The 219,171-nt window shown below is 36.9% G+C and overlaps 48 protein-coding genes and 5 non-coding genes across 53 annotated transcripts; 26 read left to right on the top strand and 27 right to left on the bottom strand.

Annotated features, from left to right (window-relative positions):
- Positions 1 to 7,791: 7,791 nt before the first annotated feature.
- On the top strand, positions 7,792 to 9,610 carry PCOAH_00031710 (SICA antigen; the record flags this gene model as incomplete). The annotated part of the gene is made up of 4 exons (XM_020059971.1): positions 7,792 to 8,068; positions 8,270 to 8,344; positions 8,828 to 8,949; positions 9,194 to 9,610. The coding sequence occupies 4 exons, from the start codon at positions 7,792 to 7,794 to the stop codon at positions 9,608 to 9,610; spliced, it is 891 nt and encodes a 296-aa protein (XP_019915794.1).
- A 697-nt stretch (positions 9,611 to 10,307) lies between these two features.
- PCOAH_00031720 (KIR protein) lies at positions 10,308 to 11,806 on the bottom strand (the record flags this gene model as incomplete). Its single annotated transcript, XM_020059972.1, has 4 exons — positions 10,308 to 10,350; positions 10,420 to 10,679; positions 10,834 to 11,652; positions 11,798 to 11,806. Coding segments are annotated over 4 exons (1,131 nt in total), but the record flags the coding sequence as incomplete, so codon positions are not given.
- Positions 11,807 to 13,319: 1,513 nt separating this feature from the next.
- PCOAH_00031730 (Uncharacterized protein) lies at positions 13,320 to 14,670 on the bottom strand (the record flags this gene model as incomplete). The annotated part of the gene is made up of 2 exons (XM_020059973.1): positions 13,320 to 13,640; positions 13,867 to 14,670. 2 exons carry the CDS (start codon positions 14,668 to 14,670, stop codon positions 13,320 to 13,322), a joined length of 1,125 nt encoding a protein of 374 aa, XP_019915568.1.
- A 7,648-nt stretch (positions 14,671 to 22,318) lies between these two features.
- On the bottom strand, positions 22,319 to 23,852 carry PCOAH_00031740 (KIR-like protein; the record flags this gene model as incomplete). Its single annotated transcript, XM_020059974.1, has 3 exons — positions 22,319 to 22,600; positions 22,832 to 23,653; positions 23,835 to 23,852. 3 exons carry the CDS (start codon positions 23,850 to 23,852, stop codon positions 22,319 to 22,321), a joined length of 1,122 nt encoding a protein of 373 aa, XP_019916044.1.
- Positions 23,853 to 25,507: 1,655 nt separating this feature from the next.
- PCOAH_00031750 (Variable surface protein Vir7-like protein) lies at positions 25,508 to 26,618 on the bottom strand (the record flags this gene model as incomplete). Its single annotated transcript, XM_020059975.1, has 2 exons — positions 25,508 to 25,780; positions 26,121 to 26,618. 2 exons carry the CDS (start codon positions 26,616 to 26,618, stop codon positions 25,508 to 25,510), a joined length of 771 nt encoding a protein of 256 aa, XP_019915897.1.
- Positions 26,619 to 36,136: 9,518 nt separating this feature from the next.
- PCOAH_00031760 (SICA antigen) lies at positions 36,137 to 39,475 on the top strand (the record flags this gene model as incomplete). Its single annotated transcript, XM_020059976.1, has 8 exons — positions 36,137 to 36,154; positions 36,207 to 36,762; positions 37,035 to 38,024; positions 38,100 to 38,134; positions 38,371 to 38,447; positions 38,507 to 38,594; positions 38,909 to 39,270; positions 39,304 to 39,475. The coding sequence occupies 8 exons, from the start codon at positions 36,137 to 36,139 to the stop codon at positions 39,473 to 39,475; spliced, it is 2,298 nt and encodes a 765-aa protein (XP_019915807.1).
- Positions 39,476 to 40,049: 574 nt separating this feature from the next.
- On the bottom strand, positions 40,050 to 41,671 carry PCOAH_00031770 (KIR-like protein; the record flags this gene model as incomplete). Its single annotated transcript, XM_020059977.1, has 3 exons — positions 40,050 to 40,340; positions 40,645 to 41,466; positions 41,660 to 41,671. 3 exons carry the CDS (start codon positions 41,669 to 41,671, stop codon positions 40,050 to 40,052), a joined length of 1,125 nt encoding a protein of 374 aa, XP_019915660.1.
- Positions 41,672 to 42,832: 1,161 nt separating this feature from the next.
- On the bottom strand, positions 42,833 to 43,424 carry PCOAH_00031780 (hypothetical protein; the record flags this gene model as incomplete). Its single annotated transcript, XM_020059978.1, has 2 exons — positions 42,833 to 43,075; positions 43,350 to 43,424. The coding sequence occupies 2 exons, from the start codon at positions 43,422 to 43,424 to the stop codon at positions 42,833 to 42,835; spliced, it is 318 nt and encodes a 105-aa protein (XP_019915815.1).
- A 9-nt stretch (positions 43,425 to 43,433) lies between these two features.
- On the bottom strand, positions 43,434 to 44,238 carry PCOAH_00031790 (Variable surface protein Vir7-like protein; the record flags this gene model as incomplete). The annotated part of the gene is made up of 2 exons (XM_020059979.1): positions 43,434 to 44,057; positions 44,164 to 44,238. The coding sequence occupies 2 exons, from the start codon at positions 44,236 to 44,238 to the stop codon at positions 43,434 to 43,436; spliced, it is 699 nt and encodes a 232-aa protein (XP_019915667.1).
- Positions 44,239 to 48,230: 3,992 nt separating this feature from the next.
- Positions 48,231 to 51,146, top strand: PCOAH_00031800 (Uncharacterized protein; the record flags this gene model as incomplete). Its single annotated transcript, XM_020059980.1, has 2 exons — positions 48,231 to 48,236; positions 48,294 to 51,146. 2 exons carry the CDS (start codon positions 48,231 to 48,233, stop codon positions 51,144 to 51,146), a joined length of 2,859 nt encoding a protein of 952 aa, XP_019916040.1.
- Positions 51,147 to 55,349: 4,203 nt separating this feature from the next.
- Positions 55,350 to 57,678, top strand: PCOAH_00031810 (Phosphatidylinositol transfer protein; the record flags this gene model as incomplete). Its single annotated transcript, XM_020059981.1, has 3 exons — positions 55,350 to 56,231; positions 56,640 to 57,292; positions 57,339 to 57,678. The coding sequence occupies 3 exons, from the start codon at positions 55,350 to 55,352 to the stop codon at positions 57,676 to 57,678; spliced, it is 1,875 nt and encodes a 624-aa protein (XP_019915659.1).
- Positions 57,679 to 67,328: 9,650 nt separating this feature from the next.
- PCOAH_00031820 (Uncharacterized protein) lies at positions 67,329 to 68,877 on the bottom strand (the record flags this gene model as incomplete). Its single annotated transcript, XM_020059982.1, has 2 exons — positions 67,329 to 68,336; positions 68,758 to 68,877. The coding sequence occupies 2 exons, from the start codon at positions 68,875 to 68,877 to the stop codon at positions 67,329 to 67,331; spliced, it is 1,128 nt and encodes a 375-aa protein (XP_019915804.1).
- Positions 68,878 to 75,009: 6,132 nt separating this feature from the next.
- Positions 75,010 to 76,293, bottom strand: PCOAH_00031830 (Uncharacterized protein; the record flags this gene model as incomplete). The annotated part of the gene is made up of 2 exons (XM_020059983.1): positions 75,010 to 76,065; positions 76,258 to 76,293. 2 exons carry the CDS (start codon positions 76,291 to 76,293, stop codon positions 75,010 to 75,012), a joined length of 1,092 nt encoding a protein of 363 aa, XP_019915960.1.
- A 2,332-nt stretch (positions 76,294 to 78,625) lies between these two features.
- On the top strand, positions 78,626 to 79,539 carry PCOAH_00031840 (Uncharacterized protein; the record flags this gene model as incomplete). The annotated part of the gene is made up of 2 exons (XM_020059984.1): positions 78,626 to 78,720; positions 78,882 to 79,539. 2 exons carry the CDS (start codon positions 78,626 to 78,628, stop codon positions 79,537 to 79,539), a joined length of 753 nt encoding a protein of 250 aa, XP_019915981.1.
- A 6,459-nt stretch (positions 79,540 to 85,998) lies between these two features.
- Positions 85,999 to 88,261, top strand: PCOAH_00031850 (Uncharacterized protein; the record flags this gene model as incomplete). Its single annotated transcript, XM_020059985.1, has 2 exons — positions 85,999 to 86,079; positions 86,303 to 88,261. The coding sequence occupies 2 exons, from the start codon at positions 85,999 to 86,001 to the stop codon at positions 88,259 to 88,261; spliced, it is 2,040 nt and encodes a 679-aa protein (XP_019915600.1).
- Positions 88,262 to 92,546: 4,285 nt separating this feature from the next.
- PCOAH_00031860 (Tryptophan/threonine-rich antigen) lies at positions 92,547 to 94,490 on the top strand (the record flags this gene model as incomplete). The annotated part of the gene is made up of 2 exons (XM_020059986.1): positions 92,547 to 93,506; positions 93,687 to 94,490. The coding sequence occupies 2 exons, from the start codon at positions 92,547 to 92,549 to the stop codon at positions 94,488 to 94,490; spliced, it is 1,764 nt and encodes a 587-aa protein (XP_019915742.1).
- Positions 94,491 to 98,175: 3,685 nt separating this feature from the next.
- On the top strand, positions 98,176 to 99,139 carry PCOAH_00031870 (Uncharacterized protein; the record flags this gene model as incomplete). Its single annotated transcript, XM_020059987.1, has 4 exons — positions 98,176 to 98,244; positions 98,398 to 98,633; positions 98,761 to 99,042; positions 99,085 to 99,139. The coding sequence occupies 4 exons, from the start codon at positions 98,176 to 98,178 to the stop codon at positions 99,137 to 99,139; spliced, it is 642 nt and encodes a 213-aa protein (XP_019915895.1).
- A 1,708-nt stretch (positions 99,140 to 100,847) lies between these two features.
- PCOAH_00031880 (Uncharacterized protein) lies at positions 100,848 to 101,862 on the top strand (the record flags this gene model as incomplete). The annotated part of the gene is made up of 2 exons (XM_020059988.1): positions 100,848 to 101,099; positions 101,280 to 101,862. The coding sequence occupies 2 exons, from the start codon at positions 100,912 to 100,914 to the stop codon at positions 101,860 to 101,862; spliced, it is 771 nt and encodes a 256-aa protein (XP_019915635.1).
- A 2,159-nt stretch (positions 101,863 to 104,021) lies between these two features.
- PCOAH_00031890 (Uncharacterized protein) lies at positions 104,022 to 104,821 on the bottom strand (the record flags this gene model as incomplete). Its single annotated transcript, XM_020059989.1, has 2 exons — positions 104,022 to 104,237; positions 104,450 to 104,821. 2 exons carry the CDS (start codon positions 104,819 to 104,821, stop codon positions 104,022 to 104,024), a joined length of 588 nt encoding a protein of 195 aa, XP_019915783.1.
- A 4,789-nt stretch (positions 104,822 to 109,610) lies between these two features.
- Positions 109,611 to 109,681, bottom strand: Gly_GCC (the record flags this gene model as incomplete). The annotated part of the gene is made up of 1 exon: positions 109,611 to 109,681. It is a non-coding gene; the product is annotated as a tRNA-Gly (tRNA).
- Positions 109,682 to 110,183: 502 nt separating this feature from the next.
- Cys_GCA lies at positions 110,184 to 110,255 on the top strand (the record flags this gene model as incomplete). The annotated part of the gene is made up of 1 exon: positions 110,184 to 110,255. It is a non-coding gene; the product is annotated as a tRNA-Cys (tRNA).
- Positions 110,256 to 111,760: 1,505 nt separating this feature from the next.
- Positions 111,761 to 111,834, bottom strand: Arg_CCT (the record flags this gene model as incomplete). Its single annotated transcript has 1 exon — positions 111,761 to 111,834. It is a non-coding gene; the product is annotated as a tRNA-Arg (tRNA).
- Positions 111,835 to 112,641: 807 nt separating this feature from the next.
- Positions 112,642 to 112,713, top strand: Trp_CCA (the record flags this gene model as incomplete). Its single annotated transcript has 1 exon — positions 112,642 to 112,713. It is a non-coding gene; the product is annotated as a tRNA-Trp (tRNA).
- Positions 112,714 to 113,663: 950 nt separating this feature from the next.
- Positions 113,664 to 113,737, bottom strand: Arg_ACG (the record flags this gene model as incomplete). The annotated part of the gene is made up of 1 exon: positions 113,664 to 113,737. It is a non-coding gene; the product is annotated as a tRNA-Arg (tRNA).
- A 1,847-nt stretch (positions 113,738 to 115,584) lies between these two features.
- PCOAH_00031950 (Uncharacterized protein) lies at positions 115,585 to 116,678 on the top strand (the record flags this gene model as incomplete). The annotated part of the gene is made up of 4 exons (XM_020059990.1): positions 115,585 to 115,663; positions 115,957 to 116,171; positions 116,323 to 116,405; positions 116,525 to 116,678. The coding sequence occupies 4 exons, from the start codon at positions 115,585 to 115,587 to the stop codon at positions 116,676 to 116,678; spliced, it is 531 nt and encodes a 176-aa protein (XP_019915661.1).
- A 1,305-nt stretch (positions 116,679 to 117,983) lies between these two features.
- On the top strand, positions 117,984 to 120,593 carry PCOAH_00031960 (Uncharacterized protein; the record flags this gene model as incomplete). Its single annotated transcript, XM_020059991.1, has 1 exon — positions 117,984 to 120,593. The coding sequence occupies one exon, from the start codon at positions 117,984 to 117,986 to the stop codon at positions 120,591 to 120,593; it is 2,610 nt and encodes an 869-aa protein (XP_019916047.1).
- A 1,007-nt stretch (positions 120,594 to 121,600) lies between these two features.
- PCOAH_00031970 (Uncharacterized protein) lies at positions 121,601 to 125,006 on the bottom strand (the record flags this gene model as incomplete). The annotated part of the gene is made up of 2 exons (XM_020059992.1): positions 121,601 to 122,059; positions 122,183 to 125,006. 2 exons carry the CDS (start codon positions 125,004 to 125,006, stop codon positions 121,638 to 121,640), a joined length of 3,246 nt encoding a protein of 1,081 aa, XP_019915898.1.
- A 1,616-nt stretch (positions 125,007 to 126,622) lies between these two features.
- PCOAH_00031980 (Uncharacterized protein) lies at positions 126,623 to 134,426 on the bottom strand (the record flags this gene model as incomplete). Its single annotated transcript, XM_020059993.1, has 2 exons — positions 126,623 to 134,179; positions 134,331 to 134,426. 2 exons carry the CDS (start codon positions 134,424 to 134,426, stop codon positions 126,623 to 126,625), a joined length of 7,653 nt encoding a protein of 2,550 aa, XP_019916008.1.
- A 1,062-nt stretch (positions 134,427 to 135,488) lies between these two features.
- PCOAH_00031990 (Uncharacterized protein) lies at positions 135,489 to 136,910 on the top strand (the record flags this gene model as incomplete). The annotated part of the gene is made up of 2 exons (XM_020059994.1): positions 135,489 to 136,644; positions 136,768 to 136,910. 2 exons carry the CDS (start codon positions 135,489 to 135,491, stop codon positions 136,908 to 136,910), a joined length of 1,299 nt encoding a protein of 432 aa, XP_019915858.1.
- Positions 136,911 to 137,474: 564 nt separating this feature from the next.
- PCOAH_00032000 (Uncharacterized protein) lies at positions 137,475 to 143,726 on the bottom strand (the record flags this gene model as incomplete). The annotated part of the gene is made up of 1 exon (XM_020059995.1): positions 137,475 to 143,726. The coding sequence occupies one exon, from the start codon at positions 143,724 to 143,726 to the stop codon at positions 137,475 to 137,477; it is 6,252 nt and encodes a 2,083-aa protein (XP_019915656.1).
- Positions 143,727 to 145,287: 1,561 nt separating this feature from the next.
- PCOAH_00032010 (Uncharacterized protein) lies at positions 145,288 to 146,646 on the top strand (the record flags this gene model as incomplete). Its single annotated transcript, XM_020059996.1, has 1 exon — positions 145,288 to 146,646. The coding sequence occupies one exon, from the start codon at positions 145,288 to 145,290 to the stop codon at positions 146,644 to 146,646; it is 1,359 nt and encodes a 452-aa protein (XP_019916039.1).
- A 646-nt stretch (positions 146,647 to 147,292) lies between these two features.
- On the bottom strand, positions 147,293 to 150,168 carry PCOAH_00032020 (Uncharacterized protein; the record flags this gene model as incomplete). The annotated part of the gene is made up of 5 exons (XM_020059997.1): positions 147,293 to 147,628; positions 147,762 to 147,929; positions 148,112 to 149,033; positions 149,154 to 149,921; positions 150,098 to 150,168. 5 exons carry the CDS (start codon positions 150,166 to 150,168, stop codon positions 147,293 to 147,295), a joined length of 2,265 nt encoding a protein of 754 aa, XP_019915891.1.
- Positions 150,169 to 151,963: 1,795 nt separating this feature from the next.
- On the bottom strand, positions 151,964 to 153,954 carry PCOAH_00032030 (Uncharacterized protein; the record flags this gene model as incomplete). The annotated part of the gene is made up of 3 exons (XM_020059998.1): positions 151,964 to 153,032; positions 153,231 to 153,315; positions 153,441 to 153,954. The coding sequence occupies 3 exons, from the start codon at positions 153,472 to 153,474 to the stop codon at positions 151,964 to 151,966; spliced, it is 1,188 nt and encodes a 395-aa protein (XP_019915740.1).
- A 2,220-nt stretch (positions 153,955 to 156,174) lies between these two features.
- Positions 156,175 to 160,734, top strand: PCOAH_00032040 (DNA repair endonuclease; the record flags this gene model as incomplete). The annotated part of the gene is made up of 1 exon (XM_020059999.1): positions 156,175 to 160,734. The coding sequence occupies one exon, from the start codon at positions 156,175 to 156,177 to the stop codon at positions 160,732 to 160,734; it is 4,560 nt and encodes a 1,519-aa protein (XP_019915596.1).
- A 1,652-nt stretch (positions 160,735 to 162,386) lies between these two features.
- PCOAH_00032050 (Uncharacterized protein) lies at positions 162,387 to 163,880 on the top strand (the record flags this gene model as incomplete). The annotated part of the gene is made up of 1 exon (XM_020060000.1): positions 162,387 to 163,880. The coding sequence occupies one exon, from the start codon at positions 162,387 to 162,389 to the stop codon at positions 163,878 to 163,880; it is 1,494 nt and encodes a 497-aa protein (XP_019915979.1).
- Positions 163,881 to 165,428: 1,548 nt separating this feature from the next.
- On the top strand, positions 165,429 to 165,707 carry PCOAH_00032060 (Mitochondrial import inner membrane translocase; the record flags this gene model as incomplete). Its single annotated transcript, XM_020060001.1, has 1 exon — positions 165,429 to 165,707. The coding sequence occupies one exon, from the start codon at positions 165,429 to 165,431 to the stop codon at positions 165,705 to 165,707; it is 279 nt and encodes a 92-aa protein (XP_019915826.1).
- A 609-nt stretch (positions 165,708 to 166,316) lies between these two features.
- PCOAH_00032070 (Uncharacterized protein) lies at positions 166,317 to 168,758 on the bottom strand (the record flags this gene model as incomplete). The annotated part of the gene is made up of 1 exon (XM_020060002.1): positions 166,317 to 168,758. One exon carries the CDS (start codon positions 168,756 to 168,758, stop codon positions 166,317 to 166,319), a length of 2,442 nt encoding a protein of 813 aa, XP_019915678.1.
- Positions 168,759 to 170,106: 1,348 nt separating this feature from the next.
- On the top strand, positions 170,107 to 171,722 carry PCOAH_00032080 (Uncharacterized protein; the record flags this gene model as incomplete). The annotated part of the gene is made up of 6 exons (XM_020060003.1): positions 170,107 to 170,486; positions 170,668 to 170,773; positions 170,922 to 171,070; positions 171,170 to 171,268; positions 171,408 to 171,467; positions 171,559 to 171,722. The coding sequence occupies 6 exons, from the start codon at positions 170,107 to 170,109 to the stop codon at positions 171,689 to 171,691; spliced, it is 927 nt and encodes a 308-aa protein (XP_019915781.1).
- Positions 171,723 to 171,764: 42 nt separating this feature from the next.
- PCOAH_00032090 (Uncharacterized protein) lies at positions 171,765 to 173,386 on the bottom strand (the record flags this gene model as incomplete). The annotated part of the gene is made up of 6 exons (XM_020060004.1): positions 171,765 to 171,866; positions 171,987 to 172,058; positions 172,267 to 172,340; positions 172,543 to 172,831; positions 172,959 to 173,066; positions 173,333 to 173,386. The coding sequence occupies 6 exons, from the start codon at positions 173,384 to 173,386 to the stop codon at positions 171,765 to 171,767; spliced, it is 699 nt and encodes a 232-aa protein (XP_019915634.1).
- Positions 173,387 to 175,315: 1,929 nt separating this feature from the next.
- Positions 175,316 to 177,320, top strand: PCOAH_00032100 (RNAse L inhibitor protein; the record flags this gene model as incomplete). The annotated part of the gene is made up of 2 exons (XM_020060005.1): positions 175,316 to 177,149; positions 177,295 to 177,320. 2 exons carry the CDS (start codon positions 175,316 to 175,318, stop codon positions 177,318 to 177,320), a joined length of 1,860 nt encoding a protein of 619 aa, XP_019915821.1.
- A 1,592-nt stretch (positions 177,321 to 178,912) lies between these two features.
- PCOAH_00032110 (Proteasome regulatory subunit) lies at positions 178,913 to 180,119 on the top strand (the record flags this gene model as incomplete). The annotated part of the gene is made up of 3 exons (XM_020060006.1): positions 178,913 to 179,056; positions 179,183 to 179,945; positions 180,091 to 180,119. 3 exons carry the CDS (start codon positions 178,913 to 178,915, stop codon positions 180,117 to 180,119), a joined length of 936 nt encoding a protein of 311 aa, XP_019915975.1.
- Positions 180,120 to 181,091: 972 nt separating this feature from the next.
- On the top strand, positions 181,092 to 182,369 carry PCOAH_00032120 (Uncharacterized protein; the record flags this gene model as incomplete). Its single annotated transcript, XM_020060007.1, has 4 exons — positions 181,092 to 181,146; positions 181,231 to 181,413; positions 181,574 to 181,600; positions 181,724 to 182,369. 4 exons carry the CDS (start codon positions 181,092 to 181,094, stop codon positions 181,834 to 181,836), a joined length of 378 nt encoding a protein of 125 aa, XP_019915592.1.
- Positions 182,067 to 182,741, bottom strand: PCOAH_00032130 (Uncharacterized protein; the record flags this gene model as incomplete). The annotated part of the gene is made up of 1 exon (XM_020060008.1): positions 182,067 to 182,741. The coding sequence occupies one exon, from the start codon at positions 182,739 to 182,741 to the stop codon at positions 182,067 to 182,069; it is 675 nt and encodes a 224-aa protein (XP_019915736.1).
- Positions 182,742 to 184,395: 1,654 nt separating this feature from the next.
- On the bottom strand, positions 184,396 to 187,578 carry PCOAH_00032140 (Uncharacterized protein; the record flags this gene model as incomplete). The annotated part of the gene is made up of 1 exon (XM_020060009.1): positions 184,396 to 187,578. One exon carries the CDS (start codon positions 187,576 to 187,578, stop codon positions 184,396 to 184,398), a length of 3,183 nt encoding a protein of 1,060 aa, XP_019915761.1.
- A 1,305-nt stretch (positions 187,579 to 188,883) lies between these two features.
- PCOAH_00032150 (Alanine--tRNA ligase) lies at positions 188,884 to 192,426 on the bottom strand (the record flags this gene model as incomplete). Its single annotated transcript, XM_020060010.1, has 1 exon — positions 188,884 to 192,426. One exon carries the CDS (start codon positions 192,424 to 192,426, stop codon positions 188,884 to 188,886), a length of 3,543 nt encoding a protein of 1,180 aa, XP_019915916.1.
- A 951-nt stretch (positions 192,427 to 193,377) lies between these two features.
- Positions 193,378 to 194,894, top strand: PCOAH_00032160 (Uncharacterized protein; the record flags this gene model as incomplete). Its single annotated transcript, XM_020060011.1, has 3 exons — positions 193,378 to 193,967; positions 194,135 to 194,225; positions 194,421 to 194,894. The coding sequence occupies 3 exons, from the start codon at positions 193,765 to 193,767 to the stop codon at positions 194,796 to 194,798; spliced, it is 672 nt and encodes a 223-aa protein (XP_019916062.1).
- A 389-nt stretch (positions 194,895 to 195,283) lies between these two features.
- Positions 195,284 to 196,532, bottom strand: PCOAH_00032170 (NADH-cytochrome b5 reductase; the record flags this gene model as incomplete). The annotated part of the gene is made up of 2 exons (XM_020060012.1): positions 195,284 to 195,555; positions 195,719 to 196,532. The coding sequence occupies 2 exons, from the start codon at positions 196,530 to 196,532 to the stop codon at positions 195,284 to 195,286; spliced, it is 1,086 nt and encodes a 361-aa protein (XP_019915676.1).
- A 1,138-nt stretch (positions 196,533 to 197,670) lies between these two features.
- On the bottom strand, positions 197,671 to 200,613 carry PCOAH_00032180 (Uncharacterized protein; the record flags this gene model as incomplete). Its single annotated transcript, XM_020060013.1, has 1 exon — positions 197,671 to 200,613. The coding sequence occupies one exon, from the start codon at positions 200,611 to 200,613 to the stop codon at positions 197,671 to 197,673; it is 2,943 nt and encodes a 980-aa protein (XP_019915943.1).
- Positions 200,614 to 202,429: 1,816 nt separating this feature from the next.
- On the top strand, positions 202,430 to 204,022 carry PCOAH_00032190 (Uncharacterized protein; the record flags this gene model as incomplete). Its single annotated transcript, XM_020060014.1, has 4 exons — positions 202,430 to 203,026; positions 203,256 to 203,438; positions 203,544 to 203,628; positions 203,889 to 204,022. The coding sequence occupies 4 exons, from the start codon at positions 202,430 to 202,432 to the stop codon at positions 204,020 to 204,022; spliced, it is 999 nt and encodes a 332-aa protein (XP_019915573.1).
- A 166-nt stretch (positions 204,023 to 204,188) lies between these two features.
- Positions 204,189 to 205,723, bottom strand: PCOAH_00032200 (Uncharacterized protein; the record flags this gene model as incomplete). The annotated part of the gene is made up of 3 exons (XM_020060015.1): positions 204,189 to 204,254; positions 204,357 to 204,607; positions 204,871 to 205,723. The coding sequence occupies 3 exons, from the start codon at positions 205,721 to 205,723 to the stop codon at positions 204,189 to 204,191; spliced, it is 1,170 nt and encodes a 389-aa protein (XP_019915861.1).
- Positions 205,724 to 207,086: 1,363 nt separating this feature from the next.
- Positions 207,087 to 208,268, bottom strand: PCOAH_00032210 (U1 small nuclear ribonucleoprotein; the record flags this gene model as incomplete). Its single annotated transcript, XM_020060016.1, has 1 exon — positions 207,087 to 208,268. The coding sequence occupies one exon, from the start codon at positions 208,266 to 208,268 to the stop codon at positions 207,087 to 207,089; it is 1,182 nt and encodes a 393-aa protein (XP_019915705.1).
- Positions 208,269 to 209,807: 1,539 nt separating this feature from the next.
- PCOAH_00032220 (Skp1 family protein) lies at positions 209,808 to 211,105 on the top strand (the record flags this gene model as incomplete). The annotated part of the gene is made up of 5 exons (XM_020060017.1): positions 209,808 to 209,910; positions 210,131 to 210,273; positions 210,481 to 210,546; positions 210,759 to 210,899; positions 211,070 to 211,105. 5 exons carry the CDS (start codon positions 209,808 to 209,810, stop codon positions 211,103 to 211,105), a joined length of 489 nt encoding a protein of 162 aa, XP_019915621.1.
- A 5,438-nt stretch (positions 211,106 to 216,543) lies between these two features.
- PCOAH_00032230 (SICA antigen) lies at positions 216,544 to 218,258 on the top strand (the record flags this gene model as incomplete). Its single annotated transcript, XM_020060018.1, has 2 exons — positions 216,544 to 216,573; positions 216,933 to 218,258. The coding sequence occupies 2 exons, from the start codon at positions 216,544 to 216,546 to the stop codon at positions 218,256 to 218,258; spliced, it is 1,356 nt and encodes a 451-aa protein (XP_019916009.1).
- Positions 218,259 to 219,171: the final 913 nt, after the last annotated feature.

Consider the following 219,171-nt stretch of genomic DNA (forward strand, 5'->3'; position numbering starts at 1 on the left):
CAAGAAAGAACCCACCTGCAGTCCATCGTGTCCTGGTGCCATGGTTTAGGTGGTGGTCATGGTTCCTATATGTGTATTATTTTTGTGTATAATAAAATTTATGTTAAATTTTGCGTTGTTCATAAAATTAGAAAAAAGAGAAGTATGCATATCCTTGGCTGTTCTATCATCATTAGTATATACCAAAATGTTCTCCTATTCCATGCTCGTTTCTTATTGTTCAAATGATAACATACATACACACACACATATGTATTAAATAATCATACACATATAGTTAAGTTAAAGGTAAAAACAAATATACTGGAATAACAAAATAAGGAATATGGATAAAAATTTTTTTTTTTTTTTATGCATTCCATCATTCATTTATTATACTGTTAAATTATGCGCAGTTACTGGGAAGCAATGCATTATTATATACAACATTCAGGTTTTATGCACATAATAGTGCAATTTTTTCCCAAAGAAACATTTTGCTTGTACTATTAATTTATGTTTTATTGTTATTAGGAGTATTCAAAATTCCTAACAAATATTGTTGAGCCTCTCTATATAGGAGAAATATATTTTTTCTTTCCTTCTTTCTCACAATATGTGCAAGTACTTATTCGTTTCCTCCCTGAGGAGCATGAATTTATAAAATGAAGGAAGGAAGTAGGATATAATACAGAAGGAATTGCGTGTTCATCGTATTACAAGAAAAAACAAAGAAGGGAGAAAAAACAGAAAGGAAGGAAGAAAAAAAGAGAAAATCTTCTTATTTTTTTTTATAAGAACACACACTTCTCATAATGTATGCACTTTATTCCTTCCTTTCCCCGTTTATAGTACCTTAGTAATAATGTTCCTACTTTTTTCCTTTTTTTTAACTTTTTTTTTTTTAAACGTTAGAAAAAATTGGAAGGATTGGAAGGAGTAGGGAAGGATTAGAAAGGTTCAGAATGGTTCAGAAAGGTTGGGTTTTCAGTTTTTCCTGCCTTTTTCATTGGGTACCAAATTATTATATATATACATATGATCACATATATATGTATTATGGTGATTATATATATGTCATGATGGTGGTCATCATTTTTGGTGTAATCATTTTATGCTGTTCCTTCATTCCATTTTCGATTTTCCTATTTTGTCCATAGGAATGCACAGGAATTCATAGGAATTCATAAGAATTCCAAACGGGGGGGGCTTAAGCGGAGCTTGAGGGGGGCTTGAGGCGATACACTCCTCTTTCTATTCACTACATATTATATATTATATATTATACATATAGAAAGTTTCCTATTGGGGCTATAATATAGGGTGGATCATTGTTATTTGTACAATTCATTTATTCATGTGTGCAAATAATAATTGCGATGTTGCGACGCAACACATTTTTATTTATGACTACAGGAAAAAGTTCTAGGCTAAATGTTCCATAAGAGAGTATGGGAACAACAACCGTATATAATCCACTTATTCTGTTGTCCTCAAAATTAGAGGGGAGTGGGGTGGTTGGTGGGGGAAAACAGTATATAGTAGTCTAGTCTGTACATAGGCTACCACATGCTACCATATGGTTCAAATTGTACATAAATATATGGGGGCACCTTATTCCCCTTCTTATCTACTTACCTAACGAAACTATTTAAAAATACTATTATGATGTTTTTTCCTTCCTATTTTTTATACAGAGATAGAATTCCCTCAAAAGGCGGGAGTTGGATGGTGGATGACACCATGTGGGATTGGGTAATGGGGATAAGGATGGAATTTTGTTGGTTATAAAAAAGTGGAACGGGAATGGAATGGACACATGGTTTCCCTTAAGGGGTTTCCACACCCCAAAAAAAGAAGGGGAGAGGGTGTGAATGACGTATGTTGTTACGTACCCCCCTTATATATGGGGAGGATGGGCATCCCCATATATACAGGAGGAACGTCCCATATATATGTATAGGGAACATCCCATATATATATATATGTTGGAGGATAACATCCCCATGTAGAACACCTCATATGGGCCTTCTATGTGGGGAACCACATGTAAGAACATCCCCCATATATGTATGTGTGTGAGAGGGGAACATCCCCCATATAAGGGGGGCATCTATGTGCGGAACATCCCCCATATATATGTATGTTGGAAGGTGGGGAACATCCCATATGGGGCATCTATATCGGGAACATCCCATATATGGGGGGAAAATCCTATATAAAGGGACATCTATATGGGGAGTATATCCCCCCTATATGGGGCACCCCACATGTGGGAACATCCCATACGGTGCATGTATGTGGAGGGAACCCCTTATGATGGATGATATTCTTCCAGCATATAAAGGGGGTATTAGTCACCTCCCCGCCCCTCCTCCTCCTTAGAATTATTCTTCAACAGAATGAAAAGAAAAAAAAGAAATAAAAAAAAAAAAGAAAATGAAGAATACTTTAATATATATATGTGCAAAGAATATAATCTACACTTGGAAGGAAATAAGATGGGAAGGGAAATATATAGCTCAAAAATAGTACACAATGTACACATATATACATATATATGCATTTATACAATGTATATGTGGACATACATATATATATGAAGTTAGTGCGTGCTTCATGTGGTGCTCCTACCAAAAATTGGAAGAAAAAAAAAGAAAAAAAAAAAGAGCACAGGAAAAAAAAATAATTACTACTGTTTGCTAATATAATCATATAAACGGAGAGAGTAAAAGTGTACTTTATAGAAGATGTTACTATGAATGAGCGTGCGCGCACATGTATTTCTTCTTTATTACACATATATATAATTAATCCAATTCTCTTTAAATACATGTGGTTCTTATTTATTCCACACATATATATATGTGTTCCCCCTTTCCACAAAGCAATTTGCACAATTCCTTTCTCCATATATAGAATTAATTAAGCTCTATTAATTGAGCTATTTACTTATATACACGAATCAAATGTATACCCTACGCCTGGAGGGGAAAATCCTCCATATATATATATAAACTATACTATATATGTATATGTGCACGTGTCAACAACTTCTTAATAAGCACCATTTAAGTGAGAATGAACTATACAATAACAACATGCATGCTAAAAATTCTTCTTCAGCTCAAAAGGAAAAAAGGAATGTACGTCCCTTCCTTCCTTTCTTCCTTCCTCATATACATAATAAATAAGTGAAGTAAATAATAATAATATCATATATTCCACAACGAACAATCATCGTACACAATACAATCACGTATAATAAAATGTATAAAAAAGGAACGTAAAAAGTAGGAACGTATAAAAAAGGAACGTATAAAAAAGGAACGTATAACGAAGGAACGTGTAATGAAGGAACGATTTAAGGAAGGAACGTATAAAGAAGGAATGTGTAAAGAAGGAACCTGTTTAGAGAAAAAAAGAAAAATTTTTTTTTTTTTAATTACATCTCCTCTCTCTTTCTGTTATTCTATTATTTCATTTGGGACCCTGTGTTCAGTTGTTCCAGTACATATTTCTGGCTTTAATTAAATATATGTGCATATGACGACTTAGTGCACATATGTATACTGTCGCTGTGAAAAAATTTAACAGTGTATAAATAAAGGGGAAGAATAGTAATAGAATATGTATTCATAAGAATAAAAATAAGCGCAAAGTATTCTTACTTACCTTGTGAGTGTATGAATAAACAGTAATTTGAAGGTTAAAGTTCACTATAAGCACTGAAGAAAATATATATATACACATAAACAATGGTACACAGAGAATACAATTCATTCCTCTATTAAAAAAAGGCATATGGATTAATATGTGTACATATAATGATCTCTGCTTTATATAATTAGGGGAATACGTACGAACATGTACATATATTTTATTAATTGTACTTGTAGGGTCCACCAGCGATTAGTTTACCTTCACGTCGGGCGTATGAGAACCTTAACATGAGTTGGGTAACACACTATTCTGATAAATCTTTGGATAGTATAAGGAGCAATCTAAAAACTATATTACAGAAATATGCGAATACCTCTGAATGTTTGAATAAAATTTTGGGTGCCTGGTACTACGTGAATAAAATGATGAGAGGTGCTGGTAATCCGTACAGTAAGGACCGCTGTCCTTTATTTTTTTATTGGATAGGAGAAGCAGTATATGAGAAACTCCAGGATATAAGTTCATTCCAGGCTGTTATGAGCGAAATATACAGGATATTGCAGTTATCCTCATTTGACAATAAGTGTACGCCTATATATAGCAACATCAAGGGACACGAATTCAAACAGAGAAAAGGAGTATTCGACTATTGCTATAACTTCAGTAGTCTGTGTGCGGAGCTAAGAGGAAGTGAATTCCAATATGTACAGGAATATTCCAGTAAATTGAAGGAGACTGATTCCGCCTATAAAACTGTGAACGCACGTTGTGCAAGGGGTTCCGAGGGAGATCCTTATTGTGGGGACTTTAATGAGAAATACGCAAAATACAGTAATGTACAATTATCAAGAGCGACGTGTGACGCAATAAATCCAGGTTCTTCTGGTACCGGTTCTACAGGAACTTGGAACCCAGGTTCTTCCGGTTCCGGTTCTACGGGAACCGGTTCTACAGGAACCTGGAATCCAGGTTCTTCTGGTACCGGTTCCACGGGAAACCAGAACACTGGTAGTCCAAGACCAGGCTCCACTGGACCCGGTAGTACTGGGCACCAGTCTCCTGGCTCTTCCGGCCCAGGCAGTACCGGAACCTGGAAACCTGGATCTTCTGGTCCAGGTTCCACGGGAACTTGGAATCCAGGTTCTTCCGGAACCGGTTCTACAGGAACCTGGAATCCAGGTTCTTCCGGTACAGGTTCCACGGGAAACCAGAACACTGGTAGTCCTAGACCAGCAGGTCTTGATGGTATCTCTGGTGGAGAAGGAAAAGGAGGGAGCGATGGTGGTGGTAGTCACAGAAAAGAAGGGGAAGGCGAACTTGGTGGAAGTGCTGTTATACCTGGTGCTGTGTCTGGTGGATTCGCCGCAATAGGATTACCTGCCTTAGCATACTTTTTTTACAAGTACAAATCACACCTCTTCCTCTTCTTCCTTAATAAACATAACCACTCTTCTGGAGCAAGCCGAAGTAAAAGGTCCCTTAGGAGAGAATTTAATGTTTTTGAGGGCGATGACTCAACAACCGAATATTCGTCTGAATATTCCCTTCCATATACCTCATCCACCAGATAATCATCATCATCCAGATGATGATACAAGATGGCAGATGGGTTGTTAGGTGGTAGATGCCTCGTTAGGTTGGTAGGATGGAAGGGTAGTGCTAGGGGTGGAAGGAAGAAAGGATCATTGTTAGAGGTAGAAAAAAGGTTGTTAGGGTGGTGGTAGGTGGAAGGAAGGAAAGTTGTTATGGGTGGTGGTAGGGTGGAAGGAAAGGTTGCTTAGGGATGTTAGAATGATGTTGTTAGGGGTGTTAGAAGGAAGGTTGCGTTAGGTTGTTGGTGGAAGGAAGATTGTTAGGGGTGGTGGTAGGTCGTGGTAAGAACGTTGTTTGGCTGGTGGAAGGAAGGTTCTTAGATGGAAGCTGTGCAGCGGGGTGCAGATTTGGGTGTTAGCGGTGGAAGGAGAAGGTTGCTAATTTTTTTTTTTTTTGAAGAAAAAAAAGAAAAGGCATATCGAATAGAAGAAAATGAAAAAAAAAAAAAGAAGAAAGAAACAAACAAACAACAAAAAAAAAAAAAGAAGGAAGAAATGTGTGCACGATGGTGCACTTAGCGGTTCTAGGTGAATTACTAGAGTTAAAGGTAGGACGGCTGTTAGGGGATGTGTACAGAATGGTGCACCTAAGGACGAGTGTTAGAGGTGAAAAAAGGAACGTAACTTCCTTTAGGGAGAAAAAAAAAAAAGAAAAAAGAAGAAAAATAAAGAAAAAAAAAGAAAAAAAAAGAAAAAAAAAAAAAAGGGAAGGTTGTGTTAGGTGGTTGGAAGGAAGGTTCTTAGGTTAGAGGGAAGGAGGAAGGAAGTATGCTGAGGAATGTGTCAGTGGGGTGCACTTAGGGGAAAGGTGTTGAAGAAATTATGATCGAAGGTGCATCTATGGTAGTATGTTCGGGGAAGTATGCATGGTGGAAGTAAGGGTTGTTAGGTGGTAGGTGTGCAGAGGGGTGCACTTAGGGGTAGTAGGTGTAAGGAATGCTTAAAGGAAGGACGGTTGTTAGGGGTGGAAAGAAGATTATTAGGGTGGTGGTAGGTTGGAAGGAAGGTTGTTATGGTGGTTGTAGGATGGTAGGTGGAAGGAAGGTGTGCAGATGTGTGCACTTAGGGGGTGTTAGGGGCGGATGGAAGGGATGTTAGTTTATTGAGGGTGGTAGAATGAAGTGGTGTAGGGATGTAGAGGTAGGGTGTAAGGGTATTAGAGTGAAGGATTTTAGGTGTGTTAGAATGATGATGTTAGGGGTGGCAGGTGGAAGGAAGGTCACTTCCTTTAGGGAGGGGTACACGCGAAGGGTGTATTAAGAAAAAAAGAAAAAAAAAAAAAAGAAAAAAGAAGGAAGGAAGAGGTATAAAAAAGGAAGGTTTAGGTAAAAAAAAGAAGAGAAAGAAAGGTGTAAAAAAGGAAGATTTAAAAAGAAAGAAAAGTGCAAAGAAGGAAGGAAAGAAAGAAGAAGGAAGGTGTAAAGAAGAAAGGTGTAAAGAAGGAAGGAAAGAAAGAAGAAGGAAGGTTTAAAAGTGTAAAGAAGGAAGGAAAGGAGGGTGTATGGAGGGAAGGTTTAAGGTGTAAAGAAGGAAGGTCTAAGGAGGAAAGGAAAGAAGGTTTAAGTTGCAAATAAGTTAGGTTTAAGGAAGAGAAAGAAGAAGATTTAATTAGGGAAGAGAAAATTGACAACATGAGCAAGGAAAAATTATTAAGTGATCTAATACATAGGTGGATAGTGAAAAAGGATAAGTGGATTGAGGGGGAAGTTAATGTAATAAGGAAAAAGTGAATTACAGAAGGAGGAGCAAATGCGTGTATAAATATAAATGTGTGGGTTGATCCCAAGGGGAAGGGGAGACTTCTTTGAATAGAGCGCGTATATACATGGGACCCTCGCTGTTTACTCATTCAATCTTTGCAGAAAGGAATATGGGATGACCTGGAGACAATATTTAATAACCTCCTAGAGACTCTTAAGGGGGAGCAACGGATGATAGCAACAATGTGCGAAACAGGAATGAATAGTAACTTCGAGAACATAGAACGATGGGGTAAGCCAGAAAAGGAGTTATGCAAAGCGATGTTAAAAGTGATGTTGTACACCAATGGACTAACGCAAGATTTCGGAGGAAGAAAGGGTGTGAGAGAGGAAGACGATGTAGCTACTTATTTTAGGTGCTTAATTGGGACTATTACATTAGTAGAGTTGTATAAGGAACATTGCTTATTTGATAAAGTGATTGAACATGTGTCAGGAGTAGTGGGGGGAGGGTTGGTACTTGCTGGCGGGGGGAGGACTGATAGTCTTTGTAAGGGTATAGATCTGAAAATAACGAGAATGGGGGGTCAATTAATCGGCAAGACTATAAAAGATTGGGTGCAGAATGAAATAAAGGAGGGAGATAGTGTAAAGAGGAAGAATAGGGTGCAGAAGTATGCAGACGTTATGAACCAAGGAAAAAATTGTGATGGAAATGAAGCTGGAAGAAGCGGTAGGAAAGAATCTGAAGGGAATGGCGACAGTAATGAAGGAGATGAGGAAAGAAGAAAATAGACGCAATAAAGGAAATAATGGAGAATGAAGATTTTATATCACCGAAAGGTGCAGAAGAAGTAATGAGAAAAGTGCAGGATGAGGAAATAACGGATGACGAGCACCTGGAAGAGAACGTCCATGCCAAAATTGAGGAAGAGAAACTGAAGGAAGAAGAGGAGGAAGAAGAGGAGGAAGAAGAGGAGGAAGAAGAGGAGGAAGAAGAGGAGGAAGAAGAGGAGAAAGAAGAGGAGAAAGAAGAGGAGAAAGAAGAGGAGAAAGAAGAGGAGAAAGAAGAGGACGGAGAAGCATCTGAAGAAGAACCACGGTCGGACGACACTGCTCAAGCAGAGGACCCAGGTAAGGATACAGCATCTTCTTCCTGATATTGTCCTTGGTCCAGATCTTCTCCGTATGGATAATGACCATATTGTGTACCATAACAGTTGGTGACGACTCAGCTGATGGTCCTACAAATGTTAAAATGGTTGGTCCTTCAGGTGTCATTACAGTTATTGATATTTAAAGCATCCCCTTTCTCCTGATCCTCCCTCTCAACAGATCAGAATCCTCAAGATTCACAGAAATCTAAGCAGGATGTTCAGCCGGTTGTCCCTGAGGCACCTCAATCTCCAGGTATGAATAATAAGGGTGGGAATAAAGAAAAAAGAAAAGAAGTGTTCCCTTCCTTCCCCCTTCTAAGGAAGGACCTTTCCTTTCCCTTCCTCAAAAAGGAAGGCAATGTTCCTTCCTTTCTTCCCAAAGAGAAGTAATGTTGTTCCTTCACTTTTCCTTCACTCCTACCCTCTCCTTCCTAAGGAAGAGAAGTGAAGTGAATTCTTCCATCTTAATTCCCTTCCTTTCTTCCTTTCATTCTACCTTCCTTTCCACAAATCACCCAACAACCCTTCCTACCACCACCCTAACAACCTTCCTTCCTTCCACCACCCTAACACAACCTTCCTTCCACCCTACCACCATCTTAACGACCTTCAGGAGTAAGTGCGTGCACCCAGGAAGGGTACACCTACAACAACTTAGGGTCATACTATCGCACTACATTATATGGAAACAACACTTGCACCCTTCCATTTTCTTCCTTTCCCCGCACTACTTCAGGTTCAGAAGCTGCTCCTGCTGCCCAACTCGGTCACCGGATAAACCAGCCTAATATTACTTCATACCTCCCCCTTGCTCCTGCCGTGCTTGGTATTTCTATTATGAGCTACTTGCTATGGAAGGTAAGTAAAAAAAACACTAATACAAGAAAAAAGAAAGAAAAAAAAAAAAAAAAAAAAAAGAAAATTAAGGTGAATGAATTAGTTGGGTGTGTTTGTAGGATTTTGCATTTTAGGGTGTGTGTGTGTGTAGGATTTCACACTTTTGGCTTGAAGTGGTAATTACTCTTGCGTGAACAAACATTTCACACCCCTATTAATGAAACATTTTTTTCCCTTTTTTTTTTTTTTTTTTTTTTTTGTTCAGTACTTTAGAATGCTTCGTAAAACAAGAAAACGTTACAGAAGAGCTCATCAAGGACGTGGTCCATCCTTAGAACAGCAGACTGTTGACCATGTGGACGACCAAGATGACGGTCCACATGCATATACCTTAGTCAAGGAACGAAGACATCCTCGTTCTACGCCAATAAAAAGGAGGAAAACACGGGGCGTTGATCGTCTTGCTGGTCGTCGTGGTGTACGTCACCGCATGATTATTGATATTCATTTAGAAGTCTTAGACGAATGTCAAAAGGGGGACACCAAACTGGCACAGGAATACTTTTTTGAAATTTTGGTTAAAGAATTTATGGGAAGCGAATTCATAAAAGAAGACTTTGTTCCTAAGGAACAAGTTCCAAGTTCAGATTTCGGGTTTAGGGAAGGAAGACTTTGTTCCTAAGGAAGATGTCCCTAAGGAACAGGTTCCAAGTTGAGATTCCGGGTTTAGGAAGAAGACTTTATTCCTACAGAAGATATTCGAAAGAAAGGAGTTCCTAATGAAGATATTCTTAGGGAAGTTATTCCTAAGGAACAGGTTCCAAGTTCATATTCCGGGTTTTAGGGAGGAAGACTTTGTTCCTAAGGAATGTGTTCCTAAGTAACGTGTTCCTATGGTAGGGGTTCCAAGTTCTGATTCCGGGTTTAGGGTGTAGTAAATATTTTACTTTTTTTTTCTTTTTTTTGTATGGAAGTGTTTAGATGTTCATGTGTAATTACTATATATGCGGAGAAAAAAAAAAATTTTTTTTTCACTTTATTTTGTTTTTTTTGGTAAAATGCTTTTTTTATTGCAGATTAAGAAATACTTATTCATTTTGTTACAAAAATTTTGATTTCATAAATTTTCTTTCTGTTTTTTAAAATAAATAATTTTTCAAAAAGGTCAGGAACTTTTTCCGTATCCGCGCCCCTTTTTGGAAGTACCTTATGTCAAGTTGTCATTTAAACATACAAATGTACGAAGGAAAAAAAGGAATGAAATATGAAGAAAAGACGGAAGGAAAAAATAAAGAAGGAAAAAAAATAATAAAAGAAGGAAAGGAAAAAAAAAGAAGGAATAGGGGAAGGAAGTGAAAGTGCCATTGTGTTTCTTACATTTGTATGAACTCTGTGCTGTTATTTATGTTCGTCCCTTCCTTCCTACGAAGGGGGCCAGGAAGGAAACATTCCCCCTTCCCTTCCCCATCCAGGTTACATTGTAGGTGTTACATGCGACTGTAGCCTACATTGTTCCTGTGACTCGGTCCATTATTTATTCTTCCTCTGGATTGTCTTGTGTTGTATGTCGAAGAGCGTACCGTAGAATTTCCTCCTGATAAATCACCTATTGTGGAACCTTCAGTTGCTGAATCGTACGTTGAGGTGTCTTCTGTGAGTACATCAAATTCATTCCTTGTGAACCTTTTATTTCTTGCTCTTCTTCCTCCTCCAGAAGTGTGGTTACCAAACCAAGAAGACCATGGTTTATACTGAAGGGAAGGAAGGTTGTTAGGGTGGTGGTAGGTGGGTTGTTAGGTGGTAGGGTGATCGATGGACGGAAGGGTTGTTAGAGTGGTGGTTGGTGGTAGAAAGAGATACTATTACTTATATTATTTCGCTCTTTAATTGTGAGTGTTATTTTACCTTATATAATAAGAAGGGAGCGACTGTCATTCCAAGTGTGCCAAAGATGGAGGTGATGGAAGAGGTGATGGTGGCATTGCGAACAGCCTTGTCTTTTTCTTGCAACAATTTTGATGTTTGCGAATTCAGTAATTCCGCATTCACGGAAGAGCATGACTCATGTTCTTCTTCTGTAGCTTTTGGCTTAGATGTTAATGTAGATTGCAATGTTGATAGTTTCATTTGAATTAGCGTATTATTTTCATTCCAGAAACCTTTGCAATATTTATCAGGATATAACGTACAGAGTGCACCCAGAGCATTATATGCTGCATCAACTTTCTTCAAGTACTGGGTATATGTCTGATGGCAGATAGTTTTACAACTCTGTACTTGCCCTTCTATAGTTCCGCTGTCATAATGGAAGTCATATAATTTCTTCATTAAATCGAACAGCAGTTTGTCAACACCTTCGTAATTAACCTTACAGTTACCTTCGTAAGAAGTTTCTTGTAGTGCCGAGAAAATTTTTTCTACGAATTCTTTTAATTTCTCATTACTTTGATTCTTGAAGAATAAATCTCCCAACCAATAATAAAAGAAAGTACAACGTTGAATTTCAGAGCTTCCACCTGTTTTGTCGTTACGTGCATAACAATAGGCATGCAAAATTTGATCCTTTGAACCAATGGTGTCGGGGTAATTACTCCTCAGTGTACTCTCTAATTGAGTCCCTAATGAAACGGTCTGTCCACTAAGGAAGGTACATTCATTCTCATCGGCCTTTTCGAACTTATCATAAAACTCTTCCTTTGAGGGTAGTTTTCCCTCATCGAGTGGCTGCAAACATAATTAATATAATATATATATATGTAGACATATATATATACACTCCTTATATTCATTATATTATGTACATGGAAAATTGGCGTATTCTGTACATATTCATGTACCCATATGGAAGGACACATATAAGGCGTATTACTGTTGTCATTGTTTATGTGCGCTTTTCAGTGTACGTAATAAAAATTATGCTAAAATTGTTCTTCGTATGTTAATACAGAATATATATTTAGGCATTTAAGTCGTTCAATAATGATTGTAGTTAATGAGTACGTCACATGTCAAAATTTTTATTTTTTTCCCTGTAACACATATTCATGAATTCCTGCATAACGATAATTCTCTATACACATATATGCATGTGAATCTGCAGCAAAATGATTATATGTGCTCATATATATAATTTAAGGGAAGAAATAATATAGGAACAAATGTTTTCACAGTAATAAAATAAAATAGAACGTGACCGGGGAGGTGAAAGGGGAATGAATTGGGAAGGGAAAGAATAAATTCATCTTGCCCCTATACATTCTTTATGCGCTCAGTGTATTTTTATATTTTCATCATATTATTATGTTGTGTTATATGGGACTATTTAAAAGCATCGTTCCTTTCTTTTTTTTTTTTTTAAACTTAACTTTTATTTTATTCAATTATTGCTTTCATATAGGGAAGGGAGTGTAATATATTATTTTGAAACTGAAATTCTCAGTATGCAATGTTTATTTATGCTTAATTGTTATTTCAAAAGGGGGGTTTTCATTAAAAAGTTGTTAACATATAGAGAGTTAATACGTTCATATCACCCTTTTTCCCCCCTTCTTTTTCATCTTTCCATATGTGTACATGCAAGCATAATTATTAAAAGGAGAGCGTGAACATTTATAAAATAACTAAGGGAAGTTTATTATAAGGAATTATGTTAATTACGGAAGAAGAGGAATATATACATTCCCATAGGAATAACGTCCCTCCGTATATCCCCTTCCTTTCATTTATGACCGTTCAATTATGATAACTTATTCTTTTTTCCTTACTCCTTTAAGATTGCTCAGTAGTAATAACAATTCCATTTTATTCTCTTCCCCCTTTTTTCTGTTCTTTCCCTTTAAAATTCGGTGGGCATACACCGTAAGGGAGTCATTCACATGCATGAAGAATGTGCATATTATTTTATGTGAGCTAACATTCTCCTTCCCCTTTCGCTTTTTTTTTAATTTTATACGATATTTTAAAAGTTATACTGCACCACACCACACACCCCATCTTCCACTTTCCTTTGTATAAAATGTTCATTAAATTTTTTTTTTTTTTTTTTCTCTTACAACAACGTTTTTTATTTTTGTGTAATTTTTCTATCTTTCTTCATAAATATGAGAACACTTTTTCAAAAATGTCCGTACCCTTTTCTCCTCTTTTTTCATGCTCTTCTATGTGTACATTTCCTCATTTAGTTATATATACAAATGTAAAACAAACAGAAGGAAGGAAATATGAAGAAAAGAAAGGAAAAAAAGAAGGAACGAAGGAAAGAAGGAAAAAAAAGGAACAAATGAAAAAAAATAAAAAACATTGGAAGAAAAAAATGTCATTTATGCTTCCTTTCCCTTACACACACTGTTTATAAAATTCGTGCTTATTTATGTCCCTAGAGGGAGTGAATATTACGTGGCATGATATTTTATATTGGTTCTTTGCTTTTGTTGTTGCCTGTGTTGCCGCTCTTGTTGCGTACTCCTTCTATTATTATTTCCCCTATTCCTTCCGCCACTCCTGCGCCGTCCATCATTATATAAAGTAGAATCATCTGTGGAATCAGCTATACTTCCGCCGTACGTTGAAGAATTCTCTGTAGAATATAATGTTGTGGAAGTGTCCATTGTTAGTGTATCAAAATCATGTTTGGTAGTGGATCTTTTTTTTCTTGTGTTATTTCCATTTTTCCCCCCAAAGGTGTTACGTATTACAGGAGGTAGAAGATCATACTGAGAGGGGGGGGGTGATAGGAAAGGAAGGATGGAAATGTATACTTCCGTATGCATATACGTACTTACATATACTCCATATATGTATATATGTACATATATACATATATATATATTTTTTTTTTTTCTAATCGTAGGGGAAATAATGGTTATGATCATAATTATGTAATTATAATTATGTACTTATAATTATAATTGAAATTATAATGCTAATTGCACTACTTACTTTATATAAAAGGAAAGCTACTGCTGGTAATGCCCCTATTCCAAGTACAGAAGATACGATAGGAGCGGCGGTTGCCGATCCGGTGGACACCACTAATGTTGCAGCTTCAACTTCCTTAGTTTCTGCTTTGGACACATCACATCCTGCTTCGGATGAATGTTGTTGGCAATATGTTTTATATGTGTCCCTGAATTTGGTACAATATGCTCTAGTGGTGGTGGGACCATCACCACTAATATCACCTTCGACCAACCACCTACGACATTGTTCCTTCACTTCGGAGGCAGAAGGAACTTTAGGGGAAGTTTCTCGGCCTCCTTGTTTATAATAGTCCCCATCGCAAGATTGATAATACTTCTGTAGTGTCTCCTGTTTTGGTTCATAGTCTTGACTATGGTCGAATTTTATTTTTTCCTGAGAGAAGTTCTCCCAGCTATTATGATGGGTTAAGGGGTTACATTTACATTCATTTTCACGGAGAACTTCTTTCAGCGCTTCGTAAAATTCTTGCATGGTTTGTGACAACACTTTTCGCGTATGGTCTCCATTTACATTAACCTTATTTCCCAACCAATAATAAAACCAAGAACAAATTATATCATCGGATGGATGAGTCTCCTTTATTTTGGATACTAACTTCCAAGCACTTATAGTGGTAGCAGCGTAATGTTGAATATTGATATATGTACCTAACTTGCTTTTTAATTGTGTTTCAGAAGCGTCTCCACTTTTGACAAAGGTTCCTCCGCTGTCCAACATGTCATAGATCCAACCTGAATATAGAACAGGTATCACTCCTTCCATCTGTAAATGTGAAATTACAACATGTACTTGTATATATATGGATATACCTATATATATATATACGATGTATGTATATGTTCACAGCACAGATGAGGAACTAATTCACACTATTACATCATCTGGTGCCATGATTTATGGTTCATATATATTCTTGTTTATATATATGGTGAATTTATATTAATGCATTTTCATTCGTGCATGTGGGCACATACGTTTAGTATAAAAAAAAAGGAAGGGTGGTGGTTGGAAGTGAATATAAAAAAAATTTTGCTTGCTTCCTTCCTTTTATTATATTTACCACTTCATTTCTCAAACAAATGACAATACACATATATATACACAATTGTGAATCCAAAATTATTACATATGTACATAGCTAATACAAAGTAAGACTATGTGCGCCAAGGAATCTCTCTTAATAAACAAAAAAAAAAAAAAAAAAATGGAAGGAACAACATAAATTCTCCTTATATACTTCTTCCTTCATGTATTGTACATTAATTCTTTGTTCAGGTACTCTTTTCCTTATATACATTCACAAGCTTCTGTTACTGTGTATATATATATATATAAGAAACCAATTTCATTTAATGAACATTTTCAACATGCACCACTTATTAACGCATGTTCTATTGTTATTAATGCATTATTCAAAGTTATAAACCACCACAATATACTTTTCCAATGGATGCAAAGCACTCTCTTCCACTTTTGTATATACACATTTATCAATATTCTATGGGGGAATCGTAGATCCCATGGAATGAAATGAAAAGAAGTGTAGTATAAAGATTTATATACATTTGCACATTCAGTATAAAAAGGAATGGATGTAACTTCCCTTCATCATATTTTCTATAGAATACTCTTTTCTGTTTATGATGGATTCGTAGAAATACTTTTCTCTTTGCTCTTTTTCCCCCTTCTTTTGAGCAGGAGGAAGGAAAATTTTTGAGTGGGAGAAAAATTTTTTCATCGAATGTTGTGCACTTTTTTTGTTTTTTCTCATTTTTTTTGCATGCTCAAATTGATGTTATTATTTAAAAGGGGGATGGTTGTTATTAAAATATTGTTAACGTACATATATTGTACAGTTTGTTCATATGTAGGAGAGAGCATGCATTCTACTCCTCCCTTCGCCTCCTCTTCCGTTGAATGTGCGTACATTCACTATTCGTATTTATTGAAATATCTCAAATTTATTGGAGCTAAAGTAACCATGCACATGACACATGAAACATGGAAGAAGGAAGGGAATGGAAGGGAGAAAAAAGCGATTTTTTTTTTTTTTTTTTTTAACTGATTTATATTCACTCTTGTATCTGAAGACTTATGAAAGAAACAAAATAAAAACAATACAAGAACAAAAAAATTTTTTGGAGTGCAAATATGCAAACACATGCACATATGCATAACATTTCATTTATAATTTTTTTTAATGCTTAAACTGTATTTATAATTTTTTTAAGTACTCAAAATATGTGAGCATAATTTTCTACTCTTCCTTTCATTTATTACACCGTTAGAAGAAGAGGCGACATATAATTGAAGGGGGCGACACATATATAATGAGAGAGAAAAAAAGTGCTCACATTAATTTTTTTTTTTTTTTATCTCTGTATATAAAAAAAAAAGAATACCAACCACTACAACTAATTCTGTAATAGTAGAATTATGCGCTAAAATGAGGTACTTTTTTGGTCATTATTTTGAATTCATATATATTTTTATATATGTATGTATTATTATACATTCTAATTCTTTCTTCATTTTAAAATATATATATGTAACACACACTCCAAAAAGAAGGAAGTAAACAAAAAAAGAACCACAAATGACGGCAACAGACCTGATGTGTGTGTTGTTTGTACATGGTAACTTTTATTAAGGGTGTTACATGTTACATGTTACATTCTCGCTATGAATGTTACATTCTCCCATAACTAATACTTCTTGATGTCTGCTTCTGTGGCCTTTGTCTCTGTTGTTGTCTTTGTTGCCTATGTTGGCTATGTTGTCGACGTTGCTCTTCACTTCTATTATTATTATTATTATTTGCTCCTCTTTGGGAAGATTTCCCATTATATATGGTAGATGCTTCATCTGTTGTCGAATCTGCTGTTGTTAAATTGGATGATGAACCATCAACTGTTGAATCGTACCTTGAGGTGTCTTCTGTGAGTGTGTCGTCGTCGTCGTCAAAGTGATGGCGTCCCATTGTGGTTGATCTTCTCTTTCTTGTGTTGCTTCTTCTTCCTTTAAAATGACTACGTAACCAACCAGGGAGAATATTATACTAAAAATAAAAGGAAAGTAATGTAAATGGGAAGGAGCTGGGGAAAGGTGTAAGGTGTATTACATATATACATATATATTGTTATATATATGTGTATACATATGTCTACATACATATATATGTATGGACATATATGTATATATATATATAGCTCTATTATAATTGTTGTAATTGTTCGTAATTGTAGTTATTACTTACTTTGTACAAAAAGAATGCAGCAATTGTTGGTAATCCTACTGTTGCGACCAATGCAGAAGGAACTGCAATGGAAGCAGTACCAGTTCCTTCGACAGGGGAGTTCGATGTTTGTGTATTTGTTTCTCTCTGGTCTGTTAATTCACAATCCAATTGTAATTCCTGCTCACTTTTGTAACCACCATATTCGTTGTTGAACTTTTTATAGCAATCTACGGCAGTTCTCTCTGTACACTTCTCATTTACTTTCCTATAAGCCTTTTTTATATTTTCCAAATATTCGTGATAGGTCTTATCACATTTTTTCCTTACTCTTTCCCCTAATTGTTTCTTTATAACTTCTTTGTCCTCTTTATAATGGAACAATATTTTCATTTCTTCAAATATTTCTTTCTTATTTATATACATAAAACTACACTCATGTTCATTTTTACTTTTTTCCATTTTACTATAACACTGCGTCATAGCACTTATAAACGTTAAGTCATCCCGCTGGACACTGTTGAATAATATATCCCCTAACCAATAATAAAAATATTCACACCACTTTTTTCTTTCGTTCTCCTGATCTTTTATACTATATATATAGCACAATACTTTCATAATCTTCTCCACAAGACTTGGATCTTTAACATGTCTCTTTATTTCTGCCATGAGTGTACTGTTGCAATCCTTCCTACTGTAGCTTTCGGCCTTGGTCTTTAATTCCTCATATATTTGCGCTGAAGGCAAATTTTCCAATTCTTTCTCCTACAAAAAAATATAAGGAACAAAATGGATGTATGTTCATATATGTGCGTCATCCAATGTACAACACTGTACATAAAGTACTGTATGTTTAATATATAATTATTCACACTGAATAATAGAAGAAAGGAAGGGGAGGAGTTGGGGTGTGAACGAACCGTTAATATTGCTTCCGGATCTGGCGCCATTGTTCATATGTGTGTACTCATTTATATATAAACAATAAGTTCATGTTAGAAATGTGTGCTGTTTTCCTTTACATATATGTATATATATTCATATATGTATGTATTAAATCGTCGTGTTCACATTTAAGGTAAAAGAATGTAGGAGCAAATAATGTAGTAACAAATAACGTAGGAAGCAGAATATGTTGGAACAAAATGTATTGGTACAATAAAATAAGAATAGTAGAATGGATGAAGGGAGGGAATTGAATTCTTTCATACGTTCCTCTTTATACATTTTATTTGTACATTATTGGATGTTAATCTATTACCGTGGAACATTCTATTATCACTTACACGATTTCGTAATTATGTACACAGTACCATTATTCCTCTTGGCAATAAATTTAGTATGCATTATTTATTCCTGCTTAATATTATTTAAAAGGATGGGTTATTAAAAATTGTTAATATATATGTAGTGTAGTTCATTTATATTGAGCATTTTTCCTTCTCCCTTGCCTTATATGTGTATATGTATTTTTATATTTATTAAACGAGCTCAACTCGCAAGGAAAAATTCATTATACATGACGCACGCAAAGGAAGGGGAAACTGTACTAAATATATATGGAATAAGAAATATATACAATTCCATAATAGGGCTCCCCTTATAGTATGCACACTTTTTCTGCTTATGACTGTTACCTTATGGTAACTCTCTCCTTTTTTTTTTTTTTTTTTCCTTCTTCTGTCTTTTTAAAGAAAGAACTTATTATAAATAATTTATTCACCTATGAAGAATGTGCATAATTCATATGGTTTGAGCTATATGTACCCCCTCTTTTTTATTGTTTTTTATACTTTCCATATGAAAGTATGCACTACCTTCCTTTATTTTTTTTCTTCTTCCCCTTAAGGAATAAGGAAAGAAAGAATGTGGAAATGTCTTTTTGTTTTTATATTCTATGAACTGTGCGGTTTTCTATATTCTACAAGGGGGAAGGGGAACATTACACATTCCATTGTGTTCTACATACGTTGATAAGCTACATTCTTCCTTTGTCTCTGTTGTTGTTGTTGCATGATACTACTATTTCTTCCTTTATTTGAGGGTACATTATATATGGTAGAATTGTCTTCTTCCATAGAACCCATGGTTGATGCTTCTGTGGAATATAGGGTTGAACTGTCATCGTCCATTGATCGTAGATCGAATTCATTTCTGCTGACAGATGTATTTCTTTTTCTTTTTATTTTGTTAGGGGTGGTTCCTCGTATCCCATGGAATAGTGGTGTATACTAAAATAAAAGCAAGCAAAAAACGAACAGTGGAAAGGTGTCCCACATGTATACATAATAGGGAGCAACTTTTATACTAATTAATAAATAGGAAGAAATATTCATAATAAATGCTCCTATTTATATATTTTTAAGTGTGTTAGTGGTGGTAATAGTGGTAGAATGGTGGTGGTTTCGGTGGTAATTGTAATTATTTACCTTATATAAGAGAAGGCCAATAGAAGCTAATCCTCCACCTATTCCAAGCACAGAAGATACGATTGGGGTGACGGTTACAGGTCCTCCTTCCACAGAAGAACCTTCCTGTGCCTTTGTTTCCGTAGCTGCCGCACGGGGATCTGCAGTACATTCCAACTTTGATAGTTCCTGACTATTGTGCTTCGTATAATTTGCATTAAATTCGTCACAGTAACCTTTGTCTTTCTTTCCATTGCATTGTTGACGTACAGCATCCCAAGCTGTATAAGTGTTTTTGAGGTAAGTGGAATATTCCTGATCACACTTAGAATGATGCTTGTCCCAGTGTTTCTTTATATGTTTATAGTTTGTATAATATTCAAACGCTAGTTTTCTTTGTTCGAACATGGTTTTATCTTTAATATCTTTGCACATAAGTACACACTTATTACCTGTACCTACTGTACTCAGTTTATCGTGAACTTGTTCCATAAGTTCAAAAAATGAACTAATATTACTATTTTTCCGAAACAATTTTTGTCCTAACCATAAATAGAACAAATTAAAAATTTCATCACGGAGTGCATCACAGTTCTTCATTGCCTTAGTTACATAGCACCAAGCATGGATAATCTTCTCCTTATCAATGCCATTAAGTCCATGCTTAGTCAGTGCTCCTTCTAACTGCGTCTTCACGCCCGCCACATCACTAGAATCACAATGATCTTTACCAGAACCGTCTTCAAATTTCTGATATAACCTTTTCGAAGGTAATTTATCCAAATGTACATTCTATAAATGTATAATTGGCAGGGAGAAAAGAAGAGTGTGGAACATGTGCATATATAAGTATATATATACATATATATGTATATATACATACTTATATATATACATATATGTCGGTATATATATATATATATAAGTATGTATATATAGTTATATGTATGTTGACATATGTACATGTGTATGTATATGGACATATTTATATATAGTATATACATGCATATGTATATTATAATATGGGGTGTAAAAAATATTATATAAATAGTGTGCATGTGTGCCCTTTTTGAATGGAACCGTTCATTCTCCTTTGTTTTGCTTACCGTTAACTTCGTTCCGTCTGTTGGGACGTCCTGGTGGGAGTCTTCCGTTAGTTCTACGGGGCATGAATCACTTTCTTCCTTCTTTTTGGACCCTTCGGACAACTCGGCACATGTTAGTTGTGGTGGTCCACTGCCTTTAAAATATTTGTCATATGTTTTGGTAAATGTCTTACAAGCTGTTTCAGCCTCACCACAGTAAGTACCCATATTTTCATATGCTGTTTTAGCATCATTCCAGTGTTGATCATATTCTGGCCAACAAGGATTTGCACTGTCCTTCGACCCTTGCTGTTTTAAAGTTTCAAGGTTGTAGCCAAAATCAAATATTTTTTTACTTTGTTCAAAATTCGTTTCACCAAAGTCGTATAACATACTGTTGCACCCATTCGAACATGAAGAATTACTAAGATTTCTGTAAGCTGCCCTCATGGCCTGCTCAAAATTATGATCCTGAGGCATTTTTTCCTTTATTTTGTCTCCTAGCCAGTAATAGAAAAAATAGCAGGGTGTATTATCCGATCGGACACCCCCCCAATTCTTACATGCGTGATACCAGTTTTTCACAATATTCCTAGCAAAGTTCTCATCATTGATTTGGCGTGCTTTTAATGCTGTATTCACATTTCCCGCGAGTTCTTCGTTACACCCTTCCCCATCAGTCCTTCCTAGGCACGTACTGGCATCTTTGAAAGGAGCGTACATTAACTCTGAGGGTAATGGAAGTACATCATCCCCCTAAAAAAAATATATATAGAATTGGTAACACAGACAGGGAAGGAAGAAAGAAGAGAAAGGAAGGATGATAATTTCTTTTTTTTTTTCCTTCCCCTTCCCACTAATTTTTGTTTGTGTTTGTTCGTCCTTTTTATTTTTTTCTTCTCTAAACTTACGTCTGGCACCATTTTTTCCTTCTAATTGTGTATTTCTTCCTTTCTATTATATATAATTATGTTGAAAATTGTTCATTATATATTCATTCATCTAAAAGTTGAAGTGTGGAAAAATTTTTGCTTCCCACTCTCTTTTGTTACTTTTATTGAACTTTAACTTTTTCCATTAATGTACATTATTCAATTTTTTAAGCAACTTATTATAGAATGCACATTATATGTATTATTCATTTTTAAAGCAATGCAATTATTTTGCTTTTTTAAAAGCAGCAATGCAATTTATTATAGAGTACACATTTATTATAGAATGCGCATTATATGTATTATTCATTTTTAAAGGGGTTAATGTAGTATGGAAGTAGCGGGAAATTTTCTACGTGCTCGTTCTTCCCCCTCCCTTCGCAGTTATTTTTATTAAACATTTCGTATTTTCTCCCTTTTCAATTATACATGTACGTATATATATGCACGTTGTTCAATTATTTTAAGGAATTATATTCCGTCATATTTATACACCAAAATTATCATATGTATATATAATTAATGAAGAAATAAGGAAGAATAAATGTAGTGGAACCATAAAAAGGAAAAAAAAAGCAACAAATTAAAAAAAATGTAGGAAAGAACAGTAAATGAAAAATGCCACTTTGCTATTTCCTCATGAACTGTATGCACTATACATATACAAACTGTGTGTGCGGACATAAGCGTACTTCATATCAATTGTGCGACACATTACATTCAATGTGTTACATTCCAAAAGTGACGTCACATATGCTGGTAACCTACCATCCCGTGACCTCCCCGTGTATTATTATTTCTTCTTTCCCTTTCTCTGGTAGACTGTGCTGTGTATGTAGCAGAACGTAGTGTCCTGGAATCTTGTGTCGTGGAGTCATCTACTATTGATTCAGTTGCTGAATCATATGTTGAGCTGTCTTCTGTGAATGTATCAAAGGTGCCCTCATCGGACCTTCTCTTTCTTGTGCTTGTTCTTCTCCTTCCATTTCCAGAAGTGTGGTTACCAAACCAAGAAGACCATGGCTTATACTGAACGGAAGGAAGGTTGTTAGGGTGGTGGTAGGTGGCAAGTGGCAAGTGGCAGGTGGCAGGTGGCAGGTGGAAGGATGATTGTTAGTGGTGGTAGGAACGTTATTAAGGGTGGTAGAATGAAAGGTTGTTAGGTGTGTGGTTGGTGGAAGGGTGGTTGTTAGGGGTGGTTGATGAAAGGTGTGTTAGTTATATCACTTTTAATTGTGTAGTGGTAATTATATTTAATACCTTATATAGTGCGTAAGGAAGTACCGTTAATCCTAGTGTGCCAATTATAGAAGAAAGGGCAGTGGTGGTGGTCGCTTTACTTAAGTTTGCCTGTGCTATAGATAATGGAATTGATTCATCCGGCCAGAAATATGTCGTATGTTCGTCCTCTGGTTCTGCAACTTGTGATTTACAATGCAACCTTCCTAGCATTCTCGTACAGTAAATTTCATATGTGTCGCTGTATTCCGTACAATATTGCTCAGTAGAATGTTCCCCATCCTTTTTGCAATATTCCTGCACAGCTTTACATGCTGGTTCAATGTTCTTCTTGTAAGTGGACCACTGTTCATCACATTGGTCGTTACCACTCTGTAAATAATAGTTTATATCATTATAATTTTGGATAAAGTCAAAGAATTCTTTACTCTGTTCGAAAGTGTCTCCGTCCATTTGTTCGGGGAAATTAAGCTTACATCCTTCACTTTCACATTTACTCTGTATTAATTCACAAATCTGCTTCAAGCAGCCCGGAAGCTTGCCTTCCCTATCTGCTTCACCCAAGCTTTTCCATATTAGGTCCCCTACCCAATAATAGAGAAAATGCCAACGGTACTTGTAGTGTGGATACTGTTTATATGGTTTCAATCCAGACACAAAGCAAAAGGCATTTTTAATCTTGTCAACATCAAGGGCATTTACATCGTTGCAACATGAAGTCAGCTTGTTCTGTATACTGCTTTCCCCGGTGTCATGTTGGCAGTTTGTGGCGACGCCGTTGTTCCTTTCCTCAAATGGGCCATAGAAATGTAATTGTGCAGGTAAATTTGTTGGATCCAGCGGCTGTAAATATATATAATTGACAAAAGAAGGAAGAGGAGTGTGGAATATATATAAGTAGGTCTTTTCATATATTTCTATGTTTCAATTATATACCAGCAGAAAGCTTCACATACACTATATTTATGTGAAAATGCTAAACATGCATAGAAACAACTAGTAATTTTTTTTTTTTTTCTCTTACGTTTGTTGAGAGTAACATGGTTATAGTTCACGTACGTAATTTGTATATGTAATAATAATTTATTCAAGAATGTGTTGTTCATATAGGTGTCCATAGATGTAGAATGTGCAAATGCATAAATTTTGTACAAAACTGTCCAGGATGATTAAAGTTATGGACGAATACATATTATTCCACTTCTTATATTTTTCTTAGAAAGCAATGTACATATATATTTTTCCAATTTTTCAAGTAACGTTGTTCATACAATGAGCGTTGTTAATACAATGTACGAATATATACATATACCATATATGCATATATATCATATATATATATGTATGAAATTTATGGCATATGTACATATATTTAAAGCCAGAAATGTTGGAGGAGCAATTTGTTAAGGAATTGAAGAATGTACAAAAAAAAAAAAAAGAATAAAAAAGAAAAAAGGAAAGAAAAAAGAAGAAAGAGGGGGAACGAATTTTTTCATATACATTCCTTCTATTCATGTAGTTTATTATTGTATTGGTGTATTGTGCATGATTACTTAGAATAATATATATAATTACCTACGGGCTTTCCACTATTACGTGTATGTAAAGGAGAAGGGACGGAATTTTCTCAGGGAGCAAAAAAATTTTTCTTTTCTTTTCTTTCCTTTAGTTCTTTTCTCCCTTATTTTTTCTATTTCATGATGAGTACATAACAGATGGCTCATTTATGTAAAATATGGGCACATTATATTATGTTCTATTTGCGCTTTTCTCCCACTCTGCAGCACAGATTATTTTGCACGTATTAATTTTTCCTTATTTTCATTTATTTCCTTTATTTTATTTTTTCTATTTTTCTCTTCTTCCCTAAAACATATAAATACTCTTTTTTGAAAAGGGGTCAATACATCTTTTTCTCCTTTCTATTTTCTGCCTCCCTCGGTTCTGCAGTACTTTTCCCCTTCTATGCACAGTTATTCAAAAATGTAAATGTGGCAAAAAGAAAGAAAAAAAGAAAAAAAAAAAGAAAAAAAAAAAGAAGAAAAAAAAGAAAAAAAAAAAAAGAAAAGGGGTAATTACCATGTTGCAATTATTATAGTGGACCATGTTGGAACTATTATAGTGGACAATTGTTGGAATAAATTATATCAAGGACAAAAAAAAAAAAAATATATATTGAGTACTACTATGGATGCTGATGCGTACGCTATGCTATGTGCGCCCCATTTTTCCTTCCTAGCAAATATGCATATAACAGTTTAGTATATGGAACCTACTTAATTCACTCTGTGAGTGGTCCATATAAATTATATGCCACATTCATAACTGTGCAGGTGCTCGCTGTGCACTATACCATATCTACTTAAAAAAATGTGCACTATATACATATAAATAATCATATAGGAAGGAAACATTGTACACATATTACATTACACTTATACATTAACGATCTACAAACATATACACATAGAAATACTTCCCACCCATAGAATTGCACAATGTATGTATGTACATTCTATATATTATAACAGTACTTTCCTTCTTTTTTTTTTTTTATATGAAAGTATTGCACTCCATTATAGTGCCCTGGGCAAGAATGGGGACATTACATACACTACTTATAATTAGTAGGAAAGAAGTAGGAAGGGCATGACATTACATTCCAATGCTGCATGGAATGGTTCATGGAATGGTATGTTATATACGACCATAACCAATATTATTTCGGCGATTTGGTGCCGTATTTGTTCTTCCTTTTCCTGTTCTTCTAAGTGGTGGTCGTTTACCATTATATATGGTAGATTCTCCATCTGTTGTAGATTCTGTTGTAGCTACTGTTGAGTATTCGCTTGAATCGAACGTTGAGGCACCTTCGGTGAATGTGTCGAATTCTCCTCTAATGGACCTTTTCCCCCTTCCTGTTTTATTCCTTCCAAATTGTGTACGTAACAAAGCTGGTATGGAAGTGTACTGAAAATGAAAAAAGAGGGAAGGAGGCGAGTTGAAATATGTATTACATAGATGTAACATATATATGTACATACATATATATACATATACATATATATATACGTATATTGGTATATTTCAAATATATAGTGGTAATTGTATGTACTATTACCTTATATAAGAAGAAAGCGACTGTTGGTAGTCCCATTACACCTAATATAGACGATACGATGGAAGCGGTAGGGGTGGTTGTACCTAAGGAGGATGAGGGACCTTCTGCGGGTACGGGACCGAGTTTTGTTTCAGTGATGGGAGGTAATACAGGAACTTCTGCAGACAACTGTGTTAAGCAACTAAGCACATTTGCTTCGTCCCCTTCGTCGTCGGATGGGAGGTCCCCTTCAGGCACTTCTGTAGATGCCAATTTCGATGGTTCTGGAATATTTTTATTGTTGTCACCATTTTGTTTGAATTTTTTCCTGAATTCGGTACAGAAGTCATCTGTAATGTTCTTCCCACAGTTTGCATCCACCATTCCATAAGCTGTAATAGCTTTTTGGAGGTATTCATCATATTTCCCAGAACAGGACTCTTTAGAACGACTTAATTTTTGTATGATTGTTTTATAGTCGTGCCAATAATCGAATATTATTTTTCTTTGAGGGAAAATGTCATGGTCAACACTATTGTCCATACTTATATAATTACATGAGTCTGTGGAAGCGCCCAATTTAGTGTAGATTTCCTCCATAGTACTTTGAAGTGTAGTTTTCCAGATCCATTTGCTAGATAATTTATCTCCTAACCAATAATAAAAAAATTCACACAATTTTTCACATGTTTCACTCTTCGACCGCATGCTGGATACATTGCACCAAGCTTGTGCAATTTCATCGGGATATCTGCTAACTTGCCAGGCGTTTTTTGTATTATCAGATAGTATTATCTCTATTTCATTTGTCCATGATTTGCTATTTGGACATGTATGTTTGCCATTTTCTCCTAATGCTGCATATATTTTTTGTGAAGGTAGTTTATCCACACTACACTGTTTCTATAAATGTGGAATTGTTGGTGGAATATGTATAAATGTATGCATTTCTTACATTTTCCATTACAATACACTCAATATAAGCAATATTATGTACATATGAATACACCTATTTTATGGAGCAAATAAATTTTATTACCGTTCTCACCATGGTTCCGGTTACTGTTCATATGTGTACATATCTTTACACAATAAATTTTGTACTGTAATGTGTTGTTCATATTTCCGTAATGAACACTTGTATGGGAATTATTGTATATTATAGGGATGATTACAAGAACAAGTACACACATATGCCAGATTTTTTTCATTTTTTCTTGCTTTAATAGTTCATATTTTTTTCAATTTCTTAAGGAAATGTTGCTCTAAATTATTTACATATATGTACCATCAAAAGGGTTACACATATACATATATATAATTTAGGGCAACAGCAGAAGTGTGAAAATCACCACCACTACCATCAAGGAAGTAAAATGAAATAAAAAGCGGAAAAAGAAACAAAAAAAAAAAAGGAAAAAAGAAGAAAGGAAAGAAAAAAAGGAGGGGGACAAAATTTCTCTCCTTCCCAGTTAAAAATTTTAATATGTATTATTAATTTGGGTCCCACTATTATTAGAAGAAATTATTAAGAACCTTTTAACGTATATATAGTACAGTCAACATATATACAAAATACTCTATCCCCCGCACCCTTTTTTTTTTGCGAATGTGCATATTTATACATATGTTATAGAAAACGTGTATTTATGAAGCAAAATGTGAAGGAATATAATACACCGGAACTACATTCCTTGTGTACGGAGGATGAAGGTATACATATTTCCGTAGTAATATTTTGTAGTATATCCTTCTTCTTTTTTTTTTTTATTTATAATCACTTAGGAATAATGATTCCCTCTTTTTTCTTTTTTGTTTTTTTTTTTCGTGCTTATATCATAAATACAGTGCACACAACTCAACCATGCATTGAATATGTGTATATTATATACTACCATTTTGAGCACTTTCACTCCTTCTTCCTTCCTTTTAATGTATATTATACTCTATATATTTATTTATTATTATTTTTTTTTTCCTTTTCTGCTTTTATATATAAATAACTATCGCATTGTACACACAAAACATCATACATGGTCATCCATACACACATGCATGATCACATGGATGTAACATCATGGATGATGATCCACATGGATGATTATGGATGATCGTGCATGTGCGCATAGATGATGATGGATGATTGTGGGTGGGAAAATTGTTCCTTCCCTTTTTGCACATTTTATAAGTGCTATATTACTGTATTCAGCATTATGCGCTTTATACATAATAAATGTGAAAGGGGGGAAAGAAGAGGATATTACACATTCTTTAAAATGTTCTATATGTTCTATTTATAATGTAGGGCAGCAGCAACAACAGTAGTAGATTCTACCTACTGTTTGGTAGTGTCATTATGTAGGATGATATTTTATATTGGTTCTTTGCTTTTGTTGTGGTCGTTGTTGTGGTTGATTCCCCCTTCTATTATTAGTTCTTCTAGGTGATCTACCACCATTATATATGGTAGATGCTCCATCTGTTGCAGATGCTGTTGTAGCTACTGTGGAGTATTCGCTTGAATCGAACGTTGAGGCACCTTCGGTGAATGTGTCGAATTCTCCTCTAATGGACCTTTTCCCCCTTCCTGTTCGTTTCCTTCCAAATTGCGTACGTAACAAAGATGGTAAGGAAGTGTACTGAAATTAAAGAGGAGGAAAGGAAGGATAAAAATATGTATCTATACATATACATATATACATACACATATATATGCATTTATATAATGTATATGTATGTACATATTATAATTATTACCTTATATAACATAAAAGCAGCCAATGGTAATCCAACTAATCCAACAGCAGAGGAGACAGCACCTGGTACGACACCACTATCATTACCCCCCTGTGGTGATGATGATGGTTGTGAATGGTGTGATGACGTTTCTTTCTCCTGCCCCAATGTTGCAGGACATTCTGAAGGTCCAGAAAACAACTGTTCTAAACAGGAAAGGAGATCCTGATCCTCCTCATCTGGCATAAGACCAATGTGGTCTATTTTTTCACATTTCAAGTCTGATGGTGGTGGAATTTTTCCCTCAACACCATTGCCATTACCTTTGAACTCATACAAAAATTTTTTAAAGTAATCATCTAGACTACCTGACCCACTTGCTTTTATTTGTCCATAAGCTTTTTGAGCTTGGTCCAGGTAGGAGTTATATTCATTGCAGCAGGAGCCTCGAGGCTTAGAATCCTTTAGTGCCTTCCATATTGTTTTATAGTCATGGTAATAGTCGAATACTTTTCTCTTTGATTCGAAAAATTCTGTGTTCATTTTTCTGTGTACACTATGGTTTGTACACAGATTGGTGAACCCATCCAATGTACTAATGATGCTTTGTATAGTATCTTTAAGTTTATTATTTCCTCCTTCCAATTTGTTATATAACACATCCCCTAACCAGAAATAAAGGAAGTCACAAAGTGTCGTGCACGATTCTTTCTTCTCGCTTAGTGAAGATACGTTGCACCGAGCTTGAGTAATTTTGTTGAGGCAATCTTGGCCATGAACATCAGGGGTTTTTAATTTACCTGCCAGTATTCCCCATATTCCATTTTTCCAGGAATTGATATCCGAACATGTATGTTTGCCAGCATTCTTATGTTCGAAGGCTGCATATACTCTTCTGGAGGGTAAGTCATCCTCACTGCACTGATCCTCCTATAAATAGAACTTATAAAATGTATGTACTACTATACATCCATAATATTGTAGATAGAACATTATGTATATATTAGTACAATCCTTTCAAAGGAAGGAATAAATCATATTACCTTCGTCATTGTTCATGTGTATGTATGTATGCTCCTTTATATATAATGAAGTTATTTTGGAACGTGATTCCTGTTCATTTATAAGGAATATATACATATATGCATGTGGGAACATTTTTTTCCTGTTTTGCGGTTATGAATATTAAGTTCTTATTTTTTTTTCCTTTTCAATAGTACACATATATTGTTTAATCTGTTCAACAATAATAATACCTTCTAACATTTTGCATATGTATCACAATTATATTATATAAAGTTTATTCAAGAATAAATAACAATATATGCTAAAAAATTATAGAATAATAATGGTAGGATGTACGGGTTCCCCCATATACATATATATTCCTTATCGGTGAACACTATTGTTTATTATTGGTATTGTGCTACACATATACATATATATTCCTACGGAACACTTCATTCCTGAACACATACCATGATTACTCATACATCTGCACAATGTATATATATATATATATATACATATATAATTCAACTTTTCCTTAATGAAAAAATTTTCAACATGCACTACTCATTTTATGCTCTATTTTCTTTTTTTTTTTTTTTTTCCTAAGGGATGTTAATAAAAAAAAAAAATTGTTAGCTTATATATTGTGCAGTGTACAGTTCACATATGTACATGCATATATGTGCATAGAGAGCACATGGTACCTTACCTTCCTTAGACCCTCCTTCCAAGTATAAATATGTACGCACACCCTTTTACCATAATAGTAATAGTTTTATTAGAACAACATTCATCCTTTCTTTTCCTTTCTTCTTTTCTTTTCTTTAAAAATGTAATTTTCTTTTCTTCTCTAAATAACATGAAGAATGTTTGGTAAAATATTAGATTTTTCTTTCTTTTTTTATTTTCCCTTTTTTTTTAAAAGAAAAAGAAAGAAGAGAAAGAAAAGAAAAAAGAAAGGGATGGAAAAAATGAGAAAAAAAAAAAATGATGCTGCTTCTATACTGCATAATCTACGTGCCCATTCATGCTCTTCCCCCTAAAGAGGGGGAAGGAAAGAACATTCATTCAATGTGTTACATTGCATGTTACCATACAGGTGTTCTACATACGACCATAACTTATATTATTTCTTCGTTCATTCGTCCTTTGATACTGTGCCCCATTATTTGTTGCCCTTCCACTTCTGTGTTGCCCACCATATATAGTAGATGCTCCATCTGTTGTTGTTGTTGTGGACAAGTCTCCTATTGTTGAAGGTGCTGTTGTTCTTGAGCCGTATGTTGAACCATCTATTGTGGAAGTATCAAAGCCTCTTTTAATTGTCCTTCTTTTTCTTCTATTTGTGCTTCTAAATTTGTTATATAGCCAGGAGGGTAAAAGATTATACTAAAAAAAAAATAAAGTGAGAAGTGCGTACAAACGTGAAAGTGCATGAAATGGAGGGAAGAACATAAAAATATGTGTTGCATATACATATGTATGTATACATATATATATGTGCATACATGTTTATGTTATATATATAGCTCTATGATAATTGTAGTTATTGCTTACTTTATATAAAAGGAGAGAAGCAGCCGCTACTCCCATTCCTAATGAGATTAATGTACCAGACACAGCAGGTAATGTACTACCACCTCCAGGTGGTGAAGAAACTTCCGAAATTTCCATAGATCCTGCATCGACTTCAACAGCATCTCCCCTAATTCCCTGATCAGATGTAAGGAATTGGTCCCCATGTGCTGAGTCTGGTAATCTTTGAGCTTCTGTATCTGCTGCTCGAGAAGACTCTGATACAGTAACTACAGTACACTTCCCCTTTAATAGATTCTCATATTTGCTGTCCCCCTTTATTTTCCAGTAGTCTTGACAATATTGGTACTTCGTTCTGTTATCACCGTCACATTTGCTATACATAGCATTATAGGCTAATAGGAGCTCCTCGAGGTACTTCTTAGTTCTCTCATCACACTTGAAGCTGGTGAGACCTAATTGTGCATTTATAATTTCGTAATCTTTGGAGTAATCATATACCTTTTTCATATGTTGAAAGGTATCATCCGTTATGCTAATGTCGGAATATTTATTAGTACACTTGAAATTTTGCCCATGTGTCTTAATTTTATCATAAATCTTTTGCATTGCCTCTTTAAATTGTTCATCACTTAACCCATCAAGGACTAAATCACCCGTATAATAATACAAATAATCACACCACTCACTCTCGGATGAAGTATTACTCATCATTGCGCAGACGTACTCCATTGCATTCGAAATACATTTCGCATGTTTTTTAACATTATCAAAGTCATCTAAGGCTTCATCTATATCACTTTTAAAATTATAATCACAGCCACTAATGGAAGAGCCAAACCCATCGTACGCCTTTTTGGAGGGTAACTGGTCGTTCAAATCCACCAACTATAAATATAATTAGTTGCATGTGTATATACATTCATATATATATATGTACTTACATATATACATATGTATACATACGTATATGCATATACATATAGTTACATATAGTTATATGTATATGTATGTGTGTGTGTGTACATTATATTATGTATATTTCCACCTCTTTTCAGGCTTTATTTACCGTTAGTGGTGTAACCTCTGTTGCCGACATTGTTACTGGTCATGGTTCTGGCATTGTTTATATATACACTTGTATATATAGTAAATATGTATTAAAAGGGTTGCGTTAAAGGGTGTGTTAAAGGTTGTGTTGTGTTCTCTCTTATGCATTCATTATACTTCTTACAATTTTATGTAATCCTTTGGAATAGTGTATTATTATGGTTCTTTACGCACGCACACTTCCCTGCATTTATTTGCATATAGAAGTAAATACAAATTACTCTTTGGCAAAATTTCTATAGCGTATTATTAATTTAAAGTTCTATTGATATTGAAATGGGTTATTAAAAAAAATATTTGTTAACGTGAACAGTATGCACTTTATATGCATATAGAACGCTTCTCTCTCTTTCAGTGTGTGCATATTTATTCTTATCCATATTTAATTAAAAGGGGGAGGAGGAGTGTGTAAGGAGAAAGTATACATTCATAAAATGAAGAAAAAACCGTAGTAGTACGTAGAATGTGCATGGAATCATATATGTTTGATAAAAAGGAGAAAAAGAAAAAAAAAAAAAAAAGGAAGAAAGTATGTGCATGTACCCTACCGCCCTTTATAATAATAATGCTCCTTTCTGCGGTACACCCTATTTTTCCCATTTATGTTTGCATTTTTATAATTGTTTAGTAATAGTAACTTCTTTTTCCTTTTCATCCCTTTCCTTCTTTCCTTGTATGTGCGTCGGGAGGAGGTATTATATATATTTATTGTACACACATATATAAGAATGATTATTCATACACATGCATACATATATATGATCATCATTATAGTTATTTACCATAATGGCTATTTATGAAACCGTTATTTATGGTTATGTTTATTTACCGTAATTGTTATTTATCGTTATTGTTTTTTATGTAATCGTTATTTATGAGACCGTTACTTATTTATGCAGCCCCTATCTATGAAGCCGCTACTTATTTATGCAGCTCCCCCCCCTTTCTGTTCTAGTATTTGGTAATGAATAATAAATGGAAGGAAAGAGCAGAGGAAGGAATGTAATGTGTGCACATTTCACACCAATATACACATATATTGTACATACCTGGTATTAAATAGGAGTTCCTCAACAACAACGACAAAGAATACATATAAAGTAAATACAAATGCATGGAAGGAAAAGGGTTACGGGTTACAAGGGTTCCGTCCAGGTGGAAGAATTCCTTTTATATATTATTGCTACCAACTTTCTGTAAGGTACAATACTAACTTCAGGTAATTACACTTCCAATTCCTCTTTTTTATGAGGGGAAAGAAGTTTGTTACGTGGAAGGACAACCGTTGTTAGGGGTAGTAGGTGTAAGGACGGTTGTTAGGTGAGTTGAGGGACCAATGCTATATTGGTGGAAGGACGGGAGCGTTGTTCGGGCTGCTAGGTACAAGGAAGGTTGTTAGGTAGTAGGTGGGAGAAAGGTTGTTAGGGGCGGTTGGTAGAAGGAAGATTGTTAGGGTGATTGGGTCGAAGGAAGGTTGTTAGGGTGGTTGGTGGTAGGTAGGTTCTTAGGGTGGTTGGTTGTAGGTGGGTTGTTAGCGTGGTACGGTGGAAGGAAGGTTGTTAGGTCGTTGGTGGAGGGAAGGAAAGATTTTGTTAGGGTGGTGGTAGGTGCGTTGTTAGGGCTGGTTGGTGGTAGGTAGATTGTCACGTGATAGGGTGGAAGGAAGGTTACTAGATGGTGGGTGGGTGGTAGCGTGGAAGGAAGATTGTTAGGGTGGCGGTAGAATAGAAAGAAACTTGTTAGGTGGTGCACGGTAGGTGGTTGGTGGAAGGGAAGGTGATATTAGGGGTGTGAAGGAAGTAAGGTTGTGTTAGCGGTGGTAGGTTGAAGGAGGGTTGTTAGAGGTGGTAGAATGGAAGAAAGGTTTAAGGTGTAAAGAAGGAAGGTTTAAGGAAGAATAAAAGTAAGAAGGAAGGCTTAAAAGGGAATGGAAAAAGGAAGGTTTAAGGAAGAAAAAAAGAAGATTTGTAAAGAAGGAAGGTGTAAAAAAGAAAGGTGTAAGGAAGGAATGTTTAAGGTGTAAAGAAGAAACGTTTCAGGTGTAAAGAAGGAAGTTTTAAGGTGTAAGGAAGGAAGTTTTCGGTAAAAAAAAGAACGTTTAAGGAATAAAAGATTATTTAAGTAAAAAAGGAAGATTTAAAGAGAAAAAGAAGTTTAAAGAAGGAAGGTGTAAGGAAGGAAGTTGTAAAGAAGGGAGTTGTAAAGAAGGAAGTTTTAAAGAGGCAAGGTCACCTCCTTTAGGGAGAAAAAAAAAAAAAAGAAGAAAAAAAATGGGAGGGAGGGAGGAAGGTGTGCAGCGGGGTGCAGTTTTGGGTGTTAGGTGTGGAAGCAAGGAGTTTTAGTTTGTTGAGGTTGGTAGAATGAAGGGGTGTAGTGATTTAATGGTAGGGTATAAGGGTATTAGAGTGAAGGTTTTTAGGGGTGTTAATATGATGTTGTTAGGTGGTTGGTGGAAGGAAGTATCCTTAGGGGAATTGTGCAGAGGGATACACCCGAAGGGTGTATTAAGAAAAAAAAAAAAAAAAAAAAAAGATTTAGGTAAGAAAAGGAGCGTTAAGAACGAAGAAAAAGAAGGTTTAACTTAGAAAAAGGAAGGTTTAAAAAGAAAAAGAACTTTAAAGAAAAAGTGTAAAGAACAGAAGGTTTAAGGAAGAAACAAAGAAGAAAGAAGGTGTAAGGAATAAAAAAAGAAGAAGTAAGGTGTAAAGAAGGAAGGTTTAAAAAGAAAAAGAAGGTTTAAGGAGAAAAGGAAGTGAGAAGGAAATTGTAAAGAAGGAAGATTTAAGGTGTAAGGAAGGAATGTTTATGGTGTAAGGAAGGAAGCTTTAAGGTGTAAGGAAGTTTTTAAGCTGTAAAGAAGGAAGGAAGAAAAGAAAGGAAAGGAAAAAAAGAAGGAAACAAAGGAGGGAAAAAAAGAAAGGAAGAAAGGAATGAAGAATGAATGTATTCGTACGTTCTGTTGTACACGCATATAGATACTTAGTGAAATACTATTTTCCATTTCGTAAGTAACGATTCCATTCATTGAAATAAATAGTGGTTAAAAGGAAAAAATGGTAAAAATGGCTCTACAGAAGACGAGCGAATTTGAACAAGATCATACGAAGGAAGCGGGGGATGGTAATGTTGCGCCTCGTCCACGCCGTCCACGTAGTGCAGAAGATGGAACAAGCAATGAAACTAAAAGAGCTCCTCGACGTCGGAGGGGATACATTCTATGGTCTCTCAAGCCAGGAGTGGAGGGAGTAATAGAAACGCATGAAACAAGTGAAGGGTATGGTTACGATTACAATTATTTATATATATATGTACACATATATATATATGCTTTAAGAAAGTAGTTGTACGAAAAAAAAGTAATTTCTCTCTCTCATTCTCTCTTCTTTTTTTTTCCATCCTTCCTATAGGCAAGGTAAAGATGGTGTAGTTTTGGTATTCAATGGAAGGGGGACTTCCTCAACCACCCCTAACAACCGTCCGTCCAACACCAACCACCACTACCATAAAGGGGGGTTGGTGGTAGGTGGGTTGTTACGGTGGTCTGTGGAAGGAAGGTGGTTGTGGTGCTGGATATTCACCACCCCACGGTACCACCATTTTACCATTCCTCCATTACCTTAGTACTATTTATTCCTACTTCCACTTTTGTTCCCCCTATTCTTACAGATGTCACCTGTGGGAACAATGGCTTACAGCAACAATTAAAGGATGTTATCGACAACTGGCATAAGGACAAGAGGAAGACACAAAAGGATTGGGTAGGAACTATTATTTCCCATTATTATCAGGGAAAATACTGTGAATAAAGCGAAATATAAATACTTAAAGAAAGAATGCATGGGAATTTTCGGGTAAGTATGAGCTGTATATGTATGTCCCCTTTCCCCTTTTTCCTGTTGACAGGACCCATTGTGGAAGGAAATCGAGGGAAGGGTCGAGCTACTATCGAGCGACATATCAAAGTATAAAGAAGGTATGAAAAACTATTGTAATGGCCCCCCTGATCAAAGTACCAAGTTGACAGAAGCAGATAGTAATGCTTGTATGCTTATTACTGCAGGATTAAAGCATATCTACGAAATTAAAGTGGGCAAAGTAGAAAAGGGCGACCTAGCCAAGAAGAATAACAGAATATTTAGACAAACAGCGGCATGTATCATATTAAATGAACTCATAAGGAAATTAAGGGATAAGGCAAAATCTTGTACCCAGATAATAAGCATAGAGGAGGGCATAACTAAAGCATTCAGTGTCAGCGAAGAAATTAAGAAGGAAACTGCATGCAAGGGTGATAATGATTGTTTTGAGTGCAAACAGTTGGACTATTCCAACTGTACAATGAACAAAGAACGAGTGGGAAACAAGTTAAAGGAGAAATTCAATAGCGACAAAAAAATACAGGAAGCACTGGAAGACATATATCCACCTTCCAACCCCAACCCCAACTCCACTGGAACAGGTTATACAAAGAAAAAACCCGAGAAGGGGAACAAGGAAGGAGAAGGAGGAAGAGGAAGGGTAGGAAGGAGAAGGGGAACGGGGAAGGAGAACGAGAGGGAGAAAGATAAGGGGAACGGAGAAGGGAAGGAACGAATACCAATGTATTCTTTCATCATCCTTCCACCCTACCACCTGCCACCACCCCTAACAACCTTCCTTCCACCAACCACCACCCTAACAACCTTCCTTCCTTCCACCTACCACCCCTAACAACACCTTCTTTCCTTACAGCCACTCTTAATGAATGGTTCACACGTTTTTCGAAGGATGTAATAGACGCGGAAAGACAGAACTATGAAGAATTAGAAACTGTACTAATCTTATGTGAAAGCTTGGAAACAGAGCTTGGTACCGGTATGGGCAAATACGCCGAATTCTGTAAAATAATGATGAAAAACATAATGTTAGTTACAGGCGTTCCAGAGCAATATAAAAACAAAGACGGAAAAACACCATGTGAGAAGAAAGTGAAAAATATTCCCTTATGTGATTTATTAAAAGCATGGATGTGGTATATGCACTGGTTTTGTGTTCCTACTAAGGTTATAGAATATGTCATTAAGGGGGCGAATGGTGTAAGGACGAACTTCATGAACCAAGGTGGGAAGTATGAGGAATGTTCTTATGATGCTGCATTTAAGATTCCTCTGGAAGACAAAAGGTATATGACAGGTGAAGCGGATGAACTATTTTCCAAAAGTACGTTGTATCATAAAATAGAAGGAGATACTAAGAAAACTTGGTGCGAAAGCAATAAATGGGAATATCGGGACCGTGAGACGAAGGATTCAATCAAACCACGAGCGGATGAAGAGGAGGAGGAACAAATTATCAGTGATGATGACAACTCAAATAACGTGCAGGAAATTATGAACCAAATTAACGAAGTATTAAAAAAGGAGGAAGCACCACCTGTCAAAGTTCCTGAAGTACCAAAGGAAGTTCCACCCAAGAAGGTTGTTTCTGAGGAGACGAAGGAACCTGTCCTTGAGAAGGAAGATCCTTCCTCTCAGGAAAACGAAGTCGTCACCTCAGAAGACCCCTCAGAAGACCCCTCAGAAGACCCCTCAGAAGAAGATCCTCCTCGGGAAGAAGATCTTCCTGAGAAAAAGGAAGAAGTTGTTGCTGAGGAGGAACTTCCTGAGAGCGACGGAGAAGCATCTGAGGAGGAAGAAAAACTAGCGTCGGGAGACGGCACTGAACAAACAGAGAAAGAAACAGGTAAAGGAACACACACACACACACACACACACTCTCTCTCTCTCCACAAAAAAACCAGTCACCGCATACTGTTAGGTTCACTACTACCGAAGACCGTCTTGATGGGGTCGGTTACTTCCACCCCCTAGCAACCTTCCTTCCACCAACCACCCCTAACAATGTCTACCCCTAACAATGTCTACCCCTAACAATGTCTACCCCTAACAATGTCTACCCCTAACAATCTTCCACCCCTGGTGTGAGCACATAATATTTTAGTTCCATAATAACAGGTCCTGAGATCACATATTAAAAAAAAAAAAAATCTTCCCCTTCCATACTCCTTCCACTTACTCTTTCCCTGCAGAAGAAGAAGCTAAATCCGAAGATGAAAAAGCAGCTACTCCTCCTGTGGATGGTCCTCAAAAACCTGCTGATACCACTGTTCTAGGTGCTAAGAGTGGCGAAGCCACTCGCCTTCCTTCCGCTCTCCCACTTGTTAGCGAGAAAGGAATCGATCCTTTCCTTCCTTACTTTCCTTTGGCTCCTGCCGTGCTTGGTGTTTCTATCATGAGTTATCTCCTTTGGAAGGTAAGAAAAAGGAAAACCTTAATATTAGAAGAAAAAGGGAAAAAAGGAAAAAAGTAAAGAAAGAGAAGAAAAAGTGAGAAAAAAAAAAAAAACGAAAAAAAGGGGTTCAGGATTCCGCGTTTAGGGTGCGGGAATTTACATTTAAGGTGTAGGATTTCGCATTTTAGGGAGTGTGTGTTCGATGTGCCATTTAGGTGATGTAGCATTTTACACTTGGGTTTGATGTAGTTATTACTCTTGCGTGTGAAGAAACATTTCGCACCCCGATTAAAGAAACATTTTTTTCCCTTTTTTTTTTTTTTTTTTTTGTTCAGTACTTTGGAATTCTTCGCAAGACAAGAAAACGTTACAGAAGAGCTCATCTTGTACGTGGTCCATCCTTAGAACAGCAGATTGTTGATCATGTGGACGAAGGTGGTCCGCGTGAATATATCTTAGTAAAGGAGCCCAAACCTCGTTCTACGTCTAAAAAAAGGAGGAAAAAACGTGCGAGTCGTCCTGTTATTCGACGTACCATTATTGATATTCATTTAGAAGTGCTAGACGAATGTCAAAAAGGGGACCTGCATTCGACGAAGGAAGACTTTCTTGAAATTTTGGTTCAAGAGTTTATGGGATCTAAATTCATGAAAGAAGAAAATCTTCCTAAGGAAAGTGTTCAAAGTTTAGATTCCGGGTTTAGGGAAGGAAGACTTTGTTTTTAAGGAAGGATATCTTTAAGGAAGAGCTTCCAAGTTCAGATTCCGGGTTTAGGGAAGAAAGACTTTGCTCCTATGGAAGGTGTCCCTAAGGAACAGGTTCCAAGTTCAGATTCCGGATTTAATGTTGATGTTTCTACGGAGAAGATGTTCCAAGTTCAGATTACGGCTTTTAGGGTGTAGTAAATACTTTTTTTTTTTTTTTTTGTTGTTTTGTTTTGTGTATTAAATTGTTTACATGTTCATGTGTAATTAATGTAAGTGAAAAAGGAAGAAAAATTTTTTTCCCCAGTTTATTTTGATTTGTTTTGCTAAAATTTTTTTTTTGTTATATGTTTTTTGTCTTTATAATATTTTTTTTTCGCATTTTTTTATATAATAAGAATATTTTTTCAAAAATATCAGGACCTTTTTTCTTTTTCCGAGCCCCTTTCTGGGAGTATTCTTTCCTTATGTGCTTATTCAAACATACAAATGAAAAGGAAAGAGAAGGAAAGAAGGAGTATGAAGAAAAAGAAAGAAAAGGAAAAAAGAAGGAAGGAAAGGTAAAATAGAAGCAATGAAGGAAAGAAGTAAAAGTCCCATTTAGCTTCTTACATTGTATGAACGTCGCTGTTATTTATGTTCCCTTCCTTCCTCCGAAAGGAGGGGGAAGGCCTAAGGAAGGAAAGGGGGGTCTAAGGAAGGGAAACATTGCCTTTTCAATCCTCTTCCCCTGTAGGTGTTACACAACGACAGTGATACATACGATGTGACATTACATGTTTTGATAACCTACCATCCCACGACCTGCCCGTGTATTATTTGCTCTTCTTTCTCTTCCCCCGGTAGACGGTCTTGTGGACGGCGTAGTGTATGCAGAAGAAGAACGTACGGTGGAACTTTCGCCTGCTGAATCACCTATTGTTGAATTATCTGTGGAATATTCAGTAAAAGTATCTTCTGCGGACACATCAAAGTTCTGTCCAGTTGATCCTTTCTTCCTTGTGCTTCTTCTTCCTCCTCCATTTCCAGAATGGTTACCAAACCAAGAATACCATGGTTTATACTAAAAGGAAGGAAGGTTGTGTTAGGGGTGGTTGCTGGAAGGAAAGTGGTGTTAGAGTTGGTATGTGGGTTGTTAGGTGGTAGGGTGGTAGGTGAATTGTTAGGTAGAAAGAAGGTTGTTAGGGTGGTGATAGGAAGGAAGTTTTGTATGATTTGTTAGGTGTGGTTAGTGGAAGGAAGGTTGTGTTAGGGGTGTTAGAATGGAAGGAAGGTTGTTAGGGGTGATAGGTGGAAGGAAGGGAGATCTAAGGAAGGAAGGGTAGAAAATACTACTAGTTATAGTAGTATTGTAATTATAACTTTACCTTATACAATATGAAAGGAGCGACTGTCATTCCGAGTGTACCAAAGATAGAAGAAAGGGAGGACGTTGTAAAAGCAGAACGAACGGCTTCGTCTTTTGCTTTAGTGGCTGTTATTTGCGCTTCGTCTGCTTCACGCTGCATCTTTTTTATTAGTACTTCCATCTCTTGATGGAGATTAGCTGTATCACAATGTACAGCATAGGTATTATTGAAGTCGTTACAATATTGTTTTTCCTTATCAGCGCCCCCGTCCTCTTTGCACTTATCATTCATTTTTTCACATGCTGAGGAAATTGTTTCCCAATAGTTTGACCATTTTTCCGCGCACGTGGTACCACTCTTACTCAGTTCACTCTGTACCTGCTTATAATCGTTGTAATATTCAAATATGATTTTCATGTCTTTGAAAATGGCTTGGTCCTCAAGATCGTTGTATTTAAAATCACACTTCTTTTCACTATTGCAGGAAGAAGTTTCTTCCAGCTTAGTGTAAATTTTTTCCAAGAGGCTTGACAACTTTGTACCTTTTAAGTGAGACCAGTAGTTGTGTCCAAACCAATAATAAAACAAGCGGCAGGAAGCGCTATCACTTTTAAAACCTGTTGTCCTTCCTTGCAAACATGCGTAGTCGTAGGCGTGATCGATTTTCTTAACATCTTTAATAATTTCGGTACAATTTGGACAAGTAGTCTGTATTTCTCCCTTCAATTGTGTACCTTCGGTATCCATGCCGCCAGGGCGCCCTCCTCCATCATTCCCGAAATTTGTATAGAAGTCGTTATATGAGGTTAACTTATCAGTAATTGACCATTGTTTACACGTCTGGGCAGGTGGGGGTTATGTGTGTGGAACATAAATATGCATGTATATATATGGTATATATATATAGTTATATGTATATATATATGTATATTTTTCCTTTATTTTACATGACAGCATGTATAAAATGCTTCATGCTCATTATGCTTCCTTTTATACTGTACATGAAGGGGAACAAACCTGTAATGGTGATTACCTTCTCTGCCATGTTTTATGTATGTGTACACATATATTTCTTTGTATATATTTTTTACTTTAAATATTGCTTATATATTTATATATTTAATATAAGGAATGTATGCAAGAAATTTTGCCCACATTATGATTGGTAAGTGTAGGGGTGGATGAATAGTAAATGTGTGAAATGTGAAATTTTTACTTGTTGTTTCTTAAATAATAATAATATATATGTGTTGTTTAATTTTTTCAAGTAATGATGACCTACTATAAATGTATATATATATATATATATATGTATTGTATACATATATATGTGCAGCAGAATCATTACACATGTACATTGTATACATTGTACATTGGAGCATGTATGTTATTATTATTATTATTTATTAATATTATTATATATTATTATTCTTATATATTATTATTATTTATTATATACATGCGTTCGCTTCAGTTATTGAATATATATATATACCTATATACATATATATATAGTCTATATGTATATATATGTAGTGCACAGTTGTTATATACAGTTCAAACATAGAAAGAGCTCTTTTTTTTTTTTGTTCTTTTTCTATGCATGTTCACATGAATGTGCACATAAATCTATATTTAGTGAGGGAAGAAGCGTGCACATTTATAAAAAGAATGCAGAAGGAAGGAGGAATATGGTACAAAAAAATTGCAATCCTTATATGGAGAAGAAAAAAAAAAAAAAAAAATTCCATTAGTTGTATGTGAGAAAAAAAAAAAAAAGAGAAGTATATACACATCCTTCTAGTAATAATTCGTAATACACATGCCTCTCTCCTCGTTCCACATTTCTTCAGCTACGTTTACTAATAATGAACTCAAACAAAAATATGTATATTACGTTATTTGAGCAATCCGATTCCCCTTTCCGTTCTCCATTTTAATTCATATATTATATTCTATATACATACCTATGTGTTCACTCCCCACACACACTTTTTTTTTTTTCTTTTCTAAAAATGTTCTTTTTTTTCAATTTTATTCCTCTTTCTTTTTTTTTTTCCTTTTTTTTCCTTCTATCCCTTCTCTTCCTTTTCGGTACATTTTATAACTGTGTGTAAATAGTGTACATGTAGGATTACAAAAAAAAAAAAAAAAAAAAATTATAGTTTCTCCCCATGCGGAGAGGGCAGGGGTGGAACGCATCACATTACATACGTTGATAACTAATATTCCCTGGTCCATCCCTGCGGCGTCCATTATATATGGTAGAATGATCATCAGTTGTTGAATCTGCTATTGTGGTGGATCCAATTGTTGAAGTGCCATTCTCTGTTGAGGTGTATTCCGTAAATGCATCAAAGTTGCTCCTGGTAGTTTTTTTTTTTCTCTTCCTTATTTTACTGCTCCCTCCTCCAAAATGATTACTAAACCAAGAAGGTAAAAGATTATGCTGAAATAAAGAAGAAAAGAAAGGGAGGGGTGTAAAAATATGTATTACATACATATACGTGTCTACACATATATATGTCCATATATATATATATATATAACTATATATATACATGTATATATATGAGAGTATTGGTATACTATGATCTATAATGGTAGTTTTACTTTATATAAAAAGAAAGCGACTGTTGGTAATCCCATCATCGGTAGTACAGTGGACACAATAGTGGGGACGACGCTACTACCACTTCCTCTTCCATGGGAAGTTGTGGTACCTGGACCAACTCCAGGTCCAGGTCCAGGTCCAAGGCCTTCCTGTAATGATGACGTCCTCCCTGGTTTTGATGCATCCTCACATTTCAATTGCAACTGTTCTGGATCATTAGTATCATTAAACATTTTTTAAACTGCTCACAATATGAACCACTCGTAGGAACCCCGCCACAACCACTCCTTACACCTTCATATATTGGTATGATGGCGTCCAAATATTGGCTATATAACTGAGCACAGGGGGCCTCCTCATGATTTAGGATGGCTGTTTGTATGACACTGTAATCGTGGTAGTAATCAAATATTGTTTTTCTCTTAAGGAAAAGGTCTTTGCCTATAGTTTCACAAATAATTTCACACCCATGTTGAGTATACGAATTATGTAATTGTTCACAAATCATACTTATAATAAGTGAAAGTGAATCACTATCTTTCACATTGTTGAACAATATATCCCCTATCCAGAAATATAGCGCGTGACAGAGTTCCTTCTTGTACGGATGTGCATCGGTGCCCTTATACATTTTGTCCACGTAGCATATTGCTTTGCCAATTTTATCGATATCATTGCCTTTATTTGCATAATTCAGAGAACTTCCTAAATACCCCTTTATACTTTCAACGGCACTTTCGCCAGCGCAGGTGTCCGTTTCTTTATTGAACTTGTCATAAAAAAGTACCTCCGACTTTGCATCCTTCAATTTTGGTACCTACAAATATGTGATCAGCAAGCTACATATATATGTTCCTAAATGCTTCAATTCATATATTTTTATTACAGTATAGGTAGAGTGTTACACATAAATAATGTGTTACATGCATGATGTATATATTGGCATCTTCTAATTGTGAAGTAACCGTTAATGATGTTCCACCTACTGCATCCGGCATTTTGCATATATATCTCTGTGCTCATAGTGAAATTTATTCTTAAGAACACTTCCTTTTTTTTTTTTTTTTGGGGGGGGTTTTCTTTTTATTTAACATTATTTCCCCCCCCCAAAAAAAAAAAAAAAAAAAGGCCGAATTTTGAGCGTATATATATATATATCCCACTGTTAAAAATGTGCATAATAATTTGCTACTCCTCCTTCCACTACACCCTTAAAAGGAGGGAGGGCGACATACTACTTGGTAGGTGTTAGGTGGAAGGAACGTTGTTAGCGGTGGTAGGTGGAAGGAACGTTGTTAGCGGTGGTAGGTGGAAGGAAGATTGTGTTAGGGTGTGGGGGTGAGTGTTGGGAGAGGGGGTGTAACATTCTCTTTTTTTTTTTTCTCATAAAAGGGAATAGGATTATTAAGTATGTTATCATCATAAATTGTATAGAATAGAACTAAAAACCATGTCACTCTTGATTCAAATTACCACATAACTTTGGCATTAATTAGTATTATGTACATTCTAATAGTAAATTCATTTTCATTTTAAAATATATTTGTACATACACACTCAAAAAAGAAGCAAACAAAAAAAGAAAAAAAGAAGAAAAAGCAGCACAATGATGGCATCTTCTGTGAAGCTGTTCATACTCACCTGTACCCTATTCTTGTGGACGCAATACCCCAACTGCGTACGACAAAAACTAATTCATTTCTAAAATCTGCGCATATATTTATTATAAATGAACTTCTATTTTTTTCTTACTAAAAATAGAAATAAAAAAAAGAAGAGGAAAAAAAAAGAGAAGAAAAATTTCCACCACCCTAACAACCCTTCTCTTCCTTATCTCCTTTTTGTTTGTTTTAGGTGCGTGCTTTAAGCACATCATCCAAGGGTGTAGAAACGAAAAAAGAGAAAAGTACCCCCTTTGGCACGACCACCAAAGGTGGTGGTGTAAAAACACAATTAAAACAAGAAAGTGGTGTAAAAACACTAGAATCCAAGTGGAGTGATGATGATGGTACATCAAACAACAACAACGATGACGACGTCATCCCTTTACAGAAGGAAAGAATAGGCAGCCTCTTTGATCAGAACGATAAAAAATTATATCGTCGACTCAATGCATCAAGAAGTGGTAACAATTGTAACAATGGTAACAATGGACTCCCCAAAATGGATAATGAGGGTTCTTCCTATCACCCCTTTTGGAAGAATCTCCGTCGTTGCGGTGAAATAGACCGCTCTTTGGACAGGAGTTCCTCCATGGAGAGCACTTGCTCCATGTGCAGCAGTTCCATGGATAGCCATTCCTCCCTGGACAGCACTTCCTCCATGGACAGCAGTTCCTCCATGGATAGCGGTTCCTCCATTGACAGCATCTGCTCCATGGACAGCCTCTTTGAGGAGCGAAGTGATGACTATCATTATGATGACTACGGTCCAACACCATATAGAAGAAATAAAGCACAAAAAAATGAAAGAAGAATAGGGGTATTCCAACCCAGGGGATGTCGACCTAGAGGGTTTTTTAATAAACTGTTTTATGCTATAAAAAGAAGCAGGACAAGAAACGCAAGAAAAGGGGGAGCATTCCTGTCCCCTTTCGTATTGACCCTTTTCGCTTTATATTTATTAGTTTTGCCTTGTGTTGGTTTGATTGTTGCTTTTACGGTAGGTCCACCACCACCCTATGCATGGACCACTTGTGGCATAGCAATTTCTGCATTCATAGCATTTATCTTTTGGAGTGTGGTCGTTGGAACAAAATGATCCGTACCAAACCGAACCAAGCCGTTTGGGATGAAGGAGAACCATTACAAACCGTTGTTAGAAGGACTCGTACACACCGTTGTTAAGAGGAGGGAAGAAGGAATGAACAACCGCTGCAAACCACACTGAACAGTGTTGAACCGCTGTTTGAGGAGGAGGAAGGGAGGAACAGCCGTTACAAAGGGTTACGGAGCGTTGGGAGGAACCGTTGTTGTTTGAAGGAGGAAGGAATTGAACAACCTTTGTTAGGATGAACCGTTGTTTTGGGGAAGGAAAGAAGGTGTTAGGGTGGTGATTGGTGGAAGGAAGGTTGTTGGGGGTGGTAGGTAGAAGGAAGGTTGTGTTAGGGGTGGAAGGAGAACCTTTGTTTTGGATGAAGGAGAACCTTTGTTTTGGATAAAGGAGAACCGTTGTTTGGGGTGGAAGGAATGTTGTTAGTGGTGGGAGGAAGGATGTTAGGAGGGGACGGTAATGTTGTTCCCTCCCTTGGGGGGAGGGAAGTTGTTCCCTTCGGCGAAGACTGTTCCTTCTTTTAAATGGAACGTCTAAATGTAATATTCAATCTTCTCCCCGCCCCATCCTTTTTTCTTACCATGAAGTGCATAACATGATGGTTGCAATCACTCCTACCCGCGCGGTTTACAATAATATTTTGGTATATATTTCGATATGTGAACTAATAGGAACTAATGCTCTTATGATGTCTGAAGAAGTATCTTATATTTATATGCAACAAAATGGCACGTACTCCTTTATTTTATTTCATTCTATGATTTCTTCACGTTAATAATATAAATAAAAAGTAATACTTACCGTTTAAAAAAAATACCGCAAAAAAAAAAAAAAAAAAAAAAAAAAGAATAACTTCCCCCGCCATAGAGAGAACACATCCTCTTAAGTTGGATAGGTGTCCTTACCGGTCCCCCCCCCTTATTTCTTTTCCTATTGCTATAATTAAAAACAAAAAAAGAGAACGAAAATTTTTCATATATGATATTATATTTAATGGTAAAAAAAAAGAAAAGAACACACATATAGAACAAAAAATGTGCGATATATGTGAGCTTTTCTCCATTGCAATGTGCTCAATAAATATTATCTTAAATTTCATAAATAATATCTATGCTCCAGGTTCCGCTATAATGGCTGAATTTTTCTTTTTTCTTTTTCATAGCAAAAAAATTTGCGATATATATATCGTGTAAAAACCCGAAAAAAAAAAAAAAAAAAAATTCACAGTGTCCTCAATAAAAAACTTTGCATGTGTTATTTGAATTGCATGATGATATATTAATAATGTTAAGATTAGTTTTATTTCATAATTTTTAGTGTTCGGCTTTTTAGTAAAGAAAAGTTCCCCTTTGCCCTTTTTTTTTAGTTAATTTTTTTTTTTTTTTTTTCTGTTTTCTTATATGAGTTTGCAAATATATATGTGTATATGTATATATATAAGGTCGAATATTTATTTACATATTTTTATATATATATATAACTATATATGTATATATATATGTTTGCGACGTGTATAGTATATTTAAGACGAAAGGTATAAAATATAATCGTAAAGGGGAAATTTTTACTTCTCTTGCATATATGATTAATTATTGCGCCCTATATAAGCGTCCAATAAAATGATATGGAATGAGCACGAACATCACTTGAACCTGCTAACCAAAAAATATATACATTGTACACGTAAAAGAAGTGGTCCCACGTAATCATGTTTTCTCTCCCATGAAAATATTGACCTCTTTCCCACAAAGAAACATTTGATTCTTTTATAAATATGGAAGTATATGGAGCAAGGAGCGAGGAAGGGAGTACATATCATTTGACATTACTATGAAATATGCTACTACTAAGTAAAAAGAACAGCGGTAGATACATATTAAAAAGGATGACTACCTGAAAAAAATCGCACATAACATACACCAAAAAGCAAAGAAGGGGTGGGGGAAAATATGTTCCATTTTGTTCCTAAAACTTTTCTATGTACACTATTATTATGTGTAGTCCTAAATCCTTATAATGTAAGGCCTAAAAAGAAGATTACATATATATACATACATATATACACATATATGCATATATACATATATCGGTATATATATAAGTACATATATATATGTATATACATCTATATGTATGTATATAATTATATGTGTGTACATGTATATTCTGCCTCTTTATATATATATAGACATAATTTGTTCTATTCTATGCACAGAAAATGAAGGTATATTGCCCACATACTAAACCTACCCATTATTTCCTAACCTAATTCTTTTTGTAGAGTAGCTCTTCCCCTATATTTACTGAGAACAGAATAAATCAAGATGGCCTAATCGTTGAACGCGCATCTCTGCAGGCGCCATATGCGCCGTCGCAGGATGAGGTTTGCTGGCCAACGCAATTTAATCAACAGAATGCACGTCAACCGTGTGTGGTCCAAAAATATGCAGGCCAGCAGAATTCAGTAAAATGTACACTGGCCCACAATGCACTCGTTAATCGAATTGTGTCGAATGAATTGAACAACTCCACCAAATTACGGAATGTAGGTTCGTACACTGAAAGCAATGTAAAAGAAGGTGTTAGAACAAATGACTCGACGGGAAAAAAACAACAAACACGTCGACCATCCAACTTACCAAACACACCACCGCCGGAACCACCTACACCACCTTGGTCACCACCACCACAACAACAGGCACAACGACCATCAGACACACCACCCCTTCCATCTACACCACGAATACTACCGTCCATAGACGTATCGAACGGAGGCGGGGGGAAACAGAGTCGAGTAATGTCCTTGTTAAATGAAATAAAAGAAACATTATTAATCAGACCACAAATAATTGAAGCAAAATTAAAAAAATTAGAACAAGCTTTGCTAAATAATAAATTAATAACAGAATCCAAATTAAAGGAAGTGAAGCAGGTCTTATCCGATAGGGAAATAATAGGAAAAAAGAAAAGGAGCGTTTTCAAAGTCTTGAAGGAAAATTTTTTAAGCAATCCATCTATACGAAAATTAATGCTAAAAGAATTAGAAGACATTTTGCTAGGAAATGAATTAAACACTGAATACATTTTAAGTGTGATAAATAAAAATAAGTTTAGTAAGAGATTGGCCTATTTGCCTTTGTTAAATATATTTGGAAGATTCATCGTATCCAGAAAATTAATGGATGAATCGAAATTAAAAGAATTAAAAGGGGTTTTGCTAAGTGACCAACCTATCACAGAATCGCAATTACATGAATTAAAAGTGTTGCTAGTGGATGTATTACATAATATTACTAATGCAGATAATAACGCAACATCACAAAATAAAGTAAGTAATTATCACATCATTCGTCCCGTTCCTCCGGATGTGGATGCGTATTACTTTTCACAGCGACCTTTCGATTCGGCAATCAATGTGGATGCGCGATACCCTGACCACCATTTATTGCAAAATGTGCATTCGCTCAAAAATCGGAACGAATTGCCTAGAAGGGAACCTTTCAATAGTGATGCATTTATAAGAAGGACCAATTTGAAAAGGAGAGAAAATTTATCTCTGGAGGTAGACCGTTCCCGGAGGACAAAAAAAGATGAACACTATAAAAGAAATGTGTCGCAAAAAGCAGATTTGGTAAAAAAGAATGAACTGTTAAAAAAGAAGGTTTTGAGGGAGGCCGATTTGGTGAAAGAGAATGACCTGTTGGAAAAGAGGCTCTTGAGAAAGGACCATTTGATAGGGACAAGTAATCTGAAAAGAGGTCATACCATTTTTCTCCCAAAATATGGAGACTCCATAGATGAAAATCCTGCTATAGACAGACGGGAAATATTACAAAAAAATGAGTTAATAAAAAAAATCCATATCAAAGAGGATATTAGGAAACCGACACCAAAGAGGGATTCACTAGAAAAAGTTCCTGTGGAAATCACCCCAAAAGACGACAAATTACCAAAGAGCGACCCTCTGGTAAAAGTTCCTGTGGAAGAAAGCACCACAAAGGACAAATTAACAAAGAGCGATGTGGCAAATAAAACGGGCAAAACAGAAATCGACCAAATCACAAAAAAGAAAAAATGGACTATAGAAATACATATGAGTGAAAGAAAGCAAACAGATGAAATAATAACGAGTAAAAAGAAAAAAAAGAAAACTGCTATTATAAGCACGCACATGTGTGAAAAAAATCATGTAAGTGAACTCACAGACGACACCCTCGAATCTAAAAGCAAAGATGATGATAAAAACGTGGAAGAAGAAGAAAAAGCAGTCGCTAAGAAGAAAAAATTCAAGGTAGATGTACATTTAGAAAAAAAAAAAAAGAAAAAGGGAAAACCTGTAATTAAAAAAAAAACATGGATAATTGAAGCAATTATGAAAAATGTTGCCCCAAAGAAGGAGTTGGAAATATTAAAAGAATTACCTGTGTCCCATGTAATTGATGTAGACGTCAACGATCCGTTATACCGAACAAAAGAAGAAATTCTTTTTGAAAGTATTCTTGCGAACCCTATAAAAGAACCTAGTAGAAAAAAAAGGAGAGCTGGACTTTTAAAGAAATTGGCTATTTATGGATTAGTACCAACACTTGCTATAGGAGCTATAATAGGTTTAACAATAGGATATATTCATGTAGCGCCCATAGATGTTTATTTAGACTCTACTGCTGTAGGCCTCAAGAAAACTGCTGAAATTGTTGTACAGGAAGCGCCTACAATTGCACTTAACCTTGGACTGTGCTTGGCTGATAATGTAATGAACTCTTTCTTGGAGACTTTTTCGCTTTTTAATCCTTTTATTTCTGCTGCACAATGTACAGGAAATGCGGTAGCAAGTACCGTATCTGCCGTTACTGAAGCCGCATTGGAGGGTGCTGCTGTAGCTACTTCATATGGTACATTATATGGTGTATTGCAAATAATGTTCCCATCATTAATAGCTCTTGGAGTTGCAGTCCTTATTTATATTATATTCTTATATTTAGATGAAAAAGGGAAGATGGAATGGTTCCACAGATATAGAAGGAAGTTTATAAAAAGTATAAAGAAGAAATATAATGAATTTAAGATGTCCAGAAAAACAAAAAAGAGGAAAAGATGGTATAGGAAATTTCTATCTAAAATGGAATACATATGAATAAGGAATAAAATGTATATATCCTAACTGCGCCTGTGTGTGCTTTTAAGAGAGTAGTATCATATGTTAAGATATATGTATTTAATTTTTTTTTTTCTATTTTTTTTTTTTTTGTGCAAATTAAAATATCATAAACTGACTAATATAATTCCGCCAAAATGTATATTATTCATCCAAAATTATGAAATTGCCCAATTGTGCCTTAGCACATTTTATATATTGTGGTACGTAAATATATATAGTAATAGCAACCATAATACACACATATACATATATATATATTATATGAATGTATACAAAATATAATATTGGACTTAGCTGAAAAAGGTAAGGGAGTAGTGAGCAGCTCAAATAATACACATAGTACACAATGTATATACATATATGTACTATATAAATGATTTATGTATATAATATATTCATCACGATAAAAAGAAAAAAAATGTAGTAACGTTATTATTACTAAATAATCATAAACATAAATAAAAGAAAAAAAGAAGTTGCATTCCTCTGTAAACATAATAAGGAGAGCTCGTAAATAATAGTATAATATATTCCTCGCACAAACAATCACATACGATACAATGAAATAATATAGTAAATCTATAAAGAATGTATATGGGAGAAAAAAAAAAAAAAAAAAAAAAAAAACATACCTCCAGAATAAATTCATTGTACACATAGAAATATGAACAGAAAATGGTTGAAGAACGGGCAGATCTGAGGGTTAATTTCCATTCAGGGTAGAGACCCTAATCGTATACATATATAATACCTCATGAATAGTAGAATAAATAATAATGAAGGAATGTGTAATAATACACATATATATGTTGCCATATTTACCCTTACAGGAGAGTCACCTGAATTTATTCCCCTCAAGGTTAAGTTTATACAAAGAATTCGAAGGAAAAACTGTTTCAAATAGCTGTACTAAGCAGAAGGAAGGAGGAAATGCTAAGAGTCAAATAGGGACTTATCAGGGTATTGAGAAGCATGCCGAATAAATTGTGGGAGCCTACTGTTACCTACATGGTAACGGAAAGGTCCACAAATATACTGATGATTTGTGCTATACTTTTTATTATTGGCTCGGGGATATATTATCAAAGCACTTAAAATCTGCTGAATCATTTCAGACCGTCATGAATGCAATTTACGATGAATTGAAGGAATCAGTTACTGGAAGTGTATGCAGAATAATATGCAATGATATTAAGAAAGAATATTTCGACCGACTGAAAAGAGTATACGATTTCTCTCAGGACTACTTATATATCGAACAGTATTCAGAGGGACGTAACAAAACCTGTATTAAGAAATATCTAGAACATCTCCAAAAAATTGTGGAAGATTATACGCTTGTACTGGCAGGTTGTACAGGGAACGACAGTACTGCATGTTTCCAGAAATTTAAGGATGTTTTTCAAAAATAGGATACTGAAGGAACAACAAAATTAACATGTAAATTGGAAGGTGAACCTCCTTCTCCAAAGAAACCTTCTGCTGGAGACGACTTCGACTTAGGAGACGCCGTGGTAGATGGTAAGTGGTACATGTTTTTTATGGTGCTACATTGCTTTATGATGGTGAGAAAGAAGGAGAAGGGTTGTTAGGATGGTGGTAGGTGGGTTGTTATGGGTTGTGGAAGGAAAGTAGTGTTGGGGTGATAGTTGGAAGGAAGTTTGTGTTAGGGGTGATTGGTGGAAGAAAGGTTGTTAGGGAGGTCTTATGGGTGGTAGGGTGGAAGGAAGGTTGTTAGGGGTGGTAATTGGAAGGAAAGGATGTCTAAGGAGGAGGAAGGAAGGGGTCTAAGCATATAAGGAAGGAAGGTTCTAAGGAATAGAAAGGAATGGGTCTAAGGAAGGATGAGAAGGAGTGTCTAAGGAGGGAAGGAAGGAAAGGGGATGAAGGAAAGAGGAAGGGTTGGATGTTGGATTTCGCATTTAGGGTGTCAAGAGTAAGGGGCAAGAAGGAAAGTCTCTAATGAGGGAAGGAGTGTCTAGGGAGGAGGAAGGAAGGAGAGACTAAGTAGGGAAGGAAGTAGGGTCTATGGAAGGAAGGAAGTGGTGTTATGGTGGTAGTAGGTGAAAGATTTTTTGAGGTGGTAGGGTAGAAGGCAGGTTCTTAGGGGGTTGGTGGAAGGAAGGTTGTTAGGTTGGTGGAAGGGAAAGTTGTTAGGTCGGTGGTTGGTGGTTGGTGGTAGGTGGGTTGTTAGGTGGTTGGTGGAAGGTTGTGTTAGGTGGTTGGTGGAAGGTTGTGTTAGGGGTGATAGGTGGAAGGAAGGTTGTTGGGGGTGGAAGGAGAACCGTTGTTTGGGGTGGAAGGATTGTTGCTAGGTCGGTTGCTAGGTGGTAGCGGTGTTTGAATGAAGGTTGTTAGGTCTTTGTTGGTAGGTGGTAGGTGGGTTGTTAGGTAGTTGGTGGTAGGTGGGTTGTTAGGTGAAAGGAGGATGGGTTGTTAGGGATGGTAGGGTGGAAGGAAGATTGTTCGGAGTGATGAAAGGATGGTTGTGTTGGGATGAAAGGAACGTTGTTAGGGCTGGAAGGTTATTAGGGTTGTGAAACGAAGGTTGTTAGAGGTGGTAGAATGATGTTGTAATGGTGGTAGAATGATGTTGTAAGGGTGGTAGAATGATGTTGTAAGGGTGGTGAAAAGAAGGTTGTTATGGTAGTCTGCGCAAAGGTGCACTTTGTGGAAGGTATGCAGTGAAGTGTACAGGATGGTGCACTTAATGGGGGTATATAGTGAAGTGTGCACGAAGGTGCACTTAGGGATGGTAGGTAGAAGGAAGGTACTTCCTTAAGAACAGGAAGTTTTAAGGGAGTAAAAAAGGAAGGTTTAAGGAAGTAGAAAAGAAGGCTTAAGAGGTAAGGGAAAAAGGAAGACTTAAAAAGAAAATGATGTTTAAAGAATGAGTGTAAAGGAGGAAGGTTTAAGCTTTAAAGAAGGAAGGTTTAAGGAAGAAAAAAAGAAGAAGCAAGGTGTAAGGAAGGAATATTTAAGGGAGCAAAGAAAAGGAAGGTTTAAGAAGGAAGGAAAAAAGGAAGGTTTAAGATGGAAGGAAAAAGGAAGGTTGTAAAAGAACGAAAAAGGAATTTTATAAAAAAGAAAATTTTAAGGGAGTAAAAAAGAGAAGGTTTAAAGTGAGAAAAAAGAAGGAAGTTTTAAGGGTTAAAAAAAAAGAAGAAAGGACAAGTTTTAAGGTATAAAGAAGGAAAGGAAGGAAAGAAGAAAGAAAGAAAGAAAGAAAGAAAGAAAGAAAGGAAAGAAGAAAGGAAAGAAAAAAGAAAAGAAGAAGGAAAAAAGAACGTATGCAAAGAAGAAAGGAAGAAAAGAAAGAAGAAAGAAAAAAAAAAAAATGAAGGAATGAAAGAAAGAAAAGGAATTCTTCATTTTAGGAGGAAAAAAATTCTTCACTTTAGAATGTAAGCAAAGAAGAAAGAAAAGAAGAAGGAAAAAAGAACCTATGCAAAGAACAAAGAAAAAAAAAAAAAAAATACATTAATATTAGGACAAAAGAAGAACGAAAAGAAAAAAAATAAAATAAATAATCCAAAATAATGGTGCGAATTAATATAAATCGTTGCGGATCGAAATTAAAAAATCGGTTTTAATAAAATTATTTTATTTTTTTTTTTTTGCAGCTTTAGTCAAAATTAATCCTACAAAAGCGCAGATATATATATAAGCACGAAATCGTTATTCAAAAAAAAAAAAAATACAACATGAGATAAACAAAAAAAAAAAAAAAATGTAAAAAAAAGAAAAATACTAGCATTATTCACAAAAGGAGAAACTACCGATTTTTTGAGACTGATCAGAACAGTCCAAACATCTAACAACAGTCCAACCATCTAACAACAGTCCAACCACCTAACAACAATCCAACCATCACAAACACTCCAACCATCACAAACACTCCAACCATCACAAACACTCCAACCATCTAACAACAGTCCATCCACTACAAACAGTCCAACCATCTAACAGCACTCCAACCATCTAACAACCCTCCAACCATCTAACAACACTCCAACCATCTAACAATACTCCAACCATCTAACAACACTCCAACCACCACAAACACTCCAACCACCACAAACACTCCAACCACTACAAACACTCCAACCACCACAACCACCCTAACAACCTTGTAATAAACAAACACGTGAACCAAATTACCCAATTGTGACCCCCAAGATGAAGTTAATCGAGTTTAGATTGACCATGCCTTTGAGCGTGGAGGAGTACAATATCTGCCAGAAATATCTACTGGCAAGGGTGACACAGGAGGATACGTACAATACCATGCACGGAGAGGGAAGGAATAAAAGAAGGGATGTAAGAAAAATAGTATTATTTAAAAAAGGCACATTGGATGGTGAACATGGGGAAGCAGTAGATTACACATTTAAAAGAATGAATGTTGTGAATAAAATCCCCAAATGGTTACAAAATTTTGTGCACCCAAACTATTGCCTTATAGATGAAACCTATTGGAATAGTACCCCTAATTTAAAGATTGTATACGAAGCAAAGGGGTTCCCCAAAGCACGAGTACAGGTAGATTCAACACATCATCTAGGTTATAACACAGAGGAAAATCCTTTTAACATTCCAGAGGAATTATTGACACAGAGAAAAATTATCCTCATCGATATAGTAAATGATGAACTGGCTGCGGGGGATTACAAAGCTGAAGAAGATCCAACCCTTTTCTACAGTGAAAAGGCAAAAAGAGGAAAACTAGAAGAAAATTGGATTGAAAATAGCAAAGTCATTATAACATGTTATAAATTGTTTACTATTGATATCCCTTACTTTGGTATTTTGTGTTCTAAATTAGAAAATTGGATCGTTACTCAAATTAAAAACAACTTGTTGAAATATCATCGTAAGGCACTATGCTGGATTGATGAATGGTATAATTTAACCGAACAACGGATCTATATGTTCGAAGAAGAAATGCAACAAAGGTTAGAAAATTTTTGGAAAGAAGTTGGACTCGATGTAGAAAATGATTCAACCCTGGCTGTACAGTTTATGGCCAAACAACAAACTCGTAGTGCATTTGAAAAATATGTTCATAATTCTGACCAAGGGGATATAATCAAAATGGATGACCCGTCTATCGATACTGCGGAAGGAGGGTCTATGGAAAGCGGTTCTATGGACAGCAGTTCCATGGGAAGTGTTACTTCCCTGTCAACAAACAGCAGCAGAAGCAGTTGCTGCTCTATGGATAGCGGTTTCATCGACAGTGTTCATTCACTGTCCACAATTTCTGGCAGTTCCATGGGCAGCCGTTCCTCCTTGGATAGCAGCTGCTGCTCCCTGGACAGCACTTGCTCCATGGACAGCGGTTCTTCTGATAGAGGCATTACCAATAGTCCTTTTCCTCCAACAATAAAAAACGAACATATGAAATTTCCGTGCATCATCCAAGGTGGAACCCTTTTTGATGTAAGCATCGACATGAACACATCTGAGTTAGAAGAAAAAAACTCGGAGGACAAATCAGCGAAGGAAGGGAAAGGTGGTTTAAGGAAGGAAGGAGGGTCGAAGGTGGTAGGTGGGTCTAAGGAGGAAGGAAAAAAAAGAAACAGGAGTGAAGGAAAAAGGAAAGAAAAAAAGGAAAGTGGAGGCGAAGAAGTAAAGGAAGGGTCTATGGAGGAAGGAAGTAAGACGAGCGCCAAGTCGGAAGAGAAGAAGAAGAAGAAAAAGAAGAGTAAAAAAAAAGGGGATGAAGTGAAGGAGCAAGAAGTAAAGGAAGAAGTGAAGGAATTCGTCGAAGAGGAAGCTTTCGCGGAGGTTGAAAATGAAGCACAGAAAAATATAACGCTCGGTACACCTGGTGATGTCAAAATTAGAAGGCGAGTTTTGAGGGAAGTGCATAAAATGGACGAAGATATTCTCATAACGGAGGAGTGCATGTTCCAGAACGGACACGCAGTGCCATATAACGATGCGGACGTCATTTTGCGCTCGTTTAACGTTCTTAACAATGCCATGGAAGAAAACCAAATGGTGGATCATTTCGCACAGAACGTGGAAAATATATACAATTACGGGACAGATATGAGGCGCAATGATAGTGACACGTCCCTTTCCTTTTTTTATGTCATCGCAATGATATCTTTTGTGTATTCATCCATGTCAATATATAAGCGCGCTAGGTCCCTTTTTTAGTTCCTCTTCTCTGCTTTCATGTGCACATGTGCATTCGTGTACTGAGTACTGGAATCACTCCTGCTTCAACCAAGGCAATGTATACAAGTTTTCTATGAACGCCCCAAAGAGCATTAATCCAATGACGTCCTTTCTAGATGTCCAGAGGAAACAAAATCCACCAGAGGAGTTTCGCCGAGAGGAGTTTTACAATACCCTTTACAAAGTGAACAAGTCGACCCTGAACTTCACATCGAACTCCCTCAATGCACACTTCCAAAGCGCAATTTTAAACAACTTCAAAGAAATTTTTTCCGCCAAGAGTTTGAAGAAGTATGCTCAATATATGGACAACTCATAGGGGAAATAAAGGAGAAAAACTGAATGGACCTTAAAATGAAGGAAGATCCTCTACTTGGATGGAATTAACTGACAATCATGTGAAGCGTTTTTTTTTTTTTTTTTTTTTAATAAAAATAAAAGTAAGAAGGGAAGGTATGTACAATTGCACAGTTATGCACTCTTTGCATAAGTGCGCGTACATTTGCTTTTGAACCCCTGGGAGCGCGCAGCTTCGCCGGCAATGCAACCACCCCCCTTCTGTCCGTCATCCGAATTACCCTTTCGTATATATGCTCACATTTGATCCTACAACTTTCTAATTAAATTTTACCTCACCTTATCCTTCTCAATTGAATCACTCTCATCTGCTGCATCCTTTCATTCCGTTTCCTTTTTTTCTTTTTTTATTGTGTTATTCCCTATATCCTTTACACCACATACATATGCCTTTTCGTTTCTTTTTTTTCCTTGTTGCGCGTAGACGGGAATGTATTCGTTCCTAATTGTGTGCGTTATTTGGTCATTCATATCTCGTCTTTCTGTTTCCCGTCTCTACGTGTTGCTGCTGTTTCATTCATCATCACGTTTGCGTTTGCTTCTGCTTCTGCTTCTGTTTTCACCACTTTAACCACATTAACCATTTTTATCTTCCTCTGTTTTTTTATTTTATTTTATTTTTTTTAATTTTTGAAACCTTCCCCTATACGGGATATATTTCCGCGCGTGGCAACTTTGCCTTGATGATATGCAAACATTTTAAACCATAATTTTATTTCAGTACAACTGAATCGTAGCATTTGCTTATTTTGCACTTTTTTTTTTCCTTTCCGCACGCTTCCATTCCGGCTCTGCAGTTACTGGCGATGATATTGTGAAAATATGACGAACACACAGTTAAAATGTAAACTGTATAAAATGTGAACACAGTTAAATGAAAACTGTGTAAAATGTGAACACAGTTAAATGAAAACTGTGTAAAATGTTAACACCGTTAAAAATGAAAACTGTAAAAAATGTGAAGACAGTTAAAATGAAAACTGTAAAAAATGTGAGCACAGTTAAATGAAAACTGTGTAAAATGTGGACACAGTTAAAATGAAAACTGTGTAAAATGTGAACGCAGTTAAAGTGAAAAACTGTGTAAAATGTGTGAACACAATTAAAATGAAAGCTGTGTAAAAGGTGAACCAGTAAATTAGCAATTGCGATTGATGAAAAGTGCAAAAAGGATTTCCGTTTTTGCAGTTGCTGCTGCTGCGCGAAAAAAGTGCAACGTGCACCAGCTGGCACGCGCAAAGCAAAATTACATTGAGCAAAATTTCACCGCGCAATATTTACAAAAAAAAAACAAAAAAAAAGAATTGTAAAAACAAAAAAACTATCAATTGATATTACGAAAAAATAAAAATCATCAATGAAATTGATGTTGCACAAAAAAAAATTAAAGAAAATTAAAAAATTTAGTGCACAAAAACAAAGATTGAAAAAGAAAGAAAAAATTTGCTAATCAAAAATAGCTAATGTACAAATTACGCCCCGCCTAATTACGCGGAGTTTGATCACCTTCTTCGAAAATATTTCTTAGTCGTCTTCCTTTTTGCTGCCCTTTTTTTACACTTGTTTTTTTCAATTCTTTCCTTCCTTTTTCTTTGTTATTTTAGAATTTTGTAATACTCTTCTTTTATATTTCATACTTTTATCGCAGATAATTCACTTAACACTTGCAAGTCCTTGTATAGTTTTGGGGAAGGAAGGATACTATATGCTATAGTAACGTATATTCCGACCCCGCTCATTCTTCCATTCATTTTTATTCTTTCAGACACTGTGTTATAGCATATTTTCTGTGGTAATGTGCACTTAAAAAAAAGTGTACATCATTATAATTAACGAAGGGGAAGGAAACATTATATGTGTGTGTGACGGTAATTTATATTTCTTCGTCTTTGCTAACTCCTTGTATTATTATTTTATTCTTCTGAATTCTATAGAGAATAATACTCTCTGTTGTACAAGGCACTTTGGTAATGCATTTGAAACACGCTGCACGTTCGTATAGTGAGTGAAGGGAAGGGCCATTACATACGTCCATAACTTATATTATTTCTATTCTTCTGGTGAGCTTTCCTTCCATTGTTTGCCCTTCCCCTTCCTCTTGTGGATGTTGACCCACCATATACGGTAGATTCATCTGTTACAGATGCTACTGTCGAAACGTCGGTTGAATCATACGTTGAGTTGTACGTTGAGGTGTCATCTGTTAGAGTGTTGTCAAAGTTAGAGCTGGCCGATCTTCTTTTTCTGCTTTTCCCACCAGAGAGGGTGTTACGTAGTCCAGAAAAGAATGAAGTGTACTGAAAAAGGGAAGAGGGAAGCACAGAAATAAGGGAAGGATGGAAATATGTATTATATATTACATATATGTGTATGTATATGTGAATACATATATATATATGCATGTACATAGTGGTGGTAATTACTATTACCTTATATAAAAAGAAGGTGGCCATAGGGAGCCCTATTAATGGAATTGCGCCAGATATAATAGGAGTTTTGTTGATTCCAGTGGAGGTTGTGCCCTTCGTGGAGGATGCTACTTGTAACTCGTCTTTAGGGTTTTCCGGCTGTAACTTAACTTCCACCCTTTGGTCCTTTGATTCGTGCGCCTCCGTACCCACCGGTTTACACTCTAGGTCTAAACTAGCGTTATTCTTATAACACGGGAAATATTCTCTAAAAGTCTTACACGACTCACTCCCGCTGTTTTGTGTACATCTCGTGCGCTCAGTTTTATAAGCATCCTCTATTTCCTGCAGATATACATGATAAGCTTGATTACATTGTTTCGTTTCTCCCCCCGTTCCTCCTCCTAATTGTTTTTTTATAGTATCTTCATCCTCTTTATAATCAAACAATATTTTCAACGCCCTGAATACTTCAATACCATCATAGGTATCCGGGAAACATGTGCGCAGTTCTCCCTTATAGGTTGGTATTACCACATGTATTTCTTCCATTTTTCCCTTGAAATCGTCATCATCTTCCTTATATGTTCTAGACAATATGTCACCCACATGGTAATAAAGGAATTTACATCCTTTTTTATATTCATCTCCCTTCTTCTCGATTTCTTCCAAATAGCAAAGTGCCTTCATGATATCACTAACACTTTCTTTCAGTTTATCAATTCCTCCTAAGGCGGTCCTCACTCTTTTCATGGAGTCCACTTCATCACAGTTCCCATTACCCTGCATCAATTTATTATATATTTTTTGTGAAGGTAATTGTTTCAAACATTGATCGTCCCCTCCCTACAAATTTAACCAAGGGAGTGTGTATGCTCCCATATATTTCTTACATTTCTAATAAATCATATACAGAATATTATGTGAATAGTATCAAAGTGTGCACTTTGAGCAAGAAGTAACCGTCAGTATAACCTCTGGATCCACCATTTTGGCTATACACTTGCTTTATATAATAAACTCCCCGTAAAATTGTTCACACATTTGTACATAGTGAACATGTGAAAATTCCGCTTGCTTTATAATTGTGAATATTCAAAATTTCATTTTTCCCTTAATAATACACATTTTTTACTTTCCCCATGCTACAATAACACACCTACATATTTATTGAATTACTGTATGTATATAATTAAAGTTAGAAAATTAGAATAAACATACTAGAATAACGGAATGCCAAAGGGAAGGAATGGAACTTCCCCTGTACATTCCTTATTTATTTATTGTACTATTCGATGGTAAGTGAGAACTTGAAACAGTGCAGAATATTATATTATTATTTCTATACACGCACGCTCTTCCTCCGTTCCCTATTAATTCCTTACGAGTACAGGGGTATGCTCTTTGGCACAGAACTTTTTTCTACTTCCACTCCTCCTTTTCCTTCTTTCCTAACAAGTACATTATGAATATTTCGTACTTAGTATAAATTGCACCACCTGCCCTACCCTTCCACTTTTAATGCACATTATACATATTCAAGTGTCCGTTTTTTTTCCTTTCTTCCTTCCTATAAATACATTATTAGTAATTCATTTGTATATATATGTGGAATATGTGTGGAAGTGTGCTTCAAAATTCATTATTAAATTTTGCTGTGTTCGGTATTTATATCAAGAAATATGGACACATGTGCCCCATTATACATTAATACTACTAAGGTACCTACTTCCGTTTACTACATATTTATTCGGTACTAATAATTCTCCCTTCCCCGTCCCCTTCCTCTTCTCTTCTTTATAATTCTTTAATATAATTCAATGCTGCACTTTCCTGTATGCTGTTACTCCTCAAAAAATTTCTTCTCCTCCTTTGTCAATTATTTTAAATGTTTGTCACATTCCTTCCCCCTTTATTTTTTTCCATAAATCCTTTGCACTTATATTTGCCTTAAAAATATATTTTATCCAAGTCCATCCTTTTTTTATATGTCCACTCTTTCCATATTCTTGTGCATATGTGTAAAATTCACGTCCCCAAAATCCATAACTCCCAAGGCCATTCATGCAACAGTGCATGCAAATGGACAAAATGGCACCCTTCCCTGCGCACATTTCTTATGCCTATTGTGATCACATAGTCAGAATTGTGGGTCACTGCAGTTCTTGAGGAGAAACTTCATATTCGATGATACCTTATATTTTTGTGCTGCTGCTGTCTATTCCTGGCTACTTTGGACGATGTCGTATATTCGGCAGAATATTCCGTCATGGAATCGTCTGTTGTTAAATTTGTTGTTGAGTCAAGTGTAGAGTTTATTTCCGCATTCTCTGCGTAATCTGTTGTGGAAGTTTCCGTGAAATCGAATGATGAGTGTTCTATGGAATATTCGATAGAATCGTCATCCTCCATATTCAAGTTTCGTTCAATTAATCGCCTTTTTCTTCTACCTCTAGAAGAATTATTTTTCTTAGAAAACAGTGGAGTATACTAAAAGGAAGTGCGAAATGAAAGAAGAAGGTAGGGATATGTATTATATAGCACACTTTATTCTACATTTTTTTGGTATGAAAGTAAATACTAGTAAGTCTTATTTTTTATATTTCTAATATAAATGTACCTTATACAAGAAGAAAGCAATTAGTGGGAGTGCTACAGTTGTAGCAGCAGATGGTATAATAGTGGTGGAAAGGGGTGGTGGTGGACCAGGCGGTAGACCACTATCTTCCGATCTCACTTCTGCTAGACCCCCCTGTGGAGCTGCTGCAACTGCAAGACCCCTCTCACGTGCTTGACTTCCTACACCCGCATCCCCTTTCCCATCTACTGAAAGGAAGAAGCGCAGTAGCGAGGAATGTGTGAGTAAAATATAATGAAGAACATATTATCGACCTAGGATGGTGTGTACATTAGGGTGGCATATAGGGAGGTGCAAGTCCCTCCTATAGAGGAGATCCTGGTGTTTCCCTACTTGATTGTTCATCGACATGCGTTTCTGTTCTTCTGTCAGGGAGATCTACATCCACCTTTGGACCTGATACTTCTACGTCTTCCTTTGAATCCCTGTCACCCTGTTCAGCTGTTTCACCCTTATCACCTCCTGAACCTAAAAGAGAAAAAAAAATGAATGGTCTTATTATAATAAAGAGTACAGTTTTAACCTAAAATGTTGTGCGGTCCAGAGGATGCAGCTTCTTCTTCTTTTCTTCTTTTGTATGTGTTTTCTTTGCATTTTTTCTTCTTTCGGTTTCTATAATACTTTTTAATAAATGGTATACCTGTCTTACCTGGTGGACCTGCTTCACCCTTTGAACCTTTTGCACCTCGATCCCCTGTTTCATCTGCTGGACCTACACTCTTCTGTTCTACGGTACAATTCTGCTTCTGTGGGAACTTGTTATTTATTAATTCCATAATTTTCGCGTTCCCCTTCACGGTACTGTAGATATGTCCGAACATTTCAAAATTACTCACTTTCATAGACTTAAACGCCCGGTATGTGCAGTGATTACAATTCATTCCCGTAGGTAGCGTTTGGCACAAATGATCCCTTGCAGCATATGCACTGTTCATAATATTTGATGCTTCACAATTTACTCCCATGTACTCATGTAACCACGAATTCACTATTGCACAGTGTATGTGCTCTTTTATTCTTTTATCAATTTCTTCCTTATTGTCCTTTCCTTTGCCTGTTGTACATAGTTTCAACAAATTTTTTAAAATAAATGTGCATACTTCCATATCTGCGTCGGTCATTTTTCCCGTTTTACGTTTCACATGTTCACACCCTACCTTAGCCATATTTTTATCATCTTCATCATTCATTTTTCCAAGGAATTCCTTCACCCAGAGCATTATTTTCGCAGCCAGTGCTGCCTGTAAGTTTGAGAAATATTATTATAAATGTTCTACGTGTATTATGTATTTATTCCTATTAAGAAGCAGTAACATAAATCAGGACAGTAACATATTTTTACTTTATATGCAATCTATATTATATTATTATACCTCCGCTCCGCCTGACTTCCTCCATTGGAATCCTTTTTCCTCCAACCACCTCCTTTTCAATTCCTGAAATTCTTCATCTTCACTGCTCATAGGCATTTTTACCGTTCTACACTGAACGTATCACTTAACAAGTGACAATGATACAACGTTAAGTACTGCATGTGTACAAAGAACGTATATTTTCATTCTTTCGCCTTCCTTCGTGAATTATTTTTTTCCCTGTTCCTTTTCCTATTTTTCTTTATATTAATTGTACTCTTTTTTTTTTTTTTTTTTTTTTTTCCTTCGCTTTCTCTTTTGTATTCAGAACTTAGATGTATACCCCTCCCTAAACAGTTGAACACCAGGTTACATTGTTCTTCTTACACCCAGAAATAGCTAAATACCAGGACACATTCTTGTTCTTATAACCTAAAATCTTAACCTTAACTGTGACACCATACACCCTAAGTGTGAAATCCTACACACACAGCCTAAAATGCGAAATCCTATACACAAACCCTAAATTGCAAAATCCTACACACATACAATAAATTGTGAAATCCTACACACACCCCTAAAATGCGAAATCCTATACACCCCCCTCACTGATTCATTTACCACAATTTTTTTTTTTTTTTTCTTTTCCTTCTTTTTTTCCTTTCTTTTTTTTTTCTTATTTACACCTTTTCTTTTTTTTAGTCTTTTTTTTCTCTCTTTTTTTACGTTTTTTTCCTTAAACTTCTTTTCCTTTAGACTTTTTTCCATTCTTTTCTTTCTTCTTCCTTTTTTTTCTCTTTTATCTTCTTTTTTTTTTTGCAATTTTTTTTCCGTGAGTAATTTATATTGGGGCAATTTTTTCTGTGACAAATTTATACTAAGGCATTTTCTTTTTTTTTTTTGACAATTTTCTATGACAATTTTTTGTTGACATTTTTTTTTTTTTTTTTGCTCAATTTTTTCTCTGTGTGATAAATTTACATTAGAGCAATTCTTTTTTTTGGACAACTTTCCTATTGGGCATCTTCTATTTTTGCAATTTTTTCTGTGTCACAGTTTTTATTAGGGCAATTTTTTTGGTTAATGTTATACCTCAATTACAATGAAAAGAAGGGAAGGAACGCAACTTTCCTCTTTCTCTTCTGTGAGGACATTGTGTAATTTTGCACGTTATTATGAACACTGCATCTGAAAGATGTGTATAACGTAAAAAAGAAGGTTGGAAGGGAATCACCTTCGCGAACCCCCGCGCAAATTCTCGCAACTGTGTAGCACTTTTCAAATGTCCATAATTGGAAATAAAGAAAAAGAAGTTGTTAAGTTGAAAGAAATTAAAAAGATAAAAATTTTTTAAAAAAAGCAAATAAACATTTTGGATCATCAGTAAGGAAGTTGAAAACAAGTAAGAATGCAATAAAGGAATTTTTCCATTTATATTCATTACACATGAGGGTAAGCACTTCCGTGTACAATACCAAAAAAAAAAAAGAAAAAAAAAAAAGAAAAAGGGAGAAATAGTAATTTTTCTTTTGTAAAAAAAGAGGAGCACGTGCGGGTACGATCCAATAAAAGAATAGTGTTTTGTCCAAATTCCATGGGGTGATGGATGGATTGAGGTCTTTGCCGAATTAAGCCGAACTTGGGAAGAAGGGGATGAATTGCCCATTTTATGGATGTGCCTTTAGTGGTACAGTTAAAAGCAGAAGTTAGAAAAGTTCCCCTCCCCCCCTTTTTTTTGAAGTATGACTATTGTATTAAGTATATACATTCCTTTGAGGAGATTTCCCCTTGTGGAGCTTTCTCCTTGAGACGTTATACTAAGTCGCACATTTCTTTTATTTTTTTCTGTCAACTGTTTGTTTGTTTTTTCATTTTATGATGAACTAAAAAAATTTTTTTTTTCTTATTTTTTTTTTGTTGTGCCAGTTCTTGTCCTTATAATTTTATTTGTTTTGGTATACACACATGTGTGACATGGTAAAAAATTTGTAATTGTACAGTTCCCCTTTTTTAAGAACACACTCTTTTTTTTTGCGGGGAGGGGAAACGCACATGTGATGTGATGGTGCTGGTGGGCGCTAGAAATGGACAACTTTGCGCAAAAAAGGAGGAGTAAAAACCCTTCCTTTTTTTTGGGTTCTTGTGCTTCCCCCTTTTTATTGTGTATACTTGCCCCATTCTTTTTTTAAAATTTTAGAGGTTGAATTTATTTTTTTTTTCCGACATTTGTATGTATGAATAAATGCATGAGAAAAAAATACTCTAAACGGGGGTGCAAAAAAGAAAAAAAGAAAAGTGCCGACCTTTTCAAAAGAATATTTAAAAGAAAGAAAAAAAATGATAGCATTAAAATTAAAAAACAGAGGTTATATATTTTCCTGTGCTCCTTTTTATTCCAGACCAAAAGTTGGTATGTTTTTTAATTATATTATAAAGTATATATGGTGGGTGGGGGGCGGCACGCAAAAAAAAGTTGAAGTTTTTTAAAGGCTAATTCATTTTTGACTTCCAAATATGCTGCTCTGTATATTTGTCACACCTCGGGAGAGAAAAAACAGGACTCTCTTTCTCATGCACAAATTAGAACCCTTTGATATTTTGCAAAAATATATAATTATTACCATTAAAAGTTATTTTCCAAAAGATATTCCTTATTAAATTCTATATTCTTGTTCTAAGTCCATGATAAAATAATAGAAATGCCATTCTGTATATGGATATATAAAAACAAATTACAGAAAAGATTGAAAAATATAGCGCATGAAACTGTTTGTACAAAAATAAAGATCAATTTCTAGGCAGTACGTATTATTTAATACAAGAGTTTGTGGAATACATAATTTTCATGGTGCACTAATTACATATACACATACTGATTAGTACGTAAAGGGCATGGGCATATATTAGCAGAAAAGTAACTCCTCTTTTTTTGGTACATTTATAGTCCCGTAGAAAATAATTCCCATTTTACACACTTTTCCTATACTATCGTCTGACTCATCCGACATTTTGGGGGTGAACTTCCCCCTTCTGCTCCTTTATTTTCAAACGGTGAAAAAAAGAAAGCCTGGTTCCATGTTTCTTAATTCGTATATGTACACATATAAATCACACTATCAGGTAGCATTTTCATTACACCTTTTGGACTCCTACGTAACAGCAGAATAAATAACTTTGTTTGTTCCTTTTATTACTCGTTCTGTTATAAGGCATTTTAAAAACAGAAGAATCTTCTTCTTTTCTTTTTATTTCCTTTTACTTCTTCTACTTCTTCCTCCTTCTCCTCATCTTCTTCTTTATTTATTTTTCTTTCTACGTTTCTTGTTAAAGCAGTTGTTCTTGGTGGAGTGGGGCTTAGATATGGGCGTACGTATTTTCTTTCTAGGTATGGTTCTTCTAGTTCTTCATTATTTTTTAAATCATCTATGTTTGGAAGATTGCGAAAATCGTTTTGATACATTCTCAAATATCCAGTTTGCACCGTTCTTTTGTTCTTTTTTTGTAATACACCATATGGGTCCCCGTCTCTTCGATATGGAGCACTATCTAAAAAGTCTCCATCTATTTCGTGTATTCGTGAGTTGAATGCAATACAACGTTTTAATGCTTCTTCAAAATTGGCTGTTATTGTTGGTTTAAAATTATCACGCACATTTATCTTTCTTTCTTCATAACGCTTTATTAACTCCGGTTGCTCGTTTAAATCTACAGATCGTGCACGTATTGATCCATCATCCTTATATTCAATTTTTCCTCCTTTTGTTAAATTTTTAGGAACTTGCAGTGCAACTTGTTCTTGTGCTGAAGGTACAGATGGAGTTTTTTGCATAACTTGTTCTTGCACTGAGGACACAGAAGGAGCTTTTTGCACAACTTGCTCTTCTTCTGCAACTTCTCCTGAAATTTCTTCATCTTGTTCAACAGCTTCCTCATCGTGTACGACAGCTCCATCTTGTTCTATAGCTTCCTCGTCGTGTACGACAGGTCCATCCTGTTCTATACCTTCGTCGTGTACGACAGGCCCATCTTGTTCTATAGCTTCCTCGTCGTGTACGACAGGTCCATCCTGTTCTATATCTTCCTCGTCGTACACTATAGGTCCATCTTGTTCTATATCTTCTTCGTACGCTTCTGCTAATAACCTCAGAGTTCTTGAATCCACGGCTTTTCTCTCAAGGCCATTGTTGCTCATCACATGGTACGAATTACCACCATATTGGCTCTAAAAAAAAAAAAAAAAGAAAGGAAGGGAAGGTTGTTAGTGGTGGTGGTGATCAAAAATGAATTTTGTTTATAAAATTTAGATGAAAAAGATCAGCACTCTTTTTCTATTTTACATTAATGAAAAGACAGTGATCATGTAGTGAAAAGATGGCGGGACATAGGTATAATAGTGTGAAAAGAAAAAAAAGCATATTTCATATTTGAAAAAAAAAAAAAAAAAAAAAAAAAAGGAAAAAAACAACATCTTTATAGGCATAAAAAGCGAAAAAATAAAAGAACGCTACACCCCCCTTTTGGACAAGTTTACTGCAGAGGAATATATATGTGCGTTCAGATGGGTCCCTTTTCTTTTTTGCTGGGTGATAAATATGCATTCGTTTCTTTTTTTTTCACATTTCGTTCTTTTTTTTTTTTCTTACCGAATTGGAGCAATTTACAATCCAGACTAGAAGCGCGTACAAGGAAGCTTTGGTGCAAAGGCGAAAAACCACGCCGCCGCCTTTTCTCCCTTGTTTATTTTGCCTTGTTGTAACAGGCATTTTTTTGATATATATACTACAAGAAAAGAAGCCTATTAATATATTAGTTGAAAGGAACGAATTATTTCTATAGTATATTTAATAAGAAATATACTACTCTAAGTATTATTGAAAATTTATTAAACACCATATATATATTTCTCTAAAAGTGCGAAAGCAACAAAAATCTAGAATTAAAAAACTAAAAACAAAAAAAATATGATTATTGAAAAAATGTGAAAAAATATATATAAGGTCAAAAAATTACTATATATTAAAAGTTAACAAATTATAAAATATAAGTTTTGTACAAAGGTTAATACAAAATTATGATTAAACCTTAAATAATATAAAAAACAATTTGTAAAAAAAAAAAAAAGAAAATTATAATATATATTTTAAAAGAATTTTTTTTTTCAAAGAATTAAAAAGTTATATATATATGCTGAGTGTTAAGAAAAAAAAAACAACAACTAAGAATAAACAGATTTATAAATAGCCGCCTTTTAAAAAGCATAGAATCAATCTGTTGTATCACCATTTTGGTTAGAAACCAAACATATTTATAAGGATAAAAAGTCGTTTGAAAGGGAAGATGATTGCCCTTATGTATTGTATAATTGGATAGAGCTTAATAGAAAAAAAAAATAAAAAATATTAAGGGCGATATAATAATAAATAATGTATATGTATAACAAAAGGTCCGTGTTATGAATTTCGTGAATTATCTTAATAATAGCTAGCTGCTGGCCCCCTTTTTTTTTTTTTTTTTTTTTTTTAATTCTTAGTACATATACATATTTTATATTTTGTTCATTAATGCTTTTTTTTCTAATGAATCCATTCTGAGGGGCTATATATAGCACTATAAAAAAATATTATATTATTTAGTTTATTCGGTTAGTACTAAAATAGCTATTTGTTATTTAAAACTTGTTCCTATATATAGCTTCTTCTTTAAAAAAAATGAAAACGAATTAGTGTTATATACTACCTGCTATTCTGAGAGGGCGTGTTATTACGTAATAACGTACATAGAGAAACTTCAACTTGAAGAGCTAATATATTGTCATAAAAGGTTCACATGTTTATTCTTTTTTTTCTTGTTTTTTTTTCATCTATGAACGATCAACACTATATATAATTAATATAACATGAAATAAGTAAAAAAACGAACATTAAAAAAATGAGAGCGAAAAGGAAAAATGAAAGAGAATGGGACAACCGCTGCGAGACGGGCAAGTATATAACCTATATATCATATATACATAAGAATAAATACCAAAAAGTAAGTAAACACATTTTCGCAAGAATTTTAAAATTAAATTTATATTACAATTCTATTTTAATCACATCATACATGTGACATCGGACATATAACATACATAGTTATACTCGATGGATAATTAAATTATCGATTTCTAATTAAAAAGCTAATGATATCTGAAGGAATAAAAATAAGAATTGTTTCCTTGGGCTACGTAGAAACATTCAACAATGCATGGACGCTTGTTCTTTCCTTTTCTACTAAATAAAAGGTCCAACTCTGCGGTTATTTAGACAAAAAATTCACTGGGGTTAAACAACTAAACAATTAAGTTAATCAATTAACCCAGTAAAAAACTAATTAATTAAAACAGCAGAAATATTCAGCGATCTTTTGTGCCCCTCATCAACATTAGCACATAAAAATTATCAAGGCATTAATATAGATATACTGGGAACAAAGGAATCGTTCTTCTCTATAGTACAACCACCATTTTAATAACACTTCTTTATGTGTTGTACAGAACTAATTAAACATATACCTATTAAAAATATTTGCTTAATGGTAGAAAAATTTAGTATGGGGTTTTTGAAAAGAAATTCACATGCCTTGTGCTAAAAATATTTATATAAAAATGAAATTTTCAAGTGTCATATATTTTAACCCTTAACCGTCAGAATATATATTTTGCACTATATCCATATAAAAACTGTAGAAAAAACTTAAATAGATCCTCTGTCTGAATTTAGACTAAATGTATTAAAAATAGTATGGCCCTTCAGTTTTTAGGGTTTCAGGTTTTAGGCTTTAACCTTCAGTGGGTAGGGTTCAGGGTTGAGTTTTTAGAGTTCAGTGTTTAGGGTTTAGGGTTCAGAGTTTAGGGTTTAGGGTTTTATGATTTAGGGTTTAGGGTATGTGGTCTAGGGTTTCGGGTTCATGGTTTCACTTATAACCTTTAGGATTTAGGTTTTAGGTTATGGATTTAGGGCTAGGAGTTCAGGGTTTGGAATTCAGCGGTTTAGGGTTCGGGGTTTTAGGATTGGGGGTTTAGGGTTCAGGGAATAGTTTCTAGTGTTTAGGATTCTGTGTTTTAGGGTTTAGTGTTTTTGATTTAGGGTTTATGGATTCACGGCTTAGGGTTCAATGTTTACGGAGGAGGACTTTATTCCTAAGGAAGGAATTCCTAAGGAAGATGTTCCTATGGAAGATGTTGCTAAGGACAATGTTGCTAAGGACGATGTTCCTAAGGAACAGGTTGAATGTTCAGATTCCGAGTTTAGGGAGGGAAGACATTCTTCCTACGCAAAATTTTCCTAAGGAGCAGGTTCTAAGTTGAGATTCAGGGTTTAGGGAGAAAGACTTTGTTCCTAAGGAAGGTGTTCGTAAGTATAATGTTCCTACGGAAGAAGTTTCTATGGTAGAAGTTCCTAAGGAAGAGGCTCAACGTTTAGATTCCGGGTTTAGGGAGGAAAACTTTGTTTCTGAGGAATGTGTTCCTATGTTTAATGTTCCTAAGGAACACTTTCCTGAGGAAGAAGCAATATGTAGCCAAATTGTGGATGCTTACTTTTGATATTTGTGTGTTTTTGAGGAATGTGTGTGAAATGAAAGAAGAAATGTGTGTGTGTGTGTGTGTTTGATAAAGGAAATTATATATTTAGATCATTTATTAAAAAAACTGTGAGACAGACGTTATAGGCATATAAATAGAAATAAAATATGATAACAATTTTTCACCTTTCCTCCATTGAGCAATGTACATAATTTGTTATAATATTTGTGCTACTTCGTACTTCCTTTTTTCCTTCCTTTGTTACAATGTTTTAATCATTTTGTAAATTTTTGTCTTTGTAATTTTCTTTTTTCTTTTTTTTTTTTTCCTTTTCCCTGGGATCCACCCATGGGGGGCAGCCGCTATTTATGATCCTTACACGCAAGAACATGGCTGCTAGTCGCCTTGGCATATCATCCGAACAGGTATTTTCCTTTATATATATTTTTTATTTATTTTCATTTATTTATTTCTATTAATTTATTTTTATTTTTATATTTATTTTTTTTTTTTTTCGTGTTTGCCTTCGCCAGTTAGAGGCCCCACAGCGGAGGTTTACATTCACCGCACGGTGTGCGTGTGCCCCAAAGGGGCTGGGCCTGCACGCTCTTCGCGGTGGCTGCCTTCGTCGCTTAGCCGCGTAACCGCCCAACTGCCCAACCGATGTCAACCAATCAACCGGTCAACTAATGAACTAATCAACCGCGGGGCCCATTCCACGCGGGAAATCCAGTACGAAAACGCGTAACGCGCGGAACACATGACTGACCGTAAAGCTACCTTAAAAGAGTTGGCGTTCTAGGGAAGTCGCCAGGGAAGGGAAACTCCTCCTGGGGATGAATCTACGATTGCTTGTATGTATATACATATATTGTTGTATGCATGTATGTACATTCCTGTATGTTTGTGTGTGCGTGTGTGCTGAAGGGCACAAACACGGAAGGATTAGGTACGTTCGCCTAAGCACCGCTGCACATCGCACGTGCCAGTCGCCGTCCCCTTGACGACACTACAAAAAGGAGATGATTGTCATGGGTTGCTTCCTTCTCCTCTTCTTCGGCTTTTCCTTCTGCGTGTCTGGATTCCGCATAGATCAGGTGCGTTCTCGATGCGCAGTCATCGTGCGATAAGTACACCCAAGGGGCGTTCGTAATAAACACATTTATACCCACCCCCGGTTGCTGCTGCTGCCACGATTATGCAACTCGCGGAGTCGCTTACGGGGGACGAGAAAAGCGTTCCAACCCTGTCAGTTCAAAGTTGAGCAGGGTATTGTTCCATTTTGTATGGCTGCGCGTGCGCGCGATGAGAGCTAACCAAAAATGACACACAAGAGCTTAAGTGATGGTATATATATATATATATTTTTCCTTTCTTTTTCGTTCTTTAATATGCATAAAACACTTTTTCAAAGGTCAGTACTTTTTTTTCTTTCGCGCCCCCTTTGAGTATCTTCCTTTATGTTCTACTTAATCTTACAAATGTAGGAAAAAAAGAAAAAAAGGAGAAAATGAAGAATGAAATGCAATGAAAGGAAAGGAAAAAAGAAAAATGTCATTTTTTTTCTTTCCACACTGTATGAACTTCACGATTATTTATATCCTTCAGGGGTGTATTGGGAAAAGGACACCGGGCCATTAAGAAATCGTGAACTTATTCCACTTTTTCCTTTTTACATACATTTGGGAAAGTTCGTTTTTTCCCTGGCTCATTGTTATAATTTCCCAAATCATTTTGTAAGTTATCATATTCTATTTTCTCATAAGTCATCATAAGAACAAATGTGTAAATTATTTGTGATACATGTACATTTTCCTCTGAACTGTTACTTAGAAACGATTCACGACATTAGCGGTCATATATTCTTCACTTTTCCTAGTTGACAGATCTATTCAGATTCTCCGATTCTTTAGAATTTGTCTATCATTTCCTAGTACATGAGTCTTCATCTGAACTGGAGTAGTCTTCATCATCTTTTATATCACTTCTTCCTCTTGGCTTACGATATGGGCGATTTCCTTGATTTTTATTCCTACTTGATGTAACATTACGGTTATTTGTATTTCCTTGACCACCAGGAGCTTTACCTACTGTAGATTCTGTCTGGTTATTTTTGCGCGATTTATTCTGTTTCGATTCGCCCAAATTCCTTGAGTACGTACTAGCATATGGTAATTGAACAATTCCTGTTTGTTCTTCATGTATATGGTTGTTCTGTTAAAGAAAAAAATGTTCACGTGAGAGATTGTAGAATGTAAACATAGTGATAAAGTAGATGCGCAGGGAATACTACGAATTAGATATAATGGGAACAGTGATGAATTAAACAAATATAATATACAACTACAATATGCTACGCAAAACGGTTCTTACATAACATTAATAAACAGCGTCTACATTGATTTAAAGTAAGGAAAACATTCTACAGGGACAAAAACATGTGCAGTTAACAGTAGCTGCGCGATAGTGACATAGCTCGTAGCACGTGCAGTATATGCAGTTTGCATAACTTGTACTTCCTATACACCCATATTTGATCATACAACTCCTTCCCTTTTCTTTTTTTTCTTCCTCACTCACGAAGGGGCTTGTCAAAAATATTTTTGGTATATGCATTAAAAAACAAAAATGACTTACCATATACGCTGTCACTTTTAATTATATAATTTCAGGAAAGACGCTCTAAAACACATATGTAATACAGATGTAAATTCTAATTCATAGGATTTATCATGCATAAAAAAAAATTGTCCCTGTATAATATTTTTATCATAAAATAATCATACAACATAATAAATATAATTTATATATATATTTCATGAAACTGGTGTATGTAAATTCACAGCGGGGCCGTCCGTGTTTCTATATTGGGCGCCGCCAAAATATATTCTTCCCCTTTTTTTCTTTCCTTGATCTAATTTACCACTTGTATTTTTTTCTTTTCATTTTCTTGTGGGTTTTTAAAAAAGGAGGAAGAAAAATATTTACATAACATGAACATTATATTACACATCTATACTTACACAGTGTGGGATGAATGCGTGCACACATGGAATGCCCTTCAACAGGAAGCATCTTACACATAATTAAATTTGTACATACATTTTATGCATCATTTTTGCGCAAATTATGTATAATATAGCATCGTATTCATACTAAGGCAACACCTTTCTTTCTGAACTTTTAAATTATTAGGAATTTTTCAGGAAAGTAAAAATTAACTTCTGCCCCCAACGTGCTATACCATCTCTGTTCTTACGATTCAATACACATTATATTTTTTCATGTTTGTTTAAATGAAAAAACCGTGGAATTTGAATTTTTTTCGGTTAAATCAAACCCTTAGGAGCTTGGATGGTAGGAATAATTTATAATTTCTAAGACAAAGGATTCTATCCCAAGAGCTAAACGGGATGCATTCAGCTTCTACGAAAATTGGTTCTTCCAAAAGGGCTATACATTCATCCGTTACTTTAAGGGTGACTTTTTCCCATGAGTCCCTAATGTCATTTAAAATTTCCTTGAACTCTTCTCTGTTAAAATTTTCCTTTTCGGTGAAGGTACTAAATACATCATTAACATGATCGCGCTGTTTTTTAAAGTTATAACCAATTATCTCTCCACATTTTTCCCATTTCTTGTTATATTTTTTAACAGTTTCAGTAGTTTGTTTTTTTTTTAATTCTAGGAATTTTTTAAAAAGACGTTTAATAACATCAGCATATTTATGTATTTCATTTATGTATGATTGCCAGTAGAGAGAGGCTAATTCGCATTTTTTAGGTAATTCTTCCATTTCTTCTAATTTATTATTTATTTCAGAATCGCTCAATCTTTCATCAAAATCAAGCATTTCATAGTGGAAAATACTAACTCTATGGGTTTTGTATTTTTCTAATAATACCAGTTCCCCAAATAATAATTTGTCCAATTCACCTGTAGCATCTATATATTCTTCCTCATCATATCTTGACGATCTTGTGTTACTTTTCGGTACTTCTTCTAAATATTCATTTTCATCATATCCTGCCGGTTGAAATTTTTTCTTGTCCCACTTATTTAACTTTTCGTGCTTTTCATTCTTTTCTTTTTCTTTTTTTTTTTTTCGTTCTTCCTTATCATCATTATCCATCTCATCATATAATTCCTGAAATGTTTCCAAATAAGTTTTATCATGCATATGAACACTTCCGACATGATCTTTTTTCTCTTGGACTTGTTCGTCAGTTGGTTTTTTAACTCCTTTTCCTACGCAACATTTCTTATTCCTTCCTAATTCAGACTTATTTTGTGATGGAAGTGCTGATTCTGTACTTGCTAAATTTCTACCAACACTGTTATGCAGTTGTAATTGACCATTCACATCGTGTCTTTTGAAATCCTCTTGATACTATAATGGAAGAAAAGGAAAAAAAAAAAGAAAAAAAAAGGTTAATGATAAATAAAAATAATGATAGGATGAAAGGAAAGGAATTAAAGGGGCATTATGTACGCGAAGAGTGTATAAAACATTTAAAGCTTCCGCACCTCTGTGTGCCATCTATAATTATTATACATCTCCCTCATTTCATTTTGAACTCACATTTAAAAGAATGAAAACGGCCCCAGGGAGCAGCATAACGGTTCTCTTGAAAGAATGAAAGGACCTTTGCGCCTTCGTTCCGCCGGTTCTATGTTCCTCAGTATACACTACACCTGTACTTCCACTTTGGCGTTCCTTACCAGTTTGAGATTGCATAATTCCTCGAGGAGCAGCGCACGTCCTTCTTTCTGTATGTGCCATGTTTTTCTTGGGAATCTTATATATATATAAAATAACTTATCAATAGTAAATTTAAAGAATGTATGGTACAATTTTAAAGAAGAATAAAGGAATGCAGTAAAAATATGTGAGTGTGACGGCTTCTTATTTTATTTTTATCCTGAGTAGAATACTATTTACAATATGTAAAAATAAATATATAATTATATTAGTTTGGCAGTATTCTTTTTTCTTTTTTTCTTTTGTATATATAATATTCTTCGTAGTAGATGAAAAACAGTAGAGAAATAAATTATTCCAAGTTTTAAAAAAAGAAAGAGTGTGCTCTAATTTATTAAATGTGTAATTGTACATTTTCTATTCAGTATGTATTTTGTATAGGCCTGACGGGCTTAGTGAACACATTTTATTTAGTATGCACCTTTTGTATTGAACAAAGGTTTAAAAATTCATAATAGTGTGTTCATGAATCAAAATTTTAAGGGTTTATGAATGCATCCAAGGTTCGTACTCCAGGGGGATCATGTTTCATTCAGCATGTAAATTGCATAAGTTTCAAGTGATTAGAGTGTGCATGTTCTATTTTAGTATAAAGTTCAGAGTGATGTTTAAGGGCCAATGATGGTGTACATCGACGAAGGTTCAGGGAGGATACAATTGTACATATTATGTATGCCGTACATATCGTATGATTCTCATTTCACTTGGTGTATATTCTGTATAAATTTCAAAAACTCAGTGTTTACATTTTTCATAGCATGTATTTAGTACTGCGCGCAGCAATTTCACGATTTCGCTCACGGATTAGAGTTACAGGGGTTTTGTGATTATATTTATGGATCGAAGTTTTAGGAGGCTCATAAATTAGCGCTTTTTTTATCATTTTGCATGATCGTTTGACACGTATAAAATACTGTTATAGCACTACGTATGTGTGTACACTCCAAACATTTTATAAATTAGGAAAATAAAATTAAAGCATCCAAAATTTAAACGGCTTCTCTACTACTTATTTAAATTTGGTTCAGTGTTAAATACTGTTAAGCGCCTATACACATGCAGCATAGAAAAAAGCTCATTCATTCGTAACATATATTTACACAGTCTGTGTTTCTCTTCGAGCTCATTTTTTTTTTTTTTTTTGTATAAATTCATTATAAGAATTTATCATTCTTATAAAATACCCTTCGAGTGTAAAAACTCCTTATGTGTAATTCATTTTTACCAAAGGTTAAAGGAAAAAAGGGGGCACTTTCTAAGGAGCTACTGGTTTTCTTCCTTTATTTTTCAAACCTTATATTATATAACACTAAGTGCCTCCTTATTTTTTGTAGCATATGGAAAATCGCGCCCTATATAATCACATCATTATATGAGCATTCCTTTTTTTTTTTTTTTTTTTTCTAAAGATTTGTTCTGTAATAAAAACTTTTTTAACATGCGTAAAAAAAAAAAAAAAAAAATTATTTTGGGGGGCAAATTTACATATATTTATATTTTAATGAAAAGTAGCACAAAAATTGTTGTGGGTACGTTTCAAGTATATGCGTTCTATGAACAACTGAGGTATGCATACAGCATATGCGCATATATATTACCATAAGGTCCATCCGTCTCTTCTTTTTTCATTAATTTAACATTTCTACATTAAAAAATCTAATGCTTTAATCCGTTGAATGAATGACTACATACAAAAGAAGGGAAAAATTCAAATTATTTAAAACTAAACAAATTTCTTATATCTCGGAGTTTCTAAGGGAACAGAATACGCAGACTGCAGACATGCAGACTTGAAGAGACTTCTTTTTCGCATTTTATATTTTACTTTGTCTTATCGTAAGAGAAAAAAAAAAAAGAAAGGGAAAGAACGTCTAAAAAAAAAAATATTTTTTTTTTCGATAATGAAATTTTATTTAAAAAAAAATTTTTTATCTTTTTGTTGAATGAAAGAAGCAATTTTCAAAAAAAACGAAACCCAAGCGCTCACTTTTTGTTCTAAAAGGTTAAAATAATATATTCCTACTTTAGCTATATACAATAAAACAAGAATAATTTTCAAATTATACATAAAAGAAATATTCAAACTTCATAAGTACAAGGAAGCAGAGAAAATATAATAATATAATAAATATAAAATTAACAAGCATATTTCCATTTTATCAACTTCTTAAACAACAAATTGTTCACGATGTCGAGGTCTTCTTCCGGAGTTTTTCTATTTATATTATCTATAATCTGGTATGAATTAAGACAAAAAAAAGAAAAAAATAAAATAAAAAAAATGTAATATGTAGCCGCATGATTTTTTGCATATTTGGCATATTATGAATGCGCGTGAAAGGTTCGCGTCCGATTTGTTCACGCATGCTAAAGAGTAGAAAAATAATTATTCATATTTATATGTTTTCATTTATACGTGTCCTATATTTCTACGTGTTGTGAAGCCTTTGCAGCAATGAGTACGACGTCTTCTTCAGATTGCCCAGCAGCAGCTGCGCTAGAAATTTGTCAGAAAAGCCTTCAAACGGCGAAAAGAATACAATAGTTGGAAGCCCCTTAGAAGAGGAAAGTACCACGGAGCATGGAAACAGCACAAATTTTAGAGGATCTTCCTCAGGCTCCAACAATGCAGAACTTCCTTATTCTAGTGGAAGTGTATCCAATTCGAGGCATGTCGAACGTTTTGGCCTTGAAGACAGATTAATGAAGGAGTGGAACGATCTATCCCTCATCGAAATAGAAAATTGGTATCATGTAATGGCAGGAGCTGTGGATACATTAAGCACAGAATACGAATCATCTTCCAACACTGTGGACGATAAGGGAAATAGTTGGTCCGAATTAATCAAAATGTTAACAGCTTTCCGACAAGCAGAAATTAAGGAGAACAATGCCATTTTTGCAAAATTTTTGGATTACTTGCGAGAAAACAGGCAAAACGAACCCAGTGATACTTTAACTGAAGAAGAACAAAACATCTGGAATGAAATCAAACAGTTAAAGCAAGAAAAAGATGCTATGTGGAGAAAATACCACGAGGAAACTTGGAAGTATTGGTTCCAGAAGGAATTCCCCACCGTGAATCAGATAAAGAATGAATAAACCAGCATGTACACAGGTAACACAATTTTTTGTGTGCTTTTTTTTTCTTGTATAATGGGATTTTTATAATAATATACAGATGGCATCACATGCGTGTATATGTATATATTCATTTGAAGTTCCTCTTCTTATGAAAACTTTTTTTGTCGAAAACATTTGGTGGTAGCCGTTTCTTTAGGAAGATATATGTTCGCGGGGGAGTGTATAGTGAATTTTCTATATTACTGCGTAAATTTGTACATGCATGTATGCCCTGTTGTAACAATTTTATTTTTTTTTTTTCACTGTACAATAAGTTTTTTTCTATGATTTAATGCTAATTTTCAATTATTCATTGGACGAATTTACATTCTATATTTCACATAAACAAAATGGTGTTTGCTTATTTATCTCCGTGTCCGGTTGCGTAGCGTTTACTTTTTTTCCGTATGCATTCCACTTTGAAGTGTGTGCAAAACTTATATCGCTGTGTATTCATGTGTTAAACGATCAACTGTGAATATGTGTGTGAAATCGTTGGAATAGAACAAAATGGGTTTACTTTACAGTAGAATGGAGCAGAAAAGAAGGAGAAAAAACGGGTTAGTGCCTGACTAAGATGAAAGGGTGTTGCGAATTCCTTTGCCCCCCTTTTTGCCTAAAAAGGGTAACACAGCGTTTTGGTTGTATCCCCCTTGTGCGCAACACACTAGCGCGTGGTGCTTCAACACCTAGGATGAACCAAAATAAAAGGGCAAATAGTGGCGCTACGACATACGGTTAAGCTAAGCAATAAGGTGTTAATTTAGCCACAGTTGCTGCGAGCGATAAGTACAGTGTGTAAAATTACCTCCATGCTTTTTTGCCCCCCCTTTTGAAATTTTCCACCCTGCCGATAAAGTGAAGTGCCCGTGGAGGTTGTAATGCTACGGAAGTAAAAAGAAAAATAGGAGGAAAGCCCATTTAAAAATCTGAGTCATGTTACTCCCTGCGTCGCTGTAACGCGCATTTTTTTTCTTTTGGCACAGTTAAAAGAATAATGATGTTCTTGGCTATCCACTATTACATGAGCGGAGCAGTAAATTTTGGATGGGGCTAACGAGGAGTAACTTATCTTGTGTGAATTGCGGTGGGGGTCGTTGGTTGAGGATTCAGGATTTGCGCTATTCTCCGTCCTTTCAAATGCGTGGTGTGCTAAAATAATACGCAGAATACTCTTTTTTAAGAAGGAAAAAGTGTGATCCTCTTTAGAAGTATCAATTAGAATGTGAAATAAGGGTGCATATTATACGATTGGCACATCTGAAAAAGGTGCATGCATATTGGAATCGCTGCACAAGAGAAACTTATTCCAAATAAGGGTGCTAAATCAGTAATGATTATTCGTTTAAATGTTAATTGCGAATAGCGCAGATAATAAAAATATAGAATGTGAGCTTAGTTATTATTATATACTAGGATACACACTTATGAATTTTCTTAAACTTTCGCTATTCATAAAAACAGTTCCAACTTTACAGTAGTGTGATTTTTTTAATAAAAAAAAAAATATAATTTTTTAAAATTGCAAGTTGAAAAAAATTCTTCTATTCAATTTTATTCTCTCTCAAAAAGTTCTCGGTACTTTTAAAAATATTACTTTAATTACTACTATGCTAGTTCGTTCCCCATAATAAAAAATTTAAAAAAATTACTTTTTCTTTATTCAACATTATTACTTTTTCCTTTTCTTCGTTAAGCATATGTGTCGCGCTCATGTTGCGAGTACGTCGCGATTATTTCGTAAAACTGTGTTATATTATATGGTCACCTTATTTTTATGTGTAATTCACTATTTTGTAGCGTTATTCCTACTGTGAGCCCCTTTTCATTTCTTTTCATTTGGTGTGAAGAAATAATACGCAAGCTAGCTTAAACACAAAAGTGAATGCAAGAAAAAGAATAAATAAAATAGAATAAAAGATAACCATTGAATCATTGGAGGAAGAAAATTTCGCGATTACTTGGGATTATCCAACAGTGTCGCAGTTGCACTAATAATTTAATATAATAAAAAAAAAAAAAAAAATATACTCCGTTTTAACTGAATATTTAACGAGTCTTGCAAAGAATGGCCGCCATCAATATGGTTTTTCCGAAGGATCGTCGTTTGTGGGTGTATCCTTTACTTGTTATGTACTTTGTCCTGGTTTGGATTGAGTCACAGGTACGTGTAAGTTTTACGTGGAAGTTGTACGTGGGTCGTTTTTTTCTTTATTCCTTCCTTTTCTTATCACAGTAGTGCCAGCATATGGGAATACAATTTGCCCCTTTGTCCAAATTTATCATTCCAAATGCTCCCCACTTGCTGCTCGTTCTTGGCGTTCTTCCTTCAATGCTGTCCACTGTGTTAATAATGCCTGATTATTTTATTCTACTTTATTCTTTCCTATTTTATTTTATTTCTTCCTTTGCAGAGCTTTAATGGGACAACGCACGTGGGGACCTTGACAGGGACATACCCATCTGGGCGTTCAAGAATTTTGTCCGGGTTAGGGCTTTCTTTAAAAAATTCTATATTCACGGAGAATGACTATGCTCCCAAGTATGGCCGCAATACCAGGAACCAGAGAAGTAGCTCACAGGGGGATATGCACACAAGGGGCAACGGGTCCAATGGGAAAAAAGATAAGGACCCCGGCACTCATCCACCTCATGGAACCTACCCTCATCCACCTTATGGAACCTACCCGCATCCACCTTATGGAACCTACCCGCATCCACCTTATGGAACTTACCCTCATCCACCTTATGGAACCTACCCTCCAGAACCTTATGGAACCTACCCTCATCCACCTTATGGAACCTACCCTCCACAACCATATGGAACCCACCCTCCACAACCTCATGGAAATCACCCTCCACAACCTCATGGAAATCACCCTCCACAACCTCATGGAAATCACCCTCCACAACCTCATGGAAATCACCCTCCACAACCTCATGGAAATCACCCTCCACAACCTCATGGAAATCACCGTTAGCAATGTTGTAGAGGTTGCCCTCAACAAAGTTATGGAGCCGACTCAAGACTGTACTGCAGGATCGTCTACCCCAATTGGAGGAATCGTATCCTAGAAAAGTACAGACCAATGCTCCCATATGGTTTCACCCACCATGAACTTTCGAGGAATCTCATAGACGAAGAAATATTAAACATGCCGCAGGAATTATTTTTTCGGTTTAGTAAAAGTAAGGCATTCATTTCATATTTCTACTATGGGATCTACTTAGAGAGGAAGTAATATGCCATGGTGGACGACCTGAACAAGTGGTTTTCCAGCGTAGCAGAAGCCAGTAATTTTCCACATGATTACAAGTTAAAGTGGTGGGAAGAATGCAACATAGACGGGTGGAGGAGGGGGATATGTGTGTATGTATGACGTTCCCCCCTTCTTCTTTCCCAAAAGTAAGGACAATGATGAATATGTATTACCATGTGTGCACTACACAATGAAGAAGCTTCAGGGATGATCGGTTCCCTTTCCTTCCCCCCCTCCTTTTTGGAATAGCAATGATAAGCTCATGGGGTGTTGCAACTTCTGCGCAACGGAAGACCACACTTGCATGATTCTAATGGCCTATTTATTATTATACCCATTTATGATTACATTTAATGGAAAATGGTATATTTATGTTGTCCTATTTTTAATGGCCTATTTATGATTACTTGCTGTTGCGCATAACTTTGCCCACTCCTTTGGCGCATAGTCACCATGTGGTCATATACTCATGAACGTAGTCGTTATGGATCCTTTGTGAGTGGCCTAACACCCTTTCACTTAAACTGAATAATGAACGTTTTGGCGCAACCTAATCGGGGAATCATATTTTTCCACCTGCTGCTCCCGTGCCACGGACACAAGAAATGTAACCACCCGTGTGTCATGGTTCTGCGCATATGCCTACGCGCATGTCCGCACAATATGCGCATTCTCAAAAATTTGACCGGTATGCTTGAAGAATTCCGCATCGGGTCCCTTCTTTGCTCGAGCACATTTGTGGATGATTTTTTCGGGACAGGTTTTTTTGTTCGGGGTGTTGGTGTTATTATATCATTATTTTTATGCTCCCACTTTGGAGGAAGGATAGTTTTTCCCCCGCAAACACCGTATTTATAAGCGTTCCCCATCGCTCTTTTATATTTTTCAAATTTAGTAGATTCCGCTTTGTAAATATGTGTGCGAACAAAAAAAAAAAAAAAGTTAATTCCCCCTTTTCTTTTTTTTTTTTCATGAATGGAACATATCCTAAAATGTTCCTTCTTACTGGCTATATGGAAAACACACACACATATGCAAACAGAGCAATGAAAGAACAAACTACGTTGCCCAGTTTTCCTTAAGAATAAATATTCCGCACATGTACCGCGCAATCTAAGTGTAAAAAAGGAAAAAGAAAAAAAAACAAAGAAAAAAAAAAAAGAGCTACATTTTTATCCTTACATGGTGCTCTATAAAATCTCCGTCATGAAAAAGTATAAGATATCGCCAACGCTATGATGGATTAGGTCGGCTCCACTGAACTATAATACGAACACTAAATTATAATTAACAGTTAGAACGAATAATTCAGCATTCTCCTACTCTGCGTGTCTTCCATTGACTTTTCCTGGTGCATGCACAAGAACAATAATGCAGGGAAGGCATATTCGTATATATATATATATATGTTTGTATGACTAAGTTTTAAACCATTTTTTTGTCCGCCTTATTAACATTCCTTGCGTCTGACCTTTTGGATCTTCCTGTAGGGAAGTAGCACCAAGCAGGGGAAACACAAAAAAATGTTCTACAGCATGCTCACGTGGCACTATGGGAGGCTCCATAAAGCAAATTCAGAAGAAAAATATCCAAATGAACTGTAAATAATATGTGCATATATGAAATATTCTTTTTCTCCTTTTTTTTACTGTAAATTATGACTAAAACAGAAGAAAATACTGCTGTTCGTGATTTTCCTTTTTTCTTTTCCTTTCACACCTACTTATATAAATTCATAAAAAAGATTTGTTACATATATTTAAGTACATCCTTGTGAAATTATTTTTTTGATTAAATTTGATTATAATATCTCCAATAATTTATTAAATGCTAATGGTAATGCAAAAAATTACAATAAAAAATATAGTGTGCCATGGGAGGAAAAATTCATTATTATTTCAGTACATAAATATATAGTACGCGGAAAAAAGTAACATATTCTCGCCTGAAAAAAAAATATATTTCCACTAGAATCGCGTAGTATTATAATTTATTACGTCAAAATGAACCATTTAAAATGGTTTATTGTTGTTTAATTTTTTTTTGATTCTTTCTTGGGGGGCATATATTTTTCCTTTCCACATGACCCTTTTTTTCCACAACGCTGAACCATTTATTCCGTGTGCGTCCTTAGATTCTGGGGCTCAAGCGATAAAATAAATGAGTAAGTTTTCTTTTTCAATTTGCTCCACATTATATTTCTTTTTCCATCTTTCAATAGAAGGAATTTTTTAGTCAGTACAAAATTAGTCTTTCCTTTTTTTTTTTTTTTTTTACCATTACGCATTCTTTTAATTTTTTTCATTAGAGTTTTTTTTTTTTTTCCAAAAAAAAAAAAGAATGCAACTTTATATGTACCTCCTATTTATGCAGGAACAGTTGTAATATACACTTAGCTCCAAGGGGAAACTTTCAAAACAATTTTTTATTCTTCAATATACTTTTTATTTATTTTTTCTTTTATTTGCTTTTTCTTCCTTCTTTCTAATTTGTTATTCTTCTAAATAGTGTATTTATAATACTTGTTTATTAGTAAACTTCCACGAAGAATTAATGTAATTTGTTCATTCTTACATTTATACATTTTGGTGTGAAGTATAGTTCGAAAATATGCCCCCACCTTCTATTATTACTAATTTGTTCCTTATTTCTTTTTTTTTACATTTAAGGTACATTATATTTCAGTGCACATGTATGCTATATATGTATACAGTTGTATACATGTACCTAGCTATAAATTTATGTATGCATGTGTAATTAATTTTATTTGAAAAAAGAGGAAAGGAGTCTTCTTTCAACCTCCGTTTTAAATAATGCATTATGCACACATTTTGTTTACGTAATGTTTACACAATTTCTTTTTCATACCAACATAATCCAAACATTACCTTGCTAATGTAGTTTATTTTTTCGTTTTACCGGAAGCATATGATCGCATACAAGTGAATGCAGTAGCCTAGGACACATGAATAATTTATTTTTTGCCCAGAAGCATAGGAGATCCTATTTAAATGGAACAGTATAAGAAGAAAAATGTACAGTTCAGTCCGCTTCTCCGTCAACAATATGATCGAAACATTATTCTGTTAGTGTAATTCATCTTTTCCTCCCACCAAAATTATACCATCCCATTGAAGTAAATGCAACAATATAAGGAAAAAGAAAAAAAGAACAGAGAATGAATAATTTATCCTATTCTTTTATTCGATGGTTTGCACTGTCCCTGTTGTTATGGAATAATTACGAATATGCGAACGAGGTTAGACTTAACAGTTAACTTGAAAAAGAAAAGTTGTCTGTGTGTATATGTCTATGCACATGTTTGTGTGATTTTCGTGTATTCTTATTCATACTCGTCCAACATTTTCAAAAGAGGATGTTTTCCTTATATTACTGATATTTCAGAAACTTCCCAAGTTGCACACCTATTTATTTCTTTTCAATTATCGTTTATATTAACCTCCTCCTTCTTTTTCCTTTAGAACAAGTTTGGGAAAACATGGAATAACATAATCCGCAGGAAGCATGCGTTAGACGTACGCGGCAGCCGATTATTGAAGGAAAAGGGGAAAACACATGTGGACAACAATGGCAGTTTTTCCTCATTAGAGGACGTTGTGTTGGGAATAAGCAGTGACGATGAAAGTAACGTTGGAAAAGCAACAAAAATACTATTAGACAAGGATGGACTTATGGAAAAATTCAATAATATAATGTCGGATGGTGAATTGAAAAGACCAATTTCTTCCTTAACCAAAGGTGGTAAACATAAACCAAAGTCTAAATTTTTAGCTGAAGGTGAAAAGTACACATCCAATAAATGCAGTAGCAGGAGGAAGGACTATTATTCAGATGATTATGATGAGGAAGATGAAAAATATAAAAAGAAAAAAGATGAAAATAAAAAATATGATGACAAAAAATATGAAGACAAAATATGTTCAAACAAAAAATATGAAAGCAGAAAATATAAAAACGAAAAATATAAAAACAAAAAATATAAAAATAGAAAATATGAAAACAAAAAATATAAAAACAAAAAATATGAAGAAAAGGAAGAGGAGTATGACTGTAAATATCGCAACGTTCGCAAACACCGCCATAATGATAGGGACAGGCGCAAATATAGCGACAATCGTAAGCATGGTCATGATGATAGGCACAAACGCAAATATCGGGATGATCGTGACAATCGTAAATATCGAAATGATTGCGATGGTCGTCGGCAGCGCCATGATGAGCGTGACGATAGTATATACCAATATGGTCAAAGTGGTCAAAAGAATAAAAAATATCGTGACACATATGATGAATATGACAAATATGACAAATATGACAAATATGACAAATATGATAAATATGATAAGTATGATAAATATGATAAGTATAATGGGGAAAATTATCATGATAATCATGATGACAATTATAGAAAACCGTCAAATTCTAAACGACGTACATTCCATAATAATGGAAATAAGTCACCAAGAAAATATCCTGCCCAAGACGACCTTTGCCCTAAACCATCGAATAATAAATATGGAAATGTGAACAAAATTGGGAAAACACATAATCCAGTGAACCTACACGACGATGCAAAAAAAAAATTACCCAGAACATTAAAGAACCATTTTGACCATTCAAAAGGATACGGTTCAAAAAGGTATTATGGCGATGATGATTATGATGATGACAATGATTACGACGATGATGGACAATATTATGAAGCAAAATATGATGATCCTTATAATAAACAATTTGGGCTCCCCCAATTCGGTCCACAACCCGGGCAACTTGGTCAACCTGGATACCCCCAATTCGGTCCACAACCCTGGCAAGCTGGACAACCTGGTTACCCACAATTTGGTCCACAACCCGGGCAATCTGGACAACCTGGATACCCACAATTTGGTCCACAACCCGGGCAACCTGGACAACCTGGATACCCCCAATGTGGTCCTCCAGGTAAACTATCTCCTATGGAACCAAACAACGGTGGTACTTCTCAACAGAAGCCTAAAGGAAAACTAGCTAGATTTTTTAATGAAATTAAAAATTTTGTAAAAAAATCAGATGCAATGTATGAATCAGAGTTGATAAACATAATGCAACTTTCTTCAAATAGCAAAAACAACAGTGAAGCAAAACTTGGAACGAATAAAAAAACTATTAACAAAATAACAGTCTTTTCTCCAGTTCTCGCAATGACTAGCATTTTCATAATATGTGCCATTCATTCAGAAATTTTAGGTATGATTATATCTGCTGTATTGTTTGGTTTATCTTCCATATACGTTTACACTAAGTACAAGAAATGCAAACGTATGCTCAAAGCTCACAGTAAAAACAACGATCTTCAAGAATATTTAGAACCCGGAATCCCTCAACAAATTACCTATCAACCCGAATGTCCAAATAATAATTTATTCAATAACGTACATTAATTTTTTTTATACTCAGGAGCAAAATTCGCACATACTCTAAATATATATGTGAGCTCAATATAACTTCTTCTCATCTTTTTTATAAATAATTATTATAAATGTAGTTTTGTGTGTTCCCTATCCGAAAAATAAATTAAAATTTTCTTCTTTAGTATGTACACAAATTATTAATTATGTATAAAAGCTGTCATAAGATCACTTTCCCCTTTTTTTTTAAATCATTAATTAGTATTTTTATTTGTTCTTTCTTTCCTTTTTATTTTCTCTTTTTCTTCTTTGTGTAAATTCACTACGTATATATTTTCCGCATATTTGTTTAGACACAATAAATAAAACAATATTATGTGCTTTGCTTAATATAGGAAATGATAGTTCTCAGTACCCTATATAAGTCTATTTTTTAATTAGCACTGCATTTCACTATTATTTTGGTAAATTACACTTAAGGAAATAATTTAAGTTATGAAAAATAATAATAGATATTATTATCCTTATTAAATGGAAAATAATTGCATCGCAATTCCCTAGCTTGCTAAAATCAAATTCATGTATTTTCCTTTTTTGTGTTATAATTCCACTTCTTCATGTGAAGTACATGTTACCTTAACTAAAAAAATTAAATGGTTTATTCGTAGAAATTATATATGTATATATGTTTTCTTCTTTTTCCTTTTCCTCACATTTAATGTGTGGCCCCCTGCGAATGTCTCTTTTTAATACAATATAAGAATGCGTCCTTTATGTGAAATGCGATTCAGCAAAGAATAATCGTAAAACACACTTCACTCTTATTAAAAACGTTTATATTCACGCGTTCCGACTAACCTTAGTTACTCAACATTTATATAAAAATAATTCATTACATCCTCTTTTGTCAGCCTATTCATAATTCTTTTAACCAGGTGTACATATTCGCATTCCACCTCATTATTGTACTATTTTTGGTATTTATTAGCATTACCTAGACAACCTACCAAAATGAGAAAGAGACTCTCTAGATGCAAATAGAATTAAGCAAATTTCACATCACAATCGAATTTATGTTCCATACAATGTTTATTTATCAACCGCAAAAAGATTTGAATAACCCCTTTTCCTTTATTCTTTCTTTATACACCTCCATCTAACGTTGTGCCTTGTGTAGGAATTATGTAGCAACAATATTTTCTATACCGTAATAATATTAAAAAGAGAAAAAAAAATTAGATGCGTACAATTACACATACATTGTAATAACAACACCTTGTGATCAAAAAAAAAATGATCCATTTCTGTAGAATGTTCACTTATATTGATTTTGTTCCTTTACCCTATTATGTAAAGAAATTAATGGTAGTAAAAAAAAAAAAAAAGGACCGCCATAGAGTAATATTATGCATTATTAGAAATAAAGATAGAAATTACGAATTTAACTTTGTTACATTAGCAAATGCAAAGGAAAAAAAAAAAAAAAAAAATTCATCAACCACGTAATCCTTCTTTCTAAAAATAGGTGAGAAACGAATGTAACAAATTATCACGCCTAAATAGGTTACTGTGATACTTTTCTTAATACACATGGGTCATTATCATACATGTGATGGCACGTTATACCCATATCCTTTCGTGTGCATCTGCCAATAAGGGAAGTTAAAGTCACATATCGACAACATCCACTGGACATCACATTCTTATCATTATAATATGTTATTACATTTCTTTATTCGAACAATTATCATATTATAAAAATTCATTTTTATCATATTGTCTGAAATTATTCTTGCAGTCCCCTTTTTCTATTGTACAGAAATGATACAATCCTTTTCATCTAAGGTGTACCACTATAAATAAATTAACCCCTACTTTTCAGAACAATATACATTGTTCAAAATAGTGCCACTAAATTATGGTGTACAAAATGTACTATTATAATTCATACTATGTATAGAGGTTTAAACACAGACACGCTTCTCCTTTATATTGTGTTAATAAGAATTAATAAAAACAAAAAACATGCACAAGTACAATATACATCGTTCCTAAGAGAACAAATAAATTTACTCATTTCTATTAGGTACATTTTGGGGGGTAAATTTACAATGGCAGCTTTTAAACTGATATATGACTCAATATGATTTTCTTCACTTCCATTAAAATGTATGCACACTTATTTCATCTTCATTTTAAATACGTATAATTTGTGGTTATATGACTTTCGTTGCAACTTTTCAAATACGATAAATTTAGTGAAAGATGTTGTAGATTTTTTATTTGTCTACTTTACTCAATATTATTTCGTAGTACAAAACTATCACAGAGCATGTATTCAACATTATATGCAATAATCCAAAAGATAAAAGGATAAAATAAGTGTAAGCCCAAGTGATATTCCGCTTGCACTTCCTAAACTATTTCGTTCGTTCTGAATATTTTCGTCCTTCATCCCTTTTTAATTTTGTACTCAATTTTTGCACTTCCTGTATAACACGCCACTTTATGAAAACATAATTATTGCCCTTCCTGTACAATTCAAAAAATTTCAGGATTAGTTTTCATAATTTACTGCACACCATGTTTCCTATATCATGCGGTTCCCCCACATTAATAGTATTTAAAAATGGCTGTTCGAGCTATATATAATAATCTGCACATTTATTGATACATTACACGCAATATGCAACTAAAACAACATTCTATTAGAACAGGAATATCGCATTCCTGCAAAATGCTAATTAAACGATTAATCGAATTTTAAAGAAACCATTCCTATAAATGGAATATAATTAAATAATCTGCATCCCCTTTCTTCTTTAACGCACTATTTTACCATTTCCATGATGATATTAAAACGAAATATAAATTATAATATGTAGATGGCAAAAATATACATATACATATAATCCACTTATCAAAACCTGATCATTCTCTTCTCCTATCATTTTTTCGTCCCTATATTTCCGTACACAAGAACCCCCGAAATGTGGAATTTTCACTCTTCGGTTGCCAATTTATACGACTCTTTTTCAATTTTAATTTAATTATTATTTATTCTTTTCCTAGTGCCATATATTGTCATTGCAGAAATGTTTAAAAAAAGAAAAAATAATCTTCTAATATATTATGCCGCGGGGAATATTATGATCCCCATAAAATTAAAAAAGTACGATAATGCACAAAATTATTATCCCCCCTCAATTGCTCACAGAATATTATGACACAAAGTAGGCACATTAATCCCTGACAAGAAGAAAAAAATATGTATAATACATAAATAACAACGAAGAAGGAATCTATTTCTGCTTTATTTTTATGCTCTAATAAATAAGTACAACATAATTTTCTACTGTTAATTTATTGTGTTCGATGTATATATACGTATATTTAAATAAATGCACACGTGAATTCTTTTAAAAACAACTTTTAATAAAAGCCCAAAAAATCCGAATTTATTTTTTTCCTAGCGTAATATCTAATGTATGTGATGATATTCATAAATTCTTTGTAATGACAACATTGATTTAATAGAATATTAAATAAATTACATAAAATTAATATATTTATAGATTCGTATCTAATAATTGAATTTGCTCCGATTTACATATATACGAATATATGCTTTTAAGAAGGTTTTTTCATAAATGTAAAAAATATTTCATTTATGAGAAAAAAAATTTTCTTAAGATTTCGTTTTAAACAAAAATAATTCAGATGAGCTGAGTTCCAGGAAAATAAGTACGCGAAATTGGCGGTATCCTAACAAAATTGCATCTTCATATACATTATGCATATATTTCTCATTTTAAATTGCTTTTTCCCTTATAATTTCGTTATTCTTTCAAAGTGATATATTATGTACACTTTATCGAGGCAGTAATTGTTTAACGGAAAAATAAATACGTTGATGTAATTATAAATTCATATTACAGTAAAAAATTATTTCTTTGAAAATAATTTCTGATTTTTGTCCTATTAATTAGTGCTCTTTTATTGAACAATATTACGGAATAATAAACCCCGTAAACACTTCATTTGTGCATGATCATTCTGCATGGAAAATTCGCTCTATTACGGAGTGTTCTTATTTGAATAGTATATAATTTTTTTCTTTTCTCCTGCTTTGTTTATTTTATATTGTTTCGTTCATACATTATTACTTTTTCGCCCTATATAAAGAAAATCATAAGTATGAAATATTTTACAACCTCACGTTGGTGTTCACTATTAAAGCTGTTTTAAAAGGTACACAGTAGCCACTACTTTACTTTTTAAAAAGATCTACACTTTCTTCATTAATGCATAACGAAACATGGAAGCGGATACTAATGCATCAGATAACGATTTAGCAGATAATAATTTAGAGAGCCAAGTTCCCGATGAACCTGAAGTTGACAATGTTGCGCCAGATGGAGATGCACTAGAAACAGAACCAGCAATTTCTGATGAACTAGAAAATGAAACATTGCTTGATGAGGGGACAGAAGGCGATGTGCTGGATGGTGATGTGGAAATCGATAATGTAGAGTTAGAAGAAATGGCTGATGAAGGAATGCATGCGGAGGATGATGTAGACGAGGTCTCTATAGACCCCGATTCTACGGATAACCCAGAGTTAGGTGATGAAACGGTGGAAAATGAAATGCAAAGCGATCAGCCAATGGATCATGAAACAGCAATTGAGGAAATGGATAATCATTCTGACGCACCTGAAGAAATAGCAGATGATACATACCAAACCGATGGAAATGTAGATGCAGAGGACGACGCTGATGGAGTAATAGACAGTGAAGATGTAGCCGATGAACCGTTAGATGATGATGTCGCAGCTGAAGAAATTACAGACGATGATAAGGTGCATGAAGATTCGGAGAACATGGATGATTCTAATCTAAAAGATATTGATTCAGAGGACGCTAATCTAGAAGCTGATGAGCACAAAGATGCGGAAGTGGAAGATAGCGATAATGCTAATAGCGGAGAGGTAGAAGATCTTGTAGCAGATAGTTCCGACACTGTTAGTACAAATACAGATGACAGCAGCAATAACACGTTAGATAGTAAGATAGTAAGCACTCCTAGTTTTTTGAGTAGAAAAATATTTGATAATAACTTCCTCGTTAAATTTGAAGACAACGCTTTTCTACAGAAACTAAAAGAAAGCTCCAGGAACCTATTCACCGTAACGGGGTTTTTAGGTTTCGTTTTTTCAGTTTTAAGTGTTGCTTTTTTTACAATAACGTGTGCTCATTTTCTGAAGGAACTTTCAATGGTAAGTCTAAAATTTCATGCAAAAGTTTTTTTTTTCACTTAAATGGGTAAATAATATGTTGTGCACATCTGAAGTAATTTTTTCATGTTAAACGTGCCTTCACTTTTTTATATCTTCTTCATTTCGAATCTTCTTATATGCCTTATTGTTCTCCTCCCCCACTTCCCCTTTTTTTTACAGTCGTTAGAGAGGCAACAACAGAGTATATATGCTAAAGGGGATCCATTGCTGACTACTCAGGCAACCCAGTTTTATCAAAACACTCCAGATGCAATGGAAAAATGGAAGGAAAACGAATGGAACACATGGAAGAGAGAATTGGATTACAGCTGGGAAGAATTCAACGAATCTGTAGAAAATGGGAAACAGAAATGGCTTGTAAATAAGAACAAAGATTGGGAAGACTGGCTAAAATCTATGGAAAAGAAATGGACGCATTATAATGACGGAGTAGATAGAGAATATAATTCAAACCTTTTTGAAATATCTGTATACTGGAATGACCAACAGTGGGAAAATTGGTTAAGAACACAAGGAGAACAATTCATGGAGTTAGATTGGAAAAAATGGATGTATGAAAATAAATTCTCCTTAGACGCTTGGGCTTCAAAAGAGTGGGCCAAATGGAAAAAAGACAAAATAACGTCATGGTTGTTCTGTGACTGGAAAATTAATGAACAAAAACATTGGGAAGATTGGGAAAATAAGACATGGCCAAAATTATTGCATTTAAGAGACAGAAAAAACTGGATCAAATGGAAGGAAAGAATCAAAAGGGAATGGCAGGAGTGGAAAAACTGGGTACAGGAAAAAGATAACGTATTCGTAAGTAACAAATGGAATTGTTGGTCCAAATGGAGAAATGATAGACGAGCTATGTTTGATGATTGGATGAAGCCTTTTATTGAAAAATGCATAAATGAAAAACAGTGGAATGTGTGGAAGGAACAAAGAAATTATGCAAATAGCAGAGTGTATGCCTAAGAAGCAAAGCATAAAAATAGTTAACCAAGTAAAGCGAGTGTGAGGTAATTCGAGCAATCTGCATTCTCGCATTCGAATTATTAATCCTAATATCATTTGCCCAACAAATGGAGAAAAAAAAGGAACGAAATATTTAGTTGCTATAAAGAAAATTATGGTAAAATGAAAATTCGTCAAAATTAGGAGATATATCTGTAAAATCATTTGAGTGCCTGCTTTATTCCCGTTCTGAATAAGATTACATGCACAGCAGAACAATGAGCTCACCTCAAAGTCTATTTCTCTCGCTACCACCAAATTTAAGTACGCACAGATTTAAAAAGGCGAATTCGTAGAAATGGTTATAAAATATATGTCACTTAAAAGAAAAGTATAGTTCTTCTCAAAATTGTCTGTATTGCATATGTGTATATATACACTCATAGTAGCTAAATTTGTAATGCGGTGCCATTTTTTGAAATACTGATCTTCTCATATTAGGAAAAGTAGTATATCATCCTCACGTTCCACATTTCCAAAACAGTAGTAATCTGTTTGACGTTACATCAGCAGTTTTAATATATGTTTTTTTTTCTCTTTTTAACATGTACAATTGTAACAATTATTTGTTACAATTTCTATATTTCAATTGTGATATATATGTATCATTACTTACATAAATATATCCTAATGTTTCAACATTAGTTTTAGGCGACTTTTCTTTTATTTTATTCTCCTTTTTTTTTTTTTTTTCTTTTTTTTTTTTTAGAACTTTTAATATTTTTTCCCTGGTAGATAATGAAAAACATTAATCTTGTTAACAAACATTATTACCTCATAATCCATCCTTTTAAATAATTGTTCGCAGTAGCGTAACAGCATCGTTACATAAACGGTCACTTTGTAAGTACCATGTTCGTTTCGTTTGCTCTGTTTCTAAGAAAGGTCACTCAAAAAGCACAGCTAATTCTATAGACATGCATTTGCATATTCCGTGGGCGCTACTTCATCCCTACGAGGATCTCACTGTTATAGCAGCGTTATTGTGTAATCCCTGTATCAGTATATGCTAAAATAGAAAAGCAATTTTTGCAATAATTCCTGTAACAACGGGTCAAAAGCTACTCTATTACCTATTCGTTCGTATGCACATGCGCATCATATCATTTTGCAAAACCCATGTTTAATTTTCCTTATTCTATCACTATTTTCTATATTTTTTAATTTCTCTTACACTAAGGATGGCGTTATTTTTCGAATATCTCCAACATGTATCTTTATTTATTTGCACAGTTTTGTCTACAATAAGCAAAATTATGAGAAAAAGTTTTTGACCTACGGTTCTTACGAATGCCAAAATTTCAACATTCGTTTTAACATACCGTGTAAAGGTGGCGTAAAAACAGAAAAACATTTCTTTTATACGTTCAGCAGTTAAGCGAAAACACTACAACAAAAATACGCAATAAAAAATGTAAAATATCTTTTTTCGAAAAAGATTTAGAGCCAAGCAACATAATACAGGAGCTCGTACCAAATGTAGGACACCAAATTGAACGTTAGCGCGTTTAAAAAATGGACAATTAAGCATGCTTTTTGCTATGAATGGTTTACCACAAAATGGGAAATTCCGTTAAGGAACATAAAATTGGAAGGGTCACCAATCAAAGTGTACAATAAAATTTATGTTAAGCCCGTAAATATATTCCGAATGGAAGAGCTATACGTATAGAATTAGCAGGATAGTGGCTCATTGTATAGAATCCTTTAAACTTGAAAACCTTAAAATGGAGGAATCAACAAATTAGTGAAAAGAAGCACATCACCATCTGTGCTTTTTCCTACAAATGATCAAAATGGAAAAGAGACAAACATATTTTTACATAATCAATGAATAAACCCACGTGAACATATCCCTTTGGAATGAATAAATAGTTCACCGAATAATTAATAAAAACACTGAACAAAATGGAATTGTCCTTAAATATTTTCTACAAACTTGGTATATACAGTATCCGCACGTCATTGTACCATTAATGGAAAAAAAGGAAAAAAGCACACAAAGGGAACAATTCAAAATGGAAAATCACTCCCTTGTCCCAAGTAATATTCCCAATTTGATGACGTTTTGAGCTCATATTTATTCTTTTCAACACAAACTGATGATTTATTACAAAAAATGGAAAAACTGAAAATTCCCATCAATATATTTTCTAACATCAAGTTGCGGAAAAATTAGTACTCACCTTTAGGATGGTTCATGGGCTTTCCAAAAATAATTACCTTTATTCCAATGGTTCTGCGTATTAGGGATCCATTTGCACATTAAATAGTTCCGTTTGAGGAAAAAAATTGTGCTATTTCTATAATTCTTTTACTTCACGCAATTATGCCCTATATCTGAATTGCTCCCGTTCGGCCTAACAAAAATTGGCCAAAAAATAGTGCCGAACGAATGTAAAATTTAATGATAGAAAAATGCTATTTTCTAACTTTCATTCATTTCATACACAATAATCTGTACATTTTCCTTTTGCAATTTTTAGTAAAGTTGCAAGGTTTGGCTTTTCCCACGTAAACATAAATATATACATATAGATCTGCGCGCGAGAGGATATATATTTCAAGAACTTTCTGTATATATATAAATTTCATTTTCTGTGTGTAAAAATTTTTATGTATCTAAACGAAGTGTGAATAACATTATGCCTTACCCATGTTATAGTACATTATCTCATAGCGTTTTATTTTTTTTATTTTTTTTGGCTCCGGTTCTGATAGGATAAAGTTGATATGTTTTCAGTTATGAATATTTTTTATGATCAAATTCCAGCTGGTATGGCAGGGTAAGGTATTTTCACTCACTGATAAATCAAACATGATTATTAAATTATTTTAACATAAAAAATAATTTAATAGAATTCTGTATAATATATCATTCTCTAAATACCCCCTTGGTTGATCCTTTTAGCACATTTTTCTTGTTTTATTAGAATTAACTGCAATGCGAAATGGACTTTATATGAGCGAGCCTTATATACTTATTTTAATATATGCACACACAAGCGAACGCATAAGGGTTTTAAATTATTTTGGCCTATTTAGTACCCCCCCAATAATTACTATGTGTAATTCTTCAAAGCACCGTTTTGTATTTACCCATAATTGAGCTATATTATATAATTTAACGTGTGTGTCCCCCTCCGTATATTCGTCTGGCTATTCATATTCTTCCTACCTTTTCTTTCATTTTTTACACTTTTAAAAATTCGGTAACCTTTTTTCCCAGTAATTACGTGACGCAAATTTTTTTTAATTTTTTTTTTTTGGAAAAATATTATAAAATAGCAACAGGGGTTTTTTATATATACATTTATTTTTACGTTAGTTTGTGTTATTTTATAACAAATTACATCCGTAAACATAAAGTTCCAATGATTTGTGTTAAGCAGGTAATTCCAGTGCGATATTATTAAAAGTATTTCTTCTTTTCTGATTACGAGTAAAAATTTAGTATCATTTTTATTCTTAGAAATAAAATTAACACTACTTTTTTTTCATTTTAGTTACTTCCAATTTGATGTGTAGGAAGTTTCAAACGATTCGTATTGCTGAAAAACAATTAAAATTTGAAAGCAAAAGCTGAAACCTAATTACAAAAAACGTAAATAACATAAAGAAATATACCACCAGTAACAGGAACAAAATGCTGCACCTTTTCGTCAAGCTTTTTCTATTTATTTCTCTCATCTATGTGTTACAAAATTTTAATCATGTAAGACCATAATATGGATGTTAAATAATGCAAAATGAAAAAAGGCCCTTTCTCTTATTCTTCATTTTTTTCATACTTCCTTTAATCTAATTGGCATAATCGAATACTCCATTTTGTACAAAATCGCACACATGCTTTTTTCCCCCTTTTTAGGGCACACATTATAACCCTAGCAACTGTCCACAAAATGTGAAATCCAGAAGCGACTTTATAATGGGCCGACAATTAGCCCATTTCCACGGACATCACCATGGACATGGCCATCATGGTGTTCATAACCACTGTACCGATACCTTTGGGGGAACTTGTAGAACAGGAGATCCCACCTCCATTAATAAATATAAACGTGATCCCTCATACGATTTCCCATTTGACCGACCTAAGAACAGGTTACATAGAACGCAATCATTACACCACCGTATTTCCTCATATTTCTTTTACAACAACTATAGGTACGACGACTACCACCGACTGCGTTACTAATTTATCATGTTCCCCCATAATTCCTCCCTGCAGAAATCGATTTTTTAATTTCTTTTCACATTTTCTTCATACACCAATGGTTGTTGATCCAGGCTACGGGATGGTACCGGGAGTAATGCATGATCCTATGATGGCTGGCATGGGCCATCCTGCTTATCCACCATTAACAGGCTACGTGGGATTCGGGAGTCGATATATAGCCCCAATGATAGCGTCGTTTATGGGATTACCATATTACGGTAAAGGATTAGTAGCATTTTTTTTACTCTTAATACCAGTAATTATTATTCTAGGTATAGTGGCTGCTGTAGTGGGGTAAGCTTTAAATTTCTTAATTTCTTTTCTGTATAATGGAAGGGACATAATACAGAAAATGGTTTATTGTATTTATCAAAATGAAAAGTATGATTAATAAAAACAATGGACATTGTACATAACTGAAAGTAGTAAAGCAGAATATCATAATATTATGAAAAAAGGAAAGACACCTAAATCATTAAATTAAAGAGCATAACTTGCTTACAGTTAATTACTCATTTATTGAGTATTAAGAAAGATAAAATCCATATGGCCTATTCTAAGCATCCTATACAATTGCGCACTTTTCAATATACTAATACAGATTTTTTCTTAATGTATAAATATTTTCGAGTAACTTTTCTTCGGATGATATTTTTAAATTTTTTCTCCTAAGAAATATCCATTTATTAGTACATAAATATAAAGTTAAATCAGAAGTTACATATATTTTAATGTTAATCTGCACAACTATATATTTTATGGAAGCCAAAAAATTTCGAGAAGATTTAGTACATGTGTATATATAAATTATTCATTTTTATCGCATTTTGATAAAATATTTATCAAAAAAAAAATATATATTAAGCGAAGAACGCAGAAGAGTTAAACACAATGTGAAAATTTCCAAATGATGCCAACTGACACAGATTAGAAGTTAAAGGAGAAAATTTCTTTTTACTACATGAAATATAAATACACCCCCTCTATGTTTTGAAATGTTTTTCATACATGTGTCTTATTTTAAGGCGCACTTTTTGCACACTTCTTACTTTCTCTATACACAAGAATAGTTGCTTTACCACTGTTCCAATTTTCCGTAGCCCTTTATGTAGTTATAAAACTCGAACAAGTAAATTCTTTAAATATTTAATATACCAAACGGTTAGTGGAAATTTGGAGGAAAATTATTTCAAATTTTGTTCGCGAACTCACTAAAAAATAATTATAAATATCTTTTCTTTCATACTCCAAAAGGAAAAGAAGCGGTGCGTCATAAGGTACTCATTGAATGTACCTCTGAATGGGAAAACTATAAATAGGGAACAATTTGTCCATTCTCAATTTTTTTTCTCTACCTAGAAATGTCATAGTAACAAAAAATATACATACTGCTTTTGAGATGGTGGAAGCAAATGTTGCCGCTCTATCTTCACCCACGTTTTAGTTTGCGAAAAAATGATAAATTTTTCGTGCTATTAACCGAAAAGAAGTAACAAAATTGTAAAGCTAGCTCATATTCATACATGATGTGATATTCAGTAAAATACGCTGCATACATCTAAATTAATTTATCACCTGTTGAAATGTATATATATACATGTATACACAACATATAAGATTATTTTTACAAATAAATAAAGGTGCGCTAATGTAACTATTCTTGAGATTACATGTTCGACCAAATAATTTAATTATGGTATATGTTTATAAGTAGTATCTTGGTTTTCCATCCCCTCTTTTGTTTTCTCATTTGTTTCCCCACGACTAGCATTCTTAATTCTAAATTTTAATGATAACCATTTTTTCCTTTTTCCCTACATTTTAATTATGTGACAAAATGTATACATTTCCTTCTTAGTAGCAATTTTTATGATAAAAAAAAAATATCTTATTTATTAATGGCAACTATTTATGTGGACCATATTTATAAATTCTACGTTGTACTTTTCTTACGTAGAAGAAATAAATGGACATGTTCTTGATGGAATGCCCCAATTTATTTGCGCGTAATCGAAAAGCATATTTGCTTAATTCAGTTGGGAGTCTAACCACCGCCACCACCATCATCCGAACTCCAACCTAATAGTAAATGCATTTTTATGCGTCTGTTATATATTTGAAAAAAAAAAATAGAAAAAAAAATCTGATACGACTGGTTATAAAATGATAAACATTAATACCAACTCTAAAAATGAAACACATGGAGCAAGAAAAAAAAAGTCGCCATCCAATTTATCGTTATACCCAACTGTAAATTTTAACCCCTCAAATGTAAGGGTAGTTAAAGTTACCACTTTTGTAAGCATTGTACTCCTGTCCTTTTTATTCCTCAATTGTCATTTTTTCATTCGGTATGTGACGCACAATTCTTTTCTTTAAATTATATTCATCTTAGTACATATGTTTATGTAAACATGCCGGTAGATGCTTACTCCCCCAGAATTGCTACCTCACTTTTTAATTAATAAATAGTTAAAGACACATATGATCATTGCACAATTCTGCTACACAACTCCTCTTTTAATTTATAGCAACGACAAGAAATATGATAACAGCATTGGCACATTCCAAATTGAATTAACTCTACCAAATGGAAGGACCTTAGCAAAGAACGAAACGTTTAATGCAGAAGAAGAAACATTTTTCACATTTAAAGATGAAAACGATGAGAAACTCCGAAGAGATGATTCGCCATACTTGAAAGTGTACACTAATATAAATGATCTAAATGATCTAAGTGTAAAATCGTCAGAAATATGGAAAAAAGCGATTCAAAATATGAAGGATGATTACTATAAGGAAACAATTCAAATGGATGACAGATGGAGGGATTTTATGTGGACCATGAAATGGGAAAAACATTACATACAAAACGTACATCGCATGATTAATAAAATTCTTCAAGACTTAAACAATTCAATAACAGAAAAAGAAAAAATAATTAACACCTGGTTGCAAATGTCTGAAGAGGACCTAGAATTTTTCCTCAAATGTGTTAAGGAACAGTGGCATAAGGTGCTTTCGGATAAACAAGAAAAAACTGTCCAGGATGAGCAAACGATGAATGAAGATGCCAAAGATGGGGAGAACCAACTCGACGAAAAAAAATTGTAACAAAAATGTAAAACCAAGCAACGTTTACATCAAATGAATAAATTCACTAAAATGAAACGAAGTATTAAGCAGCGTTGCCATACTCAGATCCAAATCAACAATTATCAAATGAATTAAAAATGTGAAAAATTTATTTTATTTTTTTTAGTGTGAATTTTTAAAATATTCTAAAGCGATTAGTCAGATAAGCTGAAACACGTAAAAGATGAATGTTCAGCGAGAAAAAAAAAAAATTAATTTCATAACATCTCATTTTTAATTATTTTTTTTATTTTTTACATATAATATGATTTTTGCACACGCTATAATTTGTGCATACTACTGTGGCTTATGTTGTTATAGATTACTTATAAAAACATGAAGTTCATATAACATTCCTTTTTTTCCTACATTTCATTTTCTTTTCCTTTTATTATTTTTTTTTTATGAAGACCCTGAACCCTCACTTACTTTTTTCGTGCATATGGGAATATTCATACGTCGCAATTACCTTTACACTTTTTATTAACCATTTCTGCATTTACCATTCCTTTTTAATAATATTATTTGCAATAGACGACATGAACTCTTCCCCTGCACACATGTTCAAAATAGGAAACATAGTTGTTTTAAAGATTTTTTACCCCTTTGAATTTTACCCCCCGCCGACTGTTATAGTGAGAAGACGGACACAGAAATGTGTACAATTATATGTGTATCATTAGAAGTTACGTTTTTTATGCAGCTCCTTCAACTTGAATCCCTAAAAATGGGATAAATTTTATGTGATCATGCCGCAAATACGACCTATAAAACGGCAGTGTTGTGTAATAATAACACAGGCAGAAATATGCGAAAGCGTAAATAAAATTTTTTAAAGTTATATCAACACTTCAACGCGGTGTGTTATAACCTTACACTGTTTCTAAGGTTAATTTAATCCACTCAAAGGCATGCAAAATGAAGGACAAAAAGAAACTCTTAAAATATAGCTACCCTGGTTACGTTTTCCTCGTTTATATTTACAACTGTGAAAGAAGAATATACCATCGCATCGTATTTATATAGAAAGGAAAAACTCGAAAACGCATACAAGTTATCTGTATCCCCATCCGTCTGGTTGTATCTCTGTAAATACTCGTACACGTAACTATTCACAAATTCGAATCTTAATTTAAAAGGATCATATTGCTTTTCCATGCAGATTGAAATTTGGCGAACATTTCTACCATTATACATAAAAAAAAAAAAAAAGACAATTTTTTATTCACAATTCTTTTTGCGCACAACTTTGCATGTACTATTCTTAAATCAAGAATGCTTATCCCCTTTTTCATTTCTCATTTTAAAGCTTCTTATATTTTATGGTTGTAATTTCATAATAAATCATTTGTTAAGAAATATAGCCCCTTTAAAAAAGTTCGTCGTCGTATAATTTTGCTTTATAATTATTTGAAATATCGAAAAAAAAAAAAAGGGGATAAATATAAAATGGAAAAACAGCGTACATCATTTTCAGGGCTGAATAAACATTTCACCCAATTTTTTTTCTTACAATTCATAATTATTCGTTAAGTTGAATTAAAAGGAAGAACGTTCATTTTTTTGTTTTTTTTATACATGTATATATATATAATGTAGCAATGCGCATTCATTTGCATCAGAGCGTAAACGTGATTTGCACTTTTAATGAAACGTGTATTGTTTGTATGTATATAATATATTTTTTAATGCAACAGGTTTGTGTAAAAAAATATGTGGAAGGGTTATCGGCCGTTACCCGTCTCGTGTATTTTCCAGTTAGATCATTATATTAGTAATAAGTAGTAAACATACACATTGCCGCAAGTAATGGACGAGAGGGTGGGGAAAAATCTGATATGAAGGTTCACAACTTAGTGGCATCAGAAAATGTCCCATTTTACACATACATATTATGAATGATACATACATATAGCAGCTCTAAATGTGACCCATTTCTAAGGGGTGAATTTCAAAACAGACATTATGGCCATATTTGATTATTTTGATTTCTCTTACACCTTCAATCCCCTAGGTTCTTTTCTTCGTTAATCTCGCTGTGATGCTACGAAATCGATAGTATGTTCATTTTTTTGCTGCACCATTTTCTTCCCCCTCCCCTTTTTCTCATAGCTCTATAAATGATCTTCTAAAAATCATTAAGCCTCAATGATATCGTTTTTCTCTGCTAATTCAGCTGCTTTTTTGGCTGCTTCTTCAGCCATTCTTTTAGCTTTTTGGCATGGGCATTCTCCAGTTGAGGCGGCACTTTTCGCTGGTTTTGCGCCTTTGTTTTTGCAGGTGCATCCAGAATGTGCGTGATGATGTTCTTCGTGCTCTTCTCCAGTTAATAAGGACAGTGGAAGCATTTTTGCCTGCAGAAAAGGAATGTAAAAAGAGTAATTTATATGGAGAAGGTAAAAACAGGATATTAGGTTTCTAAAGGTTCATAACACCGAGTGGGCTTCCGCAGGCTAAAATAAGCGCGGCCCTCTCCCTTTTTCTGCGAAAGCACAAAAAGAGCTCTTTTTTTTCAAAAGAACCTATAGAAAAATGAAGTTTCACAAAATACGCAAAGAAAACTTACCAAATTTTCAAAGTGTCCATTTTTGTACATGTAGATAAAAATTACAAGGAGAAATATTAAACCCAAAATAGCTACACCTCTTTTGTCAAAAAGGCTCTTAAAGGAATCTTTCATTGATTCTATTAATGGTTTATCTTCCTCTTCTTCGTCTTCTTCCTTTTCGCAAGCTCCAGTAACAGAATCATCATCAGTAGAGGAGCCCATAAAGCCACTGAATATTCCTCTCACATAGTTATCTGCACCCTTAAGAAGCGATGGGATTGAGCTCAGCGAAGATGATGCTTCTTCTTCGAGTACTGGGATAATATCATCCGCATGTTTAGTTTCATCGGCAAAGGATAAATTAAGAGAACTATTGCTACTATCTTCCATTTTGAATTAATAGGTAAAATAAATAATAATTTTTTAAGCTTATAAAAATGGTAAAAAATATAGCGGAATAATTTTTAGCTATACAGATAATATAATGTATATAAAAAAGTTTTTCCTGTGATATATTGGTATTTTCGATAATACAATAATTGCGGATAATTTTCCTTTTTTAATGAAAAATAAAAAGAGGTGAATGAATGCTTTTTTTTTTAAAAAACTTAAATGTCAAGCAATTAATTATTTTTCAAATAGATAAGTTCTTAATTCTAAGTTTAATTAGCAGTATTCTCAAGGAAATGAATAGCAAAATAAAAGGAGTATTTATTTTATTAATAATAAAACTTTAAATCCTTTGAGTTATTTTTATTTTTTTATTTTCACAATTGTTTTTTTTTCCATGACTTTTTAGGGGGTTCGGAATAATTTTAATTAAATAAAAAATTAAAACATATAAAAAATACCTTATTCAATTTATGCCGTAACGGTTTTTTATAAATGCAAATAATGCATTTTTATTAAAAAATAATATTTTAGAAAAATATATTTTCCCCCAAACATATATTTAAAGGAAATTTAAATAAGGAACTTTTATTTGTTTTTGCCCATTTATTATTTTAATTTACTTAAATTGTACTTTTATAAAAATTCTTAAAAAAAAATGCAATTCTTTTAATAAATAAAAAAGCTGTTCTTAATTTTACCCTTTCGATATAATTTAATTCATTAATTTTAGATCTTTTAAAAATGTTAATATATAGGAGGGAAATAAAATGGGAGTACATACGAAAAGCGAAATATAATCAATCATAGGAACAGAACTTTTTAAGATTAGGAAGAAATAAAAAGGGGGATTGCATTAAAAAAATGGATACTTATTGAATATTAGAAATACTTTCATTTTTAATAAATAGAAATAAATTAGTGTGACCCTTAGAATGGTAAAACTCCCTTAATGCTAATGATGTTATTTTTATACTTTGCATTTTTTTTGCGCCACTTTGCCCTTGTATTTTCCCATCTCGGGGGGGTTTTCAAAAAATTCTAAAATACTCCATTCGCTGAATTTAAACTTAAACAAGTCATGTAGGCGGTCAATTTAAGCGCGTACGTAAAAATCACGAAAATAGGAATTTTCTAAAAAAAAAAAAAAAAAAAAACAGGGGATAAGGGGATACAATTCCTCTGTGCTACTTTTACGGTCATGCAGTATGAATTACCCTCAAGGCTTATATATTTTTCTTGCCCCTGCATAAAAAAATAATGCCCCGTTTTAACTATGACCGTTCTTTAGTTCCATGAAATAAAAATCAAATCCTGAAGAGGAAAGGAAAAAAAAAAAAAAGCAAAGCATGTATTTTTCTCGCCATTAAGGGGTAGTCCTCAAAAAATGCATCTCTCCAAAAAAAGAATACATAAATAATATGTGGCAATATTTTATTTATATATATATATATTATACTTTCTCCTTTAGTTTGCCTTCTAAAATTGAACTCATATTTCTTTCCTTTTTGTATGTCTCATTTACCAGTTTTTTTAAATATCAATAAGAAGGAAAACCCCAGTTGTCAGATGAACCTGTTCTTCGTTTTTCCAGTTCCTTTGCAGCGTAACCCATACAAATACGCTTCATAGAAGGAGCAATTTATTCTAAAATATTTTGTTTTTAGTCTTTTTTTACCCCTTTTTTTATTCATTAATAGGGGGTAATATTATCTCTTTACCACTATTGAAGAAATTGCGCAAGGAAAATAAAATAATGTCTGAAAGGTGTGTTTGTCCCATATTACACTATATTATTTATACCGATCCTCATTTGTCATCATATTTTTTAATGCTGTTTTTGCAGTTACGAGAAATTAAAAGAGTAAAAAAAAATGACAAATTATTCCATTAACCGGGGGTTATTTTAGATCAACTCATCAATCATTCAAAACCAGCATCCGTAACTTTTTGCCATCTCTCACATTAGCAATGGTTTCATATTCGCATTACATACATATAAGGTTTTCTTTTTTTTTTTTTATCTATAAATTTTTACATATATAAAGAATAGCAACTGTCCAGAGCAGACGAAATATCATTTGAGGAAACGTTAATCAAGCGATAATTCCACGACGGGACTTACTAATGGAAATATTTCTTGTTGGTGTGTAACCACACATATTTATGTTTAAATACTTCCCTCAATTGAAGTATGTATTTTTTCGCTTCCTTAATTTTTTTTAATATCTTCCCTATCATTGTGCTATCATCATAATGAAGGTTTATTTATAAATCCTTTTCCATTGGTTATGTATCTCCATTTTGACATCTGTTTTTTTCTTTTCCTTTTTTTTGCTTTACCTTTTTTCATCCGGTACGCATTATATTACCCATAAATTAGCTATGTAACATTTTGAGATTTCAAAATATGGGCATCTATATTCTCGGTAGGTGGTACATATTCACGTGTGTACCTTTGTCTTATACCTGACAATGTTCCACTTTTGCCCAATTATTCGGCTTACACGTAAATTTCAAATAGTAGGAAGATTCTTTCATTTTTTTGGAGTTCATATAAAACGACCTGTTCTTTATCGGTTTTAATTAGCGTCTGCGATGTGCACAGTTTATATTTACACCACCAATAGGCGTCGTAGAAGTGGACTATCCAAAACAATTTCGTAGTTTTCAGAAAATTTTCTTGCACGACGACAACACTATTCCTTTGTCTTATCGTTCTGTTTTGTTCTGCTTCCGAGTTGTGTGCCCCTTTTATACATTTATATATGTTGTCAACTTTTTACTAATTTTTAAAAATTCCCATTTTCTACTATTCCTTAATTTTTCCATTATCGCATACAGTGGGAGCATCAACCTTTAGCAGAGCATTGTGGAATTTTTTTTTATGAACTTTATTTTGTTTTAAAAATTTTCCACATGAAGTTACCGTTCTCCTCATTCATAGAGCGTATTAAATTTCTATAAATACGTCGTGTACATTATGGTACTTTCGAAAAATTCCTACTTTTTAAATTCGCGTTTTTCACAAAGCAAGCCTAGCGTCCTCCAAGCAATATATCACATGTATTCCTATCTTACTAACCCCCCCACGAATGTTGATTATAATTGTATTGCACGTGTTCTTTAAAAATTTGAACTTCCTTCAATTTTTACATTCGGTACATTTCACATAAATGCAATGATCTTATCTTTTTGATGTGCCTTTGCTTTGCATTTTTGTACCATATTCAGGCAGAATAATGCATCCTTTATCACTGCTGTGTAGTCCTTTCCATTTCTTTCATTAGAACCGCTCTGCACAGAAATACACTATTTATGTGAACTATTTCTCGGTGCAATTGGCTCGAAAGAGTTTAAAAATAAACGAAACGCAACCATTAAACACGTTACCATTACCCTGCTCGGAGGAATATTTTCCTTATGTAACTCTTAAATTATATCTATTTTAAGGTTAAAAGTAGTTTATGTGCATTGGGGGTTCTCTCCCCTTCTGTTAGTTTTTTACCATGTGCAAAATTTTGATGAACAAAAATTGGTATGTCCTTATTCGGCGATAAATATGCACATGTATTTCACGAGCATACTTGTTTCATTTACCAGGAGAATAAACCTCCTATTTGTTACACCCATTCTGCCCTTTCTGCTAACCTGAATTGTTTCTTTTCCAGTGACACAATTATACTCCAAACACGTAGTACACCTATCATGGGACGAGGATAAACTACCAATCGGTGAGGAAGCACAAAAATAAAGTCGAAAATGCTGCTTGTAATATACTCACTAAGATGCGTTTGAAATTATGCCTCCTCTTAAATTAAGTATAATCTAGCAGCAAATTGCAGTGGCAGTCACTTATGTATATAATTATATCTCCATACTATGTGACCATGTGTGAATGCCTATTGCTCAGAAATGCGATCCACCCTTTAGCATAGTTAATACACTAAAACAAACCTGAAGGGAGGAAGTAGGATGTAGACAACTGAACCGGTTTGGATAGCCACATGGCGAATCACCCTTTTAAGGACATTCCCATGAGCGCATAATAGACGTGTTAAAATGCAACTCCCCTTCATAAATGTTCGCCCCCAAATGAAATGAAAAATATTCTTAATGGGGGGTTATTTATGCCCACTCATGAAGCTATCTTAACATTGTAAATCCCATTTTGTCATATTATTTTTACGATAATGAAACGGAAACAAGTTCTGCATACAAAGGGATACATTCACAATTCGCATTTTCAAAATTGACGAAGTGAACTTACACAAAATTGCAACCCTACATGTGCCAAAAAAATTGCTCTACAATGTTTCTTCATAGTGAGCCTCTTAGGAAGCATAAAATTGCACAAAATGGTCAAATGGCCTGGTTAAAATTCTATTCATATACATCCCATCCGCCTGTTAAAATATAGCACTTCAAAAAATGAAGATAAAAAGGGAAAAACTCCTTTATAGCTACATTTTTAAGCTTAAATAAGGAATATATCTTAAACGTACACAGACGCATACTTTTGTACATATTTTTTTTTCATGCTCCAGGCGCAACGATATATGAGCTTATTCTTCCACAACCAGAAGGAAACTTCTTTACAGAAAACCCGTTTCTACATTCTGCATATATCGTTGAACAAATGAACTACGACGACGTAATTATATCTCATCACAACCCCCCAAAAAAATAACAAAAAATAAAATCACCAAGGGAAAAAAATGAAAAAATATATAACCACTTCTTGAAAAAGAGAAAATTCCAAAAACGCTATTTTTTATTTTATTACTTATGCATCTGCCGGGAATCGAACCCGGGTCACTTCGATGGCAACGAAGTATTCTACCACTAGACCACAGATGCTTACAAAAAAATATGTTTGCCCTCCGACTAGAATATAAGTTGCTGAATGTATTTGTAAACTTCACTAAACAGCATCAGCACTATGATTAATACGGTTATGCAAGTGAACAGGTACAGGGAGAGATATATGTACGTTCTTTGCTCTTTTTCCATAGCCATATCTACAGAAAAAAATGTTATCATGTGAGTATATGAAAAAGCATAAGGAGGGACAAAAAAATGATTAAAAATTTTATGCAGAATTTTCATTCATATAAAAATTTTCTCCTTTTAAATTACCACGCAAAAAAGTTTGTACATGTAGGAAGTCGTCTTAACTGAAAGAAAAGATATGTTTTCAAGCAGGCATTTTTAATTTTTTAATCATAATTTTTTTCGCGTATGTTTGAAGATCAATGCAAAAATAAATATGTCAATGTTGTTTACAATTTCGCACGAAATGTTAGTGTTAGCTATATTTTTACATCATGTAATGAATAATAATTGTAATTAGCAACTTAATGGGCGCGTAGCTCAGCGGTAGAGCAGCTGACTGCAGATCAGCGGGTCCATGGTTCAAATCCGTGCACGCCCTTCTTTTTTGTTTTTTAACTTTTTTTTCCTTCAATTTTTTTAAAACGGAATTTTACGCATGATTACGGAAATAATAAACTTAAAAATAGCGTTTTCTTTTTTTTCTGTAGCCGTATAGAAGTTTCCAACATAAGAAGCAAATTTATTCGGCTTAATCATTTCTCACTAAATTTACTTTCCACCTTTTGCCTTATCACGATGCTCTTCATTCTCATGCATGCAGGATGTTGCAGTGGTCTGCTCAACGAGCAGATTATGGGGGAAGGTTAAAACTTCCATTAGGCATATTTATTTTGCTATAAACATGGGCCGCACATGAACTTCAACATGATTATGTTGGCTGCGTTTTACATATATGGTGTACGTATTTGGGAGGAATATGCTTGAGACATAAAATTGCACAACCGTATATACATACATGCATGTACTTCCTCATTAGATTCCACAAACCGTGTATCACCTTCAAATTTACCCATGCAATCCAACATGTTTTAAAACACTGTTTTGGGAAAAATAATTTTAAAAAGTGGTTTCCGTTGTGAAATACAACATGCATGTACATGATAACGGTAAATACAGCGCTATGCGATTTGGCCCAAAACAAATGTGTAGCCGTTTCTTTTGAAAGAAAAAAAAAAAAACTATTTTGCTATGCGCCTTTTCCATCATAATAAACGCGCAATAAGACAGCGGCATATTCACATCAGTACATATGTTATAACTGAATGTGTGAATAATAGCAAATATAACCGAATCCTTTTGCAAGTCACAGGAATGTTTTTACAAATTCCTTCAATTTTTATTTCACTGCTTCCGTTTAAAATGCAACACTTTCCTCTAAGAACTTTCACACATATGTAATTTTAAGCATACGTATTATGTAACGAAGCAAATTGGACGAATGTACAGGAAAAGGTAATATACATTTAGCGTTCTGTTGAAACATAAAAAAATTAAAATTATCCTTAAGGGAAGTAAGCCACGTACGTAATGACATAAATGAAATGCTTTTTTGCAATTCGAATATTATGAGAGCATAATTGTTCCTTCCCAAAAAAATTACTTTTTTTCGATCAGCAAGTATTTTCCTTTTTGCAATTTAACACGGAATTTTTCTATTCATTTGCTCATTTGTTTTGTTCAGTTAAAATGTAACGAACTGCTTGTAATTTTTTTAAAGAATTGTATAATTAAGCATTCAACGAGCTTAAAATGTGATCATAAAGAACGATTACTTTTTGCGCATAAAAATGGAATATAAAAATAAGAAGTATGGAGATGTACTTATTTGGATATGCCCGTAAAAATTTAAGGAAAAGAAAAATTAAAATGGCCCATTTTTTTCTTGCAAGAGAACTTTTTAAAATATTGCGCACTATAAAGTTATTTGCTAAATATACTATATATAATAACATGCCCCAAAAAACGCTATTACTTATGAACCATTTGGCCTATCAATTTTTGTACTATTTTTTCTTGCCAAATGAAAAAATGAAAAAGTTTTCTTACACCAGATGGGACTCGAACCCATAACCTTTGCCTTAGGAAGGCATTGCGCTATCCAATTACGCCACTGGTGCTAATTAATAAGTTATTTCTTGCTTACTCTACTGCGGAATAATTCGTTCATCCCTATAAAAAAGAAAATTACGTGCTTTGAAGCTGCCTCATATATAATAGAAGCTATAAAAACCCTGCGAGTACGCATTAATATGGGCCGTAATTAATGCCTCAAATACGTGTTTAATATAAAAAAGGAGCCTCTTATGTATATATTTCCTGCTGTTTGTAAAAGATGTACGAATAATTGAGACACGCAAATAAATATAAACCCACGCCGATACGTACCATTTCCTCTTCTTTATTTCGCAAATTTCTTGCCCGTAAAAATTCTATACATATTTTTAGTAATATTTCGCTTACCGAACTGTTCCAATAAATATACTTTTTTTATATATACATAAAATTTTTTAATTTTAAAATTGATGATTAGAACGTTTTTTTCAAGTATGAACAATTTCAATCATGAAAAGGGTTATATTTGTGCCCTTACAAATTGACTTCTTTTATAACGCAAAAATTTGAATAAAACTGAATTTTTTTAAGGTAAAAATTTGTGACATCAAAACGTGTAATATAGAAAAAACAAAAAAGTACTTGCGAATTTAATTAAAAAAACATGTGCGCAAAGAATGAAACACCAGAACATATATTTTTACATATATCTATATTTTTAACAGTTACATTTGTTTATAAGAATATTTGTGCAGGCCAGGTCGCGCTCATGCATAAATGTTATACACAGCTTCGATTATATGAAGTTTACTTTTCTCTTTTCAGCGAATTTCGCAAGAATAGAACTTAAGTGCTGTGAACTTAATAACATTGGGCCTATGGCGCAACGGTAGCGCGTCTGACTCCAGATCAGAAGGCTGGGGGTTCGAATCCCTCTGGGCTCACCTTTTTTCCAAATGCCGTTGTTTTTTTTTTTTTTTTTTGTTCATTCTGTTTTAAAAGGCAAAGTTGTCATGTACAGATGATTTTCTCCGCACAATTTCCGGAAATTCATTCTCGCGACATTGCCCGATAATATTTGAATATCCATTTAAAAAATTATTATTCCAAATGAAGGGGGGGGCGTACCTACTAGCCCATATGTACGGTGCACACTTGTTCTGTGCGGAACGTACGATTGCAGCTAAAGAATAATCCCAGATTTTGTTTATAAAATGAGAAAAGAACATATTTATTCTGTTCATTATCCATTTGTTTCACTTAAATTTAGAAAATGTACGAAAATCTCTTTTCTTCAATTGCGCAGTACGCTGTTTTTGAAGCAGCATTTTATTTTATACACGCGGCAATGCTTAAAAGCGCAACCCATTTCCCCATAAAATTTTCTATAATTTGGATGCGAATCATTATTGCAGGAATTTTACAATAGTGCTCATATACACCTCATTAGCGAAGCAACTGTTTTACGAAAATTGAATCAGTCCAGTTAATTATGTCAATCTGAAGTTAAATTTTTGTGTCTTTGTCAATCTACGCGCAAGTCGTGCTTTACAGATATTTAAATTCCTTTTTTAATTTTTTACATAGGCGACTTTTTCTTCTTACCACAATTTACATTTTTAGCAATTTTAAATTTTTTGGATAAGAAAAAAAAAAAAAAAAAAAAAAAAAAAACGATACGAAAATGTAAATGGCAATTTTCCATATCATTTTTTTTATCATATCCATTATGTTAGCACATATTTATTATATGAATGCACTATGCTGTAGATTTTTCTCATAAAAGATTTCCTCAATAAAATTAAGCCAAATATTGCTATAAAATGTGCCTTCACGTTGTTTTACATGTTCTATATACATTCATTTCTTATATTTATTTCCTAAGAAAAAAAATTAGGCCGGGCAGGAGTCGAACCCACGACCTCCCGATCCGTAGTCGGGCATTCTATCCAACTGAACTACCGGCCCTTATTTAAGTAGCGAAAAAACTGTAGCACTAATTGAAATTATTCTGCTCATTTGCTACTATGAGTGCCTATTAATTCAAATGATTGTATGCCGAAAAAATAAATAAAATAAAAAAAGCGAAAAAGGCTTTATTCATTAATATACCAAAAAAGTGAAATTTCCGAGTAAATTAAAGTGGGCATTTCTTTTTTCTCCTCATATGAATCTTTTATATAAGGATATATATTACCGCTGCGCGTTATACAGTTCTGTATGTTTATTTTATGCAACATTGGAATTTCCTTCGGACAATATAGCTTAACGCGAAAATGGCAGAAAAAAACATTCGCACGAGATGAATACCGCATAATAGTCCCATGCTTACATCTAACATATCGGGAAGGTTAAAATGTAATAGCCACTTGGTTATAATTCCTACATTGATAAAAATACAAGTGTAATAATGAAAAAAAATTTGCAGGTAGGTAACAACCACTTGTTAATACATACACTTGATGCTGTTCAAAGGATGCGTATTATCTATATAAAACATTGCTGCCCACTTTAATATGGCCCGTTTAGACACCATGGAAAAAGTAATTAATAGGAGAAAGGTGTTTCCCCATTTTGTATAATTTTTTCCTTTCGTGACTATGTTTATCATATACATTTATATGTGTATGTAAATTTTGACGATCGCTATGGTTTTACTTATAAAAGGAAAAAAATTCACAGCTCGTACGTCAGTGCTAGAAAAAAGTGTTGACGCTTTGACAGTAGCTTTTTCACATGGGAAGAAATATTTCCATGTTCTATTTTTGTGGATTCTTTAAAAACATACCAATACGAACATACATATTATTGGAGCTCACTTGGACGCGAACATATCCTCTCTAACGACAAGTGATGCTTTATTTCCGCCTTTGCTCTTGAAGCCTACATAAAACTATACAATTTTACCAAAATTAGCATTCCCCAAGAGGGCCTACATATCAGCGCTGCATTAAATAACACAATACAGGACTGCAAAATAAAATAACAGCTTTAATTCATAACAATTTGTGCTATTGCACAATTTCCCTCCGCTCTTTTTTCTCATTTAAAATGCTGCACTTAGTCCCCACAAGAGGAATGTGTTGTCAAAAATGCACTTTACACATCCTTGCGTCTTGGCAAGGGTGTCAGAGCGAAGGAATCCCAAATGGGAATGCCATCCTAACAAAATATTACATACAAACCATTTAATTCGTGCCGTAAAAAATACGATAAAAATCTACTAACTTTGAAAATTTTAAAAACATTCGAAATTTTTTGACTATTATTTATTTTTCGTGAACCACCAGAATAAATATATCGTGGTCCTAATCCATTTATGCATTGTATGTGCCATTCACATAAAAAAGAATAAAAAACCTCAAAAGGCACAGCCCTCGTTTTAATCAAGCTGTTTTGCATACAAAAAAAAAAAAAAAAAAAAATGGAATTCACAATTTTTATATGTACAAAAAAATAAAAAATTGTAAGGATTTTAAGGTTGTTTCCTTTTTTTTTTTTTTTATAGATAAAAAGGTATGCGCCTTTTTTCTTCATAAATAGGGGCAACATTTATGTAAAAAATATTTGTGCCCCTCAACAAGACCATCCTCATCCTGCATGAGTAACAGTAAGTTCAATATGCGATGTCAGTCAAGAAGCGCCTTTCAAAAAAAAAAAAAAAGATAATGTTCTAATTTGCATTAACATCTTGTAATGCAAATCCTTCAAAACTACGCCCAAACAAAACACGAATTTGCTTCATTGAACCAAATAACTTATATTTCCCTTTTACGGAACGTCCAATAAACAAGTACACAGAACCATCGCACAAAATGAGGATAACACTCGATATGATAAATGACGCTCATCAAACGAAAAATCCAGCTAACGAAAATACCATAGTGTTAAGAGGTAAGGAAAAAGAGAAAAAATAGAGTAATATTAGTGATAAAATGCAGTACCTACGTGTGGGAAAACGTGTATATATAAAGCAGCTTGAGCGACTCTGCATAGAATTGTACGTTCGGGGTGTTTCAGACTGTTCAGTATATGTAGTCAAATGAGACATAAGTGCGTGAAGACGTGCATGTATATATATACGTGTGCCAAAAGAAGGGACAACCTTCTTGTGCATTTTTGAAGACCTTACATACGCGCTTATGAATTTCCTTCACCTTTTCCTTCTTGCTCCCTCCATCTTTCAGGAAACAAAATAACCGTTATCGAAAATTTAGGAGTGACGAAGGATTACTTTGAATGCATAGACCTCAGTGATAATGAAATTCTTAAGCTAAATAACATCCCCTATCTGGAAAAATTAAAAACGCTAATATTGTGTAACAATAAGATAGCCAGAATAGACAGTGACATTTTTGAAAACATTCCAAATTTGAATTCGCTAGTTCTGACAAATAATAAGGTAACATACACACGTCATGGATGAGCAGACATTTAAGGATGAAATATGACTGTGCTCATAATGATGAACGAAGCCTATTTTGAAACGTCCTTTTACGATTCATGTGTTAGCAAAATTTAAAACGAAAAATACTTTATTTTTCCCTTTTCAGATTGAAAAATTAACCGATTTGAACTCTCTCTTTAAGGCCAAAAATTTAACGAGACTTAGCCTATTAGAAAATGCCGTATCCAAGTAAGTGTTCCTAGCTATGCTGAGAATAATGCAATAGTAGGCGTGCTGTTAGCACACCAGTTTATCGACGTCCCATTCTAGCTCCTTATCATTTGGATGCTCCCGTTTTTCCTTAACAGGTTGGAAAACTATCGCGAGTATTTAATATACAATTTGCCATCTTTGAGATACCTAGATTTTATAAAAATAAAAATGAAGGATCGGGAAGCCGCAGAAGAAGCAATGAAGAACTTCAATCCGGATGAGAATAAAGGTCTGACGCAGGAAAAATGAATCCTGAACCAGGGGGCATGTATTCCCTATGTACCATTTCTTTTTTTCTTTTTGTACCCCATATGGACATCTTCGTATCACCCGAACTAGGGCATGTTTTCCAATTTTCACATCAAATAATATTATTATTATATTATATTTTTTTTTTTTTACAGAAGATGATCAATCGAGCTGATAGTTCGCTGGCTACTCAATTTGCCCTTTTTTTTTGTTCACACATAAGCACACCCATTTTTACATCATAAATGGGGTAGCAAATTTGGATATACATTAAATACTCTTCTTTTTAACCCTATAGTTCACTCCTATATAATTAAAAAAGGGAGGAAAAAAAAAAACAGATACTCAAATATTTCCATTTTGTGTATTCACATTTGTTCACACGTCCATTCATCATGTTCATAACTGTCAATTTTTTTCGAATACGAACGGAAAGTTATGAGCTCAATCGATATGTGCGTATATCCACGTACACGTAAATCTATACTCCTTTTACAGTAAAACAGTTTTTCTTTTTTTTATATTTCTATTAACTGCGCTTTCGCCCATTTGGCTACATTTCAGAATTGTCAGGGCATGTTGTAAGTTGCGCAGATAATTTTTTTGTAAAAATTAAAAATTAAATACATGTTCATTATTTATTTGTTTGTTTTTTTTTTTACTCCCGTCATATTTTAAAATTTAACTTGAATACCTTTTTTTAAATAGCAAAAACAAAGTATTACATGAAAAATGCAGATGGCTTAAGCCGCTTTTTTTTTTGGTAAAAATGAGTTCTTTTTAACGATGTTTTTAGTTTATCCAGTCAAGGCGGCTGTGAGGATTACATACTTACAAACCTTCACGTTCTGGCACCTCCACATGGTACTTATTAAGCATTAGTATGCTTATTCATGAACATGCGTATGGGACGTTTACCCATGTGTGCAAAAAATTCACGTACATCCGCACATTAGCACTGGGACGACGAAATAAAATCAAACAAACGTTGAGGCAGCCAAATTAGATAAAATGGAATGATGCTTCACTTCAGCGCCCTTTTCAAATTGGTTAATCAAATGTTAACAGGGCAAAATTGGAGAAACATATTACACACAACTTGTTGCCACATATCGAATGAAGCTTGGTAATGAACATAGGAAAGAGGCATGCCAGACGATCGAGGTATATCCCCCCGTGGTCACATGCATCCTACCCATGTGCTCGCCCCAACAACGTATGCTAACGCAGACGCATACCCACATAGTGACACTCGCACGAACATTCCCACCCAAGTCGTAATGAATCGAAAAGATGACGTAAAACATGAAAACAATTTTATCACTCGCTTCATGCTTCGCACTCAGTTTTGTCTGCACATGCTTCAAAATAGACAAAATATACGAAACGAATAAAACGAATTTATTCCTTCATCTCCAAAAGAATGTAGCGCGTAAAAAGTATAAACCCAGATCGTCAACTCTGCTCAATAGTAAAAAAACTGGAAGCACCTCCTCTCCCCCCTTAACTTATGAACAAAACGTAGAAAATGAAATGCAAATGAGAAAAAAAATAGAAGAAGAAAGAGAAAGAAGGGAACAAATTAAGAAAGAAAATATTTTATTCATTAAAAAAAATTTCAAATATGTAAGTAACAGCATCCCCATCAATGTGGAAAAGAAATACACATACGAAACGTTTAAGTATAGTGACGAAATTCTTTCCTATATCTTTTTTGTAATAAATTTATTCAAACATGAACAGTATAAAAATAAAGTATACAAGGAGCACTTACAGAATGAGGCTTCCCACAGTAGATCAAATTGGGACACACACACAAATGAACTTTTCCCCCAGGATTCCAATGTGACAAAAAAATTGTCCGAAAGGAACCAAACATTAGTATCCCATTTTATACAAAAATTTGGAGATAAATTCAAATTTTTTAATAGACCAGAAAGAATTCAAAGGGAAGATTGGGCTAATATGCTTAAAATAGAACAGGAAGACAAAAATAACTTTTTTAAAAATAGAAAAGTTAAAAATGAAAAAACGAAGGAGTACTACTTTGTCATATATTCCTGCAATTGGCAGTATGAATGTATGGCACTGTACAATGCCCTCCATCGCATTTTCCACAATTCTTACAACAATGTTAATTTTTACAACATTGCGAATAGTGTAGATGGGAAGGACATACAGGCGGACGGAAACGCAGATAACGTAGACGAACTTAGTGAAAAATCAACGGATGGGGGAGAGGTAATAACCAAGGAGGACATCGAAATGATAAAAGAAATGTACATGAAAGATATGCAAAGTGGTGAAATAACTGATATAGATGGATTAATTAGCAAGGAGGAAAACGAGAAAAACGATGCAGAAACGGACTCAACGCAGGGAAATTCTGACAGTAGTAAACCACCCAGTGGGGACAAATCGAGCGGTCAAACGAAGGAAGGGTCCACGGAACCGCAAACACAGCCGGAGGAAAACAAAAAGAAAACCTTCCAAGAGATAATGGAAGAAGAAAAGAAAAAGCTAGATGAAGAATTCTTCTTATATGGATACTCAAAGTATGAAAACATCGAGCAGATAAAGAAGGAAGAAGAAATGATAAAAGAGACGAAGCAAATTATCAAGGAAGAGAAGTTAAACCAGGAAAAGCTAAACAACGAGAGAGACTTCAAAAACATTCTAAACGATTTCGCATTTCATATTAAAAATTACAATAATATGTACCAGTACGAAGTGGGTGGGGAGGATAACAAGGATCTGTCGAAAAATCCGAGCAAAAATCCGAGTACAAACCTGAACGATGAGGAAGGAAGTGCACCTCCTCAGATGACGTTCCAAACAAACTCTGCCGACAACCAATCAGCTGAAGAAACGCCCCCCAAGCAAGAAGTAAACATAAACGTCATTTTTGTTCGTCTAAGCAACAGCACAGTGATAGCCAAGACCAAAAACATAAAGGAAAAAATTAAAAAGAAATGGATCTATTCGCACGAAAAGGAAATTAAATTTTACGAATTAATCCTCTCTGTTATGTTGAATGAAAATATTTATTACAAGGACATACCCCATATGGACCTATTCTCCGTAACGTACGACAAGAAAGAATTATATGACTTTTTTAATAAAGTGAACTCAAATTTAAAGCACAGTTTCATTCACAAAAATAATGTGTACGATATTTACAATAACGTTATTAATGAGAATATGGATGTCTACAATTTTGACATCCACGATGGGGACAAAATTTCGACAAAAGGAACTACATCGGAAGACGGTATTCAGGGGGAAGCGTCTAATGGAAGCGATGACATTACCGACTCTGCCCTAAACGATAATATCCTTTTTGAAGAATTAAGTCCAGATGAAGAAGAGGAAATAGAGTCTGGAAATTATGAAGTGATATATGATGGGAGCATGGAAGACACGAATAACACCGATGAACAATTACAAAGTAATACAACAAATGCAACCGATGGCAAAGAAACAGGTACCATCCCAGATTCCTCTCCTTTAAAAGAGAAGGACCAAATGCTGTACAAAGTTATTAATAAAAAACATAATAAAAAAGAAAGAAGTAAATACGAAACATTGTTTAAAAAAAAATACAATAATATATTTTCCAACACTATTAAAAGTAAACTTTCTATTGAAAAAATTAGCTCCATACCGAGTATCCAAACACACGCCAATTGCACCATTGATACGTTTAAGAATTACCCCCTGAGTGAAATTTTTCAAAACGTCTCCGCAAATGAAAATTTTAAAATTGACGAAAATTACGTGTACTACTTTAATTATAAAATACCCAAAGAAATCTTCCCCTTTATTCTCCAAATGTCCCTAGCCTTCAAATATGAACACACCACTCTTTTGATGAATGCCCCCAAGAAGGTGCAGTTCGAGTTCAGAAATGTTTAATTGGAGGGTGCTACGTGCCCTTCGCCAAGAATTTAGAGAAAACACACACTGTGTATTATTTACCTTTTTACGCCAAGCGCGAATGCTTAGCGGAGCAGTGATATGTTTCAAGTGCAACTGGCCACTTAGCACCACCAAAATGTGCCCTATAGGGGCTTCATTTCGGAAAGGCAGAAATTCTTCCATGGGCGTTTAAAACAGTGTGCTATATCAGCACATTCTATTGCTTCTCTGATGCCCAAACTTGTCACAAACGTTAGGTTTGCACACAGCAGGCGCTTTGAACTATTCCCGCAGCAGAAAAAACGTAAAAAGTGAACACAACCATTTGAATAACAACTAACTCGCAGATGATCCGAGGATGGTATGGAACCCCCTTCCCTCCTTTTGCTTAAATCAACACATGGAAAAAAAAAAAAATGCTGCAATGTCTGCGAAGTTGCATATTAAGAATGCACACATTTGTTTAGACTATATAAAGCTGAATTAGTGTCACTTTTTTACATTTCTTTTTTCCCCATTTTTAGTCCACCATATTGGCGTATGTGTTGCGATAAAATGCATCCCGTAATTTTTTTTTTTTTTTTTTTTTTTTTTTCCCATTTGGTGAATTTTAATTTGTCTGATGAAATGACAAGATTTTTCGCAGCGTCTGCTTGCTAGTTCCATTTTCGCTGCACACATTCCAGTAGCCTACCCCCAAGAGGGTAAAACTTTTTAATTGACCATTTAATAGCATTAACAATTATCCATTTTTTTATCAATGTGTTGTATTATATGTACATGAACACATATTTCAAAAAAAAAAAAAAAAAAAACAAAGTGAAGTCACCCACATTTTGTAGCATCCCGCAGCTGCCCTCTGTGGAATGGTAAACTTCCATTTGGGAAGCCCAAGTGTTACTACATTTACATATGGGCCTCTTTCACAAACAAATATAAAAAGAACCCGCACGAAAGAGGAAATAATTTATTCCCTTTATGCGCAAGGAATGACAAATTGTTACGAAGTTACGAATTACATAAGCACGTCAAACGGGTATCCTAATTCCCTTCGATGTTCTTCTTTTTCAAACTAGCGTACTTAAAAATAGTTGCTAATTCTGTCAGTTCTGAGGCGAAACTGTTTTCCTGGCACAGCTGCAAGAATTGATCAGCATCGACATAATCTGCATACGTTCGTAAAAACACCAAGGACTCTTTTAACAGTTCCTTGCTCAGGTATGCGTTATTTTCATTTTTCAATTTTATCATTTTTTCACTTAGCATGAAAATTGTTTTATTGGTCAAAAGGAAAACCTTCTGAATGAGTTCATTCTTTTTATCCTCCAATTCTTTCATTAACATTTCGTTTTCGTTCTTGGTTTGCTTCCTCTTCAGCTTGCTCTTTTCCACGTCCATGCATTCCTTCCTAATAATTAGGTTGTCTATGCTTTCGTAAATCAGTCTCAGCACGTAGTACTCGTCTGTAAGAAGAAAGGGATGGAAATTGGTCAAAGGGGGATAAACATGGAGAAACGAATATAAATGGGCAATTGCTTAATGTGCATATGCCAATACAGGCGTATCCCCCTAATATGCATACTCACCCAAACTGGAATCCTCCAATTTCGCAAAAATAAAATGCATGACGGACAACTCCTGGACGATTTCATTCTCAAGCAAAATCGCCACAACAGCGTTCAGCAAAATGGAGTTATTAAAGTAGGCATACACAATTGACAATAATTCTATTTCGAACTGGAGCCTTTCCTCATCAGATGTAAATACACCCGAATTTTTATAATTAGAAAAAATGACCGCGTGATTTTTGAAGTTCTTTTTCAAAGAAGAAACATTTGAAGTGTCAAAAAATATGAGCGCCTTAAAAAATAAAATTAAAATGCTGTAACTGTTCCAACATACTTCACTATCTGTAAAATCACTTGAAAAAATGTAACTGTCAAAAATGGCGCCATCCAAATTGCTGGTACTTGAAAGGTTATCGAATTGCTGAATATTTTTTTCCATATTATCAAAATAATGGGGGACTTTATTCAAACACGTTTTTTCATTCATATAATTAAAAAACGTCTGAATAAACGTATTAACTGAATCTTTAAATTTGTCCAAAGCCTTCTGCTCAACGTCGTTATTATAATCATCCTCCCTACTCATGTCATAAAATTGATCTTCTATATTGTTAATCTCCTCTATGGAGTATTTCAAAATGGAGTTAAAAATGGCATACTCGTAATATGCTTCATGTTGACGGTCCACATTATACTTAAAACTGTTGCAGTAGGTGATAACCGATTTGGGAATCAAATTCTCTAATTCATTTTTATATATTAACGAACATGATTTAAAATAAAAATTTCGTATCCACTTTCGGCAATATTTCTTCTTCACACTATACATTAAATTGGTGAACTTTTTTAAATTATCTCCCATGTTGAGATTCTCTAACTCCTCCTTAAAACTCTGGGTGTCAAAAATATGTTTGTTACCATCAGTTTGGTCATTTTCTTCATCCTCTTCTTCATCGTCACTTTCTTCTTCGTCATTTTCCTCCCCTTCATCCTTTTGCGCTTTATCTGGATCTTCATTTCCTTTATCATCCTCCTCCTCATCAGAGCTGTACCTCATGTCAGCTTCAATGCAGAAGGGCATTTTGCAATCCAGGTTTTTCATCGCGTTTAGGGTGCTTTCATTTTTTTTCAGGACAACGGGGGTTCTCTTCGTGCCGGTGACGTTGTCCCCATCGTGGGCGTTTTCATTGGGTAGTTCATTGGATAGCTCATTAGCATTTTCATCTGTTTGCTCATTTGGTTGGTTAGTTGGTTGATCTGTTGGCTCCCCCTCGTCCCGCTTCCTCTTCTTCTTATTCTGGTTGGGCTCCTCCCCATTTTCCTGGCCCGTCTTCTGCATATTCTCCTCCTGCACTTTTAAAATTTTATTCATGTCGTTATACCTCCTTTTGAAGAAGTTCTCCCTACTCTTCAGCACCTTATTCTCGTAGGCAAAGTAAGACAGCATGTAGAGACAAAGCTCCATGAACAGGTAGAAGGACTCGTTGTCCAACTTGCCAATTTGCTTCAAAACAAATTTAATGCATCTGATAATTACACTTCCCAAATTTTTATTTATTAACAATAATCTATGAACGAGCGATATATAAAAGTAGTAATTCTTCTTATTAAAACAAGACAACAATTTGTTGATAATACATTCGACTAACACATTATTGTATAATTTGCTCTGCAGCTGAACGTACAGGCCTAATATCTTGGCGCTGAATTCAACGCTATTGTTATACAGTTCGATGATGTGTAAAATATGCTCCTGCATTAACCACACGTCGTGCATGTTTTTACTATCTGCATGCTTTGTCTTGAATTTAATTTGAAGACTTAAGATACTCTGCGCGCAATCATAGTTAGAAAAGAATTCCACATTTGTGCACTTCTCTATAACCATTGGAAGGGTTATTTCTTTTTTCTTATAATTCTGTTGTGATGCCACACCAGAGGTGTCATTACTTAAATTGCTTACACCGTTTTGGTAAGCGTTATCCGCTTCACCATCCACATGGTGATCTCCATTCTCCAGAAGAACAACCCTGTGAATATCGGACCCCTCTTCCTCACCAGATAAACCATCCTCCAAACTTTCCTTCTTTAAAAATATATTTTGAAATATTTCCTTCTGGTAGAACCTATGCGTAGCCACGCTTTTTAAATTATTCTCCACATAATTGTACAAAGCACTTTTCAAATAAAATAATCTATCATAAAAATTTTCACTATGTATAACACTGTTAATGTAGAAGTATATATACTCGATGGTCGCTGCGTCATTATTGTCTAGGTCTATGTTATCAATGTGTTCTTGTCTTTTTTCGATTAAATCGAAACAGCTAGTCAGCATGTTATCCAACTCCTCCTTATTCTCATCATATATCTGTTTCGATATATAAAAGAAATTGCTTAAAAACAAATACAGGATGTTGTCTCCCTTTATAAACTCCTTCTCCTTGTACAATTCGATACACAATTGGTATAAATTTTTAAATAAATTCAAACACTGACCAAATGGAAACACGTGGCAACAGCTTAAGGCGATTATGCACCTTATCCATAATAAGCAGTGTAGCGAGTTGTCCTTTATAAAAACTTCTATATTATGATTTAGCTTCAAGAACAATTGCAGCTTCAGCTTCTCATCATCCTTTGTTATTATTCCCAATATCGTTGCATATATTCCTACTTTCACTGGCATGTAAAATATGCACTCCAAAATAGCTTCAATGCATTGTGTTATTCTGCTCCTCTGTATTCTTTTACACAAATGAAATATGTCATCACTATCTATTAGCTTATCTCCTATTTTTATTATCTCATTTTTGATAATATGTAGCTCTATCTCCTCCATGGTTCTTTTCCTAAATGGCTACTAAGCAGAGCGAGCTACCTTCTTAGGTTGCCTTATACTTGTGTATAGAGGTAGACCTTTCCGTTGATGCGATTTACTATGTGAAGATAAAAAAAGGGGAAAAATATATTGGGAAGGAAGCCCCAAAAAAACAAAAACAAAAATCCCCACCAAGTTGAAAAAAAAGTGGGAATACGCTCAAAATGATGCGCACAAATATGTACAAAAATAATACCCCATGTAGGAAAAAAAAAAAAATTTATCACAAAAAAAATGTGATTATATTGAAAGAACATCCCAAATTAGAGGGGTAAAACGAAGGATGGATTCATAATTTACCAAATTATGCATACGTAATTGTTACCCCAATGTGGCAAACCATTTTAGCTTCACACGAAAATTTAAAACAATCAAAAGGTGATTAATGATGGAAGAATTGATGCGGGGGCAAGCGAAAAAAAAGAAAAAAAAAAAAAAAAGAAAGGCCTATTCTCATCAGCCTATATAAAATACTCATTAAGTAATACCGAGTCGATACAATCCACGGATAAAAAAAAATTCTCTGTTCACTGCAAAAAATGATTAATTAAAAAGAAAACCTCGCTTGCAAAATATACAGCATGGTATAGAAAAACGATTGAAACTTAAAAACAGGTTTTCTTTTAAAAAAAAATCAACACAACAATGGAGCGTACCTAGGGGGGCCAACACAACAGGGACTGCACCATATAAAAAAAGTTCCTTTTTCTCAACCCTGTCAAAAAAATACCACCAAAATGTAGAACTGGGGAAGGGAAAAAAAAAAAAAAAAAATATGCCACAAATGATAACCCTGTTTTGGACTGTAAATTTCCCGAGGAGTTTCGTAACAGCTAAAAAATTAACATTATGATAAAATAAAAATGTTCACCAAATAGCTGCAAAATGTCCTCTGTCAATTTTCCGCTTCGTCAAGGGCGAATAACTGCAGCTGTGAACCCTACCTGAAAAGGTACAACCACATTGTAGGCACACAAAAATGTATTACAGTGATATCAACGGTGCATCGTTACAAGCCCACCAAAATAAATCCTCCCAATGGAACCATATAAAAGGTGTGAGGTATCTGGCCCAAAGGCCATCACACGTGAGAAAATGATCCTCCACGAAATTTACGTTCCCGTCTGACACAGAACCCCGTATGTTCTACCATTTCTCATTTCAAACGGATAGCATGAGGCCTCCTCGAATGCCACACAAATAGCTCTTTGCGTAATCTTAACATTTGAAATGATGTGAAACGACAACTGCACTTTGTATGCCGAACAGATAGGCTGAACCGGTCAAAAAAAAAAAAAAAAAAAAAAAAAGGGACCGAGCACATGGGTCACAGTTTAAGCAGTATTCCATCCCAACTAATATTCTTTTTGACTTGCGCAAAAGCGCCATAAGGTTAAAATTAAGAGGAATAAACCTATCCGCAAAATGCACTACGCATATGCACACCTACATACATATATATATATAGGGCGAAAAAAATATCTGGCGGTGTCTACCCCGAAGGAAACACCATTTCCACGCGACCATAAGTGGGCCATACAAAACAACGGCCGCGCGAATTAACCCACACACAGTGTTTACAAAAAAAAGTGCGGGTAATTGAGCATTATGGAATACCGCAAATTCTGAGTGACGTGCTCGGGAAACACAAACAACTTCAACTTCTCTCGTATCTTAAAAAAAGAGATAAAAAGGAAGGTGGGCTGGCCAGAGTTCACATTATCACCCTTGTCAGTTTCACCAAAAAGGCCGAAACCGAATTCTTTAATTTTGATGTTCAAGCAGATCTCTTTATCGCGCTCATTTTCATAACCGTAAGAGTTGTACATACACAAAAGTATGTTCAGTATATCCATCAAATGGTCAAATGCTTTCTTCGCTTTGTTTCTCACAATAGAGAGGTAAATATAATTATATACCTTTTCCCACATGTCTGCCTCGCCTATTTGGTGCAAAAATATTTTGTTGCAAAAAAGGAATTGGAAAAATGTTTTTAGTATGGATAAAATGCTCACATTATCTTTGCTAACCTCAAATAGGAGGCATATGAATTTTTCTATGTGATTGGAAAAAGAAGCTTCTTCCCCTATTGGGAGTACGCTGTGTTGGCTGTTTTGTGTGTCATCCGGAACGCTTCTTTCGATTTGTCTAATTTTCCAATATTTATTTGTATCACCTTGTGCCTCCCCCGACTGTTCAATACGCATACCATTTACGATATCTTCCTGATGATGCTTCTCATTTGTTTCGAATCGGAAGCTATGGAGGTGCTCCATTTTAAAGAGCCTGTTTAAATACTGATAGTTGAAAAGGTGCAACCAAGTCCTCATGTCATCTTCCCTGGAGAGGAAATAACAGAACAGGCACATCCCCAACTTAAAGAAGTGGACACATAAGCTGCTGTCATAATTAGCGACACTCTCACTACAACTGTGGAAGTATTTATTTATAAAAAAAAGGACACACTTCCATAATTTTACAAAATTAAAATTCTCCAAATGAGTAGAGGGAATATTAAAAACGAATAGGTACATGTGCTGAAAAAGCTCAAATTCTCGTACATCCGGAAGGACGTCCAAAATGTCATTAAACAGGCTGTAAATCTCTGCCGCATCAAATGGAACCCCTTTTTCAATCACCTCACGGTTGACGGATGCATTTTCCAATTTGTCCCCATTCGCCTTACTTCTAACCACAAGGAAGAGCATAAAAGTAAGGCATTTTAGAAGCGCCAAAATGGAGCAGAAGCAAAGGTCACCTTCCCCATTTCTGGCCCCCGTAAACAAGTCCCTTATCTTGCAGTACAAATTTAAAAACTTTTCCACATTTTCACTTTCCAATTCGTCACAATTTTCCCCCTTATACATGTCAATAAAAAAATCGATAAATTTTTCTATTGATGTAAAGCATGCCTTCTTATCCTTCGTGAACGGGGAATCCAAAAAGGTGTAGAACTGTTCTACGTATTGACTGAAAAATTTGTAAAAGTGAAAAATATTTCTCTTTTGTAAAATTTCGTACACATCTTTATAATAATTATTGTCAACGTTTTTCATATTTTTTATTATAAAACTTGTGGCAATTAATTTGGACTCCATTTTTTTTAGCAATCTCTTATTTTCCTCTTCGAATGTTTTTTTATTTCCCATTTCCTTTTCGCGCACTGAAACAATTTCTGCTGTAAGAACTTTGGTCATTGCCCCACGCAGATGTGCTGAGATGATCACATTCCGGTTCGACACAAGTAAAGTTAATTCCTTTTCAACATACATTTTTACCCTTTCCTCTGCATCACTCCCTTGGTGTAAAATTAATTCCGGGTTGACTATGGTGAAGCTTCTTACCAGTTCACCGATTACGGTTAAAAGGGGCAGACACGTCGACGCATCATCACAACCGAACGGTGGACCACCTATTTCTTGTTCCACCTTCGCCTTGAAGCTGCCTCCTTCGATAAATTCCTTCACCTGGCAGTTCACATTATGCACCACCTTTAAATCTTCGTACTGTTTTACATCCCCTACTCTCTTTTGGTCCCTGAAAATATTCTCATCATCCAAATCGAGGAGGTATTTCTTCTTCAGCAAGTAAAGAATTACCTCACTGCAGTAATTTCTAGCCTGCTGCGCGTCCTTAACATGGCGAATCGATTCGAAATTTTCACCCAGCAACGTACCATGAACAAACTTTACATAATGGTAAAACGGAATTCTGTGCACCAAGTAGTACAACAACTCGTTCAAATGGGACAAGTAACAATTGGACAAATGCTTTGAGATAAACTCCGAAATGAAGGAAAAAACCGTTATGCAAAATTGCACATTTGAAAATGCATTACCCTTTAGTAACACTTCGTACCTATCTAGTAACTTCACAATTACAAAAGAAACAGAACTTAACATAAACTTACCCACATTTTTTTCTTCTAATAAAAATGAAAAAATATATTTTGCGCTCTCTTCGATGTCTGTTAAATGTTCATAGTTGCTGATTATTTTCTCTAAAATTTCTTTTTCCTTTTCTAAATTATTGTACTTAACCAATTTTACAAAAAAAATTTCCTTCTTTGTGTAATTATCGTCCTTCCCCTCATTTGGTATTCCAACATCGCTATAATCTGTTTCCATCTTTTCGCTGTTATGTATATAAAACTGCAGCAGCGTCTTCACGTCGAAGGTGAGGCCTTCCGATGAGAGAATGCAACTGTTCAAGCAGTCTCTAAAATATAGCTCTACCTTTTTGTTACTTTCAAATTTTTGATAATACTGTAGTAATTTTTGTAAAATTTCGTTCGTATGGTTACCTCCTTTGGGGACATTTTCCTCAAGGGTCCCCTCTTCTTCCTTACTATGCACCTTCATTCTGCATGATTCTCCACCTGGGGTACTCCCCACACTGTTCAGAGTGAATAATCCACTACCCCCAACAGGGATGTTATTACCCCCTTGCGGGTTACCCATCTCGGAGAAAAACCTAACACACGCACTTTTAAATGTATTCAAAAAGGTGATGCATATTTCCTTGTTCATCAGGGATGACTCAATAACCGAACAAATGAAGGATAGAAACGGGCCAACCTTTTGGCAAAACGTATTTAGGTCTATCTTCTTAAGAATATCTGTTAGGAAGATCAACATGGCATCGTTAATTAGCTCGTTATGGTTAACCGTGGAGAATGTAGTCAGCTCTGTGCTGAGGGCATCCATGACGCAAGCAGAATCTGCGGTGTTGATGTTCATTTGTAGGAACTCCCGCTCTACCCGCTTCATAGTCCTACTCACATCTGTCACTGTTATGTGTTGAAAAATTTTTAATTTTATTATTTCCTGCCGCGCTTTTATCGTTCGTACTAGCAGCTCCTTACAAATGGCCTTTACGATATGGCAAAGTCTCTTATTAACCTTCTTAAAATCGTTCACACTGGGGGAGGGGTCGAATTGATACGGATGCACCTGGTCGCTACCAACAGCATGATACCTAGTGTAACCCCCTCTTAACTTACCCAACAAGTAAGCCATTCCATATCTGTCCAAATGGTTACCTCCGTCGTATTTCCCCCCCTCGTGGGCGAAAAATTCCCTCATTTTTTTGTCGCACCTGTACAGCGCCAAGTCAGAGTACTGCATGAACAGAAAGGCATACACATAGCTAAAGCAATGCCTTCCTAGGGATGTGTAATGCCCAATTAATTCAATGTTCCTTTCGCTACTAACATAATCATATACATTGTTCAGGACGTAATCCTTTCTACTTTCAAACTTTTTTATTTCGTTTATAAAATTATTATCTACTTCTTTTTCCTTCTTTCTAAAATACGTTTTGTATAGCAAATTTTCATTCGCATCACTGAAGGTGCAGTGCACCCCTTCGGCGAATCTTTCCACCATTGCGATAGGCGCACCGATGGAGTTGCTGGTTTTACTGTCTGACGTCGCCTGTTCGTTCGATTCGTCTTGGTTATCAGCTCTCCCCTTGGATTCGCCCAGAAGGGATATATCGTCATAAAAATCCTTTGCCTGCTCCAAAATGTCGCAACTCATTTTTCGCTCCTTCGTTATAATCGCATTTTTCCCTTTCGTGAATTTTGCAACATTTGAAAAGGCCTCCATGCTGCCCATGCTATCAATCTTTTCTGCGCCGTTTGACGATGCAGTGACACAATTGTCCTCTTCAATAGTTGTGCCTTTTCCCCTGCTGGTTTCTGCTCCCCTTAAAAACCAAAGTACCCTCACCAGGTTTTCCACATCATTGATGTCTACAATAAACTGCACCGAAAGGGCAAAGAACAAACTGCTTAACGCTACGAAGCAGTACTCAGAATATACATCGCTCCTCGATTTGATAACCGAAATGAGAAACTCCGATATCGATGTAAAGTTCCTCTTTATATGCTCCAAAAATGGGTTGTAATTTATAACATAGCACAAAATTATGCACAGAAATTTGTTTCCATCTTTTGCCCTCATTTGCATATGCCCCAAAACCGAACTCAATAAATCAGATGCTATCTGATCCGCATAGATTCTTTCCAATCGCAGAATCATGTGCGATACGTAACGACCATAGAGTTGTTGAATTTGTAAATTATCCACATGGAAAGAGTCCCTTATGTCCTCTTTCAGAAGGGCATTTATCCCATCATCCCTCAGCGTGGGTAAGCAGCTTAACAGCTTTAACACATTTTTCACTAAACATATATTAGCGCCATTTAAATTCTCCTTAGCGTATTTTAATATCCCCATGAGGACCTCCACAATGTATCTAATTTGAACAACGAAATCTTCCCCCCCTTGGGGCAATTCTGAGTATCTACTTTCTTTTACAATTTTAAGCCACGTCTGCACAAAGTGTCTCGAAAAAAACACCAAACGGAGAAACTTAAAACAGTACCTCAACAAATCGATCTGTTCGATGTTTTTCTTTTCCTTGAAATACCTATGATGTGTGTGAAGCAAGCAATTCGTAACCACTTCTACAACCTTGTAATACCTCTCATCAATTTTTTTTTCCTTTTTTATTAGGTAGCCAAATAGGTACATATGTGCGCATAGTACGTAATTGTCCTCCTTCGATTTTTCGGCCACTTCTTCCACATTTTCTGACGTGAAGCTGACCAGTTGATTGTCAAATAGGTTGGCGTGCGTTTCTTTGCCTAGCAGATATATTCTGCACAACAACTTTGTTGCCTTCTTTACCAGCTTGTGATTGCCTACGTATAACATGTTGCTTAGAATTACCTGCATTCTTGTCTTTGCTAAAATGGCCAAATGGGTGTACAGCCCCCTCTCGCTCTTTTGTAAAATTTCAAATTGTTCCCTCCTAAAGTTCGCTTCTGCTTCTTCCTCTTTCATTCTCTCCAGAAACCTACGTAACTTCTTCAAAATCAGCGTAAAAACGGAGCAGTACACAACTAGGTAATCCTCCTTCATGTTTCTTTCACGATTTACCGTCCCCATTAGAAACAGGTCCAGTATCAAAAGGGCATAATAGACACTTTCCACGTGGGAGAAGGGGAAAAAGTTTATCTTGCTATAATACTGAACCAGATTGTGCAGTTGGTCTAGCCTATATTCTGCATAATGCGTGTTTGCATATTCGGTTAAAAGGTCTGCACTTTGTATGGCAACACAGCTGGGTTGCGCTATTTGGCTGTACTTTAATGATTCTTCTTCGCAATTTCGCTCGTCACAATTGTATACGTCACCATTGCATTCTTCGCAACTGTTCTCCACGCTTACCTCACCATATGAAGTACCAAACGGGCGAACCACCCACCCGTCCTTCACGCGAAACAACTTTTTCGAAATAAAAAAGGTGTACTCATCAAACGTGATCTTCCTTTCCTCCTTCTGCTCTTTCAAATAATCCCTTGCTAAGTCTGACAAAACGACATTACTACTCCCTTCAAACAGTAGCGGGTAGTACACACATTCACAGCTCCCCGGGGTGAATATGCTAACTGCCCATTTCATCACCATACTAATTAGCAAGGCGTTATCTGCGAACGGTACAAATTGGTCCAATAAATGCTCAACATTCTGCGCTATTATTTTTCGAATGTCTTCTCTCCCTGTTGGAGCAAATACCTCTTTCTTCCACTTCGAGCCAAACGGTCCATTTTGTCCTGATGAAATGGAGTTACCCATATGGTCACGATATTCCGCATTTTCTTCTACACCATTTACGCACTCCCCCCCCTGCATGCACCTCTGGAAGTACTTCTCCAGGGAGAATAGAACTTTGGTTATATTATTATGCTGTATATAGGACTGGCTACTCCTCCTCTTAAACCTTTTCAGCTTATCAAAGAAGGAGTAAGCCAAAGTGTACGCCCTTCCCAACACGGTCATATTAATTTTGTCCTCCTGGAGAAGCTTTTCGAAAAATTTATCTATCATAGTAGAGATATCTGTAAGTGCCCCGTAATTGTCACTACCATCATGGGTAGCATCCGTTCCTTCCTCATCCAACCCTTTCAGATAACAAAAAATGAGGTGGAAGATGCACTCAACATATTCATGCAGAAACTCATTTGATGATTTTTCTAGAATGAACAACATTAAGCTGAAGAGGCACTTTTTCAAATCTTCATTTTTCAGCCTGATGGTGTATCCACGTCGATTTAGAAATTTCACAAACTCTGTTCTCTCATGGAACGAAAGTTGAAATTTGGAAAACTCTGTCTCAAAGTGGATATTCTTCATATCATTTTCAAAATGGAAGAAAAAAAAGAATATATAACTCATCAACGAGTGCAAGTGCGCCTTATCAACCGCTACCTCAGAGCTGTTCATAAATAAATTCAAAATTTTTACTGCATATTCTATTGGGTACATATTATTATCAAAATATTTCAGTATGTCCAAATTTGTTTCTACAAAATGGGCGTCATTAAAATTTACAAATCGCTTCTTCCCAAGGAGCAGCGAATTGGCATACTCCTTAATTTCGTCATACTTCTCAGTAGAGCATATAACGTATGAAGCGTAACACACATTGTGATTGCACACAAAACTGCTCAAAAAGTAAAGCGTATTTTTCTTCATTTTTATGTGATTTTGCACCGAGTAATTTTTACTATTTCGAAATTTGTCCTTATATATCTTAATAACATCACTTGGAAGGAATTTTATTTCTTCCACATTTTTACAGTATATTGGTATCGCCAAAAATTCATTCATGTGTTTTATGAACTGGAAAATCTGATTGTCCAATGAAGACTTCTCCTTATTACCCTCCCCAGAGAAGTACTCCTCCATCTCCTTCTTATTCCTCTCACCATTTAGAATCTCCAAACATTCGATAAACTTTATCATCAGAAGGATACCCACTTCCCTGTCCACTGATAACTTGGCGCCATTCTCTATTAGCACCTTTTGAAATTTTATCTTCTCTCCATCGTTTGCGCCCTTAAAACCGATATCTAAAAATATAGACAAGGTGCTGTTGTATAGGATTCTGTTCCCCTTCGCTTTCCCCACGTGTTGGAAATAATTCCCCACTATATCCGACAGGGGCAGGTCAATCCATTCAAAAGATTTGCATCTCAAAATACAGTGACTCACAATTTCTATCAGTGTTCTTTGGGGAGTCCCTTCGATTGTTAACAATTCGTGCAGAAGCACGGGGATGAACTGAAAGAAAAAAAAGCATAACAAGTAAAATAAGCACAATGTATTTCAACCCATATGGTAAAGAAAAGAACAAAATGTACAACACACTATGCCGCCTTAAGTCACATAACCCTTCCCACAAAACAACCATGTGAAGCGCACGTAATGTTACTTTATACAAGACAGGCTTAATCTTGTCATCCTTCGTTAAGCACAAATGTAGCAGGATATCCTCGTAGCTCTTTTTCTTCACCTCCTCCACGGACATTTTTGCAGCAAAATGTGCCAAAAAAAGAACAAGCGGAAAAATGTTCAAAAAATGGGTCACTTAATTTATGCAATTTTTATGATTCTTCACTTCTACGCTAGCTTCAAAAAATGGAGAAAAAATGAACAACGAAGTCACCATGCAAAGTGGCCTTCCCTTTTCAGCATACCACTATCACTATGTTAAATCTACGCCCGGTCACCTTCATAATGACGCATGGGAATCACCCCCTGCGTGTGCTACAAGCAGGAAAAAAAAATAAAAGCAACAAAAAAAGGGAAAAGCATTTTGCCAAAATTGAACAATTTAAAGCCAACCAGTCGTAATACTGATTGTGCAATAGATTAAATTTAAAATGGTGAAAAAAAAAATAAAATGAAATAAAAAAAAAACCGTTTGATGTGTCCTCATCAGTCAAGGCACGCTCAGTTCGGCATTGCGACATGTGCACAAAACTATACGAGGAATTAATCCATTTTACACATTTTTCAATTTCCCCCCCAAAAAAAAAACGTCAATTTTGAGGACGCAAAAAAGTGTACATACCTGAGGGTTACATACCCTTCTGCTTCTCCTACCCAAGGTGTGCGAAATAATTCCCAAACAAGAAAACATCTCTACGGCCCTCTCAACTTTTTCACGTTTCTTAATTATTTCCCATTTCGGCGAATACATTTCACCCGTTAATTTTCAAATGGGAAAAGTTCAAGCAGAGCTATTCCATAGTGTGTTGGGGGGGAAAAAAACAACAGTCCCCTCGGAATTTTGTTCACCCAATTATTTCTCCTTTTTAATGAATCTTTTATAAAAATGTTTTTGCCGCCGAGGTGTCTGCTAATGACTGTTTAGTTGTTTCCCCCCCTTTTTTTTTTTGTTTGTTTTTGTCTTGTTTATCCGGTCAACTATTTGTTTAATCAGCTGATGCCTTTTTTTGTCCTTACTTGTTTTCCCGCATATGTCATTTGGCTGCTCATTCTTAACACATCGCAGCGTACCTGTCGGCACCGCATCACCACTCCGCAAAGCAACACACTGTCTAGGAAAAAAGCAAAAAAAAAAAAAATGAAATGCCCCCCATTCCCATGCAACAGCAACTATTACTATGATACCCTTTCTAATGTAGTCCCATCTGAGGATGAACAATTTGAACAGCTGATCAATATAAGAAGCGGGCAAAAAAATGTTCACTATAAGTTAGAGAAAACGATCAACCAAATAATACACGACACGAAAAAAAACTGTGACGTCAACTCAGATTTTGAACAGGTCGAGAAACTTCCAAACCGAAGTTGGGAATCCGCCTATTCGGATGACTGCCTAGACGACATAGATATCATTTTGAAAAAAAAAAAAACTAAAAATATGTTCTCAAAGGTAAATAAAAATGACGCCTCTTGCCACGTGACACTACCCTCTAGAAACACCAAACAGAGAATTTATTCATTACGTGAATATAGCCAAGAGGAAAAAGACGTAGGCGCCACAATTAATGGAAAGAAGGACAACCCAGAAGCTGAACTCCCAAATGAGGAAATAATTGAAAACTTTAAAAATATTCTTTGTAACGGTTTAAATAAATACATTAAGGATATCTTGGAAGAGGCAAAACAAGGTTCCCCCAGTGAAGCGACATACGAAACTAAGGACTATGCAAATTTGAACAGCTCCTACTACAAAACATCTGATAATAGGGATGACGTTTTTAATGAGGAAAGTGCCAACCGGTGTGAAGCTCCCCGTGAATGTAATCCCAACATGAGGGAAGAAAATTCACTAAAATATTCCAGTTCGGAACTGTTGAATGGAAAAAATGAAAATACACATGAAAGGAAAACACAGGACACTGGACAAACTATTCAGGTTAACACACGCGGGAGTCAGAAACCGTCGAGAAACCCCTATCCTGATACGCGGAACAAAAATGAATATTCTACCCCAACTGCAGTTGCAAAGAAAAACACCAACCTGCGGAAAAAAAACTACAGACATAAATGGGCAAATATGAACAGATCCAAATATACGAAAAATAATTATCCCTCGAAAAGAAAAAAATGGACCAATGAAAATGCCCTCTCCTTAAATGAAAAGAAAACGGTTCGCTGGAAGGATACGACCGAAATGTACGATAAGCGAATGAACCATCCCAGGGGATACCTAGAACGACACTCCATCAAATCCACAGAACGGATTAGCAACACAAATGGTAATGCCTACACACGTAGTAAAAAGAAAAAAATAAAATAAGACATTACAGTTCTGTGCACATTGAAAATCCTTATGAATGTTCAAATGAACAAAAAGCACACCTCCTTCTTATGATATTATTTCGTTTTCCCTTTAGCCAAACCGCCCCCACTGAAGCAGCAGCACAGATACAGTGCATCGAGAATGAACTGTACGTCCTGCTCAAGTGAAGATTTTATCTTCAGTCATTTTCAAAAAAATGCCAACAACGACAATTTAGTAGGAAAGTTCCGTTTTTAAGTGGGTCCCATGTTAAGGTACATTTCTCTGTTGAACCTCCTAAACTGCTCAAGCGGCGTAAGGACAATTGTGGCCACAATATAGAGATCTCCCTATAAGGTGCCTTTCCTTCAGTGCACGTTCCAGAAGGACAGTTCCAATCTCAATTCGAAAATGATCAAACTTGAAAAAAAACTCGTGTTATACGTCTGTATATAACCTTTCCCCCCTGTCGAAAGGTTAATTGAAGCATTTCGGCTATGCCACAAAATTTTTCAAATTTACAGTTATAAAAAAAGTAACAAAAAAAAAAAGGGGAAGTTTTCCTGCGCTCTAAAACCACGCAGAATCGGCACAAATTGACATATTAAACAAAATCAAACGCAAAAATTGGGGGAATTATTCTCTTTATTAGAAAAAAAAAGAAACATTGCGAGGGATTAATTATATGATCAAAGTGGACCCCTAACATGCGCACACCTCAGTAGAACAAAAAAAAGTCCAGCAGTAATTCATCACGCAACAAGTGAGGTATTTCGCTTTCGTTTCGCCATAGGGTTAGCTTTCACCCTTTTTTCCGGCCTATCACTGCGATGGATGCACGTAAATATGCTTCGTCCTGGCTAGAGGGAAAAAACAAAACGCGTCGTCCTCCAAGTGGTAATAGCAAAAGTTTACTTTGCACTTAACGGGCAAAGTGGAAGAGCAATCAAAATTCATTTGAACTGTTTTTTTAAATTCAACAATTATGGTACTTCTACATGGTGTTGTGTAACTATCCGGGCTGTTACCTGCACATCGGAAACTTTTTACGTTCCATTCGCTAACGTCTATTTTGTGATAATTCAATTTGTTTATTTTTTTGAATGGACCGCTTGGCCTTTTTATCTTTTCCTCTTTTTCTTTCCCTATGTTAGCATTGTGCACATTCAAATATTTGTCCTCCAATTCATAGTCGGAGGTATTCTTCACATTTTGGATTTCCACCTTTGCTTTTTTTCGCTTTGCGAAGAGAGAATTTTTTGTGTCCTTCTTATTTGTCTTGTTCATATTTTTTAAATGCTTCAGAGAATAATCTTCCGCGATAACATTTTCGACCATAAAATTGTATGTTGTTATGTTATTCCGGTGCCGCCTGCTTCGGCATTGGCTACTGCTGGGCGGATGGGGAGTATCCCCCCCTTGGCATTTCTCCTCATTCACATGGAAAATATCCTCATACTCTATACACAAAAATAAGCTGCCAAAAAAGTACCTAATATGGTAAGGCAAATTTAGGAGGATATTTTTAAAATTCCCTTGATCGAGCTCTTCCAAAAATGGAAAGGATTCCATTTCGAAGGATAACTTAATTTTTACGTCAAAAAAGGACAAAAAGAGAAAAGGAAAATTCAAACACTTGTTATAATTTATAAAATTTGTATTCTTCAAATGTTTTAAAATAATTTTTAATATCTTGTTTATTAAAACGTTTACTGAATATGTGTTACTCCCATTCTTGTTGTCCTTTCCGTTTAGCAGTTGATCCACCCCAACTAACACATGATTAAATTGCTCCATCGAATTGACAGCTTTGATGTGCTTCCCTTCTTTCGCCTTAAACACAAAATTGTAAAAAAAATTCTTTTCCTTAACGTCAGAATTCTTCCATACATTTTTACCATTTGCAGAAAAACTGCAAAAGCAGTCTTTCAGCGCGTTAAACAGAAAAGTATTCTCCTCGTAGATTTTACTTACGATGGTGTGAATTATCTGTGATATATTTCTTGTGTAAAAATAATTCGCACTGAACAGGTAATAAATTTTAACCAACTTTTTGTTTATTTTATGATTTATATTGATAACCTTTTTATGGTAAAAATACTCCGGAAATTTCTTTTCAAAATTCATAATTTCTTCCCGCCTTGGAATTCCATTCTTCTGATCATGCAAAATTTTTATTTTCGCTTTCAAAAATTTAAACTCTTCAAAATTTCGTCTTTGTAGAATGTGCCTTCCCTCGGCTACCCTTCGCTCCATTGCATTACCTCCTTCCGTATCGATTCCAAACAATTTTACAACGTGGCTATGCACACTGTATGGCTGAATTTTTTTTCCTCCTTTGTCTTCGCCGCAATTATTTTGAGACGCTCTAAAATTGTGAACCTGTTTAATGTCCTGATCATTCCCTTCTTCAATGGACCAATGTAGTCTGCCCTCCAAATGGACAATGCCTTTCCTATGCTGCTCCTCCATTTTTACATTCCTCTTAATAATCGCATCGAGAACATTACGTTCTTCCTCCATCGTGTTGGCCAAATCAATAGTTGTATCCTTTCTAGCGGGGCTACCACCTGCAGTCTGTTGCGACAAACTGCATCGTCTTTCCTTCCCTACGCTGCTGTTTGAATTGTCCCCCTGGTTGGTTACACCCTGATGAGAAAATGGCACGTCCAAAAATGTGCTCCCCGTTTCTACAAGCGAATCTTCCCCCCCAAAGAGATCACTCAATAAAGTGTCCCCCCTTTGGAAGCAGCACAAATGGGTGAACTCCGTCTTCTCCTTCTGTATCAACCGACCCGCAATCAATTCAACGCTAATTTGTCGCAAATACTTCTCATACCTTCCAATGGGCGGATCATTTGGCGCGTAAGAATCCCTCACCATAATTTGAAAAAAAAAATTACTAGCCATGTGATCCTCTACCATGTCGGATACACAGCGGGAGTATTTCATGTAGGCTTGTTTGAAATGTATTAAGTCTCCGTCAGGGTCATCCTTTGTGTTATCACAACACGGAACCACCTCCTTATTGTTCTTCATTTGTCTCCATTTCGCCATTAATTCTCTTCCTATGGAGATTTCCTCTTCTAATTTCTCACTTACATCACGTTTTTCCCCAAATTTGTTTCCCTCCTCCGAAGGGTCAATCACACAGTTCAGCATCCCCACCAATTCGCTACTCTCGCTGACGTAGTTAAAATTCGAATCCTTGAACATTTCTAAAAATTCCAAAAAATGGTGCGTCTTCAAATTCGATCGGTCGTGCAATAAGTGCCATATATTCTTTTTAAAAAAAAAACAATTTTCTCCAAAAAAGGAAACGTTCTTGTTAAAAAAAAGGTTAAGGATGCTCGATATGTACACATAACAGAAATTCCATTCTCGATCGCATATGCTTGGTTGGACACAGTGCGGGTACTCTAAAAAGGCATACATCTGATGGGTTAGCAATTCCAGTGCCACCTCTTCCTTGCAAAGGAGGCTCTGCTTCCTACCCGCTCTTAAATGCGTATCCACCTGGTTCACCTGCATGGTGGTATTGCTAATTTTTGTCGTTTCGTTTGATTCACCCCTCCTGTTATCTCTTAACACTGCCCCATCCTTCTCGCCCGAATATTCACTCGTGAGACTTCCCCCATAGTCCTCCTCCTCCTCAGCAGCAGCACCACCACCATCAACACCACTTATTATCATGTTGAACATGCTGGCATTAACTTGGGTTTGCCCCTCCAAAGGCGCATTCAAAACGACACTCAAAATGGCATTCAAAACGCCACTCGATATGTAGTACCCAAATCTGTGGGACCAGTCGAACAAATTAAAATGAGGTAAACAATTGTCGTTATTCTGTACGAAACTTTTTCCAAATTTGTTAAAAAAGAAAGAAAACATCAAACCAGGGTACTTAAATGAGAGAACAATCAAAACGGCGTAAACAGAACACCATTCTTCATTGTTATGTATCATGTGGTCCACAAGGTACACCTCATGCTCGTTCACATTACTGTAGTCTTTCACTTCCCCAAAGGAGTCCTCCTCCGTTGGGTTAAGAGACGGATGCGGGTTGTACTCATCTGTCATATTATTACCTGCACCCCCCCCGCAGTCGTTTTCCTCCCCCAAATTTCTCCTCAAAGAATCTTCGGAAATACTGTCAAAGTCCATCAAGTGGGTATTCGTCTTATAGTGGAAATTATAAATGCACAAATTGCTCAGTAAATTCAACACAACATACAACCCATTCTTTTCGTATTCACTGTAGGATAACATGAGGAATATGAACTTGCGCCTTTCCTTGTTTAAATTCTTCAAAAGGACAGATATATATTTATTAAAAAAACTTTTATTTATCGGAATTATGTGAGAAATTTTGCTAACCAAATAGGTTACGTAACTAAATATGTGCACATCTATGTGGTTTAAAAAAAACACAATGTTTTTTTGTATTATGTCACTTATCTCTTTATCCTGATACATATCGACAAACAAATTGAAAATCCTCAGAATGAAAAGCAAAATGTGTTGTTCATCCTCGTCGTCTATTTTGTTCGTCAACCAACCATTACTGGGATCGCTATTAAAAATGGTTTCAAAGTTTATTAACAAAATGGAGCTTTTTGTTCTGTACTCCTTTTCCCCTACATTTGTTTTCATTCCAATTTGGTCATTTGTGAAGTTTGCATTTTCTTGCCAATTATTTTTTTGCCACTGTTGATTTGGCATGCTGCTCACATTGCCTTTATACAAATTGGCCCTTTCTTTTTTGGACCCCATATATTTATTAACCCAACTAAGTTGGGTGGCACCCCCCTGTTGATCACTTTCCCTATTGGAGAAGGCTCTCCTCCCTGCTTGACCACCTTCCTGCGTGTACACCTCTGAACACATGTAGTTGCTTTTAAAAAAACTCAAGTAATACTTCTGCAGGTTTATCATTTTTCCTGTGGTGTGTCCCCTGAACATGGTCCCCTTCTTACCAACCAGGCATCCCATAATTAGTGCTCTGCTGAACGGGGCAAACACCACCGAGGAGGTCTCATCACTCGGTTCACGCTGCCCAGGTGGGTTATCCTTCGTCTTGCCAATATCGCTGTTGCCAGTGTCATTTCCTACGTTCTTCCCCTTCAATATTTCCAACACACAGAAAAATGACTTGAGAGACTCCACCCGGACCATGCTACTCTCACTTTCAGCACAAAGCGAAAACAGAGTTACAAACGAGTTTACCATTTTTAAAAATATCTTCTCGTCATTATTCACAACCCTGGTGTTATATTTTAAGTTCTTCTTCGACAGTATATCAAGCCCATCTATGTTGCTTTTCAAATAATTTACAAATAAAAAAAAAACGTAAGAAAGATTGAAACAGTCTCTTCTTAGCATAATCAAAATTTCGAACAAACACACCAGGCACTTCAAATTGGCTACTTTTAAAATATCATTCTGTGCAAACATCTTCACACATACGTTCGCATAGATATTTAATACGATGCCGAATATACTGTAGTGGAAGTGGTACTGCTCAGAAAAATTTATTATCTTCTTTACACACTGTAGAAGCTCTACAATGGATCTCACCAAATGGATGCACTCCTTATCTGTGACAGTTAGCATACGTTTTACCTTCTCAGACAGAAGTTTTATTATTTTCTCTAAATAACTTTGCGCAAATGCTTCTTTCTCTTTTTTCTTTTGCTCGTTCAGCATCTGCTCGTCCATTTCATCCACCCGCTCCTTATCTATCGGTTCTACTTTTGAACCAGGGAAGTTAGGTTCTCCCAGATCGTGCTTCTCCTTGCCTGAAATGTCGTTCGTCCTCACATTGCCATACAGACCAAAACCAGTGCAACTCTCGCATCTACCGCAATTACCGCATTCGCTAACTTCGTGACCGGTACCCTTAGCTGCATCGCCGTACTGAGAGTAAACCCCCTGCTGACCTGTACAGGTGGAAGTGTCCAAAACGCCACTATGCACACTGGTACCCACATCGAAGAAGGTACCCGAATCATCCCTACCGCCCTCATCTGTATTCATCCCATTTGCTGAAAAATCAAAATAGGTATCATCCCAATGATCTCCCTTCCCAGAGTCATCAACATTTAACAAGGGTTTACTTCCCACGTTGTTAACAAAATTGATGTTATAATTATCGACAGAATTAAACTCGTTTTTTTTTACCTGACCAGTCATATTATTATTGACAATTTTGTTATTTTTAAAAATTTTTTTTCCATAAATATTGGTTCTACTTTTGTAAATCTTATGTGTGTAGGCCAAGTTCAGCTTGTTGGGTGATTTCCCAACGTAGTGACCGCTATTAAATGGGTAGCAATTCCTTTGGGGGGCATTACTTCCACCCCTGATGTTTCCTCTAATATGGCCTACCTTCCTGTTATTCGTTCCGCCTGCATTTTCGAATGTGCTTCCACTTGTGATCAAGCCGCTACTTACTCCTCCTGCCGCTGCTCCACCCAGTGAAACGGCGTCCCCCCCCTTAAAGGCGGGCTGGTTATCCACCCTTCCAGTGTTTACTTCATTGGCATTTCCCACACCTCTGTAAAGATTCTTATTCATCCCTAGGCCGCTACTTCCATCCTTGTTTAATTTTTTATTTTTCACATGGAAAGAGTTCATCCCTCCGTCCACATTTGTCCCGAAATAGTTACCATCTTTGTTGTTACCCCTCGGTGAAGTATTCACATTTTGTAAAATTCCTTTTCTATTTTTATTTGCAGCGTTGTTTATTATTGCCCCTTGGAGAAATCCCTGTACGGGTCCGCTTCCCCCTATCGCTCTGGGGTCAATTCTTAGGTTCTGTTGAAGTGCCTCTCTTTCGCCTCCTTGGACGGGGCCAAAATTTAGGTTATTTATATTTAAATTTACATTCGCATTTATGTTTGTACCTGTGTTTAAGATACCCCCGTAGGTCGGACTTGGAAACAGACCCTTTCCGCTGTTGAAGTAAATGTTTTTTTTTTTTTTAATTTTTCTATTTTCCTCATTAAAATTGCTACTTGCAGCACTACTGTTAACATTGCCCTTTGGTTTTTTTCCTTTCAGTTCCTTTTTCATTATATGTCTATGTGGGTTTTCACGTATGTGTTAAAACCTTTCTGTTCGTTCGATTATTAATGGTCTTGTCTGCTGGGCCATCTCATGTTCGTGCTCTTCTTGGGGGGGCGGCGTGTGCAGAGGGGCCTCACTTCGGATAGCTCCTTCTTTTCAGTGGGTGTCCTTATAGGTTAAATAATGCTATACTCACAAAGTGGGCACCTCCTTCACTTTCCTATTTGGAAAAATGCCCATATAACGATAGGAAGCAGATGAAGAAGTAGAGTTACAATTACAGGTAGAGCGTCCTTGTGGCCACCCATACGGTATGTTCGTCTAACACAAGTAAATGAGCATATGTGACTCCCTTTCCCCATTGAAGCCTTCCAACGAGAACATATATATGCTTATCACCCCTTCAGCTACATGCATACAATGGTTGATGTATACGCATATATAATACACCTAAACAAAACCACGCCCAAAAAAAAAAAAAAAAAAGGAATATCTCACTAAGCTATGCTCATTAAGCCCTTTCACCATGTCAAAATTAATTTTTCCTTTTTTTATGTTCAAAATTTATATGCCCCATTTGGGGTGAGTTGGAAAGCTGCAAAAGCGAAATCTTCCAGAGTCGTGAAGAATGGATCGGAAAAATCCTTCCTTAATTTCTTCCCCCTTCACCGATACTATATATACGTTCGCATAAATGGGCACATGGGGGTGACCACGTACTTGCATAAATTGCCCATGTTGGTCCCTCCATATGTGGCAATAAACGTCTGCGTCCCTTTATACTGCATTCGTGATTACGCGACTTATTATGTTTTTCCTCCTGCAGCGAGTTTAAAAAAAGGGCTCTGCTTCAGGTATACGTTTTCGCTCAAGGCGGGAAGTCCCATCGCACTTCCAAACGCTTCTTCTACATATTCGCAACAAGGAAAAAAAAAAAAAAAAAAAAAAAAAAAAGAATAAATATATAACTTTTAAAATGAAAGTATGCAGGTTTGCCTGCACACGGGGGAAAAAGAACATCCGCTCAACTTCTCCCAACAGAGTTGTAATATTTTACAAATTTAAAGGTGACAAAACGGCAAAGCGGGATGTCCCCCTTCGTTTTGATAAAGCAAATTGCCATTTTTTTTGTTGCCATATCTAAGTAGACCATTTATTCTGTACAAATTATATACGCAGCTCCAAATTTGAAAAGAAGAGTCCTTTTTCCATCCCGTCAGGGGGAATAGACTGATTCGTGCTGATCCGCCGCATCGTAGGAAGGCACTCCACGTGGCAGTGGATCAGTTCCGTTGTGGGCAGGCCCCACTCTGGCATAGCAACCGAAACAACTTAACAACCCTCCTCCCCCCACCATACATACAGTGGGTGTCCGTCTCCGAAGAAAACCCCCCCTTCCTATTGTCAAAATTGTTCCCTCGTTGGTCTATGTAACCCCCCTGGACAATTGACCTACGAAGCTGCATCCGTGCAGGTCGAAAAGGAGGAAAAAGTTCTCCCCCCAAAAGTAAAAGAATTAGCAACATTAAGTAGTTGCATCCGTGGCTGCCTCCAAACACGCGCAAAGATGAACGACGAAGAAAAGGTGTTCTTCAAATTTGCCGAAAGTAAAATTCTGCTAAGCGAGTTCTGCGAAGAGTACGTTAAGGCAAAAAAGAAGGAAGAAATTCTCACCCAAGAAATGAATAAAGTACAACTCAAAAACTGCCAACTGGAAAATGAAATAGAAAAATATAAACAGCTGCTAAATAACATAGAAAGGAAGAAAGACAAAGAAATGGAAAATTGCAATTTTGAATACGATATAAAAATAAAAAAATTAGAAACAGAAATGGACGTACTCAATTCTTGTCTCACTAAAGAAAAAGAAAATTACAATTTGAAAGCTACAGAACTTATAGGACTCAAATTAGAAAATGAAAAATTTAAATCCCAACTAAGTGACCGAAAAGAAAATAACAATCAAGAAAAAGAAAACAAGAAAATGCTCACACAGAATAATATTAATGTACTTAATAAAATGTATGCAGAGATTAATAAAAAAGTGGAAGCCATAATGCAACATTTACATGATAGCAAAAATAACAGACACGACATTGAACAGAAGATGAAAACTTACCAATCTCTTCTGAACGAATATTTAAAAAAAATCACAGACATAAATTTGAAATGCGAAAAATTTTATAAATTACATAAAGAAGCACAGTACAAAAATATGCTAAACAAATCAAAGAAAAAAGTTCTAAAAAGTCGGATAGAGGAATTAATAAATGAAAACCAAGTCCTGTCCAACCAGGTTGACGTCTTAAAGAAAAACATTGACCACATGGATGCCGAAAAAACGCAGTACTTCCTATTACTCAAAAAAGCAGAAAAAAAAAAATTATTTTTTTATCATAAATTTAAGGAAAAAAATGCCACGCAGGGTGCTGCCAATCAACTACCCCCTCATCGGCTGGACAACCACCGCCATGATTGCCGCAGGCGTTCTCATTCGTATGACACCCCAAGGAGGACACCCCCTCATATGAAAGTACCGGACCAAGTTGTATCCGACCACACAACATGCACTAATGGGAAAAAGAATTCATCTCAACATGTGAATGATGCACCAACGAAAAAGGACCCTCTCCCGTGGAAGAAAAATTCAAAACAAAGAAACAGAAGCACGTCAATTTATAGGTACAGAGATGTCGACAGAAACAAATCATACCGTGCAGACGAATTTAATATAAAAAAGGAAAGGAAGCGGAAGAAAATCCTCTTCTTTTCCGACAATGATCATGATAAAAGGCAAAAAAGGAAAAATGAAATTTCGAATGAGAAAAGCAATGTGCAGTACATTGACTTAATAGTTAACACGAAAAACATAATTTCCAATAAAATGGGGCGCGAGGGAAGTGCCCCTAAAACCGCACTGTGCTGAATATATCCCCAGTTTAGCACAATGTTTCCGTCCCTAACATCCGTGTCCGTCGTTCTCCCTGCTCTTGATTGGCAGGGGGTCCATTCCTTTTCAAGTTTCCTTCCGCATATACCTGCGTCCACCCCTCTGTATTATTCCCCCTTTAGTGGAACACCTCATCCATTCGTAGCCACTGATGCTGTCGCCGTTGCCACGATGACTGTTCTCCATTTCGAAAACGTCGTCGTTCAGGCACCTTCCTTATAACCCAAGGGGGTAAATTTTTTTTTAGTATTTCATTTTTTCTTTTTTTAAAGTGATCATAATGAACTTTCCATTTGTTTCTGTTAAATGGGACCCCCAATATAATTCTTCTTAAAAACCAAACTGTAAATAAATCGCGTCACCGCTTTAGAATAGATCCCACATGTGATGCGCGCAGAGGTGACAAAATGGACAAATGTTTTAACTCAGAACGGGTGTAGGTAGCCAATGAGGCTGACTCTACACACAGTACTTCCACCACTGAAGTTTATCCACACAACAGATACCGAACCTACCATGCACACGCATGGTCTACAAATTGGGGACACCATTCCGGGTGCACATCCCATCATGGCGTAAAAGACCAGGAATTTAAAAAAAAAAAAAAAAAAAACTCCAATGGCTAACAAAAAAAAACATACATTATGAAAAAAAAAACGGGAAAAAAGGTGAAACATATAAGGGGATACACTTGCGAACCAACACAGTAATGGTTTCTGGCCATGCTATACAGATTTAGCAAAACCTCGTTCTTAATATTATTGCTGTAATTAAATTTAATGTCCTGATTTTTTAAATAATATTTATTTAAATGTAGCGGTTCGAAAATTTTGTTCGAACATAGAAATTCCAAAAAATCGGGGAAGTACTTGGTGTCTGCTAACTTTGACTTTGCCAAATATTTCTGGCATTTTGCAAATCCGTTCATTAGGTGCCTGATCAGTTTGTGTCTTGCGCTCTGCAGGAGGGAAATGGCGAAAGGGGAAAATCTACATTCGATGAGCAGTTTGGGAAAAACGCACATGAATATGTTTTACTTCTTTGCAAAATTTCCTCTCAGCGAAAGTGCCGTTCCTAGCCGCTTGAATTACCAGAATGAAGCCCTCGTAGGGATACACCAGCGCTAGTCCCACCAGAATGAATGCCAAAATGATGACCTTCTGGATCACTTTCTTTCGCTGTGTCTTTACATTATGGAGAACAGACACGGGGATCACGAAGAGCACGCTGAAGAGGGCTGCGTAGGACCAGTTGTACAGCTGCGGGGGGGATAATCAAATGGGGCAAACAGGAAATCGTAAAAGGGAGCGAAAAATGTAGTGATAAAATAACCCCTGTAATAACGAAAGTGGGGTACATACACCATGCTTCGTTTGTAAGCCCATAGGGGGGTGCACGAAAACACTGTTTGGTTAGTTTCTTGCCCCTTTTTTCCCATTACCGACGACAGGAGCACAACAAAAATGAAGTAAAAACAGTTCATGCTATTCATTATGCAATAATACGGCGCAACGGAGCTGTTAAAAATGTACAGGACATTTCCATGGTCCATTAGTTGTAATGTCTTCTCCACCTCATCCAATTCGTCCTGCAGCTTCTTAACCAGCGCTCTGTTTTTCTTCTCCCGAAGGAACTCCTCATCATCACTGTGCACAATTTTCGGTTTAGTCAATTTGGAAAAATCTCCCCAGCTAGCTAAAACTTCCTCATTATCCAAATTGGCATAAAAATGGCTTACCCCAATTATACTGTTTATTCTACTATTCAACTTTTTTACCTTATCTAAAAGGACAATTTTTTCAATTTTCTGGACCTTTTCATATTTATGCACTTTGCTGATCTTTTTAATCATGCACGAAATTACGTAGTTAAAAACAAGGGCCACAATGATCGATAGGATGAGGATTTCCCACCAGTAGTGAGCTATTTCCACGTACTTTTCGTAACGATCTGGGTGCCATTCTGTGCACAAGGGTAGTTTCTTTTTCAACCGCAGCACCTCGTAAATCTTATCATTCGTGGAAAATAAATATATAGGCAATGAAATTATAGAAACGGTTTTCACATACGCATACAGACCCACCATGAGATTTGTGTAGCTTCGTAGAATAGAACCCTTTAGTAACTTCAAAATGGCGTAGGCACATATTAAGTAGACACTATAGCAGTACACACTGATGGGCACTCTTCTTCTAATCGTATCGAAGAAATAAAAGTTGGACGAGTGGCAGAATCCTTCGGGGGTATTACTTTGACTCCTTATAAAACTTTCCATCGCTTTGGTGAAGTTAAATAAATTTAGCATTTTGTTTTTCAGCGGGATCTTGCTCACGCCTGAGGCGGTGAAGGCTGCAATGTTTTCCCTTCACAGGGGGGATAAAAAAAAAGGGGGTGGGAAAATGTGCAAGATCTGTATGCAGGATGGCGCCTACATCTTTTTCACTACGCATACGCGCAATGACCATTGCAACCGCAGCGCCTACCTCAAGAAGTAGACGTGCCCCTTCTCGTAGCCCCGCTCCAACGCCATGTCAAAGATCGCCTCGTGGGGAGATTCCACTTTCACAGGAATGTTGTAGTAGTTTAGCTCATTCGTCAACAGCAAGATAAAGTCCAGGTTGGGTAAAAGCCCATTTAGCCCTTCATAATTTATGTGTATATGTGAAGGGTACACAGAATCAAATTCTATTATGATGGCCGATCTGGACAGGGCCTTCCTCCCATTACTTACATCATTACTGTACAAAAAGTCCTGGACAAATTTCTGCACCCCTAAGGAATATAGCCATTCCTTGTTGGTGAACAAAAATATGATGTCCTTACTCATATAATTGCAATTTTGAAAATAATTCATTAACGTTAAACCAACTGAAATGGCGTGAAAATTTCTCCTTTCCTTGTAATCGAAGTTGATCACAACGATTATGTTTTCCATGTTGTTGCAGAATTTGCACGCCACAGTGCTGACCAGTATGTCACCCTTTACGCTACCCCTTCCGCTAACCTTGCGCTTCACCGTTTGGACAAACGGGGACATGCTTCTGATGTATTCGCCTATTACGTCTATTATATCTTCCTTGAACCCATAGTTGGAAAAATATCTGCTCGTGTCGTTTAGAAATTCCTCATCAGTTTTGCCTAAGTTGGAATTCCCTGGGAATTGCGAAAAAATCAGCGCGTCCAACTCGGCCTTTTTGCTAAATTTGTTGAACACGCAAAGGTAAGCGAAGCCCACGACGGATAGGCCGATTCTGCCGAAGGGAAGAAAAGGGGCGCCATCAGCAAAGAGCGAAAAACGGAAAATGAAAAACATCTACACAGATACACATATCGGTAGGAATAAGTGTACACATGGGTGTGCATGCGCCTAGCTCATACACGATGCAACGCGAAGACGTGTCTGTTATTACTCTCCCCCTTCTCTTACCCTATAAATTTCCACTTTTTTAAAACCTTTTTGACCAACAAAAAAAACTTAGGGTTCTCCGAAAACCCCATGATAAATTAAAATGGGGAGATAAAACCAACGGGGAGTGTGCAAAATGGAAAACTGACAACACACACTTATTGGAAAATACAAATGGGGTGGAAAACGTAAAGGCTGACCCACAAGTGGACGTGTAGACGTGGGTGAAGCTCAGCCCCTTAATGCGTAGTTATCGTAAAAGTGATGTGGCATAGGAGATCATAACTCCTGCGTTGCGCCGTTTAACTGGAAAACTATCCCCCTTTACCTTACTCCTCTGCGGCTGAACATGACCTACGCGGTGTGCCCACATATCGCATACCATGTGCGCTGTGTGTTTATTTTTTATTTATTTCTTTTTTTCTTCTCTCCTATGCCCATCACCTTACGCTTAAACCATTTAAATATTTACACAAACAACGAAACGCATTACAAAGGGAAAATTAAAAAAAAAAAAAAAAAAAAAATGGGAGTCCCTCTCACAACCTATGCCTTATGCAGTCAGTCGGATCAGTCCTGTGTGGAAAGGAGCAATTTTCCATCGTATCACATTTTGACTAAATTAGTGCTCCCTTATTTGGTCCCCCCCCCTCTGCAATGTGACCCACCTTCACGTTATCATACCTACCATTTTACACCTTCCTCAATAGGCAATTTTTGGCATGAAAAAAAAAAGCTGGCAGCTGCAACATTCATGTTTCATACTACACCTGCATATCCTTTTGCTACATTGGGGAAGCCTTTTTTCTTTTTCCACACTTTATTCCCTCACTGAAGTGTGGCCTAGCTGCATAATGAGCACACACCAATGGTAAGGCTACTCCCAAAGATCACATCCAAACAGGATGAAATCGCTTCGAATGTGTCCTCTGTTCAAAAGCCAGCGCATACACATTGTTCCGCACTATTAAAATGCTAAAATGAGATTTGCTATGCAGACAGAAAAAAAAAAAAAAAAAAACAGACGGTAGGAGTTGTCAACAGGGGGATACGTTGCATATTTCCCTTGACTAGCTAAAATGTGATTTTTTTTTTTTTTTTTTTTTTTTTTTTTTTTTTTTTTTTCCAGTTTATGTTGGATATCCCCCAACAAACACCCAATTCAAATGGCACATTTTACAGTTTTCATTTTTTACTTTTACTTACAAGTAAAACACCCGTTTTTACAAAAAAAAAAAAAAAAAAATGAATAAAAAAAAAAATTCTAACATGATCGAAGTTCCCACTGTTAAATCCACATATATCACATGAATTGCCCTCTCCTTCCTTCAACACGAAAGAGCCATTTTAAAAAAAAAAAGGTCACCATAGACAAGGAGAGGAGCAGTAACTACATGCACATATGGGAAGTTACACGGAGCCACTTCCCTGTCTCAACTACACGAGTACAAATGAATACTCCGCGTGTGACACTAACCCAGGCGGTCCACACCCAGCCACGGAATACGCCCCAGAATATTCACATCCTTCTTCATAAAAGTTTGTAAATTAAATCTGATCAGACGGACTTCTAATCTCTAAGACGATTTTGTCTTACATCCTTAATTTACTTCACGAAGCAGTACGCACCCTCTGTCAATGTAATTTCAAACCAGTACAAATAATTTACACAATGTAACTATCAACAGGTGCTCGGGGTGGCATCCTCCCGGTTGTTAAGAAAAAAAAAATTCCCTTTTAAACATTTTACATGAGAAGAACATCAAATGTGAAAATAACATGCGGCCACATTTCTGCATTTATATCCTGCATTAGGTGTAGCTACATGAAATTTTTTCTTCTTTTTTTCCTCAGCACGTTACGGGATACATACCTAACATTGCTTAGCTAGTTATTTGTCTGTCCTCCGTTACGCTCCCCCGACTGTTGATTGGAAGGATAAGAGGAGGCACCCCCGTTCTGATTGTGCATATTGTTAAGCTGCTCATTATAAGCAGGATTGTATTGCTGATTGTTCGGTTGATTATACAGTGGGTATACGCGTTGGCCGTGAGGTGCAGAGTTACCATTTTGTTGGTCATACCCATTTCTGTTATCTGGCTGGACATAATTTACAAAGCCACTATGCTGATTATAATGGGACATTGTATTTTCCTGATGGGGGTAGGCATTCCTGTTACCCTGCTGGTTGTAGTGAGATAATAAGTTGCTATTCGGGTTTGCATTCACATTTGCATTCATATTTGCATTCATGTTTGCGTGTCCGTAATTGGGGGCTTCATAACTCTGGCTCGCATACCCTGACCCGGTAGCCCCGTTAGCCCCACTTGCCCCGTATGGCAGATGACCGTAGGGGGCACTACCACCAGCATAGTCGTAGCTTCCCGTATAATTGGGCTGATTATAAGACTGCATGTTACTAGAACCGCTATTACTGCTCTGCTGAGAAACGTATGGCCTCTTATACACTGGCACCTCTTGGCTGCTCTGACTGTTTGGAGAAATGTAATGATTTTGCGTCATTCCTTGTGTATTGTAAAGGTTTTCTGGATTCGGTTCGTTTATATATAAAAAGGTGGGGTCACTGGGATCCACATATGCATTGCTACTTGAAAAAAATTGCTCATTAAATTCGCTCAGGGAACCTAAGGGTCTGTTTCTCTTCGCTGCCTCATATACTTTAAAAAAATAATTAAGGAAACTACTACACTGTCCATTCATAAAAACAAGGTTCCATTTGCACGGACTCTTTAGACTGTTGGGATGATCCATTAACGGTTTCACTACACCAGACAGATAATTCAACCCAAAAACGGGCTGCTCAAATTTAGGCTTCTCTATCAGATTCAGTGGAAACTCTACCGATATGAAATTTGCGTTCGTTCTGCTTCGCTCATTCTTGATGAATACCAGACGTATGCTCGTTAGGAAAATCATTCCATCTTCCTTTATCGTTCTGCAGTTGTATATGTGTGGGGTGGCACGAACATACGAATAAATAAGTGAATGAATTTACGGGGCTATCTTTAACTGCGCATTAGAGCTATGGCAGACAGACACCCCCGTTCGTCCCATTAGTACTAAACCATCGTGGCACCACCTGCATGGGCTCACTTATGCGTAATATGTTTAGTAACACTCTTCCTTTGATCACCTGTCGGGGAGGTAGAGCTTCATTTTGACGTCCTCTCTTCGCAGGTACGTGAACTCTGATCCTTTGTTGGCAGGGAATAGGAACTCTGTTCAGGGGGAAAAGCGGAAAGGTGGAAATGTGAACAAAGGGAAATGTGGGCAGCCAGAATGCAAACCCCCTATAAACACAACTGCTTGGAAAAGTGTCCTCCTCCACCACTGCTGCACATACCCTGTCCTTGAATTAACGTCGGATTTAGCGCCATTTTTTTTGAAGAAAATTTTCAAGTTAGCTGTGAGCTTTCCAACCGAACGGGTCATAAAGCGGCCTCCCCCCAAATGGACCCCTCCAAATGTTCCTTTTCGTGTCCTCCGATATTTACAGGGACTAATGGAAGCTCTATAAATATAAGCAGTCACATGTACATACGCGTGTATGCATATGCATGCGCCACATGTTTATTCTGACTTTCCCTTAGTAAGCACATCCCAGCTTTGTCATTTGGCAAAGTTTCAAACTTTGAAAAAGTTAACGGAAACGGGGAAAAAAAAAAAAAAAAAAAAACCATCAGAAAAAATACATACAGGTGGAAGTGTTATCATTTACAAATATTATTTTTGCCCTTTTGCATGTTCAGGGTTATTTTTATCTCTTCATTTAAAAAGAGGCACAAAATAACGAAAAAAAAAAAAACAAATAAAGAAGAAACAGAAAAAAAAAATTACAGCATGAATAAATCAAACATAAACTCTGTGAATTCCTTCAAACGCGCTTTGCTTAAATTCTTATGCCCTCACATGTGATAGAAACATGTGCATGGGCGCTTATGCCTGTGCACGCATTTCCCCGCGAGAGAGCAGTTGCATGTATTTACATACACAGGTACTTAAGGTGAACACGGTAAAGATTTACATTTACTCATAGTTCCGCTTTTGCCTTTACCTTTTATTTTACTTTTTTTTTTTTTTTTAAAAAGCAATTCTTCTGCCAATGCGTATATCCATTCCCCGGTGCACACAAGCTACGCGTTGTGCAAAAGGTGAACATCGCGGTGGTCCAAATGACAAACTGAAGACTCGCAGTGACGAAACGAAATCCCCTACAGTGGGCTGCCCACGCCCAGAATGACACATCCTCACGTTGATGAAAACAGTTGTGAAGTTACTGCGTGTGCATACTTAACTGCTTCACTGGACAATACCACTTTTTTCCTTACGCCTGCAAGGAGTCCATTTTGTACTTTCTGAGGGAGTCAAATTCGTTTGTTTTAAACAGCCCTGCTTTTTTTTCCCGAAATAGTTTTGCGCGTATCGCAAAAATGCGCACTATATTTACACATAAATGCATATATGTGTGGAAGACCTTCGTAATGAAAAACGCCTAAGCAGTTTAACCCCCTTACGAAGAATCCTTCATGTGAAATTTCCAAAGCGTAAAAAAATCTCATCAAGGGAAAGAAAAATATTCACTTACTCTGTAGACATTTTGTGGATAACTCCCCAACGTCAGATCGGCATTAAATAATTGTCCCCATTTTTCCACCAAAAAAAATAAATGTGTGCACTGTAGGTAAATATATGCCCAAATGGGCTTCCATTGTAGAATACGCAATTTCCAATTTTCAGAAAACACTAGTTTTCCTTTCGACAATTTGGCATGACACTTTCGAACGGTTCTACATTTCTCCGTCAATGTGTGCAATTTTTTTAAACCCAAATGGAAGCCCCCACTGAGCAGAGTTTTGCAATTCTCAGTTGTACACATATGACGTGCACGCTTATCCCTCTCCCATTTGATCCCCTACATTATGCTAAAAAAAAGGGACACCAAATAATGTCTCCTTTTTTTTACCTCTTTTTTGATCACAATTTTGCCCCCCGGGGGAATGTGTCCCAATGGCAGGAATTACGGCATGGATTTTGGGGGGGTAATTGTTAAAGGATCAATGATCCATGAGATGATTAACCATCTGAACTTCGCATAACGGAATGGAGTTATGTCCCTTCCCTGCCACGACCATCCAAGTGGTCTTTTTTGTTGCCCAGTTTTCTTACCCTTCCAACATGGTTATCGTATCACCCCTAGTGTAAAACATAAGAGGGGCTACGCAAAGACGATCACAGTGATTTTATCTTCGTCATATGAAACATCGCAATGTAAAAAAACATTGGGGCAGTAAATATACATAAATTTTTAGCACAAAAAGGCGACAATGGTGGTACGTCTCTTGTTCAAATTCGTGCATGCGGGCATTTCAAATGTTCTTAAGTCCAAGTGTGTGTAATCCCTATTCAGCCGCTTCCACGGTATATCAAATGGAAGGTAGTTCCACCCCTTTGCATCAAACGGAAAAGTAGGATCGGATCGCCCGTAAAAGGGTCTCCATCATGTTGCATAACATCGAGATAGAACATGTCATCATTTTTTCTTTTTCTACCCATGTAGACCGGCTGATCCTTTGAAATGGTTCCTTTCTCCCCGTAAATGAGATCAGCGTGATGCGCTCTTGTTACTTCTGCAAAGGTCCAATAAAACATTATATACTTTTTAATCACGTGCTGTTCCGACCCGTGTGGTGTGTTCCACACCTTCTCACACCATTAGCGCTCCTTCATCACTTCTTTACCGTTTTTGTAACCGCTTGGCTTCCGCTTCAACTCCTGCTGGCACAAGTTTGCCCTTCCCCCGTGCTGTTCCCCACGCATCGGATCGTATCGCAAATCCTCCTTCGCCCAGCGAAAGATTTAAAAAAGGAGACTTCCCCCCCTTCCCTTTTGGGCACATAGGTTACATTGTTAAGAATCCACTTGCGCATTTGCTGCCCTACCGTTGTGACGTTTCCTATGGTATTCTCATTTTATGAACATTTTCCTGTGTGTAATTAAAAAAAAATTTTTTTCTTTTTTCATGCCGATGTTGACTCCCCATTCAAAGTATCCCACACACGTATGTATACGCCCGCAAGATGTTCCCCCTCTATTATGAAAAAAAGATCGCGAAAAAACTCATACAACACGATTCCCTGATTCTCCTGGCGGATGGATTTAACGAGCTCAACATTCTAGCTATATTCATTTTTTACTACCAGAACAAGTGCCTGTGGTATGAGAAATGCACGGAGGAGCAAAACATCTTCTTCCAGTTGTTCGGACTTAACATACGCAAACGGGTGGACGGCGAAGAAGATGATGACGAAATCGGGAGAGACATCCCTGGTTTGGGTGATCAGAGCAGGGAAAGTGACTCCCCACAGAGGGAATACGTGAACCCCCCAAAACAGGTAACCAGTGCGAAGGCCAAGACGGACAGCCAACTCGGGAAGGATAAAATTAACAGCCTGTTGGACTCCTTCAGGTATGACGCACAGGGGGGAGGCAGCACCAGGGAGGACCTACCCCGACAGGAACGCAAATCAGATGTGAAAAGCATAACGGATGACGGAAATGACAGCGCCGCAAAAAGTGAGACGGTCCCCCCCGGGAATCAAAACAAACTAATATTCATTCTGAATGTATCCCCAAAGGAGTACAACTTATTCCTGAAGTACCAACTAGGTCTATACAACGAGATCAGTAAATTGGACAACCAATTTAACGACAGCGTAAAAATAAACTACCTAAAAACAGAATACATAAGGAACCAAAAGTCCAACGAACGAATCGAGCTATACATAAAAAGGGGGGTGTACTTTATCTCCTCCAACATACTCCTAATAGATATGTTAACCTTTAAAATTATCCCAGAAATAATCGATGGAATTTTCCTCTGCAAGAATCATAAGCTGATTTACAACATGAAGGAGGTATTCATCACGGAGCTATACAGAAAGAGAAACAAGTATGGCTTCATAAAAGGAATTAGTAACAATAAAAGGTTAGTAAATAGTCAACACATAACAAATTTAACGCAAAAATTGAGCATAAAAAAGGTCTACTGTTATCCGAGATTTCACAAAAATGTACATATATCCCTAAATAACAATTTCCTACAACCAACAATTTACGAAATAAACATGGACCTCCCGTCGGACGTCCACACCATGGAGGAAAGTCTACTCAACCTAATACACTACCTAAATTTAGAAATAAAAAAATACCATACCTTCACTGACTTTGATATTAACGCACTGATCTATTCAGACAACGCCGAAAATTACACCATGAACTATATTAAGACGAAAAACCTAACCTACAATACGAAGAAGTTGCTGAAGGAAATTATTGTCCTGGCGCATGTGCTTAACAATCTCTACATCTATGACCATGTCGTTTTTGACAACTACCTTAACAACATTAAGGAGGCAGACAAAGAATCCATTTGGCTCTACTGTAACGAAGCCAACGATGTCTTCTTCCTATCTAGGGAGAGAAAAATCAACTTTTTAAAAGCCATTAATATGAACCTAGAGTTGGATATCACCAAACAGGACAACGTTCCCGTTGTCTTCCACAAACTGAAGCATGAGGGAAAATATTTCCACAAGGCGTATGAGGTTAAGTGCACGCAGAGCGAATTCTACAGCTGGATACACGAGCTCGTTTTCCGACGAGACATTCACGTTAAGGAGTTTAAAAAGATGAGCCAAAGGAGGGAGCGTCACAGTGTCAGTCCACAGAATACCCTTCCTTCCGCACACAAAAGGGGGGCAAACCACTTCCAGCAGGGAGATCTCCCCAAGAGGCCTAAAGAGGACTCCACCCACGAGCACTCCAACAAACTTAGCACATCCAACACGGCAGCTTCGCAAAAGGAACAAAGCGAAATGGAGCAAGGTGAGAGGTACCCTCATATGGTTACCTCCCAAAAGGGCAGCCATTCCCAAATGAAGGTGAAAATTGAGCAGCATACCCCGGATAAACATGATTCAGGTGTTCAGAATGAGGAACCGCACAACATAAATGGCAAAGTGAACACCCCTGATGGGGGGACCCAAACGGATGCTCTAAAAGCTTCCTCACAGGACGACTCACCAGAAGAATCGCAAAAAATAAAACGAGAAAAGAGAAAGTCCGACACGGGGGAAGAATATCCCAAAATAGATGAACAATCCAACGATCCACTTTACAATGATGTGACTTCCTCAGCTGAAAAGAAATGCCACGCCGAGGCAGACAAAGTGGACTACCCCATCGCAATAATAGTAGACAACTTCTACACGCAAAAAGAAATATACAACCTACTGATGCACAGAAATGATAGCACCGTAGATATGAACCTTTTCCGCTCATCGGAAGAACAAATGCACGAGTTGTACATTTCGGACAACTCATCAAACAACTCTTCCTCCAGCAGCTCAGACGACTTCTTTCAAAAAAACCAAAACGCCATGCATTCAAATGATGTAGATTATTACATCCCCTACAAGCTGATTAAGAACAAAGCAACAAATTTAAATTTTATAAAACCGCACGTGTATATACTGTGCATAAATAAGAACTACGATATGGTATACACGTGGGACAGCTTCGTCGAAGACTGTTCTGCTAAAATTGACGCTATAAATGAGAACACCCAGAAGGGAAGTAGTTCATTCACAGAGGAAGAGACAACCCGATTGAAGAAAAATAACGCATCCTCTAAACGTAGGTGCGATGATCTCTTCCAAATAAATGAGTACTGTGGGAATCTCGACTTTTTGGAGTTATTCCTGATGGAGGTAAAACCGTGCAGAATTATCCTCACCAAACTGGACTTAAGTATTTTCCGTAACGTAGAAATTTACTGTGCCAGGTTGTTCCAACACAATGTGTATAAACTGCGTGGGGAGAGTTGCTTCCCCGAGGTGATGAAGTACGAGGAGAACAGCTGGATGTATGACAATATAGGGGAAGCGCAACCCGCCCTGAAGAGGGAGCAGGGGGGAAGCCCTCAAACCGCTAGCAGGAAGCAATATCCTCACAAATTTGCAGGTGAAGATGGTAACAAGACTAGGTCGGCACGTCACTTCCCTGACCGTGGAGCGCGAACCTTCAGGACGCTGGAAACCCTTAACGCCGCGTCCAACACGGTGGAGGTGTTCCTCGTCTTCTACAAAAACAACATACTCTACAACAAGTACCTGAACGACGTGAAGGTCGAAAAAACCAACTGGCTCAACTTCATCGAAAATAAAAATAATTTCCGCTTTCAAGTGGACAGAAACGTCTTCAACAAAAATAAGGACCTCTTTAAAAAAGTCGTAGACTCCTATTTTGTCTTCCAAAAAAGATTTCGAGAAAACAAAAAAAATCTCTTCCACTTTAATAAAGCGCTCTGTGAAGAATTTAAAAATTTTCAAGAAGTAAAAGCGGACGAACAGGTGGAAAATAAAAACGCCTTCTTAAACAACCTCAACACGAACTACATTAGCATGGAGGAGGAAGAAGTCTTTATGCAAAACTATAGAAGTAAAACGAGTAAAAAAAATGACATAACTTTGTCCACCCTGGACGAAAAAACCATTTCAAAGATTCAACAGGTGTTGGAAAAATTTTCCATCGATTCTTTCAATTTGAATTTTATCCTCTACAGCATTTTTAACAACACCAAGCCAATTGTCATCGTTGACATTAGGGAGTTAAAGTCTGACCTCTCCTACAAATTGTATACAAGCAAAATGCACATCATCCCGTACTCCCTCCTTGTTGGGGATTATGTCCTCACGAAGGATATCTGCGTGGAGAGAAAAACGATCGTGGATCTCATTCAGTCACTAAACAATAACAGGCTCTACAACCAGATCAATCAAATGGCCAAATATTATTCCATCTATGTGTTGTTAATCGAATTCAATACAAAGCACCTCTTTTACTTCTCCTCCCTTAGTGACAAAAGTTCCGTCTACACTAAGTTAATCATTTTATGCCTCCAGTTTAGTAGACTGAAAATTCTTTGGAGTCCCTTCTCTCTTTTTACCGTTAAGCTTTTCTGGTCGCTCAAAATTAATGCTGAGCAACCTGACATTTTTAAGTCGCTCCATATTGATATGACCTTAGAGCGGGACGCGCACCAACAGTTGGGGAGGAACTCCAGCCGGGACAAAACTCATCCCCTTCCAACAACGCAGTCCCTACCCTCAACGGAACCGCTACCAACAACGCAATCGATATCCATGTCGAGTAAGCCCGATGGGGAGACCAGCCAACCACTCCCACTCCCACACACGCAAGAGGAACAACCCAGCCAAAGCACCCTCGAACAGCTAGACAGCTGCGCCGACAAAAATTCGGACAACGAAAATGAAAACCAATCAGACCCCTACAAATACGAAACGATAAATGACCTGTTCGACAAAAATCTAAACCCCCCACCAAAAGGTGAAGAAAGCAGTTACACTCTAAAAAGAATGGATAGCGTCACCAACTGGAACGCCCTGGAAATATTGAAAGCCCTACCAGGCGTTACGGAAAAAAACATGCACCTCATCATAAACAACGTCAAATCATTGCGTGACCTTTGCGAAAAAACGGTCGAGCAGTTGGAAGCCTACATGAGCAAGAGTAACGCCAAAATGCTCTACGAGTTTCTGAACACAGACGCAACGTGAGGTCGCCTTTGCCTTGAATCACGTCCGAAAAAATGGACATCCGACGAGGGGAAACATTAATCCCGATTGTTACTACCTCATTAACGTTAGTTACTCGCCCTCCTGTCACACTTTTTCGTGCACCTTTTTTTTTGTTACCTCCCCCTCTCCTCTTTTTTGTTTCCCATTTGTTGGGCCCACCGATGGAAACACCTCACCGTCTTTTCCCCTACCATTTGATTTTTCAAACTTCGCATATGAAATGATTCCCCGGGTGTGGCCTCCAACTGGCGTCTTCATCTGCATGGAAGCGTCCAAAATTGGGTAAGCAAACAAACAGGCCTAGCGCCTTCCCCCTTTGTTACTCCCTCTGGATATTCGCTCATAATGGGTCTACATCGGCAAAAAAAATTACCCATGAAGGTTCCCCCCATTTTGTAAAAAATCCATCGTGAGGGAGCTATATTTAACTCAGTCTGTGTCGTGCACGCCTTCCCCCCAGTAGCGCACTCAAACCAGGGTACTTCACTTTGAGGGGCATAAAAAATGGGGACACACACTTTATCCTGTCGAAGGCAGATCAACAGAACAGAGGAGACACCCCTTCTTCTCCCCCCTTTTTGCACACCCCAAATCTTATTAAATCACATTTTCCTATATTAAAATGGGGCACCTTCTAAATGACGCAGTTCGCCACGTGAAAATACACCAAAGGGGTAACTAAACATTTTTCTTTTTTTTGCTTCTCTCACTTTTCGGCAATTACTACGTAGGAAGAAAAATCTCTTACCCTGATTAAGCAGTATACCGATAGGGCGTGCGCCATGCCTCCCTTCCTACTAACACATTATTTTCATTTTTTCAAATCGCTAGCTATAATCGTACTGCTCCTCCACCAAGTGTATAATAATGTCGACGTTGGCACAGCGGCAATATTTTAAGGACCAGCCAAATATACGACGTTACATACTGTTGCAGCGGGCCATTTTTTGGCGATTACGTCGTCCCTTTTTTAACCCCCTTCAGAGTGTAACACAATGGGGAAGCCTATTTCTGCTGCTGACGTGATGCATAGTTAGAGATATTTTTTTTTTTTTTTTTTTTTTTTTTTTTGCAAAATTTTAAACTAGTGCAACAATATGAGGAGGAGCTGCACGAGCCAACGAAACGCTTAAAAGGAGTGTATTTTTTTTTCAAGTGGAGAAAATTTTACATACGCTTCTCGTGATTCCTCCCCCCTTCGTCGCCTTGTTTTCACGAATGCGAAACGTTAACCAAACGACTCTGTGAGTGGATGGTAAAAGTTCCCACGTGCAATGTACATTTTGAGGCATCCATAACAAGGTATACTTGCTAAGCTGGACAATCACCTGAACGACGTGGGCACACGCTTCCATCCCCCCACATGACACATGACGAGAGGCAAGACACACCCGAATGCATACCGGCGGATGTGCTGCTCATTGGTACGCTTTCACTGCAGTGCAGCAGAATAGAGATCTCTACACAACGGGACGAAGCTATCCTACGCTCCAGCTGAAAGTGCCATCGCTTTGATTAGAGATACGACTTCAATTTGAGGCACTCCTTCCCCGTGCCCTGTCAAATGCGTATTCTCCGTTCGCTCGCTTCCCGCTCATTTACTACTAGCTTACCACTTGCCCACCCCTTTTATGGAAGCAAAACTCAACAATGAGGAACAGAAAAAAAGAAACAAAAATAAAATCCTGCTGTGCGGCCTGGTCTCAGGCATTGTTACCAAAACGTTATTTGCCCCTATCGACCGGATAAAGCTTTTTTACCAGATCCAGCCAATGTTTCACCACTACTCCAAGGAGAGAGACAAAGGTGATTCAAAGGGCAAGAGGAAAAAACGCATCACGAGTAGGAGCTTGCTCCTAAGCCGTGTAGACCAATCGACAAGCATACAAACTGGAACGATAGAATCACCCCCAACACGAAAAAGATATGCGCACAACGAAAATGTGTACTTCCCTAAATTAAAAAGTACAATAAATCAAATAATTCATAATTGTAAAAAAAAAAAAAAAAAAAAAAAAATTATGAACACTAGCGTAAAATACGCTCAACTGTGCAGGCACTATGATCACGCAAAGTATTCTTCCCCTCACCAAGTTTTTAAAAAGATTTTACACACAAATAAAAATAGGACAAACATAAGTAACGTAAGTAATAATTACCCCCTTTTAAATATCAACACTAATGTGAAACAAGCCTTGAGAAGTAAAAGCATCTACTTCAGTAGGACAACACTCAGTGTCAGTGCTAGTCAGCCAGTCAAATATCAAAGCATTATTCAAAGCTTCCTATTCATAATAAAGGAAGAAGGCATATTAGGCCTGTGGAAGGGTAACCTAATCAACACCATTCGAGGTGGAATTGTCTACTCAGCAAAATTTGGAACAAACGATTTGATAAAAGAAAAATATAAAAAAAAAAAAAAAGATGACAGTGTTGCAGTGGAGGTTTTCCCGAAAGGGTCACCCACCAAAAATCATTCACTGAACAATAACCAATTGATGCAAAAAAACTTTAATTATTACGAAAGTGTGATAGCGGGCTATACCTCAGGTATAATACAAAAGACGCTGTCATACCCTTTAGATTTACTAAGTATAAGAGTAGCCCTAGGAATAAATGAAAAATATTTGCGGAATAACAGCTCCATGTTTAATGAGAAAAAATCCATCCTTGGCATAATTCGTGAAATTAATACTAATGAAGGATTTGCAGGTTTTTTCAAAGGATATTTACCAACCCTATTAACAGGCGTACCTTATGTAACATTGCAAATGTTATTTTTTGATTTTTATAAAAATATTTTTCAAAATTATTTTCCACACAAATCAAATTCGCTAAGTTCTGTGGCCATCTACTCATCCATTGCCGGATCGCTCAGTAACCTCTCCTCGTTAATTATTGTCTTCCCAGGAGACACCGTTCGAAAGAGAATGATGAACAACGGAATAGACAACAGAAATTATATCTACAAAAATACCATTCACTGTATTAAAAATATTTACCACTGCGAAGGGGTCAGAAATTTCTACTACGGTTTGTTTCCCTCCATGCTCAAGTCCATCCCTTCGGGCGCCATACAGTTCATGTCCTACGAAATTTTGAAGCATATGATGTCGCAGGCGTGACCTTATGCATTGGCGCGACGTGCAGAAGTGGGGCACACTAGGCTTATCACAATAATGTCCAATCAACCCAATGTCCGTGGGAACGTCTGTCCCATAAAAATTAATTATCATACCTATAACTGTGTTACTGCCCAACTGCCCATCCTCCATGCCGATCATTTTTAAAACCGTGTCCTGTTTTCACATGCCCCCTAAGCAGCTTTTAATCTTTTTCAATTTTCAAAGTGTCCAAAAATATTTTTCATTTATTCCCCCGCGTCTCCATCGTTTGTGCTTCGCTACACGTAAATTAGCGCCTCTTTCCTGGATGGCCTAATTTTCCTTCCCCCTCCCCTGTGTAGGACGCTTCCTTCATAGGCAGGTCACCCTCCTGCGTATTGTTTCGTTGCTTTGCCGTTACGATACAGCTTGCCCGTTTTATTTTCTCCTTTCCCTTTCCCACCCCCACTGCAATTTGTCACGGCTCCTCACACAATTTCCCATTCACAGCGCCCTTTTTAAGTTCCTCATTTTTTTCTCGTAACAATTAACAGTCATAAAAACTGTATGATTAAATTGCGCCATTTTTTTAACCCTCGCGATAACCCGCGTTCCAGCGCAGTAGTTAAAATGGAACAAAATGGAACGGATAAAGTTCCCACAAAGAAATGATCCAATTTTGGATAACGAAACTTAATACATGTTGTAGGGTACACCCTTTCGCCTTCACACTTTCGGGCATTATTACCTATGCCATGCAAAATGGCGGTAAGTTCATTTTTTCACGTCAGCGCAGCCTTTTTTTTATATGTATGCATTACCATTCACATAAATATATATATATTTTGTGCACCATTCTGGCTCTGCGCAAATTCTGGTCAGAAAAATAGCTGCTTGGCGCAATATTGACAAAAAAAAAAAAATTAATCGTCCCCTGAATACGCTAATTTTTTTTATGTAAATGTGGGTAACGTGAAGGAAGCTAACTGAACAAATGAGGTTTAAAATTAACTTAAAAATGTTTTATTTGCCCAGGAAACATATAATAGTAATATCCTTTTGCCTCCCAAATCGACGTTGTTCTAGTTCGCAGTAAGGATTAATACTATTCCGTTATATGCCCCCCTTTTTATTTTACGTGTACGCGTGGGCATAAACATATACCATGTACATATATTCACGGCTTTCACATGCACCTCGCCCTCTTCCGTTTTGGTAAAGGAACGCGCATCCACCATTCTGCATGTTTACCCTTTAATTAAACGGAACAACATTAGCGATCTTAGCCATACATTGACAAAGCTACGCTTTTCGTGTTAATGCATAATTTTACGTAGTTTGCTCCTGTTCTCCCTAGCACGAAAAAATAACTTCACTACGTAACTCCGCCGAACAATAATGCCAAACAGAAACATATATGAGCATACTAAAGAATGATGCGCCCAAGGATACAGAAACTCCCGCAAATATATTTATCTGCAGAATAGGCGTGCCTTTCCTACACCACGTACTAACATGTGCATATTTCATTTTGCAAAATAATTATTAAGACACATTAGAACTGAAAAAATGGAGAAGTCCCTCGATTTAAGCAGCTTTAACAAAAGCGATAGGGAGAAAATTATGAAGAAGATAAACAAAGCGGAATATGAAGATACCATGAGCACATATAACTCCATTGTGGAAAGATGCTTCAACGAGTGTATCACATCATTCAGGTCCAAAGAACTCGATAGCAATGAAAACAACTGCATTTTAAATTGCGTTAAAAAGTTTTCCGTTTTTTCACAAAGAATTGGCATGAAATTCACGCAAAATTTGAACAACGAAATGCAAAAAAAGGCATAACCAGCAGAGTTCGCCAGGAAAAAAAAACTGCCCATTATTTGCAGGCAACCTAGCGCAAATAAGCAAATAACAGGCACATTGAATACCCAGTTATAGGCATAACTGGTGAGACGAATTTCCAAAAGTTAATTAAAAAGTTACAAATAAGTAAAAAGTGTGCAATTTGTTGAGTAGCTCACTACGCGCAAGAGACATAAGCAGCGCTGCTGTGCTCACCCGTAGTGATATTTTTTAAGAAGTTCTGTTATGTCATGTTATATTATGTTCTGCCATGTTTCGGACGAGCTCCTTTGAATTTTTTCATAATCCGATCAGGCAGTATATACTAACATGTTTGTTCTTCTTTTTCACATGAACAGTTCAGGCAAAAATTGCACTTTTGTTTCTTTTTGGCTGTTTTTGCCTTTTTCTACCTTTTTTTTTTTTTTTTTTATGAACTGTTCAGGCAGTTTTTACTCTTTGTTTCGCTTTTTTTTTTTTTAGACATTATTGCAAGCCGTAGCAGGTAGTTCTGCATGTCTACACTGTTTTATGGTACATTATCACGTGTTTGCATTACCACGTGCTTTCTTCAACACCATTTACCATCTCCATTTCCCATTTACCCCCTCAATGCAATCTGTTTGGTTTGTGCAGATAAATGCAGTCGTCCCTGCCCAACGATATTTCCCCTATATGAACCAAAAATTTGTGTAGCACATAATTACTATTTTTAATAAACAAAAATGTTAAAATATATTTTGAAAAATTAAAAATGAATGAAAAGTAGCTCTTGGACAAAACGTAAAAGTAAATGTTCTGCATTTTATTCTCTTCCGTTTTGTTTTCATAAAAATAAATTAAAGACCCCAACAGCTTCTCCATGTGCCTCTCCTTGTACATCACTTGATACAGGGGTTGGCACTCATTAAATTTGTCAATCATTTGGTAGACCTTATTCCCCCTATACTGCAGAAGATAAAAGGCGTAAAATATTCTCGAGTAGAGGATATAATTTATGTTTCTTTCTAAAAAAAAGTCACAGAAACGGTCCAAAATTTCGGGAATATTCACCAGGTTGAAAGCATAGTACTCCAAAATGTATATCACATTATTTATATAAATCTTGTTGCTCATTTTTATGTTGTACAAATTGTTTGGATAATAATTGTTCTTTTTTATATTTTCATAATCAATAAAGCTAAAGTTTACAAAATCACTGTACATTTTTTTATTTTCACGTTCACCTGCCTTTTCCTTTGCGTCCTTGTAAGTTTTACCTCCCTCTTCCATATGGACGCTCCTCAAATTAGTGAATTGATCTTCGTAATTCATCTGTTCAATGCTTTTATCGATGCTCTTCTCGATTTCGAAAAAGAGTTTCTCCACCTGCTTTCCAGAGGACGTACCATCGTCCGCATTGTAATTGAAGTGGTCCTCACGCGGGTTACTATCGGCACGTCCCTCACTGCTATCAACGAGGTTGCCCCCACTTCTATTAACGAGGGTGTCCTCACTGTTGCCCCCCCCCAGCACGTTCAACATAAACCCATTCAGCACGTCCACAAATTCGTTCTCCTTAAGGGAAAAATTGTGCAGCGCCTTACACAGCAGTCCCACCTCATTGACACTAAAAAAACTGTGATATTTATAAAAAAATTGCAACGAGTAGTAAATTAGACTCCCATGTTTGTGACTCGCTTTGCTAAAGGATAGCATGAGAAAACTCACCAGCAGGGGACTCAATTTGGTCGACTGTTTACCAACTTCCTCTGCGACTTTTTCCAGGAGGAATTTATTTTTATCTATGTTTGCTATGGAAGAGGATATCAAGCATAAAGATTCAATCGGCATGCTCTTCAATTTCTTCCTCGTTATCGCTTCCACGTTTTTTAAAGCATTCTTAATGGAGTACACCACATTGACGTTGTACGAATTCTGCTTTAGGGCATTCGTATGCTCCCTCAGTGTTTGCAGTTCGTCACTTTGGGTGAGAAAATTACTTTCCAAAATGGACAGCCTTCTTTGTATGGCTCCCGCTGTGTCCCCTAGCGCGTCGGAGACTGTGTTGGTGTGTACCCCTGTACAACCTTCACCTCCCATCGCTCCACCTGGCGCATTTGGATCCCACTGCTCATCATACCGCAAAGCAAAATTCCTTATCAAGCCGATGAGTTCCTTCTCCTTTGCAAAGTAGTGATAATTCCTATGGCACCTCTTACCAACGTAAGACAAAAAATTGTAAAAAATGGCTAGCTGCTTGGACTCAGAGCTGAGATTCACATGTTGGTTAAAATTATGAATTAATGAATTTATGAGGATGCTATTATTTATGTTAAAATTTTTAAAAAAAACAAAAAGGACAGAAAGTTGAAAAGTGTCGAACTCATTTATATTTTTTGATATACTATAAAGTAATATGGTCAAATAATTTTTGGAGATAATTTTTTTCTTGTTAAAGCATTGTATTAAGCAAATTAATTTTTTTAAATTTAAAAGATGGAAATTGTGAAATATTCTCTTCTCAATTAGGAAAAAAAAATTATGATGAAAATAATTCAAATTTGTGAAGGAAAAATATATGTCCACTAAATCATCACATGTAATTAAATGGATATTTTCCATCAGGACATCTTTAAAATAGCAAAATAAAAAATAATTTTTGCATTTTATCACGGAAAATTGTTTTAACAATGTGATAATCTCCCCGTATCTTAATTTTTCTTTATGCAGCAGCAAATTCGTCGAAACACTTTTCAACAATTCGATATTATCACTCTTGGACTTTATGTATACATTTAAAACTTTGATGAGATCACTTGTGTTGTACTGGTAGTAATCACTTATTGGGGAAGGGATGGCCGAGCATGTGGATTTTTGTAAAATTATATCATCTTCTCTTCCTTCCAATTTTGTCTTTACATCGTCGCCATTTGTGCTTCTTATCACAGCATTGATGCTGGTGGCTACACTTCTTCTGCTTTTGCAAAGCACGAATGGATTTTTTTCCTTCCTTGGAAATGTATACCTTTTTTTGCGTCCAAAATTGGTTAAAAAGGTAACCCTACGCATTTTTTTTTTTTAAATAATTTTTTTTTCATTTTGAAAAGTTTTTTTTTTTTTTTTTTTTCCTCATATTTTTTTTAACTGACAAATGAAACATTTTCTTTTTTTATCACAAAAGTAACGAATTTGCATTATTTCCTATTTGCTTCGTTTTTCTTCATAATTTGTGTCATCCTCATTCCATTCCACTTTTTTCCGTTTATTCTTTTTTTTTTTTTTTTTTTTTTTTATACGTATTCGCGAATGGCACTAACAAGTGTATACACCACCCGTAAAAAGGTTCCTTCCATTTATGTGTGACATAGTTTCAGAAAAAAATACATATAAGTATACATCCTCAAGTTGGTACGAAATTACGTTACACATGCATCCTTTTTTTTTGCGTATTTTACATACAGTTTTCTGCATTTGCCGCTTCTCATAGCGCATCCACAATATAACGCCCTGGGGTGAAAGTGGGAAAAAACGCTCTTTTCCACTCTTAATGAGGGATGTAGGACGTCCCTACAGATGTAATGCATGTCCCCTGTTGCAAATTAATAATTGTTCGTCTGATCTTTCCCGTCTCCCTGTGTGCGTGATTTTTCTGTTTATGAACCTCTCCCCTTTCGCGTGCACGTGCAAGTGGTACGCACAGGTATACGCGGCTGCGCGAGCGTTTGTCCCTCATTCGTTTGTTATTCGTGTCGGATCCTTTTGGAATTCGTTTTTTTGTTCGATCGCTTGTTTGGTCCGCTGTTTGCCCGATCGCGTGTGCCCCCGAGCTGCTGCGTCGTTTGTTACCTGCCCTCCTTTTTACCAACATGTAAAAACTTATGATGCACGTCACGTGTGAATATTTACCAACGCACACGTGCCTTCTATCAGTTACTACACTACACGTTCTGTACTTCCAGCACGTCCTACTCCTCCCCGAGGGGGAATGATTCTCACTCTGATCCGTTAGCCAATTCTTTGAACTTCTTCATTCATATTTTCCCTACACATTTTGTAAATCCACTTGCACCCCTCCGAATGGCAATTTTGTCATTTCCTTTTTTTTTTTGTGCGTTGTCCCTTTGTAACCTAACCACCGTCCCAGTTGCACCTTCCACTTGTTTGCATCTAAACACACGAAACCAAATAACACTTCGCTACACTGCCAATCGGAACTGAAGTCTATAGTGATACATGCACACCTTTGTCGTCACGGTAGAAAAATAAAAAGGAAAGCACAGAGGCACACACCCTTCGTTGCTACTGTTCGTATCGACTCCTGTGCAGGCTCGGAAAAAACGGCCTCCCCCAGCGTATATAGAAGGGGAAAGCAAGTCCGACCTTGCACAACACGCTCTTCACCCCTTAACGGTTAAAAATGAAGACCAAGGCGAAAAAGAAAGAAATCCTAGAGAAGAAAAAAAAGGAAAACAAGAAATTCCTACGGCTTGTAAAGACAAACCAAAAATACGAAAAGTTCCAAAAAGCAATTTTAAATGGAAAGGGATCCAAGCTAAATCACAACAATAAAAAACCAACACAAAAAATAAAAATAAAGAGCAAAGAAAATGTACCCATTCATGTGAAGACATTTGATAGCATCATTGAACCCAACACTTTTTCAAAAGCATATGACTTTATATTCGACAAGGTAGTTAACGACCATGTGAAGAATCTCCTCTACGATACGCACATGTTGTATTGCAATTTCGACCTATCCACGATATACAACGTAGGGAAGGCCTTCAATTTCCCCATGTAAGTTTATGCGTCAGTGGGGGGCTGCCCCCTTGAAAAGTCACACCGATCATACTTGTGCAGAGCGTGTCTTCAACAGGGCACATCACGGTACCCTGCTTCAAACGCGCTTTTCCTACATGCAAACCACTAACCCGCCGCATCATACCTTATTTACTCCATTTTGCTTTATTTCACGCAGCAACCTGATTCACTCCTACTACACGGATGTGATCATCCTGGTCAGCGATGAGAGCGAAAAGTGGAGAAACATGGTCATAGAGAATAAAATCAAGAGGGTAAAGAAGGTACGCCACGGAACGCAGCACCGAAGGGGCACCCCTCACAAGTGCCATACACACGTGTATATATACCACTGTAGGTACTGTTTATATTTTTTCCTCCTACCGTGCGTGAAAAAAAATCCCACATTTTGATGTATTTGCCCCCCGTTAGGTCATTACGTATGACAAATTTGAAGGCGTCTACTACAAAGACGACATGCTAAACGAGCAGATAAGTAAATATGACCTGTTCATTTTTGACGCCAGCATACGCACCAAGAAATATGCCCACATCATTTCCAGGATTAAGAAACACAACAAGTAAGTTTGGCAAAGCAAATGCATCATCATCCTATTTGTTTGCTTGTTTTTCCTCCTCAAATGTACCGCACTTTGGTCCCCCTTTTTCCCTCCCCTCAGAACCTTCACGACGTTGCAATTGGACGAGGACACATTTGTGGACAGCGTAGACAAGGTTATAAGAAGGACCTACACCGACCTGAATAAAGGATCCACACAGTAATTTCTCATTAACCAGCTTACCTTTTCAACGATTGTGTTGCTTCACCATCGTTAACGTGATCATGTGCGAACAACCCCCGTGCAGATTTCTCCTTCCCGCATGCACATTTCTCCTCCCCCCTCGAAACGTTATCAGCTCCGTCCCCATTGGGTACCTTAGCCTAGGAAAGGATAAGCTCTTCGACAACATACGGGAGTAAGAAACAGAGGACCACCAACCGAATGTGATGCAATTCGTTCTATACACGTTCATATTTGCGCGTGTTTTTTCATGCCCCGCCCCGCAGGACGACCAAAGGAATGCTCCAGTTTTATGAACAAAAAAAAATGTCAGTCGTGTCAATCAACTTAAGGTACGTAAACATGACTATCCCCGTGTATATACACGTCTTAAAGGATGGTGTCGAACCGGATTACTAATCTTTTGAAGGGTTCCCATTAGAGAAGGGGGGGAAATAGCCCCATTGGACGCGTTAATTGTAAACCCGCACTATTAGAGGGAATTCTTACAAATGAAGCAGAGAGCTAGCTTATTCGCAAGAGCGTTAAAACAGTGGATGTGATAAACCGATAGACAGTTCGTGCATTGCCTGCTCTGCAAAAGGGAGGGGATAATAAAAAAAATGATGTTCCAGTGAACGAGGTCACATACTCCGGAGGGAAAAGATCGGTAACGCGTCTCATCACCAGAGCGTCGTAACTGCCAATCGCCTACCTCCACAATCACTGCGTTATTGCAGAGTGAGCATTTGTCCAAGTTGCTAAGAGGGAAGTACTTTATCAGGTCCTGCACGAAAAATGGAAAATTACACACGCACATTTGTGTAAGTGCATGTGTGTGGGTGAAAATATCTCACGATAGCTTCCCTTCACCTACATGCCGCATTCGTTTTTGTTCATTTTTTTTTTTTTTTTTTTTTTTGTGTAAACGTGCGCAAGTACCGTTGCATACGTTTAGATGACATGCTTGTTGAACTAGTAAGAATTGTTCATACCGTAAAAAAACGGAGCCCCAATGCTAATTCTCCTTGTTCCTTCCGTAGCCAGTTGTGCTCCAGCAACTTGTTAACTGCATGCAAGTCGGGGGAAGGGGCGCCAATGCATGAACATATAACGTACATAAAATCAGCCATGCGGGAGTGGTATGTATACCCTCAACATGTAAACAGTGTGTGTTATGAAAAGGTCTGCGTGAAGAAAAAGGGGGGTTTCATTTTTCTTTCCTCCCTGTTTTATCATCAGTCGGGGAATTTTGCCCCCTTGAACCTTACGTATAGCCTTCTGCACGTTCGGATTTTTTATGTTCAGCTCAAGACACAAGGACTCATAAGATACGTCCCCCCCGTCCACACGTAGGTACCGATTGTTACTGACTATGTGGTCAATGATTAAATAGTACAAACTTATTTCGTTCGTCTTAAAGAGAGAATTGAACAGATGCTCATCTTTTATGTTAAAAAAACCTCCCTCGGGGGACATTTCCGTTTGGCCGCTCTTCCCAGGAATTGTCCATTTCTCACACCCGATGATGAAATACTCCTCTCCGTTTATCAGTTCGTTCTGCAGGAATGGCAGAAAAGGGGCAAATATGCATATGCACACTTGGGTGGACACAGAGCGGCCACATAAGTGAGAAGGCAGACCTCTTGACCCGTCTGCTTCGCTACGTGACGTTGTCGTGCCATACATTTATGATAAACCCGAGCGACTCCAGCTGCTCATTCGCGTGCTGAATGATGTGGTTCACGTCTCCGAATTTTTTCAGCAAATTGAAGACGTACTTCTCCTTCAGGCACTGTAAAGGTGAAACGGCGAATGGAAAACAACCATGTCAATAGGGTTAATGTAACATTTGTGTGCATATCTGCGCAAATGTTATGGCCTCCCTCTCATTGAAAAAAAAAAAAAAAAAAAAATGCGCACACAGAATTAAGTGGTGTGACGCAGCGGTGTGATATTATTCCCCGTTGCTAAAACGCTAATCGTTTCATACTCCTTGGGAGAAGTAATGAAGCGAAGATTTTGCCCGCGTCTTTCTCATCCACTCTTCCTTCACTTAACCTTCTCCTTAATCAGAAGTTGGGATAAAATCCGCGCCGCCCACTCCACCTCCATTTTTTCGCAAAGATGGGGGGTGCACGTAGAATGACAGGTTGGCCTCCCCACGTTGAGGTGTAAATGTTTTGACGCGGCAGGGGAAAATGTTCCCTGTGGGCAAGCATACCAATGGGGAAAATTATATGCAAAATTTACAAGCAAATATATATATAGGCAAACACATACATTTGCACATTCGTAGCGTAATCGTTCCCTACATACAGCGAATGAACAGTTCCGTGTACCCCCCGCAGTGCACATAAAGGAAAAGTTGGTCCGTCACACCTGCCAGGTTGGAAGTAGCTTCGGCTTTCCCTTTTCATGTTTTTTTTTTTTTTTTTTTTTTTTTATAGCGGCACCCAAAATTGCGCAAAAAAAAGTCAAATGTTACTGGCCAGAAATGAGAAAAAAATTGGGGACAAATTTTCCCCAGAAAACAACTATCCTTGCAGCATGAATTTTCCCCCTCACGCAATTTGGATAACATGCATATGAAACTTTGCAACTTTTCAACTTTACAATTGGTACCGTTTTGTAGGGTTTTCCGGGGGTGTTACACTTGCCCAGGCGTGTCAGCGCTAATTACCCCCCCAAAAGACGCAGCGGGGAGGGGATGCCAACATTAGCGACCTGCGTGGTGATCGACTTGTGTTACCCATATGTTCCGATGGACTCTTTACATGAAGCACACGCATCTACTTCCCCCCCGTGTGCAGAACTGCACCTATGCCCAACCTGGTATTTTCAACACAACAACTATACCACTGTAGCCCCCCCTTTTAAAACCCCAAGGCAATCAGGCCAAATTTTTTCCCACGTACCATAATCAAATGTGAATAAAATGCCAAACGAACACGTGCATATATTTTCTTTTCCATCATTGTATGCACATTTAGTGGGTCCTTTTCCTAAAGAACTTCCTCCCCCAAGGATGAACGTCTCTCCCTTGGGCGCATTCATCGGCTCCACCACGCCTGCAACGTTCACTTCGTTCCTTCCCCCGTAGGCCAATATCGGTGACCATATTTATACTTGAAAAAAAAAAAAAAAAAATCCTACAAATGGCAATTCTTCGCCTTTTAAAGCGGCGTTATTTTTCCTTTCTTCTTTTTTTCTCACAACATGGGAAAACTGTAACTTTCTCCCTTTCACCCCAATTTTGAAGAGTTATTCATGAAGGAGCAGTTTTCGCGTTTTTTTTTAAACAAATTTTGGTTTCATTTTTTCGCCTTTTTGCGTCAACTTGTTTTGGTATTACTTACATTTTCGCATTTTCATTTTGCCATTTTCGTTTTCCCTTTTTGGTGCCTCCCCCCCGCTTTTTTCCCCTACCTGGGTTTTGCTCCCGTGCCCTCCTGTGCGCCCTTCCGTTTGCGTGACAGCTGGGGATACCACGCACTTTTAGCAAAAGGTCCCTGCGCTCAACCGATCGCCCGTTTTTCTTCGCCCAACTGTGACATATACTCATATGCAAGTATATACATTTGTGCGTGTATGCATATACATAATTACGTGCGTCGATTTTTGCCCCCCGTTTTGCATTTTCCCGGCGCACGAACAACAGACGTAAGTTCCATCCAGTGCTGAAATGTGCACAAGAAAAATAAAACGAGGAACCCCCCAACAATTACGCAACGGGCGAATAAGTTGCTGAGGTTTTGAGACAGTGGGTGAAGCGATCGTCAAGTTGTGTTTCCCCGAAGAACAGTTCCCCCTGTAATGGGCAAACGCTGCTAAAATTGAAGTGCCACATTTTTTTGCAGATAACCAAACAGCAACGCGGAAGGTAGAAACGTTTGACTGGTTAACCGGTGGGACATTTTGCACCCCACCCTGCATCGTGAAGACATTCCATTGGTACACGACGTAGAAGCATTTTTTCTAAAGGAGTGCCTCCCACACGGAAACTGCTAAACTTGGCAAAACATTTACAAACTTCCATACAAGATGAAGAAGAAGAACAAGGAAGACCTCTACAAGGAGAACAAACTGGAGGCATCGAAATTAAGAATTGCCATTGTGAGCACGGATAAGTGCAAGCCCAAGAAGTGCCACCTAGAGTGCAAGAAAAATTGCCCAATAGTAAAAACGGGAAAGTTCTGCATAGAAGTGGAACACGCATCGAAGATAGCCTACATAAGTGAGACCCTCTGCATTGGCTGTGGTATATGTGTGAAGAAGTGCCCCTTCGCTGCCATAACGATTATAAACCTACCAAAGGATATAAACAAAGACGTTGTGCATAGGTATGGACCGAACACATTCAAATTGCACAGATTGCCTATACCAAAGTTGGGACAAATATTAGGTCTGGTAGGAACGAATGGAATTGGAAAATCAACTGCTTTGAAAATTCTGTCATCTAAGTTGAAGCCAAACTTGGGAAAGTTCAATAACCCCCCAGAGTGGAGAGACATCCTATCCTTCTTCCGAGGGAATGAGTTGCAAATATTTTTCACAAAATTGTTGGAAGAGCAACTCACCCCAATTATAAAACCGCAGAATGTAGATTTGATCCCAAAACAAATTAAAGGCAACATTTTAGACATAATAAATAAGAAGGATAAGCTGAATAAGAAGGATCAGTATATGAGTGCATTAGAGCTGGACCACCTACTAGACCGAAATGTAGAAGACTTAAGTGGAGGAGAGTTGCAAAGATTTGCTCTTCTTTTATCAATAATCGGACAGACAACAAATGTATACATGTTTGATGAACCAAGTAGTTACCTGGATATTAAGCAACGCATATCGATGGCGAAAATTATTCACAGCTTAGTTAGACACGATAATTACATAATCGTGGTAGAACACGATCTTTCCATTTTAGATTATCTAAGTGATTATGTCTGTTGCCTTTGGGGAAAGGCAGGGGCATACGGAGTGGTCACCTCTCCCTTCTCCGTTCGGGAAGGAATTAACGTCTTCTTGGATGGCTTCGTCCCTACGGATAACCTACGAATTAGGGAAGAGTCGCTAAATTTTAAACTAGCCACAGATCAAGACGTAACAGATGAAGATAAAAAAAGACTACACTTCTACAATTATCCAACTATTAAAAAAACGCTAAATAGTTTCACCCTAACAATTGACAAAGGAATCTTTTCCGAATCGGAAATATTTGTTCTGTTGGGCCAAAATGGAAGTGGAAAAAGTACCTTCATACGTCTCTTTGCAGGACTTATCAAACCAGATAATGTGGAAAGTCTAAGCTTTCTTGAGTCCCTTAGCGTTTCTTACAAACCACAACAGATACAGGCAAAGTATACGGGCACCGTTAGGCAGCTCCTCATGTCCAAGCTAAAAGGGTTATACACAGACCCCTACTTTAACAACGAAATTATTAAGCCGCTAAAAATTGAAGGCATCCTGGACAACCAAGTCCTAACCCTTTCAGGAGGAGAGTTGCAAAAAGTTGCAATCATCATTACGCTGGCAAAAAATACAAACATCTACCTGATCGATGAACCCTCTGCTTACCTAGACTCTGAACAGAGAATTATTGTCTCCAAAATTATTAAGCGCTTCATCCTTAATACAAACAAAACAGCCTTCATTGTGGAACACGATTTTATTATGGCCACCTACCTGGCCGATCACGTCATCGTCTTCGACGGCCAAGCAGGAGTCAACACCGTTGCCAACACACCACAGACGCTCGTTGCCGGCATGAACAAATTTCTTAAAATTATTGACGTCACTTTTAGGAGGGACCCCACCAACTACCGACCCAGGATAAACAAGTACGACAGTGTCAAGGACAAGGAGCAGAAACTCAACGGTAAGTCCACCACCACGCGAAGTGAAAACAAGCGAAAAATACATACACAATACACACATACATACATAAATACATACATAGACGCACATGCGTATGAACGTATGTATGTATTCATTCCTGTATATTGTTGCCCCCCTCCCCGCAGGCACCTACTTCATCATCGACGAGTAAAGTATCCCCCCGTATGGACCATTATGCAATCCCAACTAACCGCCTGACGGTTAACAAATTGGTGGCACTTCCCGTGTGTGTATATTATGGATGGGCCTAACTGGCCAACCCTGACCAACCCTGACCAACCCTGGACGTGTGTGCTGCCGTCCCGTTGTTACTTCTGTCTGTCTAAACGCGCACATCTGTGAATACGTATCTGTACCTGTCCATTTTTCCCTCTTAAAACACAAAACCTTACATGTTCCTACCTACCCTCCTTCATGTGCCCATTTTAATTCATGCCCCGTGCCCCCGCCTCCTACCCGTGCAAGCAATTTTCACTGATATATAACTTTTTAAAAACTTATCTTTTTTCGTTTAAACATTTTAAAATTCGCTCCCCGTCGTTCTCACGGGATCTTTACGATAACGTCTCTCCCGAACAACACCACCGATCGATGCTAATAATTCGCGGTAGAACGATTCACCCGTGGTGGTGCCTTCTTCGTCCCCCCTTTTTATTGTGCACACCTCTAAGGTATAATTACCCACGTTTGGGAAAAATCTCCACCTACGTTGAAGACAACAGATGGTGCAACTACGCAAGGTGGCCAAACGTGGGTCAGTTTTACCACTGGCATAAGCACAATTCTGCCGTTCCCAAATAATTTATTGCCAACCCGCCAAACTGGCAAAGTCGTAGTAACATCCCCACCTCATTAAAAATAACTCACGCTGTTCTCTTCACATGCATATTCCTACGCGCAAACATACAGCACAACATATTTTTACACAGATACTGCACGTGAATTGCCTCCCGGTTAGCTGCTTCCCTGTACACTGCACTCCACCGGCAATTCTTACTTTCCTAATTTTTCACTTCAGCAGGATACAATATAGGTTATGCTGCTTAGTGTTGCGTTGCCTATTTTCGTTTCTTCCTTTTTATCGATTGCATTTTTAAACCGGGTCGAGATCCAGCCTCACTTCCGTTCCGCCGTTCATACGTTACGCATCATCCGCATAGCAGGAAGTAAAAAAATGTAATGTGGAAGATTCGCGCCGCATTATACTGTGCAGCGTTTTGTGTGGTTTCTTAGCCAAAAAATTGACAAAAATTTGCTACAACTTGCGCCATTTTGCGCGTTTTTTTTTTTTTTTTTTTTTTTTTTTTGGACCCCCCTTCTGCTTCTCCAGCTACGCCATTCCCCAACGAGTTACAAAATGCACGAATAAACTCATAGCCAACTAAATCGTGCCTCATTTTTTCCATCACCAGAGCGAACACAGCGAGGGTATATATGCATATATAACCCCCCTTGGGAGACGTTCCAGCAGACCACCGCATAAGCGTATGTGCACCCATGAGAACACGCTTACACCGTGGAAGAGATACCACCCCAGGGGATCTCTCATCTCCGACTGAACCACATCCCTCCGCAACAAATAACACACACGGATGACCTTCCTCTGGACGTGTTATATCCTCGCGAAGGGTTAAAGTGTACGTTCGTTTTTATAGCATACCCTGTTGTACGAACTGCTAGTAGGCTACCAACCACACAAATCCCTCATCCCAGCTTACCTCTCTACACAACATTACCTAATAAATGGCGGGAATTCCCTCCTCCCTGAGAGAACTATTTTATTCCTTCTCGGACGGCAATGGAATGAACAACGAAGCTCTGGCGGATACCAGTGAGCAGGTGTACATCTCCCCCCTTGCCCTGCTCAAGATTCTAAAACATGGACGGGTAAGCCCAACTTGCAATATCCCAGTGGAAGAACCCTATGTGGAGTTCCTCCTGCCGCTGCGACGCCGAATGGGGGGAACACTAACCTATAACAATTTACCGATTCACCAATTTACCACCTTACAGGCTGGAGTGCCCATGGAAGTCATGGGGTTAATGTTAGGCGAAATAGTAGACGAATACACCATCCGAATTGTCGACGTCTTTGCCATGCCGCAGTCAGGTAACAGTGTGAGTGTAGAAGCCGTAGACCCCGTCTACCAAACGAACATGTTAGAAGAATTAAAAAAAACAGGAAGACACGAAATGGTTGTTGGATGGTATCATTCCCACCCTGGGTTTGGCTGCTGGCTCTCCGGAACAGATGTAAACACACAAAAAAGTTTCGAACAATTAAATCCAAGGACAATTGGAGTTGTCGTAGATCCAATACAATCTGTTAAAGGAAAAGTTGTTATAGATTGCTTTCGACTAATAAACCCACATATGCTCATGCTGGGACAAGAACCCAGACAAACCACATCCAACATTGGCTACCTTACCAAACCAACCCTAACGGCACTTGTACACGGCCTGAACAGAAACTACTATTCCATAGTTATAAATTATAGAAAAAACGAGTTGGAAAAAAATATGCTCCTAAATTTACACAAAGATGTTTGGGCAAATCCCTTAAAGCTAGTTGACTTCAATGAACAAAAAAAAACTACAGACGAAAATTTGGAAAGCATTAAAAAGCTAACAGCCCTGTACAATAAAAATTTACGAGGAGAAATGAATAAAACGAACCAGGAAATTATTCTAGAAAATATAGGCAAGATAGATGCCAAGAAGAGAATCCAAAACTGCGTGGAAACCTTACTCAATGATTCTATTCTCACCTGCATCGGTATGGCCCCCGGGGGAACACGCTTTCTTGTCCATAAAATGGGCAACATGCATTCACCCCATTGTGCTTAATTCGTGCACGTTCATTTTATTCATCATATTCATTTTATTCATTTTTTTTTTTTTTTTTTTTTTTCTCCCCTTAGGAACCATGGCGAACACTCTGTTCTTTTAACCCCCCGTGGTGTAAAAGAAAAATAATTCTTTTTTTTTTTTTTTTTATGTAATGGTACACCTACATGGTGGTGGAGGCATGTGTAATGATTCCCCTCCTATTGTGCGAATTTTCGACGAGGTGCCCCCCACCTAGTGGCCATGTAAGACGGCCCAGAATTAGCCGCCCATTTATATGCGCCCATATTATGAGGATCACCAAACGGGTGATAGCTCTCTCCGTGCCACCACAGGGAGAGAATTAAATACAGGTGCACTTTGCACATCTCACCAGAGACCTTCCCCTTTTTGTAACTAATTATTCTCAAATTTTAACTTAACGTGAGGCACGTCCTTAAACTTGTGTGTATTCACTACAACACCCCCATACATATTCTGCTTGCAACGTTTACACATTTATGCGTACCAACATTTTAAAATGTGAAAACAGTAGCTTTTTCTCCTTTAATATTTGCTCACTCAGGTGTTACTCCCAAAAGGGGAGGACAAGGAAGCTTTTCTTCCCAACACACCAACGAAATTGGAGCAGATCATTTGCAGCTCCGTTCTTTTCCATCTCTTCTTAAAAGCAATATATCGACGCAATTTTTACCAAGTGCTTTTAAAATGTTCGTCAATCATTTTCTGCTAAAAGAACGAAAAATTAAAATGTTCCATTTGGAACATAAAGGTGGATGACCCTGATTTTTTTTTTTTTTTTTTAACCTTCTTTCGTTCATTTCTACCTCATCAAGGCGCTTATATATTTCTCCCCCCACGCACACACACATTCTCCCATTCTCCCATTCATAAACCAAAAGATCCAATTTACCATCTCAATAGGCCCACCAAATGTATCATCTCGCCCCGTGCCAAAGTCGAACACGTTATGCTCACATACTAGCGTGCCTGTGCCGACACTTCCTCTCTCCCCTTCCCAAAAAAATACATAATAACAGATAGGTTTCCTCTCCACACACTTGGCCAAAGAAATATGCTCAGGAAAATCCTTTTCTTCTTATCCTGTGTGATGCTGTCCCAACTGAGTTGTAAGCCGGAAGTGCCCACCAAGTAGCCTCTACTCCAATCCGCAATGAACACCTTCACTCCTCATTATTCCCTCCCCCCCGCAGGCGCATATTCCAGCTACAAAGAATGCTTGTATGTAACCAACGACGAAGATATTCTATCCTACTGTAAAAACGAATCGGATTGTTATTTTAAAAATGTTGATGGCTCCGACTACTCAACCATTATTTGTGTGTGTAAAAAATATATGGATGATTATTTTTTCGCCGGACCGGATTGTTCAATACGTAAGTTTTTTTTTTTTTTTTTTTTTTTTTTGGACCTTGTATGAAAATACGTGGATAATGTAACCTGCCTGCTGCACATATTACCCTTTAAGGCACACCCCCAGTGGTCACTTCTCTCATTTTTACCGCATCTTATTCAACCTCCCCCCCATCCCTGCAGAAATTTCTTACCACTACCAAACGATGAGTAACAGCTACATATTTTCTCCCCTCCAACATTCAGTTACATGTAGCCATTTCGTCTGCTCACTTTTGCAACACATTTTTTTTTTTTTTTTTTTTTTTTTTTTTCCCCCGTCTAACCTTACAGAAAACAACGAAGTTATGAACACCAGTTGGATCGAAGACTTGTTCAACATCAATTCGTGGAAAAATGAAGAAAACAGAGTTGGCAAAATTTGCATCAACCCCCGCTGTAGGTAGGTTGCCATCAGTTCAGATTAATATAACACGCCACTTGGCATATTCAAAAAAAAAAAAAAAAAAATCAGCGAAAAATTAAGAGGAAAAAAATGTAGTTATACTGCCCTGACAAATCATCAAACAGTGCGCGCACCGAAATGATCAACAAGGGGATAGTCATGAAACAGCTGCACATATACACATGTAGACACATATGATTCTGGGTGTCACACAACATGTGGGCGTAACCCCTACTCCTGGGACAATTCCTCCTGAAGGATCTGCTCGTACTCACGCAACAGCTTACTTTTTATACTTCTAGCCACCATAATATACTCCCTCTGGGCAGGCTTCAGTAGCTCATCCAAATCTTCATTAATCATTGCGTGAATATTTTTTTTCTTTTCGCGAATGTTTTTTAATACCTCATTTTCATACTCGTAAAATTCGTTTATCTTTCTCTCCTCATCGGCAATGCTCGGGACATCAATTTCGTTAACTTTGTCTATGTTCACCTCGGTTACCTCATTCTTAACTTTATCGGTTATATCTTTCAGTATGACCATTTGGTTCACGTCCGTATCGTTCGCGTTGTAAGTGAGCTCTCCGTTTTGGTCACTCATGCTTACGTCAACCGTTCTATCGTATTCGCCCTCCTCCTCCTCTGTATCATCTTCTTCATCCTGGTCACTTTCATCCTCCATCGTGGCTGCACCCCGCACGCTTAAAAAGGATGCTTCCGCTGGCGTTTCATTTATGCCTGAATCAACCCCTTTCCCCACTGAATACACACTTCTCAGACTACCCCTATGATGATCACCATCTGCATTTTTATTATCCACCCATCTTTCGGCACTTCCATATGCCGTTACGGCGCAGAGAAAAATCAACAAAATGCACTTAAAACAACATACGCACACTTTCATTCTGTAGGAATTGACAAAAAAATAGGGAATGCATGCACTTTGTGTTACGTAAATGTGCACATGTAATGAGGAAAAAGAAAAAAATAAAATAAATGAATAAACAAAAAATAAGTAAAATTACAGCAAAGTAAGGAAAAGAAAAACGAAACACATCAAACGACATAGCAGTGCATAAAATGATGATTCAAAAAAAAAAAAAAAAAAACTGCCACCCCCTTTGGCAGACACACGTCTCTTATTGCAAAAGCTAACTAGACAAAATTAGGAAACAAAATGAACAAGGGAATATAAACCTCTTCTTTCAAAATGCACAAACCATGAAGCACCTTTGTGGAAATTTACCATAGACAAATTGATTTATATGGCTGAAAAATGGACAAAGAGTGTCTTTCCTTATTTCCCTCTTAAGTACGTATATTTACGCACACACTTGTGTGAATGTCAGAAAAAATCTGCGCTCATAGAAGTCTGCTAAATTTTAAAATACGAGCTACAAGACCGTTGCGCCATTCTTCCACCTTCTGGCTAGCCAAAAAAAAAATAATAATAATAATAAAAACAGCTACATATCTTATGAACGTTCATAATTTTTTTTTTTATTTAGCTAGCCAAGTATACGACATAGCCATATGACGTCCACTGCAAAACAACTTGCAGTTGCACACACCGAGCCTGCTCTCTCTCCCAAAAGGTTCAAAACAAGTGGAAGATAAAAGATAACGCAAAAAAAAAAAAATCAAATAAAGATAACTTTACAGATCATGCATTTAAAAAGCTCCATCGAAAGGGTCAAAAGTGTCTTTTAATTCGGACAATACCTTGAAAAAAAGATTCCTCAACTGTTGCACCACTCCAGGGCGTCAAAAAAAAAAAAAAAGAAAAAAATGCTACAGAAAAAATAAATCCCCCAAATGAACAATAGCATGTTTTTCAAAATTAGCATATTGTACCGACTACAGCGGCAATTTCATCCTTTTGAATTTTAGACAATCTCATAATGCAAAAGTTTAGACCAGCGTTGCTGCCTACAAACGGATGTTCCTTAAAACGGTTGAGAATTGGTCCCCACTTGCACATTTTCCAGCTGTTCCGTTTTTCCGTCCCTTCCACCATCCCCATCTCAGTCGCAATGCTATGACGCAAGGAATACACTGAACATCTCGCAGAGCTTACGCGACAAATAAGAATCAGTCAAAAAAAGATCGAATTTTTGGTTTAGCAAATAAGCTATAAATGAAAAAAGTGTAAAACAAATGATTCAACAATGAACCAATCAATCAATTACGTAATGAACCGCTTAAGCAACGCGCAACAAAAAAAAAAAAAATACACACATAAGTACATGCATACATGCGTATGCATATATATAGGAACCACATAATCCATACTTAAAAACAAATTAACAAATAATGCCAAATTGAAACAACAAAAATCGCAACCTGTCAGGGAAGGAAACGCTTTTAAAAGGGTTACAGTTACGCATGCACCAGACATGGCGCGAGTAATCTTTGTAAATGGGAAAAGACACAAAAATCCTGCTCCTACTCATGCTCATGCTCATTTTTGGAAAATGTGCACACCTCTTACAACATTAAAAATAAAGAAGTGTGCAGCAGGTGTAGCAAGCACAGTTGTAGAATAAGCCAAATTTTAGCTACTCATTTTTCTCTTCACTCGATTTTTCAAAATCATCGAATTCTTGAATTATATTCTTGTCAGAAGGCACGGGAGTTTTCAACTCGTCCCTTACTTTTTTTTCCATCGCTCTCAACTTTTTGTAACCTTTATTAATTTCCTTTATTTCGCTTTTTATTTTCTTCCTGTTTGAGGTATTATCAATTGATTCGCCTGATATGCTTAAGAGGGATGTTTTGCTTATCGAACCATTGTTACCCGTGGGATCGTTATAACTCTGTTTTGTAGGCGCCTCCTCCTTAGACATCACCGTACTATCTTTTATGCCAGTGTTGGGTGAATTATTCGCTTGGAGGCCATTTCCAGCTGTGCTTTTATTGGAATTTCCGCCGGTACCTTTCGCTTTCTTTTTTGTTCCCTCGACTACCTTTTGCGCCTTGTCAATGGCTTTCTTGACTTTGTATACTCCTGCTTGGGCCATTTCGTGCGCCCTATCGATGCCCTTTTCTACCACTTCCTGCGCTATATCAATTCCCTTTTGTGCCACTTTCTGCGCCTTATCGATGCCCTCTTTAGCGTCCTTTTTCATCTTTCTCACCGTATTTTTCCCCTTTTGGGCTCCTTCTTTTGCCACCTGATTCACCTTTTCCAGCGTATTTTTGCCCTTTTCGATTCCTTCTTTTGCCACCTGATTCACCTTTTTCAGCGTATTTTTGCCCTTTTCGATTCCTTCTTTTGCCACCTTTTCCAGCGTATTTTTGCCCTTTTCGATTCCTTCTTTTGCCACCTGTTTCACCTTTTTTTTCCCCTTATCGATACTCTTTTTCGTTTCCTTCTTGACTTTATCTATTTTATCCTTCGCTTCATGCACAGCATTATCGACGAATTCTTTCCCTTTCTTTTTGAGACGCTCTCCTTCCCTTTTCGCCGAATCCTTAAGTTTGCGAATGCCATTCTTTCCGATATCTTTTAGGTTCGCCACTCCATTTTTCGCTTCCTTTTTAAGTTTATTCATCTTCTCCTTTGAGACCAATTTCGCCTTCGTAATAGATTTCTTTACCCCGTCTTTTGCCTTTTTAAATTTCTCAGAACCCTTTTTAGATACGTCTTTAATTTTCCCCACCATTTTGTTAGCCTTCTCGGATAGCTTGTCTATGTTGAACTTCGTCCCTATGAGACTGGACACTTTATTTCTACCTTTATCTATTAAATGCTTCGACCCCTTTTTTAATAAATTACCTAGCAGGTCCTTCACGCTCGATGATGAAAGGTCAGATTCTTCATCATCTTCCTTATACTCTTCATCATCTTCATCGTCGTCGTCTTCATCATCTTCAACCTCTTCATCGTCTTCCACTTCTTCATCCTCATCGGTTTCGTCTACTTCTTCATCATTATCATCATCGTCCTCATCATCATCTTCATCGTCGTCCTCCTCATCATCATTCTCTGTTTCATCCACTTCCACTTCTTCCCCCTCGTTATCCATTTCGAATTCTCCCATCCCTGTCGACATATCAGCAAAGGACTCAGTATCTGCGAAAACTTTTAGATTTTCTTGCGAGTTAAAAGTACCCTCCGTACGGTTGTCCCTTTCGCTAGCTGCCATACCCATGTGACGGTTATCGCCCATAAATGCACTGCTCAATTTCACAGAGTCATTTTCTACTATCGGCATGTTTGAAAAACCATTGAAAAAGGAATCTGCATATGTTGCGTCTTCCCCGCCTGAATTACTCGCGTCGCTAAACGCGTCATTTCTCATCCCATCGTTCAGCATCTGAAAATGTCCCCCTCCCACACTTCCCGAAAGCGTCGAATGACCTGCAAATACTTCACTTAGCAAAAGTGCTTTAAAAAAGACTTCACATTTGTCCTTATCATCATCACTAGTAAAAGAGTTGTCCATCGAGGTTTCCCCTGGGGCATATCCAAACTGGTGATTCTGAATATCTACTTCTCTCGTGTTGGGTGATTCTTGCATTAGGGTATTCCTCTCCTTCTTGCTCGTCAATATAGAATCCAATCGATCACTTCCTTTAAGCACATCATAGCAATCAAGTGTTCTCTCAACTGAGTCTATGAAAATTTCGTCCAGGTCTTTTTCTGCACCCCCGTTGGTGTTAGCATCCTCCGCATTAGTGTTTCCATTGTGTAGTAAATTTATTACCTTTCTTTTCATCATAAAGGAGTCCTTTAAATTTAACAATATTTTGTAAAGCGCAATTTTTTCGGCATTATCGTGGGGCGCATTACCGGTCAAACTCATATTACTTGTTTCCACTTCATCGCACCCTTTTAGAAGATCCCTTTCTCTCAATAATTTATTCCTTATTGACGAGGAGACGGCTAACCTACTACTCACACTCTCCAAGTACCTAACAATATCATCTATCGTTTCGGCATATTCCGCATTAGGGCATGAATTAAGATGATTATTCCTCAGTTCCACACTTGATAGTGTGGAGTCATTTGACCCGGTCGCTTTGTCCATCTGCTTATACTCATGATCTAGAATCACTTCAGTATCATTAGCTTGATCCTCTTTCGGCAAAAAGGACATATAGTCTAGAGATTTATCCAGTCCTTTGAATAACTCGCTCTTGTTATTTTCGCTTAATTTATCCAAATTTAAATTAAATGTGTACCTCATGTAGCAGTAGGTAGTGGATTCTTCATCCGACTTTTTCTGATAGACCTTGCGCAGCATATGGATATCATTTTCGGTAGATTCCTCGGTTGAAATAACTTTCATGTCGCTTGCATCATGTGCAGGGTGTTCCTCCTCACTCGAAGCGGCATCATTGGTAGCATCATTGTCATTATCATTAGCACTGTCATTACCATTATCATCAGCCCCGTCAGCACCATCGTCGCCCGCATCACCACTCAAATTTTGCAAAGTTGCGGCGCTGCCCCTTTCCGATGCATTGATGCCTTTAATTCTGTCCATTTCTTGCACAACTAAGGCCCTCTCGAGGACATTTTCCTTTATTTTTTCGAAAATTTTAATTTTAATTTTTTTCCCATTCTGAACAATGTTCTTCTCTTTCTTCAAGTGCTCAGGCGATAGCAACAAATCTTTGTCGACCAACTCTATTTTCAAATTGATCTTTTTATCGTGGACCATCCCACAGTAAGGAGCCGGGAGGCAAAAAAGCACGAAGCAAAAAATAGCGGCTAATGTGTTAAACTTCCCCATATTTATTTATGCTTATATAATAATCAAAGCGATACTGTATGATTTGAAAAAAAAAAAAACAAAAACAAAATTGCGTGTTTATATGTAGAACAAACTGCAATCCTTAAAGATGAGACACATGTCTGATGAATCAAACCCGTCGTAAAACCGTGTCTTACTCAAATTTTTTCGTATACACAACGTTCAGTCAAATAATGCATTCTTCTCATCTGTCAAATAAAATGGAGCTCATTCTTTTTTTCATTTTTATTTTTAAAATAAATATATTTAAATGTATCATTATTTCATTTTTAAATGGACATTTTAAAAAAAAATGTGTTGACGAAAAAAAGAAAATTCGAAAAAGAAAAAACCTATACAACACGTTGTTCCTTTTTTTTTTTTTTTCCTAAATAGCTACAAAAAGTAAAAGCAGTGTGCAAATGAAGCCAAAATGTGAAAAAAAATGTAGCTATTTCACTGTCTTACCTGACCCGTTCATAAGAAATTGTCTTTATTATCTCCTTTTCTAAAAGATTTTTTGAAATCCAGCTAGCCATTTTGCATTATTCTGGGCTAACAAGAAAAAAAAAAATACCTGAACGGTACATGATAAAATATTTGCATAAGCCATTTTGGCTGTTTTTTTTTTTTTTTTTTTTTAGCTCCCAAGAAATACTCCATTTTGTGTGTAACTTAAATAGCGCTACATTAGGTAATTTTTCCTATTTGAAGTTCAAAGGGAAAGCGTAAATCACAAACACTGGAACGTTATGTATGGACCTCCTTTTTGTATGTCTATGAAGAAGCTACTTACTTTGTTGCAAAAGGCCTGGCGCAAAAATTATCATTGTTGTAATTTCAAAGAGTGGCAAATTGCAATTAGAATTAGCAAAACCAAAAATAAACCTCGACCTTTACCACGCCCTGTTCACCTAACCAGCGAAAATGAAAACTGATTAGCCGCTTAGCCTATACACCTTGCTAAGATATTATAGCTAATAATGAACAGACCTTTAATTTTGCACCACTAATTTAATCGTTTTGGCAGAAAAAAAAATATGAAACCCATGCAGAGGGGGATTAGAATGTGCGGTGTATTAAGTACCCCTATTTGGCTTATTCCCGTATGGGGGATGGGAAAAAAAAAAAAAATGATTCAATGACGCATTAAGACAAGCACGGATTTGGAGAATATCCGAAGGGAAAGGTTCCCCTTCCTCACTTAGGTAGACATATCACCATAAGGGGCAGACCTTCCCACATGGCACTAAAATGAGAAGAAGGCGTGCATTCAGGTTAACGTGACAACCACATCGCGTACCCCTAGTGGTACTTCTTAAGCGCCTCCAGTGCCAACTCCTTTATGATGACTCCCTTCCCCTTTCCTGCCGACCCGAAAGCCTTGCTCTTACCTCCGCCAGAATGGCCTTCCACCGACTGCATTATCTCCTTCATGAAAGTATCTGCCTGTATAGTGGTCCCCTTCAAAGAATCCTTCACTTCGAAAACGCAGTAGGTGTTCTTCTCATCATCAATGATGAAGAAATAGCTGCACGACTTGTTATGTTTGCAATACGACTGGGCGATTTTTTCTAGCACCTTCTGATTTCCAGATAGAGCATCAAAAAGCTTGACATCTACAAGAACGCCACTTTTGTCTTCTAAGGCGTAATCCTTTCCAATAGTGGTGGCCTTATTGAATAACTCCTTCTGCATGTTCTTCGTCTTCTCGATGATATTTTTTTCAATTTTTTCCAAGTTGTTCAATATTTGATTTTTCCTAATATATGGCAGAAACTTATCTTCCTTTAGAACCCGCTTATACGTCTGTACGTCGGTTAGTTTACCTTCATTGGGGTCTTCAAAAATATGTTTGTACTTGGCAAGCAGGTTGTCAAATTTGGCTTCTACCTCTTCCGCCTTCTTATTCGTGACAGCATTGATTCGGTAAATTCCCTTCCCGATGCTCTCCTCCGACGTTATGATAAACTTTTTTATAAACTTCGTGTTGGCGATGTGGGTGCCTCCACATAATTCAATGGAACACAAATAGGAGTAATTCACGTCCAGGTGGTTCAGTATCTTATCCACGTCGTTGTCTATGAAGACTACATTGACAACATCTGCATAATCTTCCTCAAAGATGGCTCTGATTCCTTTAATCTTTTTACTCTCTTTTAGATCCATGGTTCGAACGGAGACAGCTAAACCTTGTTTAATCAAATCGTTGACTTGGCTTTCGATTTTGCTAACCAAATCGTCACTTACATTTTGGAAGAAGGAGAAATCGAATCTCAGCTTCTCATCGTCCACTAGGGATCCCTTCTGGTCACAATTAAAAATGGAGTTCACTCCAGCTTCTTCTTTCCCATTTGTCTTTTCGGCCAAATCGCCATTCTTCACCTCCCCCTTCCCATGCGCAACATACTCCGTTAAAACCTTCTTTATGACAAAATTGAGTAAATGCGTTGACGTGTGATTGCATGCGATTAATTTTCTCCTATCAAAATTTACCACCGTGTGTACGGAGTCGTTCTTTTCTATTTTCCCCTCTTTGAGGACACCAATGTGGAGCACATACTCGTTCATTTTTTGCACATTAAGTACTTGGAATTTCATCTGATCATTTTGAATGACCCCCGTGTCGTATATCTGTCCTCCATTTTCGTAGTAAAAATTGGTTTTCTTCAAAATGAGGGCATATTTCTTATCCTCATTAGGCGTTTTAATACTGTCTATGAAATTCTCCCCATCGTAGATAACCACAATGTTTGTGTCAACCTTTTTCATGTCATTCTTCTTATCATCGTTATTCCAATCATATTTGTACTGATCCTCCGTGGCTTGCACACCATGCTTCTGCTTCAACTCATGGGCCTTTTCCACTGGTAGGTCAAAAAATTTATTAATTTTAAAATTGTTCGTATCTGATACCAGCTGGTGCTTCCTAAACAGCTCATTAAATTCGGACATATTTAATTTGAAGCTCTTTTCTTCGCACATTATTTGTATCAGATCGATGGGGAATCCATACGAAGTGTACAAGTCGAAGGCGTCCTTCCCACTGAAGAGCTTATCCCCCCCTGTGGTGTTGCTCTTTTTTATAATTTTATTAAATTGATCTACTCCTTTTTCTAACGTCTTGTTGAAAACCATTTCTTCCTGCTTAATGACACTCTTAATATAGTTCACCCTATTTTCATCCTTCAAATCTGTAAAGCACTTTTTCAAAATGTGACAAACAGAATCTACCAATTTGTAAAACCACAGGACGTTGCTCCCTACTTGGAATATCTGTTTACCTACTCTGATAGCCCTTCTGATAATTCTCCTTATAACATAATTTCTTCCTTCATTTCCAGGCAGGCAGCCATCACTAATAGCTATTGTTACGCATCGTATATGGTCACTAACAACTCGGTAAGCATAGTCAATTCGATCTACGTCTTCTTCATTCACTTTACCTCCATATTCTGGTAGGTGATTGAATATTTCCTTTATCTGCTTAAAAATTGGCATGAACAAATCCGTGTCGTAATTACTTTCAACATTTTGCAAAATGGACGTTATTCTTTCTAAACCCATCCCCGTATCGATACATGGGAAAGGCAGTTTGTTCATATTTTTCTTCTCATCCTTATTATACTGCATGAAGACGATATTCCATATTTCCAAAACGCTTGGGTCGTCCATATTGACCAAAGAACTAGCATCCCTATTGCCAATTCGATCGTAATGGATTTCCGAACAAGGACCACATGGACCTGTTTCTGCCATTTCCCAGAAATTCTCCTTCATACCAAATGGTAAAATACGACTTTCATCCACATATTTTAACCATATTTTTTTCGTCTCCAAATCTTCAGGACAGCTAGGCAATTTTTCATCGCCTCCAAAATAGGTCACATATAATCTGTCCGGGTCTATTTTATACACATTCGTTAGAAGATCCCATGCATAGTCGATACTTTCCTCTTTAAAATAATCACCAAAACTCCAATTTCCTAACATTTCGAAAAAGGTGTGATGGTATACGTCCTTCCCTACGTCATCCAAGTCGTTGTGCTTCCCTCCTGCTCTTATACACTTCTGCGTATCCACTGCTCTTTTCAACTTTCCCAAGTCGCTATTTTTATCCACCTGTCCTAGAAATATTTTCTTAAACTGATTCATCCCAGCGTTTGTAAATAATAATGTGCTATCGTTGTATGGAATAACTGATGCGCTTTCCATCACCGTGTGGTTCTTTTCCTTAAAATAGTTGATGAATCTACCTCGGACTTCCTCTGAGGACAACGTTGGGCGCGTAGACAAGGTGTGCACCTTACCCCCGCTGACCAACCCATGATGTCCATTTACCACTCCGTTCAAACCGGACTCCCCCTCGTGCCGTTTCTCCACCTGGTCCCCACTCCATTCACTCATTTTTACTCCTCTTTCTAATGTGCTTTTTTCCTCTTTCGATGCCCCGTTCGGAACTTCCAAGCGATTCTTGCCACTTACACCCAGAGGAGCAATATAAGTCAAGCTGCTACTCAAAAGACTGCCTCTTCTTATTACACTGAATAATCTGGAGATGTCTCTTCTGCTAAATGCTCTGCTCAAACGCATGCATCGACTGTTTCTCTCCTCTTTGCTCCCAAACAGGAAAGATGCTCTTCGGGGGGTCCTTTCCAAGGGTGTTAATATCACGGAGGAGGCACAACCCACGTGGTTGCTTCTAGTAGTACGAAAATTTGGCGAGCCGCTTTCCCCCCTCGATGGAAGAAACACCTTTAAGGAACCTCTACGAAGGGTGTTGTGTCCCTTAGGCTTGATGCTCAAAAGGAGGAAGAGAAGCCTCACGGGGAAGAGCGCTCGTCTCATATATATAACCAGGAGGTTCACCTGTATTCGCTGTGGTGCCTCCAATGAAGGCAAATCCCATCCGCACGCCGCTACAAATATTACTGCCCCTCCACCTGCTCATGCACATGCACATGTGGGTTTATGGAACTAACTAGGGCGACGCTTACCCTAACGCGGTGTAGAACAAATGTATGTAGAAAAAAAAAAAAAAAAAAAAAGGTATCTTCCGAATGGTTTACCTCCCCCTCTATGCCGTACAATTCCACATGGACATGCAACCTATTTAATGGCAACTTGGAAGGAAATATCTAAAGGGGGGAGGAAGCCAAACCCTGAGCTGCAACTTCCGAATGGTGTAGCATAATTGGGCACCCCCAGCTCCTCTTATCTAATATAAACTTCCAGCACAGTGAACTTCCTAGGCGAGAATTACCTTCTACTGCGCGATAACGACTGTACCGGCGTAAAAGGTATTTTTTTTTTTGCCCTTTCTCACACTTTGGAAATATTCCCACTTTAGCAGAAATCTGTGCATAACATCATCACGCATAAATAAGAAAAATTTGGCATCCGTGAGGAAAAGCAGAATTGTACAGGCACGTGTAAAGCAATTGTTTCGAGTGTAGCCGAACTGGCACCCTGAAGCGAACTCCTCCAATTTTTAAAGGGCCTAGTATATTATGCGTATGTCATTATGCAAACTTACAGCACAGTTCTTCTCATTCCGAGGAAAATTTGCATTTTTCGTAGAGGATAAAAAACTCCGCCACAGGTAGATATGTTCTTCTGTTTTGCCTTCCTTGGAGGAAGGGCAAGGAAAAGAAGTACCGCGCCACGTCGCTGTTTTTTTTTTTTTTTTTTTTTTTTTTTCTGCTACGCTGAGGCATAAAAGGCGGCTACGTAAAGGAGGTATGCCTGGGCGATGCAAGAAAAATGGGTACCCGTTTTCGCCCCCGTTGAAAAAAAAAAAAAAAAAATACCAAGTAACAAAAGCATATATATTATATACTTGCATATATTTGTTCATTTACTTTATATGTTACTATCGTGGAGGAACAAATTTCCCAACCGCAAAAGCGCGTTCCCAAATCAGCGCAGCGGTCAACCAGAGCAAGAACAAATATTACCGCGAACCAGCAATATGTTTATAACAATCCTGTGAACGCGTTGCAGATATATTTTCCCCCAAGCGGCCTTCCACAACCAGTCATGTCCTCCTTGGCATAACATCAGCGATTGTACTAGCATGCCAGTGCCTGCAAAATAAAGCGGACTCCCGACGACTGCGTAACCACCACGATCACGTCACGACAACCATTCGTTCTACCCAACTGCACCCCCCATTTGTGAACGAAAATGCCAAAGTCTAAGAGAAACATCACCATATCGTTAACCAAGGTAAAAAAAAAGCTGAACAAAAAGGAACTGAAGGACCAGAAACTCTCCGATCTGAAAAAAATTATTCAAGTCCCCAATATTTACATCTACATTTTGGATGTTAGAACCTACTCGAATAATAACTTGAAGCAAGCCATTGAATATTTCAAGCCCAACGGGAGGTAAAAGCGATCTCGCGCAGAAAACCAATCTGTTTAGCTATGCCCTTACCCCTTTCGGAAGGACAAACAAAGGGGGGAATCTCCTTCCCCGTAGAATTATATACGTACAACAACCGTCACCTGCGTGATCTTCACACGTTTTATCCCTCCGCCCCAACTCAACGCAGGTTCTTCATTGGGAAGAATAAGCTCATGAAATTGGCCTTAGGAACAGACGAAAAAAGCGAAGCCAAGCCGAACGTCGGCAAGGTGGCGGAGGTAAGAACTATCGATTGGGGGTCCCTTCCTACCGTCTTCTATATGTGTGCATGCATGTAAATGGTCCATTTTACCCTTATGGTTTTTTAGCCCAACGCGGTTACAACTGTGTTGTGCCATTTGGGGCCAATAACCCCCCAACGGATAGGCAAACATTTCAATCCATCTCTTGTCTGCTCCCCCCAACCGCTGCAGCTTCTTGTCGGAAACAGAATCCTTCTCATAACGAAAGACCCCCCCCTGAAGGTAATAAAATTTTTTAACGACTTTCAACCTGAAGAGTATATAAAGCCGGGAAATATTTGCACACAAAATGTCACCTTAAAAACGGGAGATGTATTAAATGTCCCAGTTTCAATGCAGAAGGATTTACAAAAAAGGAAAGTAACTTTCGACATCGTCGATCAGAAAATTGTCATACGCGAAGATAAAATTTTGGCGGAAAAGGATAAACTGGTCAGCGCGGAAAATGCCAAACTGTTAAGAATGCTGAATATGAAAATTGCCAACTTTGACATTACCGTGTTGGGTTATTGGAACTTAAATAAATTCACTTCCTTGACGTCAGAATGAGGAACTGTTTTTTTTTCCTTTTTTTCTGGAGAAGTGGTCTTTTCGTCCTCTTCCCCCCTTAACGCACATAACAAATGTGCAAGCGTTTGTTTTTTTGTTTTTTTAGGATTTAAAAAAAAAAAAAAAAATATCCTACATCCCTGCAATGGACTTCTTTACAACTCATTAATTCACACGCGCGCAAGTTCGTCACGAACCAAGCGCTCTTTTTTTTTTCTTATTTGAAAACTTTTTAATTACAAATATTCTTTAAGTTGAAAAAAGTGAAAAACAATTTGACGCATGGCGTGTAGGCCACATAGGCATACACATATATACACATATATATGCACATGCGAAGGCGGTTTAGAAACAATTTAGAGCGCCACCAATCACTATGGCCGTCCGTACCCCCGGTTAAGGCTACGCATACGCTCATGCGTATGTATGTCTGCATCACAAATAGGTCAAGGGTACCAAACAGGTAGGGGGTTTCACCACCACCCCTAAATCGTTATGACATTTTCCATTTGAATGTCCTCCTTCAGCATCTTCTTAAGGAACGCCGTCATGGGGGGAGGGCCGCACATCAAAATGAGTGTGTCGCTGTTTTCAACTTTGACGTCTAGCTTATGATACTTAAGAATGTACTTGCGTAAGAGATCTTCCGTTAGGTAACCTACATTTTCGAAGGTGTCCCTCTTGGTCTCGTCCAGGCACTCGTCTATGCTATACACTACTTTGAACCGTTCGAAGGTCCGCTCGTATTCGTCAAAAACTGGGAAGTGGCAACGGGTGCCAAAGGTGGAAGAGGAAGAAGGTTGTAATTTTGCATGGCCATATATATGTACACTTGTATATACGTATGCACACAATGCTAAACACATATGTGTGTGTGTGTGTTTTTTTTTTTTTTCCCTTTTTGACGCCGCTGGGCTTACCCTCCTTGAGCAGAATCTCCTCCTCGTTCCTGTTCGCATATATGAGCGTCACGAACGGCTGCTCACCCTCCCTCACGTCAAACAGGAGCATGTGCTTTATCAGCCGAAAAAAGGGAGCCATGCCCGTTCCTCCAGCTATCATAACGATGTGCTTCTTAATCTGCACAACTTTGGACAAGTAACTAAATTTGTTACTCCCCCTATAGTCGAGTACCCCAAAGGGACCCGCAATTTTAACCATTTCCTTGTTTCGCATTTTTTCCAAATAGACACTCATCTTACCACCATCAACAAACTTCCTATCTGGGTGGTATATTCGAATGACAAAGTGAACCTCCTTCTTATTTTTGTCTACATAAATAGGAGTGTAACTTCGGAAAATCTCTTTCGCATCCTTCTCTCTGTCCTCCCTGTCATTCCATTTGCCTTTTATTTTCCCTTCTTTATTGGGACCGTTAAATTTTATATGCTTACATATGCCTAATCCGAAATGGATATACTCCGACGGGTAGGAAAAAATGAAAATCCTTACTGTGTTGGTAAGCTTTACAATTTTACTCAGCTTCAACGCTTTGCTCTTTTCATCCAGGAAGGCCTTCTGCATGGATCCTCCATCCTGCCCTTCCTCCTTTTCCTCCAACTCTTCATTCTCATTCGCGTTCATATAAAGTTCAAACAGATCTTCTGCTTTTTTTTTACCATTTTTATTTTTCCTTACATATAGGAGGACATAACTTATAGACATCACCAAAATTACGACATTCACCACATTCTTCGAGAGGAAGTTTAGGCCTTCCTGCAACGTCCGCTTCATTTTGCGCTCCCTTAGTTAGTACACCTTGGTTTACGCACACGGGTGTATATGTAGGAGTACGTCTGTACCTGTGTGCGTCCTCCCCTTCGAGATTGAAGAAGCGCAAGGGGGACGGAAAAGGATCGTATCAACAAATGTAGGAACGAAAAGATGCCACAAAAAGGCTACAAAAAAGTTACAAGGAATACAATAAAATGGGCACAAAAAGTTGACAAAGTTTGACGAAGTTCTACCAAACGTGGAAAAAATGCAAATCCGTTTGCCAATACAAACGCCGCACTGACTCTGCGGACACCTGTGCTTGCACACCCCTTTTTTGCCGCGAAAATGAATTGCTCTGTTTTCTATGTTCGCCTTCTCTAACCCATCGAGCCCTTCACAAAGCAAGCAATATTTTTTTTTTTTTTTTTTTTTTTTATGCAAATCGCGTATAGGATAAATACCCCATATGGATGGTGAACGTTTGCCCTACAGAAACCGCACGTGTAGGTATACTTCCTCGGAACAAGTGTGCGAATATTCGATGTAACTTTACCAGTGCCCTGTCCACGTAACACCGTCACATCAAATTTATTACTTAAAAAGAACAAACATTACGCACATAGCATAAAACATGTGCGCCCTTCTTAAAAGTTATAGGAAAGAACGCGAGCACGCGCTTTTCTACGTTCGCAAAGTGGATTGCAGTTTTTGTAGATTTCTCTACATTGAGCATACGCACAAAAAAAAAAAAAAAATAATAAAATATATATAAAAAGGATAGCTGGGCATAGCTTAGCGCAACACAACACGTTGCAGTTGCCAACTTCGCTCCAGCTCACTCCCAAACTGGCTGCGGCCGAGTGAAGCTCAAACCCTGCGTGTGAACCTCACGCAGCCGCATTAATGAGGACAAAAAAAAAAAGAAAAAAAAAAAAAAATTAAAAGGAAACCTGGCCCAAGCAGGCGTTTGCGAACTGCCTCCCCTGCTATTGCTACGATGAGTAGGTCTTACGCCCACATGTGCATTGGCACAACATGTTTCACTGTCCATCCGTTCGTCTGCGCATAACCATGGTAGGGAGCTACCCCCTCTGCACTGCGCGTATAAATGTACACCCATATGTGAAGAACGCATAGTTAGGCAGAAACCCCCCCTTTAGGTGCACTTGGCCTTTTTCCCCAACACTTGCTCTATCTTCTCCTTTTCCTTCTTCCTCTTGCGATTCTTCTTTTTGGAGTTCTTTATAAAGTCCGTTATCAAATTCATGTAGTCTTCCTCTCCGTCAGGCTTATCCGTGCTAGCAGCTGGTCCGTTGGGATCAGTTTTTTTTTCTTCATTGTCCCCAGAATCTAGGCAGAGAGCCTCATCTGAGGTGGCCACATTGTGGTCCTCAAGTGATTGGTCCACGTAATCCTCCTCTTCTGCTTCCCCTTCCTCCTGCTTATGTGGTGGTTCGTCCTTCTCCCTCTCCGTGGCTAGTATATCCTGGAACATTTCCTTCGCCTTGAGGTACTTCTTACTATTCGTGCTTATCGTCTTGGTCTTTTTATATTCCCTCAGCTTCATGAAGTTTTTTATGTACCCATTAAACACGTTGATGTCCCCCTCTACCAGGGCGTCCAATATTTTCTTCTTCACCTCGTCGGTGCCCAGCTTGAAAAAAGTCACAATAGTGTGGGCTCCTACATAATGGCTAGCTATTCTCTTATATTCACTCTTAAACAACAGAATAAAATTTCGCAAATATTTTTCGTTTATCAAGTTAAATGTGTGTGCGATCTTTTCGCACAGGACGGACAGGTTCTTATCACAGGCGAAGTACAGCAGGATGTTTCCTCGTAAGTCTGCGTTTTTCCGTATGAAGGGTTTGACTCTTTTGCCATCTCCCTTGGGGGGGGAGTTATCATATCCCCTTGTGCGTTCAGGCCCATCTGCATCATCTCCATCATTTCCCTTGTCCCCATTTTCATTCCCCCCATGGGTTCCCCCGAATGTTTGAACAAAATTGTCATACCTTTCTATATCCTCCTGGCTAGCTACATTCCCATTTACAATTTTTAAAAAATTACAAAACTGCTTGAACGAATTCGTCACCGGCGTGATGGATTCCTTCGGAAAGGACAAAATATGCGTCAGGATGTAGTACCCGTTTGTGTCCACTTTTATGTAATCGTAAAAATTGTAGTTGTTCAAATTGGGGCAGTCCCCTTTATGGTCACTCTTGCCGTCCTCTTCGCATGGCTCCTTTTTCTCATTCCCGGTGAACACTTTTTGGATGACGGGGTGCAGGTCCTGATAACTCCGCATGCACAGGATGCATATCCAGAGGAATTTCCCATCCGCTGTACCACCATCGGTGGCATTACTCGAACCATCAGTTTTACGACAGTCCGTGTTTACGGCACCCCCCACGCGTAACCACCGCAGCAACGCGCTAAGTAGCAACTTGCAATTCCTCTGGTAACATTGTGACAAGTCAAACAGGCGCCTCAAAACGTTGAACTTCTTCCTCCGAATAATCAAGTCGATGTCCAGATTTTTCATGAGCAAGTCGAACATCTCTTCGGTGACATGTTCCAATGTGAGGTAGTTGAACATGACCAAGCTGGAGTAGGCATTGTCACACACCAGACTATTTATGTTTTTTAAAATGTAGACATTGAAAACGTAGAAAATCGGTTCAGTATTCATTTTGAGCAACTTTTCTATCATGATGCTGGGCCCATCCATCTTAATGAGAATGCTGAGCATTTGCTTTAGGGGACTCTCATCATGGCATTTGCAACCTTCCCTTGTCTTGATTATGAAATACTTTTTCGTTTTTTCGATTAGAAATATTTCTCTCACTAATTTATCGCATTCCACATTTTTCTCCTTCAGCAGTTCGAACAACGTTCCCAACGCTGGAACTGCATACGTGTGGTACAACAAAGGGGGGATGAAATGCTGACTTTGGCTCTCCATAACGTACTTGTCATCTTTGAGGGGTTCTTCCGCCCGCTCACCATGGTCATCTCCATTACGAAGAGCACTCTCTTTTACACCGTTTCCAACACCTTGTTGATCATAGAAGATGTACTGATAGAGCAGATTCTTCATCGGGAGGGAAACCTTCGGATTGGCAATTTCCTCCGTCACCTTCTGAACAATTATGTCAATGTACTCGTAAAACAGGTCATCTCCCTGTTCCTTTTTTCCACCCTTACTTTGCCCTTTGTCCAGGTACTTCAATTCAGTCCTTGTGCTCGTTCCCCTAACTTTGGACTTTCTAAAGGATATATTCGAAATGTTAATATTTAGGTAGCCACCCAGGGAGTACAAAAATGACCTCAATACGTGCGTTCCCGATTTGTTTAGCATCAGGGTGAATAGCTTCTCCGTGGTGATGGTACAAATTTCTTTGAAGTAAACACCGACCGGTTGGTACCCTTTGTTTCTTTTTTTCAATTCTTCAACATACTTTTCCTCCACTTTTTTAAAAAAGGAATATACGCAAATAACAGTCTGCACAAAATGGGAAGCATAACTGGACAATGCTAACTTGATGTAGTCCGTACAAATGACGTGCAAAAAATGGTTGTAAATTTCTATGCACTGCATACTCATTTTGCCATTCCTCCCATTCTGTTCATCCTTCCCATCCTGGTGATCATGCTGATCATGTGCATCCTTCTCATTATACTTTAGCAGGAAGAAACAGTAGTATATCAGCTTTTCCATTATTTTTGAGCACTTCCTCTGATCTGCTAACTCTTTCTCACTCCCTTTTATTTCCTCCTTTATCTTTACCAAAATGCATATGTCGTCTTCAACATCGTAGGAGTAGTTCAAGTTGATGGCACCAAAACATTTATTTCCTTTTTTTAAATTATCTTCCTTCAACTCGTGAACAAAATACTTCTCATACTTTTCATTTAAAATGTACGAAATGTTAATCAAGTAGTCTATAATTTCTTCCACATTTTTTTTTCCTTCATTCTTTTTGTATGTCTCACCCTTCCGATTAAATTTACCTTTGTCTCCATTCTGATTCCCGTTGCCGCCCTTATTAAAATACTTCCATTTATGCCTATTCGTGTTCGCTCTAAACCCGTTCATTGTGCGTTAGGTTGACCGATGTAATATGTACCGAACAGTCACCTAACCTTTGTAATCGTCTGCTCATACATTGGGGCCAATGCATATGCATATTGCTTACAAGTGGAACTAAATACACAAAAAAAGGAAAGATCTTCCTTTCTCTTTTTTCTTCCCAATTCTATATTAGCTGCAAAAAAGGAGCTGCTAATATTTGGAAATGTATATATACTGCCTCAGCATTGTACACGAAGTTTATTCCATTTTTTTTTTTTACCAATGAGAAAAGAGAAATGGAATAAGCTTCAACTATTTTTTTTTTTTTTTTTTTCGCTTTTCCTACATGGTTGTTACTGCTCAGTATATTTGCCACTTAAATATTTGTTCACCAATTTGTTAGCGCTGTTCTTCGTTCTGCTGCAAAGATGGGGTAGTCACATACCTCTGCTTATTGGGATAGAGATAATTGCTTGGTTCCGCTGTTTTGCTTTTACTTTTTTTTTACCGTTGTTGCCCCTCTTTTATGGTTGCACCATTTTGAAGCTTCTTCCCCCAGAAGTGAGCCTCCCGCCCCCTTCAGCAATTTGCCACGTCAAAAAATGGGCGACAGTTTTAACCGCACCAAAAATGTTATATTCCCGACGACGCCCTTTACGTATACAACTGCGCGCGTATTTTTTTTGCAAACTATGGCGGGAAAAACGAATTGGCACCGGGAAAAAAACACTCGCGGAAAAGTCCCATATTATGTTCTGTTCCTCCGGATTGCAATAACACCTCAATTCTTTTTATCTCCTTTTTTTTTCTATTCCCCATAAGCCAATTTATCGCGAAAGTATGACTGTAAGGAAGCCACTCTGATGGTAGGGAAAATTCTTTGGGGCATTTTCTTCCCCATACACTTGTGCCTATAAACATGTTTGTAATTTTATTTATTATTATTATTTTTTTTTTTTTCCAAATGGACGCATAAAACGTGTGAATTTGCCTGAACGGTTAAGGTATTTTTTTTTTTCAATTTCCACCTGTTTTTCAAAAATCGAATCGTGCTAGACCACTGATGGGGCGAATTCCCAAAGGTTGAAAAAGGAAAGGCGGTTCCTACGGGCCCTTTACGTTCTATGTCCATATGGTGTATATGTAAAATGGAAAAGACCAACGAAATGATGTGCCACGTGACATGCTACTTAAGCGTTCGGGCAAATAACGCACACATGGGTGAGAGCGGCCAGTCTACCATTATACCGCACAGAGCATCTTTGGTCGTCCACAATACTAAGACCACGTAATGTTATTTCATTCTTTGCGAAAATGAAAATTAAGCGACAAAAAAAAGCACTTCTTGCTGGGTCTACTTAGGGTTTCGTGAAAATGTTCCTTTCCCAAAAGGAAAAAATAACTGCCGTCGAAAAGAGCAGTCCAATGGATGAAATTGATGCACGTGAATATGGACAACCATTTGATGAGTTCCCCCCCTTTTTTTTTTTTCTTTTTTCCTCACCCTCCTACGAAAATTTTATCCGTAATATGTTAACAAAAATGACATAGGTAACTTTTTTTTAAGTACATATGAAAAAGGGTGTTTCCTTAAACAACGCAGGGAGCGCAAACACGTAGACCCGCACTTCTGGAGGGAAAAAAGAGCTAAATGGAAAGGCCAAACGTTAAGGCGATAAACCGATGTCGCGGTGACATGGAGTAGGAATGCGCCACAGTAAGAACACACATTATACCGCGTAGGCTACTCGTTCCCCCATGGGGATTACCCCCCCATGTAACAGCTGATTTTCCCAATTCTCCCAATTCCACGGTTCCTTCGACTTTCCCGAGAAATAAAATGCGACGCGTAGGGGAAGCCATGCTCATCTTATACTTTGCTTTGCTGCCCCCATTGGTTCTCATCCCCCCTGTGCTCAAAATCAACTGCGTGCATGTAGGAAACGACTACCTGCGGGACCTTCTAAAAATGGGAATATTTGAAAAAAACAGCACAAAAATAAAAAAGGAGGTGTTCGAAAACATAAGCCGTACGCACGAAATCTACTCGTCCTGCAAAACCTGCATCAAGCTGATTCAGTTGATAGGGAAAATAATCCAAAAGAAAAAAGAGCCATATGTAGATATAGCCATAGAAGACACACTGGAAACAAACTTGTGTGACTCTAACCTCTGGCACGAACATTTCAACTACGACGAATTGTTGTATAGTGAACACGTCCTCGAGTATTGCAAGGTCACTTTAAAACTCACTAGGGATAGCATAGAGCAGCATATCTACCAGTTTTACAGCAAGGAGGAATTATTTTACCGGAGAGTCTGCTTACATATCAACCCAGTATGCAAAACTGCCATCCAGGAGGAGAAAATTAACCTCAGCACGGAGTCCAAAGTTAAACTGATCTATCAGCTATACTGTGACTACTTAACTGGAGAGGTATGTCTGCGCATTTTTTCCTCCACCGGGTATGCACTATAATGTATGCTACTGCACAACAGTTCATTCGATTGTCTACATATTGGGTTCGCCCCCTTCTATGCGTCAGAAGAACCACCAACCCGTTATGTATCCTTTTACCATTATTTATCCCATAAGGGGACTCCCATTTTTACCGCAAATGCTGCACATCCACTTTCAACATTTTAAAAAACTCCCCTCCACACAGGAACACTATAGCCAAACGAGCCAAGGCGTGCCATATAAAAAAATCGAATCCGCAGACAGCTCAAATTTAACCCTGAAGAGAAGCGACTACGCAGTTGTCCAATCCGAAATTGGGACAATGCAACAAAAAAAATTGACTAACGATTTTGCAGCCAGGAAATTGAGACTTCTTCGAATTAGTGAGGTAAGGAGAGAAGAATGATGAAATGGTTCACAGACTAACCCATCGCCGCTTTCACATTTCCCTTTTCTGTTTAACCCCACTCCCCCCTTACCGTTACACGAACAGCTTGCCGATGACGTACTGGAGGTTTTCCTGCGGATGAAGCAGCAAGACGTCTTTAAGTTCCTGTTTTATTGCCAATCGTGTGAAGGTACGCCAAAAAAAAATAAAATAATAAAATAAAAAAAAAATAGCTAACTGCATGAACCGTTCAGGTGAAAAGCTATTCCAAATGGCACCAAAGAAAAAAAAAAAAAAAAATATGAACAAAAAAAAAAAAAATATGAACAAAAAAAAAAAAAAAAAAACAACAGTTGCGCTTATAAACCTGCACATGTAAACTCACTAAGCTGTGCAAAAATAAACGTATGTCCAAACAGTACCCACAAGGATGTCTTCCCCACTTTGCAGACCCCATACTGGAAGTAAAAATTAAAATACACCGCGTATCGGACAATGTGGATGCCATCATTAAGGGAAATTACCAGCATGATTTGATCATGAATGACAGGCAATTTTTGCTATACAAACGGCCCACTACATGAATTACAAAATGGTGGGGGAGCCAAATTAGTGTAACTCCTTCGAAGACTTGTTAATATTTACTCATGGGGTAATCTGTTTGTTCTTCCTACCCTTGGGAGAGGCCTCCCTTTTTTTGTGTACCCATACTTACCTTCCGTCACGCCGAAACAATTGTAACTGGGTTAGTTATCCCAAATGGGAGTCCAATCGCTTCACTATTCGAGCCTCCAAGTCGCGGTACAAATTATCCATCTGGGAAGTAAGGAGGGAAAAAAAAAAAAAAAAATGTTCCTTTTCGTTGCCCCTTTTTGCTTACGTGCCACCTCCAGGGTGTGACCTCACCATTTAGCTCACCTTTCCGATCAAGTACTCCTCAGATGAACTCCATTTTTCTTGGCCCTTCTTCCCTCCCACGTCTACCTGACCGGAGCTTTCCACTCGCTTGCACAACTTTTTTAAATTTTTATTTTCTTTACACTTATTCGTTTCGAAGGTGATTGGCTCCTTCTGTATTTCGAATTTGTTGAAAACGTCTTCCACCTCTCTTGTGAACGCATCTTCGGAGCTTTTTCCGACTGGCAAGTTGTTTATTTCGCCAACATGCACTGCAGGGGGAAATGTTTGTATATATGTGTGTGTGAAGATAAGTCCTCGTTGCGGGTGAAGCAGTTCAACGGAGGTAAGGAATCAAACAAGTTCAGCCTCCACACACGGGGTAAAACGCTTATAGACTGACATAGCTCAGTGTGGAGAACAACATCGGTAGAGGCACGTTTGTTAAAGTGGTAAAGGATTGTGGAAAAATGATTTATGATTACAATCCCCCCTCCCCTGCGCTACACAGTTTTGCACGCAATTTCTCACGTACAGTTTAGCAATCTCCTGACGTAGTCCCCCCCAGAGGGAGTGTCCAAACTGCAGACTGTGGCATCTTCGTCGAAGCCAATCTCATCATCCATTTCAAACTTCCCCAAATGGTCAACCCCACCGTCAAAATGTATATCATAAATTGGGACAAAAATAAATTTATAAAAAAAAAAATTTCGGAAAAAAGTATTTAAGGCGTACTTCATTAACAGTTTTAGAGAGGAGTAGGAAAATATTTTGACGCAACTTGGCGACCTGTTAATTGAATGACGTAACATGACCTTTTTGAATTCTGCAAAAAGGTCCACAACATGGGCTCCCCCCCCATTTACTAATTTAAAAAAAATGTGCTTCATAATTGATAGGTAGGTTGATATCTCCACGACAGACAAGTCTCTACTAATACAATACGTCAAGGTGTTATAGAAAAGATCGTTTACAATTTTTTTCATTTTTTTTCTTCTCATCATGTTTGTACTGTACACATCGCAGGAGTCACACTCGCTTATAATACTGTCCGATGTGACCCCATTTTGAACACCATACGGGGAATGCTCCCCTTCCAAACTTACAACGTTGCCTTGCTCAAACCTCTTCGCCTCCACCACTTCATCATTTAAACCAACTGGTAGGAAGTCATCAATAGAGAATTTAGCCTTTTTGCTCTTTCCCTTTTTGGCTATTTCGTCTTTGCTTCTAAAATGGATATTCAGTTTTTTTATGAGTGCCCTTCTCTGTGTCTTTCTATCACTAATGACTATTATTTTCCTCATCTCATGTTTGTTTATGTCTGCACAGGTTAGGAAAAGCCCCCCTTTCCTCCCTCCATTCCATTCGCCTTTCGGCTTATTCATTTGTTGCCTTTTGAAAACACAAACGTTCGTAAGTGGTGAAAGGAGTCCTAAGTGGACAGAAGGGGGGAAGGAAGCGGTAACTGCGTACGTCACACACAAAGTGAACGCTCCGTCGGTTGAACTTCACCTAAAGCTTCCTTCCCTTCGAAAATGGAACAACTCAACAAAAAGGAAAAAAAAAAAATTAACTGACAAATCTGATCTTCCACCCGGTAAGTGTCCCCATACGTGGAGTCATTCGCACCTTCCCCTCTCCATAAAGCACCGCATGTCAAAAGGGAACAATTTTTGGGAAATTTTCCTTTTACTGTTACTTCGCTTTATTTTACATCCTATTTTTTTTTTTTAACTTCCCCCAATGCAATGTTCACCGTTTTTGCAGACCTGCGTATGGAGCCCCACAAATAGGGTCTCCTCCACCGGCTACGTGTGAAGCCCCTCAGACGTGCACCCCAATTGTATGCGAATTTATTCCACATTACCTCAATACGTGGCGCTTAAAATGGATACATTTGCCGCACCACGCGAGGATTAAAAAAATAAAAAAAAGAAAAAGACACGCCACACAATTTTAAAGAGAAGTAATTACCACGTGCGATGTCGCCAAACGAAGTGCTTCCACGTAAAAACCAATATGAGGATATGTCCTCACAAAAAAGAGTTCAATTAAAGGGTTTTCAAATAGCCACGTAAAAAATGAAAAAAAAAAAAAAAGGACGAAGAAAACAAAATGCACAATAAAGTATTGCACATTGACGGGGGATGGAGGGGGGAAAAAACATTTGGAAAAATATTACACCACAAATTTAAATGGATAAGCTTAATGGTTATAAAAACTGGATTTCCGTCGGCACGGAAGAAACACGCAGGAACAAACGAAAAGTGGGCGAAGTGTGCAACGTGCGCGATGTGTAGGTGTCACCATGCGACATCCCCAAGGACGCACAAACACATAAATTCGCACAAATCAGTACATTTGGGGGGAGGGGGATAAACCTGCCCTTACTATGTCAATGGCGTTATCACTTCCGAGTCGTTCTCAAATTTGAGTATCCTTATTGGAGGTTAAAAAATTTCCTCTTCTTTTTATCAGTATCGTTAACATAGTGAAGTATGGGCACATCCTCCGTTACGCAGTTGAAAATTCTCCATATGTGGTACAACACCAGGAGGAATATTTTCCACAATGCGTTCACAGAAGTGGCTCACCTTCTCCCATCTTCTCTTGGACGCATTTGTTCTTACTTCCCCCCAAATTCGGACACAGATAACAGTCTACACGGGAAGGATAAAAAAAAAAACTGTACACAGATGCTCACATTTCATGTATCCCTGGAGGTGCATAGCGGGTGAACGCTCCCTATCAATAATGGTTGTAATGCCCATAATCTCTTCCTCCAGGTGTGTCTTCCCCGTAACCGTTGTGCATATTCATGTGGGATTCCGCTCGATCGTGTTCGCCTCTGCGTTCATCCCCGTTGGGAAAGTAGGCTCCACTTTCGTTTTCCCTCTCCCGGCTTCTGTGCCTGTGCTTATCCTGGTCACGGTTGTGGTGACGATCGTGACTGTAACTGTGATCCCGCTTGTGGTGGCGCTCTCGATCCCGGTCATGGTCTCGGTTGTAGTCCCTTTCTCTGTGTCTGTCCCTGCCCCGATCACGGCTTCGGTCCCTATCCCGGCTGTCCCTGCGTCTGTGTTTATGCCTGTGATGATCGTGTGACTCACTGCGTCTACTTCTGTGGTGACGGTCCCGCTTGGAGCTTCTGTGCTCGTCCCTCCTGTGGTGTCGATGGCCCCTGTGCATGTCATTCCCATCATCACTATCGTCATCATTCCGCTCATTGTACAGCGGCACATTCTTGTAAATTTCCTCTACCCTCTTTTTGTCATTTCTGTACTTATCTTTGTTAATTAAAGCCGTCAGGTTAATATTATGCGTGATCTTTTTCCTTTCATCTGATCCTCTTGGAGGTCCCTTCCCACCACCCAGTCGTCTAGGAATCCAATTCTTCACAGTCCTTCCTCTTTCCACATCTACGAGAATTCTTCTATTGTCTATTTTCTTCCCATCAGCCAAATTATACGCATCGTTAAAACTTTTTGTGTGTTCAAATTCTATGAAGCCATATCCTTTTGGTTTAAAATTTTTATCATAAATTATTTTCACTTTTTTTATCTTTCCATAAACTTCGAATTCTTTTTTTAATTTTTTTTCATTCACATCGTAAGATAATCTTCCAATGAAAATTGTCTTCTTTGGGTCCTCTGTTAAATCTTCATTTTTAAATGGGTCATAATTCTTTCTCAGTTCCTTCAGCATTAATTCGTTGTATGTTATTTTTTCTTTCTTTTTTCTTTCCTTTCTTTCTTTCGCATTTTCCAACTTTATTTTTGGGGGGGGTTCCTTATCCTCGAAAAGATTCACATACTCGGAAATGCCACTGTACGGTTCGTGCTTCTTTTTCTGGATGGGTTTGTGAAAACTGAGTGGCGGCCTGGCTTGGAACAGGATTAAGATGTGTGGTGGCATTCCTATGGCCGACATTTTCCCCCTACACCTGTATGATATGCCTATGTGCGTAGGTCGTTGGGGGGTACTACAGAAGTTTAGAGCGCGGCGAACTCAACCGAACGAGGTGAATAACAACAAGGTTGCCACGGCAAAGAAGTGGTGACTCCCCTGTTTATGCGGCGTCTTTTCCGATCCCCCCTTTTGGGCAACTACGGAGCATTTATTTTTCTTTCCCTTTTTCCTTCCTCCAATTTTGGCGCAAAGAAGAGGGCATAGTAATCTTCATTTATGACAATTACTACGAGCATACCATGAGTAGTACATGCAGGACGTAAAAATATTTTTGCCTGGTAACCCTTTTATGTGTTTGCTTCGCTCCTCACTAAAATGTACTTGTTCTGGGGCATCACGCTGTTATTTCCACCGTCGCCCTTCTGGGGGATGCTGCCAGTGTTCCTTTTTCTGTTTTTCCTATACATATATTTTTCGCTTTTTTGCTTTGTTAAATTTTTCCATCTCCCTTTTTTTGCTCTCACATATGAACAACGCACTCTTTCACCATTTGGCAAAGGCTTCCGGGAGGGCATATTTTCACCGCTTCAGTTCGGCCTGCTTTCCCCACTGTGCGTGATTGCGATATGCTTACGCGCTTTGAGCTTTACTCACTTGGAATTTTACGATGCTCTGCTTTTTTTCTTCCTGGTCTGCTATAGTGACATCACACGTACGATCGGTATTCTTTTGAATTATACTACAAGAATAAGCTCCGCAATTTGCCGGCACCCAGCGGGAAAGGTCGTTATTTTTTTTTCTTTTTCTTGGTGCTCTTGCGGATTATGTGCTATGCAGGAATCTGCAGCGGAACCCCGTTTTTTTTTTTTTTTTTTCCCCTTTTTTTTTTGCAAGGTACACGAGCTGTGGCAACTCGTATATATTTTTTTTCTTTTCCTTTTTTTCTCTCGACTTTCTTCTCTCAGGACAACCCTCTGCACCCGCACAACGTTCGCTTAACCGCAAAAGGGATAAGCCAAGCGCAGACCTCCACACACACTTTGGCCAGAGAAAAAGGTTAAAGCGAAAGATGGAACGTATTCCAAGGAAGTAGCTGCATCGCTGTTGCGTGATCGATCCCACAACGGGGGAGGCGCACGTACATATGAAAACAGATATGGGAAATTTTGTGCTCCATATTACACGCAAATTAACGAAGCGCACGAGAATTCGTTCATGCGTTAAGACCATTTCATATGTCCCCCCAGATATATCACGCACCCTCACCCTCCCTCCGAATGCATGTCATTTTTACTCCTTCAGGTTTTGCCTACATGTTCTAGCACCAGAACGAACTTCCAAACCTCTGTTCCCAATCCGCTGCGGAATAATAAGATCTTACAGGGAGGTGCACAAGAAGCCTGTTTACCTGCGTCCATATACCACTGTTTAAGTAAGAGGAGAAGGGAACAGACAGAATGACTGCGCGTTTTTACCTTTGCCACCCACGAACGGGTGTTCACTCTCCCCCCACCCCCTTATAGGTTCAACCCAACAATCATCCTCACACCCTCGTGCAAAATGAAGAATGAAAAAATAAAATTAGTGAGCTTCGAGGGGGATGAATTCATTGTGGATAAGTACACTGCCTCTATGTCGACGGTCATACTTAACATACTTGAAGGTACGTGCATTCATGTGTTTGGGTGTGATTAGAATAAGGGTAACTCCACTTATTTGCGGCCACGTGAGCGCGTAGACACCCTCGTGCTTGCTTGCGTGTGCTACGTTTATCTGGTGATCTAAGCGTTGACCAAACCGGTGCATTCCCAACGGATGTTTCCTGACGTGCTTTCCTCCATTCGGTTGTGTTTCATACCGCCCGTTTTACCCCCCCTTTGCAGTAATGACGGCCGAGGAAGACACCATACCACTGCCAAACATAAAAACACCGATTTTGAAAAAAATCATCGAATACATGGAGTATCATATTAACAACCCCGCGGATGAAATCCCTAAGCCCCTCATCACCTCCAACCTGCAAGACGTAATTTGTCCCCCCGAAAAGAAGGGATTCCCACTGTCACGGATGTGTCGACAGGGACCTGTCTACCATCACATATCTATCATCATATGTGCAGCGTCCCGTGGGGACGTGCAGAACACGTTGCACCCTCAGGGGATGACGTGTAGGTTTATACATGTTTGTTTTTCCCGTCTATTACCACTCCCGTGAATACACCCCCCAATGTAGGTTGTTTCAATTTGGGACTACGATTTTGTGAACACGGATAAGGAAACCCTATACGAATTGATAGAGGTAAGAGAAAAGATGGGAAAAAAAGAAATAATGAGAGTCCTACTGATGGCAGTGGTAACCATGTAAGGCGGGCAGAGCCAACTTAGCCGAAAATTTTTGCCAACCCTGTTGGTCCTGTGCCCATCCCATATCTGTACACATAAGTTGCCCACACGTGGATTTCATAACGTGCGCATATGTTTATTTTTTCCCCCACGTACATACATATTTAGGCATCCAACTACCTCGATATAAAACCGCTGCTGGATTTAACCTGTGGAAAGATTGCCTCCATGATGAAGGACAAAACTACGGAAGAAATTCGAGCGGAGTTTGACATCGTCAACGACTTTACAAGGGAGGAGGAAAAACAGGTAAGGTTCATTCTTCAGGGAAGGGTGGGAAATAACTTAAGTGCAAAGTTTGGTTAGCTAATTTAAACCCTTTAACCTTTTTAAGGGAACGAATCATGCGCTCGATATTTTTCCAGGTGGGAATACTGAGGACGTTCGTCATTTGCCCACATTTCTTTTCCATCTTACAGATACGGGAAGAGAACAGATGGTGCGGTGACATCTGAAGAGTACACACAGGATGAAAGAAGGGCGGCCGCGTGCGAGTGCACTTCACGGTGGGCCATCCCTAAGCAATGGGGGGTTTGGGGGAAATAACAGGAGAAAGGAACAAACAAGCTCCGCCAAGCAATCCAGACCGGGGGGACCGATAGGACCATGCAGGACGCAGCAGATTAAGACGTATCAGACCGGGCCACCGGACCAGGGGACTCTCTTCACCACGCACCACTGCAGAGGCACTTATGACTGCATTTCATTTTCGGACGCACCGAAATACCCTCGCGTCCCTCACTCCTAAAAATTGTTCAATCCAATTTTATCATGCGCTTGTTATTTGTGCTGTATAGAACTAACTTTTTTTTTTTTTTTTTAACTTCTTTTCTTCTTTCCTAAAGAAGTAACCATCCTATGCAATATATACACTTTCTTAAAGGAAAAAGAGAAATCTTCACCTTCTATAATCTTTCTTCCCCTTACCCTACCATTCGACGCATATATATAAACGTATATAGGAGCAAAAGGTGCACACTTCCCTCCCCCTTTTTTTTTTTTTTCTTTCTTTCTTTCTTTCCTTCCCTTCTTTCTATTATATTTATTTTGTATACTGCTAAAAAAGGAAGCTAAAAGAAGAGAAAGAATATACCCTACCATTCATTACTCTCCCCCTTTCCTTCCTTTTGACCTTACCTTCCTTTCCTTTTTCTCTTTATTATTATTTAAAAACAAAAAAAGAAAAGAAAAAGAAGGAAATTTGCTCCTTTTTTTTAAGAAAAAAAAAGAGGTTAAAGTAACAGAAAAGAGGTGGGTTAATCCCCTCTCGTTCATTAAAAGAAAGAGGAAATAAAAAAAAAAGTGGGAGAAGTAGGAAGGTAGGTAATTCTTCTCTCTCCTTTCTTCTTTCTTTTTCTTTTTTTCAGAAGGAAAGAAATTAAGAAAAGAATAAAATTGTAAAAAAAGAAAGAACAAAAAAACGAAAGAACAACAAGAAAAAAGAAGAACGAAAAGAAGATTGAAGGAAAAGAATGAAAGAAAAGAGGAAAAAAAAAAAAAAAAAAAAGAGGAAGAGGTGAGGTGAATAATTCTTTCTTCTCCTTTGCACTTTTTTTTTAAAAAAAAAGTGCAAAGGAGATATATGAGTAGAAAGCATAGGGAGGAAGGTTGTTTTTTTTTTTTAGATTAATTCTTATGAATAATTCCTTAGTTAAGAAAAAAGGAAAAAAAATAATAAGAAGTGCAAAGAAAAAAGAGGGAAGGAGACGGAAGATTGCTTCTCCCTCCTTTTTCTTTTTAGAGAAGAAGGAAAAATTGCATAGGAAGGTTTGTTCTTTTTAAGGAACAAAAGAAAAAAGGGGGAAGAAAAACGGGGAATAAAGAAAACCATAAAAGGGGAAAAAGACGACGAATGTGAATAAAGGATGATTATAAGAAGGAAATGAAACGACGAAGAAAAAGAAAGGAAAAAAAAGTGAAAAAGAGTGAAAAGAATGAAAAAAAAATTCCGCACATATACACTACTTCCTGGAAGTGAGGAAGTCAGCCAGTTGTAGAATGATAATATGCATGTAGATGATGAATGAAGAATGTACGTTGCGCATACATAGTACTCAATGATGTACCAATTTTAATTGATAAATGATCAAATTATTGAATAAGTGGTGGTGAGGGATAAAAAAAAATGTCTCCAAAGAAGAACAAGTTCAACGAATTGAAGGAGGAATGGATAAGAACACAGGGTAGTGGGGGGAAAGAAGAAAAAAGGGGGGAGGTATGTTGTAATAGTGAATGTTCTATGTAGAATAGAAGTTGGACATTGTATAAAATTGTGTAATTCCCTCCTTCATGATTAGTAATGTCTAAATATTAAATTGTACGTGTACATGAATATGTTATTTAAATTTTCAGGAAGAATTATGGAAAAGAATAGAAAAATGGGTTGCAGAATTCCATAAAAAAATGAACAATAAGGAGGAAGATGCAATGGCCCAGACTGGATGCAACATGGTCCATATGGACAAAACAGAAATAACACAGTGGGAGAAGGACATGTGTGTGTATATTTTAGGGAATTTATGGAAAATTAAGCAAGTGGAAAAGGAAGATTCGGATAATGATGGATTAAATGGGAAAATAAGGGAATATGTACAATGTACAATAATGAATGCATGGTTACTTATATTCCAGCATATATATTGTGAAACGACAAATGTCATGCTTAGCGGCTATCAAGCAATGCAGACTTTGCACGAAGGGTTCATTATAGGGCCAGGGGAAGAATACAATAAATGCGAATATGGAAAATTTAGTACTATGAATGTTAAGGGTATGAATGTTCTAAAGTACATATTTGATAAAACGATGAGAAATGGGCCAGTTATGGGTAAAATAAGAGAAATGAATCCCGGAGATTACTGTGTTAAGAGAAGAAATAATGCAGCAACATCGGGAGCATCAGGAAGAGCTAATAATGGTAATGAGGACAGTGAAGCAGAAAATGGAGGAAAGGGCATATATAAAACGATCGAGGAGGAAGTTCCAGGTTTACAGAATAAATTAGAAGCAGTGAAGAGTAACTTACAGAAAGTAGCACAACCCTCACCAGCTCGCCCCAATGGACAGGTCCCACCGCATCAACCAACGGTAGCAGCAGGACAACCTGCACCGCAACCAAAAAAAATGACCACACAGCAATTCCATTTCATATCCAAATTAATAACAAATTGGGTAAAGGCACACGGTATGAAGGATGTGGACAAAATGGGGGTAATAAACTTTAAGTAGAATGTAGAAGTTGGATGATAATATAGGAATAATATAATAAAATATCATTTGTAATGTAGTGTGATTGTGAAAGGTGTGTGTACATATATATGTGTTTTTTTTTGGTAATTTTTATTATTGTAGGAAACAATATGGGGTGACATGCAGAAAGAATGGAAGGAACTGAAGAAAAGAATTACAAATGACACCGATGCGGACATAAAGCGCTTATGTTCCATAGATGAAGGCAAGAAGCACAATGTTAAAATTGAAGGCCAGGAGCAGGGCATGTGCAAGAACATGATGCACATCTACTATTACATGCAAGGGTTAAAAGCGGACGGTACAGTGAAGCGACGCACAAATAGTGTACAGGAGCAGGAGAAATCTTTCTTCCGTTGTATAGTCGGCATGATGGCCCTATTCAAATTATTCGGACACCGTGCTTGTTTTAAAAAATATACGGACTATGCGCACAGAGTATCGGAAGATGCCAGGAAGAAAGCAGGAGTAGCAGATAGCACTAAAATATGTGGAGGCATGAATTTTGATCAGCTTAAAATAGGTACCGAATTTATTGGAGGAACAATATCCGAATGGATTGGGGACCCTGAAAATTTTTCCTACGGGGATAGAACAAATATGAGGTGGTGGAACCATTACTGCGAGCAGGAACAACGAAAAAACCAAAGGAAGAGTACAAAGGAGGAGGAAGGGGGATGGATAAAGGGGAAGGATAAAGGGAGAATGTTGGATATAGTGAAAAAGGGGAAATACGTACCAGAAGGGAAGGAGGATGAAGTATTAAAAGAAATGGAGGAAAAAATAAGAGAAATGAAGAAAAAAATAAGATCACGCTACAACTGCCCAGAACTTAACGCTGCTGGCTTCGAAGAAGACGAAGAAGGTATAGGACATCCTTTTTAGTCTCTTTTTAATTTTTATAATGAATGAATGTATAGAATAATGCAATCTTCTTTTTATGTTAAATTAAAAGGAAAAAAAAAAAAAATTGCACAAAAAATATATATACTTATATATGTATACATGTATATATATATATACATTACTTAATGCACACATTCCCTTATACAGATGATATTGAAGAGTGGTTCACAGAGTTCTTCAATAGACCTGTTAGCGACAGTCAGTATTATGATCATGTGGAAGTCGAAGTTTTATCAGACACTTGTAGAGAAATGAAAGATAGTGGGGAGGATGGGGAAAATTGGACAGAGGGGAACGTGAAGTTCTGTGAAGTTTTGACGAAAAATTTATTCATAGCATCAAAATGTAATAATGATCAATACCCAAAGAAGAAATGCATAAAAGGGGGGAAGAGTTGTTACTATGTTCCACCGTGTGATTTGTTAAAAATTTGGTTAATGAAAGTATACGCAGAATGTGATATGAAGAAGGTGGAGGAGTTCGCATTTAATACATTGGACCACTGGGAGAAAACTATGAATAAGGACGGGAACTACACGAAGTGTGATTTACAGAAATATTCTAATTTATTTAGGGATGAAAAGGACATGTTACCTGAGTTAGAGGGTGCAATGACGAAGAGACCACTTCTAGGTGAATTAACAAAAGTACGTACTCAAGAATGGTGCGGAGTAATGAAGACCCACAGGAATGTGCCGAATTTGGTAAGGGAACCAGGTAGTAGTACACATGCAGGATCGGGGGGAAAGACTGAAGAGGGTAGTACAGAAATGAAAGATATAAAGGGTATTTTACAGACGTTAGAGAAGAAATTAAAAATGGAAGACGAAATACAGGAAGGAATAAATGAAGCCGTAGAACAAGTCATAAAAAAATGTAAGCTACCCCAATCACCCTTCTTCCTTTCTTCCCCTTCCTTCCATCCACACTAACAATACACCATTCTGACAACACCACCCCTTCATCTTTTGTACCCGTAAGGGTTAAAAGGTGTTTGTAGGATTTCGCATTTTAAGGGTGTTTGTGTAATATTTCGCATTTTAAGGTGTGTATGTGTAGGATTTCGCATTTTAGGGTGTGTATATGTAGGATTTCGCATTTTAGGGTGTAAGATTAAGGGTGTACGATTTCACATTTTAGGGTGTGTATGTGTAGGATTTCGCATTTTAGGGTGTGTATATGTAGGATTTCGCATTTTAGGGTGTAAGATTAAGGGTGTACGATTTCACATTTTAGGGTGTGTGTGTATAGGATTTCGCATTTTAGGGGATTGTGTGTATAGGATTTCCCATTTTAGGGATGTGGGTGTAGTATTTCCCATTTTAGGGATGTGGGTGTAGTATTTCCCATTTTAGGGATGTGTGTGTAGCCTTTCGCATTTTAGGCGTATGTGTGTGTAGGATTTCGCATTTTAGGACGTGTGTATGTAGGATTTCGCATTTTAGGACGTGTGTATGTAGGATTTCGCATTTTAGGACGTGTGTATGTAGGATTTCGCATTTTAGGACGTGTGTATGTAGGATTTCGCAATTTAAGGGTGTTTGTAATATTTTGTATTTCTCATCTTAGGATTAAAATTTTAGGGTATAGGAGCAGCAATATGACCTGCTACTTTAGCCACACCACAGGGGTGGGAGTACACCCGAAGGGTGTATACAAAAAATGAAAAATAAGAAAGCCGAAGAAAGGAGAAAAAAAAAGAAAGGGAAAGAAAAAAAAAGAAAAAGAAAAATAGGAAATGAAGGGAAAAGAAAAGAAGGGGAAGGGTGTACCGCCATCATCAACCTAATACCACGAAGACCATCCTATCATCATCACCATTTCTACAATCATTACTTCCTTACCATTTTACTGTCATACATTTTTCCTTCCATTTTTTCCTATCTGCTACAGACACACCCTGTAATGAACGTGCCCTTTGTGATCGTGCACAATGTGTAACACGTAAATGGTTTCCAAATAGAGCGCGCAATCCGCAGAAACAGGATCAATGGGTAAGGAACTGTATCGTCTACTATAGTGAAGTACAATTTAATGAATAATACACTCTGTATATATTAGCCGGAGGAATAAACACTAATCATATGCACTCATAACGTATACATATATATACCCCTTCTTTCTTAGGATGGGGATAAGGGCTATTGGGATGATGTTAAAAAGTTATTGGACCCACTGTCTCAAGCTATGACCAAGAATGGCCAAACTGATAGTAACCTGTGTAGTACCATGAAAGAGGCAAACAAAGCAGCATGTCAATTCATTGTGAAAGGGTTAAAACATATATATGGAATTACAAGGGGCACTGACAGCCAGGATCAGCAGTTCGTTCTGAACAACCTCATATTCCATCGAACTATGTCTTGCGTCTTATTAAATGCATTTGCGGATAAACTGGAGAAACTGAAAGATGAAAAGTCGTGCGACGTGAAGAAAGGTATAGATCATGCTTTTAAAGACGAAGGAAGTCTTTACAAAAGTGAATGTAAGGATGGTCCATGTGAACAATGCAAGAGGGAACAGAACATTGGAGATTGTAATATAGGTCAGGGTAAGATAGGACCCCAATTGGACAAAATGCTCCAGGAGAAGCAAAGCAAAATAGAGGAAATGAAGCAAGCTTTGGAAACTGCATGTAAATCCCCTCCTCCAGAACCAGCACGACCGAGTAATACACAACCTACCGAGAAAATCGACGCACCAACGCCGGAAATTACAGAAAAACCAGATCCTGCGGTTCCGAAGCCAACAGAGGCATCAGCTGCTGTACATCCTCAGACACCAGGTGCTGTATCAGAAACAGCACAGTCAGGCGAGAACATTACTGGTAGTTCTACGGGTGGATCAGAGAAACAGACTCCTGATAAACAGTCCAAATCAGAAGAAAGTGGAGAAGGAAAGTGTAAAGCCAACCTGAAGAATGTTAGTGCTAACAATGGTCCTACGGGTGTTAGCTTCGCTGCAGGGTGTACGTCTGATTCAGATTTAGGACTAACGGAGGACGTTCAAAGAATGCTGGACGCTCAGGAAGCAAAGGGACAACCTGGTACTTCCGTTGTCTATTTTCATGGAACTGAACAGAGGATGCACATACAGAGTACACCCAAGGAATTCTATATGTCTTATATTTATAAATGTATTATAATCACTTTCCTTCTTTTTACTCTTCAGGCGCAAAAACTGATACAGGTGAGAAAGGCTCCACTAAGCAGGATGACGCAGTTCCCCATCCAGGACAAGCGTCTGTTCACTCCGATGCTTCCACTGGAGAAGTTAAAGACGGTACTATTACCAATCCTCGAGCTGGCGCAGAATCTGTTCCTGGTAACAGTGATCCAAAAGGAGGTCCTCAGCAACCACCTGGTGGTGGTAGTCATGCTCGCGATCAGGGTCCTATTCAAACAGACCCTGCAATGGGAGGACCACAACGTACTTTACAGGGGGAAAGTTTAGGCACTACATATCAAGTACTACCCCCCCTAACACCTCGGTCACCATCACCTCCAAAAACACCATCAGCATCACCACCTGGGAGTGTTACAACAAAAAGTAATGGACCTGGGGGGGGTGCCGAAACCACCCCCCCTTCCGCTATTCCACTCAGTCAACGGACAGACCAACCTAATGTTACTCCATACCTTCCTACAATTCCCGTCTTCATTGGTATTTCTGCTATGAGCTACTTACTTTGGAAGGTAAAAAAAAAAAAAAAAAAAAAAAAAAAAAATTCATGTTCGAAAAAAAAAAAAGAAGTAAAAGAAAAATAAAGAAAAAAGAAAAAAAAAAAAAAAAAGTAGTAAACGAATTAGTAAGTGGGTGTAGTATTTCCCATTTTAGGGATGTGGGTGTAGTATTTCCCATTTTAGGGATGTGGGTGTAGTATTTCCCATTTTAGGGATGTGGGTGTAGTATTTCCCATTTTAGGGATGTGGGTGTAGTATTTCCCATTTTAGGGATGTGGGTGTAGTATTTCCCATTTTAGGGATGTGGGTGTAGTATTTCCCATTTTAGGGATGTGGGTGTAGTATTTCCCATTTTAGGGATGTGGGGTGTAGTATTTCCCATTTTAGGGATGTGGGTGTAGTATTTCCCATTTTAGGGATGTGGGTGTAGTATTTCCCATTTTAGGGATGTGGGTGTAGTATTTCGCATTTTCGGGGTGTGTATGTAGGATTTCTCATTTTAGGGTTGTGTGTTTGTATGATTTCGCATTTTAGGATTGTGTGTTTGTATGATTTCGCATTTTAGGGTGTGTTTAGGGGATTTCACATTTTAGGGTGTGTATATAGGACTATTTTGCACTTAGGGATGTAGGATATCACAGGGAAGGTTGAGGTTTCAGAGTTTTTAAGAACAAGAATGTGTC

This window comes from Plasmodium coatneyi, chromosome 11 (genome assembly GCF_001680005.1).
Source record: "Plasmodium coatneyi strain Hackeri chromosome 11, complete sequence".
Classification (NCBI taxonomy): Eukaryota; Apicomplexa; class Aconoidasida; order Haemosporida; family Plasmodiidae; genus Plasmodium; species Plasmodium coatneyi.